Here is a 288,358-nt window from a genome sequence, read left to right as displayed (position 1 = left end):
GCAACTGATAGATGTTTCTCTCACACATAAATGTTTCTTTCCCTTCCTCCCACCTCTCTCTCTCTCTCTCTCTCTCTCTCTCTCTCTCTCTCTCTCTCTCTAAAAATCAATAAAAATATATTCCTGAGTAAAAATTAAAAAAAAATAACAATTGATAATTATATCTGTTCAAATGGACCATTATTTCTTTGCAGGGAGGTGAGTTGCATGGATGGAGGAAATATATGTGAGTCATTTACAATTATTTGAAAGAAAGTCTTCTTCCCTTGAATGCGGTTTTCCCCCTGTAGATCTTCTTATTGGATTTTTCATGACTCCTTTGCTCTTTGGAAGGATAAGACAGTAGGAGTCACAGCTTGGAGCATTTTGTATATATGTGTAGTTTATATGAATATTTTGATGTGTAAACAAATGTGGACTTAGATTTTGGATTCATGGGGAAAGAAGTCATCTGGAAGCCTTCATCAATTCACCCACCTCACTTGTGCCACAATTCTGGTAGAAGAATGTCTAGCTAGCGCCGTGATTTATTTCTCTTGGTAAGCGTGGTTCTTTTCTTTCTTGAGGTGTTCCAGAGGCCATGGACCTGTGTGCCCAAGTTAAAAAAAGTAGTTGAGGCCACTGGCCTTTTATTTAGAATGTTTTCTCATGCCTAACAGTTGTTATGCGACTTCGGTTCTGATAACAACATAGTCTTCTTCCTCTTCATGGAATAAGATGGGAAGGAAACAGCCCTTTCTGCGTGGCTGTAAGTCACCCGGCAGCCTCCTGGCCCTCTCTGGGTCCCCAGCACATCAATGCTCTTCAGAACTCTGCCGAGCACGTTGCCTTCTGCCAGACTTCCCGCCACTCCATCACGCCACCAAATACGGTTTGCTAACGCGGGGCAGCTTCGGTTTGTCCCGCCAGAAAATAAATCTTTATTTCAAAGCTTTTCATCCTTCCCATGTTACTCTAAACACATGTTCACTGCGGTTCTGTAGGCTCATCAAATAATTCCTTACAGACGCTTTCCCCTTCATAAGACCGTGCCCTCCTGTCGTCCTTGACATCTCTTTCCTAAGTTCTTTTCTGACTTATCGAGATCCGTACTTCCTGGGAGAAAGGATAGTTTGGTGAAAAGAGCATGGGCTTCGGAGTTTTTAATGCCAGGATTGCCTACTTGTAGGACTCACTGTGGAAACGTAAGCCATATCTTAGCCCCAGTTCTCATTATTGCAAATGGGAATGAATGATCAAGGGCACTTTTCTGAAGAGGCATTGGGAGCTCACTACGTGTTAAATGTATGTTTACTAATACTTCTGCATGTTGTTTCTATTTTCATTTTTACTCTGGTAGATTTTCCCAATTCATGCAAATAATATGTAGCCTATTTGTAGTGTAAATTTAATTATTGACTCACAAAACGTGTTTTGACTTTCTTCTGATGTTAATTGTTGGTGCCAACCCAGGTTTTGACCTTTTATTTTTTTTTAACCCAAGGAATTTAGAGTCGGAAATAAAAGGAAAAATTATAAGGGAGAGACTTAAGTATAGTTCAAGTCTTAAAGTATGCTAATTAACACATCTGTTTGCCTTTGGAACATCTGGGAAAACAACTACATACTAATTCTCTTAAAAATGATTTATTTAAACATTTGTTGAAGATTCAGGTGTGTGATTTTAATTGCACAATTAATTAATTATCAGTGAGTCCCTTTATTTCTTCCTAGTAATCAACATAATAAAACAATGTAGTGTAAATTCTGGCAGAAAAAAATTAATAAATGTAAGTGCAGCTTTCATTTTTATTCTGAAAATCTGTTTAAACAATCTATTTTTTATGTTAACTAGATTTCCCCCCCCTTCTTCCTTTCTATTCTTCCCTTCTCCCTCCCTCCTTCTTCTTCTGCCTTCCTTTGATTTATGTAAACAAAACACAATAATGAGAACAATGTTATATGAAAAAACTTAATCTAAAAATATGTAAGCTGTAAAATGATGAAAACAAAGGAATGGATAGCAAAGGCTAATCTGAATTATGTCTATAAATTAATAAGTAAACAGGGAAAAAAAGTTGCTGGTATCATAAAGGATATGTGTGTGTGTGTGTGTGTGTGTGTGTGTGTGTGTGTGTGTGTGGTGCATGTTTATAAACAGTATGGCATATTCATGCCCACAGAAGGGTCATTCCTTCTGATATTTTGTTGATAAAAATATTACTCTCTTAGTAATTATTTCTTATCTTTTGAGATTATCTATTTTATTATTGACTCTTACTAGACTTTGAGTAGGCTTATCAATTTTTAATTAATAAAATGTGGGTTGATCTTCTTATAATCTTGTCAGTGATAAATACCGTCACCCAAAGAGAACTACTTGAAAATCACATCTACTCAGCTTCCAATTTACTGCTACCCGCAGTGGTCTCCATTAGTCTCTCCTTTGGGTGAAGACTTCAAAGGTTTCCGGTGAAGTGCAAATATGCTCTTAGGAAGTATATATCATGAAAAAAAATACTTACCCACTAGTAAGTGTACCTGAATTGGTATCTGGTGGTGAAAGAATGGGCACAATCCAGTAAGTGTGCGACTACAGGAAGTTCAGAAAGTAGGGACCTGGCAGTCAGTAAGAGCCAGTTCTTTTACTTTAGGTGTGGGGACAGCCTAGGGCCCGAGTCTCTCTGTGGGAGGAGGGTGCAGACAGGGCAGAACACTAGAGACAAACCTCACGCTTCACAACGTGGCCTAGAGTGATGGTACTGAAGAAACACATACATTCCAGTCGTGGCTAGAGGAGGGATGTAGTTTTAAGGCAGAGCTTTGGAACCATGCAATTCTACCTCCCTAGGTAATTAGCTGCATAACCTGAACAGTTACTTAACACTTCTGAACTGTTTTCTCATCTGCTAGATGTGCATGGTAGTATCTATTTTGCTGGGTTACAATGATAATTAAAAGGGATAATGCTTATAAAGTACTTAGTATCTAGCCTGCACTCAATAGGCATCAATAAACTATTTATTTACATGAGTATCAGTACTGATATCTAATTCTATGCCGTTTAATATGTCTTCAATTGCAAGTTACAGAAAAATCTAATTCAAACATAACCATGAGGACTGAAACCATAAAAGGACTTATTGGCTCACATAAATAGAAAGCAAAGTTGGGCAGGCCTTGGGGTGGTTTGTTTCAGTGGTTTAGTAATGTCACCAAGGCTCATGTCAACTTCCTTCTCTCATCCTTCCTTTCTAGTGTTAACTTTATCCCAAGATTGGCATCTCTTTGTGGTTAGGAGATGGCCACAAACACTTCCTGGGTCTAGATATTTTCCGCTCTGGGAAGCCTCTCAAAAGAGTGAGAAATCTCTTCCCAGAGCTCCCTCTATCTTTGTGATCCAACTTAGTCTACACTCATCCCAGACCCTAAAACTGTGACCAGAGTAGGGGATTATATTGATGAAGTTAGGTCTGAGTCACAAGCTCCCACATGCTTCCTCCAAAACACAGAAGTCCTAAATGGGGGATGTGGATATCCAAGAAAGGGGCACAGGTGATGAGGAGGCAACCATGCGTCAATTGCAGTGTTAATGATGTTGAAGGCACTTCTTGCAAATCCAATGACTGGAGAAAGTTATTGCCACTGTAGACTACTTTGGAGGAAGTAGGGGGTCTCCGAGATCATTTATATTTTGAGAGGTTTTATCACAGATCTTGTACACTGGATCTCTTCCTAATGCTATGCCAGACCTCTTCCCACCACAGAGCTTCCTGCAATGGCACTTTTAAAAAATGTTTTTTATTGATGTTAGAGAGAGAGGGAGAGAGAGAAAGAGAAAGAGAGAGGGAGAGGGAGAGAGAGAGAGAGGGAGAGAAACATCAATGTGAGAGAGATTGCTTGGTTGCTTATTGCGTGCACCCCAACCGGGGATCAAACCTGCAACCCAGGCATATGCCCTGACCTGGAATTGAACCTATGACCTTTTGGGTGCATAGGACAACGTTCAGCCAACTGAGCCACACTGGCCAGGGCTCCTGCAATGTCACTTTCTAATTTTACATCTGGGAATGTTGAGTGTCAGAGAGTGCGAGGGATTTCTGCAAAGTGGCACAGCTGGTAAACTGGAACTTCCTCCTCTGCCTAGTGCATCTTCCATCATTTAAAGCACCAGTGGAAACCCATGGCACTGCTACCCGCAATGGAATCTTGAAAAGAAAATGAATGACTGCTGTCATGTACATGAATATTCATTTCAACATTGTTTACAATGACAAATTCCTAGAAGCAACTTAAATGCCCATGGAAGGGGAAATGGTAAAATACATTGTGTAAAATTAAAAAGAATGATGTAGACTTATGTGTGATGAGAACTTTCATATATATGTTCACCAAGCAACAGGTTATGGGGAAAAGCTATGATTAGAGAAACATGGTACTATACCCCTGTGTGTGTGTGTGTGTGTGTGTGTGTGTGTGTGTGTGTAATAGCTGCCTTGGGGAAGGGAATTAGGGATCTGATTGAAATAAAGATATTTTCACTAATTGATGTTTAAAAACTGTCATATATTTTCACTAATTGATGTTTAAAAACCGTCATTAACTTGGGTAGCAATCGAGGGTGTGTTATCTCTTAGCACTGCTATCTCCCTTTCTCTGAGCCTGAGTTTCCTCCTCTGAAAAATAAAGATAATGTTTATCACAGGAGATTGTTCTGCAGATTAACTGAAACAAAGGCCTGTGAAAATGCTTTCTAAGCTCTCAAGGACCATCCAGTTACTAGTGATTACTACGTCGAATTTTTTTAAACAAATAGATTTTTATTGATTTCAGAGAAGAAGGGAGAGGGAGAGAGAGGTAGAAACATCAATGATGAGATGGAATTATTGATCGGCTGCCTCCTGCACATCCCCCATTTAGGATTGAGCCAGCAACCCGGCATGTGCCCTTGACCTGAATGGAACCTGGGAACCTTCAGTCCACAGGCTGATGCTCTATTCACTGAGCCAAACCAGATAGGGCCCTCCCACCGCCTTTGGAATGGAATGCTAAATAATCTCCTTTGAGTTTCTGTCCAGCCAGGAGCACTGAAATAAAGAATAAACAGAACACCTACGTCTAAGGCCTCCTGCGGCTGTGGTTACAATAACACCCATGAATGCCAGTGTCTACTTCTTCATTGCTAATATACAAGCAAAGTACCTGTCTGCTTAGAGTTTGTAGATACCTATATACACATCCTGGACACATTTTTCAAAATTAAGCAATGGTCAGGTGGCATGTAGAAGCCAGAAATGTGGGTTTCCTAAGGGTTTCATCATCTCTTCAAACCTGGGTGTGTAAGTTTGATCCTTGACATCGCCAGGCATGAGCAGAGGGCTCCAAACGGTAATGGGAGAAGCAGAGCAAGAGAGTTCTTGGAGCAAGAAAGACATCAACGTTATTGATGAGAGCTTGGGAGGAGCAATAGATCATGAACCAACTTGGAATCTTCTTTCATAAAAAGACCATGATTCATACGCAGCAACCTCCTCCCCTCACTGACCCTCCCCACGCACCCTCTTCCACAAACTAGTCCTACTCACAGCAGAACTTCACTATTAAAGAGTTGAAGTCAAATAATTCAGGTCTGAAAAAAGAAACCTCTTGTTAGAACACAGACATCATTGACAATTAGCCAGGATTCCAAGAAGGGAAAAAAAGGGAGGCCCAGGCAAGGTAAACGCATTTGTGTTTATACAGTGTGTGATGTGTTTTGAAGTTTTCCCCAAGGAGAAAGGCCCTCTCTCCTACTTCAAAAGCCATTTTCATGTTTTTGAAATTACTAGAAATTATGGGCTAAACCCCCTTCACACGTAATTTATTTCACCCAGTATCTCATATTTTGTGATAACATGCAAATACCATATGTTGCACTTTCTCTTTATGGATGGGGGAGGGAAGGGGGGAGAACTGGCAGAATTATCACTAGGCACTGCAGAACCTTCCAGCGAAACCCACATTTACCATGGTGACGTTTACTACTTATGGCAGGGCTGATCAAGTGCAGATTTCCCTGCTGCTGAGGCTAAATTGCAAGCTGCTCATAATGCCCTCAGATGCTGCTGGGTTTTCCGCCAATGGCAGCCTCGGGAATGCTTCTCTCCCTCTCTGTTTCCTATTGCAGCCGAGCCCCCATGCCACCGCTGGCCCACCCTCTACGGGGGTTTGAACTTGACTGACCTCACACAGCACTTCCCTTGAATAAACGTATCTCCATCACCTTATGAGTTCCAAATCCTCAGACCAGAAGTCCCAATATATTTCCAGGACCTTCATTTTTTATTTTTCCTAACAGGTATTTCTTTTCTTAAATGAAATGGTCAATATTTAGGAGTATATATTATTCATAAGACTGAAAGAGAGGGAAAAAAAACACCCCTACATCTTGTATTCTGCTATTCTATTTCATCTGAGGCAAAATGTTTTATGCCAGGCCAAGTGAGTCAAAAACAAAAAGCTATTATTCAACTCATGGCTGCTTCAATCATTTCTCTACCAACAATGGTGAAAAGATGTGATTTTACAAGCAAACAGGAAGAAAAGCTTGAACACACCCCGGGAGCGTGTTTAAGGAGTTGATTTATGTTTCATGCTGAGTCTTACACCTGCAGTTCAAGCAAAACCAACTTGGCTGCCCCAAAGAGTCTGGTTTATTAGGTATCAAGGAGTCGCAAGAAGCCATGTAATTAAAACCATAATTAACTGGAGAAGGAAAGTGCCACCTGAGTTCTGAGAGGCTGTCAATTTTATTTCCATTACAGCCCTCCTGGTTCTCCTCGTGGACACTTTTTTCCTTCCCTTTTGCTCGATAAGAAAACAAGATATGCAGGCACACCACCTACCCATATATTTTTTAATGTATTAAAATATGCATGAGGGGCTGCTTCTCAGGGAAAAGGTCACAAGAGTGATTACATGTTTCAGGTTTTCTGGATCCACTTCTCCAGGGGAGGAACCTGGGAGAAATGTACTCCACAGCCCTGTCCCCGCCGGCCACATGCGCCTGCTGAGCCCTTGAACTCTGGCTAGTCTGAATGAAGATACACCTCAGATTTTGACGTCGCACAAAACACGGAAAGTATCTCAGGGATACTTTTCATATTGATGACTTGTCGAATGATATTATTTTGGATATCTTGGGTTATAGAAAAATGTGTTACTGTCTAATTTCACTTGTTTCTTTTTTCTTTGTTGAGAGCGGCTACCAGAACATTTAGAATTACCTGCATGGCTCGGGTGATGAGTCTCTTGGGCAGCGCTGTTCTAGAGGTCGGTCCTGAATCCTGAACAGGTGCATTGGGGATGTCTTTTCTTGTCTTTCCTGTCCCCCCCACCCCCTCCCCGCCCTCCCCACCTTTCCCCCCAGGGCTGTGAGGGCTGCCCGCTTGCAGAAATGGGAGCAAGGGGGCTGGAACAAGTGTTAAGGCGCGTGTTTGTGACTCCTGGATTGTTCAACTCAGTTTCTCAATAAAAAGGCCCCAAGGGGGATGAGTGAGCAGCACAAATGGAAGCTTAAGGGTCCCATCTTCTCTGGCTGCCCCTTGGCCAGCCGCGGTGGAAGCGCAGCGGGAGATGCGTGAGCGCCAGCCACTTCCAAGGAAGGCACCGAAAGTGAGTTCAAAACCAACACGGGCGCCTTAACTGGTTAAGGCGAATTCAAGTGCTGACCAAACAATCTTTCAAAAAAGGTCAGTCCGTTTACAGGAGATTCTGTAAACATCCGTCTGGCATTATTACACCGTCTTTCTGAACCACGTCCTTAGAGGGTAATAGAGAGCGTTTGTAATAAAGACGCAATTATGTAACCGCTTCAAAGGTGGCTAGGGATGGAAGCTTGTTGGTGCTTTCGGCCAGAAACAGGCAGAATTTAGAACAGGGCTTAGCCTTCCTCTTTCCCGTGAAAAGGCCTTGGGGTGGGGTGGGGTGGGGGAGGCGGAGGCAGGTAGCAGAGATACAGTTTGGACACGGGAACAAATGCAGGCAACATCTTGTTGTTTTTTGTTTGTTTTTGTGACCAATAGAATAGGGACAAATCTGTTGATGAACATTGTCCGAGAAGGTAAGAGACTGAAATCACCTTCCTTTGGGCAGACAGAAAACAAAAAAAATCAAAATGTAGGTTCTCTTCCTCGCCCACATCTTCCCCACGTCTGCCACAGCGGCGCATTTTTAAGTGCATTTGTTACAAGGCAGGGAGGGGTCTCTGGAATCTTCCCGTTCGGAACAGAAATATGTCGGTGCGTAATTTGGGGAAGTGAGCCTGAGGTGCCCGGAGCAGATGACACGCGGGGCTTAGGCCCTGATTCAGCTACAAGGCAGCGGGGCACCCCAGGACCATCTGCGTCCTATAAATTACAGTAACGCCGGCACAGGCGGCTTGTAAATCACCGGCGAACGGCCTTCACCTTGTGACACGCGACATGAACCCTGTTGTATATTCCAATAAACTCCCATAAACCATCTGATATAAACTCCGGATTATGTTTCTTTAGGGGTTGGGAGACTTAGACGTCTCTTCGCCGTTCTGCTTTCCCTTCAACATGTGACTTGCAAAGACACAGCTATTCCTTCTCTTTCCCATCCGCCAGGCATTTTGCTGTTTTTTCAGGTCCAGAATGTTCCTCAGTGGCTGACATGGGCAATTTGGTGAACCGTAAAGGGCCAGTCTTTTTTATTTTCCTTCCTTCTTCTTCTTTAATAAACTTGTTTCTTTCAACACGGCTGTGAATGTCAAAGTCTTGTGGTTACTCCGCGAGGAAAATACGATTTATAAACAGCAAACTAATGGCCAAATTGTCAGTAACCTACTTCGCTGAGTATAAATAAACACGAATCAGAGAGGGTCATTTCATTAATATGGCTTTGCTGGGTTTCGGGTAAGCTACACGCCTGCCTTTCACAGTGTGTGTGTGTGTGTGTGTGTGTGTGTGTGTGTGTGTGTGTGTGTGTAGCAAGAGAATAAGGAAGAAGAAACATTGGCCTAGAGATAGCTTTCAACTCCACTGATGGCTCTTCCACAAATGTTCTGAGCAACTGTGTTTGGTTAGTACACAGTGTTCCCCTCTTCATGGAGTTCTTCCTCTATCTTAGGGAAATCCTTTCTGAAGAGTCACTTCTTAAGGCTTCTGATAGCTGACTGGCTGGCCCACAGGTCAGAGAAAGTGGCAGAGAAATACTCAAGCATGAGTTCTGCACAAGACACCACGCTCTTCTATTAAGAAAGATGGGAAGGGAAATTTTCCTTCCCCCTCCCCTTTATTTTTTTAAAGCAACAATGACATCAAATTCTAAATTTTTATGATGAAAGTACTTCATCTGCTAAGGAAGTTCTTCTGGTTCAATGTCTTTGATGTGACATTAAGTTATTCATTTTATGTGACTTTTTATACATGTACAGGCATAAGCAAAAAGGATAGATCTTTACTATTTTGTGTGGAATTTAAACTGACATAGAATAATTTTTAAAAAATATAATAGCTTCGTAAGGAGCTAGAAGATGAGATGATTCATAATTAATTTTATTGGTCTGATGCATCCTGCTCAAATCTAGCCAAAAGTTGTATTTCATTTCCATGTTCACTGCCTAAAAATTGATTAACTATTATTTTCTAGAGTAACCTTCAAGCCTATATAAAGCAAACACAGTGCTTTTTTTAAAAAAATTATGATTGATTCAACATTTATAGAGAGTTCATGTACTCAATAGAAATTAGATAAATTTCTTCAAAGTTGTAGGAAATCCTTGAGATATAAGCAACTAAATGTACATGGAGTTTAAATGTCCGGGTTCTGCTGAGAAAAATGCCCCTATAGCTGACTGTAATTTCCTTAGTGGAAAAGAGGTAAAATTAAATTTTGCTAAGACACACAGCAGTACTACTGTGAATTCAAAAACATAACTTCCAGGAACTTCTAAATACATAGTACCATTCTTTAATTAATGCAGTTTATCCTGTAATTTTAGGGATTTATTGATACTGGCAGAAACATTTGCAAATAACTTAGAAAATTTCATGACATACTATGCATCTCAAAGGATTTCATTCAGTTTTTCTTTTTCAACTGCAATCAATAATTTCTTTCAAAACTCTTAATATGCTGAGATGGAGTATAGTTAAAAGATTGTTGGAAATGCTCAGAAGAAGGACTTAAGGAAACAAATAGAACAAAGATGAACTTTGTAGCATTACTTTTTTTTCATTCACATAATTTTTGAACAAGTTCTGCCTCTGTTTTCTATTATACCTAAATCGTTCTCATTTTTATTCAACATCAAGAGATATTAATGTGGGTGCATCAAATCAGAGTTTGGGTTCTTTGAACCTATCAAACTATTTTTTTTGCAAATATTTGGGGTTTGATAAAACCCAAAATGCATGCTAGAAGCACTTTTTCCATTAATTATTAAACCCATGTGCATTTTGAGGAAAATTTGATCCATATGGGTTCTGGTTCATTTATCCTTTACTCATCAAAATACTTTTTCTTAAAGTCCATGTCCAAGAAATGTTTTGAGCCCTATTAAGTTTTCTGAGCTTTGCCAAGAACAAACGGAGTTGAACACTAAAAGATTCAAATGGGTTTGTAACCCTATACCTATGGAGCATTAATGGGTTCTAAACTTGGATTAAACACATGTTCTCATCCCTAATGGCTGGATGTACCTCCAGAGGGATGCTTGAGGCTTGGTACAGAAAGCAAAAGTCAGATGTATGTCAACAAAAGGCACCAGAAAATCCCAAAGGCATCACAATTCATTAAAAGATTACATGATTGTATGCGTTTTGGGTACATATATGCAGAGATGTTCCATAGAATTTGAACTGGAAGTTTAAGAGGCATCCCAAGTAGGTAATAAAAGCTGTATCCTTATCTAAAATGTGAAATTCTAGTATTTGGATAGAAGTTACCAAATATTGGGACTTGATTAAAAATAATTATGGGAAACATGCAATATTTCATCTACAGGACATGACTCGGGATTTACTTTAAAATTTGATGAGAGTTAAGGATATGGGTGGAGGTACAGATACAGCAAGATAATTGTCAGTGCTGGACACTGGGCATATTGGTGTTTACTGTACTATTTTGTTTCCTTTAGGTGATGCATTGGACATCTCCTATCCAGTGGTCAGCAAACTGCGGCCCTTGAGTGTGGCTCTTCCACAAAATACCACATGCGTGCCTGCACGTACAGTGCGATTGAAACTTTGTGGCCACACTCAAGTGGCCAAAGAGCCGCATGTGGCTCGCCAGCCGCAGTTTGCCGACCACTGTCCTCTGCCTACCACACATGCTTTGGGTCTACCCTAGCCATTGTGGTAGCAACCCCTGGAGCAGTATCTGGCTTCAGCTGCACCTTGTATCTCTCCTGCCACCTGGTACATCGGTAGGAACCTCTGACGTCCTTGTGATGTACAAACAAACTTGAAAGTGTGAGGAAGTTTACACTCTGTGGGGCCTCCTTTACTAAGGCTAGACAGAAGCTGCTGAACAATTCTGAGGTACATCAGACATCGTCACTCAGAGCGTTCCCAGTGCAACCCCCAGTGTAATCAATTTGATAACATGCCCTTAGATGGGTCTTCCCTCTCTTCCTTATTACACTCTTTTTGGTCTCCCTCTCCTGTTCCTTAGGAGTACTTTCTAAAAGAAACTGCTTGCATCAAGGCCGTATGATAATTTTATAACATACAAAAGACATAACAGTACATGATAATTTCTAAACTACATAAGCCTTTATCTCAGGTTAGCAAGGATATTTCTGTTTGGGGCTTTGCATAGTGAAAAAAGTTTTTATTTTAAAGGTTTTATTCTCTTTATACTATAATAACATTTAAATTTTATTTAAAAATACATGAGTAAGCTCTTCTTTAACAGTTGGCATTTTTTAAATTTTTTTTTTTTTAGTTTTATTGCTTAAAGTATTACAAAGGGTATTACATATGTCTCCTCCCCCCCCCCCTCCTTGACAATCCCCTGGCAGGGGAAAAAATATTTTTTATTGATTTCAGAGAGGGAAGGTGAGGAAGAGAGAGATAGAAACATCAATGATGTGAGAGAATCATTGATCAGCTGCCTCCTGCACGCCCCCTACTGGGGACAAAAGCCCGCAACCCAGGCACGTGCCCTTGACTGGAATCGAACCTGGGACCCTTCAGTCCACAGGCCGATGCTCTATCCACTGAGCCAAACCCGCCAGGGCGACACTTGGCATTTTATATTATTGCTACTTTATGACTTATAGCCTTTCATGACTATTCAATCATAATTCTCTATCACAAAAATATGTCTCATAGAATGAGTTAGAGAAAGTGTTTCTTACTCTTTTTTTTTTTGAAGAGTTTGTGAAGAATTGGTTCAGTTCTTTCTTTGGCAGACCAGCTTTATAGACGTGGAGGAAATGTCTGAACAATGTGGTCTTATGGCACTTATTACGTATGCCAGGCTTTTAGAAACTTGTATATGCATCCTACTTTTCTTCCGATATTATACAGTCATTCATCTAGTAAACACATATTTATTGAACATCTACTATGTGCTAGCATTGTGGAAGGGGGGCAGGCACAAAAGTGAACAACATGATCCGTGCCTTGTTGGAGTTTACAATCTAGTGACGATGAAGGACAAGAACAAGTAAACAACAAACAAACCAATACTTATTTTTGGCGGGGACGATACATTATCCATCTCTGTAACACCATCTTCTTAATATCCGGTATAATGTCTTACATTTATTTAGCACACAATAAAGGTGGAATGATTTCTTTTAGTATGATTGCTGCTCTCTAAGTTGGCTGGGAAGATTAGGATATGCACACAGAGCGATGTGAGAATTATAGGAGACAAAACATAATTTTCTAGCTCTCCTACTATAGTAGGGGATAGGAATATATAAATCTTGAAAGCCTCATTCTCAAAGCCTGATGGATAAAGGCAGAGAACAAACAAACAAACAAACCATATATCTTATCCACAAAGCTGTACATAGTTATGTCTCTTACACCAGCATTTCTCAAACTGTCCCATGCAGAAAAATCACCTGGGATGCTTTTAAGTGCAGATTTGATTCCACAGGTGTGAGGGACCATAAGGCCCTCCATTTCCAGTAGACTTCCAGGTGGCACCTCTGCTGCTGGTCTGCAGACCAAACTTAGCGTGTCTCCTTTTTGTCCAAAAGCAAAGAACCAAGAGATAGCTGATGAATTAATAGAACAAGTTTTCTTCAGATTGTCAGTTGCTGCGAACTATCTGTTAATGAGAAAGCCTAGAAAAACCATCAGTCTGCATGCAACCCACAGTATCCTAGGAGGAAACCAGAAGAGAGGGAATAAGGGAACTCTTATCTTCCTGAATGATGTCATTTATGCTGAAACTTAATTATAAGCGAACATCCATCTTTCCTGTCAAACAATGCAGTGTACATAGGCCAAATCATTTTTAATGTAAATAGAAATGGTTCTTGTGTGTAGCCGCTGGGGAGATGGTTAATGCGGGGCGGGGGGAGGGTATGGAAAGCTAATTCTACTTTGTAAAGGGGAAATTGCCTCAGTGCCTTGAGATTCTGTACCTATAAAGAAAAAACAAAACAATACGTAAATGTTGGTGATAGACAATCGGTTTGCTAGTGTCCAAAATGCAGAGCTTTTTACTTTGAAATGTTTTATTTCATTTGTGTTTTTCAGTCAGATATCCAACCCTTTCCTGTCAGCATGATGCCTTTTTTATTTTTTTTTCATTTCTATGGTTGAGTTTTCTGGCACATTTCTCTTCCCACAAACAGTTCTCTAGAGTTTTATATATAAAGAAGCTTTAAGTAAAAGACCAATTTGCTAAAAACCAAAAATTATTCATTGAAACCAGGATACTTTGTTGTGAAACCAGAAAATATAGAAACCGTAAGCTCCTCTTATTGGTACATAAACTCATATATTTGGGACTGTTGCGCAACTGAAATCATCCCATTTCAAATGCTCATAAAGTGCCAGATAACTCTGTGAATCTTGATGGGGAAAAACAGACAAGTAGAGTCACATGGTGCATCGGGCATAGGCCTAGCAGGGACTTGATTCCAGGGAAATGAGAGTGTGCATACTAACCAACCATTACAATTGGGATGCATGTATATGGCCCAAATTTTACACATTATAGGAAAAAATATTCTAGACAATTTTGGAACAGAGTTCAAAATTCAACTTTCATTAACATGTATTTTTATGCCTGCTAATGCGCTTGGGACTGTATCAGTAATGTGAAAGGCTATAAAAAGGTATAGGGCATTGTTCCTATACTCAGGAAACTATAAGTAAGGCCTAGTAAGTACCCTAAAAATCGCTAATGTTGTAAGGTAGTGTTTATTTCAAAGGGGGTGGGGGCAGGGAGAGGAAAGAGAGAAAAAGGGAATGCCCTTGTCTGTGATCCTAGAGAATATTTCTAGAAAATCCGTGTTTAGGAAGTTAGAGATTAGAGTTGAATCATCCTGCTTAAACCAACACAGGACAGGCTCTGTCCCAGGCCCGGCTTTAGAGAGTGTCACGCTGACTGTCCTCCATTGTGCCCTCCCAATGGGACAAGGGTCTGTGGGGCCGAGTGTATGTGCCTCAGAGGCCCCGTGTCCTCTCCTTCAACCATGATCGTGGCACTTGAAACCCAGGAATTGCCCACTTCAATGACCCTGTGCTTGTTTCCAGGGTTGTGGGTACGGACACCTGGCTACTATGGTGCACACTTAGGCCACCTCACTGTCCTTCACCATGACCAACACCATGAGCCCATAAGGCGACCTTAGGCTAAGCACTCCCACAATAATGCCTGCTGAGTGCTGTGAGGCCATGTGGAGGGAGCTCTGTGCTCATGACAAGATAGGATTTTGTATTGCCCAGGGCATACCTAAACCCTCCACCCCCCCAATATATATATATATCCAAGTTTTGATAGAAAATTCAAATCGCAACTCAACCTTGGGGGCCTTCGTTTGGTATCCTTTCCCTATCTCACATTTTATTCACTGTATATTTTTATTTTCCCCTCAAAATATTCAATTTTTAGTTTTATTCCTAGAATAAACACTAAATTAGGAAAAAGAACTAGAATAACTGACTTTCCATCAAGTCTGACCATTTCTCTCAAATCCAAAATACCATTTCTTCCTCCCCTCTTTTAGTTTGGAGAGAGTCAGAGAGGGAAGAAAATGAGACGGAAAGGGGCTGAGAGAAAGAGGAGCAAAGAGAAAAGTTTCTTCTGAAACTGGTTGTATCTACCAAGGCATAGAGTAGAACTGCTTGATGGAGCAGAAAAGAGAGAAAGATATATTATATCTATTATATCTATCTATCTATCTATCTATCTATCTATCTATCTATCTATCCTTCCATATGGCTCTTCATCTTTGCTTCTTCTAACCTCCAGAGCTGACCTAGAATTAAGATAATCTCCTTCTTAACCCAGTGCCTGGAGCAGAAACCAGCAGCAGCGGCATAGACTTCATGTTGGGTACATGTTGTCTGACATGGTTTTGTGGTTTGGAAAAACAAAAAACTTCTTCCTCAATGACTTTCTGAATGTGACTTTCTGAAAGAAAAAGCTTCAATTGTTTCCACAGTGGCCCTGCTGGCCCCAGTGCCCACACCAGTGCCAGCTGCCAATGAACTTGGCGAGTAGGTGAGGAGGTGGTGGAAGTTGGACTTCCTTTGTGTTCTATTTGTTATGTTTCTATAATTGTGGGTTGTGTGTCAGGAGCTACTGGTTGGTTTTTATTACCCTGTTTTTGTAGCTGTTGGGTTTCTAGTTGAAAATGTCTTTCTTCTCTTGTTATGAATCTATAAAATCCAAAGTTGGTATTCTCTTCATAGGAATAGGCTTTCTCGAGCATTGTCAGGCTGGTCTTGTGATAGAAGACACTTTTTTGGGAGGCCAAACGACCCAGCTATCATTCAAAAATTCTTTAGTCTAGATCTCCTAGACCCATGAGATGTAAACATCCTTTCTAGTTCCACTGGAGGTCTCGCCAACCCACCTCTTCCCTCCGCTCTTACTCCCTGCTTGGTGCTGCTCTGGATCGGAGGTTTTATGTCTTTGGAGTCAGAGTGGGGGAAGGAGGAGATTGGCAGGTTGAGAGGGAGTGGACGGAGGGAAATTTAAGTTGACCTTGGTCTATTATCATAAGGAAGTCAGACTAATGGGAAAATAATTTAGCAGCAGGAAGAAGTCATGTCCTCCCCTCTTTCAGAAGTCTGTGCTTCCTTCTCCACATGCATTCTCTCCCCCCAGGCTCTTCACTTTTGGATTTTCCTACTGCTCTGAGGCCTAAGCATTCTGGGTACCTTTCCAAACCCAGACAACTATTTGTCATTGTCTTCTTTCACTTCTTATTATACACATAGTCATGTTTCTGTCAAAGAAATGTAGTTATTTTACTCATGACACTTCCAATAAAAGTACTAGTTGCTTGAGGCAAAGGCTGATTGCTTCCTCTTTTTTTTACTGCTCTCAACACCTAGTATAGAACATTCCACACATTATTAGCTAATAAGTGATGTTGATTGATGGGATTTACAGAAAAATATGCATCAACTTCTAAACAACAAGGGAAACACCTTTCTTGCCTGAAACTTCACCTATAGAACTCAACAGCAATTGTGGTTCTGAAAGAAAAGTGATATTTGAAGAGAAAAACAGGGTGCAGGTTTGATTTAAAATAAAAATAAAGGTAGTGGTGTGTACATAAAAGAACATGAGAAGCCGGACAGACTGATGGCCACATCTAAGATTCAAGTGGTGAGTTGCATTATTTTCTGAGACCAGAGATCAGCAAATAATACTCCAAATATGGGTGGTCTTCAGTTTTTATAAAGTTTTATTGAAACAGAGCCACGTTCATTTGTTTAAATATTGTTGTGCTTTTATGCTACAGTGGCAGATCTGAATAGTTTCAACAGAAATATCACGGCCTGCGCAGGCAAATAAATCAACCATCTGGCTCTTTACAGAAAAAGTTTGCTGATCCTACAGCAAGGACATTTGCCTAGTAACGCTGAAGGGCATTTTCACTGCCTGGAATTTGCTTCTTTCCTCTCCTTGATGCCTACTTTAAATGCCAAAAAAGAGGTTGTAATGACACTTCATGGACCTTGGTGCTCTCCGTTCTCTCCTAGAAAATCAAGTATTATAAGGAAGAAAGGGGAGGAAGGTCAAAGCATAACCTTCCCATCCCCGGAGAACTCACATGGAGTCTTGGCCCTGGTTCCCTGGCAAGTGGACTGTGAAGGTGATGCTAAATAATATATTAAATACATCTTCCTTTTCTCTGGAAACAGCTTTTAAGGTATATCACTGCTCATACCCATTGCACATATATCTCATTAAAGGTTATATTGCTTTAAAATGAGCTTCTGGTTGAGATAATAGTATTGGATCAAGATTTAGTTTATGTTGAAACAGTTTGATTGGAATATCATAGTATGTGGAAGCAAGAAAAAGGCCAAATGTGCTTACATTAGATGTAATTTAGTAAAAATGAAAGTTCAGGCATTTCTGGCATATAGAGAACATTTATAGCATTTTAGCTTTTCACATTTATCTTTTAAAGTTCCAAGATACAACATTTTCTTTTCTTGGTCCCTTAAAAATAATGAATTATTTTGCTCCGTACCCATAGCTTGAAATACTTTGGTATACGCTAATCCAGAAGATAAAATTTCTGTTGGAAATGCTCACTTCAGTCTGTATATCAGAAATGCAAAGTCTGCTAGCTAGAATTCTAAAATTACCAGAATCATTGGGCTCATATTGTTAAACTGCCTTGAGAACCTATTCAGGGACCTGGAAGTAGTAACCATCCATTCAGAACATCAACCGCCGAGTGGGTTATGATATGTGAGTCTCTCCATCAGCCCCACACTTTTCCATCAGCATTAAACCTGTGCTCTCATAAGCATGAAAAGTTAGCCTGTTTGAATAGTCATACCCACCCTCCATCTTGGGAGGCTTAGATTTCTGGGGGTTGTTAAAAAAATCTATTTCAGTACCTACTGTCATCCAAATTTTTCTTTTTCTACTTCCAGGCAGTGGGTAGAATATTTCCTTGCTTTCTTTATGTTAGTAATGGCCTTTGCTCTGACCTCTGAAATGTATGAGAAAGTTTTGAGTGTCACATCTGGTTGTGAGCTTTAAGAACCTGCACTCAAGTTGCCACTATCATTTTCTTTTTAATGCAGCCTTAGCAATCAACAACATTTCATAAAGTGTGGCCCCAGAGTGGGGAGGTCTGGAGGTGAATCCTCGGTCAACTTGTGCAGGATATATAGTCAGAGCAAGAAAGACACCTTTGTGTTTTAACCCACTGGGATATGTGGTTTCTTTTGTTACTGCAGCATAACCTGCCCCTTCCTGATTGATTTGGTATGTCCTGGATGGCTTTAAAAAAATGATTTGAATTCTCCATAGTGAGGGTTGATTCCTTGGAGAAACAATCAATTATTTTCCAAAGAGACTTATACGAATGTCTGGCATGGCATTTTAGTCAATGATTTCACATTGTATGCCTCTGGGATGCAAGGAACACTTTGTCTGCTCAGCTTTGTTGTTATTATTGTTCCCCATTTACGTTATTTCCAAGGAAGAATACAGTTGAAGGAATGCTTTAGAAATTGAATGTGTGAAAGGCAGTCCAGTTCTCAACCATCATCCTTTGGAGAGAGCAACCGTAAGAAAGAAATGAATGGTATTAGGCCTGGGAGAAATACAGGTAGGAATAACAAGCTATTAGCAAACTGGGCTGCCTTTGGCATAACATAACATAACATAACATAGCATAGCATAGCATAGCATAGCATAGCATAGCATAGCATAACAACATAACAACACAAATATGGATTAGTGCTCCAGTCCAAGTTTCACTGCAAGAGGTACAGCTGATATGAGTGGAGCAGTGGCTGAGACAAAGGTTTGGCCAGAAAAACACACTGTGTGTGTGTGTGTGTTTGTGTGTGTGTGTATGCCAGACCACTTAATTCATTTCCGTACTCATTTTTAAGCACAAGCATTGTAATTTGTCACTTTTTATTTATTTTATTTTACTTTTGTTAATCCTAACCCAAGGATACTCTTTCCATCAATCTCTAGAGAGAGTAGAAGGGAGGGGGAGAGACACAGAGAGAGAAACATCGATGTGAGAGAGACACATCAATTGGTGGCCTCCTGCACACTCCCTGACCGGGGTCGGGGATTGAATCTGCAACCCAGGTACTTGCCCTTGACTGGAATTGAACTCGGGACCCTTCAGTCCACGGGCCAATGCTTTAACTACTGACAAGCTGGCCAGGGCACCATTTGTCACCTTTTTAAAACTCAGAGTGACCAAGGCTTTTCCCATATTCTTACAGATTACATACTTGCACAATTTTAGCTGTAGTAGTCTTAGAGAAAGATACCTTCATCTGCTTGTGGGCAAGGATCTCCTCCAAAGGTCTTCTGTTAGGTCCAGTCACTTTCAGACCCGTGAGAAAGCAGCTGCTGAAAGAGCGAAGCCGCTTAAACTGGTCAGTGTAGGCTTGTGCCTTGATAGAACAAAACCATGTACTCTGCCTATTGTTACATCCATAGCCACATGCACATATTAACAGCAATAATAAAATATTGCTCCATTATCCCCAAAGCATCGGTCTCTGATAAGATAAAAGCTTTTTTCCCAGAGGGGTTGGTTGGTGCATGGGGGTGGGAGATTGGAAAGCAAGGAATGCATTAACCTCATGGTTCTGGCAGAAACAGCCTCTTCTGTTATGAAGAAAATGCACACGCTAAACATGTGTGACTAGCGAAATCATAAGCGATCGGTTACCTTTTCACTCCACTTATCTCAGTTCTCAGGACTCGTAAGTGGTTAGAAAGCTGCAGACTGCTCCATGCGTGGTGGTCCACGAAATATATACAGTCAGTTATATTTTTCAAAAAGTTGAAGAAAGGCTCTGAGTTATTGGGTGAGTAGAAACTCAGACTATATCCCAGATCTCTACAGCATTCCTCATGAAATCTGTACACTAGTCTCTTCTTGTCATGTCTTGAATGAAGCTATTACTTCTGGCTTATTTTTCTTTATTACCTTCCTCAATGATGGGCATATGCAACTTACATGTAAGCAAGGAAGGAGAATAATAAAATGAACCGTTGTGAACTCATCACACAATTTACTCCTCCCACATCACATGCTTCCACCTCCTCCCAGCCTGGGGATGAACTTTGTGTTGAACGTTGCTGGTTTTACTAAAAATCATTTTGCCACCTGCTCACATATGTATATCCACATGGAGTGGTGCTTGGTTTTCATGTTTTGTTTTGTTTAACCTTTATAAAAATAATACACCTTGCATGGTCTGCTCAGACCTGCTATTTGTACTGTTTTCTAAGATGCACCCATGTTGTTTGTGAAATACTAGTCCATTTATTTTTCCTGGAAAGTTATACCATTATGTGACTGTAACAGTATGTTCATCCACTTTCCTGTTGATGGGCATTTGAGTTGTTTTCCAGTTTTCTGGTGTGAATCAAACTGCTATGAATGTGTTTTCTTCATGTCTCCTGTACACATGGGCAAAATTTCTCTGAGTGTTACCCTGGGTTGTAGTATATTGAACTTTACGACATACTACCATATTTCCCCCCAAAGTTGTACCAGTTTGCTTTACTACCACCGGTATATATGAACACAATTTCTCATAGATTCACATTCTACAATCTTTGACATTATAAAATGTCTTAATCTATGCCAGTCTAGTATATAAATGGTCCTAATTTGCATCTCCGTGATTGCCAATGAGATTGAACATCTTTGCAAATATTTATTAGCAATTTTTGTCACCCCTGGCATTTTTTTCTTTTTTTTGTTTTTAAACAAGCAAAGTAACTGTATATTCACTTCTCATTACGAAAGAAAGAGAAGTCAGTTGATTAAAGTCTTCTGTAATTAAATCCCCAATTGGTAGATGATAAATGACTGGAAACTAAGATGAGTGCAGGTGTTTCTCTCTGGGAAAGCAGAGCTGTGTGCTACAGTGCCCTGGGAAATGCCTTTCTACTTTTATAAAACCCTATGCTTTTATAAGAATGTGCACCGAATAAGGAACAATGAACTTTAAATAATGATACATGATAGTTGGGGATTTTCTGTATTCTCACACAGATCAGTCAGTATTTTGTGTTTGCAAGCAACAGCAACCCACCTTGGCTAGCTTAAGCCCCAACAGATTATTATTCATAGTCATTCTGTTCACGATAGCAAAAAACCTGGAATAACTGAGGTGTCCTTGGCCTCTTGTGTGATGGACCCACTGAGCCTGCACATGAACCCCAAGAAAAGGGGATGTGGATCCTTGGAGGAAAACAACAGACTCCAAACACCTTGACTCACGGAACTCTTTCTTCGTTAGAAACACTAAAAGGAGTTGCTGGTTCCCCCAAAAAAGACAAATGGTGTTTGGATGGGGAAAAGTGTGCTTTTTACATCACCTATCATGAGAAACTACAGCTGGGTTATTTTTCCAACTACTCTACATTCCTTTTGGCTGAGGTTTTCCAGGCTCAGCTAATAGCCAATAAGATATGTTAATGTGTGTTAAGATGTGAGGATGGTAATTACCTGGCTTGGGGCTACAACCCAGTTCTAGTACCAGCTTGGACTGTGGTATTGGTGGCCTGCGTGTCCCAACGGCTTTCACTTCCCTATCCTGGTAATTGTGAACCCCTGGGGAACACTGTGTTATAACTTTGTTTTTCACTTAAAATAACTTGATTTATAAACTGGGAGAGGGACTACATCACCACTCACAAAGAGGATGGCCGGCTGCTAGGATTTCTTTGGACCTTGTCACTGGAGGGGCCATCTCTAAGTCTTACCCCTATGTCAGAGTTTGAGACTGGTTCTAACTTTAAGTAAACATTAGATTCTACGTCTGAGCAAGCCCGACATAGAGGGCCTTGGTCCCCGCAAGGCCCCAGGAAGCTTGGGAGGAAGAAGGGGCTAAGATTGTGCCTTCCGGTTACTGAGACATGTGGCAATGAAGGGAAGGGCAGCACCCCTCTGAAATCCAAAGGAGGCGTGGCCCACCACAAGGTGATACGTACTTAGAATCACTTCGCTTTAATTTTTATGTCCAGACAGAGACTTATCAAAGCATAGGACAAGAAAATTAAAATGCATAAGCAATGATGGAATTTTAAATTTGAGCAGTGTCAATAATAATACTACTAATAATAAAAATAGCTATTATTTATGGATTTCCCCCTCTGTGTCTTACAAAATACTCTATGTGTCTTATTTCTGACCCTCATAACAACCATTTCAGTTTTTTAATTTTATTTTTATGTTACAGGTAAGAAAACTGAAGTTCAGATCAATTAAGTAACTTACAAAAGGCGGCGCGTGGTATTGTTGGCATGACGTCACATTTGGAGTTACAAGGAGAGTCATGAACAAAATGGATTTTTTGTGTACCTTTGACTTTCTCATGGGAAGAGAGATCGGGTATTCGAAAATACACGGGATTTGACAACTATGCCCGTTATTTTGTGCCGGATTACATCAATACACCCCGGTGGAAATTGTTTGTGAAACAATTAAGATTAGAACTGTTTATTTTGAATTGGCAAAGGAAAATCATGGAACAGTGGATGCTTTCTCTGCATGATAAATACCTTTTGACATTTAGCCTTCCACTTGTAAAATGGTGCTAGCTAACTCCTTCTTTCCTCTTTTTAAAATGGTGTGGAGAGACAGAGGGACACTCAGATGAGGCCTATCTTTTGGCTGGATAGAAAACAAAAAGAGGGGCTAGAAAATGTCAGCCTGTTTGGTGGAAGGGAGTTTGAGGTTGGGATCTGTTGTGACCTCTCGTCTTGAGGTAGTACACAATTTGATCCATTTGGATTAACAGCCTCATAACACTGTGTTATAACTTTGTTTTTCATGTAAAATATCTTGATTTATAAACTTTTAATCTTATATAAGAAGGAGTCTTATAATGCTCAACAGAACCATGATCTTTTTTCCTCCTAACTTATTTATTGGCCAACATCACTCCCATCTGAGCATCTGAGTTAACAGGCCTAGGTGTGCTGCTCCTCTGGTGGATCCGCCCTAGACTGAAGCTCAGCATTTTGTGCCACCGCAATCTCTCAGCTCTCTCTAATCAGCAGTCTTGCACAGCTTGATCTTCCTTTTAAATTAGAATTTTTCTTCTTTCTTGGCTGCTGGCTGACTTTAGGAAGGAATGAGCACTCTCAGTGAGTAAATGTAGCTAACTCCCCAACCCTCACCCTCTTCCCACCCCAGCAATCATTAGTCAGAACATCTGTTCACCCTGCATTGGGAGCATGATAGAGCTCACACTGGGATTCCGGGCTAGGATCTTTTCAACATCAATTATTTAGTAGGCTGAAAGCTCCTACATAGAGAGAACTGCGTCCTCCACACAACTCTAATTCTGATTTTGAGCACAGGGCTGTTATCTATAAGGGCCCCCAAAATATTTGTTCAATTGCATTGAATATTTACATGAGACATTAACTCAAGATGTTTGGTAGAAAAGGGGAACCAGAAAGCCACATTTTGTCTTAGAGATTTAGGCTATGATGTATCCTTCATTGAAAAAGAACCGTGTTAATAACCTTTTTCTTATTGCATCATTTTTCTTATACATTTGTTTTGTTACCTCTCTGAGGCAATAGTGGGAGTTAGGTTCTTGAGTCAGACAGACTTGGGACAGATCCCAATATTTTTCTTCCTAGTTTGGTATCCTTGAGCAAGTTCCTCAAATATTCCAAGCCTCAATGTGTTCATCTTCAAAATGGGGAAAAGTAGTCACAACTAAACTTAGTATAGTATTTTGAAATAATATTTATAAAATATATTCAGCAAGTGCTCAGTGAATGATGGCTATAATGATTATTATTTTACAAGAAATAGCAAAACTGATCTTTAACCACAGTGAAACTGTTGCTAACTTTGCTACTAAGCTTCAAGGATGTCAAATTTTGTACCATCTAAAATAGTTATTCAGAAAAATAATTATTCACTTTACTTACATGCACCAACAATAGACATTCAAGGATGGTTGCAATAGCATGATTATTTTATAGCTAAAAATGAATCTTTCACCCTAACAACTAAAAAAAATATATTTTAAATTGGCTGTATAAGTGGACTTCAGAACTAATTGCTCTCTAGGAGTTCTTTTTTATTCAATATCATGTCTTATAGAGTATATTAGTTAGTTATTTCTGTATAAAAAAACCATCTCAAATACACAGTGGCTTAAAATAATGTCATTTATTCTCACCCCCAATATTTAGGTTCTGTGAGTCATCTCATCTAGGCTGGGCGTGGCTGACTTAAGCTGCAGGTCTGATCAGGCCCAGTTCCTCATGGCAGGTTGGGTTCAGGTCAGCTCGATATATGTCCATTAATTCTGGGCCTAAGCTGTTCCCATGTTGATGATAGAGGCAGAAGAGGACAAGCTCATCTCTCCAAGCAAAATTTAAGCCTTTGCTTGTATCATATCTGCTAAGATCCCATTGACAAAGCAAGTCACATGGCTGAGTCTAAAGTCAGGGAAATATATTTCTCCTATGGAAATAGGTGGTCAGGAGTGATTTTTTAAAAATATATTTTATTGATTTTTTACAGAGAGGAAGGGAGAAGGATAGAGAGTTAGAAACATCGATGAGAGAGAAACATTGATCAGCTGCCTCCTGCACACTCCCTACTGGGGATGTGCCCACAACCAAAGTACATGCCCTTGACCAGAATCGAACCTGGGACCCTTGAGTCCGTAGGCCGACGCTCTATCCACTGAGCCAAACCAGTCAGGGCAGGAGTAATTTTTTTGAGCAATAATCAATCTACCACTAAGTGTAACAGCACAGGAAATTCCACACTGAGGCCAGTGGATATGAGAATAATTTCTTCCCCAGGGACTCATATAGCGCTCATGACTGATAAAGGGACTCATTTTCTACAGGTACCATCTCCAACCAACCTTGCACTACAAAGTGCTCAGAATGTAGAATGTTCAGTTCACTATGTCTAAGAGGGAGGTATGCAACACAGCTTTAAAAATACAGCACTTAGGAAAATAGACTGAAGTGAGTCCTGGGGGATATAGCTCAAGAGATTGCTATTACTTCTAGCAATACAATTTTATGCTTCCTGCAAGAATACTATTTTAGGCTTCTTTTTTTATTAGAAGGAAAAACCACGTTGTGCATGTGTGCTGGGTTTGATTTGACTTCTGAAATATCCGGCTTTGGAGAAACTTTTATTTGGGGATATTTCAGTCTCAATGTTATAGGGACAAAGAAAACATAGCACATTCTACACTCTAGATTTACAGGTGTGTGCTGGGGGAAAGGTGGGTGGGGGAGGGCAATGATCCTCTTCACACTCTTGCTTGCTTTCTTTTTTTTCTTTTTTTTTCTTTTTTTTTATATTTTATTGATTTTTTACAGAGAGGAAGGAAGAGAGATAGAGAGTTAGAAACATCGATGAGAGAGAAACATCGATCAGCTGCCTCCTGCACATCTCCTACTGGGGATATGCCCGCAACCCAGGTACATGCCCCTGACCGGAATCGAACCTGGGACCTTTCAGTCCGCAGGCCGATGCTCTATCCTCTGAGCCAAACCGGTTTCGGCTCTTGCTTGCTTTCAGTGAAGTCTGTCTTGATGTCTACTGCTGGCCTTAGCATGGGTAGCTTTATTCAAAAAAATATGGTGACTGAAAAGAGGTCATTTTGAGAAATGACCATGAAAAGGTGTGTATTTGGACAAGGAATTTGTGGGTTTTTTTAGTGCAATTGCATGAAACGGAATACTTCTGGTTACAATTTCCTGCTTCATCCTCTCCATCCTCAAAGTTAGCAAGCTGAGGGTTCCTCAGCTTCTGTACTTTGGGGGACAAACACCTTCATCTAAAGCAGGGGTTCCCAACCTTATGCACTTTGAAATCATCTGGAAACCACAGACATACTCGTGTCCAGGTCCCTCGTCAGAGAGGCTGATCTAACTGGTCTGGAATAAGGCCTGAGCATCAGCATATTTGAAGTTTCCCTGGTGAACTCATTGTGCATCTAGGGTTGTGAGTCTGTCATCTAAATCCTGGCTTTGGAGGAACCAGGCCTGTTCTCAGAGATCCATGCTTTCAACACTTCTCTGTCCTAAAATCTTCAATGGAAACACAACATCAGAATAAAAGAAAGAGCAAGTGAGATGGATGTGAGCTGAAGAGAAGGGGGATCCTCAATACAGCTCACAGACAGTGAGCAATGGTAGGCTATCCTATAATATTCTCCAACATATTGTTAGGTCCTGACAACATGAAAATCTAAGACAGTAGGTTTTTCTCTGAGGCTTTAGTTCAAACGTGGCTTTCTCCCTCACAGCTGAAAGTGCTTCCGTGTGTGAGCTCAACTGCTCTTGTACTTGGCTTCTTAACGTTTCTGAGTTGGATCTGGAGTTACACACTAATCAGCCGAGGGACACGAAAGTTCCTCTTATGGTCTGTTGAAGCTGAAAGTTGGTTTCTACTGTGGCATAGTAAATTAGTGAATTAGAAAGCTGCATTTGCATTCCCAATCCACTAATAAGAAAACCTTATAGTTTTATGGTAAAGTGTGTTTTATTCATTGTAAAGTATTTCTTGGTACACTATCCCATTTTATTCTTATAAAATCCTTCTATTTAGTCAGAATGGGCTTTTTTAAAAGAATATATGTTTTATTGATTTTTTACAGAGAGGAAGGGAGAGGGATAGAGAGTTAGAAACATCGTTGAGAGAGAAACATCGATCAGCTGCCTCCTGTACATCTCCTACTGGGGACACGCCCACAACCAAGGCACATGCCCTTGACGGGAATCGAACCCGGGACCCTCCAGTCCGATGCTCTATCCACTGAGCCAAACCGGTTAGGGCCAGAATGGGCTTTTATTTTATACCCATTTTATAGGTAGAGAAAGTGACGTGACTCAGAGTGGTTCATGAATGGGCTTCTGTGAAGGGAGCCCCAGCTTGGTGGTCTTTGTGCCGTGCATGGTGCTAGTCAAACCCTGTTTCCATCCAGAGCCCTGTTTGGTCTCACAGGAACTCAGCGGGAGGTGAAGCAGGTGTTTTCTCCACTTCCTGGATGAGGAAGCTGAGACCCTGAGGGGAGGGGTCATTTTCTCAAGTTCCCTGGACTATGCACAGCCAAGTTCACCAAGGCTTTTGCTTTCACATTTGGATCCCTATCGTTTGTGATGAACCAACAATACAGGAGGGAAAATCGCTTCTTGAAGGAAAAGAAATAAAAACAGAGGAGGAATCAGGGCTGCTGACACCGGGAATATCTTCCCACTTACTCTTTCCTGATGCTAATAAAATAGGTAGAATGTGTTGATTCTGATTCTCTTAGAATAAAATTCCCACTTCCAATTTCATGGAGGGTTATATTAATTGTGATGAATGTGAACTTAGAATGTGCATTTAACCACAAGCTCTTTAATTTTGTTCCAGTGCAGATTTTTCACGTTCAGTTGCCTTGCTTTTCTTTCTCTAATGATTTACCTTTTCCCCTTCCCATGTCACAGAGTTAAATACCTCCCCTTCACATTATTCTGGAAGTGATCTTCAAAAAAGGGGGGACAAGGTGATCCTCTGGGAGTGAGGAAACCAAGTTTTGTCACTTCTAGTCACTTTTTTCACATCATTTTTTAATTTTAACTTTTATGTTTATTTATAATATATGCGTGGATTAGTCTATTACATATATAGATATAAAACACACACATATATGTATATGTAACATATACTAGTATATGTATATATAATACAAGCACACATAGACATATTGAGGTGTGTACACAAGCTATTTTAATTGCTAGGAAGGTATGTTCATAAAAGTTTGGACACCCCTAGTGTTATGGGTTGGATTGTGTCCCCCCCCCCCAAACAACAACAACAACTACATACGTTAAAATCTTAGTTCTTAGTACCTCAGAATGTGCTCTTATTTGAAAATAAGATAATTACAGACGTGATTCGTTAAGATGAGGTCATTCTGGTGCAGGATAGACGTCTAATCTAATCTTTATCAGAAGACAGCATGTGAAGGGGAAGAAACAGGAAAAATCCCACGTGAAGACAGAGGAAATATTGGAGTGATGCGTCTACAAGCCAAGGAGCACCAAGGATTGCCAGCCATCACCAGAGGCTGGGAGAGCGGCCTGAACAGATCCTCCCTCCCAGCTCTCAGAGGGACACTTTGGCTTCAGACTTCTCGTCTCCAGAAATGTTAGACAAGACATTTCCGTTGTTTCAAGCCACCCAGTTTGTGGTACTTTGTTATGTCAGCCCTCAGAAAGTCATTCACTTAGTATATATTGACCAAAAAAATCATCTGAAATATTTTAAGAAAACTTGACAAATTTACACCATTTCCAAGTGGTGCAATCTATCAATGTGATCCCCTAGTTAGGAAACCTAAGCAGACAGATTTGAAGTCTGAGGGGGGCCCTGGGAGTCAGAGAGAGAAAAATATCCATTGCTTTGGACAATAGCTCATTAGCAGGGGGAAAGCATGAGTGTCTCCACTGAGATGATGGGTCCAAAACAATGCTTCGGAGACGGGGAACGCCATGGGGCTTTCAAACCAAATGTATAGCGACTGAGGAAAGACATTGGGAGTGTAAGGGAAACCAGAGAGCCTGGGGCGAATTTTTGCTTATTTATTTTTTCCCCCATTTGTTTATTCACTACCAGTCAGATTTTGGAGCAATTAGCCAAATATCATGCAAATATTCCCAGTGTGACTACACATGGATAACTTTAATTCTGCTGAACATTTGTCTTGTTGCTACAAAATACATCTGCTATTTGCATTAACTTAATCTGTTAAGATATTGTGAAACTAAACCACAGACTTCCAGAGACATTTTGGAAGCAACTTCCAGTTTTTATTGGACACTTGTGACTAGCAAATTCTGCTTTTGTGATCACATGACTCTTTCCCAGGAGCACCTCTTTTCCCAGTGCTATTTCAGACAATAGAAAAGGAAGCAAGATGGAGGTTTATAGAAGGGTAGTATTGATAGAGTAGGAAGAATTCTTACTGGTAACAGAAGCAAGCAGTGGAATAAATAATTAAGGAAATGGTGTAACGCATAGATATACATTCTATGCATTTGAGAGAGGGGGACAGAAATGAATTGAACCCTTGATGTGTGCAAAGAATATGTACTTCCCATAACTCATATCATGTAGATGTCATGGCTACTCTTACAGGGTCAGTGTTAGGGAGTGGAATTATTGGTTCCAAATTACACAGAGGATAAGGAGCAGGACTAGTGTTTTCTTCATTCCACAAATGTTTATTCAGCACCTACTACATGCCAGGCACTGTTCTAGTTACTGGGCATAAAGAGGTAAAGAAAAAACAAGAAGACCCTACTTTTAGAGAGTTTAGTTCCAGATGAAAGACTCACACAGATAAAAACAAACCAACAAATAAAGAAAACACTTTCAGGTAGAGATGAACGTTATAAATAAATTAAGACTTTGCGATGTGATGGCAAGCATCCGGCAGGTGACTTTATTAGACAAGGTGGTCATGGAAGGCCTATCTGAAGGCCTTGACTGACTGATGAGAAGCTAGTTATGGAAAAAACATCCCAGGGACAAGAAAACCCAACACCCCTGGTCAGAAGCAAAGCGACTAAGGGATGTCACTGGAGGTTTTAAATCACGCAGTGATGTGACTTCGTACAATTTTCAGAACGTTGCACAGGCTGTTATGTCAGAATAAATTCAAATGAGAAAGAAACAGGGCATGTCTCTGAAGGTGATTGCTATTGTCCGGGTGAGATCCGATGGTGTCTGAGACCAGGGTGGAGGTGATGAAAATGGAGAACAGCAAGCATATATTTGGAGGCAGGACTGCCAGGATTTGCTGGTAGCGAGGATGGGAGAGGAGTGAAATGAACAAAGGGATAAATGATGACTGCACATGTTTTTGTTTGTGGATTGTGGCGGCATTTACTGAAATGAGGCAGGCTGGGAAGGAGTGAGAGAAATTGAGGTTTCTCTTTTGGAGATACTACATTTTAGACTCCTGTGAGGCATCCAGGTGACAGTGCTGTGTTAGGTGGGCGATTCTTAGATCTGGAGAGAGGTTACCTGGGATCGAGTCCTACCTCTACCATTTATTTACAAGCTGTGTCGTCATGGGACAGTCCTTAAGCTATTTGAAAAATAAGGATAATAACAGAGTTTCTTTCATAGACTTGCTGTGCAGGTTAAAAGGGTGCTGCATGTAACAAGTGAGTTCTAGTTTGTATTAAGTTATGAATACACATACATATTGCTATTCAAGTGTTACACCCAGTGTTTAAACCTGCACTCATTATGTATAAGTCTCAAAGAAAGGATAAAGCCAATTGCAGTTTAGTACTAATGACGCCTGATCTGGCCCTTATCAGTGAGCTCCCGACTGGTTTTCTACTTCCCAATTATTCTGTGGCTAAAGCCTGTGTAAACTCACTAAGCCCCGAAGAACATGTCATTCCCTCAGCCTGAAACCTACATAGACTCCTTGCCCATAACGTCTAAAGTCCAGGTACCTTAACTTGGCACTGAATAAATGTGACCTCCATGATCTGGCACCAGACTCCATCTTTGGCCTTTTCTTCTCAGGTTACTTTCCTTTGCCCGCATTGGTTTTTTCATTTTAACATGAATGTGGCAGCCACTTCCTGGAGGTTGGTATCCGCAAGAAGGTCAACATGACATGGTGATGAAAGCCAGCACCACCCTGCCCAAGAAGCTGGCACTGCTGCAGGGCCCCACCAAGAAGATGGGGCAGTCTCCTCCTCCATGCTCAGACCTGTGAAGGTGAACCCACAGGTTGCACGATGGGGAAGAGGAGGGGAGCCCTGCCCCCAGCCTTGGGTTACACCTTGAACTTCAGTGGGCCTGGCCTGTGAGTAGGTGATCAGCAAATCCATAGGACTCAAAGGATGGCTTCAAAAGACTCAGCAATGATCAGGAAGATATATTCACCAATTTCCTGTGCCCATCTCCTCAAGGTCTGGTCTCCACCGGTTTAACCCAGAGCAATAAACTTGACTTTGTCATTTAAAACAAGACAAAACAAAGCAAAAAAAAACCTACAAAACTTCTAACATTTTAATCATTTATTAATTCATTTATTTTCTAGATGCCCGTTATGTGCTGGTGCGTTGCTAGAAGATGGGGTAATTAAGTACGATGATGTATCTTGGTTCTGCTCTTGAGAGTTCTCCATCTAAAGGCAAAGACACAGGTAAGCACACTTTCTAATACAACATATTGTAACCGAAGTATTTTAGATGCAAGATGAGGAGCACCCACAGGGGGAAGTGGCATAGGGACAAAGGCAACAGACTGCCCACTTGCAAAAGGAAAGCGGGAGGGGGATGCGGAAGGCGGGGAGGAGGTTCCGGCGGAGGATCAGCCTGCACACTGGCAGGGACACCAAGATTCCAGTAGCTTTGGGGGAATTATGGATGACTTTTCCTGCCTTCATAGCAATCTCTTACCTAGTCTTGTGACCTTTTCTTCACTTTCCCTGCCACTACGGTAGTCCCACGGCAACCCAAGGTCTCATAAGTTCATGGAGTGATATTGTCATCAAAAGCATGAACTTTGAAGTTGGGCTAAAATATGCTCTGATATTGACCCCACTAATGAATACCCACTTGACCTGGGATGGGTGAGTTTTTTATCCTCTCTCAGACCTAATTTCCCCATCTGTAAAATGGGGATGATCTGAGAAGCTGCGTTGCGGTCCTGTTGGGAGGTGTGAATAAGACAGTGCATGTAAGTCACGTAGGATGTTGCTTTCTGGGTGTAACTGCTCCTTTCCATATTTCTGTTCCCCACCTCCAAGTTCAGCACACACCCTAGTGCAGCTGCGCCTTGGTATAGTTGATTAATGCATGAATACGTATGTCTGACTTTCCATCCTCAATCTATGGTTAAGGTTGTAATTCTACTTGAGTAAATGACAAACTAAGACTATAGTTCCCTGCTTTCTAAACCTTTTTAATGCAATTATTTTGTTAACCTCTAAATTCTTATTCCTGGGAAATGTCCACCTTGAAGTTTCTGTCTTTCCCCAGAAGAGAGTAGTTTCTCAGCTTTTAAGGGAGGATGATTCAGCAGAGAGCTTGCTCAAGTCCGTTTTGAGACATAGGTTCCTTTGAGGCTTCAATTCAAGGAAGGCACATTCCAGGCCTTGTTAAGGGGAGTGGTAATACTTATCAGTCTCTTGCATCTCAGATCCATCCCTCTTCCATCACACTGTGATCTGTATCACTTTATCAGTGGAACCCCCAAGGAATTTGCTGATAATTCACAACACAAACACATCTGCTCCTGGCCACTGCTTCCCCAATTAGTCTTCCACTTTATCCAGGATCACTGTCCTCTTTTTTCTCCAGCTCTGATTTCTCAATGCAAAGCATGTGGTTGGAACACAAGACCGGTTCCTGCACAGCCAGCGTGTCTGACAGTCTCCCGGGCAGGGCAGCCCCATGGAGGACGCCTCTTCCTGCCTCCCTGACCCTGGGACTGTCTTCCTAGAGTGCCCTTTCATCAAAGCATCTCCGGGTTTATTTTATATGCTACAATGTGGGGAATGTTAGTACACTGTACCAAGCTGGAGTGGTTGGGGGTGTCCGTCCCAAACCCACCAAACAAATGAGCAGAAGTAGAACAGAGGGCTTGTCTGCATCCAGCTGTGGAGACCCAAATTGACATTCAAAAATAATGTCTGACTTCAATGGTTGATTTTCCTGGTTCTGGGAGGTGGGTGGGGGAGCGGACCTTTAAAATGAATCCATAGTGTGTGGATATCCATGTATATACATGTTAGATTGGCTCTGTGTGTGCATTTCCTTTGACATTTTTGAACCACATAGGGACATTTTCCCTGAAGCTGTTTGGTTAGTGAGTGCTGAAGTAGCCTATTTACTTATTCAATAGAAGCAATTGTAGTTATGGGGCTTTCTTTACATTTGGAATTTAGACATCTATTGCCCTTTTCTCTTTTCACTCTCCAAACATCCAGAAAAAAAATTGAGGTATCTCCACTAGACGGCTTGCTCACAATTTGAGTCACCGCGCAGTTACGTAAAATCACTGGTCCCGACTTTGACCTCTCTCCCCGTTAATCTCCCTCTCCAGAAATTCTTGGTTAGGCCCCATATTGAAGTTAAGTAACTAGAGAGAAGACCAAATCCAACCTTTAAATTTTTTTGTTTTGTTGATCCTCACCCAAAGATATTTTTCCTTTTTTTTTTTTTTTTTTTTTTTTTTTAGAGAGAGAGTTGAAGGGAGGAGGAGATATAGAAAGAGAGAAACATCCATTGATGTGAGAGACACATTGACTGGTTGCCTTCTGCATGTGCCCTGATGGGGGGGGAGATCAAGCCTGCAACCCGGCTAAGTGCCCCTGGCCGAAATTGAACCCGAGACCTTCAGTCCCCAGGCTGACGCTCTAACCACTGAGCAAAACTGGCTAAGGCCCAGCCTTTTATTTGAGATCAGGAGGTTGTCTGCTTGGAGCAATCAAATGGCTCCACACATGGTGTTCCGGGAATTGTGCTGTGTCCTTTCAAGAAGACCCAAGGAGACATGTGTGTGCATGCGCTCAGAGTGCCTAAGATCTCCGCTGCTTCTTTCTTCTCAGAAAAGGCAAGCAATATCACATCTTGGTTTTCCATTAAGCTGACAAGACTGATATTAATCCGTGACTTTGAACTTTAAAATCAACAACTCACCCCCTAGAAGAGCTTATAACCGCATGAAGAGACAGGTGCGTGGGATAAGAATATGTTACAAGAACAAACAAGACTCATGGAGCAGAATCCTAAAAGCAACTCTATATTTGTCCTCACCTCTCCCTTCAAACCTGCTCAATGAGGAAAGGGATAAAAATGTAGAGTCCTATGGCCTTTCTGCCCACTTTCAGATGATAAAGGGCCAATGGTCACTTTAAGGACAAAAGACCCCAAAACACAGTCTCAAATTAGGAGTCTGGATGGCTAGTTGGAATCAACTTCTCAATGTTCATGCCATGGTAAGTCTTCTTCACCTGCCCTCTCTGGCCTGCCCATCTGCTCACTGGCCCCTTCCCTCTTCCTGGAGCCCCTCCCCCTCCTCCAGCGGCCATCTCAGGCCCTTCTGGAATTGTAGAGAGAAGTATGGGAAAGGGGGACATTCTTTCAGGACTGGCCCTGACTTTGCTTTCTCTGGGCTGGAAATCCTAGCAGGTAATTAAAGACAACTCTGTCGCCTGTGGGGAAGTTCGCCTTCTGGACATGCCGCCCACCCTTCTGTTGACATAAGTGCTGTTTATGCCTTGACTTGCCCTCTGGATACCCACCTTTATTTAGCTCCACCCCACCTCAGAGCCTCTTACTGCTGGGGTTTCTTATGCCATCAAGCCATGCCCTCTCTAGGGCACCTCAGGATAACTCCTTTGGGGAAAAGTTGAATAGTTGGTCCCCAGAATTTACCACATTTAATCAGTCATCAGAGGGGAGTTGAGTCTGCTCACAGGCTACTTTGTCATGTAAAAAGCTCTCCAGACTGTGCCCTGAGGCCCCACCACCACAGGGAGAGGTTTGAGACCATTGAACAGCTGTTACCAAAGTATTCTTCAATAATTGAGCTCTCTTCATTCCTTTACACTCTCGTGTGGGAATGAAGTTTGTTGACTTGAGAAATATGTTCTTAGTTATTTCTTTCGAAAATTTGCATCTGGCACTTCCTGTTGGGGTTTCATGGATACTGAATATTTGTGCATCATTTTAACTTTTGTTTTATCATCGCATGTTATATAGATGACTAAGGTCATAAGAATGTAGGTCCTGCTATGTGTATTTTATACAGTGGTTAGTTGAGAGAAGGGGAGAGTTGGAAGTGTTCCTGCGTGTGGGTGGTGGTCTTAAGGGAGGCTTTAGTGTGTGTGTGTGGGGGGGGGGGGGTAGGCTGTCTCAAGGTAAAGAATGGAGAAATGTTGGACTGACATAAAGAACAGAAAAGACTTTTCAGTTAAGAGGGTGTTGTATTAGCAAAGCCACAAGGGCTGTGTATGGACATGAGAAGGCAGAATGGCCTATGTAGGCAGGATTCCAAGATGATGCTTAGTGACTCACACCTGTGTAATTCCCTCCACTTGAGTGTGGCTGGGACCTGTGATATGATGAGATGTCACGTCTGTGATTACGTTCTATTACATGCCAAGGTAAAGGGAGTTTTTCAGACATACCTAGGGTCTCTAATCAGCTGACTAGGAGTTAATCAAAAGACAGATGATTCTGGGTGGGCTTGGCCTAATTAGGTAAGCCTTTAGAAGAGACCGCCTCTTCTGCTGGCCTGGAAGAAACCACACAGCCATACTGTGAATCGTCCATGGAGAAGAGTGGCCTTCAGGAGCTGAGTGCCTCAGTGTCATAGTCACCCCAAAACCAGAATTCTGTCAACAACCTGGCTGAGCTGGGAGAGGGACCTCAATCCTCAGTGAAGACCACAGCCTTGGCCAACACCCCGACTGCAGCTTTTGGAGTCCCTGAGTAAAGGACTCAGGTCTGCCATGCCTGGACTTCTAACCTGTGGAAACTGAAACGACACGTGGTGTTGTTTTAAGCTGCTAAATTTGTGGTAATTTGTTACCCAGCAATGAAAAGTGAATACACTTCCTTTTATCAGACTGTTTCATGTTGGAGCATGTTGAGAGACAAGGATATAAAAGCTAGTGAGAGACCTAATTAGGTGGGATTTGGGATGCTAGCTTTGATGGGATGTACTATTCAGTATTGGTTTGCTTATACTCCATATTCTTAGCAGGTTGACTGGGGTGCTTCCCGGCACTATCCTGCTCCCCGCCCCCCAGAGCCCAGGCTGAGGAGCACGTCTTCTGCAGGGCTGCCAATGGCTGTGGCAGAAGAGGAACAGGGGAACCTGACGCATTGCATGAAGGTGTTTACAGCTTTACCCTGAAGGTGGCACTTTTCACTTTTACTCACATTTGATTGGCCAAAGTAAGTCACATGGTTCACCTCACTTTAAGGGTAGAAGGAACTAAGCAGAAGTATTTGGTGAATTTTCATTATTCAATGGGCAATATTTATTTTAGATTCTAAAACAAGAAGGTGACTTGATGACAGTACCCAGAACTGTGACCAACAGTGAGAAATAGGTGTCTCTTCTTATATGAATGCTTCCTACCCTAGTATTCCTGATGGCAACAAAATGAATGTGAGCCCCTGTTTATATTGGGAATTTCCATTTTCCTGCCTCTTCTCTGCCTTTGTTCGCTCCTTACATCTCCTGAGTCTCAGTTTGCCAGTGAATTCAGGGTCAGGCAAGAAAGACTCAGTGTTCAAAGAGAGAAGCTGGGGAACTGTGAGAGGTATTCTAATCACAACTGTTATAAGTGGAAGCATGAGAAATATAAAGCTTTCCCCAAATAGAAACCAGTTGTGCTTATGTCAGTTAGTGACAATATAACTACAGTTTTAAAATTCTCATGCCACTGCCATCTCTCTGATGGCCAATATAGGAGAAACAATGGTTATTATCCCACTTGAGATGAGTGAGAAATTGAGAGAGAGAGAGGATGTCTGACTTGCTTCTCTCCCTACCCTCCTTCTCCCATCAAAGTAATTTCGTAGGAAAGAAGTTGCTGGTATTCCTTCTCCAAGGATTATCTGCATTGCAAGCCTAAAGTGAAATGGAGTCTGTTTTTTCCTGGGAAAATTATTTTAAGCATAAACCAAAATGTGGCAGAATCTGGCATGGGATGGCGAAGTTGCAGTTGGTAAACACCATCCTATGGTCATTGTGGAAGCCAGGCATGGAGGAGGGAGCCGGGAAAGAAGAATGGGAAGGCGAATGAGCATGTAGAGTGTGACAAGCCCGTGGAAGAGCTGGGAGGTGGAGGAGCAGAGCTGTGCACAAGTAGCCAGAGGAATGGAAGGGCAACAGAAGGGGAGGCTATGGAACTCAAAGGAGGAGAGAATTTCCAAAAGGAAGCAGGGGTAAAGCACCCAACTCCAGAGAAGACAGCTGAGAGGAGGAAGGTGAATATAGTTCCGTGGATGCAGGAAATCAAGGCTATTACTGGTCTTGTTAGCAGAAGCGGGAATGGGAGCTAGCTGGTTGTGGACAGACTGCTTCCCAAGAATCTGTAAAGGAAAAGAGATGAGCAGGAGGATAGATATAGTAAGAAATACAACCTCAAAGAAGTTTTTAATATTACTAGCAGGAGAGAGATCTGTATTATATGTAACTAAGTCCTATAGGTAGCGGAGAAAGAGGCTGCAAACGGAGAAAGGTCCATGGTGCAGGTGAGAGATGGTACTGATGCTGGGGCGGTTCCTGCTGAGGCGGAATTCAGGTGGAAGCCTTAGTCTCCAACAGGAGGAGGGAAGTCTCCTCTTTAAAGCAGGAGGAAGAGGAAAGGATGAGCCTCAGGGAAATGAGGTGGGGTGGGACTGTAGGGTGAGGCACACTCTGGAGGCCTCACTTTGCATTATAATCATGTGGGAAACTCACCTGGAGGGGGATGGAACAATGGAGAAGATCCAGGTCATGTGGAGTTTTGCACATAAAACAAACGAACAAACAAAAACCCCTGCCATTTTCCCATTTGGGGACAGTTGTGCAGCATTTGGGGAGAGGTTACAGACCACTGTCCTGCCTTTGGACAACCCAGCAACCCAGGAGGGGAACGGAGTACAGGAAGTTTCTTTGAGCCACCTTCACATACGGTGCCCCTCCCTGGCCAGACTTGACATGCCATGTCCAAGGTAGAGGAGAGGGTAAGAGACGAGTATCTTTGGTCAGGCCTGCATGGAGCACAGCTTAAGACAGGGGACTTTTGTGAGTGTTGTCAGGGCAAGAATATCAAGTTTGTGAGTTGCCCTTACTAATCTGGGGACATCTAAATCACGAGGAAGACCATGCTGACGCCTCTCTTCCCATTTGCGTCTGTGCGCAAGTTATTTTTCAAACTTGTGAGGGTGTTGTAGTTCAAGCTTAGTGCTTCCTCTTTGTGAGAAGTGCGTTTTCTGTGTGGGGGGATTCGTCATTTGAAGAGTGTCTCATAAAAGTTCCTGGGTTTGGGGGTGGCAGCCTTTATCAGTAGAACCGGAGAAGGGGTTTTCATCTGCATGGATTAGGTTGCTGAACCAATCTCTTTCTTCTCCAGAGATTTTAAGAAATCTTCCATGATTGGCTGAGCGCGAGGCATCTTCCTGTGACAGCTCTATAAAGAAAGGAAGACAATAAAGACAATCTCTTAGGCAGTCGGTCCATGCAGCTTTTTATCTGGAATAAATTTGGCGCATCTCATAAAGTTTTTATAGATGCTACCTTTCAGATGTTTAGAATATTATCATTGAGCCCAACATTGTTCTGCTCTGATTTCTCTATCCTTGCCAGAAAAGAAAAAAAAAAGAAAAGAAAAGAAAGAAAAGACACTGTAGGATGTTCTCCTGTGTCTAATTTAAGCCCTTAGCAGAGTTGTTTAAATGACTGATTTTTCTTTCTCCACTGCTTGGCGTTCTTTTCCTACGGGATTTAATTAGAGTCCTCCACACAAATCTGACAATTAGTGGGTTTTGCAATGAAATTCATGATTTGTATCTTTATTTGGCTTCACCGTATAAATCTCAACAGGCCCTTCATAAGCATAAGGTTTTGGTTTTGAGGGGCCAACATGGAAGAAAAATGAAATTTAGATAAGAGATAAAATATCGGATCATTCCCAAATAACAAACAGATAGTGATCCCCAACCCAGTCTGCAATAGCTAAACCCAAGTCAGTTAAAAATTCATCTAGTAAGTGAAAACAAAACAAAAACAAGTTAGGAGTGGCATTATTAAGAATTCTACATATGCTTTTATGTATGATTCTTTGCAGGTGATACAAGTTTCTTTTCCTGTGGTCTTCAATAAAATTCTCAATCTATTTCTCTCTCTCTCTCTCTCTCTCTCTCTCTCTCTCTCTCTCTCTCCCTCTCTCTCTCTCTCTCCCTCTATCTTAATATCTGTCTCTATACCTACCCCTACTCTTACCCCTGTCTCTTATCTCTATCTCTTATCTCTCTCTATCTCTATCTCTATCTCTATCTCTGTCTCTATCTCTATCTCCATCATGTCTGTCTCTCTATTTTTCCCTTGCTCTCTCCCTCTTTTGTGTTTTGGGAAAGAGTGAGTCTGAGTCCATAAGGAAGCAATGGTTCTGAGGCTGCTGCTGAGGAAATATGTATGTGCCAGGTAAAAATATAATCATATCTTTCCACATGGATGGTGCTTGATGAGCCTTCTTTAATGTCCCCTGGGTCTGAGGAGTTGTGAGACTCTACGGCGTATTTTATTATTTAATGGGAAAGAAAGTGTATCATTACAATGAGGCACCCAGGACATCCGTAGTCCTGCTTTGAGATGCCCTTTATGGGAAGGAAAAAAGTTGTTTTATTAATTTTCTTAAAAAAGAGGGCAGGAGGGTGAAGGGGGTAAGAGGGATTTGAATCAAGGGATAATTATCCCCAGAAAATCCTCCTCTTCCCTAAATCTTTGTAAGTTGAATGCTCTGATTTCTGCTAGGGAAGCCCTGCTTCTGCAGCAAGGAAAGAGCAGGGAAAATATGTTTTAATTGTTTCTCCCTTTCTGGAGAGACAAGCCTATTTGGCTCATGAAATCATTCCCTTAGAAATACAACTTCAATACCTCAACAAAGAGAAATAGGTATTCTAGGATTTGAGATTCACCGCTCATAACTTAAAATATGTATATTTCAGAAAACACACACACACACACACACACACACACACACACACACACAAAACCACAAACAAACAAACAAAAAAAGAGGGAATACAGATTCTAAACCAATAGCTGCGACCCTGTGCTTCCAAGCTCATGAGGTGGGAATGCTCAGTGTGGACGAAGGCAGGGTCAACAGCGTGGTGGGAGCAGGCATCCCAGAGCAGGCCTCTGAGAGGTCCCGGGCAGCCATAGGCACAGGGCCTGGAGACTAACCTCAGGGGCTCATGGTGCTCCCTGGTCTCCAGGCAGGTAGAAAACACCAGATGCAGCCTTCAGATTTGGCATTTTATTCTGGAAGGAGAGAGAGGTAATAGAAAAAAAAAAAAAAGCATTGCTCTGGGAATCAGAAACTGTAGGCTACCCCAAGAGCAATGCTGTTTGCTCACAGTGTGGCCTTCGGCAAGTGAGGCCACTCAATCTGGCTACATCAGTGTTCTTCTGTAAAGTGTGGGGAACAACCCCTGCCCTGCCTGTCTCGGGAGTGTGACGTGGGCCAGGAAGCACAGGGACATGGCTGGCTTAAGAGCACTGTGTAAACCGAAGAAGACTATGCTGAGGGCTTTCTCTGTGCCTGGCCCTGAGCTAGGTTCCCTGGTGTGGGGTGAGGGTGGGGGGTATGTCCAAGAGCTACAGACCAGGCTAAGCAGCTAATTTAAGCAGGAAGAAGCAGAAGAGGGTCTCTCAGCAGGGCTGTTCTAGTCAGCAGTGGGCAGATGTGTGATTTAATATAGCAGCCCCCAAACTTCCTGTTGGGGTACAGGGACTGAGTGGCCGGCTGCAGTGAAGGACAAAGAGTTGCCATATTTCATTGTCTCTGACACATACTCCCCCGCCCCCTAACATCTTTAAAACAAGACTGTCTTTTACAGTTAGTGGTTGGTTATAGTTGAAATAGCAGCCCTGTTTTATTAGCAGTACACAAAAGAAGTTTTTAGATACTGTACAAAAAAATACTGTACCCCTGATATTTAACACCACAAAGTCCAATGTGGAAAAGAAGAATTTTTAACAATTGAGTCTGTCCCTATCAAAATAATTTGTCTATCATTGAAATAGTTTTACAAAATGGAAAAGAGGAGATATTTCAAATAGACGTCTCCATCCAGAGCATTGGATTTTGATCTTCAGAGCACCCACAGGCTTTATTCTCTTTAGAAATTAGTTGATTTCTATAATTTTTATTTAAAATTTGGGAATAGGATCTTTTTTTAAAAAAATGTTTGTTTTATTGCTTAAGGTATTACAAAGAGTATTACATATGTCTCCTTTTTCCCCTCTAGGAATAGGATCTTATCTGAGGAGGAAAACTAGACAACAGATTCAATCAGACACTAAAGGAAACCATTGAATTTGCAGCCATGAATTTTTATCCTGAACATTGCTTTTAACTCCAGAATGTTGTATTCAACTCCAGGCAGACAGTTCTCAGTCAACATTGTGCTGTGTCCATTCTTTTTTGACTCACACACTGCATTTTCTTCTTCATGCCCCATATACAATGTTTGAAGAGTCAGATTGGAGACACTATCTCTTGAGAATCGAAGAGAAGCTGGGTAGGCAATGGAGGGAAGTGAGGGAAGAAAGTTGTTCAAATCCTTATGCTTTTTTGAAAAAAAGGAACTTGGATCTACTTACCATTGAAAGATGTCCTTTTGATTTTGACCTGGACTATTGCCCAGGCCCTGATATTTGGTAGCCTCCGCAGAGCACCCCTATGTCTGGTCAGATTCCCATTGATTTATGCCTTTGGGGGTCTCAGTCCTTTTTCTAGATTTTTTCTTTTGTGCATTGACCTCTTTAGCTGTGGTCATTAACTAACCTGAACGTTCATCTTGACCTCCCCCCTCCTCCTGCTTGTTCCAGCAGGTGAGTCAAGCCCCTCTGTTCTGCCAGCTCCCCACCCCGACCCTTCCTTGGCATCTGTCACAATAGAATTGATTTCTTCTGTCTCCCGGCAGTTAAACAGGAGACAGGCTCTGGGTTCCAATTTGGTGTTTGCCAGTTAACCCCTCTAACTAGCATTTCCTCAGCTATCAAATGGGGTAATAATAATAATGCTCACCTGATACTATTGTGTTGTTTAAATGGGCAGATGAGTCAGCACAGAGACTGGTTGGCACATGGAAGCTGTTCTTCTCCTTAGGAGCAGTAGCAGTAGTAGAGTAGCTGTTGTTATTGTAGTGGAAGTCGTGCTGGTAATAGTTGTGGACACAGAGAACCTTGCAATATTACTCCAATTAGTTTTTCATGACATTCCTATGCTCTTTAAAACACTCAGCAGCCCTTCTCCAGGTCTGCTAGAGAATTAAGTCCTAATGCCTTAAGGCATTTATTGTACCTAATGAATTAACTTATTTCCTCTGCATCTAGAAGAGTACTACTAGACAAGTACCTTTCTTGGGAGAATTGAGCAAACATCACTAGAATCATTTTCTACGGGGCTTAATTCTCCCACAGAACCTCACTTGGGAAAAGCTAATAAAAAATAGATTTCCATTATTCACAAAGTGGAATTTGTATTTGAAAGCCATTTGATTTAGAAGAATGAGTGTGACCCAAAAGGGAATCATGCTAATACATAAATTCCAGATATAGCATGCTGGTAAGGTATTCTGAAGACTCTATGTCCAAGAGGAATTGTTCTGTTGTTTAATGTTATCCTCTGTAGACCTGGTCCTGAAACCTAGTTCCCAACTAATAATTTTCATTTTTACATTATTGAGCCTGAACGCTGAGCATGGACTTTTCTTGCAGGTGGTGCTAAATAAGAATGTTGATGCATTTATTTTTGAAGCTGTTGGGAAGTGCCGTTCAGAATTTTAGCTGATCCTCATTTTCACTGCACAATTCTTATTAAAAAATGAAAACATGCTTTTGGTTGACATTCTAAAAGAAGACAAGGAAAGAGCAGATGTCTGGAATAATACTACCTCATCAAGTCTTCCCTTTCACTTGCCTCACCATGAAAAGCAAAGTACTGGTTGGAGACATGGGAAAACCTTCCAAATTCATTTAAGTTGTGAAGGCACAAACCCCCGAAAGCATCTAGATAGTGATGATTGTTCTGAGCTGTGGTGGGGCTTTTGGCTCAGAATTACCACCTCCTGAAGGGGGAGGGGGCTGGGATGTTTCTCTTTGTCAACATCCAGGTCTAGGGAGTAGATAGAAAAAGGGTAAGGGAATCAGAAGAAAAAGTAGTCAGATTAATTTCCCCCCAAAACAAATCATGTGGTTAATGAGGAGAAGAACTTATTAAAAATTTAAAGGGCCTACTTGGCTGGAATGCATTAGTATTAGAAAATAAAAATGTGTTACCAGCCCGGACAGCATGGCTCAGTGGTTGAGCATTGACCTATTAACCAGGAGGTTGCAGTTTGATTACAGATCAGGGCACATGCTCGGGGTGCAGGCTAGATCCCTAGTACAGGGCATACAGGAGGCAGCTGATCAATGATTCTCTCTCATCATTGATGTTTCTATCTCTCTTTCCCTCTACTTCCTCTCAGAAATCAATGAAAAACTATATATATATATATATATATATAGTTTTATATAGTTATATATATATAGTTATATATATATATAGTTATAGTTATATATATATATATATATATATATATATATAGTTATATATATATATATATATATATATATATATAGTTATATATATATATAAAGAGCCAAGTATTTAAAAATAAAAAGTGTTTCCATTAATCTTTTTGGAAGCTGGGAAACAACAGTGGTTTTTAAGGCTTCTTGAAATGGTCTCCAACTGTGTTATCTTAGACTCGTTTTGGTTTGGGGCAGTTACAAGAAGAGTGACCATGAATGGGATCTGCTACCATAAAAGCAGCAATATTATATTCTTTAAAAAAATTTTTTTGTTTAAAGTATTACTTATAGTATTACATATGTCTCCTTTTCTCCCATTGACCTCTCCCTGGCCACCTCCACCCCCAGCACAAGCCCTCACCCCCTAATGTTTGTGTCCATTGGTTATGCTTATGTGCATGCATGCAAGTCCTTTGATTGATCTCTTAACACCCTCCAACCCCCCACCTTCCCTCTGAGGTTTGACAGTCTGTTTGATGCTTCTATGACTCTGGTTCTATTTTTGTTCATCAGTTTATGTTGTTCATTATATTCCACAAATGAGTGAGATCATGTGATATTTTTCTTTCTCTGCCTGGCTTATTTCGCTTAGCATAATGCTCTCCAGGCCCATCCATGCTGTTGCAAATGGTAAGAGTTCTTTCTTTTTTACAGCAGCATAGTATTCCATTGTGTAGATGTACCACAGTTTTCTACTCCACTCATCTGAGGATGGGCACTTAGGCTGTTTCCAAATCTTAGCTATGGTGAATTATGCTGCTATGAACATAGGGGTGCAATGTCCTTTCTGATTGGTGTTTCTTGATTCTTGGGATATATTCCTAGAAGTGGGATCACTGGGTCAAATGGGAGTTCCATATTTAATGTTTTGAGGAAACTCCATACTGTTTTCCACAGTGGCCGCACCAGTCTGCATTCCCACCAGCAGTGCATGAGGGTTAGTATTATTATATTCTCAATAAGCCCCCCATTCTGAACACATACCACCAGCTCATTCCATCGCAAGGTAGACTAATTCAGCATCACGGCAACTCTGGCATACTGAAACCTTAATTATAGCTAAAAATTGGCACAGTCATTCTACCTTCTGCAATCTTGCATTTAGTCTCTTTCAGTGGGCATTAATATTTAAGCTATTTAGCTAAATGGAAATTATTTTTATGGAAAGGTTAAGCTACTTATATACTTGTATTTAAAGGGATATTTTGCTTTTCCTGTTGAGATTTATCTTCACTTTAAAGATTAAACATGAAATAAGCCATGGAAAGAAAAAAGAAGAAATGGAACAGTAGATCAGAAGAATTCCACTTTCAACATCTTCTAATGAGCCTGCAATTAGATGAGGATTGTCAACATGGTATTTGCCAAAACCCAGAAAATTGTTTTTTCCAGATTTGGTGTAGGTAGGGATGTTAGGGAAAAAGAAAGTTATGTTAGGAAGGAAATTCTGTGCTGGGAAACCTAGTTCTTACTGTGTGTTTGTGAACAAATGAAAGCAAATTGATAGTCCTCTGAACATCTAGGGGAGCCCAGCTGTGGAAAATCCCTGCTGTCCTCTTGCACTATACTTCCAATAACTCACCTCCTTGAAACAGGATGGATGAAGTGATTCTTGTCTAAGTCTTTTCAATTCTTTATTGCTAGGTGTCATATACCCAACTGCTTCTCTACCTGCCTCCATCCTCACCTAAATAGCAGCAACCACATAAACTGGGAAAATCTTTACAATGACTAGCATGCAAGTATTATGGAATATTCTGTGATCTGTCAGCTTGAAAAGAGATTCTTTTTTTTTATTTTATTGCTTAAAGTATTACAAAGGGTATTACATATGTGTCCTCCCCCCACCCCCCGCCTTTGACAATCCCTTGGTCTCCCCTACCCCCCAGTGTCTTATGTCCATTGGTTATGCTTATATGCATGCATACAAGTCCTTCGGTTGATCTCTTACCCTCCTCCCTCCTGCCCCCCAACCCTCCCTGGCCTTCCCGCTGCAGTTTGACAATTAGTTTGAGGCAGCTCTGCCTCTGTATCTATTATTGTTCCTAAGTTTATAATGGTCTTTATTATCCATGGATGAGTGAGATCATGTGGTATTTTTCCTTCCTTGACTGGCTTATTTCACTTAGCATAATGCTCTCCAGTTCCATCCATGCCGTTGCAAATGGTAAGAGTTCCTTCGAAAAGAGATTCTTGAAGAAACCTTAAAAGGGGCAACTCAGTGCCTACAATAAATGAAGTTGTGCCCATGCTACGTAAGGAGAGAGTTAAGGAGGGAGGGCTGGCATGCCATCACAGGTGGCAAGAACTCAGGGAGAGAGGTCACACTGCTGACTTCCATCAGGACCAGGAGCACTGGCTCTGTGGGTCAAAAACACTTCGCCTTGATTTGCTGGTAGTGAGCTGCTCTGTGCATCCTACTCGGAGTGTCTGATTAAAGGGAAGCCCTGACGGCCAATTAGGTTTAAACATATCCTAGCGGGGAACTTCCTGCTATGGGTCCAAACCCAGAGTGGGAGGGACCTTCTCCCATCAGCCTCATCCTGAGGGTGTAACTAGAACTCAGCCTCACTGGTCTCCCTGAAAACTGTGCCGGTGGCATTTTGGGGGCTGCTAATGAGAACCATAAAATAACACTAAAGAAAGATCTGAATGAACACGCCAGATGACTGCATTTGTGCTCCTTGAATTGGGTGTAAGATTTATGAATCGAGTTTGGGGCTGCCTTAGCATCTAGCCCCTCATAAAATTTGGCTGCAGACCTTGTTTAAATAAAATGGAAGATAAAAGTGTTTTCAACAGTGTGATGAAAGGATTGTGCTATTGAAATGCTAATTCAGACGTGGCAACTGCCTCAGAGATGACCCTGCTTGTGAGACCCAGCCTGCACTTCGGAAACACACTCCCAGTGAGAGCTCCTTCACGCCAACGTTGTGTGTGTGTGTGTGTGTGTGTGTGTGTGTGTGTGTGTGTGTACTCGGAGGGCGGGGGGGGGGGGGCATGCACATATTTTACTCTGACAAGCCCTTCTATGAGTGTCAATCTTGGTGTGTTTCCAACCAAGGGATTTCTCTGTGGCTGCTTTAACACACATTTTTCATTATTGTTGGTTGAACACATGGACTCTCCTTTTCAAATACCACTGCATGCTTGACTTGATTTGGAACCTTCTAGAAAAGGGTCCCCATCTCGTTGGCTCTGTCCATGGACTAGGTGATTTGCTTGGCTAGAGAACTCACCTACGGCAAAAGGAAGAAGATGGACTGCCCTCATGATCAGCTCAGTGAAGAGACCATTCCCATAGGCTGTGGACCTGGAACCTCTCCCATGAAGTGGCTTCATCCATTCACCCCAGTAGCCGCAGCAGAATGATAGCCTTTGGAAACTGAGCCCTACCTGAGGCACTGTTGTCACTGCAGATAAGCCAATGCACACCATCTGAACCACAGGTTCTCCCTGTGGCAATGCACACAAAAAGGATATGCATTTAGAAACAAACTAAGCCATAGGCTTTAAAAACTCAACAGGGTGGTAAAAATGTTCAGCAAATCTGCCATTTGTGTGTGGCATCTGAGGGAGAATTCATCAGGGCTTGAGTTTACTTGTGAAGAAGGTAACAGTGAAAAGTGGTCCATACACCACTGACCATGGGGTATATTCACTCTCTTCAAGTGCATTCTCCTTGAGCACAATTGCTAAAACACACTGTTCAGACTCTGGAGTATTCACATTTTCCTTTCCCTAATTATAAATGGGGAGGCTGCCGACGCATCATACCTGGGAAGTAAAAAGGATCCAGAGAGAAATGGAGAAACCCCTCGACAGAGATGAAAAATACGAAAAATACCATGTTGGAGCTCGCAACCCCTGGCTCAGCTGGGGCGTTCAGGTCATTCATCTTGCCTTTGATTTGTCTGCCTTTTCACTTCAAATAGGTTTACAGGTTTTTAGCTGAAACCAATTAAAGAGAGCCAATTGGCAGGGTTAGCACTTGTGGTGTTTATGGTGAGCATTGTATTGATTTATGCTGCTGAGCAGCTACAGTGAAAAGCAAACTATATGAAGAGGAAGGGAAACCTTAGAATGGGTAGGCATCATGGTGCACAGGATTAATGCGAGGACAGTAATGAACAAGCCATAAAGAAAACTGCTTTGTGAGATTGGGCCATGGGAGTGTGTCTATTTTTTACAAATAATGACATGCAATGGCAACAGTTTAGTGACAGGTAATTATGCAAGATGCTTAGTGTTAGTTGGCAATGCAGGGTTCTTTCACTGGAAAGAGAAAAGGTTGCAGGGAACAAAGCGCATTTGCTGGCTGTTTTGAAGATTAACATGCAGGACAAAGCCCTAATATGGCAGCCCCCAGGGAATGAGTTCCAGAATGGTGTATGGAAGTTCTTGAGTAGTGAGACAAAGATAACTTATTTTTTTTAATCTTTCAATATTTGAAACAAGCAGTGGGTTGTTCAGAAGCCTGGCAAGGTCAACATATTGGGTGGGGTATTCTGGAAAATAGGAAACATTGGGAGGAATACTCATAAAACAGGGGTGATTGAGAAGAACACTGGACAAATTCTGAGGTCTTGTTCTGCCTCTCAGCTTTCCAGGGCTTAGAATGCTCCCTGTGACAACCTGGTCTTGAAGATTTGTAGGTGGTTTACACCAAGTGGTTCCCAACCTTTTTTTTGGCCATGCCCCACCTAAGCATCTCTTAACTCCTGATGCGCCCCCCCACCCCATATAATTCTTATTATTCAAAAAGTGAACTCTTATTCAGGTGGAAGAAGCCTAAAAGGACATTAACTTGCTCTAAACAAGCTTCCAAAGAACATGGCATCCATGAAATAAAAAATAAAAGAACAAAAGGACAGTTGAAGTACCAAGGGAGAAATCATTAAAATAATAATAATAATAATAATATGAAGTGATATGAAAAAATAGCAAATAAACTTTCAAAACATATAACAGAGAACTGAAATGCATAAATATGTCACAATATATATTTATATACTGTGTATGACGCCCCTAGAACCATAAGAAATTCAAAAAATTCACTCTTAATGACTCATTCTCAAATTGCCCCCCCTTAAAAATCAAATTGTCCCCCTGTGGGGCATGTGCCCCACATTGGGAACCACTAGTTTATACACTTAAGCACTCAAAACCCATCCTTATTGGCAGGGAATAGGGGGGTGAGCAAAATACTGGCATGTGTGCGCATAAGACTAAAGACTCTGGAGGAGAACTGTAGCCTTTTATTTGCAGCTCTCTAATGCACAGACTTAGGAAATTCAGGAAAGGTAACCAAAAACTCTTTTGTCAAATTCTTGGAGACAAAGAGTTTTGATTATTGAAGAAAAAAATTAAAGCAAGTAAATGACTAGTTTGGTTTGGAAAATAACTTGGGCTGGATTGTCATATAAGACTTTTATGATTCAGTATTAAACTTCATAAAGACAGGTGAGTTAGGCACAGCCTTGAATATTTGTAATAATAATAATTATTATTATTATGGTGCTAATATTCTTGCCTTGTCTTTGTTTAATAACTTATCCCTCTGTTTTTCTTTTAAGTATGATAACATACACACTTTGATTATCAAAACAATCCTGTGAGTTTGTAAGCTTAGGCATCATTATCCTCATCTGAATGACGAAGAAATACCTTCAGGGAGATTAAGTGATTTATTGTGGCAACTGATAAGAGGAAGAGGAAAGGAACTAACAATTATTAAGAATTATGACTCATCAGATCCTGGATTAGAATGTGTGTGTGTGTGTGTGTGGTTTGCACAAATATATATCTCCTCAAAACTAGATATGAACATCCCCTTTTTACAGAGAAGAAATTTGGACTCAACTATGAGGAGTAATTGCCCAGAGACCAGTAATGAGCAAGAGGGGACACTAGGTCTTGAACTCACATCTCAAGCTCTGGCTACTAACATTCTCTTCCAATCTCTCTCTCTCTCTCTCTCTCTCTCTCTCTCTCTCTCTCTCTCTCTCTCTCTCTCTCTCTCCCCCTTACTCTCTGTGTCTCTCTCCATCTCTCATTGGATCATGATTTTTTTTGTTAAAAAGACAGTTTCTAGGTCTAGCATGTAAGGAGCTTAAAAGTTATCACACCATTATAGTAACAAGTAAAAAGCGGAACAAACTAAAACTCAACATCTTTGCATCCATCAGAGAAGTGAGGCCACAGGGTCGACTTATGCCCCCAAACTTGGAAAGGTGTATACAGCAAATTACAACTTAGAGGAGTAGAAACCCAGGAGTAGAAAGTTCCACAGGAACAAGTATGGGGATAGGAAAATCTCAACTGGATTGATAAACTGCTAGAGGGTGAGTATGGCAAATCTGAAAGATGAACATTCCAAGGGGACTCAGTCATAGGTGGTCCTCAGACTTTTGTGAGTTTTATCTCTAGGAGCTCAATCTAGTTTTCATAAAGAAGGTCAGGGGAGAGAGTAGCTATTTTGATATATGCCAGAGCATTCTGTTCTTCTTAACAAAGATTACCCTCAAGAGAAACAATTTTATAAAGGCTTAGCCTACTGGGGTATCATTAATGCCTAGCTGACTTGGGGGAAGGGGAATACTCAACTTCAACTAAGTCTAGCTTGTTGTACTACTAAGAAGAATAATAAAAATAATAAAATAAAATAAAATAAAATAAAATAAAATACTAAGAAATATTTGTAAAGTTCACAGCCCAGGGGCATAGGCTTACCAAAAACTGAGACCCAATCATAGAACTACTGAATTTTTCCCCTCCCTATGAAAGACCTATTTATCACAATTCTTTTTACCCAGTATATATGTCTGCCATTCATAACATATTACAGGGCATCCTCAAAGGCCAAAAGCACAGTTTTAAGAGATAGAGCAAGAATCATAACCACACCCAAATATGGTGGGCACATCAGAACATATATTTAAAACAACTATGATTAATATACCAAGGGTTCTTATGGGAAAGGTAAACAATATGCAAGAACAGATGGATAATATAAGCAGAGAAATGGAATTTCTAAAAGAATTTTTAAAAATCCTAGTGATCAATAACACTGTAAACAATAAAAAAATGCTTTTGATGGGCTCACTAGTACAATGGACATGGCTGGGGGGCGGGGAAGAATCTCTGAGCTTGAGGATATGTCATGCAAAGGGAAAAATACTGGGAAAAAACCCCACCAAAACCCAAAAAACTAACCCAGGAAGCTCAGATACCAAGCAGGATAAATGCCCAAAAGCTACAACTACACATATCAAATTCAAGTTTCTGAAAATCAAAGATAAAGAAAAAAATACTGAAAACAGCCAGACGTTGAAAAAAAGAAAACAGCTTACCTATACAGGAGCAAACATAATAATTTCAACTAACTTTTCCTCAGAAATCATGCAGGCAAGAAGAGAGTAGAATGAAATACTTAAAGTGTTAAAAGAAAAATACCCACTAACTTAGAATCCTGTACCCTGCAAAATTACCCCACAAAAGTAAAGAAGAAATAAAGACTTTCTCAGACAAACATAAATTGACAGAATACGTTGCCAGAAGACCTGACTTGCAAGAAATATTATAAGTTCTTCAGAGAGAAGGAAAATTATATAGGTCAGAAACTTAAATCTGTATAAGAAGAGAAAAACATTAGAAGAGGAATACGTGAAGGTAAAACAAAACTTTTTCTTACTCCTCATTGGTGCAAGAGATAACTTAGACCAACTAATAGTAATGGCAAAAATGGCTAAGTTATAGTTTATGTATATCTGAAATGAATGACAACAATGATAAAAGGGACAGAAGGGAAGAATTAATTATATTTTTGTAATATAATATTTTAACACACTTATACTACTCATGAAGTGTCATAGTGTTATTTGAAAGCAGATTTACATTAATTATAAATGCATCTGGCAAACTGTAGGCAACCACTGAAAAAAGTAAAATAAAATAAAATGATAACTGATATGCCAAGAAAGGAAAGTGGAATCATATACAATGCTCAATTAAAAGGAAAAAATAGGGTGGAATACAAAAGTTAGAACAAAGAACACAAATAATGAATAAAGAACAGCCACAAATACCTTACTTACTCATTTTTTAATTTTATTTTGCATGTGTGCCATTTATTTTAGACTTTAGTTACACATTATACATTTATGCACATACGATACAAACAGAGCTGTCAAAATAAGACATTCATGTTCTTCTTTGTGGTTGGCCTATGGGATGTTTAAGGCACAGTCATGATGTGCCTTATATGTAAGTAAGCCTCAGAAATAAACCCTGTATGACATGTGAGTCTATTTATTATAACATCTATGGATCAGAGAGCATTATTTCAGTTATCATAAAACACACCCTTTTCACCAGTCATACTCAATTTGCCTATCCCCACTTCTTGCTTTTAATGCAACTGGAAAGTCCATGATAGGAGGAGAAGAGACTGTAAAGGAAAAGGTGTGCAGCCACATTTTGGATAAAGGTTCAGTGCTGTCTGTTCCTCCAATGAAGTTCAGCTTCTGCCAGACGGATCCAGACAAGAAAATGAATGTTTTAGATGATGTTCTTCTCTATGCTCTCCTGAATCATTGCTATTGCACTGTATTCTTTGGAGAGAGGCCACAATCAGGAGCAGAGTGGTGAATATGTTGAGATACTTTCAGAGTTAAGGCCTCCTTTCTTCTCTTGTGTGAAAATTGGTTTAGATTCATCTAAAGAACAATCCAGAGAACATAATGGAAATGTTAAATGCAGAATGATTGTTTTTGGTTGTCCATAGTCACACGTGGTTTCTTTGCCTTCGCATATACTTTTCTTTTTTCTTGGTGTGACTCCTCTGCTTTTTTTGTGCAGCTACTCTCATCATCCTTTAAAATTAAGTTTTTTTTTTTAAAATATATTTTATTGATTTTTTACAGAGAGGAAGAGAGAGAGACAGAGAGTTAGAAACTTCAATGAGAGAGAAACATCGATCAGCTGCCTCCTGCACATCCCCCACTGGGGAAGTGCCCACAACCCAGGTACATGCCCTTGACTGGAATCCAACCCAGGACCTTTCAGTCCGCAAGCCGATGCTCTATCCACTGAGCGAAACCGGTTTCGGCTAAAATTAAGTTTTAGCACTTCTTTCTTCAGGAAGTTTTCTCTAACTGACCTGGTCTGGTTTAGATGTCTCTCTTCCAAGTAGTAAATATTTTAGATATTCATCCAACTATTAATAATCACTCTAAATGTCATGGTATAATTACAATAATTAAAAGATGATGACTATTAGTGGATCAAAAAATAAGACTCAGGTATGTAGTGTCTACCAGAAATCCACTTTAAATATAATGACACATATAGATTAGAAGTAAGTGGATGGAGAAAAATTTACTCTGCTAATCTTGATCAAATGAAAAATGAAATAGGTATATTAATTTCAGATAGAGCAGACTTCAGAACAAGAAAAGTTATCAGAAACATAAAGGGGTATTACATAACAGTAAAAGAGCTAATTTTCTAAGGAGTTGTAATAATCTTTAACAGAGTCTCAACATACATGAGGCAAACTGATAGACCTGCAAAGAAACATAGATGAGCCTACTATTTTAGTTGGAGACTTCAACATCTCCCTATCAGAAATGTCAGGTCCAGCAGTTAGAAAATCAGTAAGGACATAGTTAAATTCAACAGCACCATCCATCAGTTGTACACAATTGACATGTACAGACCACACCATCTAACAACAGCAGATAGGCCACATGTTGGGCCATAAAACTCACCTTAACAAATTTAAAATAATAGGAACCATACAATGAATGCTCCTTCCACAATGGAATTAAACTAGAAATCAATAACAAAAAGATAGCTGGAAATTTTTCAAAATACTTGGAGTTTAAACTACATACTTCTAAATAACACATGGGTTAAAGAAGAAATCTCAAAACAAATTAATGAATACTTTTAACTAAATGAAAATGAAAACCCAGCAAATCAACATTTGTGGGATGCAGCAAAAGCAGTGCTTAGAGGGAAATTTATTGTAATGAATGCATGTATTAGAAAAAAAAAAAAAGATCTAGCTCAATGATATAAGCTTCTACTATAGAAAGGTATAAAAAGAAGAACAAATGAAATCCAGGGTAAGCAGAAGAAAAGAAGTAAAAATTAGAGCAGTAATGAGTGAAATTGAAAACAAGAAATAAAGAAATTCAACAGACCTAAAGCTTTGAAAGATCAATAAAATTGATAAGCATATTTTCTGGCTAACTAAGAAAAAAAAGAGAAGACACAAATTACTAATATCATAAATAGAAGAGGCGACATCACCACAGAGACCATGTATGATAAAAGGATAATAAAGAAATATTATGAGCAACTTTATGCCCATAAATTTGATCATGTAGATGAGATGGACCTTTTCCTTGAAAGAAATAACTTGCCTGAAACTCACACAAAAAGAAATAGACAATTCAAATGTCCTAAATCTATTATGGAAATTAAATCAATAATTAATAACCCTCCAAAGCAGGAAACATCAGGCCTAGATTTGTTCACTGGTGAATTCTACCAAACACTTAAGGAGAAACAATACTAATTCTTTATAATCATTTTTGGAAGCAAAGGGAATTCTTTCTAACCCATTTTATGAGGCTAGTATTACCCTAATACTGAACCAGACAAAGATATTACAAAAAAAGAAAGCTACAGGCCAGTAATCACTCATGAACATGTAGGCAAAGATCCTCAACAAAATATCAGCAAATCCAAGCCAACGATGTATGAAAAGAATTATACATCATGATCAGGTAGGATTTATCCTAGGGATATAAGGCTTGTTCAATATTTGAAAATCAATCAACATAATCCATCACATGAACAGACTAAAGGAAAAACTAAAACGACCATATCAATGGATATAAAAAAAAGCATTTGACAAAATTTAAACCCATTTATGATAAAAACTCTCAGCAAACTAGGAATGAATGGAAAATTCCTCAATTTGATAGAGAACATCTACATAAATCTTCAGCTAATATTATACTTAAGGGTGAGAAACTAGAAGTTTTACTGCTAAGATCAGAAATAAGGCAAGGCTGTTTTCCCTCACCACTCCTTTTCAACATAGTGCTGGAAGTCCTAACTAATGCAATAAGACAAGAAAAGGAAATAAAACACATACAGATTCAGAAGAAAAAAATAAGACTTTTTGTTTACAAATGACATAACTGTCCATAGAGTATTTGAAATAACTGACTAAAACATTGGAACTATAGCAAGGTAGCAGGATACAAAGTTAATATACAAAAGTCAATTACTTTTCCATACATCTGCACTGAACAAATGGAATTTAAATTTTAAAACCCAATGCCATTTACCTGAGGGCCTGAAAATGAATATTTAGAAATGAATCTAACAAAATATGAAAATGATCTATATGAGAAGAACTTTGAAAATTTATTAAAAAATCAAATAAGAACTAAATAAATAGACATTCCATGGTCATGAATAGAAAGACTCAATATTGCCTATAACTTGATCTATTGATTCAACATCTCAATCAAAATCCTATTTTCTGGACATTGACAAACTGGTTCTATAGTTTATATGGAGAGGCAAAATATGGAGAATAACCAATTAATAGTGAAAGAGAAAAAACAAAGTCAGAGGGCTGACACTATCTGACTTCAAGACTTACTCTAAAGCTACAGTAGTCAAGGCAGTGTGTTATTGGTATAAAAACAGACAAATAGACGAATGGAATAGAGTACAGAGCCCAGAAAGAAATCCACATAAATATAGTCAACTTATCTTTGACAAAGGTGCAAAGGCAATACAATGGAGAAAACAGTCTTTTCAACAAATGGTGCTGGAAGAACCAAACATTCACATGCGGAAAATAAAAAATAAATAAATAATTCAGACAAAGACTTTACATCATTCACAAAAATGAACTCAAGATGAATAATAGATCTACATGTAATATGAAAAGCTATAATACTCCTGGAAAATAACAGGAAAAATCTAAGATGACCCTGGATGACCATTATCGTATCATATAGAATAGTTACGCTGCCCTGTTATGTAAGATGCTATAATAATGGATACACATCATTATACCTTTGTCAAAGCTCATAGAATGGACAGCACAAAGGGTGAACCCAAATGTAAACCCTAATATAAAATGTCATCCATTATTTTTATTGGTTAAGTCTAGCAACCTTACTTTGATGTATATTAACAGAATAAATGTTCTGGACATCTGTTATGTGCCAGGCAATCCCACATCTTCTCATGCAATTACTTTTGCAGTTACTTGTTTTAATGGCTGTCTCCCACACGAGAAGTTAAACTCCTGAGGGCAAGGACTATGCCTGTCCTTGGAGGAGGATGATGTGTCAATGCAGGTTCATCATTTTGTAACAAATGTGCCATTTGGGTGGGAGATATGGATAGCGGGAGAGGTTGTTCTTGTCGGGTGCGGGTGTTGGGTATGTGGGAACTCTGTTCTTTCCACTCAATGTTGCTGTGAACCTGAAATCGCTCTAAAAATAAAGTCTATTTTTAAAAAGGAAGTTCTACATAAGCCTGAGTGTTCACTGAGGTCAAACTGAAGAAGCACTGTGGTCTGTTTTCATCTGGTTGAGGTGAGCTCCCTTCCTATTCACGTGGCCCTTCCTCTGAACGACGTTTCCACATCTTCCACAATTTCCTTTGCCACAGAAAATGGAAATAAGATGGCCGGATAATTTCTTCTCTAAATCAGGATAATTTTGAAGTGAAAGAAGGTATTATTAATAATTACACCAAGACAACAGTATACACTTAGATTGTCCAGGGTGAATGGTTTGTTACCTATGGCTTCATGCTTTCCAAGGAAAGCTGAGCCAGTGGGTATGCGTGTGGATGTGTGTACATGGGTAGTGGGCTAAAGGCATTTTAGCAGTAACTCTGATTACTTTTGCCCCTTAACAGCTCCTCAGAGGAAGAAGGGCAGGAACTTAGTCTGGCTTATTTATTATCATACTCACAGCACCTTGAATAGACAGTACTTGAATTAGATTAGGTGCTCAATAAATTAGTTTGAATAAATAACATGCTTATTTCATATAGAAATAAGGTTACCCTGTGGTCACATGACCAAGACATTGGCCATTTGTTACGACCCTCTGTGTTATCATAACTCTATGTCAGTTAGCTTTTGCTGCTGAAATAACCACCTCCAACTTAGTGGCTCAAAACAACAATTGTTTATTAAGCTTATAATTTTGTGGGTTTGCAATTTGTGCTGGGCTTTCAGCTGGTGGGTTTTGTTGGTCTTGGCTGAGCTCACTCATGCATCTGTGGTCAGCTTCGAGTCAGCGAGGCGGCTCTGCTTCTGGGGGTTGGCTGTCTGTCACCTGCGGCGATGGGAGTGACTAAGCAGGCATCAACATCATGTCTCTCGTCATCTAGCAGGACAGCGGGCTATTGGCAATGCAGATGCTCATGGTTTCAAGAGAGAGAGCAGAAGGTGGAAAGCCCTTTGAAGTCTATGTTCAAAACCAGCACAATGAATGTCTGTTGCAGTGTATTGACCAAAACATTTGGTCATGGCAGCCCAGGTTCTAGAGATGGAGAAATAGATTCCACCTCTAAAATGCTGGTGTTGCAAAACCTGCTTCTAAGAACATGGATCTAGGCAAGGAAAAGGTTTGTAGAAAAAGTTTTGTAATCTATCACCAAGTCTTCACTGTTTTGGTCTTGAGTTCCTCTTCCACTAGTGACTAAATCAAGGCAGCCTAATGTAGAAAATTCAAATGCACATCTAAGGGCACCATCCTCATCTGCATATTCAAGAAACCTTCCCTGTGAGGGAGGACTGATTGCCAGCCATCTAACAGCCACCTCCTCTTCTTCCTCCCCCACAATATTAATTATGTTCCATGCTGATGAGTCTCTGCTCAGCTCCCTACCTTTCTTCTCAGTAAAAAGAGATGCTGTTTCAAAATAAATAGCCTGACACACTGTAAAGAAACTGCAGATACTTAGAAACAATATTTTCTAAATATTTATAAGCTATATTTCAAAATGTGTTACATTCAGTGAATTGTGTAAATAAATATCAGACCTGCAAGTCACCATCCCACAGCACCAGTGCAGCAAGTCTAATTACTCATCTGTAAACAGACAAGTCATCCTTTAGACTCTGTCCTCCATCATACAGCTCTCTCTCTGGATTCTATCCAATAAACAAACAGAAAGTGTGAAACTTGTTTTCTTACTAAAGGAAAGAAGGAGAGTGCCTACATTATGTGGAGGAATGGCAGTGTTGGTGTAATAGTTTTTTTTTTTAGGATAGTTTATTGATTTTTAGAGAGAGAGGAAGGGAGAGGGTGAGAGAGAGAGAACTATAGATGTAGAAACACAACATAGATGTGCTCTCCTGCACACCCCCTACCAGGGATTGAGCCCACAACCGAGGCATGTGCCCTGACCAGGAATCGAATTGGCAACCTTCTGGTACACCAGACAACGCCCAACCAACCAAGCCACACAGGCTAGGGCTGTTACTTATTTTTTAATTGCTGTAGGTTGCATAAGGGAAACCATCTAAACGGATTCAAGTCTCAAACAGAACAGGCTACAGGGACATGGGGGAGGGTCCAGGAGGTGGGATGGATGAGGATAGAAGGAGCATCTTTTTGCAGAAAGGCTGAACTTAATTCCCCTCCAAAGTTTAGGTTTGCACGAATTGTAGTCTGAATGAATAAGACTCAGTTCTAGAACAATGTTCCAGTTCTCCCACATGGCTGCAGGATATGAGGATGAGAGGGAAGCAGGAAAACCCACAATTAATGTAAAGTGCCTGTGAAGAGCATCCATACTCTGTGTTCTCCGTCCTAGTGATGTTCATCTTCCAAGACACTGGATCCAGATCCAGAGAGAGAGATGAGACGTTTGCAATAAAAGCCTCGATACTGTGAAGCTAATATAGCGAGTTATTAAACCCACAAGCCTGCAGAGGTTTGGGGAAGGGGTTATTCAGTGTAGCATGGAATTTTGGGGGCCTCTAATGTAAACTTTGAACTCCATATTATCTCTCTCTTTTCCAACTTTTCAGATGAATCTAGAAAAAGTGTGTCTGGCAAGATAGGCTAAATTGAAAAAAAAAATAGAAATAAATTAGGCGGTGAGAAGATGGTGCTGAATGCAGAACAGGGTGGTCCAAATGCAGAGGGGTTTGTGTTGGAGAGTGAGGAGAGCTATGAAGGCGAGGAGTAAGTAGGAAACCTGGGGTTTACTTTAGTGTTAACCGGAAGCTACTGAATACTTTGAAACCAATCTCTAGCAAGTTCAGAATACAATAACCAGGATTCCCATCCCCAGTGATGAGTTTTAACAAAGGTAGATGGAGCCAAACATGGCCTATTGACCACCTATAACCCACCAGATTGGGCAGGAGTTTTTGTGTCAATGGCAAATACTGACCGACAAAGGAAAGAGATTGCGTCAGCGTCTCTCTCAGGCTATCATCCAAAGCATAGTCACATGGACTACATTCTTCAGGAGTAAGGGTTACTTTTAAGGCTTTGCCCATCATCGCAGAAAATGACCCTTCTTCTTGTAACTTGGAAATTTGAATTTATCTTTCTCTTTTGTCTCTATAATTCCCTCAGTGTTGGTTGCTGGTGTTGCACTTTAATTCTCTACAGCTAGGTCTTCAAACAAAGGAATAAATGAGCAAACAAGCAAAACCCCTGAACTAATAAAATATCCTTGCCACCATTCCTTACACTAGCCCCTTTTCTCTCCATATGTTAAGAGTAATCTTTTTCTGGTTATTTTTATTGGCTCTCTCTTTTACAACTTTTCTAAGTCAGAGAGATTACTGCCTAGTACAGATCCCTACTCAACTGTTATCTTTATTTTTTTACTCTTCCCAAATTACCCCATTTGTTCCCCCTGTACCCAATGCAGATACAACTTCTAAAAGAAAGGTAATGTTTTCTATTTTGTGAAAAGATTAAAAAACTCCCTTTAACTCATTTCAAAAATTTTATTTGAAATTTAGAGCCAATATTAAAGAAATAAATTTGCTTGTTATAAATATTATAATAGTTTATCATATAAAAATTTAATTCACAAGAATGTATAAAAATAATAAAATCATGGAGAATTATAATTTACAGAGACAACTCATTTTAATTTATGGATGTATGGTCTCTGCTTTCTTGATCTAAATGTTCATACACACTGGCATACCCATATGCACACAGTTTTTTATCTAGAACCCAGAAAGAGAGAGAGAAAAAAAAACACCATGGTTTTATTTCCCTAACTATTCTTTAGGAAAAAAACAACCCTGAGCCACAGTCATAAATACTCAATATGAGGGAAATATGGAATGAGTACTTTACATAGAGAGTCCATCATGAGCAACTTAAAATATTAGTACTTTCCTAGTTTACTCAAACTTGGCATAACTTAGAACTTCTTTACCAAATTCAATAATATGTTTTAAAAAATCAAGGTTATAATAAGCGCTACTGGGGAGGGAAAAGAAAGCAACAGACAGACTGCTAATTATAGTGGAGCCAGCTACCAGAAAGGGTTAGGGGTCTCTTAATGACCCCGTTAGCATTTGCAGCACTGTCTAACCCCCTTCCCAATTTGAAATTGTACAGCCTCCACATAAATATTTTTAAAGACCCAGATTGGTTTTTCAAGGTGTGAATGACATAGGTACTTTCCTTTATTTTTTAAAAAAATTAGCAACAATCAAATTTTTTTTTGAAAAAATAGTCCCATTATTTAGAAGCCTTTGAATGCTTAGCCTTAAAGACACCATTTATGCAATGAAGAGGAACTGTAATCAATTTAGCTTATAAAGCACCTATTCAGAAAAATAAACTACTTAAAATGCATTAAATATAACCTTGTTTATTCTAAGTAAATGATGCCTTTGGACTATAAAGGGCAAACACTTTGGAAATTACTATGAACTAGGAGAAAAGCTGGTATCTTTAATGAGTCTATACTCTCAATAAATTTGGAGCAAAATCTCAATGTGGGGTGGGGCATATTTTTGTCTGAATTTAGTTCTGATTCAATAAAAGTTTCTTCTTTTTTTCTGCAAAAAGTCACAATAACGTAACTTACAAAGTTTCTGGAAATATTTATTGTATATAGTCTAGAAGATGAAAAGAATGTAACTATTATTCTTGGTTTGTTTTGAGGTTATTTACTTAGGGCTAAGCACCTCATTTTTCTTGTATACAAAAAAGTAATTATGCAGCGAAAAGAAATATTGCTCATATACTTCAAAACATATAAAAAATGTAAAACTTTATTACACACATTAATTTCTAACAAAGGACATCTCTAACATCAGTATAACTGGGACAAGCCAGATAACTGATGCATATATACGGATGTTTCTCCCAAATGGGTTTTATAAAGGCAAACAAACAAATAAACAATTTCTTCTTTTATGTCTGCCTCTCTTTTATAAATTTTCGCGTCTTGATATAGGCAATAGTTTTGAGGCTGTGTGTGTGTGTGTGTGTGTGTGTGTGTGTGTGTGCGCGCGCCCTAATATATTCTGTTCAAGTTAGTAGCATTCCCCTTCCGCCATTATTCATTTTATTGTTTCAAGCTGCTCAGGTTGAATCCATTTCTACATGTAACAAAGCAAAGATATGAAAACCTACAAATTATAAACTTAATATGTGTATGGTTTTCCCAACTTGGATCTTGCCCATTCTGATCTTCCAGAAAAGTCAGCATACTCCCGGGAAGCCACCTTTCGTGGGAGCCAGGCCTGCTCTACTTGCCCCCCTTCTTTCATTCTCCGAACAGCAGCTCCCTGATAACGAGGTCTGGATCATTGTCACTGAAGCAGGAAGATTGGTGGGTTGACATCAATTGTCCTGAGGCTCAAGACAAGTGATGGGTGATTCACGGGGGGTGTCCTACTGCCCAATACTGCATGCAGCTAACGCCAAGGGTGGAGGCAGGGTGGTGCTCAGCTTCTACGCACTAATGAATAACTAATACTGGAGAGAGCATTACACTAATGAAAGGAAAATAACTTAATAAAAGCAAAAGAACAACCCTTATCTCAGATGGGGTAACAGAATTTGACATTTAAACTGTTAAACCAGAAGCTGTCAATGTAGCTTTACATTCTGGTTAAATATGCAAGAATGATTTTGATGTGTGAAGTTATTTTTATTAAAATAAGTAACAAAGAAATTTCTGAGAGGGAGGGTGAGTGTATGTCTGTGTGTGTAGGTTGGGGGGTTGAGGGAGGACTACGGCACTGAAGGGGCCTCAAGTCCCAGCCACCATGGGTGGGATCTGCAGCTCCAACTTCTAATGTCTTGACTTCACTTTGCAGGAAAGAATTTATACTTTTCCAAAGCAGCAAAGAGAAAGAGGGCCCTGGTGTTTGCAAACTCCCTCCTCTAAAAAACTCAGTCCAGGGATAGGACTTCAAATCAGAAAAATTTTGGAATTCCTAAAGACTAAGTTAACTGATATCAGAGCAAAACTCTGCTTTGCTCCCTGTCTTCTTCTTCTTTTTTTAAAAATATATTTTTATTGATTTTAGAGAGGAAGGGAGAGGGAGAGAGATGTAGAAACATCAATGATGAGAGAGAATCACAGGCATGTGCTCTGACTAGGAATTGAACCTTGTTTATAAGTTGATGGTTAACCACTGAGCAACACCAGCCAGGCTGCTCCCTACCTTCTTGATTTCCCAGCGGACAGGACCTCCTCAATGACCTTGAGATTGTTAGTACCTGCTTTCATAGATCCTCCCTATATCTGTTTATCTAGGACACTGTCAATTCCTAAAAATCCCAGATATGTCAATTCTATAAAAACACAATTTATTTAGCTATCAGTCTTTGGTTTGAGCTTAACAGAGGGAGGCAAATTTAAAAAAAAAAAAATTTTAATTCACCATTTGTTAAGGATTGAGATCTGATTGAACCCTGGTGGTGTATCTACATCTGTATGGTCAGGAGAGCAAAGGTAACATTTTTAGTTCATATTGTCCTAAGAAATAGATGAAAACACACACACACACAACATTGGCTAGTGGATAAGGATAGCCTTTTGTGGACATCTCACATGATTCCTCATTGATGATTTCTGTTCACTTTGACAGACATTTGCTAAGCATCTTCATGAGTATTTCTGGGTTCAATATTAGAGACAATGTGAAAAAACAGGGATTGTGTGTCTTAACATTGGTTAAGTGGTACCAATTTCAAATGGTCCCTACTGGCTTTATATGAATACATCCATACAGCAGGAAGGCACCCTTTGTCAGACCCTGTGGTCTGTCTTTTGATTTTATAAGATTGTCATTGTATTTGAGAAGCCTGCCTTCAAGAAGCTTATAATCTAGTTATTTCCCTTAACTGTTCTGCATGAAATGTAACAACTTCCTGAAATGTTCTGTGCAAATAGCTATGGAAATCATGAGCAGCCCAGGAGATGGTGGTATTGTTGCAAAGAGAGAGTGGAAATGATATACCCAATAAAAAGGATGGCAATACAGGGCATTCCTGGGCACCAGAATAAGTCATTTGTGTCTATAACAGTGAACCCAAAAGATTAAAGGAGGCCATGATTAGCATGATTAAAGGCGGATGCAAAGAGAAAGGTGAGGTTCACAATCATTTTATTTTTGGAGTTTAGGAAAGCCCTGAGAATTCAAGCCCCTCATAGAACTTCTTCCCCAGGAACATTCTTCTCAGCCAAGGCAGGTGTGTGTGTGTGTGGGGGGGGGGGGGGGGCGGGGGGGGGGGGAGATGAATGTTCTGAGTTTCTGGCCAACAGCCTAGACCTTCATTCCTTGAATTTATACTCCCACTTCCCCCTTTTGGCTAATCTTCAAACACTACAAAAGAATAGAGGGGTTGAGGTCTTTCTTAAATACAACCTCTCAAAAGTTGGTTTTTATATTTGCCTTTTTCCCTATAAGCCTTTGGGTGATAATGGAATATTCCTAACCGTATTTCCAAATTTCAGACAAGTTGTTCTCTCCACTGATGCTGATTTAGGACATACTTAATTTTTTGAATCTTATGTCCATTTGTTTTAAAGAATGAGGGGAGTATTACTTAGTCTTTTGGAGACCGTGAAGAGGAAATTCCTGTTTTCCTTTGGTTTAAGAAAGTCTTCAGGTTTAGGAAAATGGAGTGCGTCAGAAAAAGTGGGGTACGTTTAAAACCAGCTCTTAAGAGAGAAAGAAGAGATTGAAAAGTTGTTTTCTTTCTTGATGAACTCCATGATTAGGTCTTTCCTCCAGAAAAGAGAAAATGACCAAAGAAGAGAAAACATCATGAAGGAAGCCTCAGCCTTAACATTTCTCTTCCCAGTTATTGTTTCTAATTTTATTGAATTTATTGGGATGACATTGGTTAACAAAACTATGTAGGTATCAGTTGTACAATTCCATAATACATCATCTGTCTATTGTATTGTGCGTTCACCACCCCAATCAAGTCAGCCTTAACTTTTAATCTCCTGGTTTTTGTCAATTTATGTTACAACATTAATATTAATTTTATTTCCACATACAAGGGGAGGCTGCAGGTAATTAATATTAATTTTTTTTGCTCCTCCCAGAGGAAGAATACTCCATCATTAACATCGAGGTATTAATGCACAAAACAAAAGAAGAGTGAGTCTGAGATGTAGAAAGAACTTTCCTTATGTGTCACTTTACACACAAGAGGTGGGGATTGCTTTTTCTTTGGGAGGGTGTTACAGACTTGGTTCCTCATAATTTATTTAGCCATTAGTCTTTGGTTTGAGCTTAACAAAGGGAGGCAAATTTTTTTAAAAAAATATTTTTAATTCACCATTTGTTAAGGATTGGGATCTGATTGAACCCTGCTAATTAGATACCACCCCAGCCAGTGCTGTGAAACTGAGTGTGTAGCCCTTTTACAAGCCCTGTTCCAGTTCTGGTGATACGTCTACAAGTGGGAATTTCTTCCTTTCTATTCCTCACTTGCCCATCCTTTATGGACCAAATGTTATACACCTAGGAATTGAATCTGATGGCCCTTCATCAAGCTCTTAGAAACATTTTCCTTCTCCCCTCTCTGAATTCAGAGAGGCTGAGCAAAGCCACGTGTTGATCCTGCCCAAGGTCCTCAAACATTTGTAAGATGCCTTTCAATGAAAGAGGAGTGTCTCGGTAGCCTGCTAAACCCTGCCTGTAATCCGCAGCCTTACCAGGAGACAAAGAAGCTCTGTGGTCCCCTAATACAGTTGCAATAAAGGTCAGATGATGGTCCTCAAAGTAAACATAAAATAATAGTGCATAGGGCTTATGCAGAAAAGCTTTGTGCTTAAATACTGGAAAGGCAGTCACCCTGAAACAGTGGGACAAATTAGCATGCAGCCAGCCCAAGGCTCTTAGATGCACGCAAGCACTGGAGCGCGCGCACACATACACACACACACACACACACACACACACAGTGCTCAGTGACAAATGCTTGGCGCTTGCTGGGAGGTCAACACTAAAGAGTCTTTGGTAGGAAGACAGCATGTCAGATTTCAGAAACTTTCCCTACAAATGGGCTTTCCCTGCTCAAAGGGGGTGCTTTCTGATCTAGATAATAAAGTTCATTTACATGAAATGATGCCGCTTTCAATGATATGATTAATTTCGGAAATACCTGGCATCTGAATGAAGCCCAGACTTCAAGAAATGAATGATAATGAGGAAAGATAATTAGGCAAATGTCAAGAGTTTTGCTTGGTGACTGAGGGGCTGGCCTGCCTAGGTTATCCTATACTCATTCCAAATGGAAATGAAAGGGCTTTGTGGGAAGCTGGGGATGATCAACCGATGGCTACATATAAACTCACGTTAGCTCAAGTTTCTTGGGGTTTTACTCCATCATGACCAGTGGGCAGCTGACGCTTACCTTCAATGGCTTCTCAGTGCATCCCAGACAAAGCTGGCCTTGTGTTTCATGAGGCCTGAAAAATGTACATTTATCTTGCCTTACATGTCATTTGTTCTGTAGTGACCGCTCTGTTCTGAGCCTTTTCAAAAGTCTCCCTGACTTTCCCTCCCTTCCTAAAGGAGAAAAACAAAAGAGGGGGGAAAGCCAAACACCTTCAGACAAAGGCTAACATGGGGGGTAATGCAAAATACCTCCCCACATTGTTTTTGAATACTTTCTTCACTGTTTATTGTTTTATTATATTATTATTATTATTATTATTATTATTATTATTATTATTATTATCATTTTCGACAGCAGTTTACTATTGGTGAATTGGAGGATATCAATGATTGGAGATTAGTGAGTCCACCAGATGGAGTTGATAGAAAGCAGGGCACCCCTAGTGGACTGAGGGAGTATTTCTCCAAAATAACCCTTTTAGAATGAGTCTGTAACAGTGGCAAGAGAGAAGGAAGTTCTTTCTTATTTGTTCTCTCTGACAGTACATCTGAATGCCACCCAAAATATCTTCATTATAGACTACACATTTGTAATTCTTAGCAACCCTAACCTCTTCACTTTACTCTTTCTTCATCCACATGACTGGTGTCTAAAGGAGAGTTGTACCTCCCATTACGACACCATCTCCAGGCAATGAAACTTCTTTGAGAGGTGATTCTCTGGTTGGGTGACTCAGTTGGTTGGAGTGTCATCCCATACACCTAAAAGGTTGCAGGGTTGATTCCTGGTCAGGGCACATGCCTAGGTTGTGGGTCCAATCAGGTCCGGGTGGGTATGAGAGGCAACTGATTGATGTTCCTCTCTTTCTCTTCTTCCTCTTTCTCTCTAAAAATCAATAAAAAGCTTATCCTCTGATGAGGATTATGGAAGAAAAAGAAGAAGATGAAGGAGGAGAAGAAGAAGAAGAAGAAGGAGAAGAAGAAGAGGATGAAGAAGAAAGGATCTAGAAAAAGATTTTCGCTAGCCATTTAGGCTTGGGCATACCAATTTAGGTTTTCATCTGATATTAATGATTGCTACAGTTTGAATTGTGTCCACCTAAAAGATATGCTGAATTCCTAACCCCTAGTACCTCAGAATCCAACTTTATTTGGAAATAGAGTCATTGCATGTGTAATTCATGAAGATAAGGTTATACTGGAACAGAGTGGGCTCTTCAATAGGTCCAGTGTTCTTATAAGAAGATAATGTGGGCAATCTTCTTTGGTTGTCCCAAATCCAGGTTCATCCGACACCAGCTGCCTCCACCATGCCGCTGAAATTCAACCCCAACAAAATCAAAGTCGTATACCTGAGGTGCATCGGTGGGGAAATGGGTTCCATGTCTGCCCTGGCCCCCAAGATCGGTCCCCTGGGCCTGTCTCCAAAAAAGGTTGGTGATGACATCGCCAAAGCAACCGGTGATTGGAAGGGTCTGAGGGTTACAGTGAAACTGACCATTCCGAACAGTCAAGCCCAGATTGAAGTAGTGCCTTCTGCCTCTGCCCTGCTCATCAGAGCCCTCAAAGAACCGCCAAGAGGCAGAAAGAAGCAAAAACAAACATCAAGCACAGTGGAAATATCACTTTTGATGAGATTGTCAGCATTGCCCGACAGATGAGGCACCGATCTTTAGCTAGAGAACTCTCTGGAACCATTAAAGAGATCCTGGGGACTGCCCAGTGTGTGGGGTGCAATGTTGATGGCCACCACCCTCAGGACATCATAGATGATATCAACAGTGGTGCAGTGGAATGTCCGGCTAGTTAGGAACTACCAAGGAAAATGTTTCAATTAAAGACTATCTGTCAACCAAAAAAAATAAAAGAAGAAGAAGAAGATGATGTGAAGACACACAGGATAAACCACCATAGGACTCCACAGGGAGAGATCGGAGTCATGCCATTGAAAGCCAAGGAACACCTAGGATTGCTGGCCACAGACACAGCTGGGAAGAGACAAGGCAGGGCTCTCCCCTACAGAAGCCTAGGGGGCAGGCCCTACTACCCCTTCAGTTTTAGACTTCTGGCCTCTAGAGACAATAGAGTTCTGTTTTAAGCCACTCAGTTTGTGGTACTTTGCTTATCAGTCCTAGGAAATATCAGTGGTCATGTAATTTAATATAACAGGTCTATAAAGAACTGGAAATATTTCCCTTTTCCTGGACCTAAACTTTTAACGCCCTACCTCAATTCCGTCACAGTGGGCAGGTATGGGTTTACTAAGAGACAGTGTCACCTGTCACAAATGGTGAAGGGTGTACAGCTCCCTATTTTCCAGAAACAGAGAATCTGTCTCTAAAAGGCTTGACTAAATATAAATATACTAAAAGACTATGTAAAACTGTTCCCCAAGTGTCCATGGCAGTCACCCAAAATGAAATGCTCAGAGTGTTTAGTGAAATGCTATATGCTAAATATGTTAAATACACTGTAACATACTCATTAGCCTATAACACAAAACACCATTTAAACCAAGACATGAAGGGAGAAACAAACCTAAGTGTCAGCCAGCTTTATACCTTTGGAGAAAATACATTAAAATATATCCGTAGCAAATATATGTGAGGTCTTTAATGAAATCTGTTTCTAATAGGGGAATAAAGCTGGAAAGAATTGAAATTAACCCATTGTGTGGAAATTTCTATTTAAAATGAAACAATTTCATCATTTCACTATAATTTTAAAAAAGCTATTCAGCCAAAATAGTAAAGTATGTTTAGTACTATATTAGTAAATAATACACATAACTTGGTATGAGTTAATTTCCTTCAAGTTTTAAAAAACTTGCTTTAGAAATTACATTGCTTAGCAGCAGTTTGCACAAATGACAAAGTATTAACAATAAAAAACAAAAAAGGTTACTACTCTACTGTATATAATTCATTTATATGACATAGCATAAACATATTTACCAAAGTACGCCATTTCTTTGGTTTTGAGTGTTTGCTACTGTTCAAATCATCTATCCTGACAGCTAAACAATTTTAATATATAAAGATGCTTTTTGCTTTGGGGAGTAGAAAAATGCACAATTGGGAGAGAGTCCCTCAATCCAAATATGATATGGTTGTGTTGTCCTATTTGCTTTTAATCATCCCTAATTCCTGAGATGCTTAACATTTTATGTTTAAATATTATCTTGGTACAAAGCTTTTCCCCTGCTTATGCATAATTTCATCTAGAAATTAGTATCTCCCACTTATAATGCATCAAAAACTAGAAACATTTTCCTTCCTTAATGGTGTAGGAATTAGTATAATTTTAGAGCACTCAATGATATAATTATTTACATGTACTAGAAATATTAATTAGAACTATCTGATCAAGGTATGGGGAAAGTTGGAGAAAAGGAAAAGATTCCTTGAAGTTATAAATAGTTAGCTAGCTATGTTAAATGTTCCTTCAAAAGAAATAGACTATGTGGACATTCCAGATTTTAGGGAAATGTATTCCTGGAATCCTTTGAAAATTACACAGGTTTCTGTATTTTCAAAATAGTGCAAAATACTTAAAGACTGTTTATTTTATGCTAAAGTTAATATGTATGTATATGTCTTTGGTATTGTGAAAGTGATAGGAAGAAATAAATGAAGTTTATTTTCTGCTAAAGTTAATATGTGTACGTATGACTTTGGTATTGTTGGCAGTGATAGGAAAAAATAAATGAAGTGTTAATCTAATAAATGTGTTGCCAGTTGTGCTAAAATGGAATGCAATGCATATATGTCAATTGCTTGTATATATAATTGTAATATTTTTATCGTTATTATGAAGTGTGCTTCATTTTATACATGCATCTGCTCCTTGTGCTGATTCCTGTGCTCAGCTCAAATGCAAGTTATAATTTTTCTTCTTTTGTTTATAAAGGTACAGTTTATATTTCTTCTGTGATTTATTATATTCCTGGAAAGTCTTGGGATTAACAATATAGTATATTTTTTTATTGAATTATTCACACACAAATGGCAGAGCCCAAAGGGGATTCAGGTTTACAGGATTTTTCTAATAAATGTGTTCCCCTTTGTATGAAAACTGCTAATTAGTGCATTCGAACAGCTCAACACCAAATTGATGAAAGGCATCATATTAAGGGCTAATATAAAACTGTTTATGTGGAAGGATATATAAAAAAAGGTGTTAAACCCAACACAAACTGAGTGGCAGGGGGTACCCACCAGTGCTAATTTTATGTTTGTTTGGTCTCATTTAAAGTTAAGATGTCTGTGTTATGATCATGATGTGGAACATGCTGTACATACAGATGGATGGAAATGTGTCAATTTGGGAGCGGAAATTGTTTGGCAAAGAAGTCAATGGGTAGTTTTTTAAGGAAATAGCTATTCCTAAACACTAGTTTTTATTTTTAACAGAAGCCCATATGGGGGATTAAAAATATATATGCTTTTATATACGATGGTTATAGCAGACAAGCTAAAAGTTCCAATTCCTGCTAAGCATGTTCACTGAGCCTCTTATAGTATTTTATTATGCTTGTATAAAAGGGCAATAAGCCATTAATAGAATTTTGCATTTCTCAAGAGAGTTTCACTGCTGAAATTCAACATACACGTGTTTAAATTAATCCAAGAGTTTTGATATCAGATTCTTTTCTCAGTATTATGAATGAATCACACTGGAGGAAACCTGAAGAGGTTCCATCCATTCCTCCCAGCTTCCACACAGTCCAGCTAAAAAACTTTCTATTCTTAATTCCTTCCAAGGAGATTTACTGTTTTCCCCAATCATCTCCACCAAAGTTTAGTGATTGTTTTCAGGGGTGACTACTCTATCATTATTGTACAGATGGTCCCTCCACTTACAATAGCTCTATTTATGATTTTTCAACTTTAAGGACATGTGAAAGTGATATGCATTTAGTAGAAACCATACTTCACATCTTGAATTCTGGTCTTTTCCTGGCTGGCCATATGCAGTCAGACACTCTTTTGTGATTCTGGGCAGTGAAACTCAGCTCCCAGTCAGCCACCCAATCACTAGGGTAAACAACCATGCTCTACTCTATAGTATGAAATTCATTTCAATTCACATTTTCAATTCATGATGGAGTTGTTGGGTAGTAACCCCATCATAAGTAGAGGAGTATCTGTACTTCCTTGGCCAGACCATATTACCTCAAGTGAAGCACAGAGAGACCAATAGAAAACTTGCAGGAAAACATTTTTACTAAATATCATTCTTTATTGCATCAAAGCGTATGGATTTCAAATACACTTTCTTACTAGCTTTAGTTCTTACCATAATGGCTTCTACTACTCCATATAAGTGCTCAGTGTTAGAAAGGTTTTTGTCAATTTTATTTTGTTTAAATTTCAGTTTCTTTTCTTTTTTTTAAAAAACCCTCTAATATTCCTTTGAACATGAACACTTAGGAATTTTATGAGACTGGACATGGAAAATGATACATCTATCATAGACATTCAACTATAATTTGGAATGTCATATGGCAACCACAAGCTAAATCATAAAAAAAACACAAAACAAATAATTGATAAACTTGAAGCAAATTTGATTAAGAAAAGAAGTATAGTTATAAATTACCAATATCAGGAATTAAAAAGAAGACATTGTTACAGGTTCTTTACATATCCAAAGCAATATAGAAGACATAGAACTTCTTTGTGATAAGAGTGAAGAATTAGATTAAATTAATTACTAAAAATGTACAACATACCCAACCTGACACAAGATAAAACAGAAAATATAAATAGTCCTAGGATCCCATCCAGAATAATCATTATTTGTCATGTCTCTTTAAGGCTTTTCTTGACTATGGCAATTTCTCAGACATTCCTTGTTTTTCATGACCTTGAAAATTTGAGGAGTGTTGGTTAGGTATTTTGTAGAATACTTCTGTACTGGAATTTGGTTGATGTTTTCCTCGTGATTACACTGGGATTATGGCTTTTGGGAAGAAAGACCACAGATGTAAAGTGCCATTTTAATCACATATCAAGGGCACATATCATCAACACAATTTAACAATGTTGATTTGACCTTGATCACTGTCTGAGGCAATATTTGTCAGACTTATCCATGAACTATAAACTTATAACCCTCCTCCTCTTCTGTGTTGTACTCCTTGGATGAAAGTAACCATGGGTAGCCCACACATAAAGAGTGGGAATTTATGATGCCTTTATTGAGACTAGGTACCAACATAAATTATTTTTAACTCTTCTGCATGAGACATTTGTCTTTTCCCCTCATTTATTTCTCCAATAATTTATTGACATCAGTATGGACTACTGGGTATTTATTTTATACTTTAGGTATTAATCCAATACTGTATTATTTTATTTTATTGCCCATTTGTTCCAGCTTTGGCTGTTGGGAACTCTTTCAGTTGGATCCTGTGTCTCTTTGACAAACTCTCATAAATGTAGATTATTTTAGCACTTCTTTACTTCCTGGCACTGTAAGTGCTTCCACATTTATTGTATCCATTTCTCACCCCATTCCTAGAATTGGGCATTTCTCCTGGTTCCTTTCATTTTATTTGCATGTACTATAAATAAAAAATAAAATAACATTTCAACAGAATAAATTTTCCAATACCCAGAAGGAAATGTACCAAAAAGAGGATCAATATTTTTATACAAAAAACTTCAGAACATTATTGAGAGATATTAAAGAGATAAATAAGTAAAGGAACAGAGTATGTTCATACTTTAAAGATCCAATATTGTAAATATGTTAATTTCCTCCAAAATGATGCAGAGAGTCAATTCAATGCCAATCAAAATCTCTGAAAAACTGTTGTAGAAATTGATAAGCTGATACTAAAATTTATAGCGAAAACAAAGGGCCAAAAATAATAAAGATAATCTTGAAACAGAAATTAATATAAAGCTAGAATAAGTAAGATAATGTGATATTAGCTAAGGGATAAACAAATAATATAATGAACAGCCCCAGAAGAAAACCACACATATTCATACATATGGTCCAGGCCTCTCCCAACATTTTAATATGAAAAATTTAAAACATAAAGCAGAGTTGAAAGTTTACAATGAATATTTATACTCACCACCTAGATTCTACCATTATCATTTAATAATGCTTGCTTATTATATGTTTATTCATCCTTTTAGTTCTTTACTTCTGATATAAAATTTATATACAATGAAATGAAGAATTAAGTCTACAGTTGGTGAATTTGTCAAATACATACACCTCTGTAACACCTTCCTCTTGCAAGTTTTAGAATAGTTACATTATACCAGAAAGTTTCATCATGCCCATTCCTAGCCAATACTTTTCCCATTCCTCAGAGACAACAATACAGATTTTTTTTCATATACTAATAATTAGAATCATGCACTATGTTCTACTCGTGTGTCTAGCTTCTTTGACTCAGCATGACATGTTTAAGATTTATTCGTATTGTTGCATGTATTGAGAGTTTATGCATTTTTATTGATGAGTAGCATTTCCTTGTATGAGTAAATCACAATTTGTTTATTCATTCTTCTATTAATGAACACATGGGCAGCTTCAAGTTTGGGGCTGTTATGAATCAAACTGCTATGAACATTATTTTATAAGTCCTTTGTGACAATATGATTTAATTTCTCTTTCATAAATATCTAGGATTGGAATTGAAGTGTCACAGGGTAGGCATACATGTATAGTTTTATAACCAACTGCCAGAACTTTCTCTGAAGTAGCTGTACCATGTTACAGACTTCTCAAGTATCCAGTCCAGGATATCGAGGAGGCAAAAAGAAAAGGCAGGGAACACACTACCATGTCTGTCCTTGCGTCCCAATCTCCTAGCCAGTTTGCTGCCTTTGCTCCACCTTTCAGAGATGTTCTATGTTTGTTTTATATATAACACAAAATTCAAGACTTTTAGCTGTACTTAGGGGGAGGAATAGGGGAAAATGTGTTCACTTCATTTCTTTTGTCATCAGAAATGTATTGCTATTTTCTTCCTTTTTTTTTTTTACCTTGAACATGTTGATAATGACTAGCGGCAGGGTTGTCAGGTGAATCTGTGATGCTCTTGACTTATTGTAGGCAAAGGTGCGATAGAGTTTGCCGTGGGTTTGAAGACAGAAGTCACAGCAGTCAGAGTTTGTGAGTAAGAGGAATTGTCTGATCTCTGCCTCATGGGAAGGAGTTTGAAAGAAAAGGGCTCAGATCACTATGAGGAATGCCAGATGAAAGGAAGGGGCACATTTGTAGGTTGTAGCATGGGTAGCTTAGAACAATGATAGAGGAACAAATTGGATGGACATCTGTAAGTAGTTCCCGAGGCATTCAAGGCATAGCTGTCATGTTTTCTGAAACCAGGAGAAGGGTGGAAGCAAGAAGACTGGGCAGCTACAAAGTAATTGCCCCTAGTTGTTGAGAGGTGATGTAGAAAAGCCAGATGAGAACTCCCTCTGTCCCCATCGCCTCTGGTATGCCCTTGTCTTCAGTAGTCAGTCACATCTTCAGCTTGAGAGGGACGTGAGGTCCACAGGGAAAGCACGGGGGCTAGGAACCTGTGGGGTATAATCGGGGCAGGCGCAATGCTTAGGGAGAAATCTGACCTTGATCATTGGTCAGCCTTGAGCAAAGCAGTGAAAAGTTGGGAGAAAATATGCAAGACCTGGGAACAACAGGGATCCTATTTCAGTAATTAATAATGAGGGCATTTTTACAATGGGATGGCAAAAGGGACGGTAATATTTTTAAAGTTTGCAAGGTGACTAGAAAGGAGAAAACTAAAAGGATATAAGACAAATAGCAGAATTAAAGCATTCAGTAACCACAGTGCAGAAGAACATTAACATTAGCATAGAAAAATATCTTAAAAATAATTTTAAACTACTTCCCATCTACCTACTCACAGATTACTTGTCATTTTATCTCTAATGTAGCACCTTACTGGTGTTCCTATTTTGATTCTTTTTTTAAAAAATATTTTATTACAGAGGGGAAGGGAGAGGGATATAGAGTTAGAAACATCGATGAGAGAGAAATATCGATCAGCTGCCTCCTGCACACCCCATAGTGGGGATGTGCCCTTGACCAGAATCGAACCTGGGACCCTTCAATTCGCAGACCGACGCTCTATCCACTGAGCCAAACTGGTTAGGCTGCTATTTTGTTTTGTTTTGTGTGTTGTTTTTTTTCTCCCTCACTATTTATTTATTTTTTTAATATATTTTTTATTGATTAAGATATTACGTATAGGCCGCTATTTTGATTCTTTATAGTAGTGTGTGCTGGTTTTAGCGCAATACATATTCAACATGAAGTCATTTGTCAATTAGATAAACTACATACATACATATAAAAATACACATACACTGATGTGAAAATCTTTTCACATTTCTTATTTTACATACATGATAAAAAATCTCTTCTCTATAAATTTCATTAAAAATGTATTGGGAGCTTTGTTTGCCTTGACCAGGGTGTGAGTCTTTTTAGGGTTACTTTTATACCTATCTCATATTGAAAACGGAATACCTTTATAACATACTGCCTAGAAATTTATTGGTTTGCTATTTGAGATATTTAATCATGACTCACTAAGGCATGTTAACAACATGGTTGAACATGATACCAGGCAGCTGTCCCTTAAGTGTGGTGTGTTGCTTTGCTTCTCACATTGACCCAAGAGCCCCCTGGCGATTAGGTGGTATGCTGAGTAGGGAGGGTTGGATGTCATGTAATGATGCAGGATAAACATGGCGATGTGCCCAGGAGAATCAGTCTTATGTGAGCATCTAAGAGAAAAATTTGGGGGAGTAAAAGTGGTTTTGTTTATACAGAAAAACGAGCAGAATTCCATTTTCCATGTCCGACAGTTGAAATTCTTCAGAAAAGCGCAGAAAATAGCTCAAAATTAGTAGGTTGGCATTATCCACCCATTACTATTTGTGCAACAGACCCGTCGAAGACAAGTAAGCGTGACTTTAGGGAAGGACATAGAACTAATGGCATAGGTCCAGTGGGTGAGTGCTCTTTCTCCTGATATAACCAGTTACAAAGGGGATTTCTTGGTGGATCCCAGGAGGTTTGCATGGCTAGAATTTTGGAACATATAAATTTGTCCTCTGAGATCTAGTGTATTTTTTAAAATATATTTTTATTGATTTCAGAGAGGAAGGGAGAGGGAGAGAGAGAGAGAAACATCAATGATGAGAGACAATCATTGATCGGCTGCCTCCTGCACACCCCCTCCTGGGGATCGAGGCCACAGCCCAGGCATGTGCCCTTGGCCAGAATCAAACCTGGGACCCTTCAGTCTGCAGGCTGACCCTCTAGCCACTGAGTGAAACTAGCTAGGGCATAGTGCATTTAATTTTTATTATTATACACATACAAATGTTTTCCACAGAGGTCCCTATATCCACATACAGGGAGGTGATAGACAGGTATAAAGCTTCTGACCAGACAGCATGAAAGAGCCTCCCAGAGTTCTCATACATCTAGTGTTTTGCAAGGAACAGCTGAAAGAAACAGCCAGATGTGACTCATGTTCCCAGGAGGAGTGCAGAAGTATGTGAAACAAACAAACAAAAAACACTAATAACTGATTTGCCAAAATCATATAAGACATGATTTTTTTTAAAGCAAAAACAAATATAGAGATCAGAGAGGTTGTTATTTTGACAAAAGCAATTTCATTGATGTCAGATCTAAGAATAGAACATGGTTCTCCTGATTCTTGCATAAATTTTACTTCTTCTACTTTAATATCACATTTACTTCCAGTGGCAGAGCAGAATTTGGGACTATCCCAAAGAGTAAAATACTGTAGAAGTCAGTTCTATCTTAAACATTTGTGTGGGATTTTAATTCTATATCATATATGATTCATGTGTGTTTTAAAATTATATTTGATTAAATAAGTCATAGTTCTAATAATTTAAATTATATTTCTAACCTTTAAGACAATTTCAGTTTGAGTTGCCTGACACTGAAATTAATCTACCTTTTCATATTTAGTATTTATGATTTTTCTTCTAATATTTGCTTGTTCATATGATTTGATTATATTTTTATATGCATATTTCTTATTCATTTTGGAGCCCTTGGGTTTGTATTGAGGACAAATATCATTCACAAGCACAATTTTTCAAGAAAGATAACTATTTCTTTAAAAAATACTGTATTGAGGTATGATTGACATGTAAAAGACTGTACATGGTTAATGTATACAAATTTGTGAGTTTTGGTGATAAGTATACATTGTGAAACTATCACCATCATCAAGGTCATAAATATATGGGTCACCTCCCAAAGATTCATCCTGCTACCTTTATTATCAATCTCATCATCATCATTTTAATCATCATCGTCATCATCATCATCATCATCACCATCATCATCATCACCATCATCATTATTTTTGTGATAAAAGCACTTAACAGAGATTTACCCTCTTGAAAATTGTAGTTATACAATAGAGTATTGCTAGCTTTAGGCGCTATGGTTTGTAGTAGGTCTCCAGAACTTGCCTTGTCTAACTGAAACTTTGTACCCTTTGACCATAACCTATCTTTTACCTCCTCCCTCTAGTCCCTGGCAACCACCATTCTACTCTCTGCTTCTATGAGTTTGACTAATTTAGATTCCACATATATGTGAAACCATACAGTATTTAAGTTTCTGTGTCTGGCTTATTTCACGTAGCATAATGTACTCCAGGTCCACCCAGGTTGTTTCAAATTACAGGATCCCCTTATTTTTTTAAGGCTAATAATAATAATATTCCATAGTGTGTACATACCACAGTTTCTTTATCTATTCATTCATCTATGGAAATTTAGCTTTTTCCCCGTATTTTGGCTATTGTGCATAGTGCTTCCATGAAATCTATATCAACGAGTTGTTTGATAAATAAACAGTCTGGAGCTTAGAGATTTTTTCATTGGCTATGTAATATTTATTCCCTAAAAACCTTTTGTGCTACACAGTAAAGAAGTCACAAAGTAAAGGTGGCAACTAAAAGGAAGGTAGACATTGTATGAACAGAGATGCTGAGGTTAGAGAGAAAAAATATATAAATAAATTATGTACATACGTAAAGCTGTGAGGAAGGTTATTGGTTTGGAGGTCACAATGAACATCCCTCTACACCCCTGAGTTATGACCTATTGAGAAATAGACCTAAAGAGCTAGATATGCAAATGGAATGGCAATTATGAAAAACCTAGTTGAAATTGCATGGGAATCCTATAAATTATTATTGTCAGAACACTGGATTACTTAAGTGGAAATGGTATGAGGTTTCAGTCAATTTGATTCAGTTAATTTAAACAACAGTATTCATAATTCTTAAGAAAATTCTGTTTGTGGTTTGTTTGCATCCAAGGTTAGATAAGAGAAAACAAATACTTTCCATACATTCCCAGAGAAGACACAGTGCAGTTAGTGCTTGCAATAATACATATTTAACATTCTTGGACTGCTTTGTTTTTCTGTTTTGTTTCTGTTTCTGTTTTATTTTGCACCATCTCTTATTTGGTGTGGACTTGTTGTATAGCATGTTGGAGCTGTTTCTACAGAGGGAAAAGCTAATAAAACTCTGGTTTATAAAGAGTTTGGAACAAAATGTGTTTACAAATTGCTTACTTTGAGATGGACAGGTGAAAGGCACTATATAAGTGTCAAGTATTATTATCTGTCTAAATCTAGCTGAGTGAACAAATCTTTTTAATGCCCATTTTAATGACTCAGTTGTTCCATATGGTGAACTTCAAATGCATAAAACAATCCAGAGTTAGTACATTCCCCGGAGAGAACCAGATTGTCCAGGTGTACCATATTTTAAACTCAGGGTAGAATGAAGAGGCAGAGCTTTTCAAAATTCAGGCTCAAACAGCAAGCCAGACCAAATAATTTCTCTCTTTATTGTTTCAGACAACAGAGGGTCCTTTCATTAATGGAACAAAACCATGTATTATCTAGTAGAAAGCAGATACTAATTATGTTATGGTATTTGGGTCTCTATGGGTTTTGGTAAGAGGAAGTCTCCTGGAGCTAAGCTACTGAGATTGAGTTATTTGTGTAAATTTGAATAAGTTTAGTAAAGACTTAGTTTAGGCTTGTTTCTGGGCAAAGCTGATTCTATGAAGATGGTGGTCCTCAGAGAGGACTTCGGTGGTATTTTTTAGATCTTGATGCATTTTTTTTTTCATAAAGATTCAAAGTTCTTCATGGCCTTTAGCTTGGCAGAGAGAATAACTAGACAGAAGCAACAAGGTCTGTCAACCGTAGAAAATCGTGATGCATTCATGAAATATATTTGAGAATAAAAGTGATTTCAACGGAGCCAAGTTCTTCTTTTGCGTTATATTGATTGTTGAAGTGGACCCCTTTCCCTTTTTTGATTGATGCAACACTACTCTTGCAAAGTAACATAGGTGTTGTGTATAGCAGGATGGAGAAGCTGGTTAGTCTGTGACAATGAGTCTGAGTGAGAGAGCTAATCCAAGATGCTTGCTTCCGGTGTGCTGGTGGGAGGGTCTGGTTAGCTTGGTGAATTTTATGTCTTGACCGCTTCAATGGTTAAAGCATAGTTGTAATGAGATCGGAGTGGACCATGCTGATTCCAGATCATGTGCACAGCCCATATTCTCCACCCCAGTCAGCAAATGAGTGCTTTAAGTAGAGAGAAGACTAAGGAAGATAGCTCAGGCTTTGAAATATTTTTCAACGGCTCTAATTCCTTGTCTTTATTCTGCAGCAGAAAATATTGTTTTTGAGTTCCCTTACAATAACTACTTATTTGTGTATAGTTCATAAAAGTTAAGGTATCTTAAAATAAATCTAATGCTTTAGCCACCATCTTATGTTGTAAATCTTCCCGAGAATATCTTAAAATAATATCTGACCCCACATTCAGAAAACTATTGGTGTCAACCAAAGGATAACTCCCAGAATATTTTTAATTATGATTGTGGTGATGATGATGACAATAATTGCTAAAACTTATTGAGCACTTGTGATGGGAAAGGCATTAGCTTAATTAACTTGACCTTAACTCATTTGATTTATACAGCACCCCAATGAAGCTCATACTATATTAGCCCATTTCATAAGAGGATACCCCAAGCATAGAAAGTTTAAATCCATTCATATTTGGGTTCAGAATTCAAATTGGGGAGAATGACTCCAGAATCCATTCCATGGGCCCCTAAACAACTCCTAATAATGGAGTTTCCAAAGAGAGATAGATTCTTAGAATCGAAGGGCTTACTGACAGAGGAGGTTTTTTTCTAACAAAACCTCGAAATAAAGTAAGGGTCATGGGACAGGGGAAATTGACAAAGGTGATGACACAAGTCCTATTAACTTATTTGTTCCAGAAGGGGCGAGGAGAACTCCTTAGTCCTCAGAGCTCCACCTGAACAATGTGGCTTTCTGTCCAAATTATTGCTGAATGAAGGGGAGGGACAGAATGGCTAGGTGATCAAAGACCTTTCAGAGAAGGAGGTGAAATGGCAGCCACAGGCTCTTCCCTGTCCCCCGAAGTTCACTGCACCGCACTTAATAATTGCTCCCCATTATTGCCTGACTGTCCTTTCCAAAGAAATCCACCCAATTGGGATGGATTTGGCGTGGGAATATCTGTCCCAGCCTATTAGGCAGCACCTTCCTGGAGATTTCCCTGTCCACATTTATCAAGGAGATTGGGTGATAATTCAGGCTGGGTCCTGGTGCTCCTCCTGGTTTCAGAATTACGATAATGAGTGCTGATCTTAGGTCTGAGAGTCAGCGTTTTGTTTCCGCATCCCCCTTGTCCCTGTTTAGCAGAAGAGGCAGGAGCACCTTGCTTCAGGGGTAAATCCAGATCATCAAGGACCAGGGCTCTTGGTGCATTTCCCAGGGTGGGAGATTTTAGGCGCAGGTTTTCCCCTTCCCCTTCCCCTTCCCCTTTCCCTTCCCCTTCCCCTTCCCCTTCCCCTTCCCCTTCCCCTTCCCCTTCCCCTTCCCCTTCCCCTTCCTCTTCTCCTCCTCCTCCTCCTCCTCCTCCTCCTCCTCCTCCTCCTCCTCCTCCTCCTCCTCCTCCTCCTCCTTCTTCTTCTTCTTCTTCTTCTTCTTCTTCTTCTTCTTCTTCTTCTTCTGTTGCTCTCTGAAAGTGGCTGTATTTCTAGTAACACTGGCAGTTTCTGACATTCTCAAGCAGACCTTGTAAAAATAAACCACTAGAGCCTAAGGAGGGGGAATCTGTGACATTCCCTGGGACACTCTAGAATAGCAGTGCTCCCTTCCTTCTGGGGAATGGAATACTCACAGTGCCTGAGAGTCTGCTGGTTGCAGAGAGGTTTGTGGGTCTCCTCACGTTTCGAACTCTCCACCAATGCATGACCCAGCCTCTAGAAGAGCAGTGATCTTGTTGTAGGAATCACTATCCCCATTATTATTGACAGCATTAGTATTACTATCTTAATCTGGGCACTATTTGAAGCGCTTTATCTGCAGTAATCAGTTAATATTCACAACAGCCCTATAAGTAGGCATCCTTATTGACTCTCCCACTCCTACTTGGCAGGCATGGACATCAAGGGGTAAAGAGACTAGGCACTTACCCAAGGCTCTGTAGCAAGTGAGCTGGGACTCCAGCACAGACCCAGGGGACTCAGTGTTAGTGTTTGTGCTCTGTTCACTCTCCTCTTCCAGCCTTTAGGTCTGAATGGTCACAGGACCTCTTAGTTGTCAGTAGAATGTCACCAGCACAGAAGACAGAGAAAGCCGGAAAAGATGGAGATAGAGCAGAAAAGAGCAACGAGGTGGGTTGATGGCCAGGGCCATGTGGGAAAGACTTCTGGGCTGCACAGGATAATTCAGCCACACTGGCCCTGTGGTTATGCTTGAAGGAGAGAAATAATAAAACATAACCTTTTCTGAGGCAGCAGCACAGGCGCCCAGCTCTGAGGGGCAGTAATCAAAGGCTAGGATTTTTCTATCCATCTCAATCTTCACAACCTCTCAGTCCAATTTTATTGATGGACAAACTGAGCTGAAGTCATTATTTACCAAAGGTTGCAAAGTGGGGAAGTGTCAGGGCAATCAGCCCAGGTCAGGGTAGTTCCACATGAAGGAAGAGGCTGAAGTTTGACCAGCACATGCTTCCATAAATCATTTTGGGAAACGTTTCTGTATAAATGGAGACAACTCTGTGTTTGTGTGTTTCTTTCTCTGTCTCTGTGTCTTTTGTCTCCATCTCTCTTACACACACACACACACACAGACACACTCACACACACACACACACTCACACACACTCACACACACACACTCACACACACACTCACACACACACACACTCACACACATACACACACTCACACACACTCACACACACACACTCACACACACTCACTCACACACACACACACATACACACACACACACTCACACACACATACACACACACTCACACACACTCACACACACATACACACACACTCACACACACACTCACACACATACACACACATACACACACACTCACACACATACACACACACATACACACACATACACACACACACACACTCACTCACACACACACACACACACTCACACACACACACACACACACACACACACACACCCTTAGTGCAGTTCAAAAGGAAAAACCTAAACCATGAGACGTTTGAAGGAGGAAAACAGTGCATTATTGTGGCGTTGCTTTTTAACTTCTGCAATTCATATCTAGAAAAGTGAAGGGCCTCAGTGAGAGATGCTAGGATGTTTTATCTAAAAGGACTTCGGTGACTTGCCTGTAACTTTAATAGTGGAATTCTACTTTTTGAGTCCTTAAATATGTTAGAATTATCAGTGGTAGGTACCTAATCCTACATAATGTAGAAGTCATATTTAATTAAATTAATGTAACTGAAATAGTTCAGTTGGCTTAACTTGTTCATTTTCTCTAACTAAATATCAGCTTACAGTAAAAATTTTATTAATCACAGTAATGAGAATTTTTATATTAAATATATATATTACATTTAGTTTAAACGTTAATAGTCTACATTATTTTAATAAATTGCACTAGGGGAGTATATATGGAATAAGTCTCTCATGCAGATTTTATTGGTTGCTGCATAGTTAATAGACACTAATGTGATCAGAGCCAGGATGTGATCATAAGATCAGTAGTTAAAATGATTGAAATATAAATTAGGAGCTGGAATAATTGTTTGTTAGAAGCTCAGATAATAACTGTTTGGTAATACTCGGAGGGTCGAAGAAATAAAACATTCAAATGTGCAGCAGTAGCAGAAGAGAGAAACACTTTAAGGCAGACAAAGGCTTTTCTACTAATTGTGCCTCTCTCTGCCCCACCCTCCTCCATGGAGGCCTCCCCACTCTCTGTATCTTTTCCCTCTTGGTTCCTCAGCAAGCCTTCTACTCAGCAACCAGAACTGCTGCTTTCTTTCTCTGTCCTTTGCTTCTACTCACCGTCCACAGTCATTACTGATCATGACAAACCTTGCCACCATCTTGCCCTTAGCACACCTGATTCTCTGAGAGCTGGTAGAAAACCCATCATCTTCTGTGGCCTGCATACTCTTTCTGTAAAGGGCTAGATGGTGAGTATTTTAAGTTTTTCGGACCATATGATGCTTGCTGCAATGACTCAGCTCTGCCCTTCTAGGCACAATAAGCAGCCGTTAGATGAGCAAATAGGCATCAAACTTTATAGAAACAGACATCGAGCTGAATTTGGCCTCCTGGCCACAATTTACCACCTCTTGTTCTTTGTTGTCAAATGTTTTCCTGATCCAAAGATACATTTAGCTTTTTCTCTCAAAAGGAGAGCCTCGGTTGAAATATCTTTCTCCACAATGGGGCTGTAACAAATTCCTTGTCTCTGTTTGCGTGCTGTGCAGTCCTGACAAGGTAAAACTGGAGATTGCTAATCAAATAGAAGCAGTCTACTCGCCATGACCCAGTTGGCCTGGAGGTTAATTAAAAAAGAGTGTGATCGTATTTAAAAGACTTAATCAACTTTTCTGTCTCATGTAGCTATGAGGACTTCCTCCAGACAGGAGCTGATGGTGGCCAGATCTAATCCTGCAAAGATACTTTTTGGGTAATTTGATAGTAAATTACCCTTTCTTATCTGAACCGTTTTCCTCCAAATTCTTGGACGTGTTGTTAGAAAACTTTTTTTGTTTGTTTTAGAGCCCTTGCCTCCTCGCTATCCCCTTCACTCCAATTAATTCACCTGTCTCCTTTACCTTTTGGGATATTTTTCTTTAGTTATTTATCTTGATGGTTTGACTTGGAAAGTTCAAGCTTTTCCATGAGGGTTTTTGGTATTTTTTGAGCAATGTGCCCTCTCAATCTCTTTAATAAATTTCTTAAGGAAGTTGGAGATTTCTGACAACGATTTTTAAATAAAGAGCCTCTGATTTCCCTTTCTCCCACTCCTCCAGAAACGGTATAATTCTAACATTGTTTCCTCTTAATCTCTTCTACAGGTCAACTATTTCAACTTTTGACTTCAATTTTTCATTTTCAAAGCTGTGTGTTAAATTCATTAATTTTTATTAAATTCCCTTAATTTACTCACTAAGGGTAAAGCACTGTGAAAGACAATGTTGATGGAGACAAAGACATTTAAAATAGCTTCTGCCCTTGAGGTGCTAATCATTAACCTAAAATATAAGGTTGCACGTGACAAGCACTATGTAAGTGGCACAAAGGAAGTTAGAAAACGTGTAAAGGACATAATGGCCATTGTTCGCTGGGGCTAGAGGGTAATAGTGGACATTGGTTGATTTTACTGTGCAATATCCACAACTAGCTTTTGGGTTACTATGCCTCTTCACTCTCAGTCTATGTGCCAACTGTAGTACTGACTTTATTCCCAGGGGGATCTCACGTCCCAAGCCAGGCTAATGAGTGGACTCACTCATCTGGCTGGAGCTGGGTATCCAGTAGACATAAAAACCCCAATCTGAACCCCAGATGTTCTTTTTGTGCCAACCCAGAAGCAGATTCTCCCTTCTGTTGGACTGGATTTTTTTGATCAAGGGAGCCTGTAGGGCCACCACGCAGACTTTTAAATGTAGCCAACAGCCCAGCCAGTGTGGCTTAGTGGTTGAGTGTCGACCTATGAAACAGGAGGTCACGATTCGATTCCGGTCAGGGCACATACCGGGTTGCGGGCTTGATCCCTAGTGGGAGATGTGCAGGAGGCAGCCAATCCATGATCCTCATCATTGATGTTTCTATCTCTCTTTCCCTCTCCTTCCCTCTCTGAAATCAATAAAGCATTACAAATATATTTTTTAAAAATGTAGCCAACAAAGAGAAGCCTAACACAAAGCAGGGTCCTGCTGCCATCATTTGCATTTTACGTCAATCTGGAACGGAGGCTGAACTGGACTCCTCAGCTTCCTGAACCATGTCACTTTAAGCTTAAGGCAGTTTAAGTTGGGTTTTCTGCCTCTTGGAACAGAGAGATCGACAGAGTGCTGGAGCTTGGACTTGAACCGTGGTAGAATCTTCGTAGGTAAAGATGAGGTCACAGTTGCTGAACATTTTTATTTACATAAAAGCTTCTACATTTGACAATGTTGGATACAGTTTTCCATTTAGGGCAACAAGCATACCGATTCAAAAGTGCTGGTGTTGGAAGTACTCACTGTGTTCATTACATTGCCTACATGTGCTTAAACCATTCTAGGAATTTAAAATAATCAAAATTGAAAGGGCATTTCTGAGCACTTTAACACATTTTCTTATGTGACCCACTCACTTTCCCTGGTGACATCTTCACTGGCCATCTGTGTTATACTTCAGGGTCACTAGGGATGGCTTGTGTTTTCACCCAGCATTTCTGGGCTTCAATCCCATGAGATTTCATAGCAGAAAAGCACTATTTTAGCCCCTCTGTGAATATACAGGAGGAGGAAAAGAAGGAATATTTTTGGAAATCTACCAGCTATTATGATTTATATTTTATTTTAAATCACTTTGTCACAACTCTAAAAGGAAATTGCTATTACACTCTTTTAAAGTGAGGAAAAGGAGGCTTGCAAAGCTTATTTCACTCATCAAAGTTGTATACTCAGTACACGGAAGCATCAGGGTTTGAACCCAGGTTCCTCTGACTCCAAAGCCCCTGCTGATTCCTCGATATCATGCTGATTTACATCATTTTCCTCATTATCACTGGATGACAAACCAACCATACCCCCTGCCTTGTATATACTGACCAAAGGAGAGGAGCTGGTGAGAACAAGGAAGAGTTTCTCTGGCTGGGTCTCTGATTCTCCTCATGGGGTTGCAGGGGTGGGCAAACTTTTTGACTCGAGGGCCACCATGGGTTCTTAAACTGGACCGGAGGGCCGGAACAAAAGCATGGATGGAGTGTTTGTGTGAACTAATATAAATTGGAAATAAACATCATTACATAAAAGGGTACGGTCTTTTTTTTTTTTTAGTTTTATTCATTTCAAATGGGCCGGATCCTGCCCGCCGGCCGTAGTTTGCCCACGGCTGGGTTAGAGTATTATAATGGTCCAGTGTCCACACTAGATGCGGCTCTCAGAGCCATCACTCTACCTTGAGAAGTTGGTTTTGTGTCCATGGTGATTGGTCGGGATGGCATTATGCTGGGGATGCAGTGGCTGTGTTTTTTGGCTTTAGCAAATCTTCCTAGCTTCTGTTGTTAGTGGCTGCAGCTGTGGGGGAGGGTTTGGGGAGGACTCTGGCGCTTGTCACCTCTTCAAGCACTTCCGGGCTCCGCACAGCTGGACAGCCCAGATTCTCTCAACACTCTTTAGAGTGCTGTTCACAGCTGGAACCCTGCTCAGCTCTGACACTGTACAGCTTTTTCAAATAACAGCACTTTCAAAGAACATGTTCAAAGTCAGCACTTCTACCTTCCCTCGGACGCTAGCTTTATACTGAGGGACTTACCTAGCAAACCTGGAGGGACCCGGTACATCTGCTCAGCAGGGCCAAGTGGAGACATTTAGGGAAGCTGGTAATTTTCCATTACCCTTCCAAATTCATGATCATACAAAACAAACTCCAAGATCAGCTCTGAACACCTGGCTAGCTGACAAGATAAACACATAAACTAAATTTTAGTGATTAACAGAATGGACTTGGAGATGGAAGCATCTTGATATGAATTCAGGTTCTAGCACTCAATAAGGATGTTATCGCTAGAGGTGTCTGAAGCTGAATAGTCTCCTGGTCAAAAGGGGGATAGATCCTTCCTTCACAGCGTATTTGTGAAAACTAAATAAAAAACAGCAGCAACAAAGGAGTGTGGCACATAGTACATGCCTAGCACATTGTAACTATTTCTACTAAGTATCTTTGCTTCTATTTTCTTTCTGTCTTACATTGATATCTATTTCTCCGGTAAATGAACATGCAAATTATCTTACAATATCCGTGATATTTATATTTTGCATCTCAACTTTCCAGATGTGGGGGAGAAGTACTTCTAACATTCTGGAATGTATCTTGAAAATATATTCTGCATTTTGTTATTGAGATCAAACGACTTTGCCCTGAGTGACAACTATCTATTGTCATGTTGCAGCATATTCTTGGGAATAGGACTCATCACCCTATAGAGAAGCTCCTACAAAAATGGGTGTCTCATCAGCAATAATTGAACCTTCCCTCTCTTGATTTGCAAAGGCAATGAACTCTCAAAGGAAGATCAAGACCTTTAATCCAGGCCCCATTTTTCTCTACAGGCAGAGAGATGCTTTTAGGATTATATATTTTAAAAACTTTGGGTCTTGCAATCTTGAGTTTTCTGAAGGATTTTCTGCTGTGTAGTATTTGTTAAATAAGAAGGTATGTGGCCAAGTAATCTATATTGCTAAGTAGAAGGAATCTTAAGGCAGTGCTCTCAGCTATGATAGGAGTGGGACAGGCGTGGCATAACTGGAAGGGATTTCCTGGGATCTTGGAGATTCTACCATTCTCTGTCTCTCTTGGGCCTGATTTTAAACTTACCTTGGACTGATAGGGGACTATCACTTGAAGAGCTCTGTTAGAATCCAATTCCTCCATGGAAGGCAGGAGGTATCTCAGCCATATTCTCCATCTCAGCACCACGTTATTCTTGGCAGTTAAATGCCAAGCTCAGCCTTGTGTGTGTTACTGAGACCCTTCAGGGTGGTTTCCCCCTGAACTGTAGCAGTTGAACTGTGTTAGTACTTTTAGGGCAGCAGATTCAGGGCAGAGAAGGAGCACATTGATTGATCTTCTGCTGAAAATGTGATGAATACATTGAATGAAAGAGAGGATCACTTAATGGATCCAACTCTGTTGTAGATACTGTAAGGCTGGAAAGAACTATAAAGCTCAGTTTCTGTCCTTAAGTAACTTGTATTTGTGTTGGCACGGCAAGAATAAGGCACATGAAGCAACAGGCTGGATGAGGGAGTGTGTGATTAAGTGACAACTGAATAGTACAGACAGAAAGTGCTCTGGGGGCCCAGCCTTGGGAGAGATGGTGGAGACGGCTAAGTGATGACAGGTTTTGCGGTGATCTGATGTTTTTGTGAGAGGTGCTTGCCCAGGGTTAGAGATGCAGTGGTGACTGTGAACATGGCAATTCCAAAAATCACATCTCAAGGATTGTTTCATTTTCTCAAGTCCCAGATCCCTGTTGATTGAGGGAATCACATTGGGAACTTTTCAGGGTCACAGGATGGTATTTTGTGCTTTCTAAGGAGCCATTCAGCTAGGAGTTTCAACTGTTCTCAAGCTCTGGTAGACTTGTAAATTTATAACTGCATGAGATCAGGCTTGCCTTACTGCCACTCACTGACCGCATGACCTTGAGCTTATAAATTGGCTAAGCTTCACTTTCTCTGCTGAATGACAATGATAATACTGTCCTTACAGAGTTGCTGTGAGGATCACAAGATGATAACGTATACAGAGTTCTTGGTACATGGGAGGGGTTTTAGTGCATGACAGGTTTATCATGGTCCCTGGTGGGGCTAGGAAGAAACACGTTTGAAATGAATAAAAATCAGAGAATGTGGGAGCTGCAAGAGATTAGAGTGATCACTTAGGCCAACTCCTCATTCTACAGATGAGGAGTGGAGGCTGAGATAAACTAAATTATTTGCTCAACAACAACCCTCCCCCAGCAGTAAAACTGGGCCAGCTGCTAACTAGCATATTATTACATTTCTCTACCATAGTTCAAGTCAGTGAGCTCAGCATTCCCTCTTCCTATCTGCCTCTTTCTTTCACTCTCTTCCTCCAATATTATCCATAGCTACCTGTGTTGGGCACTGAAGGAGATTTAAAAGTAAACAAGATGCAGGATTTGCTGTCAAGGAATTGGCACCATAGATGACAGAGCCACCGTTAAGCTTCTCCGATTCATTAGGGATAAATGGGAAATGGACTGACATGGGAATGGAGGGTAGACTGGCACAGAGAGGGAGACAAGCCAGCATAATGGTTCAAGTTGGAGTCTAGTGGCAGGCAGAATAGGTTCACATCCTTTCCTTAACCTTGAACAAGTTATGAAATGCCCTATCTGAATATAAAATGAGGATGATGAGAAAATCTACATTCTAGAGTTGTTGTGTGGATAAATGAGAATGTGGTAGGGTGCTTGGCATGTAGCAAGCATTCAGTCAATGCTAGCTGAATTTACATAAGAAAGGCACTGGTGGCGTTTTGTATAAGAGAGAATAGCATAGTAAGAATAGAATCACAGAATCATGATAAAGGATTTCTAAGGCTACATAGGGACCTATTGCAACCCTGGGATTCAAGTGTTTGTACCTGGTGACTTCTTCGCTTTTGAGGAGTGGGTCCTAAGATATTTCACTTTTAAGAAGACTCAAAGTTACTGAAGTTTTTTCCAATGAATGAACGTGGCTCCCCTTCACCACACTTACCACATATGAGACCACTTGAATTTTCTTGGGAAGTAAAAAGTGGTGAATCTGAAATCTTATCTTTTCTAATGTTTAATTTTTTGCCAAGCTGTGATTTCTCAACTCAGTTTTGGATTAGCAGATCCATCTGGGCAGATCAGCTCCCCTTGTTCCTTCCAGTTCTATTTCAGGTTTGTTTTTCACCAGCTCTATTATTACACATTCTTTTCAGTCTTGCTCTCAATTTAATAATAATACCTACCATTTCCTTTACAGTGATTTATGACTTTATTAAAGCTCTTAGATTTGTGTTCAGATTTCTGATCTGTTGACTTGGGTCACTTTGTATAATTTAATTATTGTCTGAGGTTTTGCTAAAGGTAGGCACACCTGAATTTAATTAATACACTGTTTGCATATTTCACATCATAAATAACGATGCCCAATAAATTACATCTCAATACCAATACATAGTAGCCCTCATAACAACTCCCTGCATTTAGATTCTTGCCATGAATCAAATCCTTGTTGATGGCATGTGACATGTAAATCCCCCCAGGGACCTTTCTGACTGTAGGATGCTTCTTTTCTCTTACCCACGTATATACTAGTTATACCCAGAGCTTTTAGAACTTGACCAGTAAAGACGAAGAACAATTTTCTTCTCTGTGATTTCCTTTCCTGGATATGTAAACACAAAGAATCCACAGGGGTTAGAAGCCAGTTACTTTTTTTTTTTCTAGTTTCTAAATTACAAATCTATACAAAGATTGCTGTGGGTTATGGTGGAGTTGATTGGCCCCTGTCCAGAATATAGCTCCTTCAGATTGTACAAACCAAAGTCACCACTTTAAGTATTTCCATTTTACTTTTATCAAAGAGTTAAAAAGCCAAAGCCTTTTAGCGTCTCGTTTCACTTACACACATAGCCCATTATAACCTGCATAAACAAGGATGACAAGTTGAGATTAATGAGAGTCCCCAAGTGACAGAACAATTTAATTGTCAGAAATCATAGGAGCTTTACCAGTGTATTTATATAAGACAGCCATAGTCTAAAAACTTCCCTAATTGATTATGACCAATAAGTAATAACTTGGAAAGAAAGCAGTTTTCAGGTATACAAATAACAAATGACTCATAATAGTTAATTGAGGTATTAAGATGCATAAGGGAAGAATATTAGATTGACTAGATAAATGATTCATAATGTAAGGCAAATAATTGGAGAGTTTGTGCTCCTAAGTAGGATATAGCTCATAAGCAATGCTGGAAGTACATCAAATAAAGGGGATTGTGTTTGCTAAATGAACTCTCCGCTAATTGGGTATCATAGCTATGTTGCCCCCAAGCTCCATTGGCTCCTTGCTTTCAGGCAAAGCAGCCTTCTTAGATTCCTTATAAGCCACAATTCTTATCTTGGATCCTGCAGCCCTTGCAACATAAAGGTATGAGGTCGGGGGTGGGCGGGGGGATGGTGAGGGGAGCAGCCAGACACATGCGAATGTAGACAGTGTTATGGCTGAGCCCCTACTATTGGTGCTGGATCTTGCCTTTCAACTTAAGGTTCAGCCATGGACCCTGCTTTAGATCCAGGGCAACTGGCGTAATGTCCCTCTCTTACTAGTAGATGGATGCAGCTACTTCTATAATGCAACTTTGGGGATCCTCTGCACCCAAATATCTCTGTACTCCAATCTGTGCTAGACTGTTCTCCATCACAAATCCCAGCAGGTTAATTAATTTAATCAAAGTTACAGCAAAAGTATGTGGCTAAACCTAAGCTTCTCAACACCAGGTTATATTGTCTATAGTCTTTGTCTAATATAATTCAGAATTAATATCATAATGAATTTTCTGAATTAATATCTAATTCAGAAAATGTAATTTAAGAGCTGCGATGTTTTAGCCACGGTCTCTTTTGTCCTTACTTGCCACGTGTAGGTTTTAGTGAGTGATGTATAATACTTACACATTGGAAGTGTACTAGACTTTCTTGTTGGGGATCTCATCCGAAATCTTGCACTTTCAATGTACTCTGATTGATTTTAAGTTCATGGCTCTTCTCTGGGCAAATCCTTGCAATGGCTTCTGCTTTGGGGGCAATGAGTCATAGACCTTACCATTACCTTCTATTCCTTGAGCCCTAGGTCTGCTCTTCCCCACATACCTGCACAGCTCACTCTCTTACCTCCTAGAAGTCTTTGCTCAATTTCAGTCACCTTTTAATGAGGCCTATGTAGATGACGTTATTTAGGAGAGAAACCTACACCAGTCCCCAACCCCAACTCCCAAACTGCCGATCCCTTAGGCTACTCAACTTTTTCTTCTTTCTCTAGCACTTAACATGTTTTAACTTATAGGAGAATCTTCTAATTTATTATATTTATTGTTTATTAAATTTCTCCTCCCATGAAAATTCAAGCTCCAGGAGGGGATGGAGCTACCTCTCTTCTTCACTGATGTATCCCCAAGTGAAGGATGTCTGTTTGATAAGTAGAGGAATGTCTGTTTGATAAGGACCCGATGAGTGAATAGATAATAACTATTTGTTGAATGAATAGAGAGCAACCCTAGATAATTCAGGATTTGCAATGAAGTTTAAAAAACACTTTTGACCAAACTATTCTCATTATCTTGGAGTTAGTAATGATCAGCCCTGGATATGTGTCAATATTCAAACTTTCCTCATTTTATTGGGTCTCCTGATACTCAAATTTCACCTAAAGATATAAAACTATATATATACTATTTGGTTACATTTTGAGTATAGTAAAACAAATATTAAAAACCTTACATCATTTTTAGTAGCTTTCAGATCCAAAAAGAACATGCTGCTGTCTTGGTATGTTCACCCTGTTTCACAGATGAGACAATCAAAGCACTAAGGCAGTAAGGGTGCACTCAAGGGTGCTGAGATGTGGAGAAGACGCTAGAATGCTGACAGTGGGCCTTTCAGCATATTCTTGTTGGATCATCTTGCCCTACCAAGCTGACTTGTATGTGATAGATGCCATTCTCCTAGTGATCACAGGGAAGTTTAGTCTTCAAAGCTCATCAACTCCAAGAAAAATGCTACAGTAAGTGAACCACACAGGGGCGAAAGCTCTCGCCATGGTAGTCCAGCTCAAGATTGTCCCTTTTGCTGAGAAACCCAGAGCAGTTCTTTTTGCCTGCTTCTTCTAGGCATGCTTGAAAAATAACCCAGCCAGCATTCCCCTAGCCTCCATCTATGATTTCATTGGGAAACTATGCAGAAGACACTTTGGAAATAAATATACACAAGAAATTACAACTCTGTTTGAATGACCCTCTACCTTGGAATGTCTAGAACTGTGAGAATTATAAGGCCAAGAAATATGTCCAGGCCTGCTGACTTGAAAAGTTACTATTCCTTATATGGAATCTGTATAGACAGGGAAGCTGAAGTTGTGTATACTAAATGGAGATTTTTTTTCCCCCCAGCCACTTATGTGCCTCATCCTGGACCTATTTCATTTATAGGTTTCTTTAAGATAGCATGCCTTGAAAGTTCTTCATGGTCTTCCAAAAGTGATTTTCAGAACAAGTGCTTTACATGAACTTCGATTGTATCAGAAATATCCAAAGATGAACGAATCCAGAAAGGTCAGGCCAAGAGTGCAGTTGTGCAATTATATCAGTAGAATGTGAGGCCTGCTAATAATGTGGGGGGCTGGTTAGAGTACCCCAGGTAGAGTTTATTCATTACTGTTGAAAAATTAAAAATGTAGACAATCACAAATGTTTAGTCTGGTTTTCAGTAAGAAAAAAGGGCAAGTGGATTCAGACAAGGACCCACAGCACAATAAATATTTCTTTTACCCTATTTCCTTGATAATGGAGAAAATGGAGCAACAAACTGTAAAGCTAAAGCTAAAAATAGAAATTCTATTTTTAAAAGGTGTAATTATTTTCTTTTGCACAATGTAGAATGGGGACACTTTGCAATTTTGGTTTGCATAAGAATATTTTAATGTAAGCAATTCAGAACACTGACAGCATATGTTTGAAAAGGTTATGCTTTCACTAATCCTCACCAGCAGTCTGCGTAGGGTCAAATCCCAACTATACCGTTAACTGGGATAAGTTTCTCTCTGAGCTTCAGTTTTCTCATCTGAAAAAGGAGAAACCTTAGAGGATCATTGTAAGAGTTTAATAAGTTAAAGCAACATAAATATAAAGCCTAGTAACTACATAGTGTTTGGTAAATAGATGCTATTATTACTTGCCACATGTATTGATTGCCATACTTGACAATATTGGAGTTTTTAGAAAGTAGGAAGTAGATTGTATCAAAGTTCTATGCATTTTTATAATGGCCAGCCCCCTTACTGTGAACTCACTGCCTTGTCACTCAAGGTTTCTTCTCCTTTTCTAGACTTGGGTCTAGATTTTTCAGAACAAGTTGAAAAGAGTGACAGTTACCTAAATAATCCAAAGGGAGGACTGATTTTTACCTTTGCTATTGCAATTTTTCAGATGAAACTTGCATTTTTGGGGGTGCATGGAGTATGATTTTACATGTGTACTTCACTTAATTGCATGGCTATGTAGAGGTTGACCTGCAGATTGACCAAGAGATTAAAAAAAACCTATAATGGATGAAATAAATTTTATTTCCCCTAAAGCCTAGATGTCAGCATTCCCTCATACTGCTCTCACTTTAAGGTGATTTCTTTCACAGTGTTGGGTGACCCAACAGCAGACTTCACTTAGGGCACCCTGAGAGGAGGTGGGGTTCCCCACTCCTGTGAATGAGAAAAGCTCAGCTTTGAGGAATATGGATTTTTGAAATGAGCAAATCTACAAAGAAGCTATTTTGTGCTAGCATCCATGTCTAGTCTGTGCTTTAAGCTTAGTGTTTTTATTTTAAGTCATGGCAGGAGGTGGAAGTGGTGCCATCAGCTTTTCTTTGATTAGTGCCTCTGCAGGTCTGAATCTATCCCTGGCCTTATAGATTATTTGAATCCTTTTATAGCTGTTTAAGTATTTTGTCCCCAAAATAAATACATATTTTACATTTAGGGAAGGCTAAAGGAAGGAATCTCAAATTGGTTTATAAGCTCAGTGATGGAAAGAGAATGAGTACGGAATATTTCTATTTCATTTAAAAACACCATTTGTTATTTGAGGCTTTTATATAATTCAAGCTCTGGGTAACTTTGATTTTTGTAAACCTGATTTTCTAGTTTTTAAATCTCCAGTCACTAAGCATCTGGTTTTTGCTCTGTAAAGAAGCTAATATGCTGATAATACTTAATATTTTCCATTTTCAGCAAAGCCAGCTTTAAATATTTCCTAGTGCTAATGCATGATTTGTCTAAGCATTTTAGCTAAATCTAATCTTTCATTAATGTTGATGCTCATCTCTATTTTCAGATGGTTAATTTGCTGACTTTCTGCAAAGTTCAGTTTTTGTTACATGTCTGATCAAGCTTAACAATAATTTCCTATATTATATTAGCCAAAGTAATGTTTGTTTATGAGCTTACAGTCATATTTATTAACATTCATGATTAACTGAAAATTGCCCCATGTGGTATTTCAATCCATAAATGTGTTTTGATTAGAGAAGGGACAATTATTCCATTTGCATTTGATTCTAACACAAATGGTATAATTTTCAGTTCTCTTTGTCAGAGAGTAGTGGAGAAAAGAAAAGTGAGGTCTTAGAAATACTGCCCAACTGGCTGCTGCTTTCTGATCATTTAGACTCTAATGTAATTTTTTTCTTTGTAGCACATTTCTATAAAATAGTTTTTGGTATGGATAATTACCTTAATTGTTCATATACTCTCTAAAGTATCACTGGGGCATTATCCATTATGCTGCTTCAAATTGATCATTGTGTACTTTTGAACATATTTCATCCTCTTTAGGATTGGATGTCTGACTATTTAGATTTAATACTTGACGCACATTATGTGTGTAGAAATCTGGTAAATAAGGAAAAATATATTTTGAAAAGATGATTTATGTTCCCTTTAATTCTGACTGCTTCCTCTGAAGCTTTTGTGATCTGATATAAATCTCCAAGTCTGCTTTTTTATCCTGTAAGAAGAGAATTTAGCTTCTCACAGATTCCTTGGGCACATGGTGAGGGAGTCAGTTTAAGCGTCTGATGCCACTGAAGTCTGCACCCTGCTTTTCTGAATGATCAGGGCTCAGCATGGTCTTTGGAAGAAGTGCAGTTGCAGCATAGGGTCTAAGGGGGGTCATTAGACATGACTGTGGGGGTTGGCTTTCCCAGATCTGCTGGCTGGGGAGTCACCTTGTAGGAACTCTGAGTAGACTCAGTCACTTTCACTGCAGATAAGAACAACCCTTCAGGGACAAAAATCTAGCTCTTTCCTGTCAGGCGGGGGGCCACTCTTCTCTTTGTAATTCAGAATAACTTATATGAGATGACCTGATTTTTGCTGCTGTCTTCCTTGGGTGGAGAGGTAAACAGATACGTTTTGGCCCTATAATCGTTTAAAGCTGGACTGGACAGAGTGACAGGAAGGCACCAGAACCTTGCACAGTCGCTAATACTCTCCGTAATGTTGTCTGAACGAGTGAATGAATAAATGAATAGACTATTCAGAACATTTCATGGGACCATAGGCCGGAGGCTCCCATTTCAAAGTCTATGCTTCAGATGGTTTCTTTACCCTGTTTGCTTAATTGGCTATATCCAAAAGTTTTGCTCTAATTCCTAAAAAAAACTTCATATGAACTCGGAGCACCTCTTAAATTTTTTTTTGATTAGCTTTAATCTGCATAGAGCCCCCTTTTCATGCCAGAATGCCAGCTTTAATAAATCAGCCAGCTCAAATTGAATAAATCTATTTAAATACTTATAAAATATTAAGGATGCATTTGGGAAAAGCCTCTAAGGTTATTGTGGCACCCATGTACCTCACAGTAACTAATTTATTAAGCAGTTTGCAAACCTGGGAAGAAAGGAAAAAGAAAAATGGTTTCATAAACCAAGAGCAGAAGCCAATTTTTCAGCTCAGATGATGAAAGGAAGCATGCATTTCTAATCAAAAAGACAGATAAGCCTTCTCTCTCCCACCATTCCCTCACCGGCAAAGTGCCTTTTCATCATCAACAACACTCCATTCCTAATGGCTGCCTGGGCCTTTCTACACCTTCTCCATACGCTGGTAATGTACACACAGCATCCCTTTGAAACAAGAGCCCATTAGCTGTGGCAGACTACCTTTTCACATGACGTTCTTCTGTTGCAAGTCATCAGCGTAGTGTTAAATCATTTCTACTGGGCATGCTCAGAACCCTGTCAGAGGGATAAACTGATATTTAGAGCCATAGCATGAAAATTGCTTTTCAGACCCCTTGAAGGACAGTTAAAAAAAAAAAAAGGAAAGAAAGAAAGACAAGGGAAAAGGTCATAAACTAGACAGGTAACACCAAGCTCATTCTTTTACCCTGGAGCTTTGCTTCTTTGGATTTCTTTAAGTGATCATTCCTGACCCTCAGTCCGATGCATGTCAGGGCTGTCTGTCCTTTTGTGCAAAGGATAGGGTCAGGGCCCACATATTGCCATTGTTCAGTATTCCAGGTCTTCTTCCAACACTTAATATTACCTACCCGCCCCCCCCCCCATAACAATGCAATAAACATTTGTATTAATGACAGCTGTCATTGTAAACGAGTTTGGCCTGCCTTGTAAGGTTCAGAAATATTACCTTTCCATTATTCTCTATGCTGTCTTGCACAGGTGTTGCTGATTGCAGCAGCCGTGGATCCTACAGAGAATCCCACACACAAGCCTTAGTCTTAATGCCCTACTTGTCCTATTGTTTCCTACAGGCCACCCTGAAAGAGGGCTCACTTGTTCCTTCTCCACATGGGTTTATTGAACATGTATTGATACTTAACAATAATAATTCTATTATGTTTAATGAAGCACATGGAAATAGGTGGAGACAGGGAAGACAGAGTTTTCAGGAGTCACTTTGTTATTTATTTTTAAAGGTCAGTATCAGACATATGATGTGCTAAATCTAGTTAGGGCTAATCTTAGCATCATTGGACAATTTTGTGCAGAAAACAATAAACAATGTGCCCCTTGAGGCCTCCAAGTTCGGTGATGGTTTTTACAGAAGCCCTAACTGGACAAAGAAAAGGTTTCTTAACGGTGGCCTATATCTCCTTTTACCCAGGATAAAGGGGGAGGGAGGACTTGATTTCTGACAAGCCACACATATATTTAGAGTCAAATCATTTGTTATTTTAGGCCTGGATTCCTAAGCACATCTTCTCAAGGCGCCTATATACAGCACGTTTCCATGCTGTTGTTGCGTGGCTTGTTTGGTTGGTTGTTTGCTCCAGGAAGCTGGTTGGGACAAACTCAAAAAACAGGGCTTTAGTGAACGATTCTCCTGCCAGGGAATGTGGAGGAGGGAACGAGAGACTCACCTTTCTACCAGCAGGTAGGGTGACAACTCCCCACGGCTCAGAGTAACGCAGGGGGGGACTAAGACCAGGTCGAGGGTAGCCAAATCTGAGCATAATCCATTTCCTTGCCACCATCCATATTGACATTTCTCCCCACTTCTGGCCTCTTTAGGGACACAGCTCTCCATGGCTGCAATTAGTTGCTCTGATCTGGTCCAGTTCAGTTGCCATGAGACATCAGCATGTCCGAGGGTCTGGGGCCCTGGGATTTTAACCTTGATGGGTTTTATCTCTTTAATGGGTCACCACTTGAATCACAGTTTGGTGGAAGCACTCAGCCAATGAGGGGAGAATGAGAGGACTGGCACCACTTTCTCCACCCCAGCCAGCTACCCTTGCAAGGGCAGTGGCGTGAGAAAGCTCAGCCGTTTTCCTGGGCTTCCCCGATCCTGAGATTCACTTCCTCTCCCTCGCCTTCTCCCTGGGAAATTCTGATTCAGAATTTGAGGCCTGAGGATCTGTTTTTAATAGGAGACCCACGTGATTTTCCTGAACAGAAAAGGTTCTTCTGAAGGATTGGGGGGAACGTTCTTACTACTATATACATGCCAGCAATTCCTGCCTGGCCAGCAAGGTGACGAGCATTTTGGTGCATTGAATGAATAAGTATTTTTATTCTGAGTCCAGGGACACAACCTCCTGAATAAAATGACGCCCAAGGATAAGTTTGCATATGAGGAACAGTAGAGGGTGGGGAGAAGGAGCTAACGAAATTAAAAAGGCTCTAGAAAACGCCAGGCAGTTGGTGGGGGGCTGGGGGTGGGAATGGGGGAGACCGCAAGGAGAGTCAAGCCCCAGGACAGTTCACTCTGCCTTCTCTAGGGCTGGTTTTAATCACTCTCTTGTACCTTTCGCTGGTGTCATTTGTCAAACCTTCGCATAAAAGTTGCAAAGTGAGGTTATCCAGCGGGTACCATCATCCATCTCTGCTTATTGACCCGAGTGGGCGGCGGTTTCCCATTCCCAGGTCTGCCGCCGGCCGCCTGCTTTTGTTCCATCCCGAGCCAAGCCGCCCAGCCCCGCGCTGGAGCCGGAGCCGGAGCCGGAGCCGGGCAGGGTCCCCCAGGCCTTTCTGCCAAAGCCCGTGCAGCCTGGTGGGTGTGCCTTCTGGGTGTGCTCTCCAGGCGTCTGCTGCGGAGACTTCCTCTTGGGGGGATTTACCGATTTGAAACAAATCCCTCGGCTTTGGCCCTGAATCCCATAATTTTCAACTGTGCGGTGATCAGAGTTGTTCATCGAGCTTTCATAACAGTGTAATGGGCGCAGCTTTCCTCTGCTGCTCTTGGTCCCTGTCCCTGGGCGCTGCCGGCTCTGTTGCTGCCAGCGCGCTTGCCCTCTGCCATCCTACTGCACTATCGCAGCTGAGCGCCCCAATGCTGATGGGACAGGACAGGTACACGGGCAGATGGGAGCAGGGATACCTTCACGTGCAGGGCTTGGCCCCCCTTCTAATCCAAAGACAACTGCAAAAGGCAGTGACTGGAGTTGATGAAGCGCTTCGCGTGTTCCAGGCAGTATTCCAGGGGTTTAGGTGGATTAATGGATTAATCCTCACAGCAACTCCACGAGGGTGGTACTTTTATTAAGCCCACTCTGCAGATCCGGCTCATGATCACAGGGAGACAGATTCAGGCCCCCCAGTCTACCAGCTTCAAGGCCTGGCCTTGGAGAAGAGGGTGGGATTTTGTTAGAGGAAGTTATCTACAGACGTGAGGCAGGGGGAGGCACAAGGGACCCTATGGGTTGAACAGGTAACAAGAAAGCATTATGGATGATAAGCTCAGGTAAGATTAAGAATAAATTTGCCCTGGTTGGGGGCTCAGTTGGTTGGAGCATCCTCCTGTACACCAGAGAGGTTTGGGGTTCAATTCCCAGTCAGGGCACATATAGGAGGCAACCGATTAATGTTCCTCTCTGACATCAACGTTTCTCTCTCTCTCTCTCTCTCTCTCTCTCTCTCTCTCTCTCTCTCAAAATATCAATAAAAACATATCCTTGGGAGAGGATTTAGGAAAGGCCAGTGACTGGAACTCTAAAATGACTGAAAATTATCCTTTGTCTTGGACCAGCTGAAGTGCACAGCAATAAAGCATGAAGCTAAGTGAGGCAGTTGGATGATTAGGAGGGAGAAAATGAGGGTGTGTGTATACTGACCTAGCAGCTGACCTGGGACTGAGTGTGGAACCAAGTACTCAGCATTTGATATCAATAAGGAGAATAACTTGCTGTCATAGGAATATGAATATAAATACTTTGATTTTTTTTTTGCATTTGGCCTTTTAGAGATAACTTATTTCTAAAAAGATTTCTGTGATTTTCCTTAATTTTTGGTTTGCTAACAGAAGGTGCTAATACTGGTTCCCTTGCTACTTGTTATCTTTCTCCTGCTCCACAGCCTTTCCCTCTCAGCCTTTCTTAAAACAGATACAAGGGGAGATGGCATTGTCTAGAAGAGCGGTGCCCACTAGAAAGTTAATGCAAGCTACCTATGCATTATCAAAAATGAGCAAACGACAGATAAAACTAATTTGAATAATAGATTTTATTTAATATCATTTTAATATATCTCCAAAATCTGGGGGAAAATTTTATACTTACAGCACATAGTTTGGGCCAGTCACACTCAGTGGCCATGGATAATTCGTGGCTATGTTCTGGGACTCTTCGGTTCTAGCAGTTAAGAGTCAGCCAAAACGGGTCATATTCTGGGTTTCTTGCTTTTTATTTTATTTTATTTTTTATTTATTTTTGTTGTTTTTGTTTCTTGCTTTTTAGCTGGTCATCTTTAGAAAAGCTAGTTAAGGTCTTTAAGGCTATTTTTCTCATGGGTAAAATAGAGATAATAATAAGGACCAAATGAATTTATACATGAAACTGTACTGTACCTGGGCCCTATGCTGGGCTCCCAGAAGCACAGTAAATGTTAACAACACCAGAACCATTATAGTCCAGATCCAACCTGGTTTCCTTCCTCTAGAACATGTGCAGACTAATTACTGCTCAGTTTTTAAGAACAGTAGACTCCTTGTTTTCTCTATAACTTTTGATTATCTATCTATCTATCTATCTATCTATCTTTATTTTAATGCAGTAATTCTCAGCAGGAGCATCTAGTGGGTAGAGCCCAGGGAGGATGCTAAACATCTTACAATGCACAGGAAAGACCCCTCCACCCATCATAACAAAGGGTTACCTGGCCCCCAAATTTAATAGTGTCACGATTGGGAAACGCTATTTTAACCAGATTAACCTGCATATATGTGCATATAGGATTTATTATTCTTTGATCCCCTTTGAAACAATTTAGACTATGAATTAAAAATATTAATAGAAGTCACCATCCTTGATCCTTGGGATAAATCTCACTTATTTCTACAGAGGGACTCTGTACAAGGAATTCCATGAATGGGCTTTCCCAGGCTTTCAGGAGGGGAAGCGGTATGATTTGTATGATTTGTACAGTCAGATGTGGGAGGCAGATGAGCTCCCACACTCCTGTGACCCTCTACCAGTCAGCAGAGGCCCCGCCATTGTGGGGCTGATGGGATCATGACAAGGGTTTGGCTTCCACTGGACTTGCTCCCTTTCCAGAGCCGAGTGCCATGTGAAAACTGACAGCTGCCTTCCTGCCCCCTGGGTCCACTGGGTCACAGGGCCCCACGAAAGGAGCATGATTCCCCCTCCCCCCCCCCAGTGTCAGTTCTGGGGCAGGTGGGCCCATGATAAGGCCCCTTCCCACTCCCCTTCTAACTAACTAACCCCTCTCTCCCGTTTATTTTATGACAAATGTGCTCAATTTACTCTGAGCTCTTGAAGAGGATTTGAAAGAGATGGTTCCGCCTAGGAGAGGGTGTCAAGTTTATTCCTGGGGTTCCCCATGGATTTGCAGGCTGCAGGCTACAGGAGGCCTGGCCTGCCTTGCCTTCTCTCCTTGGCGTTCTCTCCAGAAGCCCTTGTGTGCGATTCTTCAGGGCTCAGTTCTGGCACTTAGGCTAGCCCTCTTACCACTGGGCTCTTTTTCTTTAAGGTTTAAGTCTATGAGTTGCTCAGGTTTACCTTGGAAATAGCACTGTACCCAGTGCAGGCACTAAAGCTGCCTGGAAACCTCCAGTCGACAGGGTTTTCAGTCTCTTTTGATCCAAATGGTATTGAAACCTCATTTGTGAATCTTCTAGTGGAAAAAAAACGCAAAAAACAAAAACCTGTTTGATGCTTCCTTGATGTCTGCCTCCCAAGAAGCAGCAGTTTTGTTGTTTGCCTGCTTGTGACTTCCTGGCTAGCTGTGGATGGTGTGGATCATCCCAGCGGCCAGAGAGCATCGGGCGCACCGTCCTCTGCTCATGAAGGTGGACAGAGCACTGTTTTTGAGCTTCTCCCACACACCTGGCAGCCTGGGCTGATGGAGGAAGATGCCCTGACTGCAGACTCCAGCTGCCAGTAGTATGGTGACCTCGTTAACTCCCCAGACCAAAAGGCCACTCTTAACAAAGGAGCAAAAACTCTCCTTTGAAATTCAAAGTAAGTAGGAACTCCGGGAGAAAATGTTCTGGCTTTAAGACCATGTCTGGTGAACAGACGAATGAAAGCCAAGGGGCTGGATACACGCCCTTGCCAATGACGGGGAGCCATTCCTCTCCCGCATGGCTTCCTCTTTCACCAAATGATCAGGTGCCTTCTGGCCACCTGGAAAGTGCAGAGTCAAACACCTGTTTAAGTAGGTATGCTGAGCTCTGGGCCTGCCTCCACTGATCCATATGTAGTGCACGACACAACATTCACCAGCTGCTGTACTGAGCACCAGGCTTTGATGAAAGCATTGATAATGCACTTAAACCACCGCAGAGTCCATGCTACCCATGTAGGTGGGGAAGTGCAGGCCTGCACGCTGGCCCCAGGCTAGGGGAAGGGAGGGAGGCTGCAGAGCACAGTGAGAGCCTGAGCACCAGGGTCTAGGCAATGCTTCTCCAGGAGCACACGGTGGCTTGCCTGAGCCGGCATTCTGATTCTAGAAAATGAGAACATTCTTTTGGAAGCAGCTATAGAGACCATCATTTTACACAGAGCAGATCTCTCCTTTGTCTGGGTAGAGCTCAGCATACAGAGAAAGTCCAAGGAAGAGGAAAGATGTTTTGCTTCTGCATGTGTGTGTGTGTGTGTGTGGGGGGGGCTTTGCATTTTCCTTTTTTGGCTAGGTAATATTGAGCCTGTGCTACTTTAATTTTACTGTCACCATTCTCATTCTAATAAAAATGGTCATTAAATGCAATTAATTGTGTGGTGCAAAGCAAGCATGGTGCTCTATCCCAATATACAAGTGCCCTATATTCTCCGAGGCAGGATGCAGTTTGATCTCAGGTTATTTTGAAGGGCAGTACCAGAAGAAGTACCAGATGGACCCAAATTTTTATTGAAAGCTTAACATGTGCCAGGCACTGTTTTAAGTATTGTATTCTAATGAACTACGTTCTTTGTTTTTAAGATTTTTTTAAAAATATTTTTTATTATTGATTTCAAAGAGGAAGGGAGAGGAAGAGAGAGAGAGAAACATCAATGATGAGAGAGAATCATTGATCGGCTGCCTCCTGCATGCCCCCCACGGGGGATTGAACCTGGAACGCGCGGGCATGTGCCCTTGACTAGAATCAAACCCAGGACCCTTCGGTCCACAGGCCAGTGCTCTATCCACTGAGCAAAACTGGCTGAGGCCTAATTTAAATCCTCAGAACCCTATAATGGAGATATGACAGATGAATAGATGAAGAATATGATTCACTTCCCAAAGACCACTTTGTTAGCAAGTGCTGGAGTTAGGACAAGCCAGGCGGCATCCCAGATGGCTGGACCCCCATGATTGCAGAAGGTTTGACAACGATTATGAATTACATTCATTTACCTCCTAGACTGCTTAGAAGCTAATTCATTTTTTAAAACGGTTTCTGTCAAAGCAGTTCTAAAATGCCTTTTCCAACATTAAAAAACTCTTATTTGGGCAACGCTTTCCCACGTAGCCTAAGTGCTTTTTCCCGCAGGTCTTACTCAGGCCTGTGGAGGTGGAAGTTTTGGGTCACCACCACTTGTTAACTGAGTCCCTACAAGCTTCAATGGCTGTTTCCAAAACTCTTGGGCAATATCCAGTCCTCTCTACTTCGAACTGCTCAGGACTCTGTGATCTGTGACGTGAAGAGAATGTGGGCATGGCAGTGTGGACAAACAAGGAAATAGTTATAGCTGCCGAATGGGTTGTTCAGGGAGAGGCGAGGTGCTTCCCCTGTCTGTCCGTCTGTCTTCTCCCTTCCTCTGGTGGCCCTTGTCCTCCTGAAGTCCCGTGCTGTCCTGGTGTGTCCCGGTTATCCATTTGCTCCATCAGCATCAGGAAGCAATCGTCTTCAGTTTGTGAAGTATGAATGTTTGAGCCAGGACCCAAATCAAAGTCTCACTTGACAATAAGATTTATCACCAATGAAAAGACAAGTCAATCTACTGAACCTTCAATTTGTATTTCTCTGGGAGTTGTACCAAGTCTTAGAAGGCCACTTGTAGTATTAAATGACTAACGCCTTCCAAGACCGAGACTATCCATTATGACGTCCCCATTGTCAAGAAATAGCTCTTATTGACTAATATCATAGGTGGTAGAAGACTAAAGGCAACAGGGAAGCAATCTGGGCAGTGAATTAATCTTTCACACATGCTGGCTGACTCTTAGGTCTGTGGACTGGAGGCCAGGGTGAGAAGAGCCTAGGTATGTACACCTAGGGGCTTAAGGTGCACTAGTAACAACTCTGATTTTAACTATATGATAAAGGCAGACAATCCCCACATTTTATGTAATTCAGTTCCAGGCAGGAAGGCAGAAAAATCAAATTCTGAAGACAGGAAATATAACCTCAATTCTTATTAATTGAGTGACCTTGAAAAAGTCAGTTTCCTTGCTGGCCGCATAAGGGGGGTTGGGCCAGATAATCTGTCATCTGCTTAGTTATAATAGTAATAGTTATAATTTCAAAGTGTGTGGGTAGATTACATTTCTATTTTACTTTGGGATCCTAAAGAAAGTTAAAGACTCTTCAAACCATAAAAAATGTAAAAAGCAAGCAAGTTTATCATTTTCATTGCATGCTGTATGTCTATAGATATACAAATATATAGTCAGCAGCTGGAACATACTGTAAAAAAATTTTTTTGAGTCATTTCAAAGCATATGCCATGTGCCGGATGGAGATTTCTAGTACTTGTACAATCGCGAACTTCAACACTCACCTCTAATATATTCCGACTTAAAGTGTGCAACCTTGTTTAAAATGCACCGCTAAAGCATATATTTTCGTGTATTGCTATGTCTGAATGCATGATAACCAGGTTGAAAATCAAATTATCTGTGTTAGGGTGAATATTACAGTGTGAATACTGCCTGCTGTGCTGTGAATGAATCTTGTAAACACAATCAAATGCATCTTTCCCTTTCTCACGCACTCAGCCCCCCACCCTGCTCGTAGAGGCAATTCTTCACCTTCCCCTTCCCATTGTCACAGCGGTGCATGTTTATGGTGGTGACATCTTCGGCTTCAGCACAGCGTGAGCTCTGCCCTGGTGGAACTGATCACCCCCCTCCCAACATCAGCCTTTAGATGAAAGCCGCTTCGTGAATAATGAACTATAAATAAATAAATATGGCCCTTCCTCCAGAGGTATGTGAAATGCTTTGTTTAACTACAAGTGTCTGCTGAGAAATTTCAGGTCTCACACACTGTTTTATGGAGGGCAAAGTGCAGACGTGGAAAGGGAGCCGTTTTTACTCCATTGCTAATTTGCTAAATTATCCGAACGGGAGAGGAGGGGTGTGCTGGGGACCCTGGACTTCAGAAAGTGTGGAGCCAGCAGAGAGCCAAGAGCTTCTAGGGAAGAAATTGAGTGGGTCCTGTGCTCTCACGAGCTTTGAGTCACTTCTCCACGCTGTCTAGATACTTGGTGGAGAAACCATGGTTGTCATTTATGGAGGGCACGGCTTCAGATACTGGCAGGGGATGAAGGGAGGACTCCATCCCAGGAAAGGAGTTCCATTGTTCCAATGCCATACAAGGCAAGGCTGCTGTAAGATCTGAGCCCAGGAGGGCCCACGCAGGGTTGTATGAGGTCTTGCCTCCTGTTGGCAGCATCCTTGCCTTAATGTTGCCAAATCTCTGAAGATCACAATTGCAACTTTCGGGGAGGGAAAATAAACTCCATGAATTATGGGGTTACCCTGACCAGCTCTTTATGGAACCAGTCAGTTAGATGCTCCCTGAGCAAAATAATGAAGGTCTTTAGGTATAAATTTCTCTCTCCTTCATGGACCCTTCCTTTCCTCTGTTCCTAACTAAACGTACCTGGCCCCCAGCACCTATGGCCATGATTCAAAGGAAAAAAACAATAGTGACTTTTTAGACACGGGGGCAGGCCAGTGACTTGAGCGACCCAGGATCCTTTAGTTCTGGAAACGGTACTTTCAGGCAGCCACCTAGTCAGGGTCAGCCCGGTTGTTCCGGAAAAACAACTTTGTTGATTTGCTGTGGATTTTGAGGGTTGGACACTTGCAAACCCTCTGGGGAGTACCAGAGGTCCAGAGTCATCTTCAAAGAGGTGCGCCCTTCCCCCCCCCCCCCCGAACCCCCGATGCTTTTCACGCAGAGAGAAATAAGGCCAAAATGAACTTCAAATTGATTCTTAAAGCAGAGTGAAATACCACAAAAGGAGATTCTTTATGCCAAGGGTGGAACAGAAAAGAGGTCCTCATGGTTGATATTGCTGCTGTGTTATCAACCACAGTATCATGGGGCAAGGACCATTATTTTAATACCCAACTGGGAGAACTACCTCCACTTCCCCCATAGATTCGTCTGCTAGGTATTGACTGATGTTAGTAAAAAGCAGCCCAGGAAAATCCTGGGGAAATGCAGGGACTGATCAGCTTTGAACACGGAACCTGGAGATGATAATACTCCCTCATTTTCACCTCATACCCTCCATAGACCACTATCGCCGCCCCCACCCGCACCCCGTCTTCAAGTGTGCAAGCTGTTTCCAGGCCTTGTCAGTTACTGTCTCCTCTCTTCCCTTACGTAGACGCATTTTCTGAGGCAGAATAGGTGAGGACTCCTCTTCTTTGAAATAATTTTAAAAACTCAAGCCCGGATACTTCTGAGTATTTAATCTGAAGGATTTGAAGATGGCCAGTTGTTCAGAAATCCTAGAGAAACAGGAAATGGGATCCCCTATGGCCTCTCAGCTATTGCTTCACACACATGATCCAGAACTCAATAAAGAATTGTACCTTGGGAGGGAAGCAGGTTTTCTTTGCTCTAATATAAAAAACAATAATAGCTACTATTTATTTACTATTTATTGAGTGCCAGATACTGTGTGTAAGCACCTTACCCACAACATTTCATGTAATCCTCAAACATTTCCTTTACTAGTATTATCTCCTTTATACAAAAAGGTTAAAAGAAGCTTAAAGAACTTAAGTAACTTGCTTAAAGTTATACAATTTGTAAGTTGCAGAACTGGGAGTCAAACTGAGGCTGACTCTAAAGACTACAGAGTGTGTGTGTGTGTGTGTTTGTGTGTGTGAGTGTGAATGTGTGTGTTTGTGTGTCTGTGCATGTTGTGTGTATAAAACCAAAAGTAAATTCCTAAAAGGCAGGAAATTATTGTTTGCTCTCTTCTATAAGCCACAATCTGAAAAAGAGTCCTTGGGCCATAGTAGACACTCTGTAAATATTGGTTGAATGAGTGATGAGACGCTTAAATTAAATTAATGATTAGAAATAAGATAAAAACAAATATTTGTCCTTTTTTAGCATTTCATAGAGTTTGTGTGTCATGGCATTTTATTTTCATGAAATTCTTTGTAGCTGAGATGGCACATACCAAATAAAGCAATTGGTGCTCAGATAGTTAAAGAGACCTAGACATTTCTTACAGCTAGTTATTGATGCTCATAACAATAACTAAATTTCATTATTGCTGTGTATCAGGAACCATGCTATTACTTTATAGTTAGTAAATTATTTAATCCTGATAATGTCAAGATGTAGTTTCTCGTATCTCCTTTTTATAGAAGAGGAATCAGAGGTACAGACAGGTCATAGGCTAAGAGCTAAAAGCCAGCATTTACACATTTACCTAGGGCGCATGTGAGTATTAGATCTGTGTGGAGTTAGGACTAGCTCCTCTGTCTTAGCTGTTACTCTTGTACTTTGATTTACACAGCATTTTACCTGAAAGAGGCACCCAGGAGAATATTTAATCCAGTTTCCTCTAATACAGCGGTTCCCAACCTGTGGGTCGCGACCCCTGCGGGGTCGAAAGACCCTTTCACAGGAGTCGCCTAAGACCATCGGAAAACACATATATCATTACATATTGTTTTTGTGATTAATCACTATGCTTTAATTATATTCAATTTGTAACAATGAAAATACATTCTGCATATCAGATATTTACATTACGATTCATAACAGTAGCAACATTACAGTTATGAAGTAGCAATGAAAATAATTTTATGGTTGGGGGTTACCACAACATGAGGAACTGTATTAAAGGGTCGCGGCATTAGGAAGGTTGAGAACCACTGCTCTAATAGAATTTGAGGTCCAGATAAGGTAATACATTTTTCGTGGAGTCACACACCTAACTAATAATGTATAATGATTTAAACTTAAATTAATTGAAAGTAAATAAAATTAAAAATTCAGTTCCTCAGACTTAGCCATATTCCATGTGTTCAACTGTCACATGTATTTAATGGCAACCATATCAGACAACCAAGGTTACATACTTCACTGCTGCCTTTTATACTGATTCTTGTTGGTAGCACTATACATAGTTATTTTCCAGCTAAATATGACCATGTGCTATGGAACCAAAGCTTTGCATTTCTCCACTTATCCTTGTCTTCCTTGTGTTATAGGCTCACCATCGCCCTAGGCAATATGGAAGCCTGTCTTTAAAGAGTTTTGTGTATTAGCATTTATGTTGTTAATACACGTTTACAAGGGGCTTTCCTATGCCATTCTCTCATTGAGGCTTCAAAATAACTACAACCACTAAATATGAGAACAGATATAATAATACCCATTTCATAGGTGAGGAAGCTGAGGGTCTGAGTGTATAAATAAACAACTTGAATTGAATGACATGTCAAAGACTAGATTAGACTGCTCACGTATGTATGGACATATTGGAGGAATTCGAAGAAAAGAATAACATTTTCTGATTTTCAATCTCTATTTCTAGTCCATGCCTGGTCTCAGAAAAGCAGAAATGTAATGACTTCATCAATAAAAAATTTTTAAAAAAAGAAAAGCAGAAATGAATGAAGAAAAATAAATAAAACATGGCCTCTGTACTCTCACAGCTTATTATTGAGTTAAGTCTCCTACTACCAATAGATAAAGTATTAGCAAACAGCAAATGTCATGTTTGCTCCTTAGTGTAGCATCATTGCCTAGCACAGGGCCCACCCCACAGTAGGCATTCAATAAACATCTGTTGGATACATTTTTTTGTGTGTGTGTAATCAGCGCTTAGGTCCAGGCAAGAAAACGAGGCCACGTGTAAAACAATTTGAGACTTTGACATGTGACTCCATCTCCATCTATTTATGTAGTTGTCAGTTAAAATGTACACTGACCTCTCTCATTGCTTAAACTGTTTCTCTGATAGCAATTTTTATATAAACACATCTTTACCTCAGGAAATTGGCTAGGGCATTAGATTACCAAGAAAGGCCAAAACTATTGTGGGAAACAGCAAAAACAGTTTGCATTTTAAGTAAAAATAGGAATGGAGAAATGATATAGGACTAGTCACAGACAGTTAGCTATTGACTCCATAATGGGAGAGCCTTTTGGAAAATGTTTGGGAAGATAAGGTTGTCATTTGATTTGGGGTATTTCTGTCACTGACCCAATTGCTAGTAGAAGAAAAAATAGGATTCTCTTAAAATATTTTGAAAAGCTTCTTGAATGAGTCCCAATACCCTAGAAAAGTTTTGAATTGGGTACAAACAAACTTTGTCTGATACAAACTCTGCGAGACACAAAATGTAATGTTAGCATTTCATTGGAAGGATCAAGTCTGTTTTTTAAATTTCAAGGCAAACTTAAGAATTTAGTAGGCCTATGCTTTATTCATCACTATTCCAGTAGAGAATAAATGAACAAGCAAATATATGGATTATATTTGGGAATATTTCTAATCTAGTTTTAATCAGAAATAAAGAGGTAATTGTAAATGGTTCAACACTGTCATTTTCTAACACAAGTCTTCTCAAACAAGATGTTCATGGTTGGCATAGAGGGAAACCTAGAAAAGGAGACAGCCCACATCTCACCCAAGAATTACCAATTCCCTTAAGCACTTGAGTGATGCCATCCCTGAGCAGAAATAGTGTAGAGCCTTGAATTAAATGATGCTTAACTCTAATACCCATGGGTTCCTCTTTCACTTGCCCAGGTCCTTTCTTAGAAAGCAACATAGGTCTAATATCTTCACAGGAGCATCTACAACTTAAATTAGGACAGGATGAGAGACCCCAGAGGATAATTCTCTAGTAGCCTAAATGTGGATACTGCCAACCCCTTAATGTGCATTTCTATAACAGCCTCCTAACAGGTCTCTCTGCCTCTAGCCCTTGCTCTCTGCAACCCATCTATCTTGTCCCTCTACAGACTGGCTCTTCATTGCTTGTAGAATAGAGCACCAACTCTCTAGCCAAGCATTCAAGGTCCATTTAAAACCTATTTTCTCACTTCTCCATTTCAGACAAACCTCTTTTCTCATTACTTTATAATTATATTTCTATTTATAACTCTCTAAGGTTTGCCCATGCCATCTTCCCTCCAGGAAATGGAATCCTCAGATCTATGTATTTCCTCAGCCTATGGTAAGATGCAATACCTATCGAATGAATAAATGGATGGGTGGATTTCGTCCCTGTGTTTCTTCTAGTCCCAACTCTTCTATAAGACTTTACTTCACCAATGCCCTGCTTTGAATCCTAGACCACTTGTCTTTACCTACTATTTAGCATTCAGCATATGCTGAGTTTGTTGTTAATTATTAATTAGCTAACTAAATCAATTTAATGAACATTTATTGAGTGTCTATTATGTAGCAGGCACTGCACTAGGCACCAGGGATAGAGAAAAATGAACTTCCTGTCCACTGTAAGGAGCTTTCAGTTTAGAAAGGAAACAGATGAGAAAATCATCAGTCATTGCTAGAAAGGATACAGACAGGGAGTGCTGTGCAAGCTCATCAGAAAATCCAGACTAGGGGGATTCAATGAAGTCTGATGGGCTCAGGAAATGCTCCCAAAATGTGTGATCTGAGGGATGTTTTATTTATGTGTATCCTTTCAAGTTTACCTGGACAGGGATTTTATTTTGTCCAGGACCTAGTAAAAATATTCATCTTTTGAATCTTGAGCTGCCTTACCAGGATTAAAGATATTTCGTACTCTTATCTCAATCAATTCTCATGAAAATCATCTGACACAGCAAGTCAGGCAGGGGACACCACAGGAATCAAGAACAATATCCATTCAATCTCAAGTCCAGAATGCGCTTACAAGGAAGGTTTTCTGATCCCTGCTAGGGACCTTTCAATCCTCCTGGGCAATTTGAAGGGATGGGATTACTTAAGACAGGAGGGTGGGTTTCTGGTCTGTCTTTAATGGTTCTGGCTGAACCAGGTCTTGGTTCTACTTTTATTTATTTTTTTAAACACTCAGGTCAAATTTAACCATATAGTTGCTCCATACATTTTATTATTTTTTTAATTTAATTGTTTTTTTTTTAATCCTCATCTGAGGATATTGTTCCATTGATTTTTTTTCAGGAGAGTGGAAGGGAGAGGGAAAGACACACAGAGAGAAACATTGATTGGTTGCCTCCCACATGGGCCCGACCACAGCCAGAGAGCGAGCCTACAACCAAGGTACATGCCCTTGATGGGAATCGAACCCTGGGCCCTTCAGTCCGTGGTCCAGTGCTCTATCCTTTGAGCCAAACCTGCCTGGACACTTAGTCCATTTTATAAGTATGCTGCTACAGTCACCGAACCAAGCATGGCATCTTATCAAGGTTAATGAACTCATTAAAGTCAAATTCTCCTGGGGACTGCTGAGGCAGGACAGCATTCCTTGGCACTTCCTGATCTGCAGCAGGTTCCTGTCCAAGGATGACCTCCACCCCATGCTCTCTGGCCACTCCTCCACTGAATATTCAACAATGCCTTCCTTTGCAGAGGCTGTCCATGGCTTCGTTCCTTTTCTACCCCTGTGATCTTCCATCATCTTCTCATCAAAGCCAGTCAGCTCAACGGTTTCAGACTGATTTGTGGGTCCAGCTGAGAGCCACTCTGGTTCTTCTTCTGTGAAGGAATCGTTTCTTCTCCACTCACCAAAGACACGCTTGCCCAAACTTCCTCCTGAAATGCTGGTCCTTGTCGTCCCTCTCTCCATTTCTGTCTCTCCAGGTCCGCAGGTTCTTATTGCTATGACAGTGATCCTTCTCAAAGTTCCTAGCAGAGAAGATCCTCCCACTGCCAATCTTCGTCCTCCAATCAGGCAAAGCCCATCATGGTTTTTCTCCACTGGGAGCTGTCAGGCGCTGTGACATGGCAACCCCCTCCAAAGCTTTGTCTCTGTGAGTGAGAACACCATCTAAGTCATCTTCTTTCAGGCGCTCTGGTGGACCTACTGCCCTGTGCACCAGGGAAGGCCAGTCTGTGTCCAACTCTCTTTTTTTCACACTTTCCACTGGTGAGCTCCTCTCCAGAGCTGGGTAAAGAGAGGCATGCCACTCCTCAGGGTCCCAGACCTTTGTTTGGAATGAAGGCATTCTTTTATATCCAAGAGCTCCTCTTTTGCATAGCGATGGGGGGATTTTGAGGCCAGTTGCTTCTTCAAGTCAAGAAAAGCATCTCCATTTTATATTTCACCCACACTTCTCTACCCAGGGCTCCTTGGGTCTACAGTTCTCTTGCACCCGAGCCTCAGCACTGCCCTCACTGCTGCGCACCGTGTCCTGCAGAAGAGAGGAACTTTGAGGAGTGCTTCCAAGGCACCAGCTCCCGCCAGTGCAAGGTAGCTGGGAGATGGAGACAGAGGGTGGTAACCTGTGGGAGGAGGTCTGGCCGGAAGTGACATAAACCCTCCCAGGTGCATGTAGGTGGTCTATCCTGGACACAATCTTGGTTTTAAAGGGGTGAGAACCAGTCACTCAGAGTACGTGGAAAGTCCCTTGGAGAATTCAATTTCAAGGGCCATCTGGGGGTATGTGCATGGATCAATGGTAAGAGCAATAGGTATTCTGTTTCAAAAGCAATGCAGTGCAGTTTTATGGCAGGGACACTCTCAGCTACAGAGGAGACATGAGGTCATTCCAGGAATAAGGAAAGAGTAGACATTTATGATGACAAAGTAAGACCAATATCAAAGTCTCTTTAAGTTTGAAAATGAAAGTTAATTGTGATGAGTTTTGGTGCCAGCTTTCCTGCCAAAAGAGCTTTGCCTTCTACTTGCCAGGTGACTCCTCCCTCACTTCTGCTAACAGGGTTTTCCTTGTCTGCAGGGAAATGCTATATAAATATGGCAGAAATATGTTCCTGGATTGTAAGAGAAAGAAAAGACCAGCTTTCAGTTGCAACAGAGTGAAAGTTTGTAATCCCAGCACTTTTCCAAGGATCTCAGTTTCTAATCCTTGAAGCCACTTGGTGAAACCCAAAAATTACATGGCAACTTGACTAATAATTTAAGAGCTGCCAAAAGAAAAATATAGTCCACCCTCTTCAGAAGGAAAGATCCATGAGTCATAGTCCTAAAAGCTCCAGCCTTGCTGCAACTGTAGAAGCACTGAGAAGAAAATACCCAAACTCCTTTGAAAAGAAAATAAACCTGATATGTCAAAAGCACACAGATCTGTAGCCATCACTCACTCAAGAAATGTCCCAGGGTACTCATGAATCTGGGATGGTCCAGACGAGGGTTTTCAATTTTAAATGAGACAACTTTCTTGAACAGAGGACCATGGAAATGTTAGTAACATTTCTTTTCTTTATGTTGCTGTTGATTTGTTTTTACCCTAGAGGCTATTAAAAACACACAAAGCTTTTGGCTCTTAAAATATGAGACATAATTGACCTAGTAGCTTTGGTTTTCTTTGCAAATGGGATATGGTCTTAGGTTGCAAAGGAAGGAGACCTCCTGCCAAGACATGCACACACATCTTAGGATGGATTCATTAGCTACTCCTTGGTAGCTTGTTACTCTTTGGGAAAATGTGCCATTTTATCCACATTTTGAAGAGCACATTGTGGTGATTGAGAACCTGGGTTTTGAGGTTGGGCAGATTTGGGTTTGAGTCCTGGCCAACTGGACTGTCTAAAGCAAATGACCTTAAAGAAATTTTTTCATCTAAGGATTGGTTTCTTCATCTGTAAAATGATAACTCAACCTACCACCTGGGATTGCTAGGAGGATTAAATGAGATAATGCACATGAAGCCCTTAGCAGAGTGTCTGGCATAACATCAGCACTCAATAAATAGTGTTCCCTTGCTACTACTGCTATTTCTGTCATCATCTAAATACCATGGAATTTTGCTGATCCACATTCTGATCTAAGACACCAGACTCTTTTCATACTTCTAGTGATGGTTTATTGGTACTTCTCAGTGCATTGAACACACGTGGGGGTTAAGAATCTTCTGGCTTTCTGTATGAACCTGTGGGTCACGACCCCTGAAAATACATCCTGCATATCAGATATTTACATTACGACTCATAACAGTAGCAAAATTACAGTTATGAAGTAGCAACGAAAATAATTTTATGGTTGGGAGTCACCACAACATGAGGAACTGTATTAAAGGGTCGTGGCATTAGGAAGGTTGAAAACCACTGAAGGATAGCATGCCCTTGTGCTCCAGGCAATTAATGAGAGACAATAACACATTGAAACATAGTCACTATAGACTGATAAACCTTTCATATGCATCATAATGAGAAACCTGAAAGTGTTTAGCAGAAAGAAGACTTGGAAGGGATAACAGAGCTCCTCTCAAATATGTGAAGGGCTATAGTGTCTAGTAAGGATTGGACTAGATCAGTTTTTCTACCTCAACACTGCTGACATTTGAGCTAGATAATTATTTGCTGTGGGTTTGTCTGGTATGTTATACAATGCTTAACAGTCCTCCTGGCCTCTATGCACTAGATGTCAGTAGCATTTTTGGTAGCTGTGACAACCACAGGTGTCTCTAAACTTTGCCAAATGTCTTCTGAGAGACAAAATCGCACATCCGTGTTTGAAAACCACTGAACTAGATTAATCTTACAGAGGAGAGTAGAACTATAAACAGTTTTAGGAAATTTCCGTGAGGAAGGTATTTGTTCATCCCAAGAGAGGCCTTATTAGTAACCAGCAAGATCCCACAGCAGAGCAGACACCTCAGAGAGCAATGAGCTCCTGGTCACGAGGCATCCAAACAAAGGTGAGAGATTCATGGGCTTTTCTAAATAAAGCTTCTATTGGAATAGATCATTGCTGTTCATAATTTCCATATTCTTAATTCTCCCATACCCTATGTTCTTTTTCAAATAGATTTCTATCATCTCAAATGGGATCCCTTAGCCAAACCCCGTGGTCGGCAAACTGCAGCTCATGAGACACATGCGGCTCTTTGGCCCCTTGAGTGTGGCTCTTCCTAAGCCTTAGGAGTACCCTAATTAAGTTAATAACAATCTATATAGTTTAAGTTTTAAAACTTTGGCTCTCAAAAGAAATTTCAGTCGTTGTACTGTTGATATTTGGCTCTGTTGACTAATGAGTTTGCCGACCACTGGCCTAACCCATCCTCTGCACACAATTGTAAGAAGAGGACCAACATTACAGTCAATGCGCTGGACTGTAATCTACTACCATTTGGGAGTCCTCAAACCTCTCTAGGCTTCAGGATCCCAGATACTTCTTCTTATTCAAATCCAACATTCTATGGTTGTGCAATGTTGTTTCCTAACTATGATGTCAAACTGTTGCTGGCGGACTGGGTGGGTGGAATTCCTCCATCAGTAGTGGGAGTGGGATTCTTGCGGTATCTTCAGAAAAGGAATTCTCTAAGACCAATAGGGGAGAATGAATGGTTTTTATTCCTGTGAAATTATATCCCTCCGTTTGTAAAGTCCCATGTCCCTTAAACTAGTCCTGGAAAATGTTCAGTTGGGGTTCACTAGAGCTAAAAGTAGGACCAGTGTCCAGAGTTTCCTTTCCATGGAGCTGGGTCCAATGTAGCATCAGGCCAGTTAAAGTCCATTAGTGATTGTGTGGGTCCCACATGGCTATGAGCCACATGAGCAAATGCAGGGGAGTGCACCCCCTGCAACAGAAGTCTCAAGAGAGCAAGAGGGTCACCTTATCTGGTTTGGCTCAGTGGATAGAGCATTGGCCTGTGGACTGAAGGGTCCCAGGTTCTATTCTAGTCAAGGGCACATGCCCGGGTTGCAGGCTCAGTCCCCAGTAAGGGGGTGTGTAGGAGGCAGCCGGTCAATGATTCTCTCTCATCATTGATGTTTCTATCTCTCTCTCCCTCTCCCTTCCTCTCTGAAATCAATAACAAAATATTTTAAAAAGAGAATGAGCGAGAGAGCAAGAGGGTTGAGAGCACACAATCCAAGAGAGAGAACTTTCTTTGTTCAGGAGTTAAGTATGTCAGATTTCATCCTCTTGCAGTGGCCATGCCTATTCCAGCCATTGACTCCCTTCCAGATATGACTGACAGGTAAGCATCTTCCCACATAACTCAGACCTTACTGACCTTGCGTCTATTGCCCAGTCTCTTTCCCCAGCAATCTGTGGGGAACAGCCTTGGAGAATATTAACTGCAGCTTCTTGGCAAAGCTGTATAAGTGGCATGCCTATATTATCTAGTCTCCCCTTTGCTCCTTTCCTGTTAAATAATAACAGGTCATTACAATGGTATCAGAACCATAAACTTCCTCTGTCACTGCTTCTCTTTTCTAATTAATGATGTAACTGATAATCCTGAGAAACACTCATCTACTCAGCTCTAGATATTGTGCTTGCTAAGGTGATTAGCTCTTAAAATCTGATGGAGAGGAGTAAGATAAAACCTTATGTGTTTTGGATGAGATATAGGTGAATATTGTCTTTCACTAACAAACAAGGAACATGGGCGAGCCCCAGAACTGGTTCCTGCAAACAACATAATCCTGTGCACATAGAACATAACTGATGTATAATGACTGAATTAAGTGAGATAAAGTGTCCTGCTATGTAGTATGTTCTATGCCTGGAAACCCAGCATTTATTCTGATTCCTGGAACATTATCATGATTGACAACTATTTTGAGTTTAGGATACTTTAAAAAAATATATAGTCTTAATAAAGTTATGTTATTCTATCACGGGTCCTTCTTGCCATATGGCTCCCTGACCACGTCTTTCTAATATTGAGATAGTATCTATGCACTTATAAAACTAAATGTCTCCATTGCAAAGATAAACAGATTTTCAAAGAGGATAACATGTTCTATAATCATCAAATCCATGTTTCCTTCTTTCATTGAATTAACCATACCATTATCTGCCTGATATGTATTTACTTCTGAGGGTCAAAGATCTTCCCTGCCTGATACCCCACTTGAGGAAGATCAGACTAACAAACCAAGGACAGAACAACTAATCCAAACACAAATGGGCTAGCTGTAAGATAGAGATCATGACAAGAGGAAAAAATGCTTGAATTTCTCAAGCAAGGCTGCCACCCACTTTTAGATTTATAGCAGGTCCTTGAATGACATCATTTAGTTTAGCATTGTTTCATTATGACATTAATGAGATGGGTAGGAACTTAACTCTTGTTTATATCAATTAACTCGTAGGAGAATAGTTATACGTCATTTCACTGCAGTGCCAGGAACCTATCAATGACATTAGGTGAGGACTTACTGTCATATAGATGGTCTATCAGCTTTCTTAAAGTGACTGTATCAGTCAGAATAGACTAGATTCTTATACAGTAAGAAAAGATCTGCAAATTTCAGTGGTTTACAACAATAAAGGTTATTTCTTGCTCATATTTATTTTGGGTCTACTTCAATACTCTTTCCTGTTGTCTTCACTGCAGAACCCAGACTGACAAAAAAATTTCTCTTGGGGACATGGCTGGTCACTGACAGGAGACAAAATAGGCCCTGAAGAGCACACAGTGGCTCTTAAAGCTTCTGCATGTCACTTTCCACAGAGTTCACATGCTGTAGCATGTCACACGGCTAAGCCCCATCAATAGGGAAGTGAAATATAATTGTCCTCCAGGGAGGGGCCCATGAATATCTATAAACAAAAATACGAGCTGCCATAGTTCCCTTCCTGCAGAATTAATCACTGCTCAGAAACAAGCTGAGTGACATAAGTCTGGGAGCTAGAAGCACACCTGTATGTGTCCATTTATGGATGGAGAGTTTGGAAGGGCATTTCTTTGTCTGACAACTCCCCCTTTCCTCCTGCTGAGTTGGGTGGGGAATCTGAAGCTCTGTCGTCTTTCCCACAATCCTCTTTTAACTATGGGAGAGAAAACACCAACTGTGTTCCCTGATGGAGTGGGGATGGCAGTTGCAAACAGCAACACCGTGTTTCCTCATGTAGTTTCCCTGTCAGTGCGTCTATAGGTGTGTAGCCACCTGGCTAACTAACCACTTGTAGAGACATTTAGAAATCCATGTGTCTGGCCTTATTATGGCAAGACCATCCCACTGGAGCTGAGCATGAGCATGTGGCACAGACGAGCTGATGTCTGTCTAGTTAGTCTGCCTTTGTGCACTTCTCTTTCTCCCCAGTCTCCATTGCTTATGACATATGTGTTGTCGACATTGTGTCAGAGTGAAAATCACTCATTGACTGTAAAAGGAAAAAAAACAGGCAACTGTGGCATGTAACTTGGTTGCATAAATGTCCTATGTTGCCTTAACCCTTTGTGCTGTAGAAAACAGCTCCTATAGGCGTTCTCTTCATTACGCATCAGAACACAAATTCACTGTTTTCCCCCTCTCTGCCTCTAATTTGGTAAGCTTCGACTCTGCAAAAGCTCCCGAGTATCCCCAAAGAACAAACTTGCAACTCTAAGACTAGAGAATGTCAAATGCTAAATGGCCTCTTGTTTGGGCAGCCAGAGAACATATTTATATTTGAAGTCATCCTGTATAATCTACTAAATTTGTGATTTTATGATATGATTAGGCAGGCTCTTCTCTGCAATGGCCTAAAAACGAGATAATGCAATGGAAACTGAATTCATTGGCTATATAAACAGCCCTTGCTCTGAGACAGTGCTTTCTCTAGGTCAGATTTCTTGTGATTGGCAGGAAGCTGTGACAGCTCATATTGTATGTTCCTCAGAGGAACATGGGTAGAAATGGTCAATTAGAACTGCCACTCAGCCTCTCCTCACATCAGCTGCTGGTGGACTGCCACTCGGGCTCTGAACTAGCTGTTAAGATGGAGAAACCCTGCTCCCCATTGTCATTGGGTTAAGTGGGGTGATTCCAGGAAAATTTTAATTGCATGCCACATACACACCTAAAGTTACAACCCAGCAAAACTCCTGCTGAGGGACAATTCTATGGGCTAGAATTAGCCATCCTCCAGTGTAGGTACAGGGTCATTCTTTTGAGTGGAATATTTCCTCCTGATTTTCATCATAAGGACTGAGATTGGTCTGGCCTCTTGTTCCACTGCATAGCTTCCTCTTCTATGCACAAATATCTTCTCTCACCCCAACTACACACAGATACATCCCCTCCCAGAAGTATATAGCGACAGAGTCATGCACATGTTTTATTCCTCTTTCTTCTTCCAGTGCCCTAATTTCAAGGTGAATGGGGTCAGTCCAGAGAATAGCTGGTTGGAGCTGGTCCTTAGCTAATTTCCTCCTTGAGTTGTGAGGGCTGTTGCTAACTCATTCATCTCGCCTTGAATGTCTGCCGTAATCTTGCAAAAGAAAACAGGAGGTGAGTCCAGTTCAATGTGGAAACCCAAGCAAAGAGATAAGGAAGACATCCGATAGTTTCATCAATGCCATCATGAAGAAAGTGTTGTACTGATGGTGAGCTAGAGAAATGTTGGATTTGGATCCAGAAAGTAAGATTTCCTTGAAGTGGTCTTTGGGATTAAGCATGTGGAGAAGATTAGGAGAGAGAAACAAAGAAGAGAAGAGGAGAGAAAAAGAGAAGAGAAGAGAGGAGAGGGGAGGGGAGGGGAGGGGAGGAGAGGGGAGGAGAGGGGAGGAGAGGGGAGGAGAGGGGAGGGGAGGGGAGAAAGAAAAGTGAAGAGAGAAGAGGAGAAGAGAAATAAAAGGGGGGAGGGGAAAAGAGGAAAAGGAACGGGAGGAGAGCAAAGAGAAAGCATTCTAGTGAGGATAGACTGGTGGAAATGAAGGAGAGACTCTCTCAGGTATCACAATAATCTGGAGCCTTTCCTACTGAATTGAGCTGAGAGGAATAAGGAAGCACCTAGGTTGGGCATGGGGTGAGCTTAGACAGGAAAATGGTCAAGCAGAAGATCTTTAAGTAGACCATGAATATGAGTTCAAATTCATCTTGAACTCAAAATGATCAAAACAAATTAATTTCCTTCCTGTCAAAACTTAATTTTCCTTCCAATCTTTTTAGACTTTCTAATATAATGGCAACTTCAGACATTGAACTGCAATCACGATCATGGTGCAGGGGGGACACATGGAGAGAATTAAGAAAACTGAAACATAAAGAGTAATTGCCAAAAAATATTGACCAAGCAGCATTGTTGCTAAAAAGGAAACTGGAGTCATTTAAAATGAAGGATTAATATTTTATACTAAACATACATGGAGATATTTAGAAAGAAGGAGAGAATATTGGGAAGAGATCTTAGATTCTTCTAGCATTCATAACAATCATGGCAGACAGTAAAAAAGGTATTTTCCCATTACACCTGGCTTCCTAAAAGTCAAGAAGAATTAATGATGGCTCAAAGGTTATGCTGTAATTGACTTAAGTAGATTTCTGAGACATTGTCCCAGATGAGAATGCCTGCTTTGCTTCATTTGGAGAAGAAAGGCATAGGGATCCCTGATTTAGATCATTCCTGTTTATGAAAGGGTTCAAGGAATAACAAAGCTCATTTCTATCTGGAGATGACATCAGGAAGGACTGAGATATGAAGAAGACATTTGTGATGGGGTGGGTCACAAGATGCCGAAGTGCAACATCTCTAAAAAATTTTATGAGTTGTATTTTGGCTTCCTTTTTTCTTTTCGACTTCACTGTCTATCAAATCACTATCCTTATCATTTAATTAATTTTTGAAATGTCCTTTTGGGTGTAAGAAGCTTCTCTGATCTGTCAGGTCTGTAAGGGGAAATTCTTTATAATTTGCACCATAATTTACTCCATATGTACCAGTATGTTTTGAGCCCCTGATGTGTTACTGGCAATGTTGTAAACCCTGGAACATGAGGGAGAAGGTTTACTTTTTTCTTTATGGTTACTGACTAGCTGCTTGGAAAGCCTTGGAGTATAGCACTGAGGGAATCAGAAACAGGCCTGCCCTCATGGGGCTTACATTTCAGTGGGCATGGAAGACATAGATAAATACACATCCCAGTGTGTCATATAATGACAGATAATGGTCAGTGCTAAGGATGGAAATATGGGTATAGGGTGTGATGATACCTGAGATCTTATGTTTATATTTATGTGGGTGGTCAGGAAAGGTTTCTCTAAGGAGCTAATGTTTGGTAGAGATCTGAATGCAGCAAGGGGAACATCCAAGTGCACATCAGGGCAAAGAGTCTTCCAGACAGTAGAAATGGTCAGCGTGCAGGTTCTGAGTAGGCATCTCCTTGGTCTATTCAGAAAATAGCTGGGAAGCCCTGAAGCTAAACATGGAAAAGAGAGGGTAGAGAAGGTGGAGGGGAGTCAGAGACAGCAGGTGGCAGGAACACATAAAACCTTATAGGCATGTTAAGGGTATCTGATTTTATTCTAAATATGATGAGAAATTATTGAAGGGTTTGGGGTAAAGGAATGATATATAATGACTTGTTATTCTCTGGAGAATAAGGTGGGGCAGAGTGGAAGCAGGAAGGGCAGAAAACCAAAAACATCACAGACCTCTGAAGAAGCCACAGTTTAATGAGGAAACAGACATGCCAATGAATGCTTAGATTCTAATAGAGGAATGTCAAAGTGCAATGAAGTAAAGTGCAAAGTGCAAAGAACAGTGAAAATGAAATTATTCACGGGATCCAAGATGGTCCCAGATGGAAATCACATCTCAGGTGCATCTTGAAGTCTGAGCAGGGATTTTCCAAACAGAACAAGCCCTCCTGTCTGATGGAGCCATGAATGCAAAGGAATGCAGAGGCATAAGAGAATCTAGCTGTTTAAAGGACACCGAGGAGTTAGGGATGCTAGATGTCTGGATCTCAGGTGAGCATGGTGATTAGCAAGAAAGATATTTGGGAAAGCTAAGTTATGGCAGGCCCTGGAACGCCTTTCTTGTTTGTGACTTGATTGTACAAACAATGGGTGACGAACCATCCAAGTTGGGAGCAACAAAATAAATAATGGCACTTGTGTTTTAGAAAGATTGCTCTGGCATTTGTATGAAGGGAGATTACTCCCTTTAGAGTATGGAATTTGGAGTCATACAAAACTGAATTTAAATCTTGGCTGGGATAGGTATTAGCTGGATGATCATAGGTAAGTTTCTTAATATCGCTTAGCCTCTGTTTCTTTGCCTATAAAAATGAGAAAAATAATATCTACTTCAGGAGGGTTGTGAAGATTGAATTTTATAAAGTGCATAGCATAATGCCTGGCCTATCATAAGGGATCAATTACTTAGAGTTACTTTTCTATTGCAAAGAGTAGGGGTGGAAAGAGATGGGAGGCAGGCATAGTAGTGAGGAAATCATTGTGTCAATTTAAGGGACACATGCCAGGGCCCTAATATGATAGTAGGGAGAGGAGGGGATAAAAAAAAAATTCAAGAAATATTTATTGACTGCAATTGACAGAAACTGATAACTGTTTGGCTATGAGAGTTGAGATGTTGGGAAATGAAAATGGCTCCAAAATTTTTAGTGAATACTCAAGGAGATTGCTATGTGATGTGATCATTATCAAAATCTGGGAGAATGGAGGAAATAATATTCAAGGACTCCTTCAACTCTCTAGTGGGATGTTCCTTCACCAGCCCTGTAAAACTATGCTTTAGCATACCGACAATATACAATAGAAACTCTCCAAAGAAAACTCAAGAACTAGCAAGAGGAGGAAATGGACACGAGTTTAGTACAAATAGCCACTTACAGTATCTTAGGCTATACTCTTCTAGTGGGCAAAGGTAAAGTTTCATATATTTAATCTATTTATACTTTAAATAAGAAAGCTATTCAGATACTATCGATAAACAGGTACTGTGCAGTCTTTGATGATAGGGCTAAACATGGTGATGGTGTTGCTAATTTGATGATAATCTTTTTTGGATTTAGACAACTGACTGCACTTAGGGACAGTCTTCCAGGTGCCACCAATGGACTTAGATAAACTTCTGTCAGCCTCCTCACTCCTATGATTCTATGGTACAGCTCTGAGGGCTGCTACTATAGTGTTATGAAATGAATACTCATGGACAGTGCCTACTTCAATGATATCACCTCCAAATATTACTCTTAACTCAGTCCCAGAGCTGATAGAAATTGCCCTATAAAAACAACATTTTGCTTTGCTCTGGGACTGACATGTGAATAGTAGTATTGCAAATAATGTTCTAGAGTTCTCTGAATGCGCTTCATGAGAGGTTCATGGAGAAGGGAGGCAGAGGAGTCACTGTTATGGACAACCATCCAGAGAAAGGTCTCCATTCTGCTTAGTTTCCTGGGCCAGCCCGAGTTGAAAGCATGCCCCATTGAGTTGCACTGAACACACAGTTTTGCCCTAGATAATTTCTTTGATATCAAAGAATCAAGTTTATGCATGCCTAAGCCACATGGCAAACAACAGCACTTCCTGGACTAAGCATGAGTAATTTGCCGTAAGAGTGATGACCGTTTGGCTCCCAACCCATGTTGACGTTTCAAGACGCTGTGTAGAAAGCCACATAGTTTTCATAACATAAAAGGCTAGCCCCTTAATGAACATCTTATCTGGGAAGCCCAGCTATGATATATTTCTATAACCTCATAATGATCACATTTACTTTATGTTTTGGTGCCCTTAAACCAAAAAAGGGGGGCGGAGACAGAAGAAGAAAAATGTTAAAATTTTGTGGTAAGACCAAAGCAAACATGACTATGGTGTTGCCATGTGTGAATGGACAGCAAAGCAGATACATGCAATTGTTTCTCATAAGCATTCAGCAAAATCTCTGCATTTTCCTTGAAGTGCAGCAAATCCAGGAATGAGAGGGCTTGTGTTCCAACGCCTGTGAGCATTGTGATGGCTGGGCATATACTGCAGGAGCCAGCATTTCCACTATGGTGGAAAAGACTGTAAAGGTTTCTGCCCTTTATTAACTACTGTGCAACCACTAGGGGCATGAATGGAGTTAAAAGTTCTGAATAGAAACAAAAATGTGGTAAATGCTCTCAAAAGTACTACGAGGAATTTTTTTTTTTTCCACAGCAGTGGTAGAGAGAAGAGAGAAGCAGGCAGAGAGAAGAGAGAGAAAGAAAAGGAATAAAAACTTTGCAAGCTTCCTGGGGCTGTCAGTGGCCACCAGCCTAGTCATGGCAAACAGGGGTGCACTTTCTGTGCTAAGTAAATAAACATAATTGTACATTTTTAAGGCCACAGAAAACATAAACCAAGAGTTTTGGTCCAAGGTCTGTAATGTCTCCATTGAAAGTTCATGGAAATGAGAGCTGTCTCTTTAAAAGTCAGAATGGTACTGGCTGGAGGTTGTAACTGCCCAGAATAGAGCCCCAGGGGCCAGCGCTTAAAAATATGATTTTTATAAACAAACCTGACATTGCAAACTTAATGCAAAACCCTATGCATATATAGTATCACTTACGTGTGCAACTTGTTTAAATTAGAGCTGCAGGAAGAAGGAAGTGAAATTGGCACATTTACTTTTTGTTTAACGATGTTTTATACACTGTATTTTTAAGTAGATGGTGTCCCCAAAGCCCTTCAAGAGTTAAGATTCTGTGGGCATTTTCTTCTGAAATTTTCTATGCATAATTTTAGAAAATTCAGGTCTAAATACATGCTCTGCACATAAACTATTCTGGGTGCAAAATTTTACCTTGCTGCAGAATTCCCAGGGGTGCCACCAAATTCATTACACTGAAATGAACTTAGAGAAACATTATAAACAATACTTAACTAAGGTCCTTCCCTTCTTTCAGACTTGGAGATTGAAAATAGAGGTGGTTTCTTTTTCCTCTGCAAATTTATTAGCCAATATTCCCTCACTCCAATTCAATCTCCTTTGGTATTTAAAGAGAAACCACAAAACACTAGTTGTTAATATTGTTGCAAGCCTCACCCACTTGCTTTATTATATCTTAGGTTAGATCTGCTTTTAATATGCCACTTTGCAAGTTTAATTACATTCATAACAGCTCCATCTTATGAGTGTGAATTACCCTGGATATCAACACAGATTTGGGGAATTACGAAAGAGACGTAAAATCTCGCTTAGACTTGAATGGCTGGTTTACGGATCATTTAGATGGAAAAGTCTGTTTCTTAAACACATAAATATTCAACACGATCAAAATTTATTTGTGTTAGTACAGTTATTCCCAAAGATCATGTGTTGCTTTTGAGAGTGTTGTTCTGAATGACATGGTTCTTATTTGTGTTTGGATCACCTTCCTTGTGCGTGACGTCAATTGTGTGTATTCTTACTACAACGCCATTGCCTCACTCCATCTCTCTGGAACATCCAAGTTTGTCACTCTTTCCCCTTTCTATTCTTAAGCTTACACACATTTTTTTTTTAATCCTTGAGATGAGCAAGAAGATTTTGATGCTGTTGTTTATTTACCTGTAGTTCTCAATGCTGAAGCCATTAGATTAAAGTTTGCTTTATGTCCCTAATGTTTGTAGAATAGCTAGTGGCCTGCTGCAGTGAGCTTTGGAAAAGATTAACCAGATAGGATGATTTTGAAGAGGCGTGGACATTATCTTGAATGTGGTACATGTAGTACTTTCTGCATGATTTCTCCAAAGTGAGTGACCATTGCATTGCTTACTTCCACAATACATTCTGGGATTTTCTTGGAAGCATGTGAGCTATACTTAATTCTACTCGATTAATTATATAGGATCTCATGAAATCATTCCTCTGTTGTTTCACGATTAAGTATTAACACAACATTTTCTTTGGCCTCTTACTCATTTGTAAGACTGTATCCTTCCCCTTCTCAGAGCTTCTTCTCCATGCCCACAATATTTTTGGAATGTATAAATTTGCATCTCTAAAATATTAAGAGGGAAATCTTTAATTAAAAACATAACATGATTTCAGCCACAAAGAAGATGTTCAATTACAGTTTGACATCAACTGGAATGGAATTGATGTCAACATGGAATTTAGCAACATGCGATTTATTTGTACCCACAGAAGGCTGATATTGGAAGGTGAAGTAAGGACAGGGCATCCGTTTGGTTCTAAATATTGCTGAGTTTTGTGGGATTCAACCAAAACCTAAATGCTAGAAGAAATCTTTTCGGATTATTGCAGTGGATAAATATTCAGCTCTGGTTTAGTGTACACTCTGATATTTTGTTTGTATTATCCTAAGTTCCTGGTAGTTATAGAGATGCTGGCAAAGGAAAAAGGCCTCATGTGAATGTATCCTATTCAGAAATAGTCCTGAATGATCACTGCCAAGGTTTTAAAATTTGTTGTTAAAAATTCAGGCTCATATTTTGGTCAAGGTTGGGACAAAAATTATTAACTTCTCTCCTCTATACCAAGTGAAACCAAGCCTGGCTAGTAATTTACTTGCTTTAGGAAACCGAATAGGCATCTTGTCCTACGCACACCCAATCTTCTTATTGGATAGTTTAGCACATCTATAAATTCACTTTGATGAGTTCAAACAGAATTTCATATGTGCAGGAGAATAAAATATCATCGCCTGATTGTTGCCTATCTGACCTTGAATGTAAAATGGGTGTTGAGCCATAATTTTTGGGCTTCTCATTTGTGCAATATAATGAAGAGTCAGAAAGGATTTATTTTTAAAGACATTTCTCAAGTACCATTTAGAACCACATTAAATTATTTTCTATTTTCTGTGCTTACTACATGCCGATACTTCAGAGAATATTTTTCTACTTCCCCGGGCCAACAGAAAATTGGATCTAGCACAGGTATCTGTGCTGATAGCTTATGTTGGATGCAGAGTTAGATGTTTTTCAAAATATTAGTGGCCATGTTACATTGCTATGCTTCATGTTAACGCTCACTGACTCACACCAGGATGATGCTCTGCTTAATAAAATATAACCTGCATTATATGGCTACAGCCACTTATATTCCAAGGTAATACTTACTTTAACAGGACCTATCTCTGGGTATCTATCTCCCTATTTTCTCATTCTGTCCTAGAGTGGCAATAGCGGTAATTAAGTTTAGACACATTATCATTCTGATCTTTGGTATGAATAAGCCATCAAATTCTAAAATAAAAAGTATCTATCTATGTTATTGTCAGAGCTTAGACTGACAATAGCTTAGCTTCTTTTACTTTTTCATTCTTTCTTTTTTCTTAAACAGTATATCAGGATTAGTAAAAGCATTGGTTCCCCCCACACCCCCTGAACAATAACAAAATTTGCTTCTATTAATCAGGACTGTGGTTAGCTTTAAAAATGTATGGCACCTATCTCTATGATTTGTTTATACATTACTCTGATTACAATTTTTTTTTCTTTTTTGTTTAGAAAAAATTGAACAGAATTGCAAAATGCAAAGACAAGATATTATTTCTTCCTATTTCTATTACTCAGAGAAAACAATGTTTGTAACATTTTGGTATATTTACTCTAGTCTTTTAAAAAAGAAATTTATTTCCCCCAAAATGATGTTAAATTACAAAGATATTAGGCAACCTATTTTATTCACTAAACCGTGATTATCTATATTTTTACATGATTTTTTTTCTGCAACACAGAATTGTAACCTGAGCTTAGTAATTCATGATACAGTCATTTTTGTTTAGCCAATTACCTATTTTTATTCATGTAGGCCATTTTCAATGTCTTGCTGGTTATAGATATTGTCATTTTTATTTTATATGTTATCAATTTGATTTGTATTGTATAAACAGTAACTTGTTCATTAAATTTGGCAGAAACAAATCTTATCTACTTTTATTTTTTTATTTTATAACTTTCTGACTGATGTTTGCTTATTTTTCATATTGGTATATTTGTCTTTTGTTTGTAATTTGCATTTATTATGAACAAATACCCTCTATTTATTAGGTATATATAATTTTTAATAAATTTTGATTTTTTTAATAAAGATTTTTCAAAATTCTATTTTCTTTTTAAGGTTTTGTCATAAGTTTAAGTTTACAATGTTTTCCACCACTAAGAATATATGTACATTTTAACCTACAATTATTTTTAGTGGTTTGTGGTTGTTTGCTTTTAATTTAAAATGTAATTTATTTGAAGTATGTGCTGAAATTTATCTTTCCTAAATATTAGGAAGTTATAACAATCTACTTATTAAATAATCCATCCTTTTTTCATGATGAGGAAGTTATTAGTTGGTCAATATTTTCACTTTTTTAAAATGTTTATACTCCTTTTTTTTCTTTCATGTGTTATTGCATCAGAACCTCCAGAATAAAAATAAATAATTATTGAAATAATAGGCTTATATTTTTCTGAATTTAATGGAAATTACTTCAGCATTTTACATTAATTATGATTTTAAGAATGTGTATGCTGCAAGAGACGTTTTAACATTTAAGAAATCGCCTTATCATTCCTATCTAGCTATTTTGCAAAATCAGGAATGAGTATTGAATATGATCAAATTCTTCTACAATGCCTATGAAATAATAGCGCTTTTTAATACTTTAATTTTGCTGCGATACATTTTACTCATTTTCAGAAATAAAGGTAATTTTCTCATTATTTATTATTCTTTTAGCATAATGTGGAGTTCCATTTGGTAGAGCATGCGAGTGTTTCATCCATGATATCTATATTCTATTTATTCCTTTTTTATGTCTTATCAATAGTAGGTTTTATAATCAGTTACATGGGAACTTTAGGAAATTAATTAGAGAGATTTCCACATTTTTTATTTTCTAAAATTACTTCAGTCGCGTAGGCATACAATTATTGAAGTTTGGAAACACTTTGTTGTTGTTCTTTCTCTTGAGGAATTTTCTGCAGAGTGGAACACACTGATCCTTTGATCTTTTGCGGACAGTTCAATTAGTGTTGTCAAATGCATGCTCATGTCACTAACTCACAGCCAAATGCAGATATAGAGCCTTTCCGCCATCCCAGGAGCTTTCATCACGCTGTTTGCCAGACCGCTCCCCCTCGCATTCCGGAGGTCTGTGCTCTGATTTCCATCACCTGCCTGTTCCTGTACTTCATTGACATTAAATCATGCATCCAAGATTCGTGCTGTTGCATATACCATGGTTCACTTCTTTGTATTGCCAAGTCATAGTGCATTGTACGAATATACCTCAATCTGGGTATCTATTTTCCTGTTGATGAACTTTTAGTTCTTTTCACTTCTAGCCTCTTATAAGTAAAGTTGCTTTATACATTCTTAAACAAGCTTTCCATGACTATCTCTTTTTATTGCTCTTGAGTAAACACCTAATAGTAGGATTTTAGGGCAGGTAACGGAGGCATAGGGTAGGTAGGTAATCAGGTGAACTTTAACAGGAACCAACACTTTTCCAGAAGTTGAAATTTTTACTCTTACCAGCAATGTACTAGTAGGTAATAAAATGTCATATTTTTCAATAGAACTTGAATAAACATACAGGTTAAAAATGAAAATATAAAACAAAACTAAACATAAAGAATAACAATAAAAGCAAAGTGTATTTACTTTTTTGTGCTGCTCTAGTTATTGAACTAAATATATTTGTTATATCATTTATTTCCTTATATTTATGCTGTGGCTACTTGATTCATCAAAGAAAGTTGTCTTAATTCTCTTCTTTTGGCTTTAAGTACTTATTCTTGAATATTTCATATCCTTGTTTTATCTTTTATGTTTTATATAATATATTAATATAATAATATTGCCCATATAGAGTTTAGCAATATGTATTATTAGTGAATTCTACCTGGTATCAGCATAAATTAACTCTGAACCTGTGTTTTTGTCCTAATTTTTTATCTGACATTACTGTTGCAATACTTTCATTTCTTTTTATTTATATAATGAGTCTTTGTGCAGCTTTTAACTGTTAACTTACTTATATTATTCTCTTCTATATATGTTCTTGTTATTGAAGTAGTTGGATTTTTAAAGTTTTTCTTTCAAACTGAACATGTTTTCAAAAAAATGTTTAACTGGTTTATATTTGTTGTTGTAACTGATATATTTGGCCTTATTTCTGTCATTTTCTATAATTTTGTTGGTTATAATTTCTTATTATTTTCTGAAATTCAGAATATAAGCCATGCTTCTTTGTTATATTCTTTTCTAGTCTATTAATAACAATAATTTTACTTTAATTCAATTATTGGATATCTTTCACTCTAAAAAGCATTCTTTTGTATATTTTAATGTCAAAGTTAAAAAATAGGTTTAACCTCTCTATATATGAGAGAACATTAACAGACTTATAACTCTTCCCAAATCTCCCCAATATTTGTCTTTTGGTTTGTGTTAATGTAATCTGGAATTTCTGATGAAGATTATTATTAAAGTTTTCTTCTTTATATTACATATGTTCTCTTAAAAATAATTTAAGTTCTTAAATTTGTCCTTCATTTCATGGATTTAATTTTTTGTTCTTCATAATGGAGTATTTTTAACCTCCACAATCATTGCTTTGATCCTGCTATAAAATGTTTATTTTCCTTAATATTGTCCTTATCGTTTCTTCTCATTTTGCTCCCTTTAGTTTTACGCTATTTTATTTTCATGACTATTCCTCCCCTGATCCATAGACTTTGTCTACTTATACTTGAACATAACAATTTTCTGAAATAATCAATAATATTTTCTTCTTTTTATATTTCAAGGTAATATTTTTCTTTTTTTCTTCAGTTTTATTGGGATATAACGAACATATAACATTATATAAGTTTAAGGTATACAGCATAATGGTTTGATATTTGTATATATTACAAAATGATTACCACAATAAGGTTCTCCAAAGGAAGGGACTTGTTATCCAATTCTTTGTATCCTGTATCATCTACAACCATGTTTCAGACAGCTTAGGAGTTTAGTAATTTTGATTACTTGATTATGACTTTAAACTAGGACTCAGAATCAACTCACATGTTATACCCTCAACTCTAACTTTTTGTTAAATCCTACTGGAACCTCGTGTCTTAATGAAATGCATGTATTTATATCTATTTTCCTGCTGAAAAATCTTTATTGACTTTTAATGCCTATGGATAAAATCTGAAGTACTTAACCTGCATTAAAAACTCTCATCTTCTCTGTCTCTACTTCAAAACATGTCTCCCACTCTCCCACATAGTTACTGATATCAGCTTATTTACCCCTCCTGTTTCCTTACCAGAAAGCCTATCCCTTGCCTCTCTATTTACATGCTTAGCCAAACTTCAGAGAACACATTCAATCCTTCTTCTTATGTAAAGATTTTCTTAATCGCTCCTTCTTGAAGTGACCTGTCCCTTATTTGAACTTTCAACATATCTGGTCCATTGGGTGCTTACCTTTTATTACGTTGTACTTGTGCTTTGTGTTGGTGTTTGTATCTGATCTCTCCCAATTAGAGGATGGACTCTAAAAGCAAGGGTTATATCAAAACCGTCGCTGTTGTGGGATGTGGTTAAAAATCCTGACTCCTAGCAGAGAACCATGCCTTCAATGGGTCTATGGTAAGTAGTGGTTGACTGAGAAACATGAACGTCACCCAGGATCTTTGGGCATATCTATTTCTGATCCTGGTAACCTATGACCAAAAGCTGAAAGAAGTACAAACTAATGTCAAAAGCAGTCCATAAACCAAACACACCTTATAAAAGGGATTACTTCCCAGTGTGTAATGCATTTAGTGATCCAGCCACACTTTAAACATTATTCTAGTTTCCTGTTGTAAGTTGTGACTCTTCAAGAAAGCGTTGGCGTGTTCCCTCTTCTGACTCCAATCTCTGTGGCTTCACTGTTCTTTGGCAAAGATTACTTGACTGTGTCATAGTCTCTTAACTCAGTTTTGAGAACCGGAATTTAGGTTGTGGTTCCCGCACCTTGATCACGTATTGGGTCCAGAGGCTTTTAAGGCTAAGTCAGGCATAGTAATGGTTTACATGACTAAATTTCTTGGCAAGGCAAATGACATCTGGAGAAAGATGGGAAATCTTTAAAAAATTTTTTTTTTTTCATCAGTTACTGCAGATGGAGCTGGTGATTTTCCTTGGCATGGGATTTTATGTCACACGAAGACCTGTGCTCTTCTGAAAACATCGCCACACTTTGTTGACCCTTTGTCAAAAGTTTTGACAGTTTGTTGGCACATGATATATCCCTGCACCTGTCTAGATGAACTTAAAAAATTTGTGTATTTAAAAGAAATATTTATAAATACTTCAGCATTTAACATGGATTTGAACATACTTTGTGATTATTTAAAGCACCCACATTTTGAAATCCAACCCCTTTCGGGGGAAGTGGTTAACTCAGTTTCCTTGGCAGTCTTGATAGGAAACAAGAGGCTACTTTCAAATGGCCCAGTGGTTTTGTTTTTCCAGAGAGTCTTCAGAATTATTAACCTTCTTTCTCCTAATAGGCACGTAAAAACTCTTGAATTGTTCACTATTTTCAAAATGAGGTATTTAATAAGTCCTTTAAAAGTTCACTTCCTATGGAAGTTCCTTTTAAATCTGCAATTACAATACTGAACACTGTTTCCGATTCTGTCCATTTACATATTGTTAAATGAGAAATGTGGGGATTTTTGGAAATCGGGATACAAATACAAAACCCTTGCATGACCTACAAGTGTTGGCTCCAATATCCTGAATTTTCTTTTCAGAAAGAGTCATCTATAACACCCCCTTAGCTGGGGATTAAGGACAGCCATGTTGAAGGCGCAGTTAAATACTGAGTGAGAAAAATTTCTTCCCTAGGCCCATGACTGACCACATTGTTTTTGCCATCCTGTGGTAGGACAATGGGCCAGGTACAGAAGATCACCAGGGCAGAAGGCTCCAGGTGCCTAGCAATGGGCAAAACTGAGAAAACAAGGACCTTGCACCCAGGGTAACCTTTCCTCCACTAGCATATCGCTGGTCATGTGGTTTGGACCTTCCCCTAACCTTTCCTCCCCTGGCATGTTGATAGTCATGTGGTAGACCCCCTTTGAGGAGGAACAAGGGACCAAAGAGTAGACTCATGTGATTGCCACATGGGAACTTGCATTACCACTCCCTTAAGCATTAAACCCTAGAGATAACATCTAAGCCTCAGCTGTATTTCAGCTCCAGGCTCAGAAAAGAAGCAAAACCGGACAAGGGATGCCATGGATGGCATCAGGACCAGCTGCATTTACTAATGCCTCTTTGCCCTGGGACTGACCAATCAGTGGAGACCATGACCTGAGAGAATATGCCTGAAAAACACACCTGAATATTCTATTGAGATTCTCTCCCTGGGATTTCCCCTAAAATCCCCACCTTAAAAGCTCCTAGGATGGAGGACCCAGCACAGCTGTCTCTATGGAGCACACCCTCATTTTCCCCTCCCCCTTTCCCTAGGCCCATTTTCCTTGCCCCCTTCTCTCTCCTAAGTTCCAAGGGCCCTTCTCTTACCTCCGTAATTTGTTTCCTGAGCCCATTTCTTCTATGGCTCACTTCCTCTACCTCTGTGCCTTTCTAAATAAACTTTCTCTTATAGTTTGAGTCTTGGCTCTGACTTCTTTCTTAACCATAACTCAAGTACTGAACCAAACTCCAGTCTGATTCCACCAATATAATACCTAGTGCCATTTTGCTGCTCACAATCCCTACTGTCATATTTTTGTTATTTAAAAAATAGCCTCAATATTTTATACAACAGAAGTTACTAAGCGTTATTAGTTTTTTCACCTCATTAATCATAGACTTTTCTGAGACGCAGCATGGAATAACGAAATTGGACTGGGTTCCCGTTCTGACTGCTTGCTAGCTGTGTTTCTTTGGACAAGTCACTTGTATTCTCTAAGTCATCTAATATAATTTTCATACAGAGTGGATGTGAGAATCAAGGGATATATACACATAAGTCATAAATTGTTTTTCTTGTTGACTGATAAGAAGGGCCATATGGAAACTAATGGCTATTTCAGAATAAAGTTGTACAATACATTATTAAAGATAAAAGATAGCTGATGAATGGAAATGAGGCACCTAGAGAAAATTAAACTTCAAGGCAATACAACTGGATTCAGCTATGAAGAATATCTTGCTTCAGTCTTACCATCATTGCTGCTAGTTTCTTTCTATAATCAATAAGAAAGTCACATTCAGGGAAGAGTGCGTGGAAATAATGGTCCACACTTCTCTCTAGATAACTGAATTTCTGAAATCTTTTACACATCTAGAAGCAACCTATTAGAAAGATGACTCCCTTCAAATTTACCTCCAAGAGGATTCTGTGTGGCCATGAATTCCCATTGAATAAAAGCCTAGTCCATTGCCCCTCCCTCTACTCCACTATTGTCTTTCCTAAGTGAGGTGGTGGAACTTGCTCTATTTTTTAAATAGGAATCAGAATTGTTTGCTCATATGGGTGTAGAAACATTCAGAGATGTTTGTTTAGAACTCTAAAAGGAATATGAATATGAAAAATACTACAAACACTAAAAAAGTTAGGAATATAAATTCACAGGAAGAGAATTTATGGCAAACTTGGTCAAATATCACACTTGGTACTCATTCAGTCAGGAAATATTTAAGAACATATGCGTCTAGCATACTAAGTGAAAGCTTACCAGTCAGTTTTTCATGAAATTTTTTACACCTCTTTTTGGTAAGTAAACAAATAATTATTGAGTACCTTCTAAATGCAAGGCACTGTGAAAGATTCAAAGAGATGGCAACCTCTAGGGACCACCAGCAACTTTAAGAATTATAATGGCCATCCTTTAACCTGTGAATTTTCATTTAATCAGATAGCATCACATTAATTCAATGGTCAATATTCCCAGTGTGAATTTTACTTGTATTCTTGACAGTTTAAAATGACTTTGTGATCAGGTATCAGCGATATGGGAGATATTTGAAATATTTGGGTAAGGTGGTAGCTGGGTGGTGAGGGCAAGAAGGAGGAGGGAGGAGGGAGAGAATTCCAGTATCCCTCAAATCACACCACCTAACTTGTTTCCTACATGTGCCCAAACCACAAGGTCAGGCAGTACTACCTATGGAACAAACAAAGAGCCTTATGTGTTCACTACAAGAGCTGAGGTGCCAGTTACTTACCCCTGAGAGGTCAGAAGCTTGTCAGAAAGCCTCCCACCGCGGCTGGTGAATAAGAGTGCTATAAAACATGAGAGCACAAAACCTAACGGCTTACTGGTTTTTCTTCTGCTCTGGTTTGTAGGGACCTATCGGACATAATCAATGAGCTGTTTCTAATCTATACTTGATTTCTTCAGTGGAGAGAGAAAACCAGATGTGCTGTTGGCAAAATTGAAATCTAACCCTAACATCTAAACTGATCCTTGGAGGAATTCAGAATAGGGTCAAATAGTAGGAAGGGAAATATATTTGAGAGCAGGGACTCCTAAAGTTTACTTTTTCCCCTTCTGTATTTCGCATAGTTTTGTCATCAGTCACAGCCATCACTGGAAGACACAGGAAGTGGGGATGTGATAGGTGTCACACATGATCATCTGTGGTAACTAACAGGAAGGCTTTTTTAAGTTGCTTCCCTCGTTGCATGGGAAGGGATATTTTATGAGTCAGAGTCAAATCTATATAGATAGGGTTTCCTAAGTTAGCACCGTGAAAGCTCTGAGTTAAAACCACCGGGAATTAGATGTTTGTTGATTTCCAGAACCTGAGGTGCAGTATAAAGAATTCCTAAGACATGGTCTTTCATCAAAAAAAGTAACTTCTCTCAAAGATATCTTGGCAAACTGTATCCCACAATTACTACAAAATGTTTGGCTTCTCATCAGTTGAAGCAAGAGTTAATGGTATGTCAGGGACACCCAGTTGGAATACAACAGAGCCAGAGTGACCCAAGCTTAAAGAGAGTCCTAGAATGACATATTCCTCACCCAGACACCAGACTTCTAAAATAATTTAAAGTTGACATAAGCAATACTTTTCACAGGTTATAATCAAGTTTTTACTTTTAGGCTCTCACAATTGGGGACAGTTTATATTAGGTTTGTAAGTGGGCCCATTCATTAGGTTTGACAGAGGCCATTCATACTGGTCTCAGCCAGCACTATTTCCTTCTTCCCATACATTCTTAAAGGCGCCAGATTTAGAAATTAAAAAGAGAAAATACCCAGTTACATTCAGATTTTAAAAATTATTTTAGCATAGTATATTACATGCAATATTAAGAATACATTTACACTAAAATAATTATTAATTATGTGAAATTCAAATTGAACTAGATATCCTGTATTTTATTGGCAATTCTATCTATGCCCACCCTTCCCTATAGAAATTACCAACATTTGTAGTATATTTAAATTGAAAGTGCCTATTCAGACCAGTTGAGATCATTAAGGAAAAATACATACCATAAAAACTCCATACACTTGCAACATTTAAAATTCTTTTTAAAAGTTAACGTGTGTGTGTGTGTGTGTGTGTGTGCATTATCTTTTTATGACGTAAGACACATAGAGAGTCTACAAACAAGTAAGTATCCTGAATTAAAGGAATCCTTTTTTAGTAACTGCTCTGTTCCAGCAATCATATATAATTAAGTCTCACCTTAGCATCCGTTTACACTTACAAATAAAACTATTTATAGCTGTTCATGCAAATAATTGAAAAGGTGAGCATCAAGGTCTCCTTTTTTCTTATCCATATTATTTTACCTCATATAAAGTTCTATTCATTTTGGGAAACAACAGAATAGCTTGCTCTTTTCAAAATCTGGGGAACAGATTACGTCTCTAGATTGAGCCAGGCATGTGTGCATATAGCCATGGGCTTTTTCATCAGAATTGTTGGTAAAAAGCTACCAACATCTGTATAAAATTCTAAAAAATGTTTTATACAGTACATCTGTATAAAACTCTAAAAAATGCATTGCAAGCTAATATATAGGGGAAGAAAACAGATTAATGGTTGCCTAAGTTTGAGGTTGGAGGTGAGAAGGGTGTATGGGAAGGATTTGTAAAGACACAGGAAATGTTGAATGATGATGGATAGATTTACTATCTTGATCATGGTGAGAGTTTCATGGGTATATACATATTTCAAACCTTACCAAATTATACCCCTAAAATGTGCAGTTTATTTTGTCACTTATATTTCAATAAAGCTGAAAAAAATTTAATTGTTAAAAAATGAGACTAGCACATGAGAAGCTATATTAGAATTTTAAGACATTTTCCAGTGTAGCCCTATAATCTCCATTAAAGAAATCAAGTTGCCTATTAAAATGACTGAAATAAAGGTATTTTCATGAAGGAAAGTTGTATTTATTTATGTCAAGTGCTAAAACCTTCAGTTTTGGGACAGGCTGTATATCTAATATATTTTTGAGTGAGTAGACAAGTAGAAGCAATAAAATCCCAAAGTATAGAGGAAAGGGTACATTGGTTAGTATTGGAAGATACATCAATTATACTTGGCTACGAGTAACCTAATCCTAAACACAGTGGATCAATCACACAAGTATTTACTTTTTCATGCAATAGTAGTTCAGAGATAAGCAATCCAAGGTTGTTTTCTGGCTCTCCAAAAGAATTAGGAACTCAAGATTCTTCTAGTTTTCCACTCCGCAACACATGGCTTCCATCTTCAAGGACAACTAATTTTCCCAAGAAGCAGTGAAAGGTCTAACCTTTATATTTGACTTCTAGAAAGATGACACTTCCTGTCTGCTAAGACTGACCTTGTCTGAAGACCTACACAACATTTTTATACTTCATTGGTCACATTTAATATCAAGGGAGATTGGGGAATATAGACTATATGTCAGATGCCAATGTGTGCAGGTAAAAATCAGATTTTGAAAATAAGGAAGAAGGGAAGAGTGGACATTGGGAGGCAACCAGCTGTTCTTACCATATCTGTGCTCAATATTACTTTTGTGATTATTGTTTCTCTTGTTGTTGGTCTCAAAGTTGAATTATGTAGGGTTTATGGAGCATATTTATATGTGTGACCTTTAACCTGAAAGATATTTTATTTCCCTATAAAACTTTTGGCTGACATGAAGCTGATTGAATGGGAAATGGCTTTACCTAGAGGAAACTAGCAACACTGAATTCGAACTTTAAGATTCATTCTTCCACCAAGCAAGGAATACAGGTCAAAGGCTATTATAATAAAAAGATTGTCCAGATTCTTTTATTTTGTTGTATTGCATATTTCTTAAGACAAATGGGTTATTGCCTAGGGCTCAGAAATCTTTTGCTATATAGAGATTTTTGTCACAATAGTATTTGTTGTGATGAAATTTGACCTACATTATATTTCTTTATGTCTGCTGCCTAATTTCCCCTAGGGCTGTGGTTTTCAAATTTTTTTAGATGGGGAAATCCTTTGTTGGAACAAAATCTTGTGGAAGCATAAAAATAAAGCAGATAAAACTGATGTGACCCTAGGTGAGGAATTATGAGTAGAAATAACCTACAAACCCCATGAGCTCACTTACTATCCTACCCCTACCCTCTTCTTTAGACTACATATATGTGTTTGGGCCATAGTTTAAGATGTTGTCAATGATTCTATTTAATGATGTTTTTTAAGTAAGATTTAAATTTTATCTAGAAAAGAATAAACAAAAGACCAGGAAAAGATTTTTCTTCGCCAGCCCATTTCTTTAGGTACTATATAATGACCACTTCCAATTTATACATTGGTTCAGAATTTGAGAATCAGTAATAATTTGGTGTTTTTAAATGGTATTTTCACTTGAAAAACAGAAACTAACTAACTGATGAGATTATTCTGCTGTAAAATCATATTATGGCAAGAAAGTATAATTCTCCCCCTCAATAATAAAAAATAACACACACACACACACACACACACATTTTAATGGGAAAGAAATAACTATGTTCATTACACACTTAAGAAATAGGTTTTAAGAAAGTGGATGGTTTTGTTGTTGCTCTTTGTTTTGATTTGCTTATCATATCTATAACTAAGCATTGTGGAATTAATCAAAAATAAAATCCAAAGTTGTTTAATTTAAAAAATAACTTTTTAAAAAATATATATTTTATTGATTTCTTACAGAGAGAAAGGGAGATGGACAGAGAGTTAGAAACATTGATGAGAGAGAAACATGGATCAGCTGCCTCCTGTACACCCACTACTGTCGATATGCCTGCAACCAAGGTACATGCCCTTGACCGGAATCAAACCTGGGACCCTTCAGTCCACAAGTCGACACTCTATCCACTGAGCCAAACCGGTTAGGGCAAGAAAGACATTTTTAAGGGAAAATATGCATATTTGGAAATAAGGTCATTGTAGAAACCACCATTTAATATTATTGTGAAATAGGTACCATGTGACTTTTTATGAGAATAAAAATCATGGGCACAGGAAGTTTTGGAAGTCAATTTGTCTTTCTCTTAAAACCAAAGAAGGGACAACCGAAGGAATTTGATTATAATCTAAGGGCATGCATAACAATTTCTATTTTTACTGCATGAAAGTAACTATTTAAAAAGCTACTTTACATTCAAATTGACTATTAAACCTAGTTATGTTATATATGTCTTTACATTATTATCTAAATTGGTGGTGCTCAGAGGAAAAAGTGCCATCCTTTCGGAAGACATTTTAGAAATTACATAGATAGGTTTAGGTTGATATAATGTTTGGTGTGTGGTACTACTGTCAATTAGCGGATGGGGCCAGGAATGTTGCTTGTCCTACAATGCACTGGAGAGACCTGTGGGGCTCATAGCTGTCCCTCCAGACATCCACTGTTTTACAAATAAGCACAAAGTGTCTTTCGCAAAGTTTTAATATATACTGACACTAAAATTAGTAAGAGATTATACTTTATTTTGTTCAAAGATTTATTATGATTTGTTAACCATATCAGAATGCCCTTAGCAGCAAAACCTTTTGTGATATTTGTGCCACCACCAGCCACATGTGGCATTCTTAGTGATTTAACGAATAGGTATATACACCTTCTAGTGTACTTGTCTCTGAATTTTTCCTACTAAACTATGAACTTCTTGTGCACTATTTTACCTCTATTTCTCCTTTACATTTAGTTATGAATGTAGGTAGATCATTACTACAGATTTTATTTCATGGTAGTAAAGGGGTTTATAACAAGTAGATGCTGGTTCTGATAAAGTTGAGAACCATGGATCCAGGGGTTCTCAGCCTTGGCACCATGAACATATTTGGCCAGATTATTATTTGTTGTGGGCAACTGTCCTGGGCATTGCATTGTCAGATCTATGGCACATTTTCCCCCCACTCACTAGATGCTAGTCGCATTACCTCCCATCCCCAATTTTAACAGCCAAACATGTCTCAAGACATTGTAAAATCACCTCTAAGAGGAGAAAAATCACCTGCAATTGTGAACCACTGCACTAGTATAACAGATTGTAAGAATTCTAGAATTGTCAGATGTGTTCCTTTTTCTAACCCAACATTAATTATTAATGAAGCACTTAGAAATAGTCTTTGATCTTGCTGCCAGTGGTCCCTTGGTACACCCCACGTCCCAGTTTTATTCAGTCGCCCATCATGATTGTGCTGGCTATTACTTCTTTCTAATCTGTCAGGTTTTTGTTTTAGGAGGACAGAAACTGAAATTGGAAGAGCTGGGCTTTAGGCCAGTTTTGCCATAACCTATTTGTTTGATCTCAAGCTAATCATTTCATTTCTTTGGATCTCAACTTCATTTGTAAAATTAAGGATTGGGCTACATAATCTGAAGTCCCTTCAGCTATGAAAGTCTGATTCATTTCTCTCTGGGACACCTCTTTAAAAACCTGTTTGACTATTGACAATTCTATATGTGATTTGATAGAAGACATCTCAAATGTGCTGAGGAAATATAAGTTGAGTTTACAAACAATGATATTAATAAAAATATCAAAGAATTAAAAAACACTGCAATTCAAGTTAGCAAAACAGATGAATTACTGCTCAACAAAACATAATTATTTTAAAACCTCCTTTTAAAAACCTGCTACAAAATAGAGCAAAAGGCTCATTAGGATATTTACAAAGAGATACACCTAGACTTCCTTAGGGAACAGTGTGTGTCAGTAGTTTGGCCCATGATCTGGACTGATCAGAACAGAAAACTGAAAACTCAAGATGACACTGGTATCTATATTGATGACTCTACCTTTCAAAGGCTGAGCTATGTGAGTAACAAATGAAAAAGTCATCAAGTCGCATACTATTTCTTGCACATGGTGGCTAAATAACTGGATGTTTGGAGATAGAACTTATAACTAATTGAATTTTCACATTTCCCCCCAATGGCTTTGACATAAAAAGATGGAGTTGACTTTATAGTGTTGGCAACAGGCACCTCTACATCTCAGAGGTCTCAATTATAGATATGCCCTATTTCTCCTCTTCTTATTTATTAAAAGGTTCTGAGAGAATTCTGTAGGTCAACGATGATGATAACTCTGAATTAAATGCCACACTGAAAAGGCATTGCCATTTTATTGAAGGGGAGGGAAATTTACTAAGTACCCACTATATGCCAGGCATACATTACTTTCAATCATTGGAATGGCTTACAAGGTAAGTATTTCAATTTCCATTTTATGGATGAAGAAACTGAATCTTTGAGATGACTTGTCCAAGATACCTTAATTACTGAAGAGAGCCTGAGTCTTTCTGAATCCAGTGTCCCCACGCTTCCTACAGAGTTCCTAAGATATCCTTAGGTTAGCTGAAAGCGGTTAACAGTTAGCATTGCTGCATTTCCCCAATGACACAGGCATTGTTGGAAGAAAAAATTGTAAAGGTTGTGCAGCTTGTGTTTGGTTCTCCTCTCCCTCCACTGTCTTCCTTCTCTGCCCCCATGAAAGTCAGACTCTACTCCAGGCATTGGTATTTCCAGGCTGTTCCAGACGCTCATGAGCTTCTATAGCACCATACTGCCAGGATAATGGTCCCGGCGTTCTCTGAGAATTCTCCCCCTGTCAGATCTCTCCCAGCCCAAATCCCACTTCTTTAGACTCTACTCTCCATAGGATGGTGTCATGTGATCAATTGGGGCTATGCAGACCCAATTGCCTGCTGCTGGATTAGCTGACTAGCTGTCCAGGGGGACTGAGTGAATGTCTTAATGTAGATAGATTTGCCTAAGAACTTTCAAGAGAGGTTGGAGTGATGCAGCTTATGTCATGGTCTTGGTGAGCAAGCAGACGAAGCACCTATCTGCAGGGCTATCAATATTTTCGTGGAGATCAAAGACTTCAGCTCAAATGGTAAAATGCTGATAAGAGATTTCAGGCCAGTGAGTTTAAGGGGGCAATAAATGGTCTTTTTGGGGGGAGGAAAATCTCTTAAAATATATCCTGCTCTAGACCAAAGTCTTCCTGATGATAAGCCGATTTTTGTTCAAGATAGGACATGCTCAAGGATCATACATCTAAGTTGACTTAAGTGAAAAATAAAGAACTTTAGTGTTTCAGTTATAAAGTATGTCAGCATGACAGGAATAGCAGCAACACTGTGCTAGTTTAGGCATGGTTTCTGTTCTGCACAGCAAAGAGCTCCTAACAAAAAGCTTCTATTAACTAATCAACCTTTGGGTGCTTACTGAGTACTTGCTATGTCTCAGGCTTTGGGCTGGGGTGAAGATAGGGATCTTGCTAATGTGTAAAGGGCTTAGCATAATTTAATATATTTACAAAGCCATTTAACTTAATGCAAGTTTTGCAGCAGGACACGGAACTGATACATTTAATATATTCATTTTTTGGTGCTCATTTATTCAACAAATATTTACAAGAGGGATGACTATTCCAGGTACCATGCAAGATATTGAAAGATACACCTGAGATTCAGATACGGACTCAAGGATAAATTGTCTGGTCAGGAACATGAATATGATGATTCCACTACAGTTTGATCAGGACTGGGGGAAAAAAATCAGTCATTCAGGCAAGTTTTGACATGACAGCACACAGCTGGGCAGCTGGCCCTTGACTTGAGATGACGAGAAAAGGATCATGGGAGCGGTATCCACATTGAGACCTTAGGGGACGAGGAGAGAGCCAGGCAACATAGGAGAGGTTCTGGGCAAGAAAAACAGAGGAAACAACGTGCACAAGACGTGGGGACAAGAGACAGGCTGGCTAAATATGGGACAGCCAATGGTTCATTATGGCAAGAATTTGGAATTTCAGGCATGGGACTAGCGGGAGAAACAGGTGGAGAGGTAGACAAAGGCTAGTTCATGAAAATATTTGAATGCATGCCAGGAACTTAGATGTTATCTTGGAGACAATAGGGCTCCATTGACAGATTTTAATCATGATAGCCATTTCAAAGATTATAATAAGGTCTATATGGAAAAACAAAGTAAGTTTGATTTTCTGGAAAATATAGTAGGCCAACAGAAATGCCTGAATCCAATTACGAAATTATCGTTAAGATTTTGATTCATCTGTGGTGGCGAATGAGCCATAAATTGCTCAAATGGGTTCTTTCTTCTCTTCATGGTGATCTCTGGTGAGAGTCCTTAGAAAATCAACAAAAGGCATTTTTGAATAAGAAGTTAGTAAAAGTCATAAAAAGACTTGAGTTAGAGTAGACGTTTTGCAGCTGTTTCTGGCCGAAACCAGAAGTGGAAATTAAGCAGCTGACACATCTCTCTTTATAACTTTTATTAAGCAGACAACCTCCCTTCACCCCCACAACCCCTATCTAACTCTGTGCACTTTTTTTTTAATGTGAAAAGGATTTTTAAAAAATGTTTTAAAGTTAATAAAATATACAACTTGACCTGGTTAATCTGAACCAGTTTGCAAACTCCCTTTATATTTGGATAAAAAAATAAACCTTCAGATTAACCAACTCTTGGCAAATTCCCTGCGTCTCCTGTTAGTGAATTCTTTACTAGTTACATTTCCGGCTCTCCAGACATGAGGATGAATTAAACCTGGAAGAAGCAGGCCTGGCTGAATTACATTAAGCATTTTTTTTTTTTTTGCAATAAGAAAAGTGTGTCATAGTGTACAGACATATTTAAGGTGACATTTACTCTGACCTGCCAAGGTAGTTTGGGGCTCTGCCCCAGCTCCTTAGTTCCAATAATAAGAGGACACTTGGCTAAAAGCACTTTCTACCTTTCTGATCATTATAGACTTCGTCATTCATGTAAGTGATGATACTACTGGCTAGACAAATTGAAAGGTGGAGATGAGCTATGCAGAGAAGGCTGAAAGAACCTGAGTCAGTCCAAGTTCACAGACTCCAGCTTTCATATTACCTCAGTTCTTAAGAAACCAGGCTCTGGTTAACAAGTGAGGGAAAGTACATTCTGGAAAGAATTGTCATCCTAGAGTTGGGGATGGGGCATGCAGTCATATGTTCCTCTCATTTTCCCTAAGTCCGTCCTTCCAACTTTGCCCCATGACTCACCTTTTTCAGAAGCCTTTCTTGATGAATCTTCATCCACCTCAATCATTTCCACAGGACTATTATAATTTGAATGATACTGTATTTCTTTTTGGCTTGCTTTAATTCTTTTTTATATCGTGTATTTTTTTCTCTACAATGGTTCCCCATCTTTTGCCTTTCTCTTGGCACTGTGCTCACTCCTATCCATGCAATATGTGTTTAATATTTTGCTGAGGACATTATGAAAGAACTTAATGCTCAGAAAGAAAATGTGTAATGCCAGCACCCAGTTACCCTGAAAGCAAAATTTCCCTACATAATCACATTTATTACTCTCATAAAATATAACACTATCCTTATTGCTTTTGGCAATAAAAGAAAGCCTCTAATGTATACCTTTCCTACCACACCTCGCACAGTTAACTATTAAGGGAGTTCTAAATAGAGGAGTGGAGGGACATGGAAAAGGCCAGATTCTTCCAGCGGGAGCCAAATGACTTGGAGTGTGGAAGTTTGATTCTGAACTTAAAGTGGTCTGGGAAAACATAAACCTTTATATCTTAAGTGTGACCCACTGGCCCCTCCAGTGTTTTGAAATAGAGTCCTCCTTTCAAAGTCTGCCCCTAGTCTTTCCTTGAGGAAAAGTAGTTTGAAGCTTACTTTCAAAGCCCTTAAGTGTAAAAATAAACAAGCATTCAGTCAATGGGGTCCCCGATGCCTCCCTATACCACAACACATTTTGAGTCATAAATCATGGCTCTGACAGGTCTATGATGATGCATTGTGTTAATACATCATAATGACAATGCTGATGATGTATTAGTGCAATATATTCTGAAAGCCTATCACTTTAGAATTCTGTGTTTATAGATGGCAAAGGAAGGAGTCGAGGGTGGCAAAACTGAGAAAGAGGGAGGCACAGGGGAGGGTTCAGGATGATGAACATCCTTTTCTGACAAACCAAGAACCAAAAAGAGAAATCAATAGCTTCTACTTCCCAGGCCCTAATGCCTTTCCTCTCCCAGTAGGTGTGTCATGGATGCAACTTCTGAAGCGGTATACTCTGCTAAACTTAGGTCACATGACCATTTTAACGCCTCCAGGCTTTGAAATGAATGAAATATATTCTATGTATACAAAAGAGGAGCCTTGTTCTAGGTGAATGCATTGACTGCTGTTTCAGTGACATGTGCACACATGTGTGCTAACACTTGCTGTCCTTAGTAGTCTCCACTTTTCTCCCTAGGATTCTGGTAAATGATGGAGTTCCATGAACAGCCTAAGAGTAGTAACACACTCTACTTAGTAGTAACACACATGATCTTCATGTGTTGGCCATTCACTGCTCCAACAGACTGGGTCCCAGCATTCACTCCATCTGTTGATCAGATTAGAGCAAACACTAATTACATATCAGCATCTCCTTTAAACCCATCCAGTAGGGCTATTTCCCATTTTTTCAAGGGAACATTTGTGGTGATGTGACAATGATAGAAGCAGTCCTTCAGTTTAGCTTATGACCCTGCCTATAAAATACCTGGTATAGAGGTTACGCTGTATGGAACTACTATTATATCATGCCTATCAAATCTTCAATTGTCTGTCATTTGTAGTCAACCCTTAACTGGCTTTGACATTATTTAACTCATCTCAATTAAAACAAACACAAACAACCAAAATAGAAAAGAAAGGAAAAAAATAAATCAAGTTGAAAATAAAAAGTCATTTAGAAGTACAATGAAAGTATAGAAGGGGAGTGGAACTCAGTGGAACTGATATATCTTTGGTTAGGAAATGGGCTGAGACCTACTTTTTACGTCATTGAAAATTAAATTAAGAATTTAAATTAGATTATAAATGTCTTGCACGGTAGAGTCAAGTAAGTCCACATTTAAGGATGAGCAACTTACTTTTAAAATTCAAATTACAAATGAGTTTACTGAAATACACAGATAAAGACATTCTTAAAACAAGCAAAACAGCTTTTCTTTTCCAACAAATTCTGGAATTCAGGTTTTTCCAAAGTTGGGCATATATCTACATATGATAGTGCAGATTTGATGTACATAAAGCCAGGTAAGAAAGAGGGCAATTATTTGTTGGCATTTACTGATACCACATTGATATAATTCGTGAGTTCATATTTTGCTCTACATGGAACCTATTTCTTATGGACTTGCATGTGGTCTGTTTCCCCATGGACTTGCTATGCAGATATGAGTAGAGACTACCTACATCCTCCATGCTATATCTATATTTCCAATAAATAGGTCCTTAGTACATATGTATTGCTGATGTTGATGTTTATGTTTCCAAATATAAAACATTTTGATGCCTTTCTTGACTTACCCTCCCACCTCCAAATGTAAGATTTTGCAAGTGTGCTTTCGAGAACATTCATTCAATAAAAATTAATGTTAGATGGCTTTATCAGGATAACCAATTATCAGGACTACGTTGTGTACATAAAATACTCCTAGATATTTTCTCAGCAAGTTTCTGCAAGTAAGTGTGGTGGTCCTGGGCAGGAGGAACTTTGTGACCAATTATTGAGTGTTAGGGAATCGATAGGTAAATGACTGACCTCTCACGGAATGCCTATCTTGCAGCCTGGCCAAGTGAGTGTCTGGAAAGGGGTGTTATCTACAAGAGCTCACCAACCATGGCTCCCTCCAGCCTGAGCAGGCTCTACTGACCATCAGCTTTGATGGCTGTTGCTGTCCAGTGAATTTTAAGGTTGCTGTAGAGACTGATGACCAAAACCCAAGGATCTTGTGGCAAGCCTCCAGACCTTTGAAGATCCTCAGCTCTCCAATCAGTGGGAATGTTTGTTGCTCTTGGCCTTGAAACCAATCTGTCCCACACCCAAATTGAGCATCTGGAGAAAGTACAATTTCCAAGAACTGTTCCCAGAGGCCATATCTATCTCTCCATTACCAGAATAAAAATATCCCAGCTACTCCAAAGCACCCAGCTAATGAAAAGCTGTGTTATTTGGCCCAGCTGGATTATCCCAATGATTTAGAGGTTAACTTTCCCCTGCTCTCTTACATCGCACATCAAATCAAGGGCATAGACTACTTAAACATATGTTTAAAAATTTCTCCTTGTTGTCATTCCTCAGGGTTCACAAATCATTTTTTCTCTTATAAATCTTCAAGACATTAATGCATAAGTCTCAGGGGATGGTAACATGGATGGTAAGCAAGGAGAAAAGATTCTTTTTCCTGCTACGGGGCCATCAACCTCTTAGGGTCTCAGTTTCCTTACCTGTAAAATGAAGGTTTGAACTAGGTGGGAACCAAGGTATTTTAAGCAGTAGCTTATGCTTAAAGGGCATATTTCTATAACAGTTAATAGAAAAGTGAGAAACTATTCACTTTTCACAGTTACAATTCTAGAAAACAACTTTGAGGCCTATAGATTTTTCCAGGAGTTGGTTAAGATAAACTTACACTCTATAGTGAAATTACACACCTTATTTTCCCCCCAAAATGAAAAACATATTCCAAGGCACTCAGTCCCTAAGCAGTGCTCCTCAAGCCAAATTTCCCCAACCTGTCTTTATTAAAGGTTTTATTCATTAATTTAGAATTACTGTGGAATCGTTCATGTCTATCAATATGGCCACAGCCTGTCCCTGCTCTACCAGAATTTCATGAAATAATTCTTCATCAAGGTGCCAAAATTATAGTTACAGCTTCTACTTGGGGGTACCTCAATCTTTAAATATGAACTTGAATACTATTGCATGCCCATGTTTCTGTTTTGTATACTGATAAATGAACTCAACTGAGAAGTTCTTTTTCTCGGGTTATTGTAGAAATACTTCTTTAGTATACTACTGTAGTGGGGAGAAAAAAGAAAGTTTCCTAAAAACCATATTGCCTCCTCTGGAGGGTGGATTCCTGATATCGAGGGTCTTTTTGGCTTGCCAAGATATTCTATGAGTCAGTCCCCCAAACCTTGAAAGTGAGTTTGCCAGAGAAAGAGGAAGCATGTGGGGTTTCTGGAGCAGTCTTGAGGGTCACAGGTAAGAGAGAGGTAGTTGGATAGTAACAGGTTGGGGGCTACAAAATAGGGTGAAAGGGCCAGGAAAATGTCCCCAGTGTTAGGGATTCGGAGACCTCTACGATAGCAGACTGCCCCCATTTGTGGGCTGTTTTGTTGTGATAGAAACATCCCCTTCCCTCCCCACTCCATGTCCCATTTTGAATGAAGTCTCTGTGAGTGCACATAAATATCATGCAATAACACAACGATTGTGGGGATAGAGGAAACAGCTGAGTTTCTCATTTAGATCCTGTTGGAAACAGCAGGTCCAGAATGGCAAGGTAATCCATAAATTGAACTTATACAGGGAAAATGGGAATTCAGATACAGAGATAACCGAGAGAACCCAACCTCTTAGAATTTGCAAAAACCTTGGGGACTCCTTTAAACTCCCACAAGGTATGGAATGTAAAGCTTGAGACCATCTTATCTCGGTTTTAGAGGGCAGGAAAACCCCAGCTGACATCTGGATTCCATTAATGGGAGGGATTTTTATTACACTGGCATCAGGAATTAAGCTAATCTCCTTATATCAGTCTTTGTCTGTGGCAATATTTTGTGGAATAAGATAAGCCCTGGGACATAACATGGGTGATAACAAGTGAATTCATGACTCAGTTTTGCTCATCGAGTTCTGACCTCCAAGTTTTGATTTCTAATGCATTTTCCTCCTCCCTTGCCACTCCCTTCCAATACACACAAAGGACAAACTCCTCGAGCACCACTTCTACTTCCATCCCAACTCTGAATTCAGGAGAAACACTTAACTCCCTCTGATGTGAGTTGTCGTGTGATTTCCCTCCTCTGCATGGCTCCCCGTTTTGAATCATTTCCCCCATCCCAATTTCCTGGTAGCGAGTTCTGTTGTCTGCCTAAGCCCTTAGTTAGCTCATGCCCAGCCCTTCTCTCCAAGGAGGGGGCTTTGCATCCGCTTACATCTTCAGTGAACCACAGTGACCTTTGAGGCTGATGCAGGTGCTTTGGGAGACCAGTTCATCAAGTGCTGCAGACAGCAAGGGCTGGGGTGAGCCATCAGCTCCTCAAAACTATGGTCTAGAACTGCCCTGGACCAGATTGGTAATGGTGACCGGGAGGTGAAAGGCTCTGTATTCCATTACCAGTCTCCTGAGTAATCTACCTAATTCAGTATCCTTTCATTTAATTGAAACATTATTTTCTCTCTGTTAGTTGGGGCACTCAAGCTGGTAGAGCAATGTTAATCTTTCTGCTGATTTCCATCTTTGCAGAATTACCTTTCTAGCAATTAGACCTACTGGTATAAATTTGCCTTGCTCCTTCCTGGGGTTCATTGTTACAATGGAAATCTCCAAGCTCAACACATTTTCTTCCAGGTTGACCCAGGGCAGGTATTAATTAACTGGGGTGTCATGAAAAGGTTGAGCTTGAAAAGCCAAGTAGGAGAATGCTTCTCTTGGGATGTCATTGCAGCCAGAAGATGAACTAAAGAGGGTGAGACCTGGATGGAGAAGAATCACATTTAAAGTCAAGTGCAATGGTTGCACTATTAGTGAACTGGGGGGCAAAATAATGGTTATTCTGAAAATACCTTAGGACTTTCAAGTAACAAAAGCTTCTGCATCCTTTGTTGAGGCAGAATATAGCTCATTTGTGAACATTCTCTAAACATGCAGGGTCACAGTGACTGGCCATCTCAGTTTCCCTGAATCTGAGGCATTTCTGAGACCAGGAACTTTCTAAGCTAAACATGGGAAAGTTCTGGGCAAATGGGAATGAGTTGCTCACCCTATTAAAGTATAATCTTTAAGGAAGTTGTATAAGTCAGTTGATTCCTCACATTTCCTGCTAAACTCAATGAGGAGTTGTTTATACCTACCATCTTATATCTTGAAATTTAAACTGTTCTAAAATCTGGCATCTGCATCTCGAGAAACTTAATTTTCAATGTTATCAGGACTGTTAATTGTCAAATCCAGTGGCTTTCTCTTAGACCTTGCCCTCTCTCTAGGGTTGGACATCACTGAATACATCGCCTTTTCAAAGTCTCTCTTCTCTGGATTTCCGGCCACTTAAAATGTCTGCTTCACGTCTTTCAATGTCCACCTTCATCACTGTTCTCTCTCTGCAGTTAATTCTGTAGAGATGAGCTGGTTATTTTTCTGTCACCTCTCAGCTCTACACTTTTACATTCTGCCCTATGCTGCTAAGGATGGGAGTTGACAAACTCTGATTTCCCTGGGCTTGCTGACCAGCTGGCTTGCTGTTAGGCTTGGTTAGTAGAGGTACCACAAGAAGTGTAGAAAGCGGGAGAGATAGAAGCTCCTCCTGCCATGCAGTGGTCACTCACAGTTGCTGGTGGCGGCTGCTGTGCTAGTGGCATGTGGTGATTTCAGCCCCCAGCAGCCTGGCAAGGGACACCTCCCCTGGTCAATGGTGGGTTCAGAACTTAACTATGATAGCCTCTCCGGCAATTATTAATAATGTATAAGTGCTGCAGACAGCAAGGGTCGGGGTGAGCCATCAGCCCCTCAAAACTGTGGTCTAGAACTGCCCTGGACCAGATTGGTAATGGTGCCCTGAATGAAAAATCACTTTCAGGACCTACCTCAGTGAATGCACTAGTCTACACTATACTAATCATCTTCCCACAGACCTTGATTGTCCCCCCCTGCTTCCTAGAAAGCCTTCTGATGATGGGACTGAAATTCTTCTGGTTTTTGATACTTGCCTTTTTCTTGCTTCTAAAACTTAATTAGCCAGTAAATCTTGTCTTTTTATATAAAACTAATATATTTCACATCTTCCACTTTCTCTAGTTTTGGCCCCTGTAACCTCATGTGTAAACAATATCTTTTTCATTTAATAAGAAATACTATTAATACCTGCTTTCCTGTAAGGCATGCATGTCAAACTCAAAGGCTAACACGGGCCAAATAAAGGAGGCATGAGGCCCACGGGCCTAAGTTTGACATGCTTGCTGTAAGAAGTGACTGCTTTGCTCAAGATACTTTATGCACAGGGTTTCTAAACATTGTGAGGACCCAGGGATAGGTGCTTTCACCTTCTACAGAAAGAGTGATTGAAGCTCAGAGAGGTTAGTTAACTTTCCAAAGGTCGCACAGGTATTACATTGAAAAGCCTAGATCTGAACTGAGGTCCCTCTAACCCCAGAGCCTATGCTTTTTCCTTTAGTTACTCCTTTTCTAGTTTCTTCAACTTCAAGTTTATTTGTACATAACCAACCTAGATGATATTTTTAATTTTTAAAAACCTGATCTATAGTTAGAATCCAATCAATACTTACTAAGTGAATTGAACATACTACTTCTCTAATTTAAACACATTCTATAAAGTTTTAACTGCATTGTGGAGGTATAAATGACAAAATAAACTGCACATATTTTAAGTGTACAATATCAAAAGTTTTGACATATACACACCTGTGAAATCATTACTATAATTAAGATAATGAAAGTATACATCACTTCGAAACTGGGGTGACATCCTCATGCTCCTTCATATTTTCTTATTCCGACCCCTCTTCAGCCCCACCCCAGCTTGCCCCCATCAATTTCCAGAGAACCACTGATATGCTTCTGTCCTTATAGTTTGTATTTTTTAGAGTTTATGTAAATGCAACCATATAGAGTGCATTCTTTCTTCTCTAGCTTCTCTCATTCAACATAATTATTTTTAGATTCATCCATGTTGTTACATGTATCATTACTCTTATTGTTCAGTACGATTCCATTGTATGAACCTACTACAATTTGTTGATTTATTCACCTGATGATGAACATTTAAGTTTTCATTATTTAGCTACTACAAATAAAGCTGCGATGGGCATTTATGTATAATACTAGAGGCCTGGTGCATGAAATTCATGCGGGGAGGGAGGGACCCCTCAACCCAGCCTGCACCCTCTCCAATCCAGGACCCCTCAGGGAATGGGGCCTAAACCAGCAGTCACATATTCCTCCCACAATCTGGGACCACTGGCTCCTAACTGCTCATCTGCCTACCTGCCTGATAGCCCCTAACTGCCCTTCCTGCTGGCCTGGTCAACCCCAACTGCCCTCCCGCCCCCCACCGCTGGCCTGGTTGCCCCTTACTGCCCCTTTTCAGAATTCCCTGCTCCCCATCTGTCAGCTCCTTCTCTCTGAGGGGTACTGTCATCATCACATGGGTGCAACTGGAATATTGTATATCGAGAGGACTGCCCCAATGTACGTATCCTTTTATCTGATGATGAAAAAATCCCAAGAACAAGAATGGAGACAAACTACTGTCCTTTAGGCTTAAAAAAAACAAAACCCGGAAGTATCCTGTGAAGAGCTGAGATTTGGTTCTGTCCACAGGCCTCAGAGAGATTGGATGAAGAAATGGCCCAGTTTGGCCCTGACTTTACCCACTTATGTTACTCTTGAAAGTGCCTTTGCCACAATGTGAATAAACTGCCACCTTTTGAAATAGGGGCTCATACGAAAGTCTGCATTCCCAACTTTTCTTAAAACAGATTTATGTTCCGCAGCTCTGGCCACCGTCCTGAGATCAGGTCCTGTTGACCAGGTCCTGTTGCTGAGAATCAGGGGGCACTGGAGTGGAACCCCCTCTCCACCCTCGTGTCCTTTTACATTCAGGGATTGAGCTGAACTCACTTTGGGGGAGACCTGGCGAGAGTGACAGGTGTCACAGTTGGAAGGATGGAGAATGGAGAGGAGGACACCCTGCTCGGTCACTCCCTGCATGGGGTTAGGCAGATGAAAGCCAGCCAGCCCGCCCCACAATTGGGTGAGATAGCATCCTCTGTGTCCACCTCTCACCCCATGGGCCCAGCCACTCCCCTCAGCTCCAGGCAGCCTTCTGCGTTCCATGACATGCTGCTCGCCCTAAGTGAGAAGGAAGAGAGCAGTTGGCCCACAGACAACTACACAGAAAGATAGGGCTCATGGCTGGTGAGCACAGTGGCAGTAGTGGGAGCCTCTCCTGCCTCCATGGCAGTGCTAAGGAGCAGCGAGCTGAGTGGTAAGGAGTGAGCAGGTGGACAGTAAGGAGAGAGGGGTCCTGGACTGCGAGAAGAAGTTCAGGCAGGGCTGAGGAACTCACCCCCAGTGCACAAATTTCATGCACCGGGCCTCTAGTATATATATAAAATAGATTGTGGAGAAGTGCTCACTGTTTCCTTGCCCATCCTGGCCTTTCTGGATTTGCTCAGAAGGAGAAGAGATAGATAAGACAGGAAAAAGAAACCGGACCTGCAAGGTCTTTCTGGGCAGTGGCTGCTTCTCCTTTTAGCTTCCCATCCAATGTCTAGGAACTTCCTAGAAATAAGACCTGGCCAATGTTCCAAATTTTAATTAATCAATGAATCATTTAACTAATTTATCATTTTATGTTTTTGCTACTTATTAGTTTTATCTTATTTTTACTTATTACTTCATCATTTTATTGGCTAAGTGGATTTTTTACTTTTATTTTTATTTATTGCCACCTAGTTTTTCATTATTTGCTATAAAAAAAAACAACCCTTTCCATGTAAGAAAATTCTATCATGTTTGATCAGTTTTAATCTGATTATATATTATTTGTGTTTATTGTTAGCTCTTTCTTAAAATTGCAAGCCAGAATCACTGATTCGAGGGTAGCATCTGTGCAAACTATCTATAGATTCCAGGATGGCTGGGAGATTTCCCCGCTCCAGCTTTCTCTAGTAGCTTTTTCAAACCCACCCCAGTATTCCTCAGGGCTGAAGTATTTCACACCTTTCAAAATTGTGTTTTGTGTAAATGTCAGGTGGCAACTGCTCCTGGAATTCTATTCACATACAATAAATGTGAGTAATGCTCCCTGAATTTGTACACTGCCGATACTACCCACCTTGCAAAGCTGGTACATGGAGTTCTAAAGTTTTTAAACTAAATAAAACAATAGCTGCATTGGCCAATCTCCCTTTCCAAAGAGCACATTAATCCTGCATTCACTCACTGCACAGCTGAACCATTGAAACAACATGTCTTTTCATATCGCAAATCATCCAATCCCCTACAAGGATATGAATTATTTAAATTGATGATCTCTTCGCAGTACAACCACTGAACATCAGGTAAATATATGGTCGCATAATAAAAGAAGAAATTGCATAGGAAAGTTCCAACCAGATAGTTCTCTCAAATAGTACCTTTATTTTTCACATTTCATTTTGTTTATAATTTCTAAATATTATTTTTATTTTAAAAAATGGATAAAACATAGCATATATCAAATAAAAATATAGAACTAAGAGTTGAAAATGAAAATTAAATAGCCTATGTCACTTAAGTTTCATTTTGGTAACGACTCCAATTGTCTTAAAGGAAAGCAGCTGTCAATGGGTGCTCCTTTCCAGGAAGGACTTTAGGAAATGTCTCTAAGCGTGAAGCCTAAAGGCAAAGGGAAGGTCACTAGAGCTATAATTAAGATTAATAGTGTTGCCCAGATGAAGCTGGCTCTACCTGTGATAAACAATCAGCTATAACAAACAAGCAAACAAAATTAACTTCATTGAATACTTGCCCGGCTTCATTCCATACCCATAAATTGCAGTTTCCTACAGAGTATCTCTGAGTGTAAATGAGCCGAGAGCAGGTCTCTCTACTCATGCTCAACTCTCTAACACAGGAGACAAGATGAACAAACTTAATTCTCCATAAAGTAATTTGATTGACATTCACTGCTTCCTTTATAGAGCACTGGCCTCCAGTCCAATGAGATTCTTGGCAAGTAAACTTTCCCAACACTCTTTCAAAGACTCACCCCTGGGAAGATTCTATCCCCTCTGTGGGACCTGTCTAATTGACACCTCATTAAGTGTAAATTCATTCCACTTTTCTTGCAATTTTATCCTTTTTCAAGTGGATATAACTCTATGCTAGGAAACATGCAAGATACAAAAGATACGCTATAGATGAATCATGAGGTTATTGCTGTTCCGAAAGGTACAGTATTGAAGGAGAGAAAGATTTACATGTAGGCAAGTAATAGAATCAAGTGGGAAATATTCTTCAGCCTATAGGAATCCATAAAAAAAAAAAGAAGACTCAGGAAGGCTTTCTAACAAAGCTGAGACTTGGCAGGTCCCAGAGGGCTGAAAGGTTTCTGATTGCCAGAAGCACTCTGGCTGTGCCCACCGCCCCTTCCCTGTCACTTGTTCATTCTGAATAGCATGCAAGAAATCCAGCATATTCTAAAATAGTAGCATTCATTTCTTTTTTTCTTTTTTATTTATTTTTTATTGTTTAAGGTATTACAAATAGTATACATGTCTCTTTTTTTTCCCCCCACTGACCTCCCCCCGGCCTCCCCTAACCTCCACCCCTGCACTTGCCCTCGACCCCTCGGCCCCAGTGTCTTGCATCTGTTGGTTGTGCTTATATGCGTGCATACAAGCCCTTCGGTTGATCTCTTACCCCCCCAACCCTCCCCTACCTTCCCGCTGTAGTTTGACAGTCTGTTCAATGCTTCTTTGCCTCTGTCTATTTTTGTTCAACAGTTTGTTAGTAGCATTCATTTCTGTTTTCTTCCTATGTTCCTATCCTTAGAGTCTTAAGAAAAATCAATAGCAGGAAGAGCAGGTGGTGATGCATTTGTTTTCATGGTCATCTTATTTATTTCTCCAATTTTTGGTCTGTAATATGGTCACAGTTTGAAAAGAGTTTATATCCAGGAAAAGATATCAAGTGACTCTTACCTTACTCATCAGGTTTCATGGTAATTGGTTTTTCACTATATTTAACTAATTGCTATTACAATTTTTTAATTTAACAAATGTTTACTATGTACAAGTCAGTGGTATGGTCATGAAAACAAAAACAGATAACATCCCTGTTTTCCAGGATGTGAGGAAACAATATAGAAATAAATAACTGTCTATCTATCTATCTATCTATCTATCTATCTATCTATCTATCTATGTTTCAAGAACAGAGCACAGTATAATCTTATATAGTAGATAAGTATATTGTATAAACATGAACAAATGTTTATATCTATATATGTGTATATATAAATATTTGACTACCTATGGTAATAAGATAGAGAAAACTAAAGCAAGGAAATAGTGTACTGGGTGCGGGGGGGGGGGGGATTTTTAATCACATGGTCAGGAAAGGCCTCATGGAGAAGGTAACATTTGAGCATTGACTTAACAGAGGTGCAGAGGTGAGTTGTATGACTATCTGGGACGAGAGCATTTCAGAAAGAGGGACCAGCAAGTGCAAAGGCCCTGAGTTAGAATCATGTTTTGTGTGTTTAAGGAAATTGAATGTGGAGGATAGATTGTAGATGGGCAAGTAGAAAACTAGAGAAACTAATTATAAGGCATCAAGAAGCAGGCAAGGGATGATGGTGGCTTGGATCAGTGGGCTAGTGATAGAGAATATATATTTTGGTTTGAGGATTATTTTTTTGTTGTTGTTGAACATTTTAAAGCCCCTAAAATTGGAATGTGTCTTCTAATTGATGATTTCTTGCCACCACTACAGGTTAGGAGGCCTAGAGATGTGGTTTTCATTTATCTGTACAAGGATACACTTGATTTGAAGTTTTTATTCTCCCTTAATTGAGTCAGGGGTCACTAGAAGTTTTATAGTTTTGTTCAAAATCTGCAGGAAGCAAAGCATTGCATCTCTGCTACTTTAATGGCACCATGGACAATATTTTGTGGAAACACATGCACATATATGACTTTGAGTCAAAGCAATTAAGAAAATGGGTTCTGAAGTTGATAATATTTTTGGTAACCTTAACCAACTTATTTCACATACATTTTCATTTTTCTCTATGAACAAGGATAATATATGGTTAAAATGTGTACATAAGTTTGGAGATCTTTAAGTATAAAATAAAAATTCTCAGCAATCCCATTGAGTCATAAGATTGACAATTTTTTTGAATAGCATCATCATGTACCTCACAATTGATGGTAATTTAGAGTCTATCAAATACCTGTATTTTTTAACAATATGTTTTTATTGATTTTTAGAGAGAGATGAAAGGAGAGGGATAGAGAGATAGAAACATCAATGAGATGAGTGAGAGAAACATCATCCAACAGCTGCCTCCCACATGCCCTGTACTGGGGATTGAGCCCACAACCCCGGGCCTGTGTCCTGACCAGAAATCAAACTGGTGACCTCTTGGTTTCTCGGGCGATGCTCAACTATTGAGCCACACCAGCCAGGCTAAAATACCTGTATTTTGAGGGTCAATTTCATGAAGAGGAGAGAAAAATAGGAATCAAGGATGACTCTGAAGTGTTTTATCTGAGCAACTGATAATATAGAGCTCCCATTGACAGAGAAGAGAAGTGAGGAGAGGCAGGAGCACTTTGGGGCAGATAGGGTTTAAGATGCTTATTAGGCATCTATACTCATTTTCAAAGGCTGCTGCATAAAGGACTATACACTAAGTGGCTTAAAGCAACAGAAATTTATTGTCTCACAGATCTGGAGGCTAGAAGCCTTAAGTCAAGTTTCCAGCATGCTATGATGGAGGAGCAAATCCTTCATTGCCTCTTCTAGCTTCCATGTTTGCCAGAAATTCTTGGTGTTCCTTGGCTTGTGGATGCATCATCCCAGTCACGTGCCTATCTTTTCCCTGTGTGTCTTCATATCATCTTCTCTCTGTGTGGGTGTGCCTATTTCTGTGCCTAAATGCCCCCCTTTTCATGAAGACACCAATCATGTTGGATTGGCGCCCTCATTTTAACTTGACTACCTTTGTAAACACCCTCCTTCCTTAATCACTGAGGTACCAGGGGTAAGGAATTCAACATATCTTTTTGGTGGAATAACTCAACCCATAACAGCATCCAAAGAAGTCTAGTAAACAGACGTCAAGTAATGTTAAGTAATCTAAAGTCAGGAGAGAGGTTTGGTCTAGAAACAAAAATGTGGGAGTCATCAGCATTTTAAATGACATAAATAAAACTGGGTGAGATCACCAGAAAGTGAGTGCAGAAATCTGAAGTCATTTAGAAGTTGGAAACTGTGGTAGAAATGTCAACATCTCATATTGGGAAGATGTGTTCTAGTCCAGCATGTAGGTGGAACTTTTAAACATAATGAGCCTGCCAACTTCAGAATAACCTTGAATGTATTCATTTAAAAGAAAATGCTTGTTACAGTAGAGAGACTAGTGCTGAGTGGCTATTCCTAATTCAGTGTGTCTAAATAAAAACTATTCCGAAAAACAATTCAGATAACTGGTGTCTAACTTAAGTACTGCATCCCAATAAATCTCACTAAAAATAAAAATAGGCATGGGCTCTACATAATGAAAAAGGGTCTAGCCTTCAGTGGTTAGGGTTTCACTTATAATTTATAAAAATATTTTGGGTAGTCCCACCAATACATTTTCCAAAAGAAAAATTTTCTAGTGGTGATGGAACTCAGAGTTGAATGAGGTTTTGTAGATCATCTTTTTGATAAATGAGGGAAGGGAGGCCTGGAGTCACCAAGGGTCTAACACAGGGGTGGGCAAACTTTTTGACTCGAGGGCCACAATGGGTTCTTAAACTGGACCGGAGGGCCGGAACAAAAGCATGGATGGAGTGTTTGTGTGAACTAATATAAATTCAAAGTAAACATCATTACATGAAAGGGTACGGTCTTTTTTTTTTTTTTAGTTTTATTCATTTCAAACGGGCCGGATCTGGCCCGCAGGCCATAGTTTGCCCATGGCTGGACCCCAACTAACATGGTTTGCCTAAGAGGGAATGAACCAGGGTCAATAAAGTCTCTTTGCTTCACGTTGAACATACTTTCTACCACAATGCCTTGCTATACAATTTTTAATGAAAGAAATTTCATTAATTTAAAGAAATTTGTGAGCAAAGTCATAACTGAAACACAAGCCGAAGTCTTACTCTAACAACCAAGTAAAATGTACAAAGGCTGCAATTGCACGTCGGTACACCATGGGTCTTAGAGGTCCATTGGACAGTAACTTAGCCTGAGAAATCCTATTTAAATTTGCCAGAAACAAAGATAAGATAAAGTCAGTCTGCACCCTGCATGTAAGGCTGTTTTGTGTAAAAGCAAAGAACATGAAAAGACTTTCATAAGGTCAATGTCTGAGTGGTGTTCAGTTTGTCTTGATCATTAAATAGTTAAACATTCAGATTAATTGAGCACATGGATGTGGCCGCTTACCATCTCCCTGCCCCCCCAAAAAAACCACACCGATATGATCATCTCCTTTATTCCTTATGAATAACCTTTACATTACATCAATATCTTCCACTTTCTACGTGGTATAGGCTCAAATTATAGCATGTCCATAATGATGTTAACAGAATACTCTGTCTTTTTCTGTCAGTATTCCTAAGTAGAAAGCTGCTCATTCAATAAAACAGTGAAAAGTGGTTAGAGCTTTGGAATTAGATATAAGTTGATACTTTAGCCCTATTATTGTTTGTGTAGCATTTTCAAATTTTTAAAAACTAAATCATCTTTATTATTGAAAGATATAGATATAGATATAGATATAGATATAGATATAGATATAGATATATCTTATTTTTTGACCTAGGCCAAATTTCTTGATTTCTCCGAGGCTCAGACTTCTCATTCAGGAATTGGGGTGATACTATTAACTTTACAGGATGGCTGTGTGAAAAAAGTAAATTAGGTAATATACATGAAATCTTAGCACAGCCCTTGGTACTTAGTAAATTTCAACAGGAAATAATGTTCATTTCCACCATTTTTTCCCTATTCTTGCTTACTACATCCAGATTGTTTTATTCAGTGCATTGTTACAGATAGTAAAAGCAAATATACTTCATATGTAATGTTATGTGCCTTTTTATTCAAGACCTATAAACATTTACAATCCTTCAAACACCTTTTTGGGTGATCTCTTTCTGTATTCCTTGGTTTTCATTCCAGGCGTAGAATAAATAGCTCTTGTTTATGTATCAGTATGTATCTATTTACTACTCAAGACAAATACTATTTTCCTTCTACCGAGTAAAAGAAACAGCTGCTCTATAAAGTATAAATCTGACTCCACTTGGTATCTGCACTTTACCCTAACTCTACACAGGTACCACCTTCAGGCTATATGGTACGTAATTAACTCAGAAAAATAATTTTGCAATAATAATCCAATTTCTCTGTGATTTCTCACATACTTTTAACTAACTTAACTATTTAAGATAATAGCTGTTTAGAAGCTTCTTTAAGGAAAATTCAAACCTTTCCTTTAAGCAACTAACCCATCGTTGGAGTATAGATGGCAGCTTAGCCTAAAAAAAAACCTCCTAAATTTTATCAGAAACATAAATAAGATGAAATAAAATTTTCCTTTCTTCTTGAGACAGTTTTGCCAAAATGCAAACGGGAAATTTTAAAAAAAAATGTACACTTTTGCAATGTGTCCAAGCTTGAGTTCCTTTTGCCTAAAGATCCGTTTTTAAGACACAGCTGTGGGTGACCGAGAGCCGAGTCCAGCACCTTCAACTTGAACACTTGAGGATGGTAATGAGGGGGGCTTTGCTGCTGTCTGCACATCTGATGACTCGGGAAATTTGTCGAGGGAACGCTTCATCACCAAAGAAACACTTCCATCCCAGCAAGTCTAGCACCTTCGCCTTTACAATTTCGAATTTGACGAGCACCAGCTGTAAACAGGTCTCCACTCAGGAGCAGGAATAAGTGGGGTCCCTCACCAGCACCTCCTGTAAGAACTATAACTTGCCCAGTTTCGGGACAGAGTGAGATGCTTTAACGAAAGTTCAGAACAAGGGCCAGTCTGGCACTGGCTCTGTTGCACACGAATTGTTTCATTGAGATAATTTTAAGGTAATTATACTCCACCAACCCACAAGTAACCTCACGCAGGCTGCACTTAATCCAGTGTAGCTTGCTATTTCTAAAAGGTCAGGAAATCTCTTTCGTCACCTCTAACTGCTCACCTTTCTTGGGTGTGCTTTGGGGATGCATAATTCCAACCGAGTGGAAATGCAGTCACTAAATGAAGCCTAGGCATAAATATTCATAGCAAAAACTTCTGGGGGGAAAAAGGCAAGAAATTACACAAAGTAAATCACAGCCTCCTTTAGAGATGACTAGGATATAGGATATGCTCTAACCATTTACATGGATTTGCTCAAAACTTTACTCTGTGTTTTAAGAACCCTTCCTGGTCAATGACACACCCTTGTGCCGACATTTGCACACTTTATTCATGCTTCGCTCATTGATGAAGAAAGCAAGTACACTTGGAACGTTTCAAACTCTTATTCCTCAGAACACTTGTTGCCTTCTGCAAAACTTTGATCTTAAAAAAAAATTCAAAGATTTATTTATGTTCCAATGTAGCCAAATGCGCCTCCACGTACATAAAATTACTTTAAAACGTGGAGTTTGATCTTATCTGCTATTGAATTCATGCATTACCAAAACTGGCTAAACAGTTCTCAAACATCGATTCCAAGGCATTCTATAAGTTAAAAATTCTACAAAGTTAATAGCCCTACTCCCTCACCTCATGTGTGTGTGTGTGTGTGTAAATATATAAGGACTATTGGTATGTTTTGTTATAAATGGCAACCACTCGTTAGTAATAAAAGTATATATTCTCTTTATCACAAACATCAGACTTAATTTTTGTTTTGCTTAACTCAAAGATGTCCTCAGAAAGATAACCTTCCCTTCAAGAATCAATATACAGAAATCTCATGACGTGACTGCAATTTCAGAGGCAACAAATCCAGGAAGATTCTTTATGACATGAAGTCTTGTTCTTTGTCTTCTTTAGCTTTCAGAAAACTATGAAAAATCTCCCTTGTGAGGGTGAGACATCCACCAGGAACCATCCCAAAATGAATGAGAACTTTTGATACTTTTTAGTATTGAATCATCAAATAGTGTGAGTAGCTATGCCTTGTGGCTTGGTGTCATGGGACTTTGCCCAGTGACCATCAAGGCCTGGACTTGCTTGTCAGAATTAGTCAAATAGCCTATAGGATAAAACAGAATTTGTCAATTCTGTGCAAACTAGGTAAAATATTCAAAGACAAGCAACGTTTTGCTTTGCTTTCACCTTTGCATTTTTGTTTGTTTGTTTTACCATTGGCTGATGTAGGCAATGAATTCAAAGATTGAATTTAACAACTAAAACCCCAAATAGTAGGTAAAACTTAGAGACTTCTAATATGATCTTCCTGATGGCACCTTTTGGGGGAGTACTTCTTTTTTATTTTAGGTATGGGTTAGCCTGGAAGGAGACGTGTGACTTTAGCATTCCCCAAACCCAAAGCTAGTGGAAGTCAATAATGTCTACCTTAGTCCTTACAGTATTCCCTGCTCAGCTGCGTGGTATAAAAAACACACAAACAAAAAAACCCATAAACTTTCTATAAATCCTTACGATATTTATACACATGATTACATAAATGACTTTGGAGGAGTCTACTTGATTACTTTCTTGAAAATGGTGAATTAAAACACTGAAGAGTCACCTTTGCCCTTCTGCTACCAAATTGTAAATAAAAGGAGGAGGCTGGGAAGGCAGCACACACTTGTTTATTAGCTCTTATAAATGAGGTGCCATGTCTGGCATTTTTCACACTTGATCATGGCAAGATCATGGAATTGAAGGAGAGGCCTATTTCTTCCCCTCCTGTTGGACTCCATTTCCTTATTCATGTAGCTAGTGGTCTAGGATGTGCTCAATGAACAGTGCAGGAAACAACTCCTTCTTGCCTTAAAATCCAGTGTTTTAGATGGAGAAAAGTAAATGTTTCTTCTTCAGGATCAAGGTTTTTCTTCTGTTTTTTTTTTGTTTGTTTGTTTGTTTGTTTGTTTGTTTGTTTTTTTAATTGAATTTAGTGGAGTGGCATTAGTTCACAAAATCAAGCACGTTTCAAGTGTCCAACTCGGCAAAGCATTATCTGCACATTTTCCATCACATTTTCTATAGCACATGCTTATGAGCCCCAGGTAAAAAACAAGTCATTCGCCTTTGAAAGTCCTACAGGTAACATGCAACCTTCCTGACATAGAAATTGTTTTTAAATGGTTTGGTGAGACATGAATATGCAATTCCACACTCAAGCTCAAACTCAAAGATTTTCTTTCCTGTTTCCTATTTCCCAGGGATTTCCAAGAATAACCATTTTACAGTTCAGCTGTGAAATAAAATCCTGTTAGCACCACCCAGGGATGTTGAACCATAACTAAGGGAAACTAGAGAAGGAACAATTTGTCCTTATGACTTCCACTGTGATTTTATTTGTTTATTTATTACCTAACAATTATCCTGGCAACATGATTAAAAACATGAAAGAATCTGAAAGTGCAAATCCAAGCTGAGTGCTATTTTTCAGTCGGAATATCTTCCCAATCACCTTTCTTCAATCTTCTGGTTTCATAAAAGAGGTGATGTCATAAATTATGATGCTAAACGGACTGGTGAAATGTCATTACACAAGTGATGTTTTAATTGATGATGTTAGGCTGGTTAGTAGGAACGTGTCAAATGTCACTTTTGTGACATAAACTGGCAGTTATGATTATATAATATCAATTATTCTTTGGAAAACTGCATTATATCAGTTAGAGCTAACCAATTTCATTTGAGCAGGTTCATATTTTTTTCTAGCTGTTCATCCAGTTCTAATTATTAGGAGTAAAATGTACTTTGGATGCAGTTTGTACTTTCCTAATGTCCTCCCTGGATGTGTAATAGGTGTCTTATATGGCCCCTTGCATTGCACAAGGAAGTGCAAAAAAAATCTGTACTGATCTTACAGAGAGGAGACTGTATATTGAATCCTCCTGGCCGTTAATTGAAACTCTCAGAATTATTGTGTTAGTCGAGATTTAGCTGAAATATGATATTGTGAAGAAATAGCTTTTAAAGAGTCTTAGTTTATTTTGGTTTTCTATAAATATCAGCTGCTAAATTCATTTAAATCTAATCCAAAACTTCTAAGCATACTTGCCTCTCTCCTTTTCTTTACCAATTAAAGTAAAAAATAAACAAAGTAAGCGAAGAAATACTTATAGTCTTTGTCCTTTATTGTAGATACCATTTTGAAAAGGTGATGGGTTAATTGGAAGTATATGGTACTCAAAAACCTAATGATAAAAACATGAACAATAAATCCCATGATAGCAACAATTAGCATTTATTGTAACTATGTCCAGGCCCTGTGTTAATCCTTTATGTTCCTTGCCTTAGATATTCTTCTTAGATCTGTGAGTCAGATATGATAGGAATCATTTTACAGAAGAGAAGAATGAGGCTTACAAAGACTCCAGCATACATCAGAATATAAACAGTTTGTAAATGCTAAGTATCTCCAGGAATATTGGAGCAATTTGGTGTAAGGTAAACATGGGGGAAGTACATCAATGGTGTGATTCACCATTTTTAGTCTTTGCCATCATTAGACCGAAGATGAGGCTGAGGAACTAAGCCCTTGTGTGAGAGATGAGTGCTACGAGAACAAGGGCAGGGGAGGGTGGAGAAGCTGGGCAAAGTGAGTGCAGGTGTGTGTGCAGGTGTGTGTCTGCACATGTGTCTGTATACAGGCATGTGTGTTTGTGCATGTATGTATGTGCATGTATTAACAAGTATGTGCACATTGGCACATGTGTGCACATGGGCATTATGTGGACTAATTAGCATATACATATAAGCATATGTAGTGTGTGTGTGTGTGTGTGTGTGTGCACCTGTGTGTCCACCTGTGTTCAGGACTGGAAACCAGGATAGGGGAGAAGATTAAAATAGCATCAAGACAGGATTGATAATGAACATCTTTAACACAGATATGGTACAGCCTGAGCAGCTGGCACAAGTTCAAAAATAAGTCAACCCTCCAGACAAGGTCCAGCAGGTGCCATGCTGGCCCTGGCATCGACCATCCAATTGCTGGATGTGGGACTATCTAGCCAGGTATATTGATGCAGGGGCAGGTACTCACCAAGTAGTGCGTCGTCTATATTTCAATAATTGAGCAGCAGGCGTGGTCCTCCCATTCAAAGCTGAGCTGCTTTAAAAGACTCAGAGATTGGTGGCCTTCCCTTATTTCTCCTATAGCTCCTACTCCCAGTTCTTTTCCCACTAACTCCAAAATGAGCTGCCTTCTTCCTACTGCTTTTCAAGGAATTCCTTCTAAGACAATGAGTTGATAGCTCTCTCCAAGCACTTCAATCCTACAGGCTTGTTTCCTTCTTACATGTATGATTTTGGTGAAAACTAGAAAAAATCTAACCCTATAGCTGAGTGAGTCAGTTGGAATCACAGAGGAATGTGAAATCCTAAGCATCTTGAACATTCTAGAACTTGGATGAAAAGGTTTTTGTGTTTCCTCTTAGGTTCTGTCAAAACACACCCCCCCACCCCACCCCCCAAAAAAAGAAAATGGGAGACATCTGTAATACTATCAAAATTTAAAAAAAAAACAAGTAGTAAATTTAAAAAAATAAATTAATTAATCCATAAACATGCCACATGAGAAAATATCACATTTTGTTTTTGGCAACATGTAAAATCTTCATGATAAGTCCTCATGGCAAGTTACATTTTCCTCTGTCTAACTTTCTTTCTCTTTGTTCTTTACTCCATTTCTACCTTGCTTGCTCCTTGGTTTGGAAGCAAAGCCTAACTATTTCACTTAGAAGATGAGGAAAAAACAGAAATGGTTCCTGAGACTTACAATTTTTCCGTGTGGCTCTAACTTAAAAGAAAGGGAAGGTGTGTCTTGCAGGTGACTATCAGAGAAGGCAGAACAAATAATAACAGATATTTGTTTATTGCTTTGTGAATTTGCAAAGTACTTTTATTTGCAAACTTATGGTTTCTCGCAATTTTGTGAAATCATTATTATTAACATCTTCTCTGACAGAAAAAAGAAAACAAACTCAGAGTTATTCAGAGAAAAAGCTGATAGTTTTTTTCCAAATATGTGTCCCAGGATCTTGCCAGTGTAATGTGGGGATTTTTAAGTTCTCACTCTGGTTATTGGGAGAATTCCTGATTATTTCTGCGCTTGAAAATTCACTAGGCTTGATCTCTCCTTGACTTACATACTGACATCACTTACTTCCTTCTTCCCTTATTTAGTTGTATTCATTCAACAAGTGCTCATTGAGCTTCTATTATGTTCCAAACACTGTCTCATGGCTGGTGATATGATTGTTGGCCCAATTGTACTTTTCCTGGAGCTCACATTCTCATAGGATGAAACCTAAAATATCTTTAAATAAAATAATTTTTCCCCTCAATGTTCCATGACTTTTCTTTTACATTAGAACCAAGTCACTAGATCTAGCTTACAAACAAGGAGAGAAGCTCACATAAATTCCAGGAGGTGGGAGTTGGGGAGCCATTTTACTAATTTATTTTTTTTTCAATATGTTTTTATTGATTTCTGAGAGAGTAAGGGAGAGAGGGAGAGAGATAAACACATCAATAAAAGAGATACATTGATTGGCTACCTCCTGCAAGCCCCCTACTGGAGATCAAGCCCACAATCCAAGCATGTGCCTGGACCAGTGACCTCCTGGTGCATTGGTTGATGCTCAAATAACTGAGCCACATAGGCCAGTCTGGGGAGCCATTTTAAAGACATCCTATCTAAGGTACTGAGCAGATCTCTCAGGGGCCCCAAATATCCTTCTGTTACAATGACATACTTATGGTGCCTAGGGAAACCGACAAGCCAAACTCTCCCTTCAGAAGATAAGTTCTTATGTCTCACAACCTCAGTACTTTCTCTTAATTTCCACTAAGCACTTGAGATGTTATTCCTTTGTGAATGGATGATCTCTCCGTGTGTGTTTTCTAGCTGAAAACTGTTTTATTAGACAACTTTAAGCACCATTTCTAATCTTCTAAGCCACACCCATACCCTGAGCCACTACTGCAAGCAAGAGTTCTGTGCAGTCTCCAACCAGTTTCCAGAAAGTACAGGCCAGTGCTTTCATAGACATGCAGCTTCTCTGGTGGATCCACTGCATTGGATGCTTTAGGAACTCACTTGATGCCCAAGAATGTGCAACCCAGAAGTGGGAGGAACCAATCCCAGGCTGGGAGAAATGTTCACCAATAGTGACTGGGAGTCACTGGGTAAATGCTTCTTCCTGTGTTCCTGAGTTGCATTTCATGTTGCTTCTCAGATGAGCCCACAAGACTGAGTCACTAGTCACCCATTTGATGCCCTTGCATAGACTCTCTCCTCCCGTTTCACTCTGGTTCCTGGGATCACGTTCCCAAATAAACTACTTACACATGGCTATTTTCTTAGATTTTGCTTCTTGTGGAATCCAGGCTAAGACAACCTTCAAGCTTTAGTGACTCAAAAACAAACAAACAAAAACAACAACAACCCCTAAACCAATAAATTACTGAATATCACTGGTATCACAAGACACCCAGGCTGAAATAAGTCCATTAAGATCCCATTTTATGAAATATGCAAACTTAGCAAATATCATCCATTCTGGGCACTGGAACATTCATTCTCATAGTTAGTTTCCACACTGAGCCCATGGCTTTCTCAATTATGATACTTAGCTGCTTCTTTAAATTTGGGCTGTACAAAATAAAGACAACAATAGCAAAATGAGTGAGTCACCCTATAATAAAAATAATATGACATTTTCTATAAGTATCGATACACATCTATCTACTTATTCAGAGCAAGGTTCTCAGGTGGACACCAGCAACATCATTGTGGCTGGAACTCAGGGGCAGAAGGGACTGCAGACAAGAGGGTCTTCAGTTCTCTGCTCATCCTGTAGGTCAGTGTGCTCGGACAAGGAGGCCACTGGATGTACTATGAGGCTACTCCTCTTTGGAAGGAACCTGGACTTCTGCTGGGATCCCTATGATAAGGCTGTGAGAGTAGACTTGAAACGGGGGGTCAGTATTTTTGGCTTGCTTTGTACTAAGAAGTCTTAGCTTAGAAACAAACTTTTAAAGGCTGTTCTGAAGAAATACAAATGCCCAACAACTGAAAATCGTAGTTTCTGGTCACTTGGAAAGTGATTTGGGTGTAGATCCTGTTTCCATTCACCCACGGAAAGTTCCTCAGACTTTCCACCTAAGAAGAAAGCTATCAGTCCCTGTTGGGTCATTGTCAGGCAAACAGAGAGAGTTCCAAGGCGATTCAACAGAAAACCCCACCCATCACCTTACAAAATAGAACAAACACACAGTGGATGTTGGTGACAGTCTTCTGGTTGCTCACTATTTAGGATGAGTCATAGCCTTTCGTCTGTGCGGCCAAGGAGCTGTTTCTGATTTGTTCTATGCTCCCCTTTATTTGCCAAGGGTGGTTCTTGTCACACATCCTTTGTGCCTCTCGCTTGGGCAAAGTCTGCTTCTGGTTTCAATGGCTTTCTTGTTCAGTGTTAGCGTTGCTTAGGATCTTGACAAGAAAAGTCATCAGCTAAGAGTGGTCATCAAGTGATTTTCACCAAAGGCTTTGCTTCTATCCATTATGCTCTGTGCAAGGCTGGTTGTGGGTGGCTCGGTGGCTGCAGCTCCCTGGCGCTCCCGGGTACCCTGCTGTGTCTGCCTTCCTCCTTGCAACGTAAGGTTCTCCTCCGGACTTTTGGAAGGGACTTTGTGTGTATTGGAGACATGAAGGAAAAGGATATTCAAACCCATTTAAGCCCAGAAAGAATGGTTTTCTGTTTGTATTTGGAATGGAAAATGTTTGCTTTTTGCCTTATGCCATGTACTGCCTGTGAATAACACCATTATATTTCCTGCCAGTCACCATGGCGTAGGAGGAGAGCCAAGGTGCTACCATTTCATTTTGTTGGCTTGAAGTATGACAAGCATGTCATTATAGGGGAGAGATATTTTGGGTGCCTGAGAGACCTGAGGCTTTTTTGGTAGGAGGGATTATAAAATTTCTACCAAGGATCCCTGCTCCCTGCTTCCTGGTATTCATCCCCTTGTGTACTCCCTCCTCCTTGCATGTGGGCTGAGCCTAGTGATGTGCTTCTAATGCAAGTGATAGGATCCTTCTTTTGTGAAGCCTTGAGATGGCCACCACCCTCACTGACCCCTTGATTGCTCTCTGTGGGACACATGAGACAGAGGAACCACCTAAGCCAGCCCAGTTTCCCGACCCACAGATAAATAGTTTTGAAATAAAGAAATAGTTTTGGAGTAATTCATAACTCTGTAATAGATAACAAATTCGGCCTCCTTCCAATTACTGGCATTAGGAAGCTGTCTCTCACTCTGTGAGCCGTTCTAACAGCATCCTCTGGTTGCAATGCCCAGGCAATGTCTGTAATCTATGATCTCCCTTGAATGCAGGCAGCCAGTTCCCGCCCCTGGATCACTAAGCAACATTCAACCTGTCGGAAACTAGGGCATACAAATTCTATTATCGCCACTATATTTAACACAGGAGCCTGGCTAATAAGGTCAGAGCTGTACTTTACAGCCTTAGCCTGCCATCCCATCTTTTCTGGACTAAGGGCACTTTCTATAGTTCTGGTTGAAAATAGCAGTTATTTTTTTTCCTTTCCCCTGATCAGTTATCTTTACTGAAAATGTACAGTGCTGTTGCTCCTGACAAGGAGGACATGTATTAGACACCATGGGCTTGCACCTGAATGCCCAAGTGACGCATTCCATGAATATAATTTACATAATCAGCCAGGCGAAAAGCACGTCTTAGAGTGTACCTGCTTGTCAACATTTAAAAATGTTGAAATCTTGACAGAGAGCTGCCTCTTAGAGTGAAGAAAAGAATGATTCTTATCCCCCCTCCCTTCAAACTCTTAGCTGATGCCATGCTGCAAATATTACTCACGGTGGGAATTCACATAGTTCACACCAAGAAATAAGCCTGTTGTATATTCAACTGTTTATCAAACCAGCTCATTGGGCTTACCGGGGTGCCTTGGAGCAAATTTCTTCTGGTTTTTCAATGAATATGAAAGATTAAATTCAAGCACTAAGTGGATTTTATGGTCACAATTTATAAGTGAGCATTAATTAACATGAGATAAAAAATGAGATTTCTAAGGAATTACATATTACCTTGTCATTGGTGGCAGGTTAATAATTATAAACCTTGCTGGGATGAATAATTAAGAAATTGTAATAAATAACTATGCTATAGGAAGGCCCTTGGATATTGAAAACAACAGTGTTTGGCACAAGTTTTAGTAAATAACTGCTAGACCTGGGTCAAATGCATTCCCCTTGACTCCCTTCATAACTTCACAAAGATTTATTAGACTCAAACAATTGCACATGAATTTCAGAATTGTTTTTAACTTTTTACTAGAACTGGGCTTCCTGAGCTCTGGTCAAACAAGCTCTAGAAAGCCAGGCAGAATGTCTAGATTATAGAGAGTTTTAAATAAACTTGCTTATGACCCAAATTGAATACATTACCTATATCAACCATGAAGTACAATAGTTTCTAATTTTAATTTTTTTCTATATTTTGAAATTCAAGGCTGTATCTATATGATACAAAAAATGCATCTATTTGATAGAAGGAAAAAATCAACCAAAATGGCTAGTTTGCTTCTCAGAATACCCACCCAACCCCATACTCCCCAACACACCTTGTTTTATTAATTCAACCTTTAAAAAAGATAATGCATTTACTTATGCTCATCAACATAAAAGAGCAGGAGTAAATAAACTTTTGGAGATGATGGTTAACTTTATGGCATTTTAGATAGCGACAGTTTCATGATTGTATACTTACATTCAAATTCATCAAGATACATGCATTAAATATGTACAGCTTTTTTGCATGTCAATCATGCAGCAATGAAAAGAGAACAAAAAAAACCAGTAGATTTTATAAAATAAACACAGCTTTTTGCACGTTTTAACTTTTCATTTCTGGTAGTAAATAAAATGGAGGAATCTTTTGTTGCCTCAAATACCTACTCTAACTGATCCAGTCACTGAGTGTTAATAAATGCTTCTACATGCAGCACTGGACTGGCGTTGCACCATCAGCTCTCCAGCCTGGCTCTGTACCTGCAACAATAAGGCCAGAGGAATGCAACAAGAATAAGAAATTCTGACATATCGTGACATTTATTTGCCCTATAACCTACTGACCTTGGCGAATTTCCTGGGGTGGGAAAGCATAAGCTGCACATTGGCCTAAATGGAATCTATCAATCCTGCTCAAATGTTAGGCAGCTAGTAATTACCTTGCACACTAACAATTGAAATGCCAAAATAATCAAAAGGCCTTTCCTTTTGGAATGAAAAGTGTTCACCTGTGCTTTTTGGAGGATGTGGCCATTACCAATTTCTGGTGCTATAATGCAAGTGGACAACAATGGCATTGACAAATGGAGCTTGAGCCAGTCCAGCTGGCTTTCTCTCTCTCCCTTCACTTTCAGCCTCTTCCCACCTCAAGGCCTTGCAGTTGAAGCTCCCTTTGCTTAAAATGTTCTGGCCCAAATCTACATGTGACTGGCCTCTTTCACCGAACGATCTGGCCAAAAGCCGTCCTCTCTGATTGTCCATTCAAACTTTTCAATGACTTTGGTTTTTGGATGGATGCATGTCTTTGTTTTCAAACCTCAGAGACATTATTTGCTAACTGTGTATACTTGGGCAATGTATTAAACCTCTGTGTATGAATATAAGTGTGAATGAATGGGTTTGTATTTACCCTTCATTATTCCAAAAGGATTTAAGGCAACCAAGTTTATTTATATTATTCAGGTGTTGTCCATTTGTGATAGCTTGATATTTCTTCTTTTAGCTCTCAACGGTCCTAATTTGATTCTAGGACCAACCTAATTCCTATGTCTTCTTTCTTCACATTTTATTATTAGGCCACAACCATTTCTTTCTCTTCTTCATGAGTTGATAGTGAGAATTTACATATTATTCAGCAAATGCTGTATCTCAATGGGTTAAAGTAATTGAGGGATTGAGACCAAAATGTAGATGATCTAGGGCAGTGATGGTGAACCTATGACACGCGTGTCAGAGGTGACACACGAACTCATTTTTTTTGGTTGATTTTTCTCTGTTAAATGGCATTTAAATATATAAAATAAATACCCAAAATATAAGTCTTTGTTTTACTATGGTTGCAAATATCAAAAAATTTCTACATGTGACAGCACCAGAGTTAAGTTAGGGTTTTTCAAAATGCTGGCATGCCGAGCTCAAAAGGCCCGCCATCACTAATTTGGGGCCTAGATTATAGGCAAATAACTGTAACTGGAAATAAAGGGAGATATAACTATATGGGCCGTGTTTTCCTGACAAAATTATTCATGTTTTGTTATCTAAATAATCCCATAGCATTTCATTCTATCTCAGCTGCATAATTACCTGGAAATGCATATGAATTGTGAATATTTGACCAACTTAATTTGAGAATCTGATGTTTAACTCTTACAAGGAATGAGTTTCTTCTAAATTATTTTTCAATGCAAAAGCATGTGTTGGTTATTGGTTGGTGACTTTGTTTGGTGCCCATGGTTGGTGATGTTGAGAACATTATATTTCTAGTTGCGATGTGATATGTTAACCAAATAAAACCAAATATAAGTTCTTCTCTATGAGTTGTTGCTACCCAAGTAGGTGGCTGAAATTTTTATCATTGCCTCATGATATGACTGTTAAAACCAACTTTTAGTGTTTATTTTGCTTTTGCTGATTTTTCAATGAAATTATTTAGCACCTTTTGAAACAAGAAGGGAACGATGAGTTGTACTATAATGTAGTCTGGTTGAGTCCTGAGAGAGGAACTAGCTAATAATTAAATATCTACGCTGTGAAAAAAAAATAATTAGTTGTTTAATTTTGTAATATAGTACAAGGGGGCTGTGATAATGAATTGCTTAATTTAACACTCTTGAGATGTTTGCTTTGGAAGAAAAAGTTTAGTGAGAAATGAGATCTAATGGTCTTATGCTCACTCGTGGAGAAGGGACTGAGAGCCCAGCCTCCACAGGCCAGGTAAAAAGGGATGCTCTTCTGCCTGACTTGTTTGGACAATTGAATTCTGTTTGACCCATCAGCATGCTTTGTTTAGTAAGTGCAATTAAAAAGTAACAGAATCAGCTAAGACATTGTTCCTAGAAATGGAATCAGAAATGAACTTTTTTTTTTCTCTCTGTCAATTCTGTCTTCTCTTGTTCCCAAAAGTTATTGATCACCAGACAGCCTGTGTCAGTCAGTGAAGTCTGAAGTGAGTGCTCATCCCAATGGGCATAAAGGTATTGCCTTTGTCCATTGTTAAAATACTTCAGAACATCATTGACACAAATACTTTATCTTTTAAAGAATCTGCTAAAGGGTCTTCACTAAACTAATTTTGGAAGGAGAGGAACATTCAGTCAAGTCCATTCGAATAGTGAACTGTATGCTTGTGTGTGCAAGATGGAGAATTTGGAGGTGGTAGAGGAAACAAAACAAGCATACTGAATGCTCAGTTACTTGAGGTATGGTTTTACTTGATAACCACCACTGCCTACCTGGCCAGCTGCAATTGTCTCTCTATTCTCTATGTTTAGAGACATTTCTCCTTCCCCTCCGATTCATCCACTAGAATGATTCTGTGACCAGGCAACCCATGGAACACAGGCATTCCATTGCACATCATCACCTTGATCCAGGACTGCGGTTCTCATTGTGGGCTATGCATTAAAATCACCAGGGGCAGCATGGGAGGAGGGGTGGGCTTTTAAAATATACCCATGTCTGTGCCCTAACCACAGAAATCTTAATTTAATTGCTCTGTGATGGAACCCAGTCAATGGCATTTTTAAATACCTCACCCAGAGTTTCTCTTGTGAGCCAGGTTGTCCATTTGCTGATTTCCTTTTTTCCTCATGGCAATTGCTGACCACCTTTAAAGGGCCAGGTAGCCTCCGCCATGTTCAAGTTCAGGTATGGGGTTTATGCAACAGGGAGACCACCTACAACCCCAAGTTCTTCCCATCACAACCTCTCACTGAGCATGAAGAGACGAGGAGGAGACAGAAGAGTATTTCCTTTTAGCAGGCTTGCTTCTCTCTGTTGGCAAGGTGCCCTGGGAGAACTGGCCCTCGGGCATGCAAGCAGTGGAATGCAATATGGCCCTTGACGTTAATCAGGCTGTGTCTTTTCCTCTTCTTTGCAAAAGCACAGCCCAGTCATAAGGTGAAGAGACAGGGCTGCTCCATCCTGGCTGGATTCCTCTCTCTCTCTGTTGTCGGGGAGCAGGGAGTCCTGAACTTCAAACATTTCTAATAATGTTTAGCAGCAAGTAGAGAGCCCTGGTCAACTTTCTGCAGGGAAAAGCAATAGGAGGTTGGAAGTGATCACTTTGTTCTTGTTTAGTGAACGAAGCTTCCTATTTTTCCCGACTCATGTTGGCTCTACTGAGTTTTATGGGAGGAAATTTGAAGCTGACGATCGCCTGTTGCCGAAATAAAGTTCAGGTTTTTTTCCCTCTCTTCCTCCTCTGGTTTCCCTCCCTGAAACTTGGGTTCATGACAGCTTGTTGTTGGGCAGGGCATTAGCCTTTTGTAATTTATTGCTTTTAGATTAAATCTGGGGAAACTCAATATTGCAGTTGAATGATTAGAGCAATACCCCTTAGAGTAATAAATTTTCTTTGGTGCTGTGCATCTCCAGATCATGTTTCCCTTCTAATTACATTTACATAAATGATATTCTGTAAAATTAAATTAACATTCAAACGGTTACACTGGCAGGGAGAGACAAAAATTAGTTACCAAGTTGCATCTCTTAAAAAAAAATCTAGTTCTTTTCATAACATGAATCACTACCCTCTCTCAAGTGTCAGCCATCAACAAAACCTTGGTTCCCGAACTGAGCGGGGTGTTTGTCACCAGCTAATGGAGATGTTGGTTTTTTTCTTGGAGATTTGGGCGAGAAGCCTCATTAGACAGTGACTATAGTGACTTTTCAAACTTGGCCACTAATGAATTGTTCATCTTTCTTCGAGGTTCTCGCCTTAAAAATTCTGCTGTGATCATGGGGAATGTCCACACTGAAATGTCACACAGAACTTGGTTCCGATCTGTGCCTTCCTGGCCATCTGTACCCATTCTTGGTGTTCCTGTCTAGGAATTAACAAAAGGCCTGTCACAGGGGACACGCTTATTCTTTCTACCTTTCTATGCTCTCTTACAATACTTTAGGACGGGTTCCATTTTGAGGAGTTTGGGACGCTTTAGGAGTTGCACTATTTGGTGAGTTTGAATCAGAATCATCAGAAAATCTATCACTTCCTCATCTTGACTAAGAACGTTTCCTCAACCATGTTTACATGTGTGATGACAGAGCAACTTCAAGAAACATTTTCACTATGTCTTTCCATCACATCTAACTCTTTCCGTTACATTTAAAACTAATCATTTCTACTTGTGAGCACCAGACTCATGTTCAGATTCCAGACTTAGATGTACGTTGTGGGTATGAGTTTCTTCCCTTTGCAAACCAGAGGTTTTCACTTATAATGGGAGACCTTCATATTTCATTTGCCACTTGTTGTCAGGATTTAAATTAGTATGTATCTGAAGCACCTAGTCCACTGTTCTCCAAAATACGTGCTCAATAATTGGTCATAATGATTCTCTTTGTTTCTTTATTGATTAAGGTATTACATATGTGTCCTTATCCCCTCCATTGTCCCCCCAACTCCTCCACTCATGCTCTCACCCCCCTGGTGTCTGTGTCCATTGGTTAGGCTTATATGTATGCATACAAGTCCTTTGGTTGATCTCTCCCCCTTACCCCCACCCTCTCCTACCTTCCCTCTGAAGTTTGAGCATCTGATCAATGCTTCTCTGTCTCTGGATCTGTTTTTGTTCATCAGTTTATGTTGTTCATTATATTCCACAAATGAGTGAGATCATGTGATATTTACTAGTATCTTTCTCTGACTGACTTATTTTGCTTAGCATAATGCTCTCCAGTTCCATCCATGCTGTTGTAAATGGTAGGCGTTCCTTCCTTTTTACAGCAGCATAGTATTCCATTGTGTAGATGTACCACAGTTTTTTAATCCAGCACCTTTTTTAAAAGAAGCCTGTGTCAAGCACATCCTCTCTTGGATGTATTTCTCTTTGCACCCCACCTGACCTGACTTTGCCTAGTCTTGCTTACACTCACTATGGTTCAAGTGTTTGTTTAACAGAAATTCAGTAATGCCTACCATGTGCCAAAGTCCTGTGATTTCACTGGAGATAAAATGGGAAGAAAAAACAGATGCAGTTCTTTTTCTCATATAGATTACAATCTGCATGGAAATACAGATGTTCGTTAAATAAATGTTGATAAAGTTTTCATTACAAACTGAGATCAGTGTGCTGAAGAAGAAACACAGCCCTAGAACATGAATTCAAGAATCTACCTTTGATGGAAGATAAGGAATGAATATGGAAGTCAGGGAAACATTTCTAGGGAAGGGAATTTTGAGCTGAGATTTCAAAGATGGGTCTTAGTGAACCAGGTATCATGAGAAATAGTTGCAGGGGGGAGAAGGTGACCATGCCAGTCTGAGAGAATAGCCTGAACCCAGTACTGCACCAGGAGAGATAGTGGCATGTTTGATTCCAAGGGAAGACCACAGTGGTTGGATTATAAGAAGTTTGGGGAGAAAGATGCATAATGAGGTTAATGAGATAGTTTAAACTAGATAAATCAAACTAGATAAATCAAGATCCTTGAGGTATGCTAATGATTTTGGTTTTATTTCCAAAGCAATGGAAAACAATAGAAATGTCATAACAATAGAAATGTCATAAGTGATATAGTCATATTTCCCTTTTGCAAAGATCATCCTTAGAGCAGTGGAGTAGTCAGAAAGGCTATAGGGGGACCAGTGAGAAGGCAACTACAGTAGTTCAGCCCTCCTAGACCAGAGGGGTGGCCACTGCGTTGGAAAACATGCAGATAAAATCAAAAGACAGTACAGAGGTAAATTAACATCGTTTGGTAATAGTTTGGCTATAGGAAAAGAGGGAGAAGGCAGTGAGTGATTAGATGTCTGTTGGGTATCTCACTCTATAACTAAGTAGTAGACAGTGGAACAATTAGTAGACAGTAGACAGGGAATACAAGACAGCAGGCTTAGGGGAACAGAGGGTCACTGTAGCTTTGGAACTAGTGAAATAGATATCCAGGGGGAGGGGTTGAATGGGCAGATATATAAACCTAGATCTCAGAAAGGAAGGATGTTAGGGTAGGTTATATAGAGAAAGTAACTGAAGCCATGAGCATGTATAGGGAGATGTGAGTGAGCACTAGAGTTAATTTGATTGACTGACCATATCCTAGCTCCCTTGTACCTTAACACTCTCTTATCTTCCATCATCTGAACTGGTGGTCTGTTTTACAGTGTTCTTCCCACCTTTTGTGTGTGAGATTATAGGAAATTCTACATAGTACTTTGACCTTGCCTTTGACAATGATTTGCTGGATTTTGACCCTGTTTTCAACTCTTTCTTCCAGTGTCAGCTGCAACAGTCCTATTGTCATGGATCTCAAGGAGAGCTATGAAGAAATTAAAGATCATGGTGAACTTGAAACCTGGGTCTTAGTTTTCCCATCCAGGCTTCATCTGGAAAAAAAAAAAAAAGCTTTTTCCTTCTAATTGATTCGCTCATCATTTCTGTTTGTATCAAGAGCTGATTTATAGTATATCCAAACGCATGTACTAATGAACCATGTCATAATGGAGTTCTATTACACTGTGCAAATGCCTATAATTCATTTTACAGCACTTCTGTAGCACTCATATTAGGCCATAAATTATAGTTATTTCCATACCTGTCCTGTTTCCCCTGCAAGAATTCAAACTCCTTGAAGACAGGGTTATTGCTTTAGGTAGTTTCATACCTTACAGGCCCCCAACACAGTGCCTCCCACATAATTCACTGAATCAGTGTTGAATGACCAGGGGCAGCGGTCTACTGCAGAAAAACAATTGCAGTTATACAGGTGTAAGGTAACAAGCAACTGAGGTGGGAAATAAAGAAATGGCAATAAAGTTGCCCAATAAGTGCCTGTAGGCTGATTGAATTTTAGGAGGAACTGACGGGTAAAGAGGGAGGAGAGCACAGTGAGGGATGGGAATAAACCCACAGTTCATCAAAAATGCCATGTTCTTTCATGCCCGCCTCTTGCTTATGTGGTTCCTTTGCTACAATTCTGTTTCATGCTCCTGCTCCTTCTCTATCCTGCAAGATCAGGCCTAATGGTTACTCTTCTGTGAGGCTTTTTTCCCATTGGTCAGAATTGGAGGCATCCTCCTTCACTATCTCATTGATTATACAGACTATTTTGGCACAACACGTTTATTATATATTACATACACCTCAAGCTCTCACCAAAGCTCCTCATGGGACTGACTGCACATACCAGGATGGATGAGTAGAAAAACAAAGGGATAGGTAAGGCTCCACACTCACAATGGAACCTAATTTCAACAATAGTTATAGTACCACCCTACCACTAAAATACATACGTGTGACTTCTTACCTGCCTAAACTTCCTTTTTAAAGGAACAGCAACTATTGTGCCTTATTCTACAATTAAAGTTCAGGTCGACTTTAGCTACAACTAGAGTCTGAGTCAGGAAACATGAATTCTATCCTTTTATATTTAAAATCTCTACAGCTTTGGGCTAATTCTTTAAACAATGGTTTCAGTGTTATTTTCTGTAAAATAGGCAGAATAATCTATCACATTAGACAATACCCATGAAAGCAAATAATCCACTATGACTGTATGAGCAGAACAGTGTCACATCAGTATTAGTTACTGCCGCTGCTATGAGAAAAGTCAGTGGTAGTGGCTTCCAATCTGTCAGTTGGTCTGTAAATGGTTACGAGTATATAGCATGGGCCCAGGTTAGTGGTAGGTGCTTTAGAAGAAAGGTGATATTTCAGGAGACATGGCTTGTTCTTAAATTACTTGCAGTATCTATCAGAAGATATGACTAAAGCAAATCAACTACAGGCAAAATATGTGCAAGTGCAGAATCACATGCAATCAGACCATTTCTGCCATTGCAGCCCTCAGGAGAAAAGGGTGCTGGGTGAGTGTCAACTGCTATTTTTATGTCAGGAGAGGCCGCTCTTCCTTTGACCTTCATAGACACCTCTGGGTGTCCCATAGCCTAACCTGTGAAAACTTGCATCAGCATCTACCAATCTGAGCCTCCAGTCCTTGCCATCCATCATCTATCTTCAGTGCAATTCAACGAGTACCCTAGGCAGCTGAAATCTTTGGCTCAGCCCCTCCAGTCACACCTGCAGGCTACAGAGGACCACGGGCTCCTGCAGCTGGGGCTTTTCCAGGTGGGATGCTAGGTGCAGTTCTCAGAGCCTGATTCAACCTGCTGGCTTCTTGCTGTCTGCATCTGGGCCTGTTGTCAGAGGATGGATGGATGCCCACCATGCTGGCTCACCCACCCGAGGTGAACAAATGGGATCAGTGCTTCAGAACTCCTCAGGGACAGCTCAGAAGGCCGGTCACTGGAACCCATCATTGCTTGTGGCTTATACACCAGGGAAAGGTTAAAGAAATTTATGAGTAGGCACCATATGCCAGCCCCACATCTGCTTCCTCATAAGGGGCACGAATATAGGACAGTGCTAAGTGCATTAAAGATGAGAGTCAGGCACAGGAAAAGTGCAACTGAACCGCTTAGCAGCGGTTCTCAATCTGTGGGTCGCGACCCTTTTGGTGGTTCGAACAACCCTTTCACAGGAGTTGCCTAAGACCATTCTGCATATCAGATATTTACATTACGATTCATAACAGTAGCAACATTACAGTTATGAAGTAGCAACGAAAATAATTTTATGGTTGGGTCACAACATGTGGAGCTGTATTTAAAGGGCCAGAAGGTTGAGAACCACTGGCTTAGAGGGTGAAGACTTTAAGACACTTTTAGAAGTGTTCATATTGCTTTATTATTCATAGATTTTTATATTTCAGAAAAGCTTTAAGTTTACAGAAAAATTGACAGGAAGGTACAAAGATTTCCATCTGTACCCACCCTCACACATACAGTGACCCGCATTATCAACATCACCCACAAGAGAGGTACATTTGTTACAATTGATGAGCCTACATTGACACATCATTATCTCCCAAACTCCATAATTTACATGATGGGTCATTCTTGGTGTTGTACATTCTGTGGATTTGGACAAATGATTAATGACATGAATCCATCATTATAGTATCATATAGAGTAGTTTGACTCCCTGAAAATTTTTTTGTGCTCTGCCTACTCACCCTTCTTCCCCACCATGTTCTTTATTCAAAGGGAATCTTATGTAGAACATCAAAAGTCAAGCTGCTCTCACTAGGGTGCTGGGAGGCCCAGAGTTTTTCTCTCAGCCTTTTCTCAGGCGTCCCTGAGCTACTGAATCGGTGCTGGTAATAATAGTAATAAAAAAAAACAGTTTAAAAATACAAACTCATGGACACAGACAACAGTCTGGTGATTACCAGGGGACAGGGGGTGGGAGAGATAGAAGAGGGCAAAGGGAGGGATAGATGGTATAGAGGAGACTTGACTTGGGGTGGTGTACACACAATACAATATACAGATGATGCATCATAGAATAGTACACTTGAAACCTATATATCTTTTTTAACAAAAGTCACCCCAATAAATTTTTACAATAAAAAAGAAAAGGAAAAAATGGTTTCAAAATCATTTTTCTAGTTGATAAGAAAGGTGAATTGATTTTCAGCCCCCCAGTATTTTCTTCAGTAAGCACTGGAGAAAGGCTTATCCCATTCTGACATAATAAGATGTTTGGACAAGTGCTCATCATAGATTGGGACCTTGTTTGTCAGTATCATGGGTGGTAAAATCAATTATGAAATTTACTTGAAGTAAACAATGAGTTGGTCTTCTTTTAACATTCTGAGTGCTTGCAGAAGGCAGGGAAGTATAGTACAGGTATCTGGATGCTGTTTTTAATCTTTCTGAATCTAGTAGATTTCAAAGATCATGTTTATACTATGCTATTGCTCATAGCCAGGTTGGGATGTCCAAGTCTCAGCTGACAGTGTCACACAGGCAGATGTGACAGTGGGAGGGAAAGCAGTGGAATTTCAGTGATAGTGCCACCCTTAGATTTTGCAACTTTGGTTTCAGAAGTGGCGATGATGGGTGGCGTCCCAGGACCTTGAGTCATTTTCCCAATTCTGTACATGCCAGGATTCTTCCAAGAGCTGTCTCCTTCACAGCTCTCCATTCCAGTCAATGCTGCAGCCAGAGAGAGCGAATGACCACCATCATCAGCAGGGCCATAATTAGGCATGAAAGTGGCAATTACACTTAAAAATGTTTTAAGTTTTTAAAACTTCTTGGTGTGTTGAGGGGTATACATAGAATATATGAATGCTTTAGACAATCCTGCTTAAAAACAAAGACTACGTTTATTGGATAATTATGATAAAATAAAATTCAGAACTAGATTTCATTTACTTCTAATTAAAGATGTGATTATGAAAGAAAAATATGCCCCCAAATAATGGGAAAACAAAGAGACACCTAGCAGAAGCAGTATTGTGGAGTAGACAGAGCATGGACTATTGAGTTGGAGAGAACTCTCCAAGTTCAAACTCTCCAAGTTCAAACTCCTCTAAGCTCTACTACTTAGTTGCTATGCCGTGAACTTGACCAGATACTTAATCTCTTTGAGTCTCAATATCTTCAACAGTGAAGAAAACGAAGCTTGCCTTTTTTCAGGTGTTGAGAAACCCAGTGAAAGGCAAGGTTTTTCTCAATGACCCATATTGTTTTCACCCAAAGCCACACATGCTAGTTATATGGCCTACTTTATAGAAGGTGCCCGATGCCATGGAAGAACATTGGTTTCAGAGTCTGGAGACAGACAAGTTGCTCAGTCAGCGTGAGTTCTTGTTTTTTTCAGCTACAAGATGAATCATTTGGAGTAATAATTAAAGCATTAAACAACACTCAAATTTTTGATCCCCTTTGTAGTAATTTTGGGGAAAATATAACCATTATACATATGCAACAACTTCAGAAATAGTCGACGACTGGAGATGCCAAATGTTGAGAGGTCCTCTGCTGTGCTGTTCTGCTGTGGCTGTAGACAGCTATGTCACACAAACTTCCTAGTTTTCTGGAATACATTGTCCTCTTTGGGATAAAGATGGATTTCATTGCATTAATACTCTGAGATAAATTTCTTGTGAGCATGATAGTTTTGAGTGCCTTCTTTTCTCTGTTCCACTTTCTTCTCACTCTGAGCTCCCAAGGATGAAGGCAAAGCTAACATCCTCCCACAACATGATTCCAACTTCTTAAATTCAAATTAAGAAATAAAGGAAGAGTTGACAAGGAAACCTTCACCTCACCTCCAATATTTGTATCAAGCCTTAAGCTTAAGAGGTGAAAACTAAAGATAGAAAATTTGGCACTGATCCATAAGTAGAAGATTTCTTTGACTATAAGACCATCTCAAATTCTTGATATAAGATTAAATAAATCAGAGGATAATTGTTTTCAGCAAGTCACTGTTTATTTTTTATTTTTTTGCAAGTCACTGTTTAGATGGCATGATACAGTGAATTCTATTGAAAATCAGTCATGTGAGTTCTCATCCTTGTTCTACCACTAAGTGTGACTATCCATTAGCTGCTTGGGAATTTGGTCGTTCAATCTCTAGAAAGGGCTGGGGGTTGGACCAAATTCTTTTAAAGGTGCTTTTAGTTCTGACGATCTATGGAGTTCTGAACTATTTGGGTCAATGGACTCTTGGGAAGGTTGCTTTTGAAGTGATTGATAATTGGCTGCCCTCTCACATACAACTTGTGCCACTTCCTCTGTATATTCTGTTGACTGTGAATTCCACCATACTTAAAGGTCAATTAAGAACCAATTTGACTTATACTAGAAAAAATACTGAATTGAAGAAAAATATATTTTTCTTTTTCTACTTTTCTGTTTCTTAAACAAAATTAAAGATTTAAGGAGATAAAACAATTAGAGGAAAATGAGAAAATGGTCAGTTTCCCAGCCCTTCCTAAATTAACATTTCACAGTATTATTTTGTTGGTTTGAGGCAAATTTCTAGAATTCCAAGTATCTTCATAATACAAGTGTTAGCTTTAAAACAATCCAAACAAACTATGATGTGTCTAGTCATTTTGATACGTTAGATTTCTGATGATTTTTCCCTCTCTGATTTGGAAATTCAGTTAATGACTGAATTTTGAGGCTATATCATTGGTCTTCCATTTTCATCTACTTATGACAATTAATATATTGACTCCAGTATTAGAGTTTCTATTTATATATTTAAAAATCTTACTCTACTTTTATTATTCTGCATATGCTTTATAAAGAATATGATATATTTTGTGCAGTCATACAGACAACACTGCATGTTCAAACATTGTATGGGTTGGGGTCCAATCAAAAGAGTTTGGAGACCACTTTTTTGGACAAATAGAACATGTAATGTTGGTCCTGATGGGCTACAAAATTGGTCAAATATTTTGATTTTCACAAATTCATGAACTGAGTGTTTATTGAGCACCTACTGTGTGCCAGGCTCCACGCTAAATACTAGCTGTTCATATGATTTTTTTATAAACAGTGCTTTCTACACTGGAAATGGTAAAGTTTACATGGTACAAGCACATGGCCATGGGACAGAGTTTATCTATGTCAGATCAGCCTCTCTTTACTTGATTAGCTTTAATATTTTTACCTCCAATTCATTGCAAACACATGCATGTTTGGCGAGCTGATAAATGTGGAACAATAAATATGGGACGAGTGTATGTCTGAAAGCTAATGACAAGGGACTGTCTCACAGCACTGATAGGGGAAATTTCATGCCTGGCAGGTTTGGCACTTTGTGGCTGGCTGGCTGACAGCTGGGAAAAGGAAGATTAGAGGAGATCAATAAGGAGCTGGCTGGAATCAGGAATAATGGGCTAAGTTTTAGAGGCCATCTAAGGAGGTTCAGGGTTCCAGCTATTTAGCTGCTCTCCAAAGACGGTGTGATTTGTCATTGTTGAGGCCTATAAGTCATAAGAGAAGGAGTTTAAGTTTAGGGTATGTTAGTATCCCAAGTTAGGTATATAATACTTATATGAGGCAGCATTCACCCAAAGCAGCATCTGGGCCCCTTAACCTTTATATGTAAATCTTGGATGTGCATCCATCCTTGGGAAGCTTTTATCCCATTGGGCACATGGTCCCCAAAGACTGCTGAGGAATATTAACAAGTACGGTCTTGAATTTGAAATTTCAACCATCCTAAACATTCAGATCAAGGTTGATGGAATTTGTATGGAAGGTTAGGAACAGGGAAAGAGAGAAGCTAATGAAGAATAGCTTACCTGATTCATAGATCAAGCCTACAGGTCATCACAGATATAAAGACTCAGTTACCAGTGTAATTGAGACCAGCCAAATAAGGAATTTTTCAATTATTTTATAGGCAGTTATTGGAAATAGCAAGACAATTGAGTCTGGTTTATGGTATTATTCAGAGTAAGGTGTGAGACCAATCAAAGGCTTTGGTTTGGGGCTCTTCACAATGGCACATCTATAGGGCAAATCACTAAAGTGCAGGGAAAAAGGGAAAGTAAGCCTGGCAGGAATCACTTACTCCCTCCCCCGCTTTTTCAGTCCAGTATTGCTAGACCCAGGCATCCCGGGCATCCCGGTCCATCAGGTGACTTTGAAGTCTCAACCATCAGTGAGCTGTGACTATGTCACTTTGGAACTTGCCACGTTGGAAGGTTTTCTGTTTAGAAACTATCTTTCTGTTGATTTTCAATAATTAAAGAGGATTAAGAGGACCGAATAAACACAAGTGACACAGCAACTCAGAATCTCCACTGGGAAAACTATGGGTTTTCACCCATAGGAATGGACTTTGGAAATGCCAAATAGAGAACTTCTGCCAGAGTAGAACCTGCCTGACTAGACATACGTATCCAAAAATAAAATGAGGAAAAGTAAGTACTGAATTTGGGATTGGAACTAGCAAGGATAATGCAGGAAAGCAAACCAAGCAATCTGGCTGACAATAGCACCCGATGTCCCTGAAGGTTCACAAAAAAGATCCCACAAATCCATGAGGCCTGAGCAGAAAGAGACATCAAGGCAAGCCAATGTGATTCTGTACAATTTAGTGGGAGCTCCTTCCCATTTTCACCCTGTAGGAATCTCTATAATATCTAGGGAATAGTAATGCCAGTCATTTTTTTTCCCCAACTTGTGTGGTCACCCAGACATAGCTGTGTGGCTGAGTTCACATCACCTCTAGGAAGGGGCAAGGCCAGACTGTATGTAGCTGGGTGATCAGAGAGAACAGATACCACAGAGCTCAGGCCAGAACAAGAGTTCATTCACTCCATCCATTCAAAATAATTTACTGAGCTTCTACCACATGCCAGACATTGTTCTCAGTGCTTGGGATGCATTAGGAAGCAAAACCATTGCTAAATAAATAATCTGTCCCCACCCTTTTGGAGTTTACATATAATGGGATGGTAAGGAAGCTGATAATGTATTCATGGCATTTCGGGAGACAGAGTAAACATGACTCATAGGTGAGAGTCAGCAACAGAATCCAGGCCAGTCCATCCACTCCACATGGGACATCTCAGTGATGTGGCCATAAGGATCTGTTCAGCATCATCTCTGATGAGAGGAAGAGCAGGTGGAAATGGATAAATGAAGTCAGAGAAATCTGGATTAAGATCCTGGCTCTACCATCTATTACCTAACCTTAGTCAAAGGGATTAAACTCTCTCTGCTTCAGGTTCTTTATCTATAAAACGTGGGTGAAGATACCCACCTCATTGTTTGTGCTGCAGATTAAGTAATAAAAAAATACAAAATCCTCTACAAGGCACTGACTTATAGTAAAAATTCAATAATTTATATTCTCTTCTTTTATCTTTGACAAATTGTTTACAACAAATCTATAACGTTTTTTATACATTTTGGGGGGACAGCATAGACTATGTTATTACCTTTTGGCATTTTAGGTAAACTGAGGTGGAGAGCAATTTGGGTGAATCCTTTGGTGGTGAATTATTCAGATCTCTGCTCATCAGACAGCCTTCTGTAATAACCTTGATTAATATGCACTCTTCTTAACATTTGGGTCACCCACTTGAGGTCTATGCCATTAGCAATCTTTCTATATTTTTCTTTTCACTTTGATCAAAATGTTTCTTAGTAAAATGGTTGAAATAAAACAAGAAAAAATGTGTGCAAAGTGTAGAAGAAGATAGTGGATGTCTGATGGTCTTGAATATGTCCCTGCATCTCTGTGGGCAAGAAGTAGGGAACTTCATGACAGAGGACCATCCTGGGTTAAAAGTTCAAGCTCAAGCTCAAGGTGAATAAACAAGTAACTTCAGGAAGCTGCCAGGACTATCAAATGAAGTAATGTCTTCAGAACACTAAGCATTTTGCTTGGCATGTAGCAGGTACTTGATTTTCCTCTACTCCTAGCAATACCATACAACAAAATTTAGCTTTCACTAGATTGCAGGAGTAGATGAGGCAAATTTGAATATGCATTATTTTCTCCCAGGGTAGGCAAATAATGTAACTTCATATGAAAATGAGGAGTTCGTGGAACAAAAGAGCTATGTTCGTAAGTAACACTGGTATCCTTTCGGCTGGAAAGATATTTTTCTTAAGTGGCTGGAGCTTGTCGCTCGGCTAGATACATCCTATTTATGGTGTCTTTCTCTAAAGCTCATGATTAATGTGGGCTTTTAAAAATTGTTTTTCTTTGTGTTATGTAAATAGAGTTTCTCTCCACTATGGCTGAATGCTGGTTTTAATTAAATTTAGGAAGGAAGAGGAGGGGGGGAGGGGTGGGTAGCCTGACAAAGTGGAAGAGCATCAGTGAAAATCACATTTATGTTTGGAGCTTGGCATTTCCAAATAGAATAAATAATATGAAAGAGAGGACTTCTCCAAATGGGAAAATAATGAATATGCTTAAACTTTCTTATGCTGTTCTCATTTTGGCTTCTTGATAGGCTTCTTGTTTTGCAAAGGAGAGTTTTATTTTTTAAATGAACTCTAAGTATTTTGTACTTACCATGCCATGAACAACCTTTCTTTTTGTTTTATTTTCCTCCAGAAAAAAAATCATTATTTTATGAAAGTGAATTTTGCTATTTAATTAATCATATGTTTATTTGTGTGACTTTGGCTATAACATAATTGAAACTTGAATCAAGGCTAATTTACACTGGGCTAAAGTTAATTATAGTGCGGAGTGGGAACTACATTAATTTTGGCTAGAATTTACCTTTACTCAGCATACTCTTCTTACAAGAAATACGGATTAGTGGTGTACACATGATTACTTTAAAAAAATTGTTTTCAAGCACTTGAATAGCCTACAGTTATTTATAATAGTTATGCTAATTAGAAACTGGCCTCATCTATCCCTCAGAGGAGGTCCTTAAGAGCCTTTAGTCAGCAATAGGATAAATGGATAAACTCTGAGACAAACATAAATTATTGCAGGTATTTGGGACTCGTAAAACAATATTTCTTCAAAAACATTTCCTTATCTAGATTTTTTTTCATGGTTTCAGCCTGACCTTCCCCTCTGCTAGTTCAAATAAGTAAAACTGGTCTGTGGTCCTAAATCATTCCCGAGAGTTCGAATTCCCGACTGCCCATCAGTGGCGTGTTCCTGGGAGTTTCTGTTTCCGCAGGCGGCTTCTCACCTGAGGCCTCAGCAAGCTCACTAAGAAGGCGGATTGAGTCCGTCTCTGAAATATGCTTAGGGTTAAAAACATGCATTGTCTAATAGAAAGGAAAACTCTACATTCAGGGCAGTCATGCTTCTTGTGGTGAGGTCAAAGAGTGAGTAGATTATGGGTTGAGGGGGATAAAGAAGGAAGGAGAAAGATTTATGTGCTCTGTGGTATTTGAAACCAACTTACAATTGGCCCCTGGAGTCCAGAGATTTACATATTGTGCAGTTTGAAAAAGAGGATTCAGAATTTAGAGTAACCTTCCAAAGTGCCTCTTATGAGCTTTCCTGGCCAATAGACCTGATTAATTTCAAAAAGAAAAGGAAAATAATTTATATTGAAAAAAGTTGCTTGAAAGGAATAACCATTTGCCTAGCAGTCGTTGGGTCATGCTTAAAAGGCACAAATTCCAATTTCTCATAAAGCTTATGATACAAGTTTCTTAACTTCTCAATGCCTCATCATCTTAAAGAGGACACTGTTAGGAAGAAATTGTATCTTACGTACTCATTGTGTAAGAATTCAACACTATGCATTTGTTAAAAAGAGGAGGAAAAAAGAAAAATAATTTATTGCAAGAATGATTCCATCTGCCATTTCACTCAATGGATATTTCCCCCGGTAAACATGAAATGGGAAGTATGAATTTGCCCTCCTTTATTTGGTCTTAATCCCCAAGGTTCTCATAGGATGTGAGCATCTCAATAAACCTACTACTTCCACCATTTAAAGAAACAGTACTTACTTTTGTACAATAGAATCTTGCTACTTCATCTGAGGCTCAGCTGAACAGTGAAGGAGGTCATAGTTATTAGGTCAGAGTTATTGAGAGACGATATGCCTATCACTAATATAGGACCTTTCTTCCTCAGGTATTTTCAATGAGAATGTAGACTGTGGGTGTTTGGTGTTTGTTTTTGCCTTATATGTTAACTTTAGAATTTTACTCCCAGGAAAGATGTAACTCCACTTTTATGGCTACTCTTTTTTTAAAAAATATATTTTATTAAATTTTTACAGAGAGGAAGGGAGAGGGATAGAGAGTTAGAAACATCAATGAGAGAGAAACACCGATCAGCTGCCTCCTATACATCTTCTACTGGGGATGTGCCCGCAACCAAGGTACATGCCCTTGACTGGAATCAAACCTGGGACCCTTCAGTCCACAGGCTGACACTCTATCCACTGAGCCAAACCGGTCAGGGCTATGGCTACTCTTAAAAGATAGTTGGATCATAGAGACAGAAGGTAGAAGAGTGCTTGCCAGGGGCTGAAGGGAAAGAGGAATGGGGAGTTAATGTTTAATGAGTATAGATTTCTATTTGGGATGGTAAAAAAAAGTTCTGAAAATGGATAGGAGTGATGGTTGCACACAACATTGTAAATGTGTTCAATGCCATTGAGTTGTACAAATGATTAAACTAGTAAATTTCATGATAGTGTATATTTTACCATAACAACAACAAAAATTGCTAGTTTGGAAGGTCCCTCGAGAAAATATGCATGTCAAGGACTTAGCACAAAGTCATGAACAGCCGATACAAATAACTATGATTGTTAGAGAGATTATTGGATGACTGTTTAAATACCAGGCCTACCTGTCTGATTTTATGTCTTTTGACTCAGTCTAATTAATACACAAGCTGGGAGGAGATGTGATGGTTCTCCTGACCAGTAGGCACATTTCAGGGCAAAAATTACAGAACTCCTCTCTGGATCTCATTAAATCCTGTCCCTTCCCCTCCTACTACCCACCTTCCTATTCTTTGTTCCTGTGTGTATCCAGCCAAGCCCAGGAATGACTTTGGAGTATTTGCTTCTACTCCTGTCTCCATAATCAGAATCTAGACTTGTCTGCATTTCTGAGTTTCATCCTTTATTCTCTCTGAAATTATTTTGTGTTATTCTTCTTCACCATTTCTCTAGTTCTTTGACCAAGGTAATTTCCTGTGTGATGAGCTTTAGTTCTCAGTACTTGCAACACTCACTGGTGACCTACCCTCAGCTCAATCCTCTTTCATGGGGATCAGGCATAGTTCTCAGAATAGGGAGCCAGGGGGTTCAGAATTTCCCTCATAGAACCATTCAGGGTTAATCTTCTAATTGGGACACAGCTCCTCTGTGTGGCTGGGAGAAGTAAGAGAACAGAGCTAGAGGGCCTGCTGTGGGCTGTCACCTGGGTGAAAAGGCCAGGAGCTGGGAAGAGAGCCAAGGTCAAAACCAGAGTGGCATAAGGGTGGTAGAAGATACTGAGAACACAGAGAAGCCAGGGTAAGGCCAGGGAAACAATGTTCAGCATAGACAACCCTGATCTGAGACCCCTTCCCTGGATATAGCCCCTGTTTAAAATTCTAGGCCAATTCTCTCTTCTGCTGGTCCTTCTCCCACTTAAAACACCTACAGCTGATTCTGGAAGAGGACCTGACATTAAAGTGTGACAGGATCTTAGAGATAATGTGCTTCATCTGTCTTAATTTCAGAGGAGGCATGGCCCAGCTAAGTCGGCTGCTCAGTGGTGAGGTCTAGACTTGAACTCCAATCTCACTATTTTTAATAACTCCCTTGTACTTCATGGCCTCTGAGGGGTGAGGGCCATGATGATGAAGTTGTGCAGAACCATACTGAATATAGCACCATATGCACTGCAGCAGGTAATAAATGCTTCTTGATGATAGTGGCGATGAAGATGATGATGATTATGGCCATAGCGAAAACTCCATTTAGATGAAATTAAATGATACTGCGTGGATGAGAGAGGAAAATGCCATGCTATTTAATGTCTGACGCGTAAGATGAATTTGGTAATGAAGCCCAGGGACTTATCAGGCCAGAAAACTGCTTTCTCTCATTATACAGCCCTTAATGACCCTCTTATTACTAATATAAAGGAAAAGATATACATTTAAACACATGTTACTGAATGTTTGGTTGCAAGAAATGAAACTCGTACACCAGCTTGAGGGGTAGCAACAGACGCTGTTTCTATTTGAATGATCAAATTTGCTGTTTTCCAGCTGGAAAATGACAACTGAAGTAAAGGGTAAAGGATGATTTGACTATATTTCTAAAAAAGATAGGGGAGGGGGACTAATGTAAGGAGAGCAGGTGGAGTTGGCGAGCTCTGAGGGTCGCTACGGGGGACCTAGAAGAGGGAGTAGATTTATTTGAACGTCTGACTTATGCCTTCTTTGGAGGTGTGTGTCTCAAAGTGTTCAACTCCTCACTTACATGGCATTCATTTCTCCGACAAACCCGCTTATCCAAGATACAGCTGATAACCATTAGGGAAACCAAAATAGAGGTTGCATCTATTCACAAAATCTCATGCACATCACCCATGAGCTCTGCTTAGGTCCTCGATCAGAATTTATTTGACACCCAATCTTAGAGAGTTACCTGGTTTCCTAGCTCATAGCAAATTGTAAGCAGCACGGCCTAATGTTTGAAAGGGGTGTGTCCTGAAGGGTACCTTCTTAGACCAGAGCAAGTGACGCCTGACAACCTGAAAGTAAAGGGAAAGAAAGGAAATCATAGAAAAAAAAAACTTAGAATGAAATAAAACACAGTAATGTGTTGCCATGTAGTGTAGGGAACTTCCTACACATCGCTCTAGTCCTCAGGGGCAGAGTTGATTTATATCATAACCGGAAGAGCTTTGTGTCAGTCATGTCATCCAAAGGTTTAGATAAGATCATCTTTAAGACCCTGCCATCAAAACAAAACAAAACAAAACAAAACAAAACAAAACAAAACAAAAACAAATGTTTGATGCTACCTTTCTACCGAAGCATATACTTAGATATGGTTGGGGGGGCGTGGATTTTTACCCCCAAAATGACTTTGGTATCCAAAGCGTTTATCTTAGTTATCTGGAAAACTGTCTTCCATGCTGCTGCTGCCTGGCTGTGGCCTTCTCTAGCGTGGCCAGAGTTGGAGCACTGCCTCCACCACGTATGAGCGAATGACTTGGGAGAGACACTGCCCTTTGCCAATCCCCGGTTTCTTCATTTGTAAACTGTGGATGATAATATGGACAAGCAGGATGTCCTAAGTATTTATGGGTTGATTCTATGTGTGTCTAGTGCTTAGCTTCCTAAGACAGGAAATAATAAATGTTAGTTATGGTTATGTTGCTGTCAATAATAGTAACTCAGCTTTTTTTTCCTTTTCCTTTCGATTATGTGTACTGTGAAGACATAAAGGATGAAGTTGTAAGGCAGGGGAACCTATGACACTTGGGGCAGCTACTCAATGGAACAAAGAGTGAGTCTCATCCTCACGTTAAGACACCACCACCAACAAATCTAGGTTGGGGCTTTTGTCCCAATTACTGGCTGCCCCTTCCACTCAAAGCGGTATAAGTATTGATTTATCCTCCTGTAGTTTAATTGGTAATTTTGCAAATTATATCTCCCATGGCCTTCCCAATACCCTTGTACAAGGGACCTGTGGCAGGAGGGAGCCTCCCATTTAAGGGACTGGGAAAAACAAGAGCGGTAAGACCACAGAGGACAGGGTGGAGGGGAGGACCCAGACCAGGGCTATGTTACAACATTCTGATCATCATTTTGGATTAACTCCCTCAGAATACCTATTTACATTACAAACAAATGAAGCCATACAGCTTTTAAATAGAGGAGATAGATGATGCATTTTTATTTTGAAAATACTGTTTTCTGCTGTTGGGGGAGTGGAGTGGATGTAAATAAGAACAGATGTGAGGCATCAAATAGGTCACAGTGATGGCGAATCTATAACACGCGTGTCAGAGGTGACACACCACCTCATATTTTGGTTGATTTTTCTTTGTTAAATGGCATTTAAATGTATTAAGTAAATATCAAAAATATAAGTCTTTGTTTTACTATGGTTGCAAAGATCAAAAAATTTCTATATGTGACACGGCACCAAAGTTAAGCTAGGGTTTTTCAAAATGCTGACATGCCGAGCTCAAAAGGTTCGCCATCACTGAACTAGTAGCTATGGCAGTAATCATGGCAGAGGAGGGGAGACACGGGAAGCTGTAAGAGATAGTCGGGAGGTACAGTCAGGAGCCATGCAGTATGCTGAATGAAGGCACTGAGCTCATGAAGACCCAAGGGACGTGCCCCAGGCTTTCTAGAGGTGGAGGGCCGGTGTCTCCTCCCACAGCTAGAAGCACTCTTCTGGGATCGTCTGGGTGGAAGCTTGCATCATGTAATAGCCTTTCACATTTTGAATTTGACATGTCTTTGAGATATCAAGAGAAGCCATCAAACATGTACAAGTATTGCCTGTTCAAAGGAATAATCTAGAATGGAAATTTGTCAGAGACACGTGGTAGCTGGAATCAGGCAAAAGTATCTACCTTCCCATGATATATGCTTCAAAGTTGTTATTTGTTAAATGGGAATAAAACATTCCCTATCATTTGACAAAATAAAGTCAATAATTGATTAAGCCAAATCAATGGGAGTAGAAACAAAGGCCTTCCATCATAAGAGACTTCCTAAAAGTATAGTGCAAAAATTATATATTTTAGGGTTGGGAACAAAACTATATTTTCTTAGATAGGTGACCAAAAATTTATCCTAACTCACACCTGACACTCAGGAAAAACATTAACATTCACCCAGAGCATGCTGTGAGCCTCACAGGCTGTGAGGCTGGCTGAGGCCTAGAGTGGAAAGTTTTGAAATCTGCATAGTGTGGAAGGGGCTTGTTGCTCGTTTGTTTATTGTGCATCTTTCTCATTTTATGCCTCCTCTTTGCCTGAAGCTACCATCAGGAATGAAACGTTGCAGTTGCTATTTTCTGGTGAAGTATGTAAAAATAAACGTGAGCTAAACGCACATTTATGGGATGTTTAGAAGGGAGTCCCTGCAGTCCTGCATCTGATTTTACTTTCTTTCCTGCTTTCCCTCCCAGTGGTTTTGTCTATTGCCTCTGCTGCAGCCATGGGTGACTATGCTCTATGCAATCATAAAAAATTGAGTCAGCCCAAAGAGACAATTGGAACACACACACACACACACACACACACACACACACACACACACTGCAACTTGGAAGCACAGGTATTTTTCCAAATTCTTCTACAAACTGTGATCTCTAAAACAGTTGCTTGATCATTTAATTTTTATCATAAATTGCAAACGAAAGTTAGTTTAGGTCTTCCATAGAATCACATATCTCAGGAAGAGACATGTAGACCAATCAGCCATATCAATGTACCTGGCAGTGAAGGGTGCTGAGATGAGGTGACCCACACGTTTGTACCAGTGTTGGACAGATAGAAAGTCCTTAGAAAATATTTGATGAATGGAGGAATGAGTGACAAATATTCATTGGTCTCCTTCCATTTTTCTGGGGATTAGAAATACATAAACAAATTTAATCAAATTGTCACTGGTCCAGAAATGGGAACAGATTCTTAAACAGTCACCAGGTGATGAGAGATGCTATACTAGAGAAGCTTACCCAATGCTGTGGCTGCGAAGAGAAGGGCGAGACCGATTGCCTAGGGAAGTAGGAAAGACCCTTCAAAGCAAGGATACCTGAGCCAAGCCTCGAAGGATGAGTGATAAAGAATCAAGACAGAACATGTAGAAGGGCACCTTAAGCAGAGGGGTGAAAATCACATATAAGAGCATGTATGCAGGGTGTGGCAAAAGTAGGTTTACAGTTGTATGGAAAATAATACAAGAATAAACTCTGTGTTTCCTGTACTCACAACTGTAAGCCTACTTTTGCCCCACCATGTATTATACTAATAAGAGAAGCCTTGTGTTGTTGGGATCCAGGCTTCCCAGCCCACACCCAGGATGGTCATTTAAAGCATGCAGAGTCCATGTCTTCATATTAGGCTATGGCTTTCCAATTTTACACTGTAATACCACCATCTGAATCTAGCTCTCCTGGCAAGATGCTTTAGGCCACCCTTCACCTTGAGCATTACAAGTGATACTGCTTGCGCCTGTGCATAAGGCAAAGCTGACATGTTCAGCAGATCCTCAGTTACTGTTGTTTTGTTCAATGTTGTTTCTTTATAACATTGATGACATACTGTAGAAACTTAACTCTGCTTATATTGTCTATGGTAAAAACCATTTTGTTGTCTGTTCCAAGAGCCTATTGACAATGAGGACTTGTTGTATTCCCATGCATGAGAAAAATGAGGGTCATGTCTACCTGACCTTCTGATGAATGAAGTTTCTTGAGGGAAGATACTTTCTTCATGCATTTGTGGGTTCTCAACATGTAGTAAATAGTCACAGATCAATGGAGGATTCTAAATGCCCTTAGACTTCTGTCATGTTGATGCGTGTAGCACTTTTTATTTATATCATTGAAATCATCTGAAATTGAGTAGGAATGAACTTTCTTTTGAAGTCTTTGCTTTTTTTAAAATTTTTTATTGATTTTTAGAAAGAGAGGAAGAGAGAGGGAGAGAGATAGAAACATTGATGAGAGAGAAACATCAATTGGCTGCTTCCTATGTGCCTCCTACTGGAGATCATGCCTTGGCTGGGAATGGAACCAGTGACCTCTTGGTTCATAGGTCCATGCTCAACCACTGAGCCACACTGACTGGGATGAAGTCTTTTGTATGAATTGATTTGATTTGGGGGCACAGGGCATATTATATTTTTTCATTAGTGGAGCTATACCTTAAAATTTAGAGGTAACATTCAAAATTTGGTGACCTTTATCTTTCTAATTGTATAACCACGTCTTTTTATTTTTTTCAAATAGCCAATCTTTAATTAAACGTTTATAGAAAGTATAATGACCACCTCACTTTCCCAGAATTTCTACTTCATTTTATTTTTTTTCTTTCTAGAATAAAAATATCAACTCTTTAACACTTTGGCACCCCTGCATATACCCAAACCTTCTACTTAACCTTCAGAACATTAAGAAAGAACATAGTTTTTAAAAAGATATATCTTTTTAATTTTTCAATTGTGGTTTACTTTCAGTAGTATTTTGTGTTGTTTTCATGTATACTTTTAATGCTGGACCAAATGAGCAGTCAGCTCACAAGTGTCCCATACACAGACGCTCTGTTTTGGTTCCCGTGGGTCCATAAAACTTACGTTTCCATCTGTTTGAGGATCTGAATTTAAACCAACCAAGTCTCCAGCCAATCCTTTAGCTTTCCACAGGGAAGACTCTAATTTGGGTTGAACTGAGCTTTTTCCAGGTCTTCAAGCCCATAGGGAAAGGCTGAGGAGTGGGTGGCTGTCCTTACCCCCTCTGCACTGAGCCCTGGGTGGGTCGCTGTGGTGAGACCTCACATGCCCATTAATAACTGCTTCTTTGTTTGCTATCGTCCTGTGGGACATGTGAGCAAAAGCCCCATTGGCTTTCAGAACTAGGTGTTTGGGGGGCCTGTCCCCAGTTGGAGCCTTAAATTTGGGGGACTAGTTATGTGGTCCAAATTCTTCAATCTTCAAGGAGAAGCCAGGAGCTGAAGGTTCCCTTTCCATTGTGTGATGCTGTGCCAGCAGTGGAGTGTATGGCACCAGTGTGTCTCAGTCTTTCCTTCACGTTTTGATGTGGTTTCTTTCTCACTTGCGTATGTGTAGGAGTCAGTTAGTTCCTGGATTTTCTCAGAAGGAATTGTTCTAGGCACAGCTTTACATTCTGTGCATCTATGGGAGGAGGGACATTCAGGACCCTCCTATGAAACCACTATGGTAGAGAAGCATAGGAATATATATCTTTAGAAAACTCCTCCTGGGTGTTTCACAGCCCAGATTGGTTACCAGAATTTTCTGGAGGTCCATTGACACTTGATGTCTAAAAGTTAGATTTAAAAATATAAAAATAATAGGTTATTCAAATCACTTCATTATTTCATTTTGTATATGTATTTTATGAAAAATTAAAAAAGTATGTTAACCGTTCACTGTCACTTCTGATTTGATCTGGTTTAACATATATTTCAGTTATTAATGTATGTACATAAATGCTGCCATTGAAATTTCAATATGTTGCAAATAATTTTATTACAGATTATAGCTTTTAAAAATAATTCTTTAATGTTGAAAGCATTACATATGTCTCCTTTTCCCCCCATTGGCCCCCTCCAGTCTGCCTTCGCCCCCTGCCCCAGGCCCTCACCGCCCCATTGTCTGTGGCCATGGGCCAATATGCATACAAGGTTCTTGGTTGATTACTTCCCACCCACCCATCCTCCCCCGCCTTCCCTCCAGAGATTCTGCACTTTGATCAGATTACAGCTTTTACCAGTGTCAAACTGTCTTTTAAGATAGTTTTCCTTGATTTTAACTTTATTTTGATATTCCCACCTCTGCATTCTTTTATTTTGCATTTAGCTTGCATGTCTTAACCTAACGCTTAGTTAACAAATTTCATCATCATTTATTTTAGACAGGTTTCCTGTGCTAAAACTAAGCCCTGGGGTCACACTGATGGTTTTCAAGTTCTGACTAAAACTTTCTTGCTGTGTAATTTTGGGTGAATTTCTCACTATTCATAAGCAGTACTATGATTTTAGACAAACCCCTGCCACATGATAAATACTCAACAAATATTAGCCATTATATGTTAATGGCAGTAATAGTTGCAGCCTTTGGTAGTCATGTAGTAGCAGCAGTAGTAATAGTGGCAGTAATTATATCAATGATTTAGTCTTATCTACACTAATAAAAGACAAACATGCAAATTGACCGTACCTTCACTACGCCGCAAGTCACGCCCACCAGCCAATCAGAGTGACTATATGCAAATTAACCCAACCAAAATGGCGGCCGGAAGCCACAGAGCTGGAGAGAGCAGGAGGCCTGCTTGCTCTAGTGATGGAGGAAGCCAACATTCCCCCGCCTGCCGTGGCCAGTTCTGAGCTCCACTCAAAGCAAAGAAGTTTCAATTATAGAAGGTAAATAAACCCCAGATACCTGCTTTCAGCCAGCCATGGCCACGGAGCTGGAGCGAGCAGGAGCCGGCTCTGAGCTCCACTCAAAGCAACAAAATTTCAATTATAGAAGGTAAATAAACCCCAGATACCTGCTTTCAGCCAGCCGTGGCCACGGAGCTGGAGCGAGCAGGAGTGGGTTGCCCCTGGCGATGGAGGAAGCCAAGCTTTCCGCAGACCTCTGCTAAAAGCAACAAAGTTTCAATTATAGAAGGTAAATAAATCCCAGAATTAAAAAAGAAACAAAAGGAAAAAAGGAGAGGCTGGGAGCTTACATCAGGGGGCTTGGCCAGCTGAAAACGGCCCTCAGCCCCTCACCCAGATTGGTTAGGCACCCCAGTGGGGACCCCCCAACCTAAAGGGGGTATGGCCAGCCTGAAAACAGCCATCAGCCCCTCACCCAGGCTGGCCAAACCTCCATGGGGTGAGGGTCCCCACTGGGGTGGACATCCTCCAAGGGGTCCCACACTGCAAGAGGGCATAGGCCAGGCTGAGGGACCCCTCAAGTGCACAAATTTTTGCACACTGGGCCTCTAGTGTTATTTATATTATATTTTTATGCTCCCTTCTACCCTTTTTCATGTATTTTACTCTTGCTTTTTAAAAATATTCTCTAGAGATTTAGAATATATACATTCTTTTTATGCTGTTAGTGGTCTACACATAATAATTTTAATTTTACATATTTAAAAGCTGACTTAACCCCATGTTTTTATTTGTCAAAAATGACAGGTAAATATTGATCCTTCCTTTTGAAATATTTAAAAATCAGTAATTTTTATATCCTTTAATTTTCTGTCCAATTTATAATTTTTCTTTTTAAATAACAATACTTAGAGATTTCTTATATCTGCCCTTAATGATATCTTATATAATAAAAGGCTAGTATACAAATTGTCCCCTTGACCAGGAGTTCGACCAGGGGTCAGGGCCGGCCTGCCAACTGCCCGCAGCCCCTCCCCCCTGCCAGCCCAGCCCAATCGGCCCCAAATTCATGCACTGGGCCTCTAGTATGTGTGTGTGTGTGTGTGTGTGTGTGTGTATTTAATATATTTTTATTGATTTCAGAGAGGAAGGGAGAGAAAGAGAGAGTTAGAAACATCAACGATAAAAGAGAATCATTAATTGGCTGCCTCCTGCATGTCCCACACTGGGGATCGAGCCCACAACCCCAGGCATGTGCCCTTGACCGAAATCAAACCTGGGACCATTTGGTCCGCAGGCTGATGCTCTATCCACTGAGTCAAACCAACTAGGGCTATGTATTTTATTTTATCTTGTGAATATATGCATGTTTTCCTAAGTTTGGGAAGAATGTCCCTACTTATCTTTTAATTCTCTTATTTATTTTCTGTAGTATTTAATGTGTTGATCCATCGTATTTTAAATTCATAAATCATATTTTTCACCACTAGTGAATCTTTCCAGATATTATTGTGTGTGCATTTCTTTTTCTCATTTTTGATGTTGTCGGTTTTTTATATATAGTATGGCCTATCATTTTATCTATAACTTTTCACAATAATTTTATCTACAACTTTTCTGAATAATTTTGGTTTGGGCATTTCATATATATTCAACATAAAGATGAATCTTGCCTTTTGATTCATTTTAAGAGTTTTTAAATTAGAAGATATTTTAATTTACATTTATTGCCTTGACATGTTTGATCTTTTTTTCTCTTTATTTTCCTCCTTTGATCTGTATTTCCCATAATTTTAATTGATTTCTAATGGTGCGATAAGCTTTGTGTTTTCTATTTTACTACTAATAGCTACACTTAAGTTTTTATTTAAATTATTCTAAAACTGTATATTTATCTAAATAACAAAACAAATCCCAATATCAATAGTCTTTCATTTATTAAAGTTAGGAATTTACTAGGATCTTAATTCTTATAATCCCTTTTCTTCTCATTTTACAATATTTGTTGAGATAATCTGGACCCAGACCTAGTTTATTATTATTAAATAATTCTCTTAATTATCTTATTATATTTCAAAAACTTTATAATGTTTCTATTAATTTTGGTGAATGTATGTACTACACACACACAAACTCATCTTAATGTATGTTTAAATAGTTTTGGTATTTCACAGAACTTCTTGTACAATACTACTCAACCATTTGTTTAGGACACTTTACAATTTATTTTTTGAGAAAAGGTATACCAATATTATGCTTTTGGGACACTTACATAGTTGAAAAATAGCATGGCCATGACAGGAATATTGAATCACCTAGCCTTTTATCTTCTAAAAACCAGTGTTCTTGTGGAGAAGTTAGAGCTCAATGCAATTATTTTGTTTTGTGATAGTAGTAACAACAATAATGTTTAGTATTTATTAAGAAGGCCATATATATATATATAGCCATACTAGGGGCCCAGAGCAAGAATTTGTGCACCTTGAAAGGAACTGTGGGCTGCAAGGCTGCAGTGGACACAGGGGCAGGTCTCGGCCCATCCTCTATGCCCCTGCCTGTCCCCTCCTGCTGTGACCCCCAGTCCCCTTTCGGTAGGCGGCCCCATTCCCACAGCTGCTGCTCCCATGTGCTGATGGTGCCAGCCCTGCTTGCACCCACTCACGATTTGGGCTGGTGCCAGTAGTGGGTGTGAGCAGGGCCGGCACCATCAGCGGGTGCGAGTTGTGGCTTCCGGCCCAGATCACCCCTCAGAAGCAGGGGAAGTTGAGAAGCCCAGAGGGGCAATCAGGGCCGGCAGCTGCCACTCGCACCTGCTGATGGCGCTGAACGATTGGGGCCAGTGCTGGATGCCAGCAGTGGGTGAAAGCAGTGGCTCTGGCACATGCAGCAGGTGTGAGCGACTGGTGGGACTGCAGCACATGGGAGCAAAGAATTTTCAGTAACCACCAAAGGCTCGCCCCAATGACAGTGACGGGTGCCCCACCTTGGTGTGGTGCCCCCACTCACCTGCTGCACCATCCCATTGCAGCCAACGCCCACCATGTTCTGCATGCACCCCCTTGTGGTCAGTGCACGTCATAGCGACCGATTGTTGGGTTGTTGGGCTGTTCTGCCATTCTGTCTATTTGCATATTAGGGTTTTATATGTATAGACTAGAGGCCTGGTGCACGGATTTGTACACCAGTGGGGTCCCTCAGCCTGGCCTGTGGGGATTGGGCCGAAACCAGTTCTCCGACATCTCCCAAGGGAATCCTGGATTGCAAGAGGGTGGTTCTCAGGTGATGCACCCCGAAATCAGGCTCCCTCCTCTCTGGTTCCAGGTGTGTCACCCAAGAACCACAGCTGCCAAGTCACCTCAGCTCGGCAGTTCCTGTGTTGAGCATCTGCCCCCTGGTGGTCAGTGCACGTCATAGCTACTGGTCAAATGGTCGGATGGTCGCTAAGGCTTTTATATATAGATATTTCTATATAGAGATATTATCTAATCTTGTCAACAAATCTTTAACTTTTTTTTTATTATTCTCATTTTACAGATGATAAAATTGAGGTTTAACAAGGTTGAAGATTTTGATGGTCCCACAGTGAGAAAAGTGGCAAAGCTATGTTTCCGACACCAAATCCAGAACTCTAACCCCATTTGCTTTAAACTCTTTTAGTTTAATACATGTACATATATGGGATTCTTTCTTTACTTTAAAAATGAAAGAAGAATCCATATGACATCTAGATATTTGTCTCTTCATTAATTTTGATTAGCACGTGATGAGCCTTTTTCATCTGAAAATTTGGCCCTTTTCCAGTTCAGAAATGTGTATTACAGCTTGATTATAAACCCTGTGCGTTTCGGTGTTTTTTTCAGTTCTTTGCTATGGCATAGAAACGGTCCCCTTTGCTCTGAATTTGGGGAGCACATCCCTGTTTTCCCATCCATGCCATCGATCCTCTTTTCTGTGACATGGATCTTGCTGATTGAGGAATCTCATTTTCATGGAATTAATCACAAGGAAGGAGAGTCTCCAGACTGCAGGAAAAAATCTCCATGCTGAGAGGAAATGGACTGCCTTTCTGTGGCTGCTAAGGAGGCACCTGACCTCTCTGAGCCTTGGTGGTCTCATTTTGAAACGGGGAGGGTAATAATCGCCACGCCTGCCTCACAAGTTCAAGAGGAATAAGACCTGTGAGAATGAGGCGGAAGTTGAAAAATAAATGTAAACAATCAAGCTTTTGAAATTTTATTTTTAGTGCTCCATCCAGGACAACAATCAACGCATATAAAATAACATTGCTGAAAACAAACTCGTCTAAAACAAATAGTCTAGGACTGTCATTTTACAAACGAGAAAATTAGGGCCCAAAGCATGTAAGTGACTTGCTCACAGTGTCCCAACTAGTAGTAGATCTGAATCCAAACCACGCTCGTCTCCAGCAACAAGATTTGCATGATTTTTATGTGAGCCTGAGACACATTTTTCAGCCAGCAACAATGTGGTAACAACCAGGTCATTTGCTGTAAAAAGCCCTGCAAGGCTTTGCGTGTGGGACGTATTTCACATGCAGATGTCACAGGGAGTTAATTTGGGTTTTAGGCAGTGAGCCAGCTTGGCCAAATGCTACAGGCCTCTTCCTTGGTTACAGTTTGGTGATTTTAAAAATGGTTCTCCCTGCTGAGTGATAAGATGATAAGAACAGCTTCCCTAGGGAAAGTGCAGTCTGCATAGCTAAAGGGGCCCCCTAACTTTTTTCCTGGAATAATCCTTTGGAATAAAAACTTCAAAGAAAGAGATGAAAACAGCAAAACCTTACCTCATTAAAGAAATAATCAAGCAACATAAATTGACTAAAAGTCTAAGATATCTCAAATATTAAACTAACAATATGTGAAGAGATTCATAGCTAACACGAGTGAAGAATAGTGAACTAGAGCAAAGCCCCCATTTAAAAAATACCCTTTCTTCTTGTCAAAAGCCCCAGATGTGCGCCAAGTGATCAGTGTTTCCATTAAAAGTTCAAAAGATGGAATCCAGATGTTTCTCTCCGCTCCGCGGCCTTTGGCCCCCAATGCATTTACTTGCTCTTGGAGGTTTTGGTCACATGACTCTCTGAACTTTATGCTCTACCTAAATAGCTCTGAAATTTACTCTATGATAATGGAGCATAGAGTTGTTTGGGTTGGGGGGTTAATTTCATGTCTATGAAGTGCTGCTGAAACTTTAAAGTTTTCTTTTTTCTCTGAGTCCTTTTCGAAAGAATGTCCTTGTTTAAGTCACATTATCGCTATTTCATCTAAAATTTTAAGTGCTAAACATTTGAAGTGCCAAATGTGTCACCTCCATTGGGTAATAGAGGGTTGAAAAGAATAAAGGTACTGATAGAATATAAATGATCTTTTTAAGTATTGCAATATAGCATTAATAAACATCGCTGTAATGAGGTGGACAAAATGTTCTATGAAACAAATTGCTTTAAAACATTTCTTGGCTTTCAATACCAATCAAAAAATCATCTACACTCAAACAACATAGCAACAAAACTTGCTTTGAAGAAGATAAAACAGCTCTCTGTCCTGGGCACAAACGTGTTAGCTCTTAGCCATAGGATGGCATTGGGACCTTCTGGGAATTTAAAACAAAAGTGTGTGGAAAGACCCACATTTACAGTGGCAAGGATTTGATATGGAAAGTCAGTTGTAACATAATAATCACTGAAGAAAGTTCATGTGGGCCTTTTTTTCCTGTGAGCTCCATGAGCAGCTCCCCAATTGATTAGGAGTCGTATTTATAAATGGAAATTCCCGCTGTGGAAAACAATAGCAAAACCATGTTCATTTTTAACATTTTCAAAGGTCCTTAAAAAATGCCATTTTTCACACCATAAATCTGTGGTAGTTGAATGTCGGGTTGCTCTCTCTAAGGCATGTGGAGAGCGGGGCTGCAACCTGCTGTGGTTAGGCTTGGTGGGAACAAAAGTGTTGCTATTGGTGATTCAAAAGGACTCTTAGAGTTGTTAGCCAGTATTGTTTTTGAGAAAACCATTATGGTACAACCGAGAAAGATCAGAGGAAAAACAATTCTCTGAGACTAGCATGATTCTTTGGGAATGACACTTGGAAGGTTTTCATTATTTTCTTCAATATTTTGTTTCTGAAAAGGCCTATTCTGGAAAAAAAATATGCTGAATTATCTGTGTAAGGAAAATCCTGACAGAGAAAGCAAAATAGAATATAAATATTACTCCTCTGAGAATGCAAAGTCATCCACTGATCTGATAACAGGCAACTGGTTCGTTTCCTGGTTCTCCTGCCATTAAGAGGCTAGTTAGTCCAGAGGATGGGAAAACTGGCCTCCTCTTTGTTTCAAATGGTTAGAAAGATGTCACCTGGGAATGTGAATTATTTCTCTACCTTTCCTATTGCCGGCATTATAATAACCTGGTTATTATCTAACAGGAAACCAGATAATATAAGCATGCCATTTACACAGCTCTACCAAACAGATGTATTCAACACTTTCCAAGTCTGTTCCCTGCTGATTGATGGAGGAAGGAACTGGACAGAGGCAGTTTAGACGCATGCCCAGTAAGGTCTGAATGATCTGGGAAGGTGCCTAGCTGTCTGCCAGTCACACCTGGGAACAAATTAGTGGCCAGGATGAGTGTGGCCACTGCAAGCCTGAAAAGCCTGAATATTTAAAGATTTAAAGTTCTAAACAAAGGAGCAGCTCTCTCTCTCTCTCTCTCTCTCTCTCTCTCTCTCTCTCTCTCTCTCTCTCTCTCTCGGTTCTTGGCTCTCCCATGGCAGGGCAGACGTGGCTCATGGCCAGGTGGGACTCCACAGAATGGATTAATGGGCTGAATCTGTGCTGAATGGTGAATGACACAGGCTGCAGCATGGAACGGAAGCTCAGGACACTGGCCTTCCTTTTGGCTTTGCTGAACCCACAGCCGCCCCTCATTCAGGGCTGGCTTAAGGGAGGTGGGACATTTGAAACTAAGAAATATAATTTCACACCAATAAAGCATTTCACCATCTCTCATCCTCCCATGGGGCCTTCTGAAAATGCTTCAGCAGCTCCCCTAGAACCCTGCTCCCACAAACAACGGAGGAACCCCACTCCTGTACTCCTCTGATAGCACTGTCACTCCAGCTCTAAGTAAGAAACAGAAATTTTCAAATGTTTCAAAAGTTTAAAAATGTTTAAATTTTCAAATGGTTATAGTTTTCATAGCCAAGTCACATGCTTCTTTTCCATGTAGTAATTCACTAAGATATTCCTATTGGATTTACTCACATTTCATTTCAGTTGGCTATGGGGCTTGAATTTATTTCAATGGGATTTACTCCTAAAGACAGGAGTAATATAACAAAATTGATCATGGGCAAATAAATAAATTTTAAATAGTAGCATTTATGTAGCCAGTGTTCTACTAGCCGGGTAGTAAAATGAAGCAATTATTTGGGTAATTTGGGTAAAAATAAGATTCAATTTGTCAGAGGATGGGAATCAAAATGATATGCCAAATTGGCTACCAATTTTATTCACTTGTTTATTTAACAAATATGTATTAAATGTCAAAGAATAAAGCACGATTCTTTATCTTACAAAGCATGTAATGGAGTTAGGATGACGAGATACAGATACATATGTAAGACATCACCTCTAAGTGTTCATTATTACCTAGACCAGGCAGGTGGGCCCTGGGTTCATCCCTAACTGGCACCACTAGGATTGCTATACTGCTATTGTTCAGGCTATTTCTGTTTCGCCACACTTGAATGGCATTATATAATTGTCACTCAAAAAAATAGAAATTATTTTATTTATTTATTTTTTAATCTTCACCTGAAGATATATTTTTTCCTTGATTCTAGAGAGAGAGGAAGGAAGAGAGAGCAAAAGAGAGCGAAACATCGATATGAGAGAGAAACTTGGATTGGTTGCTTCCTGTATGCGCCCCAACCAGGAACCATTTTTAGCTTGATCAGTGCTTTGCTTCTCATTCTTATATTTTCTTTCACCTTTTTTGTCATACCCTGAGTCACTGGCTTAGACCCTAACATCCTCATTGGGAAGAATTTCTTTGTTATCAGTGCTGCCATCGGTAAAAAACAGGTATGTTGAAATGGAATGGCAGTTTCCATTAAATCTTAATTCACTTTTCTGTGCTGGATGAAGCTATGGGCTACCTCCAATAATTTTGGTCACCCTCTGATAATAAAGACTGCTTGGGTCACCCCAAGTCTTTAAGTCACATAGTCAAGTGATTAAAAACCACAATTTCATTTGAACTCCAAAGCTTGACTTAGCTTTAAATTGCTCCTGAACTCTAGCTTGTACTCATGTAAGGCTGAAAACCTGCAGTGAGAAAGGGGTGTGTGGGCAGTTGGTTTCTCTGTCATCTGCTCTGTCCCAGCTTACCTCCTGCCCCCTATTCTTCATCTATAGTTTTTCTCTCCATCTAAGAGTTAAAGGTGGGGTGACAGAGAATGAGGAGAGGTAAGAGAAGAGGAGGAGAGAGACATCACTGCACCACTTTGATGGGAAATATCATGCTCCCTGGACCAAGAAGATTCTTAAACTGATTCCTTCTCTAATGGGCACTTTCTTGCCATAACATTGGCCCTCTTTCCCATACATCCCTTATACTGACCTACAGGAAATACTCTTACATGTTGTCCTGCCAAGTCAAGGAGTGCAAGGCACTATCTCCTTATGCACCACTGAAGCAGGCAGCACACCTTCCTGGATGCTCTGTGTTCCTGAGGCTTAAGTCAGACCCCAGTTCACTGTTCCAAGAATTAGACATTAGTCAGGACACACAGGCCAAACTCTCTCCTCACAAAAATTCTCTTTTCCTTGTTATGTCCTGGATCTGACTAGGATGAAGAGTTCTGGAATAATTTCTGGGATCATTCCCTTTGTAAGTGTGCACATAATATGGGTTCTATCTCCTGCTTTTCCATCTAATCTTAGCTAATATGGGTCTCAGTGAAGATTGAGGGAGGGAGAGTCCCAGTATAATTTTCTATACATTTGGGTTATTGGAAATGAGTTATTTAACATTGCTGATATAGAGGCAAGATTGTTCTTCCTCTTGAGTAAAGTGCACCTGCTATTAATATGGTCCTATCTTTTATATAGCACCCCTTGGAAATCATACTCCACCACACATTTAGTTCATTTCTCTATCTCAGGTAGGAAGAGGCAATTTATTGAGCACTTAGAACAATGGAGCTTGAGAAGTATGGCTTCCTGGCATGGCCCTTAAGCTCACTGCTGCACTAGGGAATCCAGATTGTCTCTCCACTATGCTGCAGGGCCTACCTCAGAATGTCCTCTGGATTCAGCAGATTCATTGCTATTAAACGGCCAAAACCCAACAAGTATTGGAAAAGAGAAGAAAAAAAATGAAGTCTAGGCTGAAGTGGCCATGGAAGGCTTTGCTCAGATCAGGCTACCTTTTCAAAATCAAGTTTATAACTTCAGATAATGGGTCTTAACCAACTAACAAGTCTCCAAGAAGGTCTAAGCTAGTGCTTGACAATACCCATGAAACCATGACATTAATGAATGACTTTAAAGTCAATGATAACTTAAGGCCTAAAATCAGTCCAATGCTTAAATGCTTATGTGGAGGAAGGGAGGAAATTATAGCTCAGATTTCCAGTTTTACTCTGTCTTTAGTGCAGAAAACACAGGATCACAAAGACTAACCAGGGGAATTCCCAAACATTTGTTCAATGGATTTGGGTGGTTACAGAAGATCAAATCACTTGTTAATTTCATACATTTATAACCATTTTAATATTTCGCAATTATTTTTGCTAAGACCAGCAATGGACGTATCAGGCCTTGCTGCCTTTCCCGCATGAAGCCGTGTCAATTAATTGGTCCCAGCTTGCACTGCTGTTGTCGAGTCAACACAGTCTGGCCGCCTTCTGTGACATGCCAACTAATAGATCAAAGCCTCTGGAGAGTGACCCCTATTTTCCCCCAAATAAATGTGGTTTTCTGGAAATCCATATCCCCTGCCTCTTTAAATGTCCGTGGGTCACTGGGAGAAGACAGTTTCCATCATTTTTACCTGGGACCATCTTGTTACTAATTTGCAGCCCTATAACCATCTGAGTATTTCACGCCCATGAAGTGATGTGCTTAGTGCAGCCGTGGGCAAACTACGGCCCGCGGGCCGGATCCGGCCCGTTTGAAATGAATAAAACTATTGAAAAAAAAGACCATACCCTTTTATGTAATGATGTTTACTTTGAATTTATATTAGTTCACACAAACACTCCATCCATGCTTTTGTTCCAGCCCTCCGGTCCAGTTTAAGAACCCATTGTGGCCCTCGAGTCAAAAAGTTTGTCCACCCCTGGCTTAGTGGGTTATCCCAGTTTCTGCCCTGTTATGTGTCCTCTAACTCTGGCTTGTCCATCTCTGCTTCCAGTTTTATGTGAAACAGGGCAAGATTTGTGCTTTGTGCTGGGTTTAACATTCCATAGTATGGTTGGTCCACCTGTGGACACTGCATCTTAGAAGAAGATGCTAAGATAGAAAGCACAGATCAGACATCTTAGCCATTTTCACTCTGAATTGATCATTATTAATTATTAACTTAGATCCGTGGTCGGCAAACTGCGGCTCGCGAGCCACATGCGGCTCTTTGGCCCCTTGAATGTGGCTCTTCCTAAGCCTTAAGAGTACCCTAATTAAGTTAATAACAATGTACCTACCTATATAGTTTAAGTTTAAAAAATTTGGCTCTCAAAAGAAATTTCAATCGTTGATATTTGGCTCTGTTGACTAATGAGTTTGCCGACCACTGAATAGATTAATATATTTATTGTGGGAACTATACAAACCTTACAGCTTATCATTTTAACTATCCATAAGGGTACAATCCAGTGGCATTAAATGCATTCACCATGTGTAGAAACAGCACCACTATCAATACAAAACTTTTTCATCATCCATCACACACACTCTGTACCATTAAATACCAGCTCCCCTTTCCCCAAATAAGATTAATATTAATTACAATGAGAGATGCCCAGATGGTCTAGAGGATGACTGCGTCACAGTCCTCTTTGCCCTGCTTAGAAATTCCCATGAAAGACAGTTGGGTGGGAGGAAACAATAAGCTAAAAGTCCCAAATGCTCTCTCCTGCAATCGGTAGAGAAAAGGTGGGGTGTATGTGCCTTTAGCTGATGTAAGCAATCTTCAGTCCTCTAGTATTTTGGTTAGTGTGTTCCTTTTGTGTTAGGCAAATTAAACATGAGCAAAGACTAGAGGGAACCACCCCCATGGCCCTCATGTGGAGGAGAAAGTGGCTGTTCTCAACTGTGTAACATATGCCTTGCTTTCAAGCAAAGCCACAAAACATGGTACTTGGGCAGCCAGGACGTTCCAAAGATCCTGGCTCAGAGCAGCGAGGCAGTTTGACAAGTCAGTAGGTCCAGGGCTGGCCCCCGGTCTTGCTATCTCTCAGGAAAGAATCTCCCACCAGCACCGCTGTGCAAAGGGACAATTCATCTAAATGGGCTGAGTCTCTCCAGGCGGACAGCAAAAGCAATCCAGCTCTGTGTCCCATAGTAAATCGTTTCTAGCTGAAGGATGTCTGGTTCCTTTCTGGAAAGAATGTTCTGAGCTGAGTTGCAGTTTGCCAAGGGTCAAATATGACAGAAATGAAGTGTTGCTAATAGTGATTGAAAAGGGTTCCTACTGTTTGTGGCCAGTGCTGGGGAGTAGAAAGGCCAAATTTGTGAGCCAGAAAGCAGCAGGAGCCAGTAAACTTTCCCCAAGACTTACTAAACTTTGAGTCACCTCTGCTCCCCCAGCCGTTCTGTCAGGCTGTTTGGGGGAAACTGATATTATAATTACTAATCTCAGCAAGGGCCTAATGTGCAACCTGAAGCTTTTTCATCCTTTGGTGCAATTAGGGTGGGAGGGCAAGGCCAGCAGACACTGGCGGGCTCCACCCCCTGCTCCCAAATCACCCTCCTTGGGTTTCATCCACACCCTCGCATCCTCTGCAGACAGGTAACTGAGCAGTGCCCAGCTCCTGGGCCTCCAGCGAGGGGAAATTATTCCTGCCCAAACTGGCTGGGAGCTATTAAAGGTTTAAATGTCACCTCAAAAGAGCTCTTTACTAACCTTTAAGTGGTGGCGTCTTGAGGGCTGTTTCAGGCAGGATTTGCCCCCTCCCAGGGAGTCTGGAGAGCTGAGAACATTTGTCTGTGTTGTTTCTCCACCCCCTCCCTTTCTTTTGCTCCTTTCAGGGAATTATCACTGTACTTTCAAAGGCAGAATTTGTGGGACAACCGGCACCTGCCGGACTGAGCTTCCCACTGAAGGCTCTCTTGGCTGAGTGTATAATTTCATTTAATCCTGAATAGCCCCCTTTACCTATTGTCGACAAATTCCCTTTAATCCTAACCACCACTTAGGAGAATATTTACTATCAAAAGGAGACAAATCGCTATTTAAATGTGGATTTACTCAAGTCTGAAACTATGACAGTGACATACGGTAAAATGATAATATGTAAATAAAAACTGGAGACAGATTTATCCCCCGAGAAAGCTGGGCAGAGCAGTGGATTAAAGTCATATGTGATCTACTTTGAGTGGCCTCAATTCAGACCCAGCGTTCGGTTATGGCCGGCAGCACCATTCATTTCTCTTACTTCAATTCATTTGGCCCTAGTTCTCAATGACCCTCTGTTACCAGGCATACACCTCCGATAAGTAGGCCTTGATGTTTACGGCACTTTGGAGCAGAATAAATGCAAACTGCACATTATTTATGGGTGCACACTCTCAGCTTAAGGGGCATTTGTCAGGAGGGTGAATACAGGTAGAATAAGTAGATGTGTGTTAGCTCAGCTAGCCTGGTTTCCAGAAACTAACTAGGAAAAAAAGAGCTAAATAAAATACCACCCCAAAGACAACAGCTTTCAATTATTGCCCATGAACCTGAATTCCTCCCAATGAGTTGAAAGGAAATCTATACCAGATGGCATTTTTCTGCATCAGCCAAGTGCACCAGTCATTCCTGACTCTTCGTGATGGGCAGCGGTGCCAAAGAGAGCTGGCCCTGCACTTCCTCTCTCCACTCACCAGTCATTGAAACCACTGTGCTTTCTAGGGATGTGTTCCTTAATTGCACTGAAATGTAATTAAAATAGTTAGAAACAAAGGTCTTTCTCTTTCTAAAACAAAGCAGAAAGCAAGCACATTGTGTACTATGTTCTTTGGCAACAGTAGTCTTGGAGCTAAAGCCAGAACTGGAAAAATAATGAATACACAACACATCACCATACACATGGCAATAATCTTTTCAATTGAGACTATCTCAAAACATGTAAAATCACTAACAACTCCTAAACGTATGGGATGTGGGGCATTAAAAACATTACATTGTAATGCAACATTCGGATTAATTGTTTTGAGCCCACTAATATATTGAAGAGCTGGCCTGTGGTAATCATATTCTCTCCTAAATTATCTTATCCCAAGATATCCTTGTCAGGGAGCATAGGAGACTTGGTTGGAAAGTCTGTAAGGAGGAATCTCTGAAAGTTTGGGTGCCTCTAGGGGGACCTTACTGAAGATGGCAGACCTTGCCTTGACTTTTCCAAACAAGTCTGAGCCCCCGGGTGTTTATCAGAATCTTTATGCTTAATCTTTAGGTGTCCTTGCTTAAAGGACACTGCAGACACATATGTCCTCCCAAGATTACTTACCCTACTGATTGTATCTAAAAGATAAGTTTTATCTCAAACTGCTGTTACAATAAAAGCCTGAAGAGGCAGGCGATGGAGGCTGTCTGGTTCCTTTAGCCAGGCAGTCCCTTAGCCCACTCTTTCACAGTGATCCTGTGTCAGAGTAATCATTCATCCATCGCTCAGGGCCTGCTGGTCAGCCCTGGCACATCCTGTCTGAAAATGAGGGCAAACACATTTCTTTTGAAATGCCAAGAATTGCTTTGACATGTCTATCTTGGAAAGTATGTATATAACTTGGATCTCATTCACAACTGATCATGGGAAAATTAAGAGAAGGCATTGTATGTATACTTCCTTCTGTCCAAGAAAATATGTTCATGAGAAAGGGCCAAATAGCAGTGAAGTTGTTCAACTACTTGCTCTTAGGACATATTTCCTCACATATAGTGTAATTTATTAATGGACTAGAGCAGCAGTCTCCAACCAGTGGTCTGTGAGGTCCAAAAGGTTGGCGACCATTGAACTAGAGGCCTGGTGCATGAAAATTAGGCATGGGTAGGGTCCCCAAGCCTGGCTGGTGATCAGGGCCAATCAGGTTCCCCACCTCCCCCCCCTTCACCTCCCCACCTCCACCACTGCTGGTTGCCCGCCATGTTCTGCACCACCCCCTGGTGATCAGTGCACGTCATAGCAAGCAATAAAATTCCTGTTCTCCCAGTCGAACTCCCAAGGGGATACTTTGCATATTAGCCTTTTATATATATAGATAAAGTAGTTTACTATGCTGGTTACTTTCTTGGCAGCTAAATTTGATTCTAGTTTAAGTTTGTGAAGTCTGAGAACTCTTTTTTTCTTTTTTAATAAAGGGCAAAACATTGTTTCCCAGAGATCAATCATTAACTTGGTGAAGAGACAGGAAAAAAAATGAGGACGAGGCGGGGAAAGGGCAATAATCAAATGTGATTGACTATGAACGATAGATTCGTTTTCAGGCAATGAAACTCTTATTAAAAAGGTTACTTAAACATAGCCATGTCCCAAATCTCTTCGGTTAGACCAGATCTTTAGGCAATCCAAATGCAGAGCTGTTTATGTTACAGAAAGTAGAACAGAACACCAATTCAATCCAAGAAGAAACTTGACTGACAGAGGAAGCCAAATGTCCATGGTTAATTAAAGATACTTGTGTGTGTTTAACCAAATATAGGTATCCAGAAGTTGACGTTTTAGGTAGCCAGGGGCCTCCAGATGGCTACAATAAAACAATTTATCAACCCAACTCAGGATCTGAGTCTCTTAAAAAAAAAATGGGCTTTGGGGTCCTGTGGTGCATGGTAACCTCTGCATTGCATAAACCTCTCGCTGTACTTTCTTGATAGTCTTTTCTCATGGATCAATTGTAATTTTATTTACTTCATGAAAATTTAATTCACTTGTAAGCTTATCAAGGTATTCATGAGATAACCTTAGAGAATCTTAGGAGAGTTCATATTTGCTGCTAAGGTCTGCTTAAGCAGCCATGCATGCCTCCACAACCTCCAACTGCTTGACACTTGAATAAAAGGAATCTTTCTTTGAAACATCTTAAGAAAAAGTTTTAAACCCCATTCCATCTGTGAGAGTGACAGAGTAGGAGCCAGAAGCATCGCCTTCCATTTTGACTGGGTGCAAGGTCAATCTTGGTCAGAACACTTTGCATGCAACTCCTGGGCTCCAGGTTCAGGGAACAGCATGGTATTAATGGCACCATTAAGGTAAAATGAGTATCTTGAAGCTTCTGCTTCACCCCTAATAAAGTAGCTGAGATCCTCTCTTCCCTCGGTGGCCACTGAGAATCAACAACAACTAATGGTCTTAAGTGAACAAGCTAATATTTCATCCATGGATACCAGAGCGTTAATGGCTAAATATGCCAGTTGAGGGAAGAAGCACATGTGCAGCTATTTGCCTGACACAACTTCTGCTGTCATGGCCTATTAAAACCAGTTTACATGTGCATGTCGAATTTGATGAATATGTATGTGACCCTTTTCAGAGCCATCACTCATTGGGCTATGGCCCCCATGGCAGGAAAAACAGCACCTCTCATTAAACACAGCATGAGTTACAGGCATGTTATGTTAATATTTCTTCAGAACTTTAGGGGGTTTTCTTCTTGTTCTAATAAATCCTGTGAAGAAAATCATTTAAAAGTATAATTGATTAAAAAAACACATTTTCCCCCTCATTTTCCCCTTAACTATTTTATTTGGTGTGTGAGTTCTGGAAGGCTCTTTCCTCAGGAAGTTGTAGGACAAGCTTATGAATTGTGCTTTGTATCACTCATTTGGGACTCCTGAGGCAAGCCCCCTCCTCGGTTGGAAGTTCAGCAAGGCTAAACAAGAGACCTCCCTGCACAGAACTCCAAAACGCATGAAAGACAGGGCTCCCTCGGAACTTTGCAACATAATGCATCTCTGTTAACTCAGAGGGCTCACTTCCAGGTCTGGTGCAGAGTTGGTGTTCAACCAATGAGAACTACCCTGATCATTATTACTGTTATTATTGTTGTTATTTAAGACACAGAGCTAAAACAATCTTTGGGCTAAAGAAGGTAGGAGCCTTCCTGAAGATTCTTTTCAAAATACATAGCATGGAAATCATTATAGATTTTTAATGCATAGAAGCTACTAAAGCATTAACTCCATAGGTTATGTTGAAGAAGGCTAAATAAACATAGGTCCAATTTGCTCAAATAGCCTCCCTACTCCCACCTCTGTCAAGGCCTCAAATATTGCCCTTGTCTACCCCGCCCTACACCGCTGGCCCTTCCATGGTGTTTGGCCAATTAGGTTATTAGGTGTTTGGAGAGCAGCGCTGGTGGTCAATGCTCTTCTGTAGCATCAAAATACCTAGCTCAGTGTCTGACATATAAATTTGAATAGCCTCCTCAGATTTCTCCCCTAATTACTGACCAAGTACAGAGACGGTACCTAGAGAGGCTCTGAAGGGATGTGCAGGGGATTCTGGTGAAGAAAATTTTGGAATGTGGCAGAAGCTCCTGCAAGGACTACCTGGAGAGCCATTGCAATACAGGAGCTCTGAATTAAAAGTCTAGAGTTTGAATTCTCATCCTGACTCTTTTGTCTGGCTGGGGACCATAGATCACCCTCATTTTGGACACCGATTTCCTCATTTCCCAATAATTTCCAAGGCCCTCAAAACCTAGCATTTTCTCCACAAAGAATTTTACTCCACTGTAGAAGAACTGGTCTTTATCTCAGCTACTATTGTATATCTGAGGATCAGAAAAGGTGATTATGATTATTTTTTCCCACTCCAATCACAGGCCTATTCTATCCATGAAAAGGATACGACAGGTTTGTGTAATTCCCCCCAAAATGACAGAGCTACTCACAGTTCTCTCTTCCTCTTCAGGCCTGCCATCTGACAGCGTAGACTCTGGAGCAGAGTTCATCAGGGCGCTGCCTGGTAGTCAAGGCAAACCTCCAGGCAGAGTTGAGGATCCCTTTTGAAATGTCTCATCATGATCACAAGTTTTCAATTTGAGAACTGTAAGTTGGTAAACCAAACTGTGCAAGAAGCGGGAAAGTACATATGCCAAAATAATAGCCAAACTTCATTGAGAAGTTACCATTGGCCAGGCCCTACTTTAAATGTGTTATATTTTTACATGTTATTAACTTAATCTGCCCAACTACATTATGAGGTAAGTACTGTTATTATTATGCCTTCTTTACAGAGAGACGCCCGAGATATAAAGGGGATAAAAATTGGCCAAGGTCACACACAGCTGGTAAGGAAAGAAGGTTGGATGCAAACTTAGCCAGTCTGGCTCCAGAACTGGGCATTTTTGCCATTATGTCGCAGCCTGTGTCAAACTTTTCCTCTCAAGTGGACACTCCCCCAGGCTAATAAATTTGGAGGCAGATGGAGCAACGTCCTATATAATAAAAAAAACAAACCACAAACTCAAACAAAAACAAATAACAAAACAGATTTCGTTTCTCAACAGAGACATTATTTTCCAGCTCCAGCTTTGCTGTGGATGCCAGGTTTTATGAGTGTGGCGGGCACTGGAGAAGAGTGCTTAGAAATTTGGGGAATGCTCTGCCTCTGTGCATGGGGCCAGTCTCATCCGGGCCTGCCTCTCTAGCCTGAGGTAGGGCCCTGAAGATGCCACTGGGATCGCTTAGGTGGAACGCTCGCTCCCAGGATTCATGCCATTACTCTTCCCACACTTGAGAGGCCCCCAGCTGGCTGAGCAGCAAGCTCGATAGCCAGAGCCATCTCCACCTCTCTGTATAAATCTAGCACCAGAGCTGCCAACAGACGGCGTTGGATAGAGTCTCTTCTGCTCTCTGCCAACCAAATGGCCCCACAGCATAAGGTTCCAAGTTTTCTCAGTCTCATAAAACTTGGCTGAATGAGGCAGTGGTGCCATGAAATTTGCATTTGTCTTGTGCACCTGACACTTCCCATCATGATGATGGAGTGCCTCCCTCATGTCGGAGCCTTCTTGGCTCTTAAGGAGGACAGGGAAGCAGAATGGAGGTTGGTTGTAGAGCAGGCTAATCAAAGCCAGGAAGAAGCATAAATATCCGTAGGCATGAGGGGTGGGAAACAAGGTATGGGAGGAATGGAGGGCCGGGGGCCAGGAGAGCACTGTGACTTAAGATAAAAGAGCATTCCAGAGCCCCTTGTGCATTCAGGCCATCAGTCATCTCTGCTTTTCAGGGACAGCCTTTCGGTTGACCTCCAAGCCCTGGCATGCAGCGTCCTTATAGCTGCCCCAGGGAAGCTGATCCCCTCTTTCATAGCCCACCATTGTGTGCTTCTTAGAGCAGGCATGCAAGAGAATTAACCTAGAGGGTACAGGTTGTTGTGATGAAATGGTTTTGTTGCAGTTTGTGTTAGGGCTTTTTGAATGAGGGAGGAGGTGAGGAGGATGTTTCCACTGGGTGTGAGAGAAAAAATAAATTGCTCTCAGGTGAAAGTTCCCTATCTGTCTCATCTTGCTTAAAAGTCCTCAACTTCATTCCAGAAAAAAAAAAAAAAGTTAAATAATAACTAAGAGTTTAGATTCTAAAACAGAGAGCTGAGGTTCAAGTCCCACATCAAACACCAACTGGTGTCCAATGTTCTGAGTCTTTCTTTGCCTTTGTTTCCTCATTAAAAAATAGGGACAATTAGAAGTATTCCCTACAGCTGTTTTGAGGTTAATGAGATGATGTATGTTACATGATTGGTGCAGTGCCTGTGAACAGTAAGTGCTCCAGAGATGTTGGTTAGTGCCCTGACAAAACTTTGGAGGGATACTGGCTGTTCTCAGAAGACAAACAGAAACCATGAACCTCAGGGTTCTTAGTCATTCAGTTATAACTGTGCCATGAAAGTCAGTGCCTAATGCAGCCGTGGGCAAACTACGGCCCGCGGGCCAGATCCGGCCCGTTTGAAATGAATAAAACTAAAAAAAAAAAAAAAAAAAGACCGTACCCTTTTATGTAATGATGTTTACTTTGAATTTATATTAGTTCACACAAACACTCCATCCATGCTTTTGTTCCGGCCCTCCGGTCCAGTTTAAGAACCCATTGTGGCCCTCGAGTCAAAAAGTTTGCTCACCCCTGGCTAATGTGTCTCTACTTTTCAATGTCTTAGTAAGATTTTTATCTCTGAATAACTATGGGTTGATAGAATTGCACCTTTTAAAAATTATATATATTTTCTATACATTTTTGTCTAAGTCTGTTACAGTTTTCTTAATTAGATTTGAATTTTTGAGGATCAAGGACCATGACTGCACTGATTCCTTGACTCCTTCTCAGCGAAAATGTGAAGTAGACATTGATAATATTCCTCTTGACTAAGAGATCTAGCCTCTATTTCCCCAATATGGCATCACAAAGTTTACTACGTGCTTGTCAACCTAGGGCCATGCCCTATCCCTGCAGTGAGTGAAAGTTTGACGACTGTTCTTTGACCACCACAACTCTGATCCAATCCACCATTCCAAATGTTCTTCCATCCGTTTGTTGCTTCCACTGCCTCCAGGATTTGAGAGTTTCTTCTTGGATATTGCAGGATGCATCACATCAAAGAGAGCATAACCAAATGGGAGTATCATCCATCATGGTCAACAAACAGAACGGGAGAGGGAGACATGTGGAAACCCTAAGGGCTAATACTGGTGGATGGCATAGCTCCTGTCCTCTCTGATTTTATTAGAAGAAGTATGTAGAAGTGCTTTATGTTGATAAAAAAGCCCAATTAAAATATTTTAAAAATGGATTTTGGAAAGTGTATCTTTTTATTGAATCATTAATTCACTTATTTACTTTTCTACCAAATATTTATTGCATGCTTATTTGTGTTACACATAATTCTGCTTAATTTTTAAACTGCTTATATCTATATACATATATGTATAGATACATAAATATATGCCAAGTTGTATTTTACAGCTTTTGAGCTAGTTTGGTGACTACAAATAAATAAAATAAGTAAAGAGAGTAAGAAAGAAACAAACAAACAAATAAAGCTGTCTGTTGGAGGGCCATACTGAACTTCTGAATTCCAGATTTTGTGTGTGATATGAGTCCACAGTGGCAAGCAAATCTGTTCTGAAACAATTACTCTGCCTATTTCCTCTTTGCTTAGAAAAGCCACATATCTTTAAGAAGAGTACAAAGTGAAGCTGGCATTACTCAGAAAGAGAATAAACAAAATTTGTCATGAAGATTGCAGGATGAATGACACAAATCAGCCATTTCTTTGAAAGTCAAAAAGTATCTAGTTTATACCATGAGTTGATGCAGAAATAAAAGACAATTGCTGATAAAATACACAGCTGAGGAAAGTCTTCATGATTCAGGATTCAAAGTTATTTCCAAAGCAGTCCTTGCTCCACAAATGTAATTTTAAAATGACATATTATACATCTATCAGCAAAAACAAAAGGAACATTAATTCAAAGATAGCTTGCTCTAGAAACACATGTGTAGGCTTTGTACATGTAGGTAGATATATGTATGTATGTGTACACACATATGCATATTCGCATGTACATAAATTAGATATATATAATATGTTAGTGCTAAAGTTAAATAATATACAAGACAGATATTATAGAACATTATTGCTTCACTGTCATCCATTTATCATTTTTAAACCTTATGGTTTCAAGTCTAGAGCATAAATTATAATTACAGTAAGGGATAAATTTTATATTGGCATTAAATCTATTATTTAAATTACAACTTTGTAGGCAAAACTGTAAGAGTTAGCAATTATTTACCAATCCCTTCTTGAGAGTAGATACTTATTGCAGCTCTCATGAATAACACTGATTTCAAACAAAAACCTGTTAGAAGACAGAAAGAAAAGGTCTCATTTATAAGAGTAATGAGTAAGATAAAAATACCAAGGAATAAAAATAACAATATATGATTCAATCCTTTATGAAGACACATTTTAAATATTACTCAGCCTCCATAGAAGACTTGAACAAACCAAAAAGCAGAGCATATTCTTGACTGGAAACATTCCAAATCATAAAATGTAAATTTTCTAAGTTAATTTTTAAATTGAATGTGATCCCAGTAAAAATGATGCAAAGTTTTCTTCTAACTGTACTAGCCAGCTCTAACGTTTATGTGAAAAAATGAACAAATAACCAGAATAACAATAAAAGCTGTGAAAAAGAACCATGAGAGTGCTGGGGTCCAACCCCAGTGGGTCCAGGGGTCCCCAAAGGTGTGGATGGAGTCGGCAAAGAAGGAATGACACAGAGACAGCTTTCAGTTGATCAGCAGCCTAGCCAGGATCTCCAGCCAAGACCTCCAGCCAAGTTCTGGTCTGGAACTCCAGCGAAGTTCTGGTTAGGATCTCCAGCCAGGTTCTGTGTCCATGTTCTCTTGCTAGGTTCTCCAGGTTCTCCAGCCAGGTTCTGTGGCCATGTTCCCTCGCTAGGTTCTCTAGCCAGGTTCTGTCCAGGTTCTCCAGCCAGGTTCAGTCACCAGGTTCTAGTCAGGTTCTCTTGCCAATTTCTGTAGTCAGGTTCAGTCCAGGATCTTTTGCCATGTTCTCTCGCAAGGTTCTGTCTCTAGGTTCTGAGGCCAGTTTCTGTCCAGGATCTTTTGCCATGTTCTCTCCAGTGAAGTTCTTCTGTCTCTAGAGAACGTTCTGTGTGGGTTCTGTGCCAATTTCTGTCTCTCTCTCTGTCTCTTGCTGTCTTGTTACATCTGTATTTATACCAGTTGATTCAATCCTATCAATCTCTATTACAAAGGTTAGGGCGTTTCTTATCTCCATTCCAGGGAGTAAAGATTATGTAGCTTAAGCATGATTGTTCATAGTTAAAGTGATTAATTACCAGCCTGGCACTTAGTTAAGAGGTTTTATTCCCTCCCTAACTTCAGGGGAAAATCCCTACCTGGGGAAACAACCTTTCTCAGAGAGGTGACCTTGGTTAAAACACATAGTGCCAAGAAGGTGAGCAAACGTATTAAGAACAGTATGCCATATATGCCAGGTCCCTTGAAACAGCAAGGATGGACCGGCTCCCGGCATGAGAGCAGACTAGCCCACCAAATGTCAAAACATATTAAGTAGATTCAAAAATCAAAATAGTGTGATGGTGAGGTATGATTAGATAAACCAACAAGCCAAATAGAAAGTTCCAGTTAAATATCCAAATACATATAGATTTAATAAATGATTAAAAGTGGCATATTAAATTAGTACGGAAAAGAGAACTATATAAGTGATTTTAGAGCAATTAAAAAGTCAAATGAGAAAAATAACTTGGACCTATACATTATACCCTATAACTAAGATGAATTCCAAGTGGATTGGAGATTTAAATTGTAATAATAAAGCCATAAGATTCATAGAAAATAACATGGGGAAATTTCTTTATAATCTTAAAAGTTGATCAGACATTTCTAAATATGGCTCAAAATAAAAAATCCATAAAAGATCTTGATAATTTGTTATGTAATGTAAAAATTAATTGATTTAGCCATGCCCCTACAAAGAATAACATACATAGAAACAAATTTAACAAGGAAAGTAAAAGACTTGTACCCCAACAACCAGAAAACATTGGCAAAAAGAATTAAAGAAGATTTTAATTTATGGATTAGAAGACATAATATTGTTACGATGGCAATACTCTTCAAAATGAGTTACAGATTTAATACAATCTTTACCAGAACTTCATTGGCCTTTTAATGCAGAAATGGAAAGGATGATACTCAAAGTCATATGGTATTATAGGGGACCCTGAAGAGCCAAAACATTATTGAAAAAGAAGATCAAAGTTGGAGAGCTAGGACTTCTAGATTTTAAAACAACAAAGCTGCAATAATCAAAGGAGTGTGGTGCTGGCATAAAGATAGACATAGAGACCAATGAGCCCAGAAATAAACCCATAAATCTATGGACAATTGACTTTTGACAAGGGTGCCAACACATTCAAAGGGGAGAGAAAAGTTTCTTTAGCAAATGGTGCTGGATCAACTGGATATCTACTGGTGGGAGAATGAAATTGGACTCCTACTTCAAATTCAACTAAAAATTGATCAATGTCCAAAGTACAAGAACTGGAACTCTTAGGAGAAAACATAGGATAAATTTTTTATGTTTTATGTTTTGGTCTTCAAAAAACACTATCAAAGAAGTTAAAATACAACCTACAGAATGGGAGAAAATACTTGCATATATATATATATATATATATATATATATATATATATATATATATATATATATATATATATATATGATAAGGGTTTAGTGCCTGGAAAACATAAGAAAACTCCTATAACTCAACAACAAAAATATAAACAACCCAACTAAAAAGTTGAAAAGCACTTGAATAGACCTTATCTCCCCAAAAGATATGCCATAACCAACAAACATGAAAAGATGCTCAACATCATTAGTCACTGGGCAAATGCAAACCAAAGCCACAATGAGATACTACTCCATACCTACTAGGATGGCTATTAAACAAAACAAAATGACACAAGAAACCAACCAAACAAACAATTGGAAAATGGCGGGGGGGGGGGGCGGGGGGAGGGGACAAATGTTATGAGATGTTAAGAAATTGAGAACCTCATACATTACTGGTAGGAATGTAAAATGGTGCAGCCACTGTGAAAAACAAAATAATTTTTTTTTCTAGTTTTAAGGGCTCCTAAAAATTAAGAGAATGTTTACCACAGAAGCAGAAAATTTATCAAAAGTAAAACAGAAAGTTCCTTGAAAGTTAAACACAAGTATCTCTTAAATGTTCAAAGAGATATGTAATGTTTCTTACAAAAAGAAAAATGCACATTAAAACTACCCTGTTGCTGGCCGACTTGGCTCAGTGGTTGAGTGTCAATCTATGAAACAGGAGATCAGGGTTTGATTCCCAGTCAGGGCACATGCCCAGGTTGCGAGCTCGATCCCCAGGGGGTAGCCAATCAATGAATCTTTCTCATCATTGATATTTCTATCTTCTCTCTCCCTCTCCCTTCCTCTCTGAAATCAATAAAAATATATTTTAGAAAAACTACCTTGTTGTAACATTTTATCCACCAGAAGGACAAAAATCTAAAAGTTTGACAACATACTCTTTAGTACGGCCGTATAGGAACATAATGGTATGTACGAAAACAAATATAAGTCTATGGGAGAAATTTAGCAATATGTATCAAAATTACATATGAGTATACCCATTGACCCAGAAATTTCACTTACGGCAATCTATTTTACAGACATACTTACATACATAAGAAATGACATAGGCACAAGTGTATTCATTTTGGTGCTGTTTTAATTGCAAAAGGCTAGAGGGGAAAACTAAAAAATCCATCAATAAGGGATGGACAAATATTCATGGTATGTCTTTATAATGACATAATATGCAGCTTGAAGAAAGAATGAAACAATTCTCTATGTGCTAGCATAAAAAGTGAAAACAGTGTTTGATTAAATACTTTTATGTGTTCTCTCTCTATATATATTTATACATAAAAATATGCTTATATATATTTTTTAATTTAAACTTAAAAATATTTAAGTGATGATGCCAGAAAGAACTTTTAATGTGCACGAGGATGTAGATTTTCTCAGATAAAATAAGACATGCGATGAAGCTATTTCACCTAAGACTTCTAGTTTGATAAATGGGCCTCAAGAATTTGTATCTTCTTTGGCCTGGGAAACAAAGGCTATGGGTTTTTCAGGAAGCGTTGCTGGGCAGGTCTTGTCATTCATATGGTTCTATTCCTCAGACTCTGCCATCTTGATTATGTTTCCTGCTCCACCTCCAGGGCCAAGAATTCAGCCTAACACCAACTAAGTGCTAATGAGCATTTATTGAATAATTTAATTCAGAAAACTTCTACCACTGTGTAAATCATCTTACATGTAAAACTGGATCAAGGGAGAAAGAGAAAGATTTTTTTTTTTTTTAATGAAGCATCTACTTTAACTTAATAACAGTTTTAAACCTAAAAACAGAAAATCTTTGTCATGCACTTAGATATCAAATGTAACTGCTTGGATCAGTTTTAGAAAATACTGTCTGACTATTCAGGACTCACCAAATTTCCCAAATCTGATTTTACCTACAGAACAGGAGGAACTACTTGCATGTTTTATCTGGATTCCTTTAGATGTGCCTCTTATCAGGGTAGACAAGAGCTATGGTTGGGGGAAGTTAATTGATTTTATCTTGGGGGAGGATCAAGTGAAGAAGGGTAGATACTACTGGGTGGGTTTCATATATATATATATGTAAAATTTTGCATGTATTCTTCAAGCCCTAGGGAATTTAAAATTAGAACCAACATGGGTAAATAAAACTTTCAGACTTCCAACATGAAAACAGGAAATAAAAGGAAGAGCAATGTATTTGAATTTGGTCTATAATTCCAATGCTAATACCAGTCAGTGACTGTAACTCATCCATCTCTCTTATTGTCAAATGACAAGAAAGTACCTTTGAATTTGACTTACCACATTCAGACCCTTTTGATTCACCATTGGGCTGAGTAATGGCCATAAACATTTTAAGAACATTGGTTAATATCAATTCTTTTCTCTAATATTTTGATGTTTCATAGATGAAAGGTTTTTATAAAATACTAGAGGCCCGGTGCACAAAATTTGTGCACTTGCAGGGCGGGGGGGGGGCGGGGGGGCTCGTCCCTCAGCCTGGCCTGCACCCTCTCCAATCTGGGACCCCTTGGGGGACATCCCTCTTGCAATCCAGGACCACTGACTCCTAACCGCTCGCCTATCTGCCTGCCTGATCAACCCCTAACCCCTCTGCCTGCATGATCGTCCCTAACTGCCTCTGCCTGCTGGCCTGATTGCCCCTAACTTGCCCCCCTGCCGGCGTGATCACCCCTACCTTGCTCCCCTGCTGGCCTGATCACCCCTAATTGCCTCTGCCTCAGCCCTGGCCTAAGCCATAGTCTGGCCTCCCTCTGCGGGAGGAGACCTGGCGGATCAGGGGAAGGCACCACCCCCATTACCCTGCTGCTTCTGCCACTGCCGGCCTGAGCCTGGGCCCTTCACAACCACTGTGGCTTTGTCTGGAGGATGTCTGGAAGGTTGTCTGGAAGACATCCACTCTAATTAGCATATTACCCTTTTATTAGTATAGATTCTACTTGGAATGAAAAGACATTTTAAGCAGCACACCCATCACTAGGAACAGACTTCTCTTCCATCTAAGAATAGCTTTCCTCAGTACAATGAAAGAGTTTCAGTCAGGATATCTGTGTCTCCAGGTATCAGCCATATCTGTGAGGCAGGAATGGAATGAATTTAATTCTCTAGGGAAATTCAGCTCATTTCATGAGCACTGAATTCATTTAGGGAGTGGGGGAAGAAAGAAATGACTATTGAGTAGATCTATCCATGGCATCCGGTTGCATAGAAATGTATGTCAGTTAAAATATGTTAAACCAATTTCTCAGGTAATGTTTTAAAAAAAGCAGCAACATTGACAAGTGGATAGAAATCACTCATCTTGACAAGTGATTATGCAGATTAGCAAAGATGCAGGAAATGTTCTGTACCGTTGAAAAATAGGAACTGGGAATAAATCCCCAGTTGATACAATGAATAACATGACAGGCATGTACTGTTCTAGGTTAACTCTCTCAGAACTCGAGTTTAGGCCCACCCCAGTCATATGCAAAGATGCAGGGGAAAGGTCATAAGAAATGCTTTGAGGTTCCAGGTATTTGGATCCTCAGAGAAACTCCAAAATATATAAGGTTTTTAGACCTCCTAGTACCAATATTGTTTGCTTTTAGACTTTTATCTTAGGCTTTTGTAACTCAGATCTCAGTTGGACCTTTATAATCTTTTTATTCTTGTCCATATTCACACTCTTAGGTCTACATTGAAACAAAGCTGGGGGACATAAAGCAGATTATATTTCTTTGCCACCTTAGCTCAGAAGTTGACCAACTGCTTTGATCCTCAATGTAGCTTTTCTCTGGATTCAATAACATTTATGATTTTTGTACTTCGATGCTTTTATGTGTTATTGTCTGAGCTTTACTGTTGTTTCTTGGGTGAAATCAATCATAAGCATTTCAAGGATGTTGTCTCTGTCTGGCCTTTCCAAGGTCCGATCAGTCTCTGACCCAGGATTGTGTAGGCCAGTGGTTCTCAATTTTCTGGCCCTTTAAATACAGTTCATGTTGTGATGCAACCATAAAATTATTTTCATTGCTACTTCATAACCGTAATGTTGCTACTGTTATGAATCATAATGTAAATATCTGATATGCAGAATGGTCTTAGCCGACCCCTGTGAAAGGGTCGTTCCACCCTCAAAGGGGTCGCAACCCACAGGTTGAGAACCGCTGGTGTAGGCCATTGGGCCATCATTTTGGGTGATGATTTACCACTAGTCACATCTTACTGGCATCTGCATTTGGGAATGTGTGACAAGCACAGTGTCAGTAACAGGGCTGAATATCTCATGTGAACCAGAAAGTTTCCATCTCACACTTGTCTTTTTAATGGGCTGTGTATTTGTGTTTGGAAATGGATGCTATTTGTCATCTCCTACCAAAGGGATAGCTTTTGTATAATTTCTTATGCTGTATAATTTAAAAGTGAATGTGAAGCAAAATACATTGAGAGTGAAACCATAATTTAATCTTCCACATATTTCTTTAAGTAATGGAGAAAGGGAAAACTGGGAGAGCAAACCACCTTCGGTCCCTAGTCCCAAGCCTCTGATGTAGAGAGAATGGCTTATAAAATGCTGTTCTTCTCCAGAGCCACTTCTCAAGTTCCCAACTTAACTCCATGATTGGGCTTCAGAGGGTCCTTGAACAGCCTGCAAGTGTTTGGGAAATTTTGTGTTTATACACACTTTACTGAGAAACTTTTATGTCATTCTCTAAGGAGTCAATGAACCTAAAATATCAAAAGCATCAATTTAGAATCTCAAAATCCATTTGCAAATAATTTTAGATAGATCTCACCATCTAATTTTAGATGGATCAAAATAAATATTACAAGTAATTTATTCATTTATTTAGTACATATTTATAGAATATCTCCACATGCCATGCACTGACCTAGGTGCTGGGAGAGAGAAATGAATAAGCTCATAAGAAGAGAATGGTGGAAGCATTTTCTGAGCAAAGGAAACCAAACAGAATTAGTTCAAAGGTGACTCTCCTTTAAGTTTTCTGATACTAATTTAGCACTTTGTTCTTTTGAAGGTTGGTTATCACTACTAGTGTATACTTTTAATTGAGTTACCATAATAACTATAAATCACTTCAATTAACATTAACTTCTATTGTGGCAGATATAATTAGAATACATATGTGACTATTTCTGCCTTTTCTAATGAGCTTTCATAGTAATCACTATTGGAACTACAGTATTAAGTATAATTACTAAGTAATCTACTAGAACATAGAATTACTTTATAATTATATGATATTTTCCTAAGCATATAGACTGTAGTCACTCTAGGAATAAAGCACAAGAGTGACATTTAGCAATTCATTACATAATTGATGAAATCTTGCTCATAAATGTGAGTTAATATCCATAAACAGGGCATTTTAAATTCCAAAATAAAGCCAGTTACTTGGCCTCTTTTTGAAAAGAAAGACACCTTATTTTAAAACCTTAATTCCAAAGGGGAAAGTTTGTCTGAACACATGAGTCATTTGGTTTTAGAGTCCAGAAGCAAAGCAGATGGCATTAATTGTCTATATTGAGAAGTAAGTGTGTGTTTCATGCATCAGAATAGGATTTTGAAAAACAATTATATCTTGGTACACAGCTAATTTTTTGGCAGGTAAGTCTAAAAGCTTCCAATAGGAATTGGGGATGTGTTTTCCAAAAGATATTTTTAATGGAGAAAATCTATTTTCTAGTAAAAAATAAAAATAAAAGAACCTTTGGGGGAAATAGTGTTTCCTCAAGGTCTGCGACTTATTATTTAACAAATAATCCCAAAATATATCAACCGCAGAAAAAAATAAAGCAGGTAACAATGCTCCATTTTCAATGGCATAGAGAATTAATTATTTAATTAGGTGTATTAATTTTCTAGGATTTTCATAACAAATTACTTCAAACATGGTGGCTTAAAACAACAGAAATTTATTTTTTTCACAATTCTGGAGGCCAGAAGACAAATACCAACATATTCTCATGGTTGGTTCTTTTGTGAAGTCTCTGAGGGAGAATCTGCTACATGTCTTTAGCTTCTGGTGGCTGTTGACAATCTTTCATGTTTCTTGGCTTACAGATACTTCACTCCAATCTCTGCTTCTGTCTTCACATGGCTTTCTTCCCTGGGTATGTCTCTGTCTCCTTTTCTGCCACTTCTCTGGACACCGTCATTAGGTTTAGAGTCCACCCTAACCTAGGCTGATCTCATCTTGAGATATTTAGTTCAATTACATTTGCAAAGACTCTTATTCCAAATAAGACCCCATCCTCCACATATCTTTTGGGGGACACATTCAACCTACTATATAAGACATAGTTGCGAGATGTCAAAATAAGGCAATAGCCTTATAAATGGAGATCTTCAACCTGGACATGATTTCTGAAGATAATGTAGTCATCCTCAGGGCATTCAAGTTGTAGGAAATTATCACTTAACAACTAATGTCAGGGAAGCAAAATGATTTGACAAGTATGATCACCAAGGAAGTGATAAAAGAGATTGAGAAAGTGAGACTCTAGCCTCCTCTTCTTTCAGTTGAGGAAAATGGATTTAAAGTGGCCTTAGGAGTTGGTTGAAGAGGAAAGAGGAAAAGAAACCTGAGGATATGGTCCAAGAAGAAAAATGGGCTGGGTTTGGTAGCATTCCTTGCTCTGACCACTTTAATATCTCAGTGAAATTACAACTTTATTTCTCCAACTACCACTTATGACTACATTTATTATTGCCCATTTAACCCTAAGAACAATGAACTTAATTGATTCAGTTATAGGTGGGTACCTTGGGACCTAACTTAGGTTAGGTTGATGTATGCATAATTTATGCAATCTGGGAATTTGTTTTGAAAGTGTGTATTTTAGTTTCAGTCTTTAGCAATATTAGTTAATTGAACATTTAAACATACCTGCACACTTTGAAAAGCAGGTCAAGGACATGAACATGGGTTCTAGGATAATATTTCTGTCTGTTAGAATTTAACAATTACTTTTGAACAGGGATAATATTGAAGACTTGTGGGCCATAAGGTTCCTACTGCAACTGGAGACCTCTACTGTTGTAACTAGGAAGAGGTCATAAACAGTCCATAAACCACTGAATGTGGCTGTATTCTAATAAAACTTTATTTACAAAAATAAGTGATAGATTGTAGTTTGGCTGCACCCACATGCAAATCATGAGATAGTATGCAAATGGAGAACCATAATACACTCAGCAATAGCAGAATGACACCCTTCCATTCCTCCTCTTAAGTAGAAAAGGAGGAACTGAAAGTGTCCCAAACCCTAGAAACCTCACCAGAAAGTGAGAATTATGTAAAGTCTTCTCGAAGGCTCAAGGAAGAAGTTAGCCACATTAGCCTCTACTGATAGAGTGCTTGGGGTAAAATTTGCATTCTATGGTATTGGCCTAAATTTCTGGAGAGGAAACAAACAAAGTTTGCTGCTTCCTTTTTTCCTTAGGTAACTGAATTATGGTCATGAAGGTACCAGTAAGTGGAAATGGAAAATGGGAAGCTTTAGCAATGGCCTAATGACTGTACTTTTTGTTCTGGTTTGGAAGATGCTTTAAGAGTTAAATGTGGATTGTGTGTGCTCTAGGAAATCCTTTACATGTAGTAGGATGGAAATGTGAGAGACCTATTCTGAAAAGACAATACAGTTGATGTATTCATGGTCAGATGGCCCACAATGGCAAAGTTTTGAGTTTACTCGGCCATTTTAACCAATGGACCAAACACACATTGTATTTGCTGGTTAGATAAAAAAATAAATAAAAAGAAAATAAAGGAATTCTACCTCATCCAGAAATAAAACATACATGAAAAAGGGTCATAATGAGATTATTTACATTCTGTAGTCATTAGGGATAAAGAGGATACTCATGGATCTATCTTCTTAAACAACAAATTAAAATCCTTTGTGACAAAACCTCTGTGTGCGGTGATTTTTCAGTTCTTTCGGATTCCATAGAAAAATGGTGCCAAGTCAGTATATCTATCAACTTAGTGACTGGTGTGTATATTTTGGAAATTAGATACCAATGCTTTCTCCCTACTCTGTGTGTCTGCTATGTTTCCCATTCGTTGTATTATGAGAAAGATCAGAATAACATCCAGAAAACCAGCTTATTTGACAATGTGATTTCTAAAATGATGTCTATAAAGAGGGTATTGCTATCTTAAATGTTGTTGGTGCTTCTATTTTCACACATCCACTCACACACACACACACAAACACACAACAGGATAAGGAGAGATTTGATGATCACTGTTTAAAACAATCCAACCGAAGGACTTGTATGCATGCGTATCCGCATAACAGATGGACATAAGACACTGGGGGTTAGGGGAGGCCAGGGGGTTGTCAAGGGCGCAGGGAAATAAAAAGAACACATATGTAATACCCTTTGTAATACTTTAAGCAATAAAACAATAAAAATTAAAAAAATGATCCATAGGCTTAATGGACTCCCAACTGTCTTCTTTTCAAGTCACAGTGCCACTGATGCTCAGATATGTCAATTATTTTGTTTTTTCCTCTTTAAATGTGCTTTATGGCTTATACAGAAAGATAATTGAAAGACAGTTTTCTAGAAAGATTAAAATAATTATGTGATGATGCTATATGTGAGGAAAACATAATGGCCCAGCTTCTTCAGTGTAGACGCAGTGGTTCTCAACTTTCTGGCCCTTTAAATACAGTTCCTCATGTTGTGACCCAACCATAAAATTTTTTCGTTGCTACTTCATCACTGTAATGTTGCTACTGTTATGAATCGTAATGTAAATATCTGATATGCAGGATGGTCTTAGGCGACCCCTGTGAAAGGGTCCTTCGACTGCCAAAGAGGTTGTGACCCACAGGTTGAGAACCACTTTCCCCTTTAATACAATAGGGTGGAAGACATTGTGATTACTGGTGGGTGCCGATTGCATACTCTCCTTCTTGGAGAGCTTCGTGCCTTATGGGAAAGACTCCAGTTGGACTTTTTTTTAAAATATATTTTATTGATTTTTTACAGAGAGGAAGGGAGAGGGATAGAGAGTTAGAAACATCGATGAGAGAGAAGCATTGATCAGCTGCCTCCTGGACACCTCCTACTGGGGATGTGCCTGCAACCAAGGTACACGCCCTTGACCAGAATCGAACCTGGGACCCTTGAGTCCGCAGGCCAACGCTCTATCCACTGAGCCAAACCGGTCAGGGCTCCAGTTGGAATTTGCTTCTACCTGAAGAAGAGAGCTCACACTGGATATGTGAAGACCAAAGTGGTTGTGTTATTAAATAATTATGGACTCACCAGTCAGTGACTTTGGAAGAAAGCTCCGGTTTAGAAGTGATAGTCATTGGCAAAGGCTGCAGTATTTAACAGGTAGGACAGGGCCACTGCTGCAGATAGCAGGAGGGGTTTCCTACAATGATCTTTGGACAGGTTACTATGGTCAGAAAAAGATTTTTTACAAAGAGGCTAGAACAAGCACCATCTGGTCTAACAGAAGGGAAGATAGAAAACACCGACAGGGATTTGGAATTGTTATGGAAAGCCAGACGGTGAAGCATTGATTAAGATGATTTTGTTGATTAGGTGATATCCTGTGATTTATACTTCGGACAAGGAAGAGCAAATACATTTTTTTATGAGCCTGTGAAACCAGGATAAGCCATAGAGCTACAATTATATCTGACCTTGGGATTTGGAAAAATCTCCCTGTCAAGTAGAAGAAGAGGCCAAATCAAGGAACAGAACTTCCTGAGAATGTGAAAACTCTATGCGGAAGAAGCATGGTGATCCAACTGGTTCTCAGGTATTTGCAGAGGGCTGGGAGGCCACGGGAGTAGAATATCACAGAAGCACTTCTTTTTTGTTTTGTTTTAAAAAACACCTCAAAGTTGCTACTTCAGTGGTTCTCTGAAAGACACCCAAAGGTAAACCATGTTAATCAGGCTAAGAAGATAGACCTGGTGGAACTCACAGGACCAGAGGTCATTGGGCATTGCTTACTCAGATTGAAAATCAGTGTATGAGAAGGTAGATCTGAAATTTCTAGAATTTCTTAGAATAAGTAGAAGGATATTTTCTAAAATTAATTTCTCATGTGCCTTTTTCTTAGCGCTCTCTCTCCTTTATCCCTCCCTCTCCCAATATGATTTTCAGTCATTCCCAAGAGAAGTCTTTTATTCACAATGGATCAGTGATTGAAGTGGTAATATTCACTTCACTCCCCAGAATAAAGCAACACATCAGAATCATCACAAGCCCACCAACCCCTGTTGAATGTTTACCAAGCAATTTAACATGACTGCATTCCCCAAATCAGAGCTAGCCTTTGTTATATGCTAAGCATGAGCCAGGGATTGGCCAAAGCATTTTATACAGATTAATCTTTATTAGTTTAACCTCAAAACATATATAAGAAGAGAGAACTATTGTTAGGCTCGATTTTAAATACATTTTGAAAGCTGAGGCTTTACTAAGGCTACAAACGAATATGTGATGGAATTCAAATTTAAACTCAGTCTAATTCCCAAGTCCTCACTCTTCAACCTGCTTAATGATGTCCCAATGATTTGCCTCAAATGTATTATCTCAATTTTAAAGATGAGGAAACAAAAATTCAGAGGAAGAGTGGTGCTTTCTATTAAGCCTTGAAAGTGAACTTGAACTCAGAACCTTGGGCTCCAAATTCAGCTCCCTTCCCCCATACCGTCCCACTACTATAAATCTGCCTGGCTAAAAAAAAAAAATAAACATATCCTCTGAGAGGGGGTACTATACATGTATCTCATCTCTCCCTTTGATATCTCATTTTTATGAGAAACAAGTTTCTGGATGATCCTGCCCTATTATTTTTCTCTTTACAAGAGACTTGACACATGAAAATATTTATAAGGTGGTAACTAATCATTAAAAGTTATAAGAAACACCCTTTTTCCTTCTTGATGACAGCAAATGTCAACTGCTTCTTAGACTCAGTACTACATATTTTACATTGAGAGCTGCAGTTTGAGTATGGGCAACTATCCCATTACTTTGATCAGACATACAATCTGAGCAAGAATTATGAAGGATCCTCCTAATGTCATGGGTTAAGCATCTACTTCATCAGTGAGAGGGCATATGCAAGTATATCCATTTGCTTTTCCGTTTTACCCCGAACAATTCCGAGAAGAGAGCATCAAGCATCAAAAAAGTGTTACCTTCTGCAATTCATAATGTTGCACTGAATAGAATTATCACCTTGAAATTACAAGGTAAAACTCCCTATACAAAAACAGATTAAAGACAAATTAGACTGTGGGCCAGGTCACTCTGATTGTTAATTAGTGATAATGGAAATACAATTAGCATAATGAGTTCCAATTACTGTATATGGAGAAATATGAGCATACTGCTTTCATAAATCTTGGATTCAGGAAAAATAACATGCATCTGGTTTAGCAAAGCATGCCCTTCTCTTCTGCAGCAAGCTTCCTGGCAAATATCTTTCTGTGGAGCTAAATCCTTCCCCTGATAGGTTGTGATTTGGGGGTGGGGGGGGGACGATAGCATAGATTTGCCCCGTCTGATAGCTGAGCAGTTTTGTGTAAGCTCAGTTTCTGTTTTAAACTTCCTTGAAGACCTAACCATCTGTTTCTCCAGTCGTGTGTTAAAAACATTGAGGAGAATCATAGACCATTGCATCAAATGTGCTCATTGTCTTTGCAATGTCGGTGAGCCCCCCTTTCTGCCTTATGATAAGCTGTGAAATTGGAAAGCCAATCAGAGTCACATAGTTACACAAATCTAAACAGCTTTTTGAAAACTCAGTGTAGAACGAATGGATGGGAAACAACGGCTTTACACCGAGCTCTAGTGGGATGCCTGTGGGTGCATTAATGGAGTGATTTTTAAAAGAGTTGCGTTACAGGGTCTGGATATTTGTTTTCTCCTTGATCTTATACTGTCTCAACTTTTCATTGCAGGCACCGATCTCTAAACTTTCTCAGAAGGTCCACCAGCTGATAGTGGAATACTAGCATGCTTGTTCTATTGTCATCTCTCTCGCAATCTCCCTTGCCACTTTTCTTGCTCTGAATGCTCAACTGTTGATGGATTGCATTCCAAGGCTGGTTAAAACCTGGGCCGTTTGGCCAATGAATGGTAATGAATGTGGACTGCTCAGCCCACACAGGTGACATTACACCTCGCACCAGGGAATGTGCCAACTTCCTTGTTGTACCCTGTAAATCTGACAGATGCCATTAACCTTTTCAGCGCATCCCCACGGATCACTGCAATGGTGAATCTCAGTAGTAATTGCTAAGACAAAAATGCCCCAGCCTGCCTATATTCCCTGTAAGGATCTATGAAACAGCCACGTTGCCTACTCAACTGCCTTTTCCCCAACTGCTGCCTTGATTTACTTTCAGCTGTCAGCCTGCACGGGTTGCAAAGCTTTAGAATCTTCCAAACACACCCAAGTAGCAGATCTTGCAAAGCACTTAGAGCAATTCAACCCTCTCCTTTTTTTCCTGAATGGGGTTTTGTTATAAAGGAGAACAGTTATGTATCTAGACCAGAAGATCTACTCAAATAGCTGAGTTCATAGAGGAGAAACTTCTTGTCCCTACTTTTATGATTCACAGCACACTTTTCATCTGGGCTTTGATTGTGGTTGTCATATTTTTAACCTAGTCACATCCCCTCAGTCTGTCTGGAAGCATTTGTAAACTGGATTATTCAATAAAGGAAATGCTTGTCAGGCATCATTCTCCTTCAGGAGTTTGAGATGCTTTCTCTAAAAAATGGCTTTCACACTATCACTCTCTCCTGGAAGCACACATGCACGCACACACACACACACACACACACACACACACACACACACGCAGAGAGAATAAAAAGGATCATTGACTCTGTCAGCCCATATTTATTATGGGAGATATGGCAGAGCTTAAAAAGACAAGGTTCTCTTCCTAATATTTTTATTATTAAAGTATATATTAATCTACACTTCTTTATAGACTTAAACAAGGAAAGGCAATACATTGATGGGCACATGAGGTATCCTAGAAAGAAGACTAACCTTCTGGATACTGGAAAGTGTCTCACTGGCAGGCATAACAATGTGTATTTAATAAATGTTGATAGTAATAAATATTTGATAAGTAGCTTCTGGCAAAGTCTTGGCCAAATCACTGAAACTCTCTCTTGATTTACTTATAATATGAGACATTTTGCCTAGATGTTCTCTGAAGTTTCTTCCACCTCTAAACTTGTATGATTCTAAGGGGCAAACCTCCAAACCAGGAGCTATGACAGAAAGAAATGTTAAAGACTTGTAAATCTATCTAAATAGCGCTTATTTTTAACCTACCAGTGCCACTTAGAATTAGATTAAGCTATATCTTACAGAAGAGCCCAGCACAGAATAGAGATTCATAATTTTGTCCAGGGTTGGTAGGCCTTAAAAGCTCCACATTGTTCAAGATGGCAGTTGGCACTTGGGTCATCGCATCCATGTTCTGCCCAGAAGGAGAAACGGGGGTTGTAGACAAACGTGTGAACTACCTATATACTCAGCACTTTAAGGGGCTTTCCAGGAATCCCCACATAATAAATTCTCTTCACATCTCATTCACATCAGTAGTTGTGAGAGAGACAGGGAAGTGGAGTATTTTAGCTGGATGCATTGTGACCCAGAATAAACCCAGGTTCTATTGGTAAGAAAGAAAAGAAGACTGGGTTCTGGATAGGCAACTGGTAGTATCTGCCATGCAATCATTTTTCCCTTTCATTGAGAATATTTTTGTACCTTGCTTCTTGTTTTTTAAAAAAGACCCCCTCCAACATATAGAAATAATTCATTTTCATTTTGTAACCATGGCTGTGATGATGGATGGTTGAGTCCTATCAACTTTGATACCTACCAGGGAACATATTTCCTGTAGGTAAGGGGAGACTAGTGTATATAACTCTTCTGGGCTTCACACTAGATTGCATATTCTGGGCTGTGGCTGAACTGAATCCTGCATCACTCAGTTGACACAGCTACCCTGTGAACCACCCTTTGAGTAGTAAGGATTTATAACAGCAAATACCTGGAAGATAATTAGCCTCACAGTTCTTAATCTACACATATTTTCTTTTTATTTAATTGAGCTATAATTACATATATCAAATGAGCAGAAATTAGTCTAAAGTTGAGTTTGTGTGTACACACCCATGCAGCTAACAACCAACACCAAGCATCACTCCCTCCCTGGAAAATGTTCTCATGTCTTTCTTTTGTCCCCCTCCTCACCAAGAGGAAACCACTATTCTGATTCATATTCCCATTGACTAGTCTTGCCTGTTCTTGAACTTTATATAAGTTCAGCTTATTTTGCTCAACATATTTATGAGATTCATGTACTCATAAGTACCTGTGATTCATTTATTTATTTATTTTATTGTTGATCAGTATTCCATTCTAGGAATGTGACATAAAAGTTTATCCCTCCTTTTGATGAGCATTTAAGTTGTTGCTAAAGTTTTGCCATTCTGAATAAAGCTACTGTGCCTATCATTGTGTAAATCTCTTTATAAGCATATGGATTTTTTTTATTTCTTCAAAATAAATAACAAGAAATAAAATAGCTGGGTCGTAAGGTATATGTGTGTTTAACATTTTAAGAAACTGGCAAATGGCTCTCCACAGAGGTTGTATCATTTTATACTCCAAGCATCAGTGTATGAGAGAATTCCAGTTGTCCTGCCTTTGGGGTTGGCAGCCTTTTAAATTTTAGCCATTTTAGCGTAGTGATAAATCACTGTGATTTTAAGTTGCATTCCTGTGATGAAAATCCATGTTAAGCATCTCTGCACAAATATACAGATAAGGTGCCCCCCAAAAATGTATACACAATTTAATAGCTGATAGCTCAATTTTGAAAATAAAGTTTATTTTAAAAAACACTGCCTTAATAATTATTCAAATTATATCTATACATTTTTTTGGTACACACTATATTTCTTTTCTTTTTTTTCCTTTAAATCTCACCTATTTTTTGCATTGATTTTAGAGAGGGAGAAGAGAAATAGAAACATTGATGTGAGAGAGATACATCAATCAGTTGCCCCCCCACACATGCCTTGATGGGGGACAGAACCTGAAACCAAGTATGTGCTCTGACTGGGAATCGAACCCGTGACCTTCTGGTGCACTGGATGATGCTCCAACCAACTGAGCCACATTGACCAGAGCCAAACATATTTTCTTTTAGTCTTTTGTCTAACCTCATTTCCACCTGTAACATACAGTCTCCCTTTGAACCTAGGAAACAATTTGTTTACAAACTGGCCACATGATAGGATTTCAGCCTGAATCTTACTTGCTCTTTTAGATTATGCTTATCTTTCCCCATTTGTTCTCATCTGAGAGTTTTGGTTTTGACTATCTTAGTATGGGCTGCTGAATACAGTAACAATATTTTCTCATTAAAAGGAATGTCCAGCTCTTTTTCTGATGGTATTTAAATTTGCCATCCCAGGCTCTTGTAGTCAAATATATTGATAACGTCCCATGTGTGTTCTCTGACACTTGGGTGTAATTGTGGTGAACTTTGAATTCCCATCTTAAGGTCAGTTATTAACTATTGATGGATTCTCCTTTTCTCCACTTAATGCCTAAGTATTCCTACTAACCAAGACAGATGGGAGCGGCTAAGGAGTTTTTCAATGCCATTGCTGTGTAAGCTGTCTTTTGCTTCCCTCGTGTGAGAAACTCAAAGCTCTTTTGTAGAGAAGATCATTTATTCAAGGTAAAAGGGGGAAAAAAAGGAAGGAAGGAAGAAGGCTCCTACATTCATTTCACACACCCCAGTTTTCAAAGCCCCCATCTACTTTTTCCGGGACAGAGTTTTCTCTCGTCATTCAAGATGAGAAAATGGCACCTTTGACAGTAACCTTGGCCGACCCATTTTGGAACCAAATAGGATCTGGGTGTAAGAAGGATGGCCAGGACCTCAACATTCAGGACAAGTCACCCTGACAAACAACGGCACCGTTTTTGGATTTCCCAGGAGGCGGAAAAGTGCCCTCTGAGATTTATAAACTCATCCATAATAAATGGGAGGCTGAAGTTTAAACTGCTGTGGAGCCTTCCCCGCTGTGCCGCCGAGGTCCCATGTGATTTAGGGAGGTGACATTTACTGTGTGCAGACCTATTATTCAGAGTGACTGTTTGTGTATAGACAATATTTTAAAATGGCTTGCTGTAGATGAAAAATTCTTATTAAGTCAGAAAAACAGTTTAAGTAGGTAACACTCTCTCAGTTTAGTCTGCTATAAGTCTTACTGTCTTGCCACATGGAAACCGCTTGTGGTGGGAGGTAGTGACACCGCACAGGCACTGGCTAAAATACTATCTCTAGAGCAAATAGGATACGGGACGTGGGATGGGACCACAAAAGTAATCGTACATCTGAAGTTAAGCTAGTTGGCAGTTGTATCCCTTTAATGCATTTTTCCTTTAATGTTGGTGCGATACTATGACTCAAGCAATAGTATATGGTAGGAAGAGCATTGAGAGTCTAGAAACTTGAAAGGAGGTTTTTCCACTCACTAGTAAGTAGTATAGTCTCTTAACCTCCCCAAGGCTCAGTTTCCATAAACTGCAACATTTAGGAATTGGATACGGTGACTGTTTTTTAATGATCTCACATATTTATTACTGAACCAACCTACTAGTGCAGAAACATATTAACAACGAGAAAAATCATTCTTCTAATAATTTGCAATAAAATACACCCTACTGTCCAGATTGTAGTGAACTTTTCAGGGATATGGTAAGAGGCAAGCACCTGGATGCAGCCTAAGTATGGGCGCCATCTCATGTGCGACTTCTTATAGACGCAGCTTGGTTCTTTTCCAATGTCTCCTCTTGGAGTTGTACCTTATTTTATTATCAGTTTTTATCCTAATCCATTGGGGAATGGGTTAATTCTGCTTTTGTTTCTTGTCCAGGAACCTCTTGATCTTGAAAGTCTTGTGAGAAGGTATTGCAAAGAAGAGTCAACTGCATGCACCACTCTGGTGGAGAGAATGATGAAGTGACTTCTAAGACCCCGTAAGACATGTCTATTTTGAGTTGTTTATTCTTATGCAAGAGGGTCTGTCAGCCCCCAGTGCCTTATAGAACTTTACAATCACCAAGAATACCCCCTATCTTTACTGTTTCCTGTTTAGTCCTGCGAAGGAGGCAGAGCATTTATTGTTATGCCTTTTTTTCTATGAGAATGCTGAGGCTCAGAGAGGTTAGGTGCCATGTCTGAGATCCGGTGGCTGGAGGAACCTCAGCCCCACATCTTGCCCTTAGTTGACTCTGTTTCATCACATTTCTTATACCTCTGCCTTCCCTAAGACCTCTGGAAATGGTTTCAAACAGTTCCCCAGGAGAAGATGACTTCTGGAAAATAGATATGAAAAGAGGCCAGGAAAAGGACAGGTGTAGTCTCGTCCCTGGAGGCTCACAGTCTTCTAGAGAAGACAACACATCTCTGCCTAATCAAATTCTACCCATTTTTAAAGCCTAACCTCAATATTCTCCTCCCCCAGGAAGCCTGTCTTGTCCCACCTTATCCCAGCTTCCAGGGGTCCTCCCTTCTGCACTGCTGATTGAACAACATTGTCAAGATGCATTTCCCTTCCCTTTTACGCTAGTATGTATTGTATCTTATTTCTTCCAATTCTTTAGTAAGCTCCACGTGAGCAAGACTTGTAAATTCTATTAGTTTTACACACTCATTCACAGGGAGTAATCAGTTAATACTGTAATGCAGCTCATCTATCAATCAAGACCTCTTTGCCACCTTGGAAAAGGGTCGTGCCAAGATAGACATTACACTGCTCTGCTTCATGCAACTTTAACCTAACTAGAAGCTATGCCATCACAGCCTTTTTCGCCTAGTAAAACTGCAATCTTATTGCCTCCATCACTATCTATTTACCTCCATTATCTTTCGTCATAGATCTTGAACATTTGTTTTGTTTTTCTGTTTCTCTACTCAAACGTAAGCTCCATGAGGGCAAAGGTTTGTCTGACATTGCTGTATCTTCATACCAAGAACAATGCACATTGTAGGTGCTCAGTAAATACCCATGAAATGATACATGAATGCTTGCGTTTCAGGCTTTGTTGGCCATAGCATGTGACCCCCAATTTGTGCATGTGTCACCATTCCATATATTTTTATATCCTGGAAATTTGACCACTAATGAGCTATGGTACGTGCCCTTCAAAGTTGTGTTTGTTTTAAACTATTTTAAGAAAGTAACTTTAAATAAATTACTTTAAGAAAGAAAAAGTCACCTTTGGGGTACCATTATGCATATCCATGATGGCTATGTTGGTGAAAAATATAAGTGACATATTTTGTTTTGGATAAATCCTTTGTTCCTCCCTTCACAATCACCTCATGAACTATTTACTGAAGAGTTATTTCCTTTGAATGATGGAATTTTCTTTATGAATGATATAATTGAACTTTGTGATGTCAAAATTAACTTAAACCTAATATTAGCAGGTTAATAATAAAAGCATTCTGTAGAACTTGGGTGATAAAGTCAAACTTGCCCGGTTTAAATATTTGCTTCCGCTGAGTAGTTTCTAGAAACTTACACAAGAGATTTTGTCTCTCCAAGCCTCAGTTTCCTTATATGGAAAATATACTCTAATAATAGTATCTTTATCATGGGGTTGTTGTGAAGATTAACTGAGATAATCCCTTTACTTAGTGACACAGAAGGAACTCAGTGCTAGACTTTACTATCACTCCATGATGTTAGAAAAGTATAACACACAATTTAAATGCAAATAGTAATTATACTATAGTGTTCTGCATTTTTATTTTATCCTCCTAGAATGGCTAATTGCTTGTGCTCATTTAGCAGTAATGACACTCAAAACATATGTTTGTTCTTCTAAGAATTAACAATAGACAGACAAGATTATTTGTTGACTTTGGTCTGTTTGGATCATTGTAATAAGGTGTCCCATATGTAGGAAGTGCTATGAATTTCTACAGCTGATTAAAAATATAATTTTCTGAAGAGTCATGGTAAATCTCTTTTCCACAGACACCTTTTAATAAAAAACATAAATTTTCAACCTACTGTTATGCAAACAATATTGGCACAACAAGAAAATGATTAACATACAGACAGGGTAGGTCAAAAAGACTATAAAAGAATTAATGATCATTGTTTGATGTATATTAAAACAATTGGTCAAAGTTTAGGTAGCATTTTAATTTTTGGCGTCCACATACTTAAGACCCTTTCATTCAAATCTTACCAAAAACAAACGGAATTTTTTTTTGAAAGTAGGAGTTCAATAGAACTCAGTAGAATATGTTAAATCAGTCTACTGCCACTATTTTATATATTAAAAAATAGTGTTTCAAAATAAAGACAAGGGCAGTTCTGTTTTCAATTTATGGAATAAGTAACAGCTATTTTCTTCCCATTTTTCCTTGATGTTTTTCAGATGCAGAACACCTTCACTGATGCTTTGATTTCTCTCTCTGGCTACCCTATGTTACTCCTCATTTTTTGAGTCACTATAGTCTTGTGAACAGCAATTTTCATTGCAAAGTTGAAAAAAAACATTAAAAGAGAATTTCATTTGATCAAACTTCTCAAATGCCTGTTTGGATATTCTGAGCTAGTTATAAACTCAACTGGAACACCCCATTTGGCAGCAACATGATGAGATCTTGTCTCCACTTGCTGGTGTGAAACGACACGTTATTAACTTGAGTTTCCTGATGCCTCTCTAGGCTATGAGAACAAATGGAGTCATCATAAATAGAGTCATGTTCAACAATAGTATACTACATGTCATACTGGGTCTTGTCACCACTTTTATGAAAGCACACCTTTCACAATGTTCTCTGTCTCAAAATTTTGGGAAACCCTAGAGGGTATCTCATATCTGTTCCCACATAGATAGTCATGACCTATGCTTCCCATGTGTTTCACCCAATTAATCATCAGGCACTGCTACTTCTTCTCTCTCAGGGACCTAGACCTGAACATAATTAGTGAGCATATGTAGACACTATACGCTGTTTAGATTTGATTCTTACCTCGGATGACTAAAGCTTAACTGGTGGCTCACCTTGCCTAAATTGTCTTCCAGGAAGTGGCTCAGTTCTTTTTAGCTCTTAAATGTTAAACTTTTCTTGTCAGTTTTCTAGAAATACATGATCATTATTGATATCCTATGCAAACTTATGATGAGATCATTACTATAGTTGGAATTAGACACTTTTTGAATCAAGTTTCATTAATACCTCATACCTAATTATTAATATAATAAAATTTAATATTTAGTAAGTGTATTGTATTGGTCAGGTAATTCCATAATGATGCTGTGTAACAAACCATCCTTAAACTCAGTAGATTAAAACAACAATCATTTATTCTCAATTCATGCACCTGCTGTTGGGCTGGCATGGGGGTGAAGGTAGTTTTTTAACTGAGTGAGTCTGTGCTCAGCTGGGCATGGCTCTAAATTATAGATTGGGTTCAAATCTTCTCCATATGTTTCTCATGCTCCTTGGACCAGTGAACTAACCAAGGCATCATTTCCTCATGGTGATGACAGAAGCCCAAGAGAGAAAACTGAACTGTGCATGCACATTTTAAGCCTCTGCGTGTGTTACGTTTGCTAATATCCTATGGGCAAGACATATATAAAGTTATATTCAAGGTCAGCAGGTGGCTCTGTCTCTGGGGAACTGTGCAGTCATATGGCAGAGATATGGACATAGGAATGGTGAAGAACTGGGAGCCATAATTCAGTCTACCATATGTATGTATTAATGACCTAAGTTATAACACTCATTATTCATTTAATGCATTCTTTTTTCTTAGAATTTATATGACACAGGTACAAAGTGCACTAGGGAAATAATTTTTTTTTGTTAAATTCAGTAACCATTCACTGAGTACCTCCTCCACATAATGCACTGATTAAAAGATAAAGCTATACATTGTGTATAGAAGTCCTGGTACCTGAAAGGATAATGGTGAGTGGGTCAAGACTTGGTATGATTGCCCAATGTGCCCACATGACCTTCACTGGTCAGGGGCCTTCTTATTTTCCTTTAACCTTTGTTGCTTTTTAAAAATCACCAACCAATACATATCTAACTTACAAAAAGAAAAGTATGCGTAAAAAAGAAAGTAAAAATACACTCATACTTCCATCAACCATAAGTAAACATTATTTGCTCTAACTGAAGAGATAGGACAATAGGTAAAGATCATGTAGAGAAATAGATTGATAGTAAATTGACTGATCAAACATAGAGTAGTGTTTTGCAATATTTTACTTAATATATCATAGATATATTAAATTATTTAATGTAAGTAAATACTCATTTTTATGTCTATTATTAATGCTACCTACCATTGTCATATTCATATAAAGAATTTTATTTTACAAATCTATTGATAAACAGCTAAATTTCACATTTTTGTTATTATAAATAAAGATAATTTGTACATCTCTGAACACTTGGAGAAATATTTCCTTTGGATAATGCCAGGAATGAAATCACTTGTGCAAAGGGCTGGCATGGTTTTCAGGTTTAATGTATATTGTGAAATTGCTTACATGAAAGTGTGCAAGACACACTCAACAAGGAGTGCATGAGGCCCCTCACCCACCTCAGGCTTTTGAGTTTCCTAAAATAAATAAATAAAAATATTCTACTAAGGGTTAGATTAGTTAACTAAAGGGAATTTTCTAAGTACCAAGAAGCAGAGAGAAGGTGAAAGGATTTCCAGTAGTATTCTTTAACAAGGAAGGAGTGATTTTTCAAGAAATTGTAAAACAAAAATCCAAGGGCCACATAGTTAGGTTCCAAGATGCGAGAAACAATCAGAAGGGAACAGAGACCTTCTTATGTGCCAAGCAAGGGAAATAAAGGGACTTTCCAATTAAACATCTAAGACACTTTCCAGAGAAAGACGATGGTGGGATCCCAAATTCAAAACACAACAGGAAATACATGAGCCAGGGAAAAAACTTTCTGGGATTTGTTGTTATGATATGTGGGCTGCAGAAAACTAGGAAGCCAATTTTATCAAATAGAACAGTGGTTTTCAACCTTCCTAATCCCCTGACCCTTTGATACAGTTCCTCATGTTGTGGTGACCCCCAATTTCATTATTACAAATTGAACATAATTAAAGCATAGTGATTAATCACAAAAACAACATGTAATTATATATGTGTTTTCCGGTGGTCTTAGGCAACCCCTGTGAAAGGGTGGTTCGACCCCCAAAGGGGTCGCGACCCACAGGTTGAGAACCGCTGAAATAGAAGAACGACTCTGCACAAAGACACATGAACGTGTGCACTGAGTTGAGTTTGGCCTTCTAGAGCTTTACTCCAATTTCAGATGTGCAAAGACATTTAGTCATCAAAATATGCACATGGGAGTAAAAGGCACAATTGGCAAGGCGTGTATGGCAAGTCTATGGATTTGGCACTGAGGCAACTGGTTGATTCAATTAATAGGAAAACAAAGCTAAACTGGGTTATATACTATATTTTGTAGCGTGGCACTTAATACGAGTTAATAATCAGTTCATGGTCCATCTGCACCAGCTCAACTTTCGAAGGTGGGAAAAGGATCGTCAGTATCACCTCACAGATTTAAAAAAAAATTATTGAATTTATTGGGGTGACATTAGTTAATAAAATTATATAGGTTTCAAGTGTACAATTCTATAATGCATAACCTGTATATTATATTGTGTGTTCACCACTCCAAGTCAAGTTTCCTTTCATCACCATTTGCCCCTCTTCTACTTCCTCTCACCCCCTTTTCCCTCTGGTAATCAACATACCATAGTCTGTGATCATGAGGGGTTTTTTTGTGCTTAATCCCTTCATCTTTTCACCCAACCCTTCTTCTCTCTTTTAGCTATTAGTCTGTTCTCTGTATCTATGAGTCTATTTCTATATTGTTTGTTAGTTTATTTTGTTCATTAGATTTCACAGGTAAGTAAGTCATAGGGTACTTGTCTTTCCCTGATTGGCTTATTTCACTTAGCATAATAATACACAGGCCCATCCATGCTGTCTGTCACAAAAGGTAAGATTTTATTTTATTTTATTTTATTTTATTTTATTTTATTTTATTTTATTTTTACAGCTGAGTTGTATTCCATTCTGTAAATGTACCACAGCTTTTTAATCCACTCATCTATTAACAGGCTCGCGCTGCTTCCAAATCTTGGCTATTGTAAACAATGTTGCAAAGAACATAGTGATGCATATATTCTTTCAAATTAGTGTTTCGGGTTTCATATTACAGTTTTAAGGACCCTGAAAGTGAGAATATTTGTAAGGCTGGTCTGCAGTGGCCTGGATGTGGCGGGGAGAATATACTAAAGCAAATTCTGGCAACTAAGGTGGAATCGTCCTTCCTAGTAAATTGACTATCAAGGAGAATCCTTTGATTTGAATGCTAGATTAGCAGCCTTAGCATCTCAGGGAAGTGCCTAAAGTTAGGGCACTTCTCTAAACTGAGAATGTGCTAATTTATATGGGATCAAAGATCAAGGAGCTCTTTTCTCAATCTTGGCTGTGAAGACCCAGAACTTAAGTTTGGAGGGTTATTGACTACCAAAAGATGCTAGTATAATTAGTTCTATTTGTATAGTATTTTTATTGATTTGCATACTGAATGAGGTGTAGGAAGCAGGTGATAAAACACCCATTACTATGGATCAGGCTATTGACAGTCATAGACAGGAAGTGGTCAAGGTCACTTAGTGGTCAAGGTCACATGGTGACATGCTATAGTTGCTGTGTCCTGAATACCAGTGCAGGACCTTTGGCTCTCTACCCATAGGTAAGCAAACCTCAAACGTGTTGGTCAGGGGATTTGACATTCTGGATAATTCAACTTTCCATTAAAACTCCAAAATCATGTGGTTGTATTCCTTACGGTTGAATTTTTTTCCTAAATGTTCAGTTTCTAATTTGTCTGTTTTCTTGTTTTAAATGTCAAGCCTACTGAATGTAATAAAATTTTTGATGATCCACCTGGTGGAACAGATGATGATCAGTTCTCAGCCCCTCAAGTTGTGTTGGTAGATGATGCAGGAAACTGAGCTGAAAAACACATTGAACCCAGCAGCTTAGATTCTAAGATTCTTAGATTTTTTGCTCCAGAGAGAAGGGGCTGGATTTGTTTTGTTCACTCTTCTCTCCTGGGTGCTTACCAGATGTCTAGCAGAAAGGAATCGCTCAATAAAATAAAATAAAAATGAATACTGTATACATGATCTTCAGAATGTGTGTCCTTGTTATTGAGGTCTTTCTCCAGAAAGTTAAATATAAGGTAAAATAAAGGAACAAAGAAAGAAAGGAAGGAAGAAGAGAAAGAAGGCAAGGAGGAGGGGAAAAAGGGAGGATAAAAAGAGGGAAAGAAAAAGAAAGAAAAAGGTAAGAAGGAAGAAAGCAAGAAATAAATTAAAAAGGTATTCTAGGGGCTCTGGCTGGTGTGGCTCAGTTGGTTGGAGCATCATCTGTACACCAAAGGGTGGTGGGCTTGATTCTCCATCAGGGCATGCACCCGGGTTTTGGATTCACTACTTGGTTGGGTTCATATAGGAGGCAACCGATGGATGTTTCTCTCTCACATCTATGGCTCTCCCTCTCCCTGCCTCTCTCTAAAATTAAAACTAGTGCTTCAAATGTTGGTTTGACTTAGAAAAGCTCACATTCATTTAGTTAATATTTGTATTTGTTGAAGTTTAAAAGTATATTAACCACCTCTCTTGCCCCTGTTTCTATCTCTGTTTCCTTCTGGGAGAACAGAATAAGAGTTTCCCATTTTATGCCCCCAGGACTCGGTGGTGTGCCAGTCACATGACCCTGGACCCCCTGGAGTCTTCCCCAAGGAGACTCACCTGTGTCACAGCTGCGGGCTCCGTGCGGATTGATGGCTGTGGACAGACCTCCAGGATGAGTCCTTTCTTTGTGCGCTCTTTCCTGACCATCTAAGTGTTTTCTGACTAGCTTGGCATGCTGTTAGTTAAAATTCATTCTTTTAAAGCCCAGGATCCACTTAGCTCCTCTCCTCTGAACTTTCGTCATTCATTATTAACAATGAAAGCCAAAGTGCATGAAACAAGTTCAGCCCTATCTGTTCCTGGCATGAAAGTGATGTCTTGGCATATTAGTGGGACACAGCTCTATCTCACATGAAATGATGCCTGGGCCCACAACAAAGGCGCCGCCTCTCAGCGCCTAATAGGATCACCTACTTCAAATGTGAAACTTCCTTCTTTGAAATATTTGTTGAGATTCCATAAACCTATGAAGGTTCTCAAACTCAAACAAAACCTTCTAGGCTTCAGTGCAAGCTCCCACTCTAAAGAGCTTTCTGTTCTATAAACCGGTTATTGGCTCTGGGTCCCAAGCCTGGGCAGGTGGGGGAAGTATGGGGGCATCGGGGGAGGAAGAGCTTGCTTTCCACTTTCTCTTTTTGATACAAAAATAAAAGTCATCTGGTTTTGACTGCAGAAAATGAATCATATTAAGCATTTTAAAAGCACTATTCTTTTTGCGAGACCTAATTTCAGACCGATTAACACTTTAATATGAAACAGAAGCACATCATTTCATTAGGAGACAAAATAAGGCCTCCCAGCTACCATATGTTGTCTCTTTTTTTAAAAAAAAAATCTTTTGAAACCTTAGATTGTAGATTGAGCTACAGGAGGAAATGTAAATTTGGCTCCACCACACACCCCACGTGAGCAGTCTCTACATTGAAGAGTCACACAATCATAGATTTTTTTTTTTTTTTTTGGCCATGCTCATATTCACTCTATTCAATAATAGAGGACCTGGCCACTGCTCTGGAAATCTGATGGGGAAATATTCTTTTGTGAAGATAGAAATCAAAAGAATCTTTCAGTGTGCTCTTCTTAAGAATGTCTTCGCCGATATATACAGCAAAGAGACACTTTCTACCACTGATTTCACAGATTACTTATTTATTAAATAGATGAAACAAAATTATAGCTGTCCATTTTCAATATTTAAATTTTTTTAATGATAATGCCTTTAAAATGCACCGAACATGAATGCAGGAGCTGGTGTGATAGGAGAGAGCCTTATTGCACATAATTAACAGACACATAATGTCTGGTAACTAGTAATTTCCTTCTAGCTGAGTAAGGAAATAATTTAATCATGTTGATCAAATGAATCCCAGGAGCCCAGTGTAACATTATGCCAAAAAAAAAAAAAAAAAATCTGCATTAACTGATAAAAGATTACCTGTTAAAAAAAATAAAAAAAATTAACATGGTTCCCAACCTTGTTTAGGTATCCTTGATAGTATTTAAAATGCAAGCCTAATTTTAGTAATTAGCTTAATCTGACATTTCAAGAAAATTTTTTTTCCAACAATGCCAGAGGCTACAAATATTGACATGGTACACTTTTCTAGAACCGACTAAAACCTAAGTGTTGCAAGATGTATATTTCCCTCACCAATAAAACAGTTCCCCCACCGCTGCTTAGAGGGGTGTGCAGGGGGTCTGAGGAGGGGGTGCGTGGCAGACTTTAAGAATCTCTTTCCTAGAATAGCATCTTATATTCAACAACTAGATAGAAACCTCCACTGCCCTTGTGTAAATTTCAGCTTCATATTCAAAACAGGCCAGGAGAAGATTTTTTTTTTTTTTTTCAAATCATTGCCCCAAACAAATTTCTCCTTAGTAGACTATAGCCTAGTCTTGATAGACTGGTGTTTCCTTTGGAAGTCTTTTGTGTTCGACTATTCCCATTGTTCTTCGCAACTACTTAGAAAAGGCAGCAAGCCACTCTCCTGCTATCTGAAGTCAGCTCTCCGTAATGAGGTGATATAATTTAACACTTACCGTAATACATTTTATCCATCTATTGTTTGCTAAATAATTCCTGCAATAACACTTTTATTCTTTCCATAATTCTTCAGGGCAATGCTGGAGGAATAATATTTTTACTGCAGTGATTGATGACACGGGTCCTGGTGCTCCTCAGCCCCCGTGAACAGAGGTTATTGATAAGCATCAGGAAGATGGGAGGGAACGGAGGGGGCAGGGAGAGCATCCAGAGGCCTGTGCCGTGTGGAAAGAGCATCAGGGATCAGAGGGTTAATACCATTTTATGAGGTTGTAAAAATCTACCCCAAGATTCTTGTGTTAGCAATATTCTTTGTGTAAGATGTATGTTATTAAAACAAGTAGCAGCATCTGAATTAAAGTGACAGTATGATGGATGACTACTGAAGGGGAATCGGAGCCGTTTGCAGCATTTTGGGCTAGATGTGGGAATTCTGCCTCAGAGGCAAGGAGCTTGGCAGACACATTGATTCCGGGCTGACGCATGTTCATAAATATGCCCCCAGAGAGGTGTGGCCTAGCAGAATTTACAAAATTATGTTCATGAATTATTTAACATTTATTTATGGATGCTATATTTAAACAGTATTTGCCAAGGCGAATGGACCGTAGCTTACAGAGTGATCTTTAGATAATGCAAATTCTGCACAGGCAGAGGTGGCGGGTGGCTTGCCCAGTGATGCTAAGCCTATCAAAACTGTATTAGAGGAGATGAGTCCACTGACGATGGAGCTGCCCTTCGGAGACTTGAGATGTCTCCCTGATGTGGCTGAGGTCCAGGAAAATCTTGAGTGAGAGAAGAGGTGAAGGATTTTTCCTCTTTGGGAGGAAAGACGGGTTTGTGTTAGTGCTGATTTAAATTTTAACCTCATAATGAGCTTCGCTATTTACAGCAATGTTTTTAAGAATTGTAGAATGCAACACTACCTGTTTGAGATTGGGAAGAAGAAAGGAAAAGATTTAGGAAGTGCTATGACATAGATATGTCGCTAATCATGTTGAGGGCCACATTCAAACATATGAAGAAGTTATAGTTATGATTGAAACATTTATAATGTTACTGTCTTATACTTTGGCTGGTGGATATGACAGAGATCTGAGCGCTACCAACCATTCTATTTGCTTCCACCATTTTTCATCCTCCTCGCTGTTTCATTTGTTCTTGCCAATGAAATATCAAGGGAAGTGCCATGTGTTACTTCTGTAGTCAAGTCCTTACAGGTTTTCTGTTGTCTCTCTTCTCCTGACGTCGTAAATGAAGAGACCACATATTTCAGAAAGTTCAGGTACAAGACAGTAGAGTCACCAAACAGCCCACTCTCTACTTGTCTTTTGGAGCTGAGTCCCATCAACCTTCTTGGGATGAGTAGATAATTGGGAAACTATGGTTGGGTTGGGATAAGCCTTTAAGATATGAGGGCTGCTTGTTGCTGTAGCATAACAAAGACTATCTTGACTAATGCGCTAGGTCAGTACTACTTAATCCATCTGAATGATAAAATAGAAAAAACACAATTGTCTTTTCCATTTCTGTTCCCCTTATAAGATTATTTTCCTCCTCTAGTAAAACCACTGTATATATAATAATAGTCAGACCAGTGGTACTATCAAAGTATCCCAGGCTACACAAAGCCAGGAACCTAGCAATACGAAAAAGTAAAATAAAGCAAAGAGTCTAATGTTATCAGTTCCAGAAAAGACCCAGTGACAATCTAGAGAGGCAAGGCAAAGAAACTGAGTCCTATTTTCCAAAGTGGGGAAAAAGAAAAAAGTAGGGGGGGGGAATATATATATATATATAAAGATCAATTTTCTGTTCTTACTCATTTTTGTGTCCTTTTCTCTCCCAACACTAATGCAGTGTGTGGCTCATGGAAGATGTGTTTTCTGATTTGTGTGAATGCATGTAGTAGCTACTATATGCCAGACACTATTCTTAGCACTTTAAAACAATATATTTATCTAGTCATATTAGGTAGACATGATTATTACTAACAAACACATAGCACTTGCTATATGCCAGAGAGCTCTCAGTGCCTAATGTATATTAATTATATTTTTTATAAAAAGCCATGAGGTTAGTACTATCATTAAGTTCCTCAGTTTTCAGATGAGGAAACTGAGGCACAAAGAGGTTAAATATCTTGCCCAAGATTATATACTAGTAACATCTGCGATTTAAATATTATCCATCCAGTTTCAATCTGATTATCTATAGTGTGGTGTAATATGTGGTAAAATAGGTTATAAGTAAATAACTCTCTTATGCCTTTAAGAGTTTTCATCACTTTTCGATAAATAATACTCATCTAGGAATTTTTTACTCCAGGACTGAAACTTCTTCATATAGTTTTAAGCTACTGCAACCTAGTTGGTAGCAGAGTCATTTAGAGAAAACGAGTCCTAATCACTACTCAAGAATGGCATGACATCTGCACGAAGAACAAGGGAAAAAGAGTTAACACTTGTATTTGAAACTATTTTCATTGCTGTGTCATATTGCTCTTTACATCCCCATAATTCTTTCTGAAGCTTTTTGCTTTCACATACTCTTCTTTGAATATCCCACAAACCTTACCAGAGTTTATCTCTCGGTGTGTATGTGTGTGTGTTTGTGTATGTGTGTGTGTGTTTGTGTGTGTGTGTGTGTGCGTGCGCGCGCGCATGTGTGAATGTGGGAAGGGGGAAATAAAATAAAATTCTCTACTCCATAAAAAAAAAATATAGCCCTGAGAATAATAAAAGTAAGAGAACATTTTTACAGTAAAGTGACAAAGTGACGAGTTAGTCTTGCAAATGAATTGAGATAGGACTTGTCCCGGGTTATCATGATTTCATGAACCACCAAAGAATATTCCTATAATGCTGAGCACATTCTAAAATCCAGAGAACAAAAGTGAGCATGTATTAAAAATCTAAAGAATTGAATTTTTAGCTAAGGTCTCAGTGGAATCAGATAAATGTCCCATATCATCTCCCTCTTTTCTTTCTCCCCCTCAGGCAAGAGTGTGAGACCCTGACATAAACCTAACCTTGTCATCATCTTAAAGGATATGCTACCCTTCCACGTATGTCATATTTCATGCACTTTTTAGCTGTGAGCAAAAATGGTTCACATTCCAGAGGAATGCTATGTTAGCGTTATCAGTGTCCATCAGAGAAGTTGTTTAGCTCAGGTAGGACCTGGAGACTTTAGGAGAGCCCTTCCTTAGGGTAACACTACTCCTTTTGGGTTAGAGCAGATATTAATCATGTCTGACCTCTTACAAGTGAGAAGGAAATAATCCCCTATGGCATGGCATGCATTTTTTCTACCCTGGGGCCTTTCCTCTTAGTTTTGGAATTTATGTATTGAAAGAGGTGCCAGTATGGTTGATGCTAGTTTTAAGGTCACATTTCTCCCCTAAACCAAATTCTAGAGAAAACACACACACACACACACACACACACACACACACACACACACACAACTGTTGTCTGATAAGAATACTGCCTTTCATTCCTCTCACCAAAGTCTAATTATCCTTGAATGACAAGCTTCAGGTAATTCCCACATGATGAATTCTCTCATTCTTTTTATCTCTTTTCCTGGTGTAGGCTTGAGCCTTTTTCTCCCAGTAAGTAGTGCCTTTGGCAAAACTGGGGGGCGGGCAGGAAGCAGGGAGCCAGATCTAACTGTCCCAGGATCTGCCTTCCGGAGAGTGAAGCAAAGGCTCACTCTGTAACTGAGGTACTCTGGGTGGACTCTTCAGCCTCATCCATTTTCAGCCATCACCAACTTGGGCTTTCTCTTCCCATTTTTGTGCTTATAAAAAGCTCACTGACTTCCTGAGACTAACATGTTATTTGTTTATATGCTTTATTCTGTCAGTTTTTTGCTAAGACTGAAAAATGCTTAATAGAGGGGGTGTGAAAGGTGGAAATGGAGATAAAAGAGGTACAAGACTGTCAGAACTTCCATTCTATTAAAAATTAATTTGGAAGGCATGCAAGAAAGCTGGAAGGCTTGGACTCACATGGGACCAGCAACGGTATGTGAGTAAGGGAAGTAATTTGGGGAAGAAAGACAGACTTAGTCCCATCCTGGATAGATTCTCTTTGACTCTAAACACTACGTTGTGGAAAATCATGATTACTTTTAAAAAGCACTTATTCTAAAATGTTGAACACTAATGTTCCTTTATGCATGTTAGGATGTAATCTATGAAATTATCAAATAGAAAATCCTTACATAAACACTACAAATACAAGTTATATACGTAAACACATGTGTCATTAGGTATCGCACAGATACTAGAGAGGATCGGGTTGTCTGCATGGGATTCTCTGATCTAAAAGAGCTCGGGAAGCTAAAACACAGAGAAAGTAGGGCCCAGATTTACAAAGAAGAAAGAGAAGTTCTGCACTTGCAGGTTTATACATCAGTTAGCTGTGTGCAATGTTTCCCAGGTCTAGGTTAGCAGGGAGAAGGGAGAGGCCTGGATACAGGCCAGGTATAGGTTAGCAGGGAGAAGGGAGAAGCCTGTGGAGAAACCAGCTACAGGTCCATGCCCAAAATTTGCAGAGCCTGGGGCAAGAGTACAAAGGAAGGACCATATATTTTATGACTAAATATTTAAAGGGTCTAATTCAAGTTAATAGACTGTTAAATAAGCCATGTTTTCTTCTCAAACCTCTCAAACCTTGACTTATGTTCATTTACAACAATGAAAGTGATATAAAGCTAACATTTTTAGATCATTGAACATTAGTAAAGTATGAAAGACCAGTATATTCAATTGTTGCACATGTCAATATTCTACTGATGGGCCAATGATGTTGGATGAGTAGTAAAACTAAGACATAAGCAATTCATAAACAATTTTATGTTTTCCATAAAATATATTTCTTACCTTTATTTCAGCAAAATTACTAATTATGTTTCTTGCTATAACTGAGATTTTTCACAATTTATGAACTGCTGACTATAATGCCAAATTTGACAGCCTTTCTTGCCTCATTGGAGTTAGGAGAGAGTATTTCAACTTTAGTTTTGGAAACTTTACTTTGCTGTGGAAGGAGCATCTTGGATTGCCAATAAAATTCTTAAGACAGTGCTTAGATTTAGAAAGTAAATAAGAACATTTTATATCATGTTTGAATATTCAAATGATTGCTTATGATAAATTATCATTATCAAAATTTACTATAAATTATTTTAGCTTCTTCTTATACATTATTAACATTGATATTGCAATTATCATCAGCCCTTAAAACAATATATAGATTTATACACAAATAGAAGGATTTGGTATTATATTTCATGCATGTTATATGTAAATGTGCACACACACACACATGCTTTTAAAAACTATGAATTGCTTAATGCTGTAAAGTATTCCCCCTTCCAAAATTGTAAGTTGGAAGAATTGGAAATTGGAGAACAAAGATGAGTAGGAAAATGAATATTTCAAAATGATACTTTGCTATGCAAGAATCTGTGCATTCATGCTCTCATGGAGGATTTGACAAGTTAATTAATTTGTCTTCTCTATCACTAAATGCTTTAGTTGCTTAGATAGTGCCTGCACTTGATGCAGTGTCTTCTCTGAAGTCAGCAAGTGCACTACCCACAAACCTTCTCGCATTCAGATGCTTGTTTGGGAGACCTCAGGAATAGAGACAGAGGAGCATTTTTCCTGCTGGGTAGGTACTGGGCACCAGATCCTGAGCAACAGAATGAATGCCCATGAGTTGCCCAACATACCTTATGTATGTGTATTTGTGGGCCCTCTTCAGTGTGGAACTCCAGGTAAGGCCTTTTCCCTGGGGGCAAGCATACTAGCTAGGAAGGATTGGCCCTGTTCACACCTCGTTATTCAGCTGTCTGGTTTGCCTCTTTCATTCACTAAATCTTTCTTATTTCCTTTAGTTCTCCACTTCAAATATATTTTCTTCCTTCTCTCCATTCATGTTTTTTTCTCCCACCCCCTTTCCTCCTTCCTTTTTTTTTTTTTAAAAAAAATGCAATTTCTCTTTCTAAAATAAATTTTCTCCAGAAGTACATTGCCCACTATTTCTTAAAATATTCCTGAATGGAAATCAGGAGAAAGCAGAGTCAGACAAGATAAAAGGGCAAATGTTTCCAGAAGGAAGAAATAATCAAGTGTGTTGAATGCCTCTGAGACAGACTAGGATGAAAACAGAAAAGTTAATGCTATGTTTGGCCATATAGATGAAGCTGATAACCTTAATAGGGAAAATTCAAACCGATTTTGGGTATTGAAAATAAACTTAAAGGATTTTTCCAGTGGATGGGAAGTAAAGAATTAGAAGTAGCAAGTGCTTTGGGTTTATTTCAATGAAATATATAGAACCAAAGTTAGGCTATTTTTTCATGGTAACAAAAAGAAAATGTATTTCTTCCAATAAATTCAATTTAGGAGACGGAGACAACCCTGTTCATTATGTTTAGTTAACGCCTCAGATCCTGCATCATTTTCTTCCTACAATAGTCCCATGTTGATGGGGTAGATTAAATTTTTAAAGAAAACAAACAGAAACCTTGATCATGTTGAGTCAGTGTGAAAAATATTACCATGTCTTTCTGGGTCTATCAAAAAACTGCATTCCTTCTATTGTGAAATATTTCACTGCTCGTTATTATCCCATTTGGGGAACAGTTTATTGATGCTGAAACTTTCCCACCAGAAATGTTGGACATGATACAGGTCTTCACTTTGGTTCCATGATGATTTTATTTTAATTCATCTAAACTTCTGTCTGAATTAGGTGATTTCTATTCCTCCCTGTTCTGCTTTCTTTTTTAGTAGAGTGCCAAAAATAAAATTTCTAATGAGTAATCTTATTACTGGTAGCAATTGTACCCTATCAAGTGGCTTTTCTGGAAGCCAGTAGCAAGATTTGAAAATATAATGAACTCTTTTTTTCCCCACTTAGAATTAGAATGTCCTAAGAGGCTTGATCTAATGTTTTCTGTCACTTTTTACCAACGATTTTTTGAAATTGTAATAGAAATGCTTGATCACTTTATAGACCTCTCCATTCTTTGTGAAATAAAGACGTGTTGGAAATGGTGTCTTCTACCTACTATCCCGGTGTGTGACTGATGCTCACGGAGGAACCTTGCAACTAATCTTTTTATACATGTTAATTTATGTGTCAGTTGGAAGTCTTCGTTCTGTTGAATTGGACTCAAGAGGGTAGGGGAAGAATACTATTCATGTTTTCATTAGCCAAAGCCCCTTTAGAAATCTTTTAGGAAAGAAACCTGTTATAAACCAAGCAAAATGGACAACGCCATGCTTTGTTTGTTTCTTTGTTTATTTTGTTCATTAGATTGCACATGTAAGTGAAATCATATGGTATGTGTCTTTTTCTGACTGGCTTATTTCATTTAGCATAGTTCTCTCTAGGTCCATCCAGGCTGTTGCAAAAGGTAAGATTTCCTTCTTTTTTTTTTTCTTTTTTTTTTCAGCCAAATAGTATTCCTTTGTGTAAATATACCACAACTTTTTTTTAAACACTCAACTACTGATGGGCACTCTGGCTGTTTCCAAATCTTGGCTATTGTAGATAATGTTGCAATTAACACAGGGGTGCATATATTCTTTCAAATCAGCATTTTGGGTTTCTTTGGATGTATTCCCAGAAGTGGAATTGCTGGGTCATGACACAGTTCCATTCTTAAATTTTTGAGGTAACTCCATACTGCTTTCTACGGTGGCTGCACGAATCTGTATTCCCGCCAACAATGCACAAGGGTTCCCTTTTTCCACATGCTCACCAACACTTGTTGCTTGTTGACTTATTGATAGCCATCCTGACAGGTGTGAAGTGATATCTCATTGTGGTTTCAATTTGCATTTCTCTGATGATTAATGCCATTGAGCATCTTTTCATATGTCTATTGGCCATCTGTATGTCCTCTTTGGAGAAGTGTCTATTCAGGTCCTCTGCCTATGAAGGAAGTTGTGATAGTCTTTGTGAACAAGGACACCAGACACTTGAGCATACCACAATTTTCTAGAGGGCAGTTATCATTATGGCCTTACCTGGATGATCTATAAAACTGGGGTTCCCCAAGAGGAACATGGAAATCTGGTTGCTCAGAGAGACATTCAGTGGGATTGTAGAGAAGGGCTGTTGTAATAGGAAGTATCCTTAGAAGCTGCAGGGAGGGAAAATGCTATCTGCCCAAATTAGCCATGTTATAGCATTGTCATACCATAGTCAAAATAAGCATGAATTTCTCCTAGATTTCATCTACTATATCTATTATATTTCTATATCTATTTCATCTATTATATCTACAAAAGAATATGTGCTCTGAACAGTGACTGGTATTTTTGGTAATTAGAGAAAATATTTAAAAATCTTAAGTATAAAACTGATGTGAACCTTGAAATGCTTGTAAAAACCAGAATTCTGCCAGCATCACATGGAGAAGGATCTTGCTAGATCAAATGTCAATGTAAATAGTTCAAGATTTATGTGCCCTGATACCTGATTGAAGGTAAAAGGGTTACCTGTGTATAAGTGAGTTAGCAAATGCACTTGAATGAATCAAAAGAATACCTTCTACAATGTAACCCTGGAATGTGAAACTTGAAGAACCATTGTACCATAAGCCAGGCTGCCTAGATACATGGTAAAGAAAACCACAAAGAATTGTGTCTGAAATCTTCTGGACATGAATATAGTGGTCAGAAATGTAACTCAGTGAAAATATTTCCTTCTAACTTGGGGTCAACCCTAATACCTTATCAAGGTTGATGTCACCCTTTCTCTGGGAAATATTAAAAAAGTGGTTGTATCTTCATCACAGATGAAGTCCAAAGGGAACTTTGAATTGCTTATAATGATTGCCTTCCATTGGCCTGAATGAATTAACAGCCTCCTCAGGGAATGGTGTTCAGTGTATGCCAAAAAGATAGAGAACTTTAATCTTGTAGAATTAAAGAGAGGATGTCAGCAGATACCAAGATCTGTTGGAGGATAAATGCATAGTCTATGATTATTCAGAGGCTGATTATATAAGCTCTTTGTTTAATTTCTAGTTTGTTTTTTTAATTCATGTAATACGATAACATTTTATGAAGGTTCTACTGCCTCTGTGCTTAAAGTGTTTTAACTCATGGGGATAGTTACTATTGATATTCTATTTTACTAGAGGCCAGTGCACAAAACTCGTGTGTGTGTGTGTGTGTGTAGAGGGGGGGTGGGTTGGGGGGGGGGGGGAAGGATCCCCTCAGCCCAGCCTGTACACTCTCCAATCCGGGACCCCTCGGGGGATGTCTGACTGCTGGTTTAGGCCCGATCCCTGGGATCGGGCCTAAACCAGCAGTCAGACATCCCTCTCATAATCTGGTACCGCTGGCTCCTAACTGCTACCTGCCTGTCTGCCTGATCACCCCTAACTGCCCCTCCCCCTGCCAGCCTGATCATCCTTAACCACCTTTCCCCCCCGGCCTGATTGCCCCTAACTGCCTCCCACCACCAGCCAGGTCACCCCTCATTGCCCTCTCTTGCTGACCTGATCACCCCTAACTGCCCCCCGCCAGCCTGGTCTCCTCTAACTGACCCCCTGCCGGCCTGGTCGCCCCCTACTGCCAGCCTGGTCACCCCCAACTGCCCCTCTGCTGGCCTGGTCACCCCTAACTGCCTCCCCCACAGGCCTGGTTGCCCCCAACTGCCCTGCCTGCCAGCCTGGTCACCCCATGCAGCCTGCTGTTCAGTCGTTTGGTCATCCCTCACTAACCCCCTGCTGGCCTAGTCGCCCCACACAGCCTGCTGTTCAGTTGTCCATCTGGTTGTTATGGTCATGACAGCCCCTGGCTTTTTATATATTAGGATAAATAAGAAAATTGGAACTAAGGTGTTCTAGGAAACCTGTCTAAATTTATCCAGCTAACAAGTAGCAGAGTGGGATTTAGCAGCCAGATGATGTGACTATAACTCATATATTCTTAACCATTAAGCTATGCCATCACCTCTAACTTCAGGATTGGCCTATGACACCAAAAAGGAGACAAAGCTTAAATCAATGAAGAGAATGAAGAAATTGTCTCAATTATAGACTAGCTTAGCATGTTCAATTAGTCACACATTTCCATTTTCAGTTATCAAAGTTAAGAAAATTAGATATGTTCAGATTTTATTTTTTGGAAAAATTTTGGAACACATCTGTTTGTTAAGACAGTCTATTGAAAGCTATGTTATGATTGCTCCTTATGTATAGGAATTACCATAGAATTTATGAAAATTCCGATCAGTCAGTACTCAATAGTTATTATCCCTTTTACTGTAAATTTGACAATTAGAAAAAAAAAACACTAGAGATGAAGGTTTCTCAAATAATCTTTATGCATGAGTAATTCCTGGTATAGATTTCAAGAAAGATAAAGAAGGATAATAGGATAGAAGGATATGAGCAACTTGAAAACCTCAGTATGTAAAAACTGATGAGAGAGTGAAATGCCAGAACATTTTATTCACACTTTAAGCTTCTGGAGAAAAATAATCAGTGGGGATCAACTTGTTCAAGGTTATCCAATAGTGTCCCTAGCTGAGCAATTTGGTATTTGAGAATTTATTGTGTTTATCAAAACCCTAATGCTGTACTTAGAATATTCTCAATCAGCTTTGCTTCATTCTTTGGGGCTGGGTGCAATTCTGCATTGTAGGATAAGTTACTAATAGACATTTCTTTCTTTTTATCAAATAGTCATGTATAAGGAATTTGGTTTTGATTAAGTAGAGGGTATTAAACATTTTCCCACTAAGAACTGTAATGGCTGACACTAAAACTCTGTTGAATGACACGCAAATCCTTTACTCATTTATTTTTTCACTCTAGTGTTTGAAAAGCTGATAATACCCTGCTCAATCTTCTGGTTTGCTGTCAGAAATATGTTTCTTCTGGCAAAAGATAGGAATAACTGTCATTTTAGCAAGAGGCCACAATGCATTCTCATTCCCTCTTTTGTATGGTATTATAAACTTAAGAATTAACATTGGAGTATTTGCCTGACACAGTTGGAGTCAGAGAAAGCATTATGATGCATGAAGGGTTTTGTAATGCCTTCGACGTCTATAAGAAGGTGCCAGTCACCTAGAAACTTTCAAGTGACTTAATACCTCAAATTTTAAGTCACTTAGAAACTTTTACCTCAGACGATTTTTAATTTATTTTTGATATTTGAAATAATAATAGATATAATTTATTTTATACAACTTGCCCTAGGAGTATGATGACCTTCAATTTATCGTCCAAACTGGATGCCAGTTTGAGAGGAAGGTACACTGCTAATAATTACACTGCAGGTGTAAAACACTACTGCCCAGGTAAATGTTGTCACTCAATGTCAAAGCAATTGCTCTAAACATGAAGTAATTCATGAGTCTAAAAATTGCAGTGTTAAAATTCAGCATAATTTGAAAGGATTGATTCTTTCCCTTGAGGACTTTGAGAGTACATTAAATAGCTGTGGATTTTATTTCAGGTGTTTTATCTGGATGGTCAGGTTTCAAATTCTGAGCTTGCCAAGATAATTGTATTATTTAGTTCAGCTTATTAGTTGGTTATTTTAAAAATTTTCTTTATAACATTTTTTCTACCTCTTCAGTTTAAGACTCATCAATTCTTTTCTGGATCGCTGCCTTTTTGTCAGAATGGCTAGGCCTCCAAAACAATGACAATAATTTACACCAATCTTGTAAGCAAGATTCCTAGCTGGTTCCAGGTACCTAGCTGGTTATCTTTCTGATAACTACTACAAAGTTCCTCTGGATTTCTTAACCCCGCCAAGAAAACTATGATCCAGCCTGCTTCTGAGTTTTTTCCCTTCCCTTCATTCTTGAGTTTTCAGAACCTACTTTCATCTGAAGCGTTTTCTGACCACCTCATTCTACCATCTCCTTGTCTGAGTTCTTATATTACTTAATCAGCATTTGATGCTCATTAGAAACACCATTTATTATTGCATTATATTTTAACAGTGTTTCCATTTATGCATATCTTGATATCTGAGGCTGTAAACTATTGAAGACAACTTGCTCTAGGAGTATGATGACCTTCAATTTACCGTCCAAACTGGATGCCAGTTTGAGAGGAAGGTACACACCAAATATTATATATCTTTTCTCTTCTCCTAACACAAAATACTGCTCACATGCTCCCTCTTCTCTAGAATAAATGTCTCTCTGCCCATAGCAATGAGGATGTAGGCCACACTCATAGGTGATACAGAACATTACTCAGGGCTGATTTTCATCATGATGGACCTGACCCAAGCTGGACCAATTAGACTGTAATTTCTAGGAGTCTGGACCCAGGGAAGGTGGTTGGTCCTTGTTGATTGTCCTGAATCAATGTGGAAAGAGAGATGGGATGGTCCTTTTTGGCTCTGTGGACAGAGGAGTCAGTATGGAGTGAGAGCGAGAGGAGTAAAATTGGTCTTCTAAAAGAAACAGAAGTGAGGGGCCATGTGCTGAAAAGATGGATAAAATAACCCAATCTCCTGCTCCTCTGGCCAAAGCAGCTTCCCAGTGACTGTCACCCACGTGTCCAATTGTATCATCTTCATAGCACTTACCAGTGTTGGAAATTATCTTTTTAACTTCCTGGGCCATGCGCGTGCTTTCTATCTCCTCCTTCTAGAAGGTGTATTCTGAGCCAACAAGGACTCCAGTGTGCTCAATGCTGTCTTTCTGGCACCTGGAATATTGTGTCTCCTGTCGGCACACTCAAAAAATATTTTTTTGATTGAAGGAATTCATGAGTAAGTTGTCAAATTAATTTCTGTTTCTTGGCAGTTAAAAGGGCTGAGGCCTCACAGCCTGTGCCACCGTCCTGAGGAAAATCAGAAGGTGGAGGATGACTGGACAGGGGAACCCCTGCAGGGAGTCCTTCACCAGCGGTTTCAGAAAAAACAGGGGAGAAGTGACAGGGGAAAAGGGGCCCCGAAGAAGAGATGGAAGACATCAGAGGGTAAGCTCTCCATTTGGCAGTTTTGCTGTTTGCTGCCCTTGTGTGTAAACTCAGCCAGAGAAAGCACCCCCCACAGCCAGCTGCCAGGAGAGCCTGGGAAAACAGGGGCAGAGATAACGGAAGACTTGGGGCCTTTTTTAGCAAGTGCAAACTTTCACACCTGTCAGCAATAAATCAAGAGGTTTATGGGGCTATGATATTTGCACTCCAATTTAAAAATCATAAAGCAGGCACCCTTTCAGGTTGCAGAAAACAAAACTCCACAATGTCCACAGCAGCAGCTGTTAATCAGTTACTCCTAACGATGATCTGCTGCCCAGCACTGAGATGAGGCGTTTATTTGGCCACAAATGGCAAACAAGACAGCAGGAGAAAGTGGCATTGGCACCAGAGTACAGCCTTCCCAGGTGGCCATGACTTGGGTTCTGTTTACGGCACAGTCTCCATTTGGGCCTTGGGAAAATATTTTTGACAAACACTAATTGTCAACTTAGACTTGTTTTCCCCTGTTCCCATGTGGAACTGAAGGCCATTCACTATAATGCAGATATGGAGATGGGATTAGGCACCAGAGTGGAGGATAAATTACCTGTGGAAGCATCAGTCCCGCCAGGTGCACCTAGAGTTGCACACCTGGGAAATGGACAAAGTTGAAGTTCATCACAATCCTTTTGGTGTCTTCGGGTCTCTGGACATTCCCCTCTCCAACTAGAAGCCAGACCCACCTGTGGCTGCACAGAGTAGCGCTGACTGGTCCTCACGCCCACCTACTACTGTCTCCTCACCTTCCTCTCATGCCCTCACCTTGTTCCAACTTCAGGGGCCTGATTTCAGTTCCTGCAAAGGACAGAGCTCTCTCCTGATCGGGGCCTCCACACAAGTTCTTTCTTCCTGCTCTTCACCTAGAGGGTCCCTTCTCATTTGTTAGGTCATCTCCTTCAAGTGCCTGCTCTAAATTGGAGAATCCACCTCTGTATTTTATTCTTAAAACACCCTATCATCACAATGGATAATTAGATACTTAAGCCTTTGTTTACTTGTTTCATGTCTGTCTCTTTCACCATGCCATTAGCTCCTTGAGGGTGAGTACCATCTCTCTTTTATTCACCACTGAATACACAGTACCTAGTGCAGTGTCTGACATGTAGAAGTTTAATTTACACTTTTTAATAAATGCATGAGTGAGTGAGTGAATGAATGAAAGAATGAATGAATGCCAATACGTTTCCAAGAGGACAAGCAGGATGAAATATACAGAAAGAATTGGTCCCTAATTTGTTTTCCGGTCCCTACATAACCTAGGTTATACAATACATAGTTTGTTTCCTTCCGTCTAACCCTAAGGGGGATGCCAATGGTGGGAATCTCAACAGCTGTAGGTCAGAGGATGAAGGCCACATTCGGGCAGGTTTTTATTTACTCCACCTGGCAAAGACTGCTGGGTCTCCCAGAGAAAGTGCTGGCCCTGCTTTCACTGGACCTGAGTTTGAACATTGCCTCTGCTGTGCAATAGGGTAAATCATTTTACCTTCGTGAGCTTCCATTTCCTCGCCGATTCAGGAAGGATGAAAGGAGCTACTGTGTGTGGGAGTCCTTTGCAAATGACCAGAAAGCGTGAGAATTTTGACTTGTGTTCCACTAACAGTAAAGCTGCCCCGCACTATAGGGTGGCGTGGGGTGCTCTGTCTACAGCCTGGGTCACTAGGTTCACACCTCTCCCACCCTCTTTAGCCACCTGGCTGGGGTCTTCTCTCCTTGTGTCCTCCATGGCCGTTTTCCCCTGTTCTCATACCCGGCACCGCACTGTGCCTTCGGCTCTGGCTATTTGGTCCCTTGCAGGAGGATGCCTCAGAGACCTCTGGGCACATCCCTGAAAGCACTCATCTTGCCGCCCTCCACCTGTATCTTTGTCTGTTCTTGTTTCTTCAGCTTTATTAGTCTTATTAGCAAAATTACATATGTCCAGTGAAACGTAATAGACTTCTACCTCCAAAGATAATTAGAGTCCCATTTGTTTGTTTGCCGATTCAATATAAATACGATGGCAAAAACCTCCCAGCTTTCATCAGCACATGCTCCCAGCTCAGATCCTGCTGGCGTTGTGCTGCTTTAGAACATGCGAAGAAATAAATCCCGAGGAATCACTGGGTTGCAATAGGCTTCCCGTTAAACACGGGGAAGAAACAGCTGATGTCTGAATTTGCTAATTTCCGCTGATTCAGTTAGAGAGTGATGCACACAGCTAACGAGGGACACATTCGGGCAGGTGAATGAAGACTTGGAAACAAAGTGTACGTTGTAATCAGTACATCCGATATTAGGTTGGAATCATTATTCAATGAGTGTTTCCCAAAGAAATTAGAAAAGAATCCCAATCCTACCACAGCTTCTGTGTTCTTCCTTCTCCTTGAAGCAACAAAATAAAAATACCTGTCCCTTGCCTTGCTTTCAATCCCGGCATATATAAGCAATACTCAAATGACCTTGATCTCATGTGTGGTAGAAATAAAACCAATATTGTCATCTCATCTATATTAATGTGGAACTCTGCATAGCAGAGAGGCTGTGTGATTTATCAAAGATCACAGTGTGTCACTGTGGAATCACAAGGCAAATGTTCACATTCTTATCTCCTTGGCAGCAAATGTTTTGTTTTCTACATGGGACTACCATCCTCTAAATTCTCATCATATGGCCCTGGCTTCCCTTGCTACTCTATTTCCAAGGAAGATAAAGGCACATGAGCAAAATACCCACAGCTATACCCAACCGCCGCCCCCCCTCCCCACACACAGACATAGGCACATATCCCTTTACAATTGAAAACTTGATCCTAAGAGTTCTATCTCCTACCCATCATCTCATCTACCCCCCATCTATCTACCTATCCACTCCCCCAGCCGTAATCCAACCAAGATTGCCAGATATAACAAATGAAAATATAGCACACCTGGTGAGATTCAAATTTCAGATCACCACAAATCATTTTTTTTTTAGTATTAAGTAATTCCAGGGCACATTTAGGACATAATTTTACTAAAACGTAATTTGTTGTTTACCTGCTATTGAAATTTCACTGGGTGCCCTATATTTTTATCTGGCAAACCTAATCCCATCACAAAACCTACATCTTTTCTGTTTATGCCCCAATTCCATGATTCTTTGAGTCTACCTTAACCCTTGTCATTTCAGATTTCTGCTAAACATATCACAACCCGTTTTCCCAGTGTTTCCAAATCTGTCCAGAGCCAGAGACTGTAGAGTCACCTCTGCAGCTCCAGGTCGTGGTTTGTAATCTCTCCAAAGGCCTGTTTCTTCCTCTGGAAAGTGAGGGTTTCACCAGCTCCTGTTTCCCATCCCTGTTGTAAGGACCGGATGACAGATGCACAAGTCCCACCACATCGTCTGAGCTCCTTTTGTATTACTGTCAGCTGGCGCTTTGGCGATGCTACTCTTGCGTTTATTGTCATTTAATAGATAAGAACACAAAGGCACAGAGAGTTGAATTGAGCTGCTCACATTTATTTCGTGACAGCGCTGCTGAGTTCTGGAAAGAGAGATTCTGAGGCTCTGCGTCAAATATCAAATTCAAAGTTTAAATTCAGTGTTTCAGACCTAGGTCCTCTGAAGACCAGTATGGTGAGCACTGCTGGTCACTGACCCAACTGCTATTCCCGCTGCCTCATTTCTTCCTTGCTGGAAGACCCCAGTTTCAGGGGTGTCTCTGCCCAGCCATGTGTATGCAGGAACATGGTCTCCTCCTTAGGCCAAGTAATTAATTGTGAGATGTGATTGGTTTAGGCATTGATATGTGATCACCTTCCTGGCCAATGGGACCAGAAGAGAAGTGTGCTAGGGGGCATCTGGAAAAGATTCTTCTTACTAATAAAACTATATACATGAGAACAATGCTTTTCTCTTCTGGATATGGCATTGTGTAAACTTAATTCTTGGGACTGCTGCAGTTGGTCTGTGCAAGAAGGGAGAACTCTCCACGTCCCTGAAGATGGCAGAGTGGACAGAGGGAAAACATCTGTATCTGTAGAGACCATTGAGCTACTGAGTTTCCTGTAACTATCCTGGCTCCAGGCTTCTTTATGAAATCAATAACTCCTTTCCCTATGTCAGCACTCTTGGGCTACTACTTGCAATCAAAATGTCCCCAGCAATACAAACTCCAAACTCAAGAGTAAAGAGTCAGATTGAACAGTGCTTAATTTCCCTTGGCTCGCCACAAAAGTACATATTCTATGTATTTGGATAGAATTTCAGGCAAGAAGACTAATTTCTCCTCAAACAGTTGACTTCCTAAACTGTGAGCCATTTGTCTCCTGTTAGGCTTTGTCTGAGCACATGGCTTTGGCTTCGTAAGTAGCTCTTCTTATAAGACTTTCTGAATGGGATTTCCCCCTAGGAATCTACCCAACAAACAAACAAACAAACAAATAAACCTACTTTTTTGCTTTGTCTAGCTACACTGCTTTTCATAGGCACATGGAAATCCAGGTTCCTGGGACATCTCCAAGAAGGTATTATCTCCACGAACTGCTTCTCAAGTTAGCTTCTTTCCAATGTATTTGTTCTATATGTATACATAGATGTTGTTGTTTTTGCTAGTTGACAAGTGTTTCTTGAATTTGTGCTCAGTTTTCTGTTACGTCTTGTAGTCATAAAAATATAAAGAGAAACAGGCCTCAACATGATTATACTTTCTTTGGGAAGATATGCTACTATTACTAATAAAAATAATGTAAATGTAAAAATAATTTACAGTTTCAAATGTTTATGAATACAGTGTCTTATACTGGGCAGTTTTTAAGAAAGTTCTAAGTAATTGACAAAGTAATAGAATTCATGGAACGACAATGTAAAAATTATATTTTTGAGCTAACATTTAACTCCTATGTCAGTAATTATCAAACTTTACAGTACATCAGAGTCACTTAGGAGAACCTGCTAAAAATGCTCATTTTGGGCTGCATCCCTCACTAGGAACTTGGTTCAATAGGTCTTCAGCGGGGAGCACAAATTTGTGGGTTTTTTAATGTACGTGCGATTCTGATGCAGGTGGTCCACAGACCATGTGTGAAGGAACAGTTAATCCATGATAATCACAATTATTAATCACAATTATTAGCCAGGAAGTGGTGAGTCCTAATGGCTTAATGTGGTGGTTCTCAAAGTGTGGTCCCAAAAGCAGAAGTTTTGCATCCATTGAGAACTTACTAGAAATGCTCAAATTCTTGGGCCCTATTCCAGACCTAAGTCCAGAAATTCTAAGGGGGAGGTCCAGCAGTCTGTCTTTTAATAAGCCCTCTGGGTGGTATGATGCATGTTAAAAGATGAAGAACCACTGATTTAAACAACTGGGATGTCTCCTTGGGAGAAGAAGAACTTGAGATATATTTGATGAAACTGAAATAGGGTAAATAAGTGAGATCGTTACTCTCTATGAGCTGTAACTTAAGCTAGGGCAGGGAAAGGCATTAGCAGGAGCCTGGCCTGGCACAAGAAGTGAGGATTCTAAGTGAGGATTGCCTTATTGTGGTCATCCTCTGACTCCCAATGGTATCATTTGCCTGTAGGTTAGGAGTGTTTTCTTGCAAGCATATGCTTCTTGTCTACAACTTCAGATTTGGCCCAAACCAGTCACTTCTCTGCCAAAGCAAATATTATGGTGAGCTTCTTTTGGTGCCTAGGGGCCCCCTGGACAGACATACTGCTGACTTGCCCTTCTCCAACTAGGAATTGATCAAATTGGGCATAAAAGGAGTAAAGACAGCTCAGCAAAATCATCTTGTTTGTCCTTTTTGTGCTTCTTCTAGAAAGGGATTCTTCTCAGTCAAACCTTTTCCAAATAACTTTCTTTTTTTAAAAAAAAAATGTTTTGGTATGTGGTTTTTTTCTTGATTCCAGAGAGAGAGATCAATGGTGAGAGAGAATCATCGATTTTGGTGGCCTCCTACATTCCTCCTACTGGGGATCGAGCCTGAAATCCAGGCATGTGACCTAATGGGTATCAAACTGTGACCTCCTGGTTCATGGATTGACTCTCAACCACTGAGCCACACCAGCCAGGCCCAAAAGGGTTTTCCACATTAGGTCCATTGGTTGGTGAGTTTGAATAGCTGTTTTATTTCTATCACCACTCTCAAGAACCTCAGTGTTTCTTTGATTGGATTTATTCAGGTTACCATCTTCTATAGCATTCACTTCAGTCAGTCTATCAGAAATTCTGGTCTTTATGAGGACTGGGCAACTTTCCCTGTTGAGCAAATCTTTAGAATTAGAGACGTTAGAAATGGATCTTTGCCAGGCAGGAGAAATGGTAAACTTCACAGTCTTAGTAGCATAGTAGACCTCTTAATGAGGTCTTCAGAGCCTTAGCCTTGGCAGCATTTCATGGGTTGTTGAGAGAAGCTGGGCCTCCTAGTGGAGACCAGCTGCCAGGATTGCCCTCCAGCATGCTTTTCTCAGCAGTAGCACTCAAGGAAGCTGAAGAAACCTTTGCTGGTCTTTAGGATTTCTCGAGGCCTGGGAATGGTGTCTGGGAGGCAGCTGCTCTTCAGAACTCTACTCTTCAGGAGAGATCTCTGACATTGAAGAGATTTCTTGCTGGTGTTAAGGCTGGTGTTGGGGCTTCCTCTTGGACCAATAAAGGTGTCTGGGGGGCATCTGCTCCTTGGAACTGCCTCCCTTCTTACAGGCACTCTCTGAACCCAAGAAAATGTCCTGTTTGTCTTCAGGCCTCCCCAAGATCTGGAAGGACATTGTATATAGGCCAGTGATGGCAAACCTATGACACGCGAACTCATTTTTTTGGTTGATTTTTCTCTTTTTCTTTTAAATATATTTTATTGATTTTTTACAGAGAGGAAAGGAGAGGGACATAGAGTCAGAAATATCGATGAGAGAGAAACATCAATCAGCTGCCTCCTGCACACTCCCCACTGGGGATGCCTGCAACCAAGGCACATGCCCCTGACTGGAATCGAACCTGGGACCCTCGAGTCCGCAGGCCGACGCTCTATCGACTGAGCCAAACCGGTCAGGGCGTGATTTTTCTTTGTTAAATGGCATTTAAATATATAAAATAAATATCAAAAACATAAGTCTTTGTTTTACTATGGTTGCAAATATCAAAACATTTCTATGTTGACACGGCACCAGAGTTACGTTAGGGTTTTTCAAAATGCTGACACGCTGAGCTCAAAAAGTTCGCCATCACTGGTATAGGCACAGCTTCTGAGATATTTCTTCAACAGCTGTGTTCTGTGAGTCAGAGAAAACTTGGTGCTTGACCTTAGGCCTCAGTGAAGATTTGGAAGGATGGTTGGGAGCAGAACCCACATCAACCCACCTCTCAAAATCAAAACTTTCTAAACCTGAGATTTGCTGTACTACAAACGTCATGGAAGATTGAAAAGGACCATGGAAGATGGCCTCTCCATAGAAATGCCTCCATTGACCACAGCACTGCCTGGACCTGAGGAGATTTCCTGGACTTTATTTCACACCAAGGAGGAAGCAGGACATCTGGGAGGCAGTAGCACCACAGAAATGCACCCCTGCTGACAGCACTCCCTCAGAGATCTTCAGTCTTCAAAGACTTTTAAAGATCATTTGCTCAAGTGAGGCCTCACAGAAGACTGGGAAGGGCATCTTGGAGGCAGGTCCACACTAGTGGCTCCCGTAACAGCAGGACTCTGTGAACCTGAGGAGATTTGCAGGACTTGATGCTTTTTCAACAACTAGGAAGGGCATTTGGGGGACATGGGCTCCACAGAATTGCCCCTCTCAGTAGCAGTGCCCATTGAACCCAACGTGAGACCCCCCCCCCCAAAGGCTGGGAATGAAGTCTGGGTGGCAACAGCTCCATAGAGGTGCCCCATCAATAACAGCATTCTCAGGGCCTGAAGAGACTTGCTGCTCCCCTGTCCTTCTCACCAGGGGCGGAGGCCACTCTGTCTGAGAGGCAATCCTCTTTTAAGTATGGCACTTGCGGTGGCATTCCAACTTTGTTTTATGTCACACTGTTGGACACTTACAGTTCAGTCAAGGATATAAAAGAGGCCGAGGAACCAGTGTTTGTCCAGCCATGAAATAGACCAGTTAAGCTGAGGCCTAGGGAGAGGCACTCTCTCTTCCCGGCGAAGCACCCAGAGGACAGAATGGATAGGTTATAGTGCTGCTGTTGCAGCTGCTGCTTCCTTCATCATTTATTTCTACGATCAGCTCCAGTATGGGATGCAGCCATGGAATTCTGCTCAATAGCCCCAGAACTGCCCAGGTTAGGATTGCTGCAGAAGGAAGAGCATTTTGCCCCTCAGAGCAGCATCCTGACGTTAATGTATGCGCAAGACATGAATTTAGAGTGCAAGTTATTTATATTTGTTGACAACTTTAATTTATTTACTTATCGGTAGACAGTATAATCTGTGAAATAAACCTATAATAATAACAGAAGACTTACTATGGGACTGCTATTCTTTTAAGCACTTCTACTTGAGGTATTGTATTATGAATTTTCCTAAGAACTCTGTGGCAGCCTTTGTAGCCTTAGCACTTTTGATGTTTTGGGCCTGATCATTATTTGTGGTGGGAATGTCCTGTGTACTATAAGATGCTTAGCAGCATCCCTGGCCGACACTCAGTAGACTCCAGTAACATCCCCCAGCCCAGTTGTAAATACCAAAAATGTCTCCAGACATTGTCACATGTCCCTTAGATGACAATATTGCCTCAGTTGAGAACCACTGTCCTAGGAGGAAGGCATACCTGCCAGCCCTTTTTACTGGTGAAAAAACTGAAGATGAAAAGGATTAAGTATTTGTCCAAGTTCAGGCAGCTATCAAGAACTTGAGATTTAAAGCTTGTCTGAACTCTCAACCACCGTTCTATACATCACTGAGTAATTATCTCTTTTAACATCTGTAGTCCTACCAACTCTCTTAAGATTCTTCCAGCAGCCTCAGAGTCTCCTGATGTTCATGGGCAGATAGGAGATTTTGCATTTTCAGGGCCAAGATCCCTGGAAGATCAGTCACACATGTCTATCCCTCCTTTAGAAAGGCTAGCAACTGTGCAAATCTCTTTAATGTTGTTTCTACCCAGAATTGGGGGGAAGCCTAACTTTGTCACAACCAGAGAACATTTTTAATAACCTAAGTGAGAGGGGATGGCTTTGCTGTCACTCCATGTTTAACAAGGTCAGTGAGGTAGATTTGCCAGCCCTATTTAATGCTTGATGACTCACTTCCTAAGGCCTCAGATGCTTTTTTATGCTACAGGTGTTATAAGGATCAAGGAGTTGGCATTTGCCAAATGCCTGAAGATCTTGAACACATTATTCTTCTACAGGCTTTTCATTCAGTTGCTGACCAGAAGGAACATAAAACTAGAAGCTAAAACTTGTTAATCAAAACCAGTATATAAGCAAGGAGTTTTGGCTTTAGAAGGTGCTACCAAATACCACCCTTCTTCTCAACTGTGCGGAACTCTAGGCAAGAGGGGAAAAGTACACACAGGTATTGAATCCAAAATGACAGCAGTCACCTGCTCTTTGTTTAGGACTTTATGAATTTACTTGATAGATTGCTGGCTCTTTGGGATTCTATGCTTCTCAAAACAGACTTTTCTTTAGTTTCATTTTTTCTGGGTGATTTCATCAGTGGTATTGCATTTATGCTCCAGAAACATGCTCTCTCTAATTCTCATAATCCCAGCTCAGTAAACAGGTTGTACTTGTTATTTCAAACCCATTTTCCTGCCAGATTACCATTGCCAATGCTTTATTCATTATAGGCTCATTAATTAAATGTGTGCATTACCTCATCAAGCTAGTCTTTACCATAAGCCTGCAAGATATGTCATTGTCATTGACAAGCTGGCAAGTAGAGATTTACAAAAACCCTCCAGATCACAGTTCCATGCCCTGCATTTGCTTTTAAAATCCTTCTTATCCCACATAGAAAGTGACAGCCTCAACAGCAAGGCTAAATTATTTTATTGAATTCCCACCAGTGAACCAACACTGATCTGTGACTTTTGTTGGAAACTTATTTATGCTTATTTAATAAATGTTATGTTAACTCTTTAGGGTTAAGAATTTGGTTTAAATCTTCTAGAGGTGTTTTTAATCAGTTTGACGGATGTATGGATGATTAATGGTGAGGAATGTGGGAAAAGAAATAGGGCAAACAGAGACCAAGCTTGTTTTGGCCTTGACAACCCTATTTGTCAAGCATCCAGACATTCATCTCTTGACTCCATGAAGTCACTTGGGGCCTCCCTGCCACTCACCTTCAGTCCACAGGTGCCTGTATTTCACAAGGGTGAGGAAAAGGCAGGTGGTGGGCTCAGTGGGTAAAGCACTGTCCTCACATGGCCCATGTCCTGATGGCACATGGCAGGGTCCAGCCTCCCACTGTTGGAGTGGGAGCTCTACTCTAACTTGACCCAACCACGACTGCTCTTCACATCAGTGATTTATAAGCCATGGGAAAACTCCAGTGCTGCCCATTCCATGGAATGCTTCAAGGAGAAGTCTCTGACTGAAAAGAATTATATATTATCTTTTATGGATAAACAAACTTAATAAAAGGTCAGTCCCAAGTTGGATGGAATATCAGCAAAAGCCCTCACAGGGAAGGATTTATAATAAGCTGGGAGGAAAATGCATAGGGCTGTTCGTTTGACTCTTATCCCTATATATCCCTCTTTGCTCCCATTTCAAGTGGGTAGCCAGGCCTTTCTTCTTGGCTCACTCATAGGGATTTGTGTTGCTGGCAGAGAGCAGGCATTTCTTCAAGAAAACTCCCTTCCCATCTTTGGTTTTCTACCCCACCAGAACTGCTTGTGGCTATTATGCAGGGGAGAGGAGCTGAAGATCAGAAGAACAAGATGAAGAAGATCCTGCCCCTATGTAGGCCAAGGTTGAGAAACAGACAGTTTCTGTGAGAAGTGGGACTGATGCTTCATTCTAGTAGTGACATCCATAGGTGGAGAGGCCTGTAGATATTCTTCCTTGGGAGAAAATGAGGTGATAAAGGAAAGGAAATGCTCTGTTGAACAGCATGAACTATGAAGCCAGGCTGTCTTGATTAAAATCCCAACTCACCTTTTGAAGCCATTGGGCCTTAGTTCTCTGTGCCTCAGTTTACTTACCTATAAAATAGCAATAGTAATAAAAAGATCTCATAGAATACATGTGAGGATTAAATGAGTTGATTCATGGAAAATAGATAGAACAATGTCTGCTGCATAGTGAGTCCTCCATAAATATTAGCTGCTACTATTATTCATATTTAAAGCCAATAGACAGCCCTATGGACAATTTTGGAAGAAAATCAGCAAAAAACTCTTGCCTTCGAGGGCCCATATGTGCTTGGAAAGCACAAATACTGTGATTACCATGTTGGGCTGAAGACAAAACAGCCCTTCACCCATTTTTCGGGGCCTCATATTAGCTTCCAGGATTCAGGAGAAGAAGAGTGCCCACCCTACATAACCCTGAATTTGAATTTTCCAGCACTCCTGCAAAGAAAAGCAAATCATATATTCAGTAATTTGAAGACAAGAAATATGTGACATGTTTTGCATATTTGAGGGTTTTTATGTATTTTTAAAGAACAAGCAAATAATTTATTATTTTTATTGAATTTCTGAGGTGACAATGATTAATAAAATTATACAAGTTTCAAGTGTACAACTCTATAATACATCATCTGTATATTGCATCATGCACTCACCACCCAAGGTCAAGTCCTCTTCTGTCACCATTTATCCCCTCTTTACCCTCTTCTTCCTCCCCCCACTCCTCTTTCCCTCTGGCAATAGCCATACTATTGTCTTTCTTTCTTTCTTTCTTTCTTTCTTTCTTTCTTTCTTTCTTCCTTTCTTTCTTTCTTCCTTTCTTTCTTTCTTTCTTCCTTTCTTTCTTTCTTCCTTCCTTTCTTTCTTTCTTTCTTTCTTTCTTTCTTTCTTTCTTTCTTTCTTTCTTCCTTCCTTTCTTTCTTTCTTTCTTTCTTTCTTTCTTTCTTTCTTTCTTTCTTTCTTTCTTCCTTTCTTTCTTTCTTCCTTCCTTTCTTTCTTTCTTTCTTTCTTTCTTTCTTTCTTTCTTTCTTTCTTTCTTTCTTTCTTTTTTTTTGCTTACTTCCTTTATCTTTCCACCCAGCCCCCAGCCCCTCCCCTCTGATAGCTGTCTGTCTATTCTCTGTATCTTCCTGTTCTCTGTGAGTCTGTTTTGAAGTTATTTTGTTTGTTTATTTGGAAATTCATTGCAAATTTCTTACTAATGCCTTAGTAATAGGCCACCCATCTATTCTCTTTTTTATACAAAGCAAAGTCAAGGTATCACTGAAGACATTTATTGGCATAGGTACCAAATTACAGAGAAATCTGATAATCCCCAATAATGCAATCCAGGAGACAGTCTTCAGTACAAAAAGAATAAAAGAGGGTTTTTGTTGTTTTGAGGAAAAAGTAGGCCAAGTGCCGTGAGGGAATAAGGGTCATTCATAGTGATGTTAACATGGAGGACAATATCTTCTACAGATGTGCTAGGAAAACTAGATATCCCCATGCAAAAGAGTTGGGCCCTTATCTTACATCACCTAAAAATATCAACTCAAAATGGATTAATGATTCATTTTAGTGAATGTAACATTCAAAGCTATAAAACTCCTAGAAGAAAATATAGGAGAAATATATCCAATGCTTCATGGCATTGGATATGGCTATTCCTCACCTCAAAAAATTAAAAATAAAACTCCATGTAATCCAGCAATTCCACTTCTGGGAATATATGTAAAATAATTGGAGGCAGGTTCTGGGAGATATTTGCATAGTAGTATTCATATCAGCATTACTCACAATAGCCAAAAGGTAGAAACAACCCAAATGTCCATCAATGGACAGATGGATAAACAAAATGTGGTATATATATATATATATATATATATATATATATATAGTATAAAATATTATTCAGTCTTAATAGGAAGGAAATCTTGTCACATGCTACAACACGGATGAACATTGAGGACCTTCTGCTAAGTGAAATAAGCCAATCACAAAAAGACAAATACTGTATGATTCTACTTACATGATGTATTTAGAGTAGTCAAATTCATAGAAACAGAAAGTAGACTGATGGTTACCAGGGGCTGAAGGAAGGAGGAAATAGGGTATTGTTTAATGGGTATAGAGTTTCAGATTTGCAAGATGAAAAATTCTGGAGATCTGTTGCAGAACAATGTGAATATACTCAGTGTGTGTGTGGGGGGGGGGGGGCGGGGAAGGGGGAGAGATCAACCAAAGAATTTGGATGCCTATATACATAACCCATGGGCACAGATAATAGGGTGGTGAAGGCCTGGGGTGGGGGTGGGGGTGGGCTAGAAGGGGTCAATAAGGAGGGGTAAGGGGGAACATATGTAATACTTTCAATATTACATATGTTCAATAAAGATGAAACATTTTTAAAAATAAAGCTTAAAAAATAAATAAACTGTACATTTAAAAATGGTTAAGATGGTTAAAAACATAGGAGAGATCAATTGTAGGAGGCAAGCCACCTAAGAGTCTATGGGAAAGCAAGCAAGGGGTATAGCTATAGTGATAAAGCCAGTAGAACAGAAGTACTGATTTTCTCTTCCCTCTGGCTTATTCATGTTGTCTACAGGCGGTGTGGATTGTGTGCAGAGCCTCATTCAGGAAGGTCTGCAGGTGGCATTTCCTGAAAGCAGATTCTGTGCTGACAAAGACAGTGTACAGGAAGCTTCGTAGGGGTCAGGATGGACTTGGGGTCCAGGGCCTGCCTTTATATTGCACTGCCTGCCCCATTTAATTTTAAACTAAATGACATTCATCCCCAAACTGGTCTTCCTACCTGTACGCTCTCATACTGGACACAGACATGTGCCAGGAGTTAAATGTCATATTAAATGATGTCTAGACATGCGGCTTTGCTCACATGGACTGTCAGCTCTGCTGGCACAGAGTGGACGCTTGATAATTGTTTGTTAACTATTCAATAGAGTCACATGGAAATAGGACTAAATTGAGAAATCACTAATGGTTCTTTCTCTCTAAATTTAAGTAAACACCTTCTAACTAACTGGTTAGTGCATAATTAACATTAGTGTACTTAGAATGGTGAAAGTAGTTCTCTATATATTGCCTGAGCCTTTCCTCCTCTTTCCCCTGAGATTACCACATTTCTTGATGATATGAACTCAAACAAGTCCATGTTTACTTTAATTTCAGAAAAAATAAGTTTTGCTCAAGAGCTTAAAGGGAGATTTCAGAGGTTTATTAAAACTTTGTGTCTAAAGCCATAAAATTAAAAAGATAATGGCTGCAAGTTTAATACCTGAAAGGAATAGATATCATATATAAGTTCTCATTTATTAACTAACATAACAAGTCAAATGTAGAAGTTAGCAAATATCGAAGTAAACTGTAATTTTCATAATTTTCATCTCTATAACAGCACTTCATGCACCTAGGCCTACTGTGGGCTCTAGCATTTGGAGTATGGGTACTGATATTTTTCTTTTCTTTTAAGAAAAACAAGGACATAAAAGGAAGATACTTCCAGAACTGACACTATATGATTCTCTGTTTTTCACTTTTAAGGATAATCCAGAGCAAAATCTTCACTGAATCTCTCTATAAAAGTATTGTAAAAATTACCTCTAATACCTCCAAATAGTCTTGGTATTCTCCAATTTAGGGAATCCTATGATTAAGTTTAAGTAAGTAGTCAAACTTGTCTAGTTGATTTTAAATATTCTTTTTATGATTAAATGTAAAACCTAACAGATCTGAGAGTAAATCTTGACTACACCACTCTGAGCTATATGATCTTGGGCAGGTTACCTAACCTCTTTATACTTCTATAAAATGATACTATTGCTCAATTCATAAAAGTGTGATGAGGATGTAAATTGCTTAGTGCAATGCCTGGCACGAAGGAGGCTATGGATGAACATTAATTATCAGTATTAACATTAGCATTCTTGTTATTATTAAATAAAGGAATGGGATTAGGTATTCCTGCAGGTCCCTTTCAGTTTTAAAATGCTATGAATTCATGTTCCAGACTAAACTGATTTAAGGTTTGAAAAACTTTAAATAAGATCATCTGTTGGGGGAATTAGCCAACTCCACGTATATTTAACTCAGAAAAATTGTCTATCATTGACTTATGAAGGAGCACAAAGCAAGAGTCCAAGCCATTGTTCAAACCAATTTCAAAGATTACCATTCAATGCCATGTCACAAACATGTATATCATTAAATAAAATATAATCCACTTATTTAAAATTGCCTTTAGGCAAATGGTCATGCTTTAAAAACATTTATCCTACTTGTAAAACCATGCTTTTACCTTTGGGGTTTCAGTCTGACTCAATGGCAAGGGCATAATCTTGTATACTCTTTACTAACATCTCTAAAACCAGTGACTTTCCTCTCGAACCCATGAGAACCCAGTTGTGAAAATCAACTTGGAACATTCTAGCAAAAGGGAAAATATGAAAGGAAAAACATACACACACGCACACACATACACATATTTTAGATGTGTGTCTGTGTGTGCACATGTGTGTGTGTACCTACACACGCAGTTTCGGGAAGCGACACTCCTACACATTGAAGGCCTTAATTTTCTTTGAACCACAATCAGAATAGCCTCAGAATAGCATCAGTCCAGGTTCCACGATGTCCCTGGGCAATGCTGCTGAGCTCCTGACAACTTACTTCAGGACTCGAACAAAAGTCTTGGCAACTTGCTGGTGGAGTTTCTCAAAGCCACAGCAGTTCTTTCTTGCTTTTAATGAAATTCCTTTCTATTTCTCCAGGTATGACTCCCCTTGGACCAGCAGGACATATTTTCTCCTTGAGTTAGGACAGCTTATGACAAATAATGATGAGGAATCAATAGACAGGAGGGAAATATTGGGTGAGAGGCTGAATGAATCTCTGAGATAAATTATTGACCATCGGCACGGCCAGTTCTCCTTTCACTTATATGTTCGTATTCCATCTCACTAACAACCTGAAAGAAAATCAAATATTTTGTTTGGGGGCTTCACTAATATCAGCAACTTTTACTATCTTAATGGCATTTTTATTGATCTCAGCTTTAATGGGAGCTGTATATATTTGATGTTGGTCATTTAAAGTAGAGGTGAGTAATAGACTTCCCCACTGAGGATCATAAAGCAGCCCCTTGTCTGGCAAGCATGGGAAGCAAATAGAAGACAGCATTTAATCTACTGTTCTACGGCTGTTATCAGGGACTGAGATGAAGAAAAAATTAAAATGTAAAGGTTGGAGCTTCCCCACCCCCTCGCTCCCTGCCCCCACTCCATTTCCTACCCACCTTCACCCCTCCCCAAGCTGACTCCTGGGCACACTGGTCATCAGCAGACTAACAACAAAAGGCCATTGGCGCAATGACCTTGGCTGTGGCATCACGCACTGAAGGAAAGAAATGAAGCCATTAGACTGAGGCAGGAGAACAGGTTATAAATCAAGCCATTTCCAATAAGCTGCCGTAATGGCCATCCATCATTGCCAGCCCGGCACACAGCAGACCATGGAGACACTGGCGCTGCTCAAGCTGAGACATAAACAATAATAATCCGGGCTTGATGTTTCAGCCCTTCAGGAAATTTAGGGACATTTGCTTTTCTTTTGTTTGTCAGAGGTGATATTTAAAGCATACGATGTAATAAATAGAGGGTAGGTGACACATTGGTACAGTCTACAAGCATTGCATTCTGGGTGTGATTAAAGGGAGAATAAAAAGTTGAATTCCAAAAATAGCCACTGCTTCTGGAATAAAAGAGCCCCCTCCCCCCCCCCAACAAATAAACAAAACATCACAGTCTTCTAGATGTTTTTGAAATAGGCTGATAGGGCTCATTGCTTTGAGACTTATAGCAGTTTATGTCTGAATAAAACACAATAATACTGGGTCATGATTTTGCTTGTATAAGAAAGAAAACTGGACCAGTGATTTAAATGTGTACTGCAACCAGGTTAGAAGTGGTTAATTGGAAGTAGGCATGTAGAAGCTGTGCTTTTTAATAATATCATATCGTTCACTTCCAGTGGACAATTCACTATGGCACATGACCTTATGGCAGAGATTTCAAAACAATGTTGTCAACACTGTAAGTGCACTCAAGATTGTTTACTGTGACTTTGTGGGTAGGAGGGGGGAAGCCAGGCAAAGAACTAGCTGTTCTAGCATATCTGAGTTTTTCTGACAGTCTTTAAAATGATTTCCTCAGGTTATTAGGATTTTATTTCAAAGCTGTGCCCATCAGATATTGCCAGCCAGCATGTCTTTCCAGCTTTCTCATTTCTATTCTACAACGCTTGCCCATCTCTATCTTGATTTGATTACACAGAATATCCAGTCCACATTTTTATTTTATATTATATTCTACCCTGTGGATTATAATGCCAGTCCTCAAAAATATATTTCAGATCATTAAAAACAGTAAAAAGAATTGGATGGGCTTAAAATTCACAGGATGATCCTATGGATTAGGATGAAATTTCAAAGCACTTGGTAATGTATTAGAGTAGACTTGTCTTATATCCCAAAGCCAAGAACAATTAAAGTAAGCATAATTGAGAGACATGTTGTGACAACAGAATGTCCCAAAGAGGAATTTTTGGAAACATTATGGAGGAACTATAACTTTCCTATCTACCAATAATTAATCATTGTACTTTTAAAGCTCCAATGTATGCAATAGCTACAATGCAAATACATAAAGTTAAAGTCCAATCAAATAGTGTAGTAATTGGAGCAGAAATGAGTGATGTATGAAAACTTCAATACACTTCAACAAAAATAAACCAGTTAGAGCCAGTTAAGGAAATTCAGTCTCATTTACTTTCTTTCCATCTTAACTTAATTGTCATAAAAAAGGAAAATGTCCACCTAGATTCTTATACTTTGGTGAACAGTCAGCATCAAAATAGAATGTTTTAATTATATTTTCAGAACTGAGTAGGGTAAGGTGATGTACTCTACCACAGATCAATGTAGGCAATAACCATTTTTCTTTCTGGTTGAAATATAGGATTGCCAATTGCATGTTTGGGAACTGATTAAAATAGCTGAAGAAGCTGAAGATGCTCGATCAGATGCATTTAAATACATATTTTGATTCCAAGTATGCCTGGAACATTTGTTTAGAATGAGTCCATCTTTTCTGACAATTTTTAAGAAAAGATTTTTCTGAAAAGAAAAGATGCCTTTAGGCCTCCTTAGCATGAAGACAGAGTCTGTCCAACTACTGGCAGGGGGAACTGGAGCTGAACTTTTTCCCCTTCTTTTTGTGGTACCCTATCAAATTCGCCCCTTCACCTAAATGGGGAAGTCTAACTAGGGTTTTCATGAAAGTTGGCATTGAATTTTTTAATGGTTTGTCTAAATATCCTTATAATTAAGCATCTGAAGATATTTTAATACAAACATAATAGATTTGTTTTCTCATGAGCTGCTATTCAATTAGTCATTTATAATAAATATTTATAAGTGTTTACAAATAAGATATTAATTGCCTGAAATGACATTTTAATGTGGTGCTAACCATCAGTGAAATGCTGCACAGCATGAGGCTGCATCACAAAGTGTTTTGGAAGTTCTGATGCTGAAGGGTACCACCAAGTGGCCTAAGGGTGGTGGGGTGTTTCTGGGGCTCTGGGCGTGTTTCCAGGGCTACTCTTGGACAGAAGCAAAGTCCCCCCGGATGACAGGATTGTGAGAAATGCCAAGCCAGGATCAACTCAACGACCTCCCTCCTTTTCCTTCTACGCAGAGACTCTATCAGAAATGGGAGCGTGGAGGCTATTACTAAGGATCACTCCTCGGAAGATTCCATATCCCCTCTGAGGCACTTGTTCCAAGGCCGCCCCTTTCCCTTGGTCCATGCCCTCTGCGTGTGAGACCTTTCAGAGAGAAAAGGACAAAGGCTGGACTGATATCCGGGCTGCTAACAGGTTGTGCAACTGGTTGTCTTGTGCCAAGGCCAGATTGGATTACGCAATGGCAGATAAGAAAGAAAAGATCGTAAACAGCCTCAACTAAGTTTTGTTCTGGATAAGAAAGAAAACAAAAGATAAAGACTGAATGATAGCCTGGTGAAACTTCTTTTTAGACTGAGTATCTGTCTATCCCTTACCTGCCCAGAAGCAAATGGAACCTCTATGGGCCTCAAAATCTCCATCTGTGAACTATGAAAATAAATGTATGCTATTTACATATTTTTTTAGGGATGCTAATGAGAGCAACAGTTTAACTTTATTTATTCATTAATCGGTCCAATTCATAAACTTCAGCCATCTGCTACAAAGATTCAATTAACTAATTGTTATATCCCAGTTTGCAATTATAATATATTATGGAAGCACTAAAATGGTGGAGGGCAGTAGGGTACTTGAGCAAGGTTGGATTTTTATTTTTATTTTTTGGAAGAGTATATCACACTTTTGCTTTCCACTTACCTTCAAGCAAATTTGAATTTTGTGATTCTTCTGTGTTAAGTAAAAGGAAGTGTACCCAATGGGCAATGGCAGATTTTGGTTACTGGCTTAGCTTTAGTGTGTACCATCTGGTGCCTTGAATCAATTTTCGAGTAATGTTGAGCCTCAGTTTCCACATTTAAATGTAATGTGAAGTTGGATTAGATGCAGATTCTGGTAGGAATTTTAATAACACCTTACATTTATTTAGCTTTTCATGATTTAATCTTGATTATTTATATTTAACTTGATTATTAATATATGTTCCCCCCATTGACCTTTTCTAGACCATCTCCACCCATCCTCAGCCCCAGGCCTTCACCACCCTATTGTTAGTATCCATGGGTTAAGCCAGCGGTTCTCAACCTGTGGGTCGCGACCCCTTTGGGGGTCGAATGACCCTTTCACAGGAGTCACCTAAGACCACTGGAAAACTGTTTTTGTGATTAATCACTATGCTTTAATTATGTTCAATTTGTAACAATGAAATTGGGGTTACCACAACATGAGGAACTGTAGTAAAGGGTCGCAGCATTAAGAAGGTTGAGAACCACTGGGTTAAGCATATATGTCTACAGGTTCTTTGGTTGATCTCTTCCCACCTGTCTAACACCTTCTCCCCCCGGCCCCACCCCCACCCCTCACTCTTTCTGAGGTTCAACATCCTGATTATTTAAAAAGGAATCCAAAAGGCAGGGATTGAAGGTAGGTCTCATGAACTCCACTTTGACCAATGAGGATAATGAGGCTCAGAAGAGTCAAGACTCTCATGTGTGTTCACACTGTAGTGGTATCTTTGTTAACTTTCAGGCAGCATTGTTTTCCTGACTATAACGTACGTCCCAAATGCATGCTTTCTAAGTAGGTGGTTTCCAAAAACTCCTTTTAGCTCAAAACATCCATATTTCTAATTGATTCTTTTGTCCTTTGACCATTTCTGTGGCAGAGTGCGCTGAAGGGTTTTCCTGTTTCTGTCCTCATTGAAAGTTTCTGTTTTTTACTCTAAACAGCAGCATTTATTGTCGAGGATGGAATTGAGCTAATAATATGGGTCCCAGAGAAAGACAATGAAGAAAGGGTAGAAATTTGCTGGGTGTATTTGACATCAATGAGATTGTAGTTGAGAATGCTGGCATTATGAGTATTTGAAAATGTTTTGGGCTGCTGCTATACCTCATTATTTGTAATTCATTTCTTGTGAGTTGAGTCCCAGTATTCAACGTGCAATCTGCCAATTGCTTTGTATTGAGTTTCATAAAAGAAGGCAGTAAACATACAGATACCTGTTGCACAGTCCCCTAGAAACCAATCCTCTGTGTAGTGCTCTATGAAATTCTGTTTTGATTAGGTTGTTACATCTGGGACAGAACTGCAAATAGTGTTTGGCGGAGGAAAAATGTGGGCCTGTATAATGCTGAGATTAAAGTCTGTCCAATAATAGAAGCATGTCAGCCGGGACGGGTCCTGAATTTATAGCGGAAAGGCCACTGAGTGAGGATTCATCACACAGGTTCAAGGGAGGGAGTGGCAATTACTTTGGGACCTTTTGTGATAATACTGGATGGACCCACTGAGAAAGCGCCATATTTAATCTATTTTCTGCTTAAATGGACAAAGAACTAGTAAATAAAATAGGAACTAATCCCATTGGGGCAGAAGGCAGAAAAGAGGAAGATGGGAGGGGAAAAAATGACCTCATGCTGCAGATCCTCTGCACTTCTAATTTTTATGACCCTCTGTTGTAAGAGTCTAATTAGTAGGCTGACTACTCGGGGTATTTCATGCTCTATGCCTTACGTAACTCTTTCAGATGGCAAATGACATGGCTTAAACTGCCATGCAGAAGCAGAAGGTAAGAAGTGAGTTGGTGAAAGTAATGGGTTCTTGAATTAATGGGTTTGAGCAGGAACACATCCTTGGTGGTGAATTGAGCTCTGATGCCTTATGTATCTGTAATTCTACAGCAGGATGACTTCCCAATTAATTACTTTCTTGATCAAGCACTGTGTGGTTGGATGGGTCTGAGAGAAAGGGAGTGAAAAATCATCACTTCCTAAAAGGAGATTCACTAAATTTGGTACCCATACGCCATGCACAAGGCTGTTTGTAACAGGTTGCATTATCCCTCAGATTTACAGGTCTAATAAGCATAATTGACAGATCCTGCACATGACCACAGGTGGGAACAGCTGGTGGGTACTTGCCAAGAGCAACACATTTAACCAGCTGCCAGTGGAACTTGCCAAAGAGGGGTCACCATGGAGCAGCTGATCTGTCGCTAGCATTTCCCGATTGTCACCTGCTAGCTAATGTTACAGTAGGTCCTAACTTAACAGGAAGGAGGGAGGTAGGGAAGTTTGCACATCCTTCCTGAACATCACACCATCCAGAAAATGTCTTTGGACAAGAGGGTTGTTACTTTGACTATGGCGATGCATCAACACAGTGATCACCATCAGCATCAACCCGACTTTCTTAGCTGTGGTCTCTCTTACAAGGATGAACCATCTGATTACTAGAGAGCCTCCAGGAGTGATGCTTTTGTCAAATGAGAAATCTAGAGGCCTCCAAAATGATGATTTGTCTTGTAAACTGTAATTGTGGGTCTTTGAAAAGAGTTTGATTTTCTAGGTTTCAATAATTAGCTTAAATCTTAATAATAGGGCATAAGTGTAAGATCTATGTTTGCTGCAGGAAAACTGAAAGTTACCTCATGTAGAACACCCTTTATACATTTCACATCTCATTCTCATTACCACCTCCTCCTGTGTTTAGCTTTCTCTCCTACAACTTCATAATGTAGTTATCCCAGCCCAATTTGACCCAATTAGTGATTGAGGCAAAACACAGAATTAGTGTACTATCTTATATAATAAAAGTGTAATATGCAAATCAACCGAACAGCCGAACAACTGGTTGGCGGGGGGCGGGGCCAGCGAGCAGGCGGCACCAGCCAAGGTTCCTGCTAGCAGGCAGAGAGAGGAGACAGCGATTGGGGGGGGGGTGCGCGGGGTGGCAGGGGGCAGGGAGGGGGGGGCCAGCTGCTTGCCACAGGCCCCATCCCCTGATCGGCCTGCCTGTCGCCTCCTGCAGAGGGAAGCCAGACTGCGGGTTAGGCCCGCTCTCTAAGCCATCAGTCGAACATCCCCTGAGGGCTCCCAGACTGCGAGAGGGTGCAGGACTGCAAGAGGGCACAGGCCGGGCTGAGGGACCCCCAAGTGCATGAGTTTTCATGCACTGGACTCTAGTAATTAATAAAATGTCTTGCTTTCTATTAATGACCAGTACACGTTGTAAAACGTGTCACATAAGGTACTGAGATGGAGTTTCCCTTCACAGGAATTCACATTAACCATTCTAATCTGACCTCTTCTGTGCCCACTTACTTGGATAGAATATACTAAAAGAGCAGAGAGCTGGCAATCTCTCTGTCAATTGTATTTAAAACATAACCCTGGTTTGGTCCCCAGGGTGAAGACTTCCTAGATGCTGTGAAGCCATTTTACACAATACTGACCTAACAATAATACCCAATAGGCTGTTCCCTGCTTGGATTACGATTGTTTTCTTTACCTAAGACCTGACATTCTGGAAAACTCCATTTCCTGCTACTCCTCCATACATTAGTCAAGAGTTACACAGGATTCCTCAAACACTGTGGCTGATGCTTGTAACTGTCCCTTATAAGACCTGCTTCCCTCCCTCCATAATAATTTAAATTTCAGGGGGCTGTGCAGGTCCTGTAAGAAACTACATCTCCCAGACTTCTTTGAAACTTGATGTTAATCTTAGCAAATGGGATGTGAGTGGAAATGATATGCACAGCTTCTAGGTCATGTCATGGGAAGAGGAAATTCCTATGTTCCACTTCTCTTTCTTCTTTCCCATGGGCTGGAACTTAGCACTAGTGCTGAAGATTGCTGGCAAGTAGCAAACAAAGAAGGAAGGAATCTGAAACCCTGTTGACCTCATGGAGCAGTGCTGTCTGCTGACTCCGAACAGCCTGCCTACATCTGGACAGAGTAATAAACACAAGGCTATCTTGTTTGAGTCACTCTTATTTCAGTCTCTTTATTACAACCGCTTAGCTTTATACCCTAACTAATAGATACCTTCCTCTTTCCGGCATCCATATCCTTGTTTCTGCCACTCTCTTTTCCTGGAATGTCCTTAACTATTCAGTGACCACCTACTTGCATGAGGTTCTCCCCCGGCTCCTCTATGTGAGTGCAGAATTTTTCACAGCTTCAGCTGTTTCTTAAGTTCTGATCACAGTGGATTGTGGAGAGTTCTGTGTCATGTCTCCAGTTAGATCATTGAGTTTCTCAAGGTGAAGAGTGGAGTCCTTTTATGACAGAACCTGGGATGCCCATGAATATTTGTTGAAATAATAATAATAACAATAATAATATGCTGCAGTCATTTTAAATTGTACAGTTCTATAGGTTTTATATACTGCTTTTAAGTGACTTTAATAGTCATGTGTTTCCCACTTCATTTTTTAAAATCTTTATAATTGAGAGTATTACAGATGCCCCCCTTTACCCCCATTATCCTTCTCCACCTGGTTCCCGCCTCGCCGCAGATCTTCACCACCCCATTGCTTGTGTCCATAGGTAATGCACACATGCATGTTTCTTGGTTAATCTCTCCGCCCCCTTTTCCTCTGAGATTCATCATGTTGTGGCAGAATGCACGGGAGAAGGATCAGCCAGCATGCTGAGGGAGGAAGGTTTAACCTTTATTTTGCAGATCTGCTAGTCCAGGGGAATTCCAGTTCCAAAGCCTGAAATGAACTTGTGGGGAGGCTCTGACCTATATATCTCCTCCTGTGGCGGGCCCCTGAGGGCCCACAGCTCTGCCCAAGTCAGTCTTGGTGGGACCTTGGGGGCATGCTCCGCAGCTCTGCCCTAGTCAGCTGTGGCAGGGCCCTGGGGTTAGGCTCTGCCGTTCGGCCCAGGTCAGTCAGAGTGGGGAAGTAAGACTGCAGTTTTCACCAGATACTGAACTACATTGCAAGCCTCCTCACTTTCCTTTTTAATCAGGCTGTTCCTTGTTTCCATGCCTCTGAATCTATTTTATTCATCTGTTTATTTTGTTTATTAGATTCCTTGTTTATTTATTTTTATTTTTACTAGTATATTCAATTGTTGATAGCTATGTATTTATTGCCATTTTATTGTTCATATTTTTATTATTTTTCCTTTTTTTTATCTGAGTATATATATATAAATAAAATACAATCAGTTTTTTTAAAAGATATCTGCATTTCTATGTAACATTATTTACAATAGACAAAGTATGGAAACAGTCTATGTATACATTGACAGATGAATAGATAAATAATACACACACAATGGAATATTAATCACCCTTAAAAAACAACAAGGAAATTTTGTCATTTACAAAAGCGTGGATGAACCTATAGGACATAAGTAAAATAAGCCAGACACAGAAAGACAAATACTACATGTGGATCTAAAAATAGAAGCAGAGAGTAGAATGGGGTTATTAGGACTTTGGGGATGGGAGAAATAGGGCAGTGATGCAAAGGGCACAAAGTTTCAGTTATGCAGAATGAATGAGTTCTGGAGATCTAATGCACGGCACTGTAACAACAGTTAGTATGACTGTACTGAAATTTGTTGAGAGAGTGGATCTTAACTATTCTCACTAAAAAAAAAAAAAAAAAAAAAGATGACTCTGTGAGGTGATGATATGTTAATTGGCTTGGTTGTAGTAATTATTTCACCATGTATATGTATATCAGACACATTGTACACCTTAAACATGTTCAACTTTTGTCAGCCATGTCTCAATAGAACTGGAAAAAGAAGTCCATGTACCAATTAGCATTTGGAATATTTTAGAAGAATTTCATAGCTTTTTACACTAATTTGTAAAATGAGGCAAGTGGGTTAGATTGGAGGCTACAGACTGGTAGTTTTTAGTGTTTGTTTGTTTCTCTGGTTCTCTGTAGAGGTTGATAACATGTATACATGTACTTCCTTGGATGTCATTTTCAAGTATCCTAGGCTAGTTGTCATATGTTTATGCTCTTCTCTTGCGCTTTGGAGACTATCATATAGGGCTTCTTGAGAAACTATGGCTTCTCTAATTATGGTATACCTTCTGGAATGGCAGTTGACATGGAATTTCATAAGAAGAGTGAAGATGGAGGGATAGTTATGAAGCAGAGCGCTGTGAATATATTATAGCACTCTGTATAGTAAGTCCACAGTGGCCATATAAGTGAGTGAGTTCTGGCTATAATGTCATTGATTTCTGATAGGACCTAATTCTTGGGGAAATAGGTACAGAGCTGAGTTTTCCCTGTCCAAATCCTCTGGTGAAATAATGACCCATAATAGTGTTGGAGATATCCAGGATATAAGATTGAGTTGGAGGAAGTTTGGGGTCGGTCTGGACCTTCATGGGTTAGGAAGACCCAACCATAGCTTTGAATCCCTGAGAGGATTGGTGGTTGGTGCAGAGAGTCAGTAAGCCCTATGAATCCCAGGTATCCCTGGATAGCTTTAATTATACTGAGGGATTTCTGTTCCAGATGACTGGATTCCTTGCCTGTACCTAAAGACTCAATGGCTATCTATACAAGTCCTCAGAATCCTCCCTCCAAGATTTCAAACTCATCTTTTTTGTTTGACCCATTCCATCCAGGACTTCCTTAACAATGGATGGAAGCAAACTCTGAGTTGTCAAGGAAATTAGGAGGTCACAAAACAGGATGGATGCCTCAGATTAGAGGTCCTCTTTGATTTTGTTTATTAGCCAAAGGAAGGCAGCAGGAAATTTTATGGCCTAAACAACCATTTTTCATTGGCCAAGACACATCTAGATGATGGACTTCCATTTGTCTTTTTTTTTTAATTATTTAATC

The 288,358-nt window shown here is 39.7% G+C and overlaps 2 pseudogenes across 2 annotated transcripts; one reads left to right on the top strand and one right to left on the bottom strand.

Annotated features, from left to right (window-relative positions):
• The first annotated feature begins 66,757 nt into the window (after positions 1-66,757).
• Positions 66,758-67,257, top strand: LOC308526255 (large ribosomal subunit protein uL11-like; annotated as a pseudogene). Its single transcript has one exon. The product of its transcript is annotated as a large ribosomal subunit protein uL11-like (transcript).
• A 171,581-nt stretch (positions 67,258-238,838) lies between these two features.
• Positions 238,839-247,019, bottom strand: LOC308526445 (large ribosomal subunit protein eL39-like; annotated as a pseudogene). Its single transcript has 2 exons — positions 246,930-247,019; positions 238,839-239,000 (listed from the first exon to the last, which is right to left on the bottom strand). The product of its transcript is annotated as a large ribosomal subunit protein eL39-like (transcript).
• Positions 247,020-288,358: the final 41,339 nt, after the last annotated feature.

The sequence above is a fragment of the Myotis nattereri genome (genome assembly GCF_964212035.1).
Source record: "Myotis nattereri genome assembly, chromosome: 10".
NCBI lineage: Eukaryota > Metazoa > Chordata > Mammalia > Chiroptera > Vespertilionidae > Myotis > Myotis nattereri.
The sequence above is the reverse complement of the archived record's forward strand: the minus strand, read 5'-3'. Positions and strand labels throughout refer to the sequence as shown.